General features: G+C 45.0%; 4 protein-coding genes and 1 pseudogene across 10 annotated transcripts; 2 read left to right on the top strand and 3 right to left on the bottom strand.

Annotated features, from left to right (window-relative positions):
• Nucleotides 1-19,840: 19,840 nt before the first annotated feature.
• On the bottom strand, nucleotides 19,841-55,356 carry ZMAT5 (zinc finger matrin-type 5). Of its 2 annotated transcripts, none has more exons than XM_073554069.1 (5): nucleotides 55,091-55,356; nucleotides 44,990-45,052; nucleotides 41,346-41,426; nucleotides 35,600-35,702; nucleotides 19,841-20,485 (listed from the first exon to the last, which is right to left on the bottom strand). In XM_073554069.1, the coding sequence occupies exons 1-5, from the start codon at nucleotides 55,215-55,217 to the stop codon at nucleotides 20,356-20,358; spliced, it is 504 nt and encodes a 167-aa protein (XP_073410170.1). In that variant the 5' UTR covers nucleotides 55,218-55,356; the 3' UTR covers nucleotides 19,841-20,355. The 2 variants fall into 2 exon arrangements, with proteins under 2 accessions (XP_073410170.1, XP_073410171.1); XM_073554070.1 differs by having other exon boundaries at nucleotides 35,600-35,699.
• A 31-nt stretch (nucleotides 55,357-55,387) lies between these two features.
• On the top strand, nucleotides 55,388-59,429 carry UQCR10 (ubiquinol-cytochrome c reductase, complex III subunit X). Its single transcript, XM_073554071.1, has 2 exons — nucleotides 55,388-55,612; nucleotides 59,160-59,429. The coding sequence occupies exons 1-2, from the start codon at nucleotides 55,472-55,474 to the stop codon at nucleotides 59,205-59,207; spliced, it is 189 nt and encodes a 62-aa protein (XP_073410172.1). The 5' UTR covers nucleotides 55,388-55,471; the 3' UTR covers nucleotides 59,208-59,429.
• A 17,565-nt stretch (nucleotides 59,430-76,994) lies between these two features.
• Nucleotides 76,995-147,668, bottom strand: ASCC2 (activating signal cointegrator 1 complex subunit 2). Of its 3 annotated transcripts, none has more exons than XM_073554066.1 (19): nucleotides 147,582-147,668; nucleotides 145,089-145,170; nucleotides 142,513-142,671; nucleotides 141,492-141,662; nucleotides 140,247-140,376; nucleotides 140,013-140,080; nucleotides 128,046-128,153; nucleotides 127,773-127,885; nucleotides 126,817-126,891; nucleotides 126,222-126,329; nucleotides 126,065-126,133; nucleotides 95,172-95,246; nucleotides 94,924-95,092; nucleotides 92,637-92,845; nucleotides 91,893-92,012; nucleotides 82,373-82,570; nucleotides 82,134-82,227; nucleotides 81,863-81,942; nucleotides 76,995-77,238 (listed from the first exon to the last, which is right to left on the bottom strand). In XM_073554066.1, the coding sequence occupies exons 1-19, from the start codon at nucleotides 147,614-147,616 to the stop codon at nucleotides 77,067-77,069; spliced, it is 2,235 nt and encodes a 744-aa protein (XP_073410167.1). In that variant the 5' UTR covers nucleotides 147,617-147,668; the 3' UTR covers nucleotides 76,995-77,066. The 3 variants fall into 3 exon arrangements, with proteins under 3 accessions (XP_073410167.1, XP_073410169.1, XP_073410168.1); XM_073554068.1 differs by lacking the exon at nucleotides 147,582-147,668 and adding an exon at nucleotides 147,405-147,554; XM_073554067.1 differs by lacking the exon at nucleotides 147,582-147,668 and adding an exon at nucleotides 147,245-147,397.
• A 5,249-nt stretch (nucleotides 147,669-152,917) lies between these two features.
• MTMR3 (myotubularin related protein 3) lies at nucleotides 152,918-222,970 on the top strand. 4 transcript variants are annotated; one of them, XM_073554064.1, is made up of 20 exons: nucleotides 152,918-152,940; nucleotides 187,781-187,838; nucleotides 190,248-190,336; nucleotides 190,417-190,506; nucleotides 193,849-193,965; nucleotides 195,425-195,507; nucleotides 195,587-195,753; nucleotides 200,336-200,432; nucleotides 201,170-201,283; nucleotides 202,363-202,568; nucleotides 202,644-202,769; nucleotides 204,410-204,521; nucleotides 204,644-204,839; nucleotides 204,962-205,147; nucleotides 207,250-207,420; nucleotides 207,536-207,681; nucleotides 208,082-209,360; nucleotides 211,156-211,266; nucleotides 215,764-215,852; nucleotides 221,996-222,970. In XM_073554064.1, exons 3-20 carry the CDS (start codon nucleotides 190,334-190,336, stop codon nucleotides 222,150-222,152), a joined length of 3,450 nt encoding a protein of 1,149 aa, XP_073410165.1. In that variant the 5' UTR covers nucleotides 152,918-152,940; nucleotides 187,781-187,838; nucleotides 190,248-190,333; the 3' UTR covers nucleotides 222,153-222,970. The 4 variants fall into 4 exon arrangements, 3 of the variants coding, with proteins under 3 accessions (XP_073410165.1, XP_073410164.1, XP_073410166.1); XR_012222053.1 differs by lacking the exon at nucleotides 152,918-152,940 and adding an exon at nucleotides 155,193-155,313 and having other exon boundaries at nucleotides 211,156-211,283; nucleotides 221,996-222,047; XM_073554063.1 differs by lacking the exon at nucleotides 152,918-152,940 and adding an exon at nucleotides 155,196-155,313.
• Nucleotides 222,971-241,543: 18,573 nt separating this feature from the next.
• Nucleotides 241,544-245,150, bottom strand: LOC141057982 (elongation factor 2-like; annotated as a pseudogene).
• Nucleotides 245,151-288,358: the final 43,208 nt, after the last annotated feature.

The raw sequence follows: 288,358 nt of genomic DNA, 5'->3' as shown, positions 1-288,358 counted from the left end.
CTGGTTATCAAAAGTAGAAGATCCCATGGAATTTTTTTTTACATTATTGATTTATTCTGGCTGATGAATACTCCCATCAGCGGCGTCTGCTCTTGCTGTTATCAGCACGACAGCAGGAGTAGGCTGATGAGAGTGGTACTCTCCCATCAACCGACGCCTGTGACCGGTGGTAATCTCAGCTCTCTGACCGGCGGTAATGACTTTACCGCCGATCCGAGCCTCCGGTGTTTTTAGCTCTGTCATGCAGATGACAGCTTGGTAAACAGTCGATGTTCAGGGTGCCGAACCCAAGCAGTAACAATGACTTCCTGGAGAAGTCAGTGTTCAGGGTCTGTGCACGAACACTAGGTGTTCGGTACTGACCCCAAAGTTTACTGTTCAGGTTCTCCCATCTCTGCTTTTAACCCTTCAAACTTCCTAACAAAAAAAAATGCTTAAAAAATGATGTAGATGTAAAGTAGACATGTGGTAAATGTCATTTATTAACTATTTCGTGTGATGTATCTTTCTGGTTTAATGGCATAAGAATTAAAAGCTCTCAAATAAACGCACGTCATATCAAACAAATGTCACCACTATCATGAAGTACAATAAGTCATGAGAAAACAATCTCAGAATCAGTGGTATCTGTTGAAGCATTCCAGAGTTAACACCTGAAGTGACACTGGTCAGAATTGTACAATTTGGCCTGGTCCTGAAGGTGAAAACAAGCTTGGGAGAGTAAAGGGGTTAAGATCCAAAAGTACTATTTAATTACAAGTATCTTTACCCAGTCACCTTCTCTAGCTAGCATATTAAGGCTTGCACTAATCTGCATTGTTCACGATGAGTAGGACGAGTGTCGTGTGAGTACAATGCGATTTTTCTCAAGTAGCATCTGTATGACACGTGTATGCAATCCATATGCAAAGCGTTTTTAGCATCAGCTTTTACATACAGTAGTTCTCTATGTCATTTAAAGAATGATATAGATTGATGTTTAATCGGAGAAGTCACAGTAATGTGACCACTCAGCACGGCCACCGGAACACAGTAGCGTGTGAATCAGGCTGCTGTGACGAGAACTGACGTCAGTAGGGTTATCGCAGTTCACATCCAATGAACTGCTGTAACCTTACTGACGTCATCACTTGTAGTGTGAGAATCAACAGTGATAACATTAGTCAGAGTGCCATCTGACTTTTTATTGGATTGCACTTGTCAGATTTACACGCAGTTGAATATGAGCCCTTAGCCTTCTACCAGGAACAGAGAGACAGAAGGATCCTGTGCTTAGAACAGTATGTAGGCCTTTTACAGTCCAATAGTTTATCATAATGGACACCTCTATTTGCTACTTTGGAGGGGAAAGTGGACCCCCTTACCTATTGGCTACACAGATTGCATTAATGGCATTCAGTCAGATATTTATGCATCTTGTAAAAGCTTGTTATGCCATGATTAATGACCTCAAATAGACTTGAAACACATGAGAGGCTGTCATATTTCTGCACACTAATGTTTTTTAATGGTTTGGAATACATTTTTAAATTTTTAATATATTCTTCTGTGGTGCTGAAATACTATAAACTATCTGCCATAGATATTTCATTTGGAGGTGGCCAAGGTTTTCCTGTGTGCCTGACCAACTAACAATCCTCTAAAGCAGATACAGGACACATCAAGAGCAGTGAGCTGATAAAACAACTTTGTGTGTTTGTGTATTACTTTAGCTTCCATAACAGATTTATCATGCTCAAGCGACTTAGGGATGTCTTTAATGATTTACTCAAGAATTGAAAAACTATGCACATCTCTCTCTGTAATATAATATATATTTATACAGTACAGACCAAAAGTTTGGACACACCTTCTCATTCAAAGAGTTTTCTTTATTTTCATGACTATGAAAATTGTAGATTCACTCTGAAGGCATCAAAACTATGAATTAACACATGTGGAATTATATAATTAACAAAAAAGTGTGAAACAACTGAAAATATGTCTTATATTCTAGGTTCTTCAAAGTAGCCACCTTTTGCTTTGATTACTGCTTTGCACACTCTTGGCATTCTCTTGATGAGCTTCAAGAGGTAGTCACCGGAAATGGTTTTCACTTCACAGGTGTGCCCTGTCAGGTTTAATAAGTGGGTTTTTTTGCCTAATAAATAGGGTTGGGACCATCAGTTGTGTTGTGCAGAAGTCTGGTGGATACACAGCTGATAGCCCTACTGAATAGACTGTTAGAATTTGTATTATGGCAAGAAAAAAGGAGCTAAGTAAAGAAAAACGAGTGGCCATCATCACTTTAAGAAATGAAGGTCAGTCAGTCCTAAAAATTGGGAAAACTTTGAAAGTGTCCCCAAGTGCAGTGGCAAAAACCATCAAGCACTGGCGCCGCGTCCCGGTCACGTGACTCAACTCCGTTTACATCACAGTGGGCGGAGCTTGACTTACGGTCTGGGGCGCGGCGCTTTGCCGCGTCGTGTGATTCCCTGGAGCTGCCTAGTTGGGACGACGTGCGCTGCTATAGTTGGACGCTTCTGAGGCACCCGATCTTTAGTATATACACATATATTCATTGCTAGGAGGTGGGCGTTGTCAGGGGTGTAGCGCTTATGTTGGTGAGCGCTTTTGATAGGCTGATGGGACGGTATGTAACTCCGACATTGTGATCCAACACTCCCCCATGTGTATATCTATTGGCTTTATTATAATGGGGGGCGTGGAATACATGTAGTCACAGTCAACTCTTAGACCAATTGGAGTGAATGTAAGAATACAGGAGTTAATGTGACTTTTCATTGGAGCAGCCCTAATATAAATATATGCTCTGACTGGTGTGTTACCAACCCCCGGAAGAAGGCTGGACGCCAAAACGTGCGTAGGGACTCACACCATCACCCACAGGAGGTAAAAATCAATCTCTGCACTATTGAGGCTATGTATACAAGAAATCCTGTTATTTGACACATTGATTAGTATGCTTTTGTGGCACTTCCTCATAGTCATGTAGCATCTGATGAGGGTTTGTTGGGGTTCTTTTCATATGTGCAGCCTCCTTTCATAGCATATGTGGGTAGTGGTGTTCTGTTTTTGGGTTTCCCACTTTTTAAATTTACATGTCATGTATGTCTTTTTGGCTACTTAATAAAGTTTACATTTTTTATTAACTTTATGGGTTCTTTTGTGCTCTCTTTTTCGGATCAATTTATTGTTATTTGAGCCCAATGCTGTGTCCAATATTTAGTAAGGGGCTATTTAACACTCTTCATTTGAATAGTGCCTCTTTTTTTGGCTTCAACACCTCTGTTAATTGGTATTTTCTGTGTTTTTTCACAGTTCATTTGTTGCAGTCCCATGGACTATAAAGCCAGGGATGTGTCCTGGCGGACCAAATTGAATAAGGTCTTTCAGAGTGGGTCTCCCAATATTGACCCTGATGCTCAGAGAAATATTACGGAACTGCAGGATAATACTAGACGTCTCTTACAAAGACGCATGAAAATATGGTGGAATAAGGCGTTTCTTGAAAACTACCTTAGTAAACAAATGATCCCACGTGGTCTTACAGTCCAAGTATTTCCATCCTTCCCTGTGGAAGATGAAGGCTTTATATCTAAATGGGAGGAGGTTTGCAATAACAGTTCCTTTAAATTTATGGAGCTGTTAATTGCACAGAATCAAACAGTAATCGAAAATGTAGAAAAAGATCTGGATGCCTCCTATATACGTTGCATTGTAAGGGTTTCCAATGGATTGTAATGAATAAGAAAATGCTCACACAAGAATTGAATTACTAAATTGATTTACTTAAATGAATAAACAATATAAAACTATAAATACATATGCATCAATCAGAAAACAAGCATTATTCATACGTTACATTATTCAGATAGACTTCGACCACTCATCCTCCAGGAGACCAAAAGAGAGCGAGCACATGTGTCCTGGTTCTTTTAAATGTCCAGCTAAAAGGTGTGTCCAGCCCCACCATGTGGGGAATGATGTCACAAGTCTATTGTCCATTGGCTATAAACACATCCCCTCAATACCTGTTTTAACCAGTATATAATACAGGAAGATAGAGGAGGGGGCCTCATGTGTGCCACATGGCAGAAATACAGCAAGCTGGAGGAGGGGCTTCGGAGCACAAGATAACATCCTTGGGAATGTTTACACACCCAAACTAATTAGGGTAGTTGCCTTGAAATATCAATGGTCCTTTGTTGATGGATAAATAAATGACCAGTAATTTACATTCCTTTATCTTAAGTAAGTTTCAGTGATCCCTGGAGGTAAGGATACAGTATATATTATATTAAACTGATTGAAACCATATAAAAATAACTCACAGTATACATTCCACCCCTTGGTTTCAATCACTTTAATTAACCTGCCACTAAACTATACCATTTATCATTATTTGCATTGCTCCTATATATATTTATTCATTTGCTACCCATTTGCTACCAATAGAAAACTGTTTTGGTAAAAAACAACATCCTGGGCTTAAAACGGAAAAAAAAATCAAAAAACAAAAACATTGGATCAGCAGGTGCTGAAATATCAAATGTCTGTTCTTTCTTCGGATCTTCTTGACCACAATTTTTAAATGGGTCTCTGTTGCAGGGAAGAACGGGGAGTATTATGCCCTCATCACTTTGGGGTGACTTCACTACTTTCCCTGGTTAGCAAAAGAACAGACTCTAAAAAGCAATCTGTCCCTGCCCTTCATGACATTAACCCCTCGGTGCAGGTGTCCAATGACTGAGCATAAGAGTCCTTTCAACTTCTATTGCTGCAGCTGTTCAGGGCCTCACTTTATGTGCCATTTGCATCAGCTGACAGTCATGAGGATTCACCCTGGTGACGGTTCAGCATCATCTGGGCTCAGTCTCAGCGCTCAATTGGACATCTTTAGTCTACACACAAGACACAGCTGCACTGAGGGACTTGAAAGTTCCAAAGTCTTGGCAGAGCTGACTCAGTCCAAAGCAACAGTCCAAAATAACTCAGTCCATGATATATACACAGTCCAATATAGAATAACTTGTTCAATATAACTCAGTCCTGGTGGCTTGTTTTCCACCCCTTGGTCAAATGAATCAAACAAAATTACCGTTGGTTTGTTGGTCCAAATTAATTGTGCCCAGAATGACCTTTGAAATTTTCTACTGTAGCAAATATTTCTACTCTAGATAATAAACTACTACATAAAATATATCATATGTGTATGGACTTATACACTGAAATAAACCATAATATCAAAATATCAGATACCAGTTATCAAACACAGGAAATTCATGTCAATCACATTTGCATAATATCGATGATCATAATTACCAGTACAATCATGTTCATGGAGATCACAAAATAATGTTACTACTAATCAGAACAATTACATGTTAAGGAAAACAGAACCCAAACCAATTTGCTATTAACCCAATTCTAGCAAATTATTATTTTTACATCATAATATACACCTTACATCAACACACACACACTCTGGCTTCACCTAATGCATTCATTCAGTAAGCAGGAGAGATTCTCATTTACATATAGACAAACACACACTTTGGGTACCCACACATTTGCATTGCATGACTCAGGTGTAAGGTGAACAAAGCTATATCGAGAACAAAAGACTGACATTAACAAACTAGCATTCATTGAAATCATTTAACATATATGTTCTTCAAAACCCAATTTGCACGGGAGCTCCCAAAAAAAAATGTTAAAACTCAAAAATAAGTCATAAAATATCATATTAGGTAGATGGACTCCTTTTCCACTACTGCAGAAATGAACTATTTTACTGTGCACTGTATTTACATGTTAATTAAATGGCCAAGGTTTCTTCTTTTACTCCTGCAAACAAAAGGCTAATTACACACCCCACCCCCCAATCCAACATGTAGTGGACTGAACAGAGAAAAAAACAAAACAAAACAATTCCTTTAAAAACCAAGGATGCTAAACACAGTACAATTAAAATTCAGAAAATGAGCTCATAAAAAAATAAAAATATACCAAATAAAAAGTAAAAATAAAAATACCACGTGGATTATATCTTTGGCTGTGAACCAATATTATCAAGGGATATCCATGACAAATACACAAAGCACATACAATGACAATACAACACTTAGTACAAATAAGTCATCTATTTATCTTGTCAACCCCCCAGTATATTATCAGTCATCTAACTTTAGGTCAGTCTTAAATCCATTGTCTGTACTGTCACTCCCTCTTTTCCTTGTATGTTTCTCTCACATGGCTCCCACATACAGAATCATCTCATATCTGCTGTGGTCTTTTGCCTTTTAAAACATCAAGGTCTATTACAAACCCTCAAATGCACATTTATGCATCACCAAGACCAAACCCAATTCATCATATATCAGCCAGCGCATACATCATAGTATGCTCACAGGAGTATTTCTCTAAGAAACTCTAGAATGAAAACAAACATCATTAAACATCAAAAATGGCAAAACTGTTTAAACAGCAATTTTCAGGGATGTTCCACAACTTTTTTCTAAAATCTGCATTTAAAATTAGTCCATGAGGGAATCTTGGCAGGGGGTGTAGTATGCCATGGTATTGGAAGAGTGCAAGGGGCGGTTACAGTGGGGGCTTTGCATGCCTCCATCAGGTGTCCCACCTCTATCTTTCCAACCCCCTATCTCATTTGTCGCCACCCTCTTGGGTCTGGCGAGTTGCAATTTACCTTTTCTCCTCAGATCTTGCCATCTTCTCAACAGGTCACTTGTAGAGATCCCATCTATCTCCTGGAATGGAACTCCACTAGCTATCAGGTCACAAAACAACTCCTTCCTGCTTTCTAATTTGAGTATCATCTACTCTCTTTACTGTACTATTTTTTGATACTTTTGCTCTCTCTAGAGCAGATAGCTGGGAGATTAAATTGCATACTGTGTATACAGTAGTGGAATTTCCCATAAGTGCACTGAACATAGTGAACAATGGGGATTTGTATGACGCTGGGGCACCTTCTATGAACTTATTCTTCATCAATACTGTAAAGCGCTGCGGAATATGTTAGCGCTATATAAAAATAAAGATTATTATTATTATTATAATACTGTCAATATTGCAGCATCTGGTCCCTTCCAATCCTCTACAACAGCAAAATGATCATTCAGATCTGGCAAAGGATTGCGATTTATGCCACATATACCTGCAATTTCTCTCAATCTCTGAACTCCACTGCAAGAGTCTCCCATCGTGTCTGTGGTATTAATTCCATGGGAGAGTCATACACTTGTGTCACAGAATCCCTCACCAAATGCAACAAAGAGAAATTCTCTGCAGTGTCTCTTGCACGTCTCATTTTTAGACGCACCATAGGATCAATACAAATACTACAAAGTCCTACTGCCTCAAGACGGTTCAAGATTATAGTATCGGCTCCCTGATCCCATAATCTGAGAATCCATGCTAACAAAGGTTCTCCTGCTTGCTGCCTGTACCTGGTAGCTAATTCTGTTAATTCTCTGGCTGTATAATTCCTAGCTTCCTCGGTCATTGAAGCTTCTGCTCCTGTAGCTGCGTTTCCTGCATCCATCCCATCTCCACTACGCTGTGTGACTTCTCCCCTAGTTTTAGTAGTCACAATTGGTCTGGCTTGCTTTTCTTCCTCATCTGTCTCACTGTTACAGCCATCACATTCTAGCAAATCTGACCATTTCTCACATGCAATCATGGTCCTAATCTGTACAGTACAAATATCTGAAACTGGCTGCTGTCTCCTCCTGCGCCTATTCTTATTCACATTTTTCATTACATAAGCTTCAAAATTCCTTTGCATATTGTCATGCTGTTTCATTTGGTCTCTCAAGGCTGATTGCAAGCTAATCCTTTGCTCTATAGCTGTATGCAGCTCTAAACGCAAATTATCTATCTCCTCCTGTAAGCTTTGAGACACTTGCACAAAGATCCATCCAACGGCTGATGCAGCTTTCTGCTCTTTTGCATCATACCTTGAGAGATCAAATTTGGTAGCTATATCCTGGGGATTAGGCAAGCGCTGTCCCTCCATATATTTGTTACATTCCTGTGCCATTGGGGTCCACTTTCCTGGTAACACCCATTCTGGCAAAGATCTGACACTACTCTCAACTGCTTTCCTACTCTTAACAAACTTCAATTTTGCAAACATTTTTATTCAAAACAATCCCACTTCTGACACCACTTTGTATTGTAAGGGTTTCCAGTGGATTGTAATGAATAAGAAAATGCTCACACAAGAATTGAATTTACTAAATTGATTTACTTAGATAAATGAACAATATAAAACTATAAATACATATGCATCAATCAGAAAACAAGCATTATTCATACGTTACATTATTCAGATAGACGTCGACCACTCATCCTCCAGGAGACCAAAAGAGAGCGAACACATGTGTCCTGGTTCTTTTAAATGTCCAGCTAAAAGGTGTGTCCAGGCCCACCATGTGGGGAATGATGTCACAAGTCTATTGTATTATATATTATAGTATATTATATTAAACTGATTGAAACCATATAAAAATAACTCATAGTATACATACATTTAAGAGACTCCATTTCTAATGAGAAATTAACCACTTTTAACGAAAAAATGGAGATGTCTTGATACCTGGGAGAAACAGATTCAAGACACCCAGTCTAAGAAATTGGCAAGAGATACTTATGACTATGTTCAGAAAAAGGTATATAGGTGGAGAATGGTGGTAAATAATCCCAAACCCAATAGGTCGGTGTCTATGTCCTCATTATCATCAATGAGTGGACAATCTGAGACCTCACTACCATCAGGGGTTTCTATGAATACTCGTTTGGGGAGGAAAAAGAATGCACGCCAATGGGAAAATCGACCTAAAGTCAACAAATCGAAACAATCAAAAAATGATTCCGAGGATCACAAGGTAATTAACCTTTCTGATCATGTTTTTTCAACCCTTGACTTGTCTCTGCTTTCTAGGGGTCTTACATTTTCACCCAGCTCACGTTTTGACCTTTTTACAGTGATTAAAGACCTTCACATTTTTGGCCGCTCTTTGATCTTTAAGAAGTGGTTCCACAATGATGAATTGCATCAGATGTTTCCTACCAGTGAGGAACAATTGGCGTTGCAGACCTTGGAGGAATTGTCCAGGAGACACGAAGGTACAAATATGGGTAAGATACCCAATTGTTTATATCAGAAATCACAAAAGTTTCCACCCTTGTCCGCTTGTCCCAATGTAGAATTGTTTGTACAGTTGGTTTCCAACGAATTAGAAAAAATTCCATTGGGTATTTACAAAGACAATCTAACATCAGATGAACGTAGAAGTTTGAACAAACTAAAACTACGGGACATTGTTTATAAACCAGCGGACAAGGGTGGAAATGTAGTTATGTGGCCATGTAAATTATACGAAACAGAGGCCTATCGCCAATTGCGGGACAGACAGTGCTACCGAATGCTGTCCTACAATCCTTTGGCTGAATATTCTGAAAACTAGTTAAAATTTTGGATTTGGCTTTGGAACGGAATACTATTTCTAAGAAACTACGAGACGCACTTGTTGTTTCGAAGGCTAGGGTTTCACTCCTATACGTCTTGCCAAAGATGCATAAGGATTGTAGGACACCCCCCGGTAGACCAATTGTCTCAGGCGTAGGCAGTTTTTTTTAGAAAAGGTCTGCAAATACATTGATGCCCAATTGAAGCCCCTGGTGGAAACACTTCCCTCGTATATTCGAGATACGAGCGACTTCTTGAAGAAGATTGACTCCCTTAATGTTGAGGAGGGTGCAATACTTGTGACTTGTGATGTCGAGGCTCTGTACACGAGCATCCGACATGAGGATGGACTGAGGGCAGCAGCATATTATTTAAGTTTGACTGATCTTTCTAGAGAGGAGGTCCAGTTTATCTTGACAATCTTGGAATTTGCACTTAAGCATAATTTTTTCTTTTCTGGGGGGTCCCTCTATCTACAGCTCCAGGGAACAGCTATGGGAGCGGCCTTTGCGCCCTCCTATGCTAACCTGTTCCTGGGGCTGTGGGAGAGGGACCTCTTCCTGTCAGATCGACACACATCAATGGACCGCGTCCCCTTTTGGGCACGGTACATTGATGTCTTTATGATCTGGCAGGGTACTTTGTTACAGCTATCTTCCTTTTTTGAGGATTTAAATGCTAACAATCTTAATTTACGTTTGACATAAATATCATAGTCAATTTATTGAATTTTTGGATGTCACAGTGAAACGTGATCAAATAGGCTTTTTGCAAACCGACCTGTTTAGGAAGGAGACTTCAACAAACTCATTGCTGTATGCACAATCAGCCCATCCAGCACAAGTCATCAAGTCTATACCGACTGGACAATTTTTGAGAGTTCGCCGTATCTGTTCATCCGATGCAGACTTTCAAAAAAAGAGCGAAGGATTTAAAACAGAGATTTCTAAATAGAGGATACAGCAGGAGACAATACAAGTTGGCCTATGACCAGGCTAAGGGTTGTAAAAGGCATGATCTGATATATAACTCAAGTAGAGCTGCAAATGAGAGAACAAAGGAAACGAACAAGGTCAGAATGGTTACCACCTACCATTCGCATTGGAATTTAATGCGTAAGGCTATGGCCAAGTACTGGCCGGTACTCCTTGCTGACTGTACTCATTGCAATTATCTGTCAGAAACTCCAACTGTCACCGCACGACATAGCAAGAATTTGAGGGACATTTTGGTTCGTAGTCACTACGAAAAAAGTGATAAAAAACAACTCCCCTTTATTCAACCTCAGAAAGCAAAGTGGGGGTGTACCCCATGTGGAAAATGCGTGGCGTTTCCAAACATCGAATGTGCAACTACTTTTTCTTCCTCTGATGGTAGTAAGAATTATAAGATCACTCAATCCATTACATGCTCAACCAAGGCGGTTATATACTATGCCCGTTGCCCCTGCGGGAAGATCTATGTTGGTCTTATGACTAGAGCAATGAAAACACGGGTTAGGGAGCATGTTCGAGATAGTCTAGCCGCCAGGGATGAGACATGTATGGATCATTTACGCACATTACCAAGGCACTTTAAGCTATATCATCAATGTGATCCCAAAGGGCTCAAAGTTAGAGGTATAGACTTCGATTAGATATCAGGGGAGGGGAAGTGAGTCGGCCTCTGGCACGGCTAGAAACCAAATGGATTTTGTCTCTAAAAACCATGTATCCACAGTGTCTAAATAAAACCTGCAGCTTTGTTCCATTTCTTTGTTGCATTCAGGTCAATTTTTCTCACCTTGTTTTTATTCTACTAAATTTTATTCTGTTTTGTTTCAAATATAGAGCATATTTTTATATTATTTATGGGACTGCTCCGTGTATGTCGCAATATGGACTGGGACACCATGAAGATCCTGGAATGAATGATGGATTCAACATCCCAAGACAAACGTTATCTCCTCACCCACATGAATTAATATGGTTATGATATGTACAGTCATGGCCAAAAGTTTAGAGAATGACACAAATATTAATTTTTACAAAGTCTACTGCTTCATTTTTTCTAATGGCAATTTGCATATACTCCAGAATGTTATAAAGAGTGATCAGCTTAACAGCAATTACTTGCAAAGTCAATATTTGCCTAGAAAATTAACTTTATCCCCCAAAACACATTTCAACATCATTGCAGCCTTGCCTTAAAAGGACCAGCTAACATCGTTTCAGTGATTGCTCCATTAACACAGGTGTGGGTGTTGATGAGGACAGGGCTGGAGATCAATCTGTCATGATTAAGTAAGAATGACACCACTGGACACTTTAAAAGGAGGCTGGTGCTTGGCATCATTGTTTCTCTTCTGTTAACCATGGTTATCTCTAAAGAAACACGTGCAGTCATCATTGCACTGCACAAAAATGGCCTAACAGGGAAGAGTATCGCAGCTACACCTCAGTCAACAATCCATCGCATCATCAAGAACTTCAAGGAGAGAGGTTCCCTTGTTGCCAAAAAGGCTCCAGGGCGCCCAAGAAAGACCAGCAAGCGCCAGGACCGTCTCTTAAAAGTGTTTCAGCTGCGGGATCGGGCTACCAGCAGTGCAGAGCTTGCTCAGGAATGGCAGCAGGCAGGTGTGAGTGCATCTGCACGCACTGTGAGGCGGAGACTCTTGGAGCAAGGCCTGGTCTCACGGAGGGCAGCAAAGAAGCCACTTCTCTCCAGAAAAAAACACCATGGACAGACTGATATTCTGCAAGAGGTACAGGGAGTGGACTGCTGAGGACTGGGGTAAAGTCATTTTCTCTGATGAATCCCCTTTTCGATTGTTTGGGACATCTGGAAAACGGCTTATTCGGAGAAGACCAGGTGAGCGCTACCACCAGTCTTGTCTCATGCCAACTGTCAAGCATCCTGAAACCATTCATGTGTGGGGTTGCTTCTCAGCCAAGGGAATGGGCTCTCTCTCAGTCTTGCCTAAAAACACAGCCATGAATAAAGAATGGTACCAGAATGTCCTCCAAGAGCAACTTCTCCCAACCGTCCAAGAGCAGTTTGGCGATCAACAATGCCTTTTTCAACATGATGGAGCACCTTGCCATAAAGCAAAGGTGATAACTAAATGGCTCAGGGAACAAAACAGAGATTTTGGGACCATGGCCTGGAAACTCCCCAGATCTTAATCCCATTGAGAACTTGTGGTCAATCATCAAGAGACGGGTGGACAAACAAAAACCTTCAAATTCAGACAAAATAAAACCATTGATTTTGCAAGAATGGACTGCTATCAGTCAGGATTTGATCCAGAAGTTGATTGAGAGCATGCCAGGGAGAATTGCTGAGGTCCTGAAGAAGAAGGGTCAACACTGCAAATATTGACTTGCTGCATTAACTCATTCTAACTGCCAATATAACCTTTTGTTACTCATAATATGATTGCAATTATATTTCTGTATGTGATAAAAAAATCTGACAAACACACATAAAAACCAGAGGGCAGCAGATCATGTGAAAATATAATATTTGTGTCATTCTCTAAACTTTTGACAATGACTGTATATGTCATCTTCCCTTGTTTGGGACTATAGTTAGGATTAGATATTAATACTATCCAGTGTACATGAGAACTTATGTATGACTGTTTTTTTCAAACATTTTAACATTTGTGCAATGTGGAATACCATATAATAGAAATTGTTCTTTAAAATTGGTGTTATACTGGATATGTATAGATTTTGATTAGTACTGTCTTATATGGGTTTATACCTCTTCTTATTTAGGCTGGTGGTACATGGGCATTGTTTCTATACCCAATAGTAGCGGGTCTCCCCTTGTTTTTATGGCCAAGGATATATCTATATTAGGTTTAAACTTGTTTTGATACATCTGGCTCTGTGTGGCCCATTGTTAGTTAGGGTAACATCTAATGACCCTCTACACTTGTGTATAATAACAACATGTTCTACTATAGACCAATAACATATGCCCATGTTTAGGCCTAACGCTGTCTCAACACAGGATTTTTGTTGTTTAAATATTTTATTTATATGCCCGTAATGCGCTATCACTCCTGTCATATGTTTTCTTATATATTGATTTTTGTATTCAATAATGGTGGCTTATGCTCATTATCCGCTATTCATGCCCTTTGCTAAAATTTGCTTCCTTACTGAACAAAGAAAGCTTTAGATTTACTATCTGATATCGCCGCCCCCTATGTGCTAATTAGTTAATTTCGTTGTAAGGGTTAATGAAGCCTTTGTGCATCTAGTCTCTGAGATTTCGGCTGCCCGGGGTGTCCGCTGGATGACTTCTGGGGCATTGCAGGAGGCGGCTCCTGGCGCCGCATTCCAGTCACGTGACTCAACTCCGCTTACATCACAGTAGACGGAGCTTGACTTTCGGTTCGGGGCGCTTTGCCGTGTTGTGTGATTCCCCGGCGCTGCCTAGTCGGGACGATGTGCGCCACTATAGTTGGATGCTTCTGAGGCACCCGATCTTTAGTATATACACATATATTCATTGCTAGGAGGTGGGCGTTGTCAGGGGTGTAGCGCTCACGTTGGTAAGCGCTTTTGATAGGCTGATGAAAAGGTATGTACCTCCCACATTACGATCCAACACTCCCCCATGTGTATATCTATTGGCTTTATTATAATGGGGGGCGTGGAATACATGTAGTCACAGTCAACTCTTAGACCAATTGGAGTGAATGCAAGATGCAAGAATACAGGAGTTGATATGTGAGACTTTTCATTGGAGCAGCCCTAATATAAATATATGCTCTGACTGGAGTGATACCAACCCCCAGAAGAAGGCTGGATGCCGAAACGTGCGTAGGGGCTCACACCATCACCCACAGGAGGTAAAAATCAATCTCTGCACTATTGAGGCTATGTATACAAGACTATCCTGTTATTTGACACATTGATTAGTATGCCTTTGTGACACTTACTCATAAGTCATGCAGCATCTGATGAGGGTTTGTTGGGGTTCTTTTCATATGTGCAGCCTCCTTTCATAGCATATGTGGGTAGTGGTGTTTGTTTTTGGGTTTCCCACTTTTTAAATTTACATGTCATGTATGTCTTTTTGGCTACTTAATAAAGTTTACATTTTTTATTAACTTTATGGGTTCTTTTGTGCTCTCTTTTTCAGATCAATTTATTGTTATTTGAGCCCAATGCTGTATCTAATATCTAGTAAGGGGCTATTTAACACTCTTCATTTGAGTAAGTGTTAATAATGCCTTTTTTTTCCGCTTCAACACCTCTGTTAACAGAGTTCTAGTAGCAGACACAGCTCTACAACAACTGTTAAGAGGAGACTTTGTGCAGCAGGCCTTCATGGTAAAATAACTGCTAGGAAACCACTGCTAAGGACAGGCAACAAGCAGAAGAGATTTGTTTGGGCTAAAGAACACAAGGAATGGACATTAGACCAGTGGAAATCTGTGCTTTGGTCTGATGAGTCCAAATTTGAGATCTTTGGTTCCAACCACCGTGTCTTGTGCGACGCAGAAAAGGTGAACGGATGGACTCTACATGCCTGGTTCCCACCGTGAAGCATGGAGGAGGTGTGATGGTGTAGGGGTGCTTTGCTGGTGACACTGTTGGAGATTTATTCAAAATTGAAGGCATACTGAACCAGCATGGCTACTACAGCATCTTGCAGCGGCATGCTATTCCATCCAGTTTGCATTTAGTTGGACCATCATTTATATTTTAACAGGACAATGACCCCAAACACACCTCCAGGCTGTGTGAGGGCTATTTGACCAAGAAAGAGAGTGATGGGGTGCTACGCCAGATGACCTGGCCTACAGTCATCAGACCTGAACCCAATCGAGATGTTTTGTGGTGAGCTGGACCGCAGAGTGAAGGCAAAAGGGCCAACAAGTGCTAAGCATCTCTGGGAACTCCTTCAAGACCATTTCCGGTGACTACCTCTTGAAGCTCATCAAGAGAATGCCAAGAGTGTGCAAAGCAGTAATCAAAGCAAAAGGTGGCTACTTTGAAGAACCTAGAAGAGAAGACATATTTTCAGTTGTTTCACACTTTTTTGTTAATTACATAATTCCACATGTGTTACTGTATAGTTTTGATGCCTCAGAGTGAATCCGCAATTTTCACAGTCTTGAAAATAAAGAAAACTCTTTGAATGAGAAGGTGTGTCCAAACTTTTGATCTGTACTGTATATTATATACACACACACCACACTATATATATATATATATATATATATATATATATATATATATATATATATATATTTTATTACACACACACACACACACACACACACACACACACACAGTATGTACATACACGTACAAATATATATTTTGTAAATAATGTGACACACAGTTGACCTTGTCCACACCATGCAATGCAAAAAAATGCAGCTGCATACATGTCATTTATAGAAATCACTGAATGTTAGAGAAGATGGCTGCATTACCAACATAAGCCCTGACAATTTAACTTTAATAAAAAAAAAACAAAAACTTTTTGCAGCCTTGAAAAACACGTTAGGCTAGTTTCACATTTGCGCTTTTGAGCGCAGCGACGGCCTGCGCACGGCCGCCGCTAAGCCCCGCCCCTGCCGGTAGCTCCGCCTACCGGCGCATGACGCTGCATGCGTCCCCTATCTTTATCACTGGGGGCGCAGGCCGTGCGCAGTATGCGTTTGGCGGCGCATGCGTCCTTTTCACAGTGCGCCGAGCGCAACCAAACTGCAGCAGGTTGCGTTTGGCGCACCGTGAAAAGGACGCATGCGCTGCCAAACGCATACTGCGCACGGCCTGCGCCCCCAGTGATAAAGATAGGGGACGCAGGACGCATGCAGCGTCATGCGCCGGTAGGCGGAGCTACCGGCGGGGCTTAGCGGCAGCCGTGCGCAGGCCGTCGCTGCGCTCAAAAGCGCAAATGTGAAACTAGCCTTAGTACATTTACAGGTGTGGTTGGATGTTACTACCCTGCAACAGTATTTAGAAACAGCTATGATTCCACGTGGACTTCGACTAAAAAGATTCCAACCATTGTGTATGATGAAAATTTCATGAATACATGGAAGGATTTATTGTCAGATTGCTCCATGAAACGTCATTAAATATGAACATGACAAACTCCAGTGTACTGAAAGCACTATCAGTACACCGCAAGAATCCATGAACTAACAATTATAATAAATAAGAATTTTATTTATAAAGCGCTAAGATATTTCGCAGCACTTTACAATTAAGGAAGCACTCCCATCAAGAGTTTTATCCTCTTATTGTATTACAATTATACTATATAGCACTGTGTACTTACAACTGCTCATTTTGTCTTTCTACCCAGTTATTTTTGCTGTATGCCTCATAAGTCACTGCTAAAGTCTCTGGCAGAAGGAGCTGGGTCAGGAGTTGAAGAGGGGAATGGTAAATGCAGGGAAACAAAACTTCCCATTTCTACATAGATTAGAGAAAAAATAATTAGCTTGGTAGAAAATCAAAATGAGAAATTGTAAGTACACCGTGCTATATAATATGGTGACTGCAATATATTAAGAGGATTAAAACAGTTACAGAAGCAGTGAGGACCCTGCTACCAAAGTTACAATCTATAAGTAAATAGGGGGGCACAACCGATAGAACGGGCTTGTCATGTATGACCCATCGATCATTATAACAAAATAGGACATTTCAAATAAGCTGCATAATCCTATCATCAGCCAGTATCTAAGTGCAGTTACCCAGTCAAGTAAACATAGATAGCACACCCCACATACACAAAATACTGCCACCACTAACAAAACAAATGGGGTGATGAGTCCTTAAAAATGCACATTTCTATCTAAAAAAGTCAAAAGGCCAAACTCTCCAAAAGGCTATGAATTCTTTAGAGCATCTTATTAAAGTTTTAGGCTTTAATATAAGAAATATGAATACAAAGAAACAAAATAAGGTAGCATACAAATATTCTAAAAAAAAAAAATAAAAAAATAAAAAAATAAAATTATAAGACTAAGGCTATGTGCCCACGTTAGCGGTTTAAAAAGCTCAAAAAACCAGACTCCTTCCCAGAAAACGTGCATTTCATTTCCGCATGATTTTTGCACAAAAAAAACACGCGTTTGATGAGTTTTTTCCCACGCGCTTTCTGGAAACATTGGAAACAGCTAAAAACGCGGACCTATGCGGAAAATAATGAGCATGCTGCGTATTTAGCCGCTAAGCGTTTTCTGAGCGGAAAAAAACGCATGCATTGGCACAAAAAAACGCCAAAATGCATTTAATGGGAAGCTTATTTTAAGCGTTTCTGAAGCGCCTGATCCGGCACAAACGCTTCAAAAACGCTTAAAAAAACGCAACGTGGGCACACAGCCTTAAAAGGACAATTAACAGAAAATACCTTAAAAAGGTATTAATTTATAGATGCTCTTCTGTTTCCCTGAGGGTAGGATGGAACACAGTCAGACTTCGGTCAATTGAAAATGTTCACATGCTGGGGGTCAGCAATCTTTTCATACCTCAGGCCCTGGGCTCCAGTATCCAGGACCAACTGTCAATTTTCTAAAAAACTTTCAGGTCAAAAACACTATAAGTAGGTTTTGCTCAAAACTACATTCATAGTAACATAGTTATTAAGGTTGAAGGAAGACTTTAAGTCCATTTGGTTCAATCCATGTCCTATCTTAACTTGCCCTAACATGTTGATCCAAAGGAAGGCAAAGAAAAAACCCCATGTGGCAAACAGTAAGCTTCACATTGGGGGAAAAAATTCCTTCCCGACTCCACATATGGCAATCAGACAAGCTCCCTGGATCAAGAAGTTTATTAATCCTTCAGGTGCTTCACGAGAACTAAAGCAATGTGGAAGGAAAAAAAAAAAAAAAAAAACCATTTTACTTTTTTCACAAAAAGTTTACTTTAGACCCAAACCTTTATTCTCACAAGGGTATAAAGACACAATGGACCACAAAAGCGGTTCAGTTTCTCCAGAGCACAAAGATACCCCATATGTGGGGGAAATCCACTGTTTGGGCGCATGGCAGGGCTCAGAAGGGAGGGAGCACAGTTTTTGAATGCAAAATTGGCTGCAATCGATGACGGGCACCATTTCGCCTTTGGAGACTCATTGATGTGCCTAAATAATGGAAACCCCTCATTTCTAACTCCAACCCCAACAGCCATAAACCCATCCCTAACTGCAAAGAATGGAAAAAAAAATTATATTTTTTTATTTTGATCTAACCAAGGAGGGTAAAAAGGGGGGGTTGATTTACTAGGTTTTTTAATTTTGATCACTGTAATAGGGTCTATCACAGTGATCAAAATGAACCAATAGGAAAAATCTATTGATGCTGGGTTGCCACATGCGCCCGCCAGTTTCTTCACTGAAGAGGACGTGGAGGGCCGGGGGACTGAGCAGAAGGATCCCTGGAGGGGGGCGGGCTTGGAGGACCCCACTGATCTCTCCTCTGGTATGCTAGATCATATAGAGGAGAGAAATGAATGGAAAATATGACTCTTTTCTGTGATCGCCGTTATTCAGTGAATAACGGCGATCATGTGCCACGGGATGGTAAAACCCGACCAGAATCATGTTCTCCAGGGTCTCAGCTACCCCCAGAGACCCTGGAGATTTTCTGACACTGGGGGGGCGCTAGTCCCTTATTTCTTGCGTTGTTTAAAAAGCGGCTCTGAGGAATAGGTACCCTTAAATGGCACCTTTAAAAGGCGTATCGTGGTCGTTAAGGGGTTCAGCCTCCTTCACGGCTGTTTCTGTTAATTTCAAAGGATGATTATTACCTGTTTGGTATAATTGGTTACTCATACATCTGACTATAATCATACAAAAGACAAGAATTGATGAGGTTTTGATGGTACCAAATACTGACTTGCATAAGATTTCTATTTTGTTCAGTTTCTTTTTTTATCACTTAAAAAAAAAAATGCAAAACTATTACTGCTTCTCTTTTTCAAAGCATTTTCCCACACCAGCCTAAAACTTTGCACAATACTATGCATATCACACACAATTGCCAAGACCAATATGGTTTTCCTACATGCTGCGTATTGTTCCCTACTGTATCACCCACAGCAAAATGCTAATTTTGTTTTAAAGCAGCGGCATTTCTGCATGCAAATTAACTTTGGAAAATCTGCAGTGTACCCATGGGAGCATAAAATTAACATTGTGATCATTTCTACTGATGTCAATAAACGCACATCTTGTATGTCTGATATCCAAACACTCCATTTAAAAAGGAAGAAGGCAAAACGTATGATCATGTAATGAAGGATAAAATTGGCAGAATTGTAAATTGTTTTGACCACTATGTGATCAATATATCAGAGTGCGGGAACAACAAACTTTAGTATTAAAAGGTACAAGGTTTTATTCTTTGTCAATCAACAGTAAAGAATATAACATTTCTGAATTGAAGCAAATATAAATCATAGATAAGACAGGTATTCAATGTGACATAAAATTGACAGCAATAACTTTCATTCAAACAACTCCACTATGAGGGACAAAAAGATAATTAGCTACAGCATCCAAAAATCGATGCTCAAAGTTCCATTCACAGAATTGATGTGTGCAGATTCCGCATATTGCACTTTATAACATAGACTGGAAGTGTACAGGGGTTGGGTCAGAGCACTTGGAAGAAGCAGTCTAAATGCATTCACACACCCTCAGTGCACTTCCAGCCCAATTTACATATGAATGCTAGACTAGATTTCTCATCACTGTCACATCAGATCTGTAAAAAAAAAAAAAAAAAAAAGGTATTATTTTCATTAGGAGACAGGTGCCTACATAGTCATGTCACTACTTCTATATAGAAAAACAAGCAGGCAGGTTCCCTTTCCGGATCCTCTGAATTAGCCCCATTCAAGGACCCCCGGGTGATCCCTGTCTGCAGCTGTTGGGGGATGGAGTGATGGAGGCAGTTCACAAAGTGGAGGCCAACCTGGTGGTAAATGGTAAACGGGACACTCAGGTACAGAGGCACTGTAAAGAGAAAAGGTGTAAATTGTGAAATCTAAATTCAATAGTGTAAAAAGTCATTGATTTAAAAAAAAAAATAAAAATAACATGTATAGTTTTAAGTCATTTACTTCAAACAAAGTGAAAGCATTTACCCAGCTGAAAAAAAAATGTATCATAATGCTATGGGAGAAATGAGTACAAGAACCAAGTTCCTATCACTTGCTTTGCTGCCATAACATACATGGACTCTTTACGGCCTTCACATCTCATCTACTTTGTGCCAATGTGAACGATTCAATTGGCTGTTTTGTCCCATTTCACTTAAAAGAAAATCCACTGGGGATGATCAGATGCATAATGGTACTGGGCTTCTATGTTAGAGGATTTTAGAATAGCAGCGGTAAAGTAATCTTGTTGTAAACAGGTTTCTCAATCGCTTCATTGGGGGACACGGGAGGCCATGGGTGTACGATGCTGCTGCCAGGAGGCAGACACTAAGAATTACAACTAAGAAAAAAAAGTTGATTCCTCCCCAGCAGGCTAAACCGCCTACTGACAACCAAGCTATTCAGTTAGGCTTAAGGTGCTGTCACACTTAGCGATGTACCAGCGATATGACGCGGTCAGGATCGCTGGTACATCGCTAAGTGGTCGCTAGTGAGCTGCCACACAGGCAGATCTCACCAGCGACATCGCTGGGGGCGGGGGTCGCTACTTACCTGTCAGACGCGGCGATCCTGATGTCCTCCCGCCCGGCTCCACACGTCGCTCGTCTCTCCACAGGAAGCGCCGCAGGAAGCTGACGAGAAATGGTCCAGGACGTTCTCGCCCGATCAGCGATAACCAGCGGGGGAGCGGTCGTAGGTATCACACACAGCGATATCGCTAGCAATATCGCTATAACGTCACAAGTTATAGCGATATTGCTAGCGATATCGCTTAGTGTGACATGCCCTTTACTGTCACTAGGAGGCAAACACAGGTCTGGAGATCCACACCAATTTTTGCCAAAAATGTGTCTTTTATTCTTAATTTTTCTTAATCTTCTTCATTGTTCCCACAGAATGGGTGACAGAGCAGGTTGGGCTACTCTGATTTCCTAAACAGATGACAGAGAAAACTGTTTGCCAGGGGTCAGTCTGTATCCGCTCTTGTCCAGGATAGTAGGATTATTTATACTAATGCAATAGGAGTTAAGGATAGATGCAGAAGGTGCGAACTGTCCTTTGCCTTTCTTCCCCTGCCCACCTCGCTCCTCAGAGAAGACATGTGCATGGAGCGAACACCGAGCCAAAGACCAAGCCAAAAACTAGCTTTTATAATCTCCAGATGATCCTAAACATCATTCCTTGGAAGAATACAGCTTCCATCCTTCACGATGGGGTTTGCGCGGTGATCTCCCCCTGTCCTTTCCAGCAACGTTTCCCCCTCCCCATCTTACTATTTGTCAATCTTTTCTTCCAAATCGCAAATCAAGACTTTTCTTCAGTGTGTGGCTCACTCAGTTCCTCATTACCAGCATCCTTTGGATCTCTGGAACCCTAATCTGGTTCTCAGCTCTTTGCAGCGTCCTCCCTTTGAACCAATCCACAGCATTTCCTGATCGCTATCACTTCTATCAGGCGAGTATCTGAACTAGCAGCCTTGTTCTGCCGCTCTCCTCTTCTTGTCCTTCACCTGGATAAGGTGGTGTTGCCTTCATTCCTTCCCAAGTGGTTGCTTCCACCTTAAAGTGCTTGTTCGTCTCCTTCTAATCCAGTGGAGAAATCCTTACACGGTTTGGTCTTTCTGCCTCCAAGGCGACCCATTGCCCACTGGATATGTTCTGCCATCCTGGAAGGTTATAATTATATACCCAAAAGAAAGTGCCCTTCGTCGGGGGTGAAGGCTCAGTCCACTTCCTTCACCAAAAAGCTTAGGCTTTGCAGCTTTGTAAAGCAGCCATATGGTCCTCTAGTCACACTTTCAAAATGTTACAAGGTTTATACCTTTGTCTCGGTAGATATGAGTCTGGGTAGAAAACTGCTACAGAGGCAGCAGTCGCTCAGGTTACCTCCTGAATTGCCTTACACATTTATACTCATTTCTCACCTTGGAGACCGCTTTGGGAGATTCCATGGTCTCCTGCATCCCCCAATGAAGCGACTGAGAAAAAGGATTTTTGTACTTGCTGTAAAATCTCTCACAGTCTTCATTGGGTGACACAGCACTCACCCTCTTGTTCATGTTGCCCCATGATGTCTTTTCTGCTTCTCCTACTGCTTTTCTTACTAACTCAATAGCTTGGTTGACAGTAGGTGGGTGTAGCTAGACTTTTTTTTTTTCTTAGTTATAATTTTTAGTGCAAGGCTCCTGGCGGCATCAGCGTGCAAGTATGGTCTTCTGTGCCCTCAATGAAAGCTACGATAAACAGATTGTACAGTAAGTACATAATGCCAAAAAACTAACTGAAAGAGTCAAAATGGATGCCCATTATGAAGAATTATCCAGTAGGGCCTCTTCATTGCAGAATTCCAATGCCTTCATAATTATAGAACTGCTTGTACTGCATTATGTACTTAAAAGAAAGATGTCCTAAAGTATAAAGTCTATTCTTATTAAGCTTATAAAAATGGCTGCCATCATTCGTATGTAATTACTTAAACACTATTACATTTAAACGGAACCTTTCACGTCATTTGTAGCATCTAAAGAGTCACTCGTCACGTCGCATGCGTGGCTCCCCGATAGGCAATGTGCAAGCATGGCTCCCCAGTTACATACTGCGCAAGCGCAGTTCCACCAATACACAATAAACAAGAGCGGCAACACAAACTATGCGAGCGTGGGATATACAGGGACATCGGTAAAAATCACAGGACATAATTAAAATTGCGTGGGTGGGGACAACCCTGATGGAACACAATGAAGCACACCCCTATGACTAAAAGAGCAGGTAAGATATAACTATATAAATTGCTTTTTGATAAGGATTACAAAGGCGATTTTAATGGAAATAATGTATTAGCGATGTACATTGCATCACTAACAACACATTGGGGACAGTTTTGATGCTACAAATGACATGACAGGTTCCCTTTAAAGGGGTTTTCCACTTCTAGAAAGTAGACCGCAAACACTAGTAACATAACAGATAATACTTACCGTACTCGTCCTGTGGGTCCAGCTATTATTGTTTACTGCGGCTCTGGTCTCAACGTGATGTCACAACTGCTGCCAAAACACTGACAGCCTGCAGTGGGGATGTGCTCTATCACAAAGTTCGGTGGCTCATGCTGTCTATATTGGAAGAGTTGCTGAGCATAGCCAAAACACTGAAACCAGAGGTGCCGTAGAGAGCAGGCACTAAAATCAGGGAGGGCAAGTACCTGCTCTGCTTGGTATATAAAAGCATTTGGGATTCATTTTTCTTGAAGAGGAAAACCCCTTAACAGGAACCTGGCAGCTGATACATGCAACCAGATCCACAGGCATGTTTTAGACACTTGGTGCATGATTTCTGCCATATATGTTTAACTCTGAAAAGCTGCAGCTAGAGAAAAACATTGTTTCATAGTTGCCAGAGACCGAGCTGAATGGGAGACTTACTGGACAAGTGAATCCCGGCGCTTCTAACTTTGAAGGATAGGTCTTTCCTTACACAAGCAGGCCGAGAGAGACCTGTCATTGGCAGCAAGTGGGGAGAAACCACCGGTGACCTGCCTGTCTGACAAGCCTCCCGTGTGGCTCAGTCCCCAGTTGCTATTAAACTACGTTCTTCTCTGAAATTCTGCAGTAATTTAGAGTCAAACATACCTGGATGAAATCATACAGCCAATGTCTGATACATGATGCCCATTGATAGGGCAGGACGTATCAGATGTCAGGTTCCCTTTAAAAAGGAAAAAAAAAAAACAAGTAAAGCAACTCAGTCCAACCTATAGTCATGGCCAAAAGTATTGACACCCCTGCAATTCTGTCAGATAATATTCAGTTTCTTCCTGAAAATGATTGCAAACACAAATTCTTTGGTATTATTATCTTCAATTAATTTGTCTTAAATGAAAAAACACAAAAGAGAATGAAGCAAAAAGCAAAACATTGATCATTTCACACAAAACTCCAAAAATGGGCAGGACAAAAGTATTGGCACCCTCAGCCTAATACTTGGTTGCACAACCTTTAGCCAAAATAACTGCAACCAACTGCTTCCGGTAACCATCAATGAGTTTCTTACAATGCTCTGCTGGAATTTTAGACCATTCTTCTTTGGCAAACTACTCCAGGTCCCTGATATTTGAAGGGTGCCTTCTCCAAACTGCCATTTTTAGATCTCTCCACAGGTGTTCTATGGGATTCAGGTCTGGACTCATTGCTGGCCACCTTAGAAGTCTCCAGTGCTTTCTCTCAAACCATTTTCTAGTGCTTTTTGAAGTGTGTTTTGGGTTATTGTCCTGCTGGAAGACACATGACCTCTGAGGTAGACCCAGCTTTCTCACACTGGGCCCTAAATTATGCTGCAAAATTTATTGGTAGTCTTCTGACTTCATAATGCCATGCACACGGTCAAGCAGTCCAGTGCCAGAGGCAGCAAAGCAACCCCAAAACATCAGGGAACCTCCGCCATGTTTGACTGTAGGGACCGTGTACTTTTCTTTGAATGCCTCTTTTTTCTCCTGTAAACTCTATGTTGATGCTTTTGCCCTAAAAGCTCTACTTTTGTCTCATCTGACCAGAGAAAATTCTTCCAAAATGTTTTAGGCTTTTTCAGGTAAGTTTTGGCAAACTCCATCCTGGCTTTTTTATGTCTCGGGGTAAGAAGTGAAGTCTTCCTGGGTCTCCTACCATACAGTCCCTTTTCATTCAGATGCCGACAGATAGTACGGGTTGACTCCGTTGTACTCTCGGACTGCAGGGCAGCTTGAACTTGTTTGGATGTTAGTGGAGGTTCTTAATCCAACATCCGCACAATCTTGCGTTGAAATCTCTTGTCAATTTTTCTTTTCCGTCCACATCTAGGGAGGTTATCCACAGTGCCATGGGCTTTAAACTTCTTGATGACACTGCGCACGGTAGACACAGGAACATTCTGGTCTTTGGCGATGGACTTGTAGCCTTGAGATTGCTCATGCTTCCTCACAATTTGGTTTCTCAAGTCCTCAGACAGTTCTTTGGTCTTCTTTCTTTTCTCCATGCTCAATGTGGTACGCACAAGGACACAGGACAGAGGTTGAGTCAACTTTAATCCATGTCAAATGGCTGCAAGTGTGATTTAGTTATTGCCAACACCTGTTAGGTGCCACAGATAAGTTATTGGTGCTGTTAATTACACAAATTAGAGAAGCATCACATGATTTTTCGAACAGTGCCAATACTTTTGTCCACCCTCTTTGTTATGTTTGGTGTGGAATTATATCCAATTTGGCTTTAGGACAATTCTTTTTGTGTTTTTTCATTTAAGACAAATTAAATGGAGATAATAATACCAAAGAATTTGTGTTTGCAATCATTTTCAGGAAGAAACTGAGTATTATCTGACAGAATTGCAGGGGTGTCAATACATTTGGCCATGACTGTATATTAATGTAATATTTTTTTTTATAGCATTACAATGGGTACAGAAAGTATTTAGACCCCTTTAAAGTTTTTCACTCTTTGTTTCATTGCAGCCACAAAAAAAAAAATGTAGACATTTTTGCAAATTTATAAAAAAAAAACAAAACTGAAATATCACATGGTCATAAGTATTCAGACCGTTTCCTCAGTATTGAGTAGAAGTACCCTTTTTAGCTAGTACAGCCATGAGTCTTCTTGGAAATGATGCAAAGTTTTTCACACCTGGATTTGGGGATCCTCTGCCATTCTTCCAGGCAGATCCTGTCCAGTTCCGTCAGGTTGGATGGTGAATGTTGGTGGACAGCCATTTTCAGGTCTCTCCAGAGATGCTAAATTGGGTTTAGGTAACTGCTCTGGCTGGGCCAGTCAATAATGGTCACAGAGTTGTTCTGAAGCCACTCCTTTGCTATTTTAGCTGTGTGCTTAGAGCCAATGTCTTGTTGGAAGGTGAACCTTTGGTTCAGAGTACTCTGGAAGAGGTTTTCATCCAGGATATCTCAGTACTTGGCCGTATTCATGTTTCCTTCAATTGCAACTAGTCATCCTGTCCCTGCAGCTGAAAAACACCCCCATAGCATGATGCTGCCACCACCATGTTTCACTGTTGGGATTTGTATTGGGCAGGTGATGAGCAGTGCCTTGTTTTATTCACACATACCGCTTAGAGTTATCAAAAAGTTCTATCTTTGTTTCATCAGATCAGAGAATATTATTTCTCATAGTCTGGGAGTCCTTCATGTGTTTTTCAGCAAACTATGTGGGTTTTCATATGTCTTGCTCTGAGAAGAGGCTTCCGTCGGGCCACTCTGCCATAAAGGCCCGACTGGTGGAGGGCTGCAGTGATAGGTGAAAATTCCACAAAGTCAACTGCCTCCCTAATGCATCTGTGGAGCTCAGCCACAGTGGTCTTGGGGTTCTTATTTACCTCTCTCACCAATGCTCTTCTCCCACAATTGCTTAGTTTGGCTGGTGGGCCAGGTCTAGGAAGACTTCTGGTGGTTCCAAACTTCTTCCATTTAAGGATTATGGAGGCCAGGGTGCTCTTAGGAACCTTGAGTACTGCAGAAATTCTTTTGTAACATTGGCCATATCTGTGCCTTGCCACAATTCTGTCTGAGCTCCTTGGCCAGTTCCTTTGAACTCATGATTCTCATTTGGTCTGACATGCACTGTAAGTTGTGAGGTCTTAGGGCCCAGTTACATTTAGCGATGCACAAGCGATCCCGACCACAATATGACCCGGTCAGGATCGCTGGTGCATCGCTAAATGGTCGCTAGTGAGCTGCCAAACATGCAGATCTCAGCAGCGGTCGTTACTTACCTGTCAGACGCGGCGATGATGACGTCCTCCGCCCGTGTCCACGCGTCGCTCGCCGGCACCAGCAGGGAGCCGCCGACGAGAAACGGCCCAGGACTTTCTCGCGCGATCAGCGATAGCCAGCGGGAGAGCCGGTCGGGGGCAAGTGTCACATGTACCGATATCGCTAGCAATATTGCTGCTGCGTCACAAAATCAGTGACGCTTTAGCGATATCGCTATGTATAAAGCCCCCTTTATATAGACAGGTGTGTACCTTTCCAAATCAAGCCCTATCAGTTTAATTAAACACAGCTGGACTCCAATGAAGGAGTAGAACCATCTCAAGGAGGATCACAAGGAAATGGACACCATGTGACTTAATATGAGTGTTTGAGCAAAGGGTCTGAATACTTATGACCATGTGATTTCAGTTTTTCTTTTTTTAATAAATTTGCAAAAATTTCTACATTTCTGATTTTTTTTTTTCAGTCAAGAAGGGGTGCAGAGTGTACATTAACCCCTTCCTGACATGAGACGTACTATCCCATCCACGGTACCCGGGCCCGTATGACCGGGGACGGGATAGTACGTCTACCGCGATCAGCGGCGCCCACGTGGTGAGCGCCGCTGATCGCGGTCGGGTGTCAGCTGATTATCACAGCTGACACCCGGCACAATGTGTCAGGGGCGGTCACGGACCGCCCCCGACACGTTAACCCCTTGCACACCGCGATCAAACATGATCGCGGTGTACCGGGGGTTAAAGGGAAGCATCGGCAGGGAGGGGGCTCCCTCCGTGCTTCCTTGAGCCCCCCACGGCAGCGCAATGTGCAGCGCTGCTGCGGGGGGCTCCTTTCCTCCAGGCCCCCGAATCCAAGATGGCGACGGGGGCCTTCGGGGGCCTGGGGAAGCTGGCTTCCTCAGTGCCTGCAAAGCGCAGGCATGAGGAAGCCTTGTGCACTGCCTGTAACAGATTGCTGATCTGTCACAGTGATCTGTGATGTGACAGATCAGCGATCTGTCACAGGACAGTGATGTCCCACCTGGGACTATGTAATAAAGTAAAAAAAAAATTAAAAAAAAAAAAAGTGTAAAAATAAATTAAAAAAAAAAAAAAAAAAAAAAAAAAAAAAAAAATCGCCAAATAAATTAGTAAAAAAAAAATAAATAATAATATTCCCCAATAAATTCATTTTTTGAAATTAATAAAAAAAAACAATAAAAGTACACATATTAGGTATCGCCGCGTCCGTAACGACCTGCCCTATAAAACTGTCCCATTAGTTAACCCCTTTAGCGAACCCCTTAAAAAATAAAAATAAAAAACGAAGCAAAAAATAATGATTTATTATCATACCGCCAAACAAAAAGTGCAATAACGCGCGATCAAAAAGACGCATATAAATATCCATGGTACCGCTGAAAATGTCATCTTGTCCCGCAAAAAACAAGCCGCTACACAGCATCATCAGCGAAAAAATAAAAAAGTTATAACTCGCAGAATAAAGCGATGCAAAAATAATTATTTTTTATATAAAATAGTTTTCATTGCATAAAACCAACAAAAACATAAAAAAACGACCTAAATGAGGTATCGCTGTAAACGTACTGACCCGAAGAATAAAACCGCTTTATCAATTTTACCGCACGCGGAACGGTGTAAACGCACCCCCCCAAAAGAAATTCATGAAATGCTGGTTTTTGTTCATTCTGCGTCACAAAAATCGGAATAAAAAGCGATCAAAAAATTTCACGTGCCCGAAAATGGTACCAATAAAAACGTCAACTTGTCCCGCAAAAAATAAGACCTCACATGACTCGGTGGGTCAAAATACGGAAAAATTATAGCTCTCAATATGTGGTGATGCAAAAACTATTTTTACAATAAAAAGCGTCTTTTAGCGTGCGACAGCCGCCAAACATAAAAACCGCCATAAATAGTAAATCAAACCCCCCGTTATCACCCCCTTAGTTAGGGAAAAATAATAAAATAAAAAAAATGTATTTATTTCCATTTTTCCATTAGGGTTAGGGCTAGGGTTAGGGCTAGGGTTAGGGGCGTGTTGGGGTTCGGGTTGGAGTTAGAATTGGGGGTTTCCACTGTTTGGGCACATCAGGGGCTCTCCAAATGCAACATGGCGTCTGATCTCAATTCCAGCCAATTATGAGTTGAAAAAGTCAAATGGTGCTCCTTCCCTTCCAAGCTCTGCTATGCGCCCAAACAGTGTTTTATCCCCACATGTAGGGTATCAGCCTACTCAGGACAAATTGCAAAACAATTTTTGGGGTCCAATTTCTCCTGTTACCCTTAGGAAAATAAAAAATTGGGGGCAAAAATATCATTTTTGTGGAAAAAAAATGATTTTTTTATTTTCACGTCCGAGTGTTATAAACTTCTGTGAAGCACTTGGGGGTTCAAAGTGCTCACCACACATCTAGATAAGTTCCGTGGGGGGTCTAGTGTCCTAATTGGGGGTCACTTGTGGGGAGTTTCAATAGTTTAGGTACATCAGGGGCTCTCCAAACGCACATGACACCCGCAGACCATTCCATCAAAGTCTGCATTCCAAAACGTCACTGCTTCCCTTCCGAGCCCCGACGTGTGTCCATACAGTAGTTTTCTCCCACATATGGGGTGTCAGCGTACTCAGGACAAATTGGACAACAACTTTTGGGGTCCAATTTCTCCTGGTACCCTTGGGAAAATAAAAAAAATGGTGACTAAAAGATCATGTTTGTGGAAAAAATACGAATTTTTTATTTTCACTCCCGGGCGTTGTAAACTTCTGTGAAGCACTGGGGGGGGGTCAAAGTGCTCACCACACATCTAGATAAGTTCCTTGGGGGGTCTAGTTTACAAAATGGTGTCATTTGTGGGGGGTTTCCACTGTTTAGGTACATTAGGGGCTCTCCAAAGGCAACATGACACCCGGAGATCATTCCATCAAAGTCTGCATTCCAAAACGTCACTACTTCCCTTCCGAGCCCCGACGTGTGCCCATACAGTAGTTTTCTCCCACATATGGGGTATCAGCATACTCAGGACAAATTGGACAACAACTTTTGGGGTCCAATTTCTCCTGGTACCCTTGGGAAAATAAAAAAATGGTGACTAAAAGATCATGTTTGTGGAAAAAATACGAATTTTTTATTTTCACGCCCGGGCGTTGTAAACTTCTGTGAAGAACTGGGGGGGGTCAAAGTGCTCACCACACATCTAGATAAGTTCCTTAGGGGGTCTAGTTTCCAAAATGGTGTCATTTGTGGGGGGTTCCACTGTTTTGGTACATCAGGAGTTTTCCAAACGCGACATGGTGTCCGATCTCAATTCCAGCCAAAAACGTCAAATGGCGCTGCTTCCCTTCCGAGCTCTGCCATGCGCCCAAATAGTGGTTTACCCCCACATGTGGGGTATCAGCGTACTCAGGACAAATTGCACAATAACTTTTAGGGTCCTGTTACCCTTGGGAAAATAAAAATTGGGGTGAAAAGATCCATTTTTGTGGAAAAAATATGATTTTTTAATTGTACCGCTGTACGTTATAAACTTCTGTAAAGCCCTTGTGGGTTCAAAGTTCTCACCACATATCTAGATAAGTTCCTTGGGGGGTCTAATTTCCAAAATGGGGTCACTTGTAGGGGGTTTCCACTGTTTAGGTACATCAGGGACTCTCCAAACGTGACATGGCGTCCAATCTGAATTCCAGCCAATTTTGCATTGAAAAAGTCAAACTGCGCTCCTTCCATTCTGAGCTCTGCCATGCGCCGAAACAGTCGTTCCCCCCACATATCAGGTATCTGCGTACTCAGGACAAATTGCACAATAACTTTTGCAGTTCAATTTCTCCTGTTAGGCTGTGTGCACACGCTGCGGAAAAGGTGCGGATTCATCCGCGCGGATTTTGTACAATCCGCAGGTGAAACCGCAGGTCAAGAGACCTGCGGTTTTACCTGCGGATTGCTCTGCGGTTTTGCCCTGCGGTTTTTCATCTCCTCAATGGAGGAGATGGCAAACCGCAGGAGAATCCGCAGAAAGAATTGACATGTCAATTCTTTCTGCGGATTGAAAACCGCAGATAATCCGCGCGGAAAATTCCGCACCGTCTGCACTGCGGTTTTTGATTCCCATAGGGAATCATGGTACTGTACACCGCAGCAGAAACTGCTGCGGGTCCGCAGCGGCCAAAACCGCTGCGGAACCGCAGCGTGTGCACACAGCCTTACCCATGGTAAAATAAAAAAAACTGAACCTGAAGTATTTTTTTTATGAAAAAAAGTTAGATGTTCATTTTTATTTAAATATTCAAAAAAATTCATGTGACGCACCTAAAGGGTTAATAAACTTCTTGAATGTGGTTTTGAGCATCTTAAGGGGTGCAGTTTTTAGAATGGTGTCACTTTTGGGTATTTTCTATCATATAGACCCCTCAAAGTGGCTTCAAATGTGATGTGGTCCTAAAAATAAAATGGTGTTGTAAAAATGAGAAATCGCTGGTCAACTTTTAACCCTTAGAACTTCCTAACAAAAAAAAATTTTGGTTCCAAAATTGTGCTGATGTAAAGTAATCATGTGGGAAATGTTAGTTATCAAGTTTTTTGTGTGCCGTATCTCTGATTTAAGGGCATAAAAATTCAAAGTTGGAAAATTGCGAAATTTTCAAAATTTTCGCCAAATTTCCGTTTTTCTCACAAATAAACGCAAGTTATTTGAATGAAATTTTACCACTAACATGAAGTACAATATGTCACGAGAAAACAATGTCAGAATCACCGGGATCCATGGAAGCGTTCGAGAGTTATGACCTCATAAAGGTACAGTGGTCAGAATTGTAAAAATTGGCCCGGTCATGAACGTGCAAACCACCCTTGGGGGTGAAGGGGTTAATGAGAAAAAAAAATGAACTTTTTTGAATTTACCAAATGGCTGCAATAAAACAGTGAAAAATTTAAAGGGGTCTGAATACTGTCTATACCCACTGTATATACAAGGAAAAATAAACCTCCATTACAGCAGATTAGAGTATGGTAGACTTGGAAAACTGCAGCATGTGCTATATTTTCCACAGCGTGTAAATGGCGTTCTCTAAACTGAACTCACTTGCAATGTACTGTACTATATATCACATTTGAAATGGACCTTTGAAGTGAACTTGTCAGGTCCCTAAATGTCCCCAATTGCCATTACTGCGGTATGGGTGAAGATTTCTTTAATTTGATCATGTATTTTATATAACTTACTAAATTGTTAGTATTTTAAAAACCAACGTCAACCTGCATTGTCAAATACAGTAATGAAGCCAGACTGAAATGGCAGAGCCTCTCTTCCCTTGGATCGTCTAGTCACCCCCTGGGTATGATTGAAAACCTGCATACAACATTGGTTATGGTAGTACTGTTATGTAGGAACAATCGCACCCATGGAGACGTGATGAGAAGATCTGGGGCTTGGCTAGTCCAAGGGAAGTGATTGCCACGGTGCTAGACATGCTTTATTACCATTTATAATGCTGCACATTAAAATCTGAAAGTCTTCAAACACTGAAGCATTGGTAAATTACATAAAAGACTGATCTGTACCCATACTACTATAGTAGCCATTGGGGGCAGTCAGGTCCCCTTTAAAGAACATTTGTTAGCAACTAGTCTCTCTCAGCATCGTTAAAAAAAAAAACAAAAAACAGTGTATCCCAATCATTAGAATTTCCTTTCTTTTTTAAACTGAATTTCAATGAGGAAACATAAAAATTTCACTTATTTATGGAGAGAATAGCACAAAATTCATGCAGAACTGGAAAAAAAAAAAAAAAATTGTGTGACAGCAATCCTGCCCTGCGACTTCAAAAACATGCTGTTTTACACTCTAAGCACTGATATCAGTTGAAAACTGGGAGCAGATGCTTTACATATCCATGCATTACATATGCATGTTAAGCCTGCAGCTCTTTACCCAGCATGTCAAATAACTGCATTTGTGACTCAATGAATCAATCACACAACTACACTTTACAGTGCTGCTGTCAAAGAAAATCATAGGGGAAGACAGATCTGTGACAACAGCATGGACATGTTTCAATCTGTGCGACTCTTAGACTGGCCATGGGCCATGGAACAGTCAATGAGCTCTTTAGAGTCCGGATTTCTGGGTAGAACGGCACCTGCTTGCCAATTCACTGCTAGAAAGCACAAGAAGCAGGAAATGGTTTTACTTCCTAAAGAGGAAATCCTGGAATTTGCAAAAAATTACTACTCGAGATTATTTTGGGGCATTTTTGCTGAACGCTTCCATTTAGCCTGAGAGAAATCTAGCAGAGATGATGAAGAATAACGGGAGCCCGTGTTCTACTTTTGTGTCTTCAGTCTAGTTGTACCATGCATGCCATCTAGACTGGAACCAATTGCTCTTCAATTGTTATTCATCTAATGACCATGAGCCTGAAAACTCCTGAAGTCGAATATTGACATTCTCAAGCCGTGTCATCTGGAAACTTGTGAAACAGTCTTCTGACCAAATCCAATATAAAAAGAGAAGCTACTGAAAGCAAGGCCAGCAAGCACCAATAAGTGGATTATACTGGACTATACGATCAATCAATAGAATAAATACACCAGTAACACAAGCAACTAAAGTGGGGGGTTGAGAGTGACTTGCTATTGGCAGGGGCGCAACTACCACCGACACCAGCTAATGCTCAGACACACATTCAGCTGAGGTGTATTGCAGTGCCCACGCTGCTCGCCACGTCCTCTGTCAGTGATGTTCAGGTCAAAGGGCGAGGTGACGTTAGTGCGCGCCGTGCCTTCTGCTGCCTGAATGTCACTGACAGATGACGCGGCAGACAGTGGCAAGCAGCGTGGGAACGGGGACAGGTGAATATCTCAGGTGCCAGGTCCTGAGCAAGCAGCGACACCAGCACCTGGCCACCAGCGACGGAGAGGTTGTACTTTTTGACATAGCAAGTCTTTAATATTTAGATACAGCATTTTGAGGTCAATCCATACTATTTATTAGGATATTTAAACTCTCCATGGTTCTTATTCACTCGCTATAACTTTTTGGAGAGTATGCTTTGTTAAGGAATATGCATTTGGCTTCACTGTATCGGTTCTGGTATGTTCTCATGGTGAAGATCATCAGCTCGGAGCTGGTGGAGAATGTCACAGCGAGTTACCGGGTGTAGTGATATATGTGTATGATGGCCCATGCTGTGCAGAGTAGCCATGTATCATATGAGGCCTTATGGGACCACTTACTTTGTCACCAATAAGCTGAAAGCCAGACACTATGCATTACCTGTGTGTGACCAGCGCCGTAAAGAAGCCCTTTTTTGTGTGACCACAACAGTTCGGTTGCTTGTGGTTGTCTCATCAGTATATTGCATTTGTGTTGGCGCCATTATTATTATAGGAGTTTGCTGCATTAATTCTGAGACCTGGGCAATTACTGTTGCCCTTTTTTGCTGTATTTATTCTTAAATTTTCGGGGAATTTTAATTCCTCTTAATGTGGCTTTGCTTTTAATGTATTAACCATTTACTTCTAATAGAATTGTGTCTGCAACCAGATGCTCAGAGACTGCTGCAAAACTACAACTCTCAGCACTCCCTCAGAGCCAGCGGATGCCGGGGCATGATGGGAGTTGTAACTTATTATTTGCTGGGGGGGGGGGGGGGGGGCAGTTTTGTTTTTTTTAAATAAGCACAAGCACCTGATCAGTGATATTCAACATCATTTTTTATTTGCAAGGAGTTCAGCCAAGAATGAAATTATGACTGGAACTGAGGGAGGGGGCAAGGTCATAAGAATTGGCACATAAGGGGTTGACTTGCATAAATCCCCTCTGCTGTATGGTATTGTAAAATTTACAATAGTTAGCACTCATGTAATACAAGAAGTGAAATCTTAGGCGCTGTACTATACCTATATTTCCCTGCTGTATCCGTGCATCATGAATTGTGGTATGTGTTAAAAGAGCCACTGAGACTTTCATCCGGGGCCCACCCTGTCTTTGAATACATTTCTATAGAAAGATGCTGTGGATAACCACATGTCAGCCACACTATAAGTGAGATTGAAGTTTGACGTGTGGACAGAGACACATATTACCAGTGCCACATCTTACGAGGATGTTCGGTGTTCTTAAGATGCAGAGAACAGCTGTAGGTGTTCTGATAATAAGTGTAGTGGTAAAAATCAGCAAGTAAAATACAATGAATGAAGCCTAGCTCCCCCTGCTGTGCTTACCTGTCACTGCGTGTGCTTTCCTTCTTAGCTCTTTCTTCCAACCAAGACTCTATGTTACAAGGAGGAATCTGCTTACTTAGTTCTTCTCTCGTTCTCCTCTCTGCTATACAAAGGATATAACAAGTGATTATAAAACTCAGAGTCTACTTTCTACCATTCATTGATGATCCACAAAGCCAGTGCATGTCCTTCATGTGGAAGACCACGAGTTGTACATTGCATAGTCGCAGAATGACTACATTTCAGAATAGGTCAGCAACAACCGAGCTACGTGCAGTGTATACCGAGAGCAATGAAATAAATATATTACTAAGTGCCACCTTTGATATCTGACTGCAAAATCTTTAGGCGCCGTTCCATTTTTCATAAACAGATGTAATTATCACCCCAAGCACAATATCTGCTGGAACGGAAAAAAAAAAAAAAAAAAAAAGGAAGCTCTCTGCTCCCCTTACATCATAATTAAAAAAACATGAGGCTAACAAATCATGAATACTGGAGCGTTCTCTGTAATTTCTACATGAGAACTTCCTGGATTTTGCATAATATTTATAAATGCAGCTAATGACTGGAATATAAGAGGGAATTGTCTGAAATGAGGAGACAGACAAATGTCAACTACTTTCAATAGCACCAGCCAAGTTAGACTTAACTCCATTCCTTCCCTCCCTTTTTATGTTTTTTTTTTTTTTTTATAACAGTTTTCCAAGAGCCATACTTTAATTTTTCTATTGTGATAGCTGTTTGCGTTTTTTTTTTTTTCCTTTTTGTGGGACGAGCTTTAGCTTTGAACTCCACCATTTAATTCACCATCTGCCAAGTATTAATCCACCATTTTTAGTGCTCATCCATCAGTGAAAATGACCAGGTAACTTCATTCTGTAGGTCAGTACGATTGCACCAATATCACATTTAGATAGTCTTAAGCTTTGACAATTTTAAAAAAGAAACTTTTAAAAAGCAAAAACCTGTAGTTTTAACCGGTATCATGTTGGAGCTAGTGATGAGCGAGTATACTTGTTGCTCGGGTGTCTTCCGAGTATTTTGGCATGCTCGGAGATTTAGTTTCTGTCATAGCTGCATGATTTGCGGCTGCTAGACAGCCTGAATACATGTGAGGAATGCCTGTTTGTTAGGAAAGCCCCACATGTATTCAGGATGTCCAGCAGCCGCAAATCATAAAGCTATGGTGACAAACTAAATCTCAGAGCACGCCCAAAACACTCGGAGGACACCCGAGCAACGAGTATACTCGCTCATCACTAGTTGGAGCACAAAAAACTTTTTAGATAGATAACTTTCTTCATTATTTTGGTAAGGTGAGCTAAAAGCATTTTTATTTACAACACTTACCATACAGAATAAATAATATTCTGACTTTTGCACAGGGCAAAAAAAAAATAAAAAATTACATATGTGAATCAGGGGCGTTTTTCACATTACAACCATATAAAACAATTGATCACACTGAAGCAGTATTACTACTCACTGCTGAGTTATGATGCAAGTGTTTAGCTGTAGTGGTCAAAGGATGGTCACTTATCAAACACTGGAGGGAGGACTTATGAAGTCAAGACTTTAATGGGAATCTGTCAGTGCGTTTTTGCCATGTAAACAGACAGCACAGTCTGTCTCTCGGTCTCTGTGATGAGGAATGTTTGTGCTTCGGGGTGGCCTGTGGTCAGGTCTTTCCGTAGTTACTCTGGCTTAGAGCAGGAAGATAAGTTTCTGCTTACAGTCCCACCCAGGAGTACTGGCATATCATTAGCTGAAAACTTCTAACACTGATTACACAAGGACCACAAGACTGATTTCTTCACCCCAGGTATCATTTTAATCAGTGTAACAGCGCCAACCTGACAGTGTCTGTAGTTTATTTCGCGAAACCTGCTGACAGGTTCACTTTAAACAAAACTGCACAAAGCTAGCTAAAATTGTAATGTTCCTTTTACTTTCAAAAATTGTATGAGTATGGGGATATAATGTGATTTTTTAGCATATTCACCACTTTCTATAAACTTCAGCAGATAACAAGAACACGCATTCATTTTTTTTTAAACTATTTATTTTCTCCTGTATAATGAATAGGATTTACCATAACTGGTTAATTGGTGTGAATAGGACTACTGGAAGTACCACCCATCCTCAAAATTAGGGACAAAAAGTGCTGGCTTTGATTCCCTCAAAATTTCCCCATGCACAACAATTGTATAACCACTTCCAGCAAAGAGGGTGGATGTGTGCAGCTAAATATAAGAAAAGTCAAACTCCAAAAATCCAAACCAGCTAAATTTACATTCACAGAACCTAATATAACTTGAATGTGACAACAACTTGCTGGTGACCTAGCTGCAATTAGGATTTGTTTGGTTTTTTTACTGCCAAATCACCTAATTAGTTTCACGACTGCAATTCACAAAGTGAAACTTTTTTATGCCCTGCTCGACTTTGCATGATCAAAGTTGCAATATAGTGCAGCTTTACAAAATGAAAGCAACTAACTTATAATAGATACCAGGGCTGTGGAGTCGGTAAGCCACAGTTGCGACTCAGACTCCTGGATTTTATCAGGCTCCGGCATAAATGGCCAATTCATAACAACAAATTTACTGTTGTAAAATATTAAACATCGTGCTTATTCAGTTTCTCACCATCATATAAGTAATCAGACCACTTAGAGCAAAAACTACATTTATTAGAATACAATTAGAATATAGCAAATAACTTTTATAAACTTTTCTAAACTGTAAGTAAATATGCAATAAACACTTTTATGCAGTTAATAAGAAGAAATCTATAAATTTGTCCTCAGAAAAAGTATTGCCTCTGTCAGATCCTCCTTCATGGATGCCCTCAAATCTGATCTAATTATTTTGAGAGCAGAGAACAACCTCTCTACACTAACTTGTGTTGGTGGCAAAGCAGTAACCACTCGGGCAACATCTCTGACAATGTCAGGATACAGAGGAATCACTTGTTGCACTGTTATTTTTGATGAACGGTCAAATTTCTCAATTTCTTTTAGTGCACATGAAAAATTCTGCTGAAATGTACTGGCTGTGTTGCTTGATGGGGATGACTCTTCTATGCGGGAACGCTTTGCACGGTCCTTGTGATCCAAATATTTTTCGAAATTAAATTCTTCATCAGTTGATGATGAGGGTGAAGATGTAGTAGGACGACCAAATTCTTCTTGTTCCTCCTGACTGTTCTGCAACCCTTTCATCCTTACTGCTATTTCAAACAGAGCTTCTTTTCCTTTACTTAGCTATTGATCATCTAGAAGAATCCGATGCATTGGGTCTACATAAACAGCTGCCAAAAGAATGTTATTTTGTAATAGTAGCTCCTCTCTCCGTTTCATTGATGTAGCAATGCCACTTGCAATTAACCCTCCTCTTTGGGACAGGCGAAACATCAGGTTCTTCCACTCCTTTAAGAAAATACCTGGAGTTAAGTCCTCTGCTTGTAATTTTTTAGTCACTGTAAATGGGTGCTCTAGCAATTTTTCCAGCTCAGTCACCTGATTCCACTGACTTTCATTTAGCGTCAGTTGAGGGTTAGCCATGTCTACAAGAAAGGTTTTCAGTTCAACCAAGCGCTGAATCATTAAGTAAGTACTGCCCCATCGTGTGGCTTGATCAATAATTGCCCCTTTTCAAGCACGTCTCTTCAAAATTGAGTCAACTTTAGGGGTTCTGGCAACAGTAGCCAATTTTCTCACCTTGCCAATCAGTGCAGCAGCATGTCCTTCTTGCAGACTGTCTCTTATAGCCAGCTGTAGCGTATGCACAACACAGCGCATGTGATGAATGAAAGAACATATTGACACAGTTTCAACAAGATCATCTAAACTATCATGTTGCTGTTCATCTGAAGCAACTTCAGTTTGCTCCTCAGTTACAATACTGTGTTCCTCTATTTCAAACATTTCTGTGTCTGTGGACCCAGAATGTTCTTCTAGCTGCTGGTCACCATCATTACTCTCATTCATTAGCTTAATAGTACTTATCATATTTGAAGCATTGTCAGTTACGACAGAAAGAACTTGCTCTTTTTTAAGTTCATAGTCTTGCAGAACCTTTTCCACCAAGACCTGGAGAAACTCACTGGTGTGATGAGCTTTGGTGTCTTTTACTGCCAATGTCTTGGTAACTATTTCATATTTGTCACAAACAAATCGGACATTGATGGCAAAATAGTTCACTCTGTGACGTGTGCAGGCATCCATTTTAAGAAACAGAAAGCGTCCCTTGAGAGTTTTTTTAAGTTCTTCCTTTTGTTTAAAAGCTTCTTCGATTACTAATTTTCTAATACTCTCTCTCTCCAGAGAAACACCAAGCTTGCGGGCCATTTCCCCATTCAGACACATAAAAGCTGGTCGTGAAAATAATGAAATAGGCACACTATCCTTTACAACAAGCTCTATGATCTGTTTTTTAAATGTATCTACTGTCATTGTCACAGTAACTTTGTCACTGACAAAATATCTTGCAACTGATGGCTGCAAAGTTCTCTGCTCCTTTGTTTGGCTGGAAGAGCTGGGCACTGGTTCATTGGTTTGGATGCAGTCTCTCTCATCCACTGCTTTCAGTACTTCTGGATGAAAGCGCTGTAAATGTCTCTTTAGATTAGAAGCTCTGGTAGGAGCATTTTTATCTTTGCCTGAATATGCACTCATCTTGGCTTCACAGCATTTGTTTTCGTCTGGATCATTTGTCATACACTGACTGACATAATGTTTTCTATCTTGAGTGATGGTGAAATGTTCAAATACAGCTGATTTAATGTGACGCTTCTTTGACATTCTCAGGTTTTTAATTCTGCATTCACAATCCAAATGACAATTGTTTTTCCTAAAAACAATTGTACAAAATTATTGCCAGGTCGTACAACTAATATAGTGGTCAGTAATACTGTTATTATTCCTCATGTACTCACAGTTAACTGATGCAAAGTTTGTTGAAAGGATAATACTTCTTACAGTCTTCCTCTTCTGAGTAGCAGGCAGCTGTGAGATGCTTGGAAGAGGCACACCTAGTATGATCTAGTCTAGAGGAGGAGCTTTACTACTAAGAATTTGCAACACATTTTCACTTTCAGTTTCATACATTGTAAGTAGGGGGGTTGGGGCAGCATGAGGTTAACCAAGTATAAGATTAGATAAGGGCAGTGGAGAACGGTGACACACAAGAAGTAAGAAATGTCTCTATCTCCAGCAGAACTGCTTATCACTGTTGTTCATAGTTTGATAGAACATATATATATTTGAGTAACATTTATAACATTTATATGAAAGTTCAATTATGAAATATTAATACATTTTTTTTTTAAAGCTGGAGTCGGTACATTTCTACCGACTCCAACCAAAACTAACTCCGACTCCACGACTCCGACTCCACAGCCCTGATAGATACTGCACTTTTCCTTACCAATATATTTAAAAAATATTTTCAGTTTTGGAAACAAGGAAATGGTAACTAAAAAACGCCAGTAATTGGGTAGCAAAATGCCATCTGTAGTGGGTAAATTCATAGCTAGTAAAAACGCTTTCCTGCCATTGAGGAAAAAAAGGATTGGGTTTGTTGCTTAACAGAGGTCTACTCAAAAAAAAAAAAAAAAAAAAAAAAACACCCATGGTAAGACAAGTGAAGATGTTATTGGGAGACTAAGAAGGAACAGCTGTTTGGCCAACAATCATATAGCCGGTTTTAGACTTCAGTAATATTCTGATAATACTCCTTACCTTCAACATGACATTTTAGAGCATCCAGATCTTGTGCCGTCATATGTGAAAAATGGCAGGAAGGACCAAAATCACATAGACCTGAAAAAAGAAGAGAAGCAAACTGCTTAAAGGATCATTAACAATAGATGTAAAAAACTAAAGAAATAAAATTAGTTAGTTCAATAACCTCCAACTGAAAAATATCTTTAAAAAAATATATATTTTTTTTCCTTTAAAGGCCCAAGAAATCTGCCTATTTTGGGGATTATCTTGCAATGTTTTGTTTTTTTTAATAAGGCTAATGGCACAGTTTCTTTGCCCTTAGCCTAGTAAATATGTGGCGCTTTTTCCAATATATACTTTATAGTCTCCAGGTCACAGATGTGTCCTTTTGGGGTAAGCATCTGAATACTGTATAGGAGAGTGCAGCATATTTTGCTTTTCTACAGAGAGCCAAAGCAAAAAAAAAAAAAAAAAAAAAAAAAGGAAAGTCTACCTGTGCAATAGCCATTTTTTTTTTTTTTTGTTAAAGGGAATCTGTCACCACTCTTGGCATATCATGTAAAAATATCTTTCAATTCAGTGTCACCTATGCATTATAACAGTACTTTTGATACCCCTTGACTCCCTGCCTTTGATCAATAAATACAGTTTATACTCCTACCACGGTATATGTATATCTGCTTGGTCCGCTTCAATGGGCGAGGCCTATTGTCAGTCTCTATCCCCCTCCTGTCTTGCGCTACGCATTTCTTTCTGGCAATTCCTGAGTTCGCGTACTGTTACCGCGAGTGCGCATTCAAAGTGGGCAAAGCATAAAATCAGTATGGCGCATGCGCCGGCATACGCCATTACGTTCTATGGCCTGGAATTATTGCGATGCAAATTGTGTGTACCCTCAAGCATCGCAATACTTCGGGGCTATAGAACGTAATAGCCTATGCTGGCGCAATACTGATTTTATGCTGTGTCCACAGTTGGGGCATGTGCGAGAGGACATTTTTATGCGCACGCAGTAACGCTACACGATCTGTGATATTCACAGAAAAAGAATATGTACAGCAAGCTGAGAAGGGAGGGAATGGAGACAGACAATAAACCGTCTGACATAATCCATTTTTAATCTTGTCAAATAAAGATTGAATTTTTACAAGAACCTGGAACAACACCAATTTTTTTTTATTGACAAACTTAAGTGTTGTGCACATGATCAGTAAATTTCCTTAAGTATTTGCAGTGCGTTTTTTCTGCAGCATGTCAATTCTTTATGCTTTTCTGCAGTGTTTTTCACCCATTGACTTCAACTGAGTCAATCAAATCTGAAGTAAAAACAAAGGCATAAAAATGCGGATTTGCTGTCTTTTTGTTTGTGTTTTACTGGCTTCCTATGGCGTTTCCCACACTGTCATCTGTGTGACAATGTGGGAAACACCGTTATGGTGGTTTTTACCGGCGGTAACGTTACCACTGGTAAGACCGTCAGACCGCTGCGGGGTCATGCAGCTGTGACCCACAGCGGTGACCTGCGATAAAAAGCTTACCACAGGTCAGCAGGCGTGGGCTGATGAGACTACAGCTCCCATCGGGCACGTCTGCTGTCACTGACAACAGTGACAGCAGGTGCCGCTGATGGGAGATGTAGTCTCATCTGCCGGCACCGGTGCTCAGAGTTGAAAATAAAAAAAATAAAAGATTAAATAAATAATTACATATACATTCAAGTAAAAGTAAAAACCCATTATACTCACCTCACACCAAATCCCCGATGCCCTCGCCTCCTAGAAATAATTTAAAATAAACCAACTTATACTTACCTATCCGCCATAGTCCACAAAATCCCAAGGCGATTTCATGTGTAGAACAGTCACACCGGGTGATGTGACCGCTCTACCCGGCCGCCAGCAATACACTGACAGGAGTTAATCGCTCCCGCAGTGTTTCACTGAGCCGCGGTGACACAGTTCACTGGAGTACATCAGCTCCAGTGATCTCCCTTACAGCATTGCTGCAGAGGTGCTGTAAGGGAGATCACCAGAGCTGATTTACTCAAGTGAACTCTTAGGGTGGTTTCACATTAGCATTTAAGGCCGCAGCGTCGGCCTACGCACGGCGACGCTAAGCCCCGCCCCTGCCACGCCTCCACCGGTAGCTCCGCCTACGGGGGCATGACGCTGCATGCGTCCCCTATCTTTAGCACTGGGAAAGCAGGCAGTGCGCATGTATGCGTTTGGCGGCGCATGCGTCCTTTTGATGGGTGCACCGACTAGCGCCAAACTCAACCTGTTGCAATTTGGTGCGCTCGGCGCACCGTCAAAAGGACGCATGCGCCGCCAAACGCATACCTGCGCACGGCCTGCGTCGCCAGTGCTAAAGATAGGGGACGCATGCAGCGTCATGCGCCCGTAGGCGAAGCTACCGGCGGAGGCGCGGCAGGGGGCGGGGTTCAGCGGCGGTCGTGCACAGGCCGACGCTGCGGCCTTAAACGCTAATGTGAAACCACCCTTACAGCAGCTCAGTGATATATTTCAGGATCGTCGTGGGACATTATGGATTATCTTCTCTGCGGAAAGGTGAGGAATATTGTGGTTATTTTATTTTTGTTGAATTAGACATTGGCTTCGGTGGATTAGGTGCTCGGTAGGTATGGTTTAATTAAGATTCATTAAAGAAATCTGTGTCATTATTTTAAATAAAGGACTTTATTCTGGGTGTCTGTTTTTATACACAATATCACTATGGGGTAACTAATGGATAGGTGTCTTCTCTCCATTACTAACCTGTGGGCTTGATGTCACCTGTCACAAATATGAACCCCACTTGCCACCGCTATAGGGTAAGTGGGAAGAGCGAGGCCAAGTGCCAGATTTGGAGCACTTGGCCTCGCTTTTCTGGGGTGGCTGAAGAGCTGATGTTTTTTGTCTGGGATGGGCCAGTATCCATGGCCCTTTCCTAGGCTACTAATATCAGCCCGCAGCTGTCTGCCTAGTCTTTGCTGGTTAGATTTTATAAGGGGACCCCATGTTTTTTTTGTAAGCTAGCCACCAAAGCCTAAGAAAACAGCTGTGAGCTGATATTAGCCTGGAAACCTTTATGGCTATTGGCTCCTGACCAGAATATTAAATATCAGCTCTCAGCCGTCGGCTTTCCCTCTGCTGGTTTTTAAAATTACGCGGCAGCCCACGCAATTTTTTTTTTTTCATTAAAATTAACAGTTGCTGTCTGGTTACAGCCTAAGTACGTTTGTTCTGTTAACGCTCCTACATAGGCTGGTGACAATGTGTGTGTTTGTTGTTTGTGTACTTATCGGCTTAGTAATGAGAGCGTCAGGCTGACATCTTTTCATTACTAAGCCTAGAGCTAGGTGTCAATGACAGCTGCTGATACCAAGCCCTAATCCCATTACCCTAATGCCACACTGCATCAGCATGAAAAATGTGGTGTTGAACCAAGAAATTACATCACAAAACTTTTTTTTTTTTTTTTTTTTAAATATCTTTATTTAGCTCAAAAAAGCATTCATTGCTGTACAAAAATGCGGCAAAAACGAACATTTTTACCGCAGCGTTTTTCTTGCCAAGAGATGCAGAAACCTTGCAGAAATTTCTGCAAGTAAACACTCAACATGCGCACATAGAATTACAGCAAGAGTTTTCAATACCGACCTGTCTGAAGAAAGCGTCTGCACAGTTTCTTGGTTTCTTCTTCTGCAAGGATCTGGGAAGCATCTAAAATAGAGAATAATTCCAAAGAGTAAGAAAGGTCTGCAAATAACAGTAAAAATAAAAAAAATGCAGTATAACTATATGCATTATATAACAGATGTATGAATTGCAGTCACTATTTAGTTGCAAGAAATAGAAAATGAACCCTTTAAAATTACCTACAGTGGGGAAAGTATTTGATACTCTGCTGATTTTGCAAGTTTTCCCCCTACAAAGAATGGAGAGGTCTAATTTTTATTGTAGATACACTTCAACTGTGAGACAGAATCTTACAAAATAAAAAAAATCACGCTGTATGATTTTAACATAATTAAATCGTATTTTATTGAACGAAAGTTCATTTGATCACCTGCCAACCAGCAAGAATTCTGGCTCTCACAGACGGTTAGTTTTTGTTTAAGAAGCCCTCCTACTCTGCACTCTTTACATGTATTAACTGCACCTGTTTGATCTCATCACCTGTATAAAGGACACCTGTCCATACACTCAATCACACTCCAGCCTCTCCACCATTGCCAAGACCAAAGAGCTGTCTAAGGACACCAAGGAAACACATTTTGCCATGCTTTTGGAGAAGTCAGTAACACAGACGTTAACTTTCTTCCCTACACTGTGGATGTTTATTCAATACTAGATGGTGGCCCGATTCTAACGCATCGTGTATTCTAGAATCTCTCTCAGCGCAGATCTCCTGATGGGGGCGTGAGTCGTTCGAAGTCGCTGATTGGTCCCGGCCGGCCACGACCAATCAGCGACGCGGGACTTCTTTTACAGACTGACAGATTTTGACGATTATATAGTAGATTCTCCATTAATGGCACAACTGTCTGTTATTAGTTTAGTAGATAGTGTCTGCCTAATTGTGACAGAACAGTTCATCAACATATTAGTAATCAATGCAGAAATGCATACAATTCTAAAAAGGCATCACTTACTATTTCCTGCAACTGTTAAGGCAAGAGGCTGCTCCAAGTTGACCCAGGGTACTCAAGGTCCCCGTTCACATAAGTGATATGTCAGTAAAGAATGCTTGTATAAATATCACAGCTAGAGTGCAACAATCATACATACAGTCATGGCCGAAAGTGTTGGAACCCTTGAAATTGAAGCAGAAAATGTAAGTATTTCTCCCAGAAAATGATTGTATTTACACATTTTTTGTTATACAAATGTCTATTTCCTTTGTGTCTATTGGAACAAGAGAAAAAAAAAAAAAAAGGGGGGGCAAATTGGACAATTTCACAGAAAACCCCCAAAACCGGTTTGGACAAAATTGTTGGTACCCTCAACTTAAATATTTGGGTGAACACGCTTTAGATTAACTGCAATCAATAGCTTCCTATAACCATCAATAGGCCTCTTACATCTCGAAACTGGAATTTTTTACAGCTCTTTTGCAATTTTAAGATCTCTCCACAAGAGTTCAATGGAACTTAGATCCGGGCTCATTGCTGGCCACTTCAGAACTCTCCAGCACTTTGTTTCCATCTATTTCTGGCTGATTCTTTAAGTATGTTTGGGGTCATTGTCCTGCTGGAAGACCCATGACCTAGGACGAAAACCCCCCTTTCTGACACTGGGCACTACATTGCGAACCAAAATCACTTGGTAATCTTCAGATTTCATGATGCCTTGCACACAGTCATGACACTCAATGCCAGATGCAGCGAAACAACCCCAAAATATCTTTCAACCTCCACTATATTTGACTGTAGGTACTGTGTTCTTTCCTTTGTAGGTCTCATTTAGTTTTCAGTAAACAGTAAAATGATATGCTTTACCAAAAAGCTCTATTTTGGTCTCATCTGTCCATAAGATGTTTTCCCAGAAGGATTAAGGCTTACTCACGTGCAATTTGGCAAACTGCAGTCTAGTTTTTTTATGTCTCTGTATCAGAAGTGGGGTCCTCCTGTGTCTCCTGCCATTATTTGGTTTCAGATGTGATTTTCATATTGTTCACACCTGTTACTTGTCACAGATGAGTTTGAATGAGCTTCACATGCTTGTATCAAAGTTGTTTACCCACAATTTTGGAAAGGTGCTGTAAGGTAGCACTTGTTATTCGAGTTGGGGATACTCGCTGTGCAGCCAAATAACCAGGTCCGGCACGGGTTTTTCAGGACCTTGCACACTGAACCATCCAGGTACACAATCTTTCTCACTGACCCCGGTCAGTACAACACAGACACCGGTCTGTTACCTGTTGGTGACGTCCACACAGGTTCTCGGACGCCTCTTCTCCTCAGGAGTATCCCACAATTTATCCACAGTCTCTTTTTCTCTGACCCCGGTCAGTATACCACACGGTTTTCACGACCGTTAACTGCTAGCCACGCAGGTTCTCAGACCCCTCTACCGCAGAGGTGTCCTTATAAGTCTCTTCCACTGACCCCGGTCAGCATATCACATGCTTTGCAAGACCGTCCACCCTCCTGGCTCAGCCTTGCCAGCACTGCAACATGTGCTTTTGGAACCGTTGCCCTTAGCAACAGAGTTTTGCAGACCTCGTCCGTTGCCCCTAGCAACAAGGTTACAACAGTGCCCTTCGCATTCTCCACCAATTGTAAGGTAGCACTTGTTATTCGAGTTGGGGATACTCGCTGTGCAGCCAAATAACCAGGTTTTTCATAAAACATTAACATAGTCCATGCAGTCTATTCATCATCATAAACCAAAGCAGCAACAGGCTTTTCACATCAAAGCAGCATAATGTTCATGACAGAGCTCCGCTCTGTTAACCCTGTGGTCACACAGGCTGTGTTATGTCCGGTATGCAGGCTCTCGCCAAAACACAGTTAGCTCACCCTCTCCGGGTTACCTTCTTAGCTGCTTCACACTGCAGACGTCCATTCCCTCCAGGGAACTGTCAGACACACGTCGCCATTACTCACAACGTGCACACGTGCACTCAGGAAGGCAGCCACATCTTCCAGCACATCAGCCAGACGAGACCTTCCATACGGACCAACCGGGTCCAGGCATTCGCTCATGTGAACTACCCTGGTCACCTTATATGGTCCGTAGCCACGCCCACCAGATCACATGGCTATAACCTCATCGCAGGTCCTACAACCATTCACACACATACTGATCACTATGTGCATTTTAGACACACGCCCCTGGGTGGATCTGTAGGTGTTTGGTCCCACCCGTCTCACTAACCACCTGAAGGCTTCTCCCTGACACATTGTACCAGAAACATCTCTGCCCATAGATTACGATGTGCTCAGATACGGTGCAAAAGCCTGATGACAATTGTCCCTTTAAATAGATTCAGAACTGTAAGCGTACACTCTTATTTTCAAAAATACTGTATTAAAATTAAACAAGAAGTTAAAAAGAGTACAATATAATAAGTATAAAAACTAAACAAACGGGATACAAGGCAATCAAGTAAAGAGTGATCAGAGGCTATTTGGAAGGTAAACCACATGTAATTAGCAGCAACGCGTACAACATTTGGCGTTGTTGTTTTGGGAAAACGTGTGTTAGCCAACAGCAACCACCTGTGCTTTCAGGATGTATTATTTTTATTGCTGCATTTGGTCCGGTTAAATCCTTATACTACCAAATGCTAAAATGGACAGTTTTTTTTAATTAGAAGTAAATTGCAAAAGTTGTATTTTTTCATTTTGCCGTTACAATAACTTTACAGTTTTACCCATTTACAAAGATGAGACAATCCCCTTTTCAAAAAGACTGTAATTTAGCTGTGTCACGAAAGGGTTAAAGAGGTTTTCTAGCAATAGTAAAAGACCTTTAGATGTGGTCAAAAATCTCATACCATACAACTTGCTCAGGTACTTCCAGAACCAGTTCCCACAGCTTCACTACCAGATTAGATGCTAGTCAGCCAAGCCTCCCACCCCATCACTGGCACATGATCAGTGAGGTGTGTATAAAGGGGCTGGCTGACTGGTTATTTAAATAGTAAAGATCCTTATATTGTCTATGACAAAGCAGGCGGCTGGTTTCGCTATAAAAACGAGGCAGAGGCCAACATAAGAAGCTCTCTTCTGCCGAAAACCATGAGCAAGTGGTATTTCCAGTACCAGGGCTGGAAGTGGGACATTGGTGGATCTTTCATTGAAAGTTTATTATTACGTTGTGCATATTTCAATTTTACACATGTATGCAGATTTTTTTTTTTTAGCTGGGGAACCTCTATAAATATCACTCGATCATGGATAGATATCTCACACCTTACTCCTGTTTCTGCAATATCTTATGTATTATTACAGGCAACAAGGTCATCACCTTCAAGTCCTGCGACACCAATATGGTCACCTCTCACTTTTAGAGAAGAGGAGACTTAATATAAGTTTGGGGAACTTTATCCCATATGTATAACTCATAATAGGCAAGACTACTTAATATATCACAATTAAACAAGTTACGCGTTGCAGGTGTACTGATTTAGGCAGTACTGTACGACTGACATAACATTTCCTAATCTGGAATTTTGTATTCCTAACTGGGCACTTTTATCCCAGTTATTCATTCTCTATACAGCTGCTGAAGCAAGCCCAGCATATCACCCAGAAGCCCTATAAGGGTGAGTGAACACGCTGCGGATTGGTCTGCGGATTTGGCAAAATCCACAGGGCAAAAGACCTGCAGTTTGTCTGCGGATTAGCCCTGCGGTTTCACACCTCTACAATGGAGAAGGTGTGAAACCGCTGCGGATTCCGCACAAAGAACTGACATGCCGTGGATTTGAAATTGAAACAGCAGCAAATCCGCACGGAAAAATCCGAAGCATCTGCACAGCAGTTTTTGTTTTTTATCGATTTTAATGGTACTATACATCGCAGCAGAAACTGATGCAGATCCAAGGGCCAAATCCGCTGTGGATCTGCAGCAGATTCCGCAGCGTGTGCACATACCCTGAAAAATTAATGGAGCGGCGGAGCATGCGCACTGCTGTTCTATTCTAGTAGGAAGAAAACTTTCCCCGTTCTGTTAATCAATGAGGATCCTAGTGTTTGGACTCCAAACAACCTCTTTAAAGGGCTCATATACAGATTGGACTAATGGCAGCATAATCTGCCAACATCAACGGGTTCGAACCCCCTGACGAAGGACGCTGTTCCGAAACACGCGTCGGGGTGTGCGCCGCACTGCAAGTCAGGGACCACCACCAGGTAATTTTTATATATGCTATTCAAACTATCCCCATCTTTTTTGCATTGTTTCATGTTACACATGTCACATGGGCTTCATATCGTCTCCACATGGCTACTCTTCCACTCATATCAGGAGATTGACTAACATGTTTTTATTATGATCATTTTTGCATTACTGCAGTTTTCCATGTGATATGCATGGGTGTATAGAGTAGCAGCATTTACGGTTTTGATTGGCCTGTACGAAGACCAAGTTGGGAACATTTTGTTCATATCTCTAACTTGATATATATTGTTCTGTACATATTACAACTTATCTGCCCTTTGTCCTTTTCCGTGACCATTTTTTTCATGGATTCTTTTCTGATTGATCATTTGTTTCCCACCCACACATTTACATTCTACTTTGCCCAAGGTGGGTAAACCCAAATATGATACAGTATTTTTCTGCATCTCCAATTGCACTTGCCTCTTTTTATACCCCTTTTGTGGTCCCTGATTCGTATACATTAACCATATGTTGTACATAAGTGTCATTCATTTTAATTATTTCACTATGTAATTGTGCAGGCACTCTTGCATACTGCATCAAATTTGTGCCATTCACTTCTAATAAAGGCATTTCATACTATTTATATTGGTGTCCCTACCCCTACTTTTGTGCCATAATCCATGTCTAGTGTTCCTTTGGTTGTCATACTTCCGAATGGTCCGCCGTTCCATTTTAGGATGTACATGCCACTACTATTCATGGTAAATGTTGGGATTCGGATTTCCGCTTTGTATAAGCTGTTACGTCCATTTTTTCCCTTTGTTCCATTCTAGTAGGAAAACTTTCCCATTTTCCCGTTCTGTTAATCAATGAGGATCCTAGTGTTTGTGGACGTCGGGCACTCAGACCATCCTCGTGGAGTCGGTTTCTAACAGTTTGTGCAGACACATGCACATTTGTGGCCTGCTGGAGGTCATTTTGAAGGGCTCTGGCAGTGCTCCTCCTGTTCCTTCATCCTTAAAATTTCAAAGACGGCAGTCCATTACAGCAAGGTCAAGCAGCAGACATTGGGGACAACAAAGCTACAGAACGGCAGAGGGCGAAAACGACTCTCCACTGACCGGGATTAACAGTCATCTTATTCGAATGTCACTCAGCAACCACAGGATGACATCAAGTGACCTACAAAAGGAATGGCAACTGGGGTGAAGTGCACGTCACGTAATGCTAGAAAAAAGCCTTTCATCAATGAGAAGCAAAGGAGAGCCAGGTTGAAGTTTGCAAAAGACCATAAGGATTGGACCATAGAGGACTGGAGTAAGGTAATCTTCTCTGATGAGTCTAATTTTCAGCTCTGCCCAACACCTGGTCGTCTAATGGTTAGACGGAGACCTGGAGAGGCTTTCAAGACACAGTGTCTTGCACCCACTGTGAAATTTGGAGGAGGATTGCTGATGATCTGGGGATGCGTTAGCAAGGCTGGAATTGGGCAGGTTAATCTTTGCAAAGGACGACGTATGAATCAAGCCGCATACAAGGTTATCCTGGAAAATCAGTTGATTCCTTCTGCTCAGGCAATGTTCCCCAACTCTGAGGAATGGTTTTTCCAGCAGGACAATGCACCATGCCACACAGCTAGGTCCATCAATGTGTGGATGAAGGACCACCACATCAAATCCCTGTCATGGCCAGCCCAATCTCCAGACCTGAACCCCATTGAAAACCTCTGGAATGTAATCAAGAGGAAGATGGAAAGTTGCAAGCCATCACATAAGAACTGCTTAAATGTATGTACCAGGAGTGGCATAAGGTCATCTAAAAGCAGTGTGAAAGACTGGTGGAAATCATGCCAAGACACGTGAAAGTTGTGACAAACAATCATGGTTATTCCACAAAATATTGATTTCTGAACTCTTCCTGAGTTAAAACATTAGTATTGCTGTTTCTAAATGATTATGAACTTGTTTTCTTAGCATTATTTGATGTCTGCAAGCACTGCATTTTTTTTGTTATTTTGACCATTTCTCATTTTCTGAAAATAAATACAAGATTTAGTGCTTGGAAAATCGAAAATGTCAGTAGTTTATAGAATAAAAGAGCAATTTACATTTTACTAAAAAATATACTTATAAAGAGAAAAATCAGACAAACTGAACATTTTGCAGTGGTCTCTTATTTTTTGCCAGAGCTATGCATATTTAATATATATATACAGGGGTTGGACAAAATAATGGAAACACCTAACGTTTTGGCATCTTCAAACATGTTATAAACATGTAAACTGTGACATATGGTAATGTTTTGTAGTTGATTATTTGTGTTATGTGATGTGTATGTAAATTAATTTTTGTTTTGCAGAATTGTAAGAACATTGATGAAAACCTGATACCAATGGCAGACCTCTCGGATTTTCAAAGAGGCCAAATTGTTGGTGCTCATATGGCAGGCGCTAGTGTAACAGAAAATGCCCGAATGCTTGGCGTGTCAAGAGGTACTGTCTCCAAAGTAATGACTGCGTTTGAAAGAGAAGGAAAAACGTCCGCAGCAAAGCACAGGTCCATCCGAAAGTCGAAGTTGACCGAGAGACCGTCGGACTCTAAAGCGAATTGTGAGAGAGGATCGCAAGACCACGGCTCCGAAAATCACTGCTGAGCTCAATGAACACCTACAGTCCCAGTTTCCACGGAAAATGTTCGTCGGGAGCTGCACAAATCTGGATTCCACGGAAGAGCTGCAATTTGAAAACCGCTGCTCTCAATGACAAATGTTTCCAAGCGGTTAGAGGGGTTTAGAAACCTCCAGAATAGGTCTGTCGAGCAGTGGAAACATGTGATATTCTCGGACGAATCATCGCTTACCCTATTTCTGACCTCTGGCCGAGTGTACGTTTGGAGACAGCCTAAAGAAGCATTCCATCCAGACTGCCTTCTCCCAACCGTAAAATATGGTGGAGGTTCTGTGATGATCTGGGGTGCTATTTCGTGGAGATCCGCCTATCCCTTCATGGAAGAATTAACAGCCGAGATTATTTAGGCATTTTGGGCGACCAAGTGCATCCTATGGTTCAAGCACTGTTCCCGGAGGGGAACGCCAACTTTCAGGATGATAATGCACCAATTCACACAGATAGAATCGTTAAAGCATGGCACGAGGAACATTCTAATGAAGTTGAGCATCTCATCTGGCCCCCACAATCCCCAGACCTCAACATTATTGAGCATTTATGGTCGATTTTAGAGATTCAAGTTAGACGTCGATTTCCGCCGCCATCGCCGCTCAAAGAACTGGAGGGTGTTTTAACTGAAGAATGGGCTAAAATTCCTTTGGAAACAATTCACACCTTGTATGAATCCATACCTCGGAGAATTGAGGCTGTAATCGCCGCAAAAGGTGAACCTACACCATATTAAACTAACTTTTGTTGATGTTTCCATTATTTTGTTCAACTCCTGTATATAATAGCAGAAGTATAATATAAATGTGTGTTTTGAAGAATATTTCATTTTAAAACGATGTGTAAAGGACAGAGAAATGCTGTATGTAAAAGCTCATGTTAAAATCGCATTGCATATGTAAGTCATACGGATGTTCTGTTTAAGAATCGGACAGAAATGACACTCGTCTGGAAATCGGACCTTTTTTTTCCGCATATGGGTACGTACATCAGAGGAATAGGGGCCAGAATCCCCATCCATCATCTGCATTAGCTCTGGCACCAACAGGATATAAACAGTGTATGGTGCCGAGCGGCAGAGCTGCCAAGTGGTTGCTGCAGTTCTCGAACTGCAGCTCGACTCCTTAAAGGGAATCTTTCACCCCATTTTTGGCCTATAAGCTGAGGGCACAGCCATCAGGGGCTTATCTACAGCATTATGTAATGCTGTAGATAATCCCCCGATGTAACCTGAAAGAAGAAAAAAAGAGTTAGATTATACTCACCCTGGCGTCCGGTCCAATGGGTGTCGCGGTCCGGCGCCTCCCATCTTATAGAGATGACGTCCTCCTTCTTACTTCTGCCGCGGCTCCTGAGTAGGCGTACTTCCTCTGCCCTGTTGAGAGCAAAGTACTTCAGTGCGCAGGTGCCTGACCTCTCTGACCTTTCCCGGCACCTGCGCAATGCAGTACTTTACTCTGCCCTCAACAGGGCAGAGGAAGTACACCTGCACAGGAGCCGCAGCAGAAGGAGGACGTCATCGCTAGAAGATGGGAGGCGCCGGACCGTGACACCCACCGCACCCCCTGGTGAGTATAATCTAACTTGTTTTTCTTATCTTTTAGGTTACATTGGGGGGGGGGCTTATCTACAGCATTACAGAATGCTGTAGATAAGCCCGATAGCGGTGGCCGCAGCTTATAGGCAGAAAATGGGGTGACAGATTCCATTTAATTGGTCAGCCCGCTGAGCTGCTTTATAGTGTCCAGGCCCGCCCACATACAATCTGCATTAATAATAAGCAGACCTGAATGTGGGGGCTACCGCTACACCCCAAATAAAGAAATAAATGGCTTTCAATCAGCATAGCCTTTAATTTACCACGTTAATCCTTTCCCGGGCGCCCATGGGGCATCCTATGGACAGAAGAGCAGGGCTATTATGGTAATGTGACCCTTATAGCAGTCACCTGGCCCCCATAGGCCGGCAGCCTGTGCGCCCTGCCCTCTGGATGGCGGCAGCCTGTGCGCCCTGCCCTCTGGATGGCGGCAGCCTGTGCGCCCTGCCCTCTGGATGGCGGCAGCCTGTGCGCCCTGCCCTCTGGATGGCGGCAGCCTGTGCGCCCTGCCCTCTGGATGGCGGCAGCCTGTGCGCCCTGCCCTCTGGATGGCGGCAGCCTGTGCGCCCTGCCCTCTGGATGGCGGCAGCATATTACAGGCAATGTCTGGGCTTTCCTATTAACTACAGGCACATAGTAATGGCGCCCTCACCTCTGAACACATCGTACCAGGCCTTCTTGCTCCTCTGGTGCTGCACGCCATTCAGGTGTTTCTTGCGGTTGTGAAGATTGTCCTGGAAGGAGCGGTCGCAGTAGTCACAGAAGTAGCGTCGGCCCATGGCGAGGATCCCGGGCTCCGTACGGCCGCGCTCCCCTCAGCCCCGGCACTGCTACGCTCCGAGATTGGATTATTTACAGCAAAATACTTCACTACGAAACAGGGCTCGTTAACGCATGCGCAGCGTATGGTCATGTGACCGGATGTTGTCGCCTTTTAAGCACGTCACTGTGAGGCGGGTTTCTTTGCCGGAAGACTATCACGTGACCGCGACGTCACCCCCGCCTTCTCTATTCGAGCAGCTGCCTCACAACCATGTCTCTGCTGAACACCGTGTACCGTACCGTCTTCCGCCGCACCTCCACCTTCACCCTCAGCATCGTGCTCGGGGTCGTGCTGTTTGAGCGGGCTTTTGACCAAGGAGCCGACGCTTTGTTTGAGCACCTCAACCGAGGGGTAAGGGCACAGGGGTGACTGGTCCAAGGGCACGGCGGGGTCAGCTGTACAACGGGTACCGGGCGCCTGTGTGGGGGCGACAGGACAGTGATACTGGGGGAACCGACCTATGAGAGGTCAAGGACAGATGGAAGGAGGGCATGCAGTGTGCGGATAGCGCCGCCTCTGTCATATGGAAGGAACTGCACCTGCTCCATCTTGTGAAAGGTGCTATTTAGCGCTGATATTATTTATTATAGCGCCATTTATTCCATGGAGGGGTATACATAATAATCTTTATTTTTATATAGCGCTAACATATTCCGCAGCGCTTTACAGTTTGCACACATTATCATCACTATCCCCGATGGGGCTCACAATCTAAATTCCCTATCAGTATGTCTTTGGAATGTGGGAGGAAACCGGAGAACCTGGAGGAAACCCACGCAAACACGGGGAGAGCATTCAAACTCCTTGCGGATGTTATTCTTGGTGGGATTCGAACCCAGGACTCCATCGCTGCAGTGCTGCCCACTAATAATAAAAATGAGTACGGTAATCTTAAACAATACAAGGGCTCACAATCTACCAGGGAAGGGTGAGGGCAGAGCTGGTCATGCATCGGTCTGGTGGATAGGGGGTCACTGCAGGTGGTAGGCTTGTCGGAAGAGGTAGGTCTTCAAATTCTGATATGTTGTAGTAGAGAGTTCCAGAGTAGGGGGGATGTGCCGGAGAAATCTTGTATGCGATTGTGGGAGGAGGACATAAGAGGGGAGTAGAGAAGGAGATCTTGTGAGGATCAGAGGTTGTGATCAGGTAAGTACCGGGAGACGAGGTCACAGATGTATGGAGGAGACAGGTTGTGGATAGCTTTGTATGCCAAGGTTAGGAGTCTCTGGATAATGGGAAGCCAGTACAGGGATTGACAGATGTAAGGCCAGGGAATAGTGGGGGGATAAGTGGATTAGTTGGGTAGCAGAGTTTAGCATAGATTGGAGGGGTGCGACAGTGTTAGAAGGGAGGTCACAAAATTATTTTTCCCCTGATATTTCCCAGGCAATGAGTGCACTTGGCAGCACAGGGCATGAGTGTCATCTGTGGCGGGGGGGGTTGTAAGTCCCTTTTAATTTTTGTTTTTTATGCCACAATTTTTTTTTCCTCTAAATTCATCAATGTGGCGCCTGCGGTTCATGAATTTTGTGCCAAAAAAAATAAAACCTCAAGCTTTTGGTCTTTAGCCTGTTTTGTGACCTTACTGCACAAAGTCCCTTGTTCTGCTAAGATGTCACAAACACTGCCCCGAAGTTTTAGGCCTAAATAAAATCCAGGGGAAGAACACGGTTGCTTAAAAAAAAAAAAATGTACAAATGGAAGGATGAATACTGCAAAAAAAACAACAAAAGGGTGCAAATGCAATAACTGCCCCATGTGTTACGTGAACACCCATGATCTAATTACATGGCTGCGTTTGTCTTTCAAAGTTGATTACAGGCCCTATTGTGTTGGACTAGGTCACAGTATTTAGTGATGCTCAATTTATCAAGCTTCTTTTGTCACCTACTCGAATCTCCATACTAGTCGGAAAGGCATTCACTACACACTGACCAGTCCACCAATACCACACCCAGTGAGCTGTGGCTTATCTCGGAGCCGTCCATATAGCCTCTCCAGGAACTTTGAATCCCGCAACTGCTTGTGAGTATGGTGACTTTAGGCACACACAGGGGATCTTTGCCTTCAGAGTAAGGCCAGCCCAGGGATCCATTACACCTCACTGGTCATGCTATCGGCAACCTGGGCATGACTAGACTGGACACTTGAATATGCAACAAAAGAAGTTTGATAAAGTATCACTATATATTTTAACCTTTGTAATCTTGTCATATACAATGTCGTCTAATCAACTTTAAAAGACAAATTCAGCCATGTACTGTCAGGTTTTCATTAAAACTTCCCTTCTGGGATCTTTGCCGCACCCCCTTCAATTTATTAAGATATGATGTCCAGGGATTCATTGGTAGCCTATGCATTGTTGCTTCATTCAATTATGGACTTAGGACCTCAATCCTTGTGATTTGGGACTGAGGCCTGATCCCTAGTGACTGTCGTTTTTTTTGGATATGTTTTTGTACAACCCCTTTTAGGGTGTGTGCACACGTAAGCGGTTTTTCCGGGAAAAACGCTTACAAGAAGCATCCCATTCATTTTAATGAATTCTGCACTTTTTGTGCATATTGATGAGTTTTTTTTTCCCGCAGAAAAATCCGCATTTCTAACTATTTTCTATGAGACTGGGGACGCTCCGGAAAAAAAACGCACGTTTTCAGGGAAGGAGTCCGGTTTTCAGTCAGGCATTATCTGCATACGTGGGTACATAGCCTGAAAGGGAACATGTCAGCAGGCTTGTGCACAGTAACCTATAGACTGTGTCAGGTCGGCACCACTATACTGAGTAAAATGATACCTGGGTTGATGAAATCTGTCTTGTGGTTTTAATCTTTATTTTCCGTTTTGAGATAATGATATACTCATCCTCGGGCAGCCTGCACAGTAGCAGCTATCGGTGTATATAGAGGTGATCCGATAGCTGCTATTGCACAGGCGACACCATCTTGGAGGACACTTTTTTTTTTTTTTTTTTTTTTTTTCTCTAGCAAGATTTTTTTTTTTTTGGCTGCTGTACCTCTTTTACCACCCCTGTGTGTCTTTTCTATTGTTTAGGTTTTCTGAAGGTAATTTGCGGATGGGGTTGGTTTAATATGGCATCAAGCATAACTAATATATTGGGGCTTATTGGAGTTTGTCTTTGATTGTTTCCACATGCATTGTTTTGTTGTCCATAGAGGGAAATGTTTCCCAAAAGTAAATCTTTAATGTACTCTTAATTGACTTTCTATCCTGATTATCAAAATGTTAATTTGTTTTTGTTAAGTATAAAAATTTAATTATGCAGCCATTCTGTTATGGATTTTTGAATAGTTTTTGAAGGTATACCTGCTAATAACAGGATTGTTCACTTTCAGGTAAGATGACCCCAAGCACTGCAAAATTCCTAAAATAATGAACAGCAGGTAGTTGCCCTATGTCGCTGTTCCTGTGTTTTACTTGCAGCTCTGATGGCATGCTGACAGTACACATCCCTGCTGCAGCCAATCACTAAGTGCCACCTCTCGACGTCTACTTCAGCACAGCTGCTAAGTTCAGTGATAAGCTATAGAAAGTATGCAACCCTGTCGATGTGATGTCACTACTGCAGCAAAGACAGAAGGGAGCTGGCCCCAGCGAGGGCCGGTTATATTTCTTATTTCTGACAGATTGCAGCGTTTGTGATCCACTTATCTGAAGTGGACACCCCCTTTAAAATATGTATCATTCCAGCTAAAACTGAATTAAAATACTCAATTTAAGATTATATGGCCATTCTGACAAGAATTTTCAAAAATAAGTACACTAGCCTCATCAGGTCTAAGATATAGGTCAATGTATAGAATTTGTATTCTAACATACAGTTTAATATGCCAGCTCTATTCTGCATCAATTAATTTAAACTCCTTCTTGGTATTTCTAGAAAATGTGGAAACACATCAAGCACCAGTATGAACAAAATGAAGAGTAAGAGAGTTTAAGAGGTCCAGAACACCTGCCCAAACCTTATACAGTGGATCTATCCCAGGATTAGATTGTACAGGACAAGTCTTGCCTTCTTTCTGTGACTTCTTGGATGCACCTTTTGTGAATAAAATCTACAATGTCATCTTTGCCTTGCTGCTATGGATTGATGGAATCAGAATTGGGATAAAACTCAACTCCTGTAATAAACATGCTTATTTAATAGCAAGCAGTTGCCTTTGGTGTTAGGTTATATTCACATGTGCTGTTGTGACTTTGTTTGAAGAGTACCTTAAAATGCCTACATGTCACCCAGTTTTTACGCGAGACAGCAGGGCTGTGGAGTCGGTAAGCCACAGTTGCGACTCCGACTCCTGGATTTTATCAGGCTCCGACTCCTTCATAAATGGCCAATTCATAACAACAAATTTACTGTTGTAAAATATTAAACATCGTGCTTATTCAGTTTCTCACCATCATATAAGTAATCAGACCACTTAGAGCAAAAACTACATTTATTAGAATACAATTAGAATATAGCAAATAACTTTTATAAACTTTTCTAAACTGTAAGTAAATATGCAATAAACACTTTTATGCAGTTAATAAGAAGAAATCTATAAATTTGTCCTCAGAAAAAGTATTGCCTCTGTCAGATCCTCCTTCATGGATGCCCTCAAATCTGATCTAATTATTTTGAGAGCAGAGTCTCTAAACTAACTTGTGTTGGTGGCAAAGCAGTAACCACTCGGGCAACATCTCTGACAATGTCAGGATACAGAGGAATCGCTTGTTGCACTGTTATTTTTGATGAACGGTCAAATTTCTCAATTTCTTTTAGTGCACATGAAAAATTCTGCTGAAATGTACTGGCTGTGTTGCTTGATGGGGATGACTCTTCTATGCGGGAACGCTTTGCACGGTCCTTGTGATCCAAATATTTTTCGAAATTAAATTCTTCATCAGTTGATGATGAGGGTGAAGATGTGGCAGGACGATCAAATTCTTCTTGTTCCTCCTGACTGTTCTGCAACCCTTTCATCCTTACTGCTATTTCAAACAGAGCTTCTTTTCCTTTACTTAGCTATTGATCATCTAGAAGAATCCGATGCATTGGGTCTACATAAACAGCTGCCAAAAGAATGTTATTTTGTAATAGTAGCTCCTCTCTCCGTTTCATTGATGTAGCAATGCCACTTGCAATTAACCCTCCTCTTTGGGACAGGCGAAACATCAGGTTCTTCCACTCCTTTAAGAAAATACCTGAAGTTAAGTCCTCTGCTTGTAATTTTTTAGTCACTGTAAATGGGTGCTCTAGCAATTTTTCCAGTTCAGTCACCTGATTCCACTGACTTTCATTTAGCGTCAGTTGAGGGTTAGCCATGTCTACAAGAAAGGTTTTCAGTTCAACCAAGCGCTGAATCATTAAGTAAGTACTGCCCCATCGTGTGGCTTGATCAATAATTGCCCCTTTTCCAGCACGTCTCTTCAAAATTGAGTCAACTTTAGGGGTTCTGGCAACAGTAGCCAATTTTCTCACCTTGCCAATCAGTGCAGCAGCATGTCCTTCTTGCAGACTGTCTCTTATAGCCAGCTGTAGCGTATGCACAACACAGCGCATGTGATGAATGAAAGAACATATTGACACAGTTTCAACAAGATCATCTAAACTATCATGTTGCTGTTCATCTGAAGCAACTTCAGTTTGCTCCTCAGTTACAATACTGTGTTCCTCTATTTCAAACATTTCTGTGTCTGTGGACCCAGAATGTTCTTCTAGCTGCTGGTCACCATCATTACTCTCATTCATTAGCTTAATAGTACTTATCATATTTGAAGCATTGTCAGTTACGACAGAAAGAACTTGCTCTTTTTTAAGTTCATAGTCTTGCAGAACCTTTTCCACCAAGACCTGGAGAAACTCACTGGTGTGATGAGCTTTGGTGTCTTTTACTGCCAATGTCTTGGTAACTATTTCATATTTGTCACAAACAAATCGGACATTGATGGCAAAATAGTTCACTCTGTGACGTGTGCAGGCATCCATTTTAAGAAACAGAAAGCGTCCCTTGAGAGTTTTTTTAAGTTCTTCCTTTTGTTTAAAAGCTTCTTCGATTACTAATTTTCTAATACTCTCTCTCTCCAGAGAAACACCAAGCTTGCGGGCCATTTCCACATTCAGACACATAAAAGCTGGTCGTGAAAATAATGAAATAGGCACACTATCCTTTACAACAAGCTCTATGATCTGTTTTTTAAATGTATCTACTGTCATTGTCACAGTAACTTTGTCACTGACAAAATATCTTGCAACTGATGGCTGCAAAGTTCTCTGCTCCTTTGTTTGGCTGGAAGAGCTGGGCACTGGTTCATTGGTTTGGATGCAGTCTCTCATCCACTGCTTTCAGTACTTCTGGATGAAAGCACTGTAAATGTCTCTTTAGATTAGAAGCTCTGGTAGGAGCATTTTTATCTTTGCCTGAATATGCACTCATCTTGGCTTCACAGCATTTGTTTTCGTCTGGATAATTTGTCATACACTGACAGACATAATGTTTTCTATCTTGAGTGATGGTGAAATGTTCAAATACAGCTGATTTAATGTGATGCTTCTTTGACATTCTCAGGTTTTTAATTCTGCATTCACAATCCAAATGACAATTGTTTTTCCTAAAAACAATTGTACAAAATTATTGCCAGGTCGTACAACTGATATAGTGGTCAGTAATACTGTTATTCCTCATGTACTCACAGTTAACTGATGCAAAGTTTGTTGAAAGGATAATACTTCTTACAGTCTTCCTCTTCTGAGTAGCAGGCAGCTGTGAGATGCTTGGAAGACGCACACCTAGTATGATCTAGTCTAGAGGAGGAGCTTTACTACTAAGAATTTGCAACACATTTTCACTTTCATACATTGTAAGTAGGGGGGTTGGGGCAGCATGAGGTTAACCAAGTATAAGATTAGATAAGGGCAGTGGAGAACAGTGACACACAAGAAGTAAGAAATGTATCTCCAGCAGAACTGCTTATCACTGTTGTTCATAGCAGGGCTGTGGAGTCGGAGTCGTGGAGTCGGAGTTGGAGTCGGTATAAAATGGACCGACTCCGACTCCTAAAATATATAATAAATTGGGTACAGTAATTCAATGCAGGATGTGCTGAATATTTTTTCATAAGAGTTTGGGAAAGTTATGAAATGTCCTATAAATGGCTGTTCTATTCCTGATCTAAGGCTACATTCACACACAGCGTTTTTCCTGTGTTTTTTGAGGATACGTTTTTCAGCTGCAAAAGCTGATCATCTTTTTAAAAAACCGCATCACCTGAAAGGTTTTTGAGCTCATAGATAATGTTTTCAATAGCAAAAGCAGATTAGAAATCTGCTCTATCTATCCATTTATCCATATCTGTCTATCCATATCGTATCTGTACCAAAAAGAATGAAAACCGGGTAGGACACCAATATATATTCTGTTCTATCTAAATATCTTGATTATTGGATCATAAAAATGATTAAATGTCTGAGGTTCACATTGTACTACAATAAATTTTTCACTTAAATATAAGCAATATGTGTCGGAGTCGTGGAGTCGGAGTTGGAGTCGGTGTAAGGGAAATTGAGGAGTCGGAGTCGCAGGTTTGGCTTACCGACTCCACAGCCCTGGTTCATAGTTTGATAGAACATATATATTTGAGTAACATTTATAAAATTCATATGAAAGTTCAATTATGAAATATTAATACATTTTTTTTAAAGCTGGAGTCGGTACATTTCTACTGACTCCGACTCCAACCAAAACTAACTCCGACTCAGACTCCACGACTCCGACTCCACAGCCCTGCGAGACAGTGCAATAATTAGTTAAAAATAGATTCATGAAGATTAGTTAATCCTTTTGGAAAGGTTTTGGCACATAACTGCATTGTAGGTTTTCTTTATATTACACTACATGAACCATTTTGTTCCATTTTCCCAAAAGAAAAGTCAAACAATTCACCCTCCCCTTCTGTCTGCTGTTAAATTAGTAATGTGCAATTGGTGGAGAAAGGTTGAACTTTTGCTGGACCTAGATCTATTTTTATTAAATTTTTATAAAACTGGTATGTGGTGGAGGGGGGGGGGGGGGGAGAACAAGGAGGGGGAAGGAAAAGGATAAATGTAAAGGTCATAAAGAAAAGAGAACCTTTTGTAACAAAGCATACATCAATAAGTATACAATATAGTAATACCAATAAGCGGTACAAAATGCTGAACCTTTGAGAAGGAGAGGCAAGAGGGCGGTCTAAACCAACCATGTAAGGAGATATGAGAAATTTAAACTCTTCTAAATTTACTGTTCCAAACCTTCCATTTTTTAGTGTGGGTGGGAATAGTATTAATAACTGCAAACCTCCATTCAATAGCATTATGTTGGTAGATTTTATCTAAAATGTCTGAGAATTTAGGAGGGTCAGGTTTCTTCCAAAAGTAAGATTTTTAACTACCAGGAGGCTATGAATAACTACCTGTCTCACCGACGGGTGCAATTGATCCATATCCAAGGAAGGCAATGCTTTTTGGGGAGTCAAAGTAAAGTTTTCAGTAAAGGATTCAGCATGACGAGAAACCTGGAGCCAGAGACGTTTAAGCTTCGGGCAACACCAAAAGATGTGGTAAAGATTCCCCGGTTGACCGCAACCTCTCCAACAGAGGGGGGAATGGTCCTTGTTAATGTGAGAGAGTCTAATAGGTGTGAGATACCACCTGGTAAGTAGTTTAAAATAAGACTCATGAAGAGTCATTGATATGTTAGACTTAGGCTGGTTTCACATTTGCGTTAAAACAACGCTGCGCCCTGCGTCGTTAAGCCCCGCCCCGAGCCGGCTCCCTGCCCGCCCCATCCGGGATCACCGCCTACTTTCGCATTTGCACGCATATCTTTAGCATAGGGTGCGCAGATCATGCGCTGCCAGTGTGAAAGTAGCGTGCTGCGCACTTTTGACGGTGCGCCGTGCGCGCCGAAATGCAACATGTCAGCCCACAGTTTTGTGCACCTCTGAAAAGAAGGACACCGCTGAACAGAGGCCAGACGGAATCCAGAGTAACTGTGCTGTCTCATTAGTGAATGCATCCGTTGGGGGTTTCATCTGAATCACACAATTCAGAAATTTAGATGGAAACCCCAATAAAAGTGCTCAGAGTAGAGCAGTGGATAAATGTTCTCCCAAATGTTATGTAAAATGTTCCCAACAAAAGCTTCAACTGAATCCACAAAAAAAAGCAAGTCCCCACTCAGGTCCATCATCTGACAATGGAAATATAGGAGGCTTCCATGTTACCGGTTACTGGAAAAGTGTTACGGCTCATTGCTCCAAAAAGAAATCCATCAAATTATGCACTCGCAAAACCAATGCCTCCTCTTTTCTGAGCCCCAGTGTGCCTAAACCACATTTAGCGTCCACGTTTGGTATTTCTGTAGCAATGAGAGCCCGCTTCATTTACACGTGCAGGTCTCCAGAAGCACAAACCTGAGCATAATGTATGGGACTACAATGGCAGATTTGCAATTTTCACTCGGCAACATCCACAGCCAATTGTTTCTGGAAAACATCCATGGAGTCAAAATAGTCACTACACCGCTAGAGAAATTCCCAGAGGGTTATAATTTCCAAAAAGTGGTAAATTAAGGGGGGATTCTGCTCTTCTGGTGCTTAAGGGCTCCGGATATGGAGTCCACTACCTATTTTATTATGGTGCTTGAACCTCTAGGTTCAAGCACCATATTGTAATCCGATCTCTAATATATTTTATTATTATTATTCTACAGTACCTCTCCGCGTTTTCTGCAATTAATGCGGCCCGAACCGCTCGACGCAGAGACCCCGTTCAGGCGGCGTTTCGAAGCCCTTGGTGGTGTATTTTTGGAGTGGATCCGATTTGTAGTTTCAAAGGAAAAAAAAAAAAAAAATCGCATTTTAACCCCTTAAGCCCCAAGGGTGGTTTGCACGTTCATGACCGGGCCAATTTTTACAATTCTGACCACTGTCCCTTTATGAGGTTATAACTCTGAAACGTTTCCATGGATCCTGGTGATCCTGACATTGTTTTCTCTTGACATACTGTACTTCATGTTAGTGGTAAAATTTCATTCATATAACTTACGTTTATTTGTGAAAAAAACGGAAATTTGGCGAAAATTTTGCAGTTTTCAAAATTTGAATTTTTATGCCCTTAGATCACAGAGATACGGCACACAAAAAAACTTAATAAATAACATTTCCCGCATGTTTACTTTACATCAGCACAATTTTGGAACCAAAATTTTTTTGGGTTAGGAAGTTATAAGAGTTAAAAACTGACCAGTGATTTCTCATTTTTGCAACACCATTTTATTTTTACGGACCACATCACATTTGAAGCCACTTTGAGGGGTATATATGATAGAAAATACTCAAAAGTGACACCATTCTAAAAACTGCACCCCTTAAGGTGCTCAAAACCACATTCAAGAAGTTTATTAACCCTTCAGGTGCGTCACAGGAATTTTTTGAATATTTAAAGTAAAAAAAAATGAACATTTAACTTTTATTCACAAAAAAAATACTTCAGGTTCAATATTTTTTATTTTACCAAGGGTAACAGGAGAAATTGGACTGCAAAAGATATTGTGCAATTTGTCCTGAGTACGCGGATACCTGATATGTGGGAGAAAATTACTGTATGGGCACACATCGGTGCTCAGAATGGAAGTAGTGACGTTTTGGAATGCAGACTTTGATGCATTGGTCTGCGGGTGTCATGTGCGTTTGGAGAGCCCCTAATGTACCTAAACAGTGGAAACCCCCCACAAATGACACCATTTTGGAAACTAGACCCCCTAAGGAACTTATCTAGATGTGTGGTGAGCACTTTGAACCCCCAAAGGATTCACAGAAGTTTATAATGCCCAGGCATGAAAATAAAAAAATCGTATTTTTTCCACAAACATGATCAATTATTCTCCAATTTTTTTATTTTCCCAAGGGTAACAGGAGAAATTGGACCCCAAAAGTTGTTGACCAATTTGTCCTGAGTAGGCTGATACCTCATATGTGGGAGAAAACTACTGTATGGGCACACGTCGGGGCTCGGAATGCAGACTTTGATGGATTGGTCTGCGGGTGTCATGTGCGTTTGGAAAGCCCCTGATGTACCTAAACTATTGAAACTCCCCACAAGTTACCCCATTTTGGAAACTAGACCCCCCACGGAACTTATCTAGATGTGTGGTGAGCACTTTGAACCCCCCAAGTGCTTCACAGAAGTTTATAACACCTGGGCGTGAAAATAAAAAAATCATTTTTTTCCCACAAAAATGATATTCTTGCCCCCAATTTTTTATTTTCCTAAGGGTAACAGGAGAAATTGGACCCCAAAAGTTATTTTGCAATTTGTCCTGAGTATGCTGATACCCTATATGTGGGGGTAAAACACTGTTTGGGCGCATGGCAGAGCTTGGAAGGGAAGGAGCACCATTTGACTTTTTCAACGCAGAATTGGCTGTAATTGAGATCAGACACCATGTTGCATTTGGAGAGCACCTGATGTGCCCAAACAGTGGAAACCCCCCAATTATAACTCCAACCCTAACCCCAACACACCCCTAACCCTAATCTCAGCCCTAACCCTAACGGGAAAATGGAAATAAAAACATTTTCTTTTAATTATATTATTTTTCCCTAACTAAGGGGGTGATAACGGGGGGTTTGATTTACTATTTATGGCGGTTTTTATGTTTGGCAGCTGTCACACGCTAAAAGACGCTTTTTATTGTAAAAATAGTTTTTGCATCACCACATATTGAGAGCTACAATTTTTCCGTATTTTGACCCACCGAGTCATGTGAGGTCTTATTTTTTGCGGGACGAGTTGACGTTTTTATTGGTACCATTTTCGGGCACGTGACATTTTTTGATCGCTTTTTATTCCGATTTTTGGGACGCAGAATGAACTAAAACCAGCGTTTCATGAATTTCTTTTGGGGGGTTGCGTTTACACCATTCCGCGTGCGGTAAAATTGATAAAGTGGTTTTATTCTTCAGGTCAGTACGGTTACAGCAATACCTCATTTAGGTCGTTTTTTATGTTTTGTCGGTTTTATGCAATGAAAACAATTTTATATAAAAAATAATTATTTTTGCATCGCTTTATTCTGCGAGCTATAACTTTTTAATTTTTTTGCGGATGACGCTGTATCGCGGCTCGTTTTTTGCGGGACAAGCTGACGTTTTCAGCGGTACCATGGATATTTATATGCGTCTTTTTGATCGCGCGTTATTGCACTTTTTGTTCGGTGGTATGATAAATCATTTTTTGCTTCGTTTTTTATTTTTATTTTTTTAAGGGGTTCGTTAAGGGGGTTAACTAATGGGACAGTTTTATAGGGCGGGTCGTTACGGACGTGGCGATACCAAATATGTGTACTTTTATTGTTTTTTTTTTTTATTTTCAATAAAAGAATTTATTGGGGGATTTTTTTTTTTTTACTAATTTAGCGATTTTTTTAAAATTATTTTTACACTTTTTTTTTTTTAACTTTATTACATTGTCCCAGGTGGGACATCACTGTCCTGTGACAGATCGCTGATGGGGGGCTCAGGGAAGCACGGAGGGAGCCCCCTCCCTGCCGATGCTTCCCTTTAACCCCCGGTACACCGCGATTGTTTGATCGCGGTGTACCAAGGGTTAACGTGTCGGGGGCGGTCCGTGACCGCCCCTGACACATTGTGCCGGGTGTCAACTGTGATAATCAGCTGACACCCGGCCGCGATCAACGGCGCTCACCACGTGGGAGCCGCTGATCGCTATGACGTACTATCCCGTCCCTGGGAATTAAGTCCCAGGGCACATGGACGGGATAGTACGTCTGCTGGCAGAAAGGGGTTAAGCAAAAATTTTCCCATAGGAATTAGTGGCGACCTTTCCATGACCCCCAACTGACATGGATTGAAGCCAGGTGCAGTGACCTTACAAAGATGGTAGCTATGCAAATGCAGCTTCCACACATGACCCGTATTAGGTAATAGAAGCTGACAGATCGCTGATTCAAGGTCTTAAAGGCGCAGCGCGCCAATGGCTTCTGAAAAGCCCCACCCAGTGATGGCAAACCTTGGCACTCCAGCTGTTGTAAAACTACAACTCCCAGCATGCCCTTGCAACCTGCAGCAGTTGAGGCATACTGGGAGTTGTAGTTCTCCAACAGCTGGAGTGCCAAGGTTCGCCATCACTGCAGTCGGACGCCAAAGTGGCTTTAGAAGCCCAGTGTGCCAAAGTGACCCCTGAGGGGCCCGGAGCGCCAAAGTGGCCCCCGAGGCAAAGTGGCAGCATGTGTCAACATGGCTAAAGTGGCTACCAAGTGGCCAAAGTGGCTACCGAGGTGCCGAATGTGCCAAAGTGACTACCAAGTGGCCAAAGTGGCTACCAAGTGGCCACCGAGGTGCCGAATGTGCCAAAGTGGCTACCAAGTGGCCAAAGTGGCTACCAAGTGGCTAAAGTGGCTACTGAGGTGCTGAATGTGCCAAAGTGGCTACCAAGTGGCCAAAGAGGCTACCAAGTGGCTAAAGTGGCGCCGAATGTGCAAAAGTGGCTACGAAGTGGCCAAAGTGGCTACTGAGGTGTCGAATGTGCCAAAGAGGCTATACACAACATTCATATTCTAACTTTACTTTCTTACAGTCGACACCTGAAACACTGCTGTAAAACTGGCAGCGCTGTTCAAGCACCATGTATTTCCTTCAGGAAATGCCCATCTAGTTAAATTTGTTCTCCAAGAGTCAAATAGACCTCCTTCTGTTCCGAGTCTTGCTTTGTGCCTAATTAGTACAGAACAGCCACATAAGGGGTATTGCCCCGTTCTGCTTAAATTGAGAAATTTTGGTGCCATTTTTCCCCATTTCCCTGTGTGACAATGTAAAATCTGGGGCTAAAACAATGTTTTTGTGGTAAAAATATAATTATTTTTTCTTCACTGCCCAAAGGTAATAAAATTCAACTACACACCCATGGTGTCACTATGATCACTGCACCCCTAGATTAATTCATTGAGTGGTGTAGTTTGTAAAATGGTGTCTCTTATGGGGGTTTTTGCTAACCTCGGGGGCTCTCCCAGTGGTCGTGGCACCCGCAAACCATAAGAACAAAATTTGCACTATAATATGGCGCTCCTTTCATTCTCAGCTTTCCAACGTGCCCGTATAATATTTTCCAATCACATGTAGGGTATTGGCGCACTCAGGAGACTTTGCACAACAGACTATAAGGTCCGTTTTCTCTTATTAGCCCATATGAAACTTGGGCTAAAGCTAAATTTTAGTGATAGAAATGTAATTATTCTTTCTTCCGCGCCCAATGGTATAAAGTTCTGTGAGACACATGTGGTGTTAGTATGATCACTGCACCCCTAGATGAATTCATGGGGGGGGGGATGTAGTTTGTAACATGGGGTCACTTATAGAGGGTTCTGCTGTTCTGGCACCTCAGGGGCTCTACCAATGTGACATGGCACCCTCAAAACATTCCAGCAAAATCTGCACTTCAATATGGTGCTACTTCCCTTCTGAGCTTTGCACTGTGCCTCAAAAGTAGTTTTTGACCACATATGGGGTATTGGCGTACTCAGGAGAAAATACGTAACAAATTGTGTCTTCTATTATACCTCCTGAAACTGAAAAACATGGGGTCAAAGCAACATTTTAGAGAAAAAAAAAAAAAAAAGTACTTTTCCCTTTACTCAGCCCAATGTTATACAATTAAGTGAATCACCTGAGCTTTAACCCCTTTACCCCAAGAGTGGTTTGCATGTTAATGACCGAGCCACTTTTTACAATTCTGACCACTGTCCCTTCATGAAGTAATAACTCTGGAACACTTCCATGGATCCCGGTGATTCTGACATAGTTTTCTTGTGACATATTCTACTTCATGATAGTGGTAAAATATCTTTGATATGAATTGTGAAAAAAAAATGGAAATTTGGTGAAAATGTTGAAAATTTTGCAACTTTGAATTTTCATGCCCTTAAAACAGAAGTATGTCACACAAAATAGTTAACATTTCCCACATGTTTACTTTACATCAGTACAATTTTGGAACCTAATTTTTTTGTTGTTAGGAAGTTATAAGGGTTAAAAGTTAAACAGCGATTTCTCATTGTAACAAAACCATTTTTTTTTAGGGACCACATCACATTTGAAGTCACTTTGAGGGGTCTATATGATAGAAAATACCCAAAAGTGACACCAATCTAAAAACTGAACCCCTGAAGGTGCTCACAACCACATTCAAGAAGTTTATTAGCCCTTTAGGTGCTTTACAGAAATTTTTGGAATGCTTAAAAAAAAATGAACATTAAATTTTTTTTCGCAAAAAAATTTACTTCAGATCCAAATTGTTTTATTTTACCAATGGTAACAGGAGAAATTGGACCCCAAAAGTTGTACAATTTGTCCTGAGTACGCCGATACCCTATATATGCAGGTAAACCACTGTTTGGGCGCATGGCAAAGCTCGGAAGGGAAGCAGCGCCATTTGATTTTTCAATGCAAAAATTTCCTGGAATTGAGATCAGACGCCATGTCACGTTTGGAGAGCCCCTGATGTGCCTAAACAGTGGAAACCCCCCAATTCTAACTCCAACCCTAACCCCAACACACCCCTAATCCCAACCCTAACTTTAGCCCCAACCCTAATGGGAAAATGGAAATAAACACTTTTTTTATTATTTTTCCCTAAGGGGTGATAAAGGGGGGGGGGGTTTGATTTACTATTTATAGCGGGTTTTTATGTTTGGCAGCTGTCACACACTAAGAGATGCTCTTTATTGCAAAAAAGTTTTTTTGCATCGCTTTATTCTGAGAGCTATAACTTTATTTTTCCGGTGATGGAGCTGTATGAGGGGGATCGTTTTTTGGGGGACAAGATGACGTTTTCAGGGGTACCATGTTTATTTATATCCGTCTTTTTTGATTGCGTGTTATTCCACTTTTTGTTCGGTGGTATAATGATAAAGCATTGTTTCTTTGCCTTTTTTTTTTTTTTTTAATGTTGTTCACTAAAGGGGTTAACTAGTGGGACAGTTTTAGGCTAAGTGCACACGTACTTTTTTGCCCTGCGGATTTTTACGTGCAGAATTGAAGAAATCCGCAGGTCAAATGACCTACAAGTGAGTAGTGTATTTTCATCCTTTCACTTGACCAGTATAGCATGGTGAAATATTCTCTTTTATACAGACATGTAATATCTGTCTGAAAGGCGTAAGGTAGCCTTGCCTGTCATGGTGGTTTATTAATATGATTGGAAAACATTCTGAAAAAATGTGAGTTTTCACTTTTTTCACAAAGTTTGGTGATGGAGACCACCTGTTTTTTTCCTTTGGATTGGTATTTGTATCACCAGTGAAACCGCACTGGACATCTCCTGGCATCAGACTGATTGTGGACACAGAATTATAAATTCTCATACGTTGGGGGAAGGAGAAGGCGGAAGAGCAGCCTGTGGTTGCTGCTGGCTACTCTGCCCAACATCGCCCTGTGTGGGGCCATACTGTTGCCCATGATGTGGGTAGTGTCCTGCCTCCTGTGATTGTTGGTGGTATTGGCCAGAGTAATAATGAGGAGGGGCATCTTATTGGCTGTGGTAGGCACGTGTCTCATACCCACCAAGATAGCCATATCGTCCCCAACCAGGTTGGGACCAGCCTCCAACACTGGGTGGGAACAAGTGGCCATATTGGTGTGGTTGGCTAGAGGCAGACATTTGTGGCTGCTGTATTGAAGGTTGGGTAGTGGAAGGAAGGGGGTGAGGTGTAGGCCCACGTATTTGAGGATCCTCAGATCCTGCTTGAGCATGCATTTGTGGGGGGTGCCTAAGGCGCATGAGATTTCTTTGGGGAAAGCTGCCACCTCTCAATATATTCAAATAATTCGTAGGGGGTATAGGGGTATGTGCACGCATCAAGCAGGATCTGAAAACATCCTCGAATACGGAGCCTGACCTCACGGGAAAGGGCACGGAGATAAAAGGGCCAGGCTGCGTGAGTATGCCTCCTCCCCATCATCACTATTTACTCTGGATAAATAATTTAGGACCCCAGTGTCCACATTAGTGCGGGTATCAGTGGCAGGTATTTGCCGCCTTCGGCTTCTTCCTCGCTGGGATGTGGCAGCAGGCTGTGGGGATCCCCGGATGTGGCCAGTTGGGCTGCTGCTGATGTTGCCCTGCTCCTCTGCTCTTGCTGATGCTGCAGCAGCACCAGATGGTCCTGGTGGTGGGCTTTAGGGAGCAGGCAATGGCACTTCCTAACTAGAATCTTCAGCCATGCTCCTAGTAGGTGGAGAAGATGGGCCAGCCACCTCTTCCCCTGCAGACACAGGATCGATGATGGGGTCGGTTTCGGAGCCAGTTCCTCTGTCCGTAAGGTTGGACTGAGTTCTGTTATGAAATAGAGCAGAGCCAAAAATAACTAAATATTTTTGGCCCTGCAAAGTATCTGTGTAATGTGGTGTGAGGTATCTACTTACGGTCTGAGATCCAGAATTGGGGCGAGGAAGGAGAGGCGGTCATAGTATATGTACTTTCTCTTTACGCAGCCCGCATCCCCACTCCTGGACCGCTGCCGACGTTCCCGGCGGTATTGGTCCCGGATGCTTCGCCAGCGTCTCATCACATCTTCCACTGCAATGTGACTGGAAATATTGTCAAATTCACATATTTGATAGGTCACATTTGCTACCAGTAGTCTAGGCATGGGGCCTTCTGGGGTGTGCTTTCTACCCATGGTGGCATATCTAATTGGGGCATACAGGCCAGATACACAAGGTCACATTAGTTGATGCATCAAGTAACTACACTTAATAACTTGTTTGGCTAGGAGGATGTGTCACATCAAAATGTAACGGCTTCATGAGGAAAAAAGTACAAGCACAGGAAGGGGGGTGCTGATTCTATATTCATTTTTTGTTGTGCGGTAATTTTACTAATTTTTTGACTTGTACTTACCGTATTTTTCGCTTTATAAGACGCACCCCCAAATGTGGCTCCCTTCGGCAGCTTTTACCAGCTCACAGCACCGCTCCAAAGCTGCCCCCACCTCCCCTGGACCCTGCAGTACATATACATATATATATATATATATATATATATATATATATATATATATATATATATATATATATATACACACCCCCTCCCCCGTATATTCGGATTATAAGACGCACCCCCTACTTTCCCCCAAAATTTGGGGGAACAAAAGTGCGTCTTATAAAGCGAAAAATACGGTACTCAGTTTCTGCTGCTCATCACGTGGCCGATCACCAAAGTCATGGAGCATCTGCCTACATATGCGCCTCCATGACGCCTCCTTTCTTGCCCAGTTGGCATAATGGGCAACACGTTGGTCCCATATTTCGGGCCGCTCCTGCACCAGGACAATTAGCATTTCCACATTCAGATAAAATGTCGCCAAGATGCTGCTGTACGCCATGGAGGCTGACTTCCTGGATGTCTGGAGCGCTATTTGAGGTGATTTGCATGTATCAGCTTCCTGATGATGGATTGGGCCATTTCCTGGCAGCAGCCAAAAGACCTGCGTATTTCTCGCAGGTCACACGTGTGGTCCGTGTGTAACCCGTATTTTTTGCGCACCCATAGACTTGCATTGGCGTACTACGGCCGTAGTACGCTGACAATCACAGCATGCTGCGATTGGTACGGACCGTAGAATACGGATGAGAAATATACGGCTGGTGCGAGGTACCCCATAGAGAATCATTTGTCCGTGTCTAATGCGTGCTTTTAACGCCTCTCACTCGTCCGTATTCCTCTCTAGTGTGACCCCCGGCCATATAGAAACTGTCAGCGCTGCATGGATTTTACACTGACCTGAGAGACTTCCTGATCATCATTGCGCATGACAGGAAGTCTCTCAGGTCTGGAGACCCGGATGTCATCATGACGACATCGGGTCTCCATGGCAGTGATTGGGACCCCGCGTCATGCTGCGGGGTCTCCGATCCAAAGGCAGAGGGGATGTCAGCCCCCCTCTGCCGGCGCTGGAACGCTGCAATCATATTTGATCGCAGTGTTCCGGGGGATAAAGTGCCGGGAGCGATCCGTGACCGCTCCTGGCACTTAGTGCCGGGTGTCAGCTGTGAGAATCAGCTGACACCCGGCCGCGATCAGCCGTGCACCAACCGTGTGCGCGGCCGATCGATATGACGTACTATACCATCCATGGGAAAAGTCTGTTTTTCGCTCCTCAATTTTCCAGAGCCATAATGGTTTTATTTTTCCATCAATATGGCCATGTGTGGGCTTATTTTTTGCAGGATAAGTTCTACTTTTGAACGACACCATTGGTTTTACCATATCGTGTACAAGAAAACGGGAAAAAAAATTCCAAGTGCGGTGAAATTGCAAAAAAAAAAAAAGTGCAATCCCACACTTTTTGTTTGGCTTTTTTGCTAGGTTCACTAAATGCTAAAACTGACCTGCCAATATGATTTTCCAGGTCATTACGAGTTCATAGACACCAAACAGGTCTATGTTCTTTTTTACCTAAGTGGTGAAAAAAAAATTCCAAACTTTGATTTAAAAAAACAAAACAAAAAAATTGCACCATTTTCCGATACCCTTTGTGTCTGTCTCAATTGTTCGTGATCTCAGGTCGGGTGAGGGCTTATTTTTTGCGCACCGAGCTGACATTTTTTTTTATACCATTTTGTTGCAGATACAATCTTTTGATCGCCCGTTATTGCATTTTAATGTAATGTCGCGGCAACCAAAAAAAACTGTAATTCTGGCATTTTGAATTTTTATGTCACTACATCGTTTAGTGATCAGGTTAATCCTTTTTTTTTATTGATAGATCGGGCAATTCTGAACACGGCGATACCAAATATGTGTATGTTTGATTTTATTTTTATTGTTTTATTTTGAATGGGGCGAATGGGGGGTGTTTGAACTTTTATATTTATTTTATGTATTTTTAAAACATTTTTTTTTACATTTGCCATGCTTCAATAGTCTCCATAGGAGGCTAGAAGCTGGCACAACTCGATAAGCTCTGCTAAACAGAGCCGATGAGCAGATTGCCTCTATGTAGCTGAATTACTGATTTTTTATGAGCGCCAACCACCGGGTGGTGCTCACTGCAATCCGGCACTGACAACCATAGATGTCTCCAGGCAGGTACGGACTGGGGCTGAAATTCAGCGCTGGCATTTGGAATCACATAGGCCCATGTTGTCACCATCCACAAGAACCAAATGGAATATATTACTAATATTACTCTGGATGGAGGAGAGGAAGATTTACTACAATACCAATATTTCTCATGATACCTGTGACCTGATGGTAAGTGATAGAGTCAGTGACTATGTGCACCGTCACAACTCCTTAACAGTATGGGTGTCTTGAGAACACCGATTCTGTTAACAATGTAGCAGACAAGGCAGCCCATGACCAGACAGGCCCTTCTGGCATTTGCCAGAATTGTCAGATGGCCAGTCTGGCCCTGTCTCCAGGAGAGTTTGGGTTGTCATGCCGACACATCGGTGATGCGGGTCACCGGTGTGCGTATGTCCGGCCCGATGACCAGAAGCACAATTTAAATGCCGCTGTCCGCGTTTGACAACATTTTTCTTATAAAGATTTATTTTTTCCTTTTCATGCTGTAATGTTATAAGCTTCAGTGAAGCACTTGTGGGTGCAAGGTGCTAACCACTAGGGATAAGCGCACCCGTGGAAGTTCAGGTTTGACCAAAATTTAATCGAAAGTTCGGTTCAGGGACCAGAACTGTACCCAAACTTGAACCCTATAGAAATCAAAGGGGACCCAAATTTTAGAGCTGGAAAATCTCTCTCTCTTCCCCGAACTGCAAAACGGACTTCCAGAAGTCAGTGTTCGGAGAGCAGCACCAGAAACCGGTACAAACCCTGAACTTTTCAGTCATCTCTACTCACCACATTCTTAATTCCTTGAGAGATGTAGTTTCCAAAATGGGGGACACTTGTGGGGGTTTCCCACCGTTTAGGCACATCATGGATTCTGCAAACATGACATTGTGCCCTCTATTAATTCCATCCAATTTTGTTGTCCAAAAGTCAAATGGCGCTCCTTCCCTTCCAAGCTTTGCTGTGCGCCCAAACAGTAGTTTTCAGACACATATGGGGTATCGGCGTACTCAGGAGAAATTGCACAAGAAATTGTACTCTCCACTTTCTTACGTTACCCTTTCAAAAATCTAAATGTTGATGCTAAAGCAACATTTTTGTAGAAAAAAAGGAAACATTTTCAAATTTATTTAATTCTTGTGAAGCACATGAAGGGTTAATAAACTTCTTGAATGTGGTTTTGAGCATCTTGGGTGTGGGGGGCAGTTTTTAGAATGGTGTCACTTTTGGGTATTTTCTGTCATAGACCCCATCAAAGTCACCGCAAATGTGATGTGGTCCCTAAAAAAATGGTTTGTAAATTTTGTTGGAAAAATGAGAAATTGCTGGTCAACTTTTAACCCTTATAACGTCCTAATTTTTTTTTGTTAGGTTTAAATGATGTAAAAGTAGTCATGTGGGAAATGTTATTTATTAACTATTTTGTGTCATAACTATCTGGCTTAAGGGCATAAAAATGAAAAAAAGTTTGGAAATTCTAAAATTTTCTAAATTTGAGCCAAAATTCCAATATTTTCACTAATAAAACGGAAAAATATCGACCTAAATTTACCAGGCAAGGCAAGCAAACATAACCCATAATATAATCGAAGAGAAGGTATGTGCAAAATGTAAAAGGATTTATTGCTCAAAAGGCAAAAATAGTCACTAAGAAGCAGTCCTAAAAATGCAACATTAGGAGGGTATCATGCCTTTATTCCGCTTCCGATCTGCCATGGCCCTGCGGTTGTGATTTGCTCGGGCTCCCTTGTTGGTTTCTTTCTTTCTGCGCTCTTGTACAGTTTCTCGGCTCTGTCCCTGGCCCCGGGTTGTGCCAGCAACCGCTGTACTGCTATCATGTCGGATGCTATAAAGAAGAAAAAAAAAACAAAAAAACGTTTTTTGTAACTTGAAATATTTGTACCATATGTATTGGCCTCTTATAATGTTTTCTCAATGCAGCAGCACCCTTCCATAATGCAGTCAGCTGATGTCTGTTCAGGCTTTCGAAAACCTTAGCACCGCCACAATTCAGGTGAAATAGTCTTACGTGCCGCCAATCACAAGGAGATATTTTTTAAATTACGTATTAAGATAAAAAGTTGCTATCCTGGGTAATATTGAAACAGGACAGTGTGGAAGAGCACTATTTAATAGCTACTTATAAATGGGTGCCAGGCCTCCAAGCAAATGCCCAGTTAGTTACATAATATAAGTCATAAAGAAGGCAGCACTCCAGCCCTATGAAAAGTGCAGCCGGGGAGGAGGAGGTGAGGAGATTCAGGGAGAGGAAGGGGCTGTTGAGGGGAGCCAAGATAGGGGGGAAAAAGAGCCATGACTGCAGCCCGGCTGCTAACAAGCACTGAGATAAGTGCAACTGGGGAGGATGCTGAGGGGGGAATCCCATACTTACCCTCTACCTAGTCCTGCCGCACTTCAAAGTCTTCTGCACCTGTGAAGGAAGATGTACCTCTATCATCCAGCCAAAGGATGTTCGCGTCTCTTCCAGACCGAGGTTCTGGTGAGCGAGTGGGCGGGAGACGGGGGAAGAGGACCAGTTAGATCGCCTGACAAGCGTCCGTGCTCAAGGCTCTTGGTCCTTCCGTGGAGAGCTATGAGGATACGGGGTGGCAGTACACGCCGTACTCATAGCCTCCTGGTGGGACTTCAGATGTGGCCAATCACTCTATATCCCTCTGCAAAACCTGAAAACGGCGAACACTGAGGTAGATATGGGTCTAATAAAAGACCCGTGTCCACATCCTACTGACACTAAGCTAAACTGAGGAAATTAATGCCGGTCGGTGGGGAGGAGGAGCTAACTTTTTTCTGTACATAGTGTCAGCCTCCTAGTGGCAGCAGCATACACCCCATGGTTTCTGTGTCCCCCAATGAAGCGATAGAGAAATCTAAATTGAAAAAAAAAAATGGACATTATTGAGAACAAATTTGGGCTCAATAAAGTCAATCATTTCAATTTATTTTTATCTGCAGTGCTGCCTTCTTTATGACTTATATACTGGGCAAATGAGAGTACAAGCAAAGGTTTCCCTTCTATTTCATCCACGTCTTAATATGACATATAAACCACCCTTCAACCCCTTCCCACTCTGACCAATTTCGTTTTTTTTTTTTGTTTTCAGTTTTTCCTCCCCTTCTTCCAAGAGCCGTAACTTTTTTTATTGTTCTGCCCACATAGACACATATGAGGGCTTGTTTTTTTTGGTTTTTTTTGCAGAATTATTTGCATAGTTATGCAAATTGTCTCTTCAGAGAGGAAGAGGACTAGAACTCTAGTGCCACCTATCTGAAGAGACAATTTGCATAATTAGCATATTTCCCAGAGGAGCATTGCGGCTTTAAGTTTCCTCATTTCGACATGCTTAGCATGTCATTCTCCGCAAGGAGAAATGATACTCTTGGATATCGGCCAGACACCTCTCTCACAGCCAAACCAGATCTTTGCACTGACGAGTGGCAGTACCCCGAAACACAGTGTCTGCAAATTGAGATTCTGGCTTGGCTTTTATCCTAAGACATGTAACAAGGCTCATTAAAGGGTCGACATTGACTTTTAGGATTGCTACTTCCAATAGGTGGCACTAGAGTTCTAGTCCTCTTCCTCTCTGAAGAGACAATTTGCATAATTAGCATATTTCCCAGAGGAGCACTGCGGCTTTAAGTCTCCTCATCTCGACATGCTTAGCATTTCATTCTCCGCAAGGAGAAATGATACTCTTGGATAGTTGCATAGTGTCACACAAAAGAACATTTTACCAATAGTGTACGAGAATACAGCGAAAAAAATCCAAATGTGGTGAATTTGCACATAAAAATTATAACATTTTGAGAAAAATTTTTTTATACTGTAAATTGCGTGGTTAAAATGACCAACGATATGATTTTCTTCATCCCTGTATTTTACTGTATTTATTATTCCCCTTAGGAGACCTGAACCTGCGAACGTCTGATCACTTTGACAACATACAGCAATATCACAGTATCGCTGAATATAGTAAAAATCATTGTTTCCTTTCAACTCCAGCTACTACGGTTTTCAGAGGTTGACAGCGGCATTTAATAGGCAAACAGAGTGGGCGGAGGTATTACCTGCCGGGTATGGAGCGATTTCATCAAGTGAGCCCGCTCCATACACTCACTACCCACGTGCACAGTACATGTATGGCAGCAGTCAGTAAAGGGTTAACAGGTTAATCCCACAATGACAATATTTTTGACTATTAATTGAATATACAGTACAAGCCCAATAAAGTTTCTTTCTTGTATCCGTTTTTTTTTTTTTTAACCCTTCTTCTGCGCCTCTGTGCATATAGCTTCACAGAGCTGAATGGGCTGTCCTACTCTTAGGTACGAGAACTACATTTCCCAGCAGCACACTGTTCCATCACAGCGCTACAGGCCCCCTCCCTCTTCTCTCCTGTGTGCTTCCCGATAGATCTCAACATGGGTAATTTGTGTTTACATGGCAGAGGTGACCATTGCTAGTTTTGATGGAGGGACTGTGACCCACTATTTGGCCAATATTCAAATGCCCCATTTCAATGTATAACAGAGCTGAATAGAATAAATGAGCTGTGCTACAACACAGCTTTCAAGGCAACGAGGATTTCATGAAAGCTTTGGGCAGATTTTTTAATAGAGTCGTAAATACATGTGTTTTCCAATAATTAGATAGGGTCATTAGGTGCAAATGTAGCCAGTATCAGCGGGATCATCAGCATAGCTGAGCTGATCTATGGTACAAGCCAGCTGTCAGATGTTTTATTAGACAGGGTCATTAGGTGCATCTGATCATATTCAATCAGCAGCATTAGAACTACTGGCAATGCAGGGTAAAGAAAGTGGTTGGGATCATCAGGAGGGAAGTGATAGCGGAAAACCAGTGTCATTTTAACAAACCAATAAGGTAATTGCAAAATGAATAGTTCTGTATGATACAGGAAAGATCTATATTTTTGTACCGTGTTAGCCAGTACATAGAAAAATATTCAGAATTTGAGAGTCCTCAGTGGTTGATACCTTTTAATGGCTAACTGAAAAGATGGTAAGACATTGCAAGCTTTCGAGGCATTGTCAATGCCTGATGAAGAGACCTGAGTAGTCTCAAAAGCTTGCAATGTCTAGAAACAGCTTGCAATGTCTAGAAACAGCAAAAAGGAGCATTTACATATCAGGGATCACCAGACAATAGTTGTGAAAGCATAACTGTACTTTATTATAACACCAAAAACACACTGAGAGACGTTAAAAACATTAAAAGTGCAAAAAATGCAATGAAAAACATACAGAAACCCCCAATAGGGTTTAAAAGACCCCTGCCTGAAGCGCCACTAAGACAGACTGTGAGGAGGGGGAATAAATAACACTATGGTCCTGTACACATGACTAAGTTAATGAAATCACACTTCACACACTGTCAAAAATGCACAAACAGACGCTGCAAAAGCTGCAGGGCAGCAGAAAGGCAAACAAGAAGCGCTCTGCTGAATACAAGATGTAAAATACAACCCCAAATTGCGGCAAAGCAGAGCGCCAAATAAAACCTGTACCCAAGAAATGGAGACCTGCAGCAGATCAAAATGGCAAGTAACGCTAAGGCAGAGTATAATATGAGTAGTGAGGAAGGCAGGGGCCCAAGAATGCCCGACGCGTTACGCCAGGAAACCTGGCTTCATTAGGGGCAGATCCCAATGTGTATATCGACGTCTCATAAATACCTTATACGAGTCATGCTTGCCAGAGAACAGCTGGAAAACGAGGGCGTGTTGCCAGCAGAGTGCTGAGGCCGGCGTGTGACGCAAACGGAAGTCGTCAAAGGCCTTCATCTGCGCAGACTCAGGGGGGGCAGTGAATTCACCGCCAAGGTATTCAAAGATGGCCGAGAGATAATCAAACACGTATGCGCTAGTCCGCACATGCGCAGTACCTGCATGCCCGTGCTTAGTAAATAAGGGGAGAAACATATTGAGGGAGCGCCACCCGCGCTATATGCTGCGCGTTCTAATCATTGTACTTATCCGTTGTAAAAAGCAGGAAAAATACATCCCCAATACAGACATGCAGATTACAGCCGCATGAACCCCAACCATATGTGTCCGAGCCTGCCAAATCATACAAGCCAGAACAAGGGCAGAATGCATACAAGTTTAGATCCATCAAAGCTATTTTAAAAAAATGCACATACCAGAAAAAAAACATGTTTTTTTTTAGCAGATAGAAACTAGTTCATCTGCAATAGGTATAAAATAATAAAAAAGTATGCAGACAATGAATCCCATTGGGCTCAACCCAACTTCACTTATCCACACGATATTGCAGAAAAAAAAATATATATATGCAGAAAAAATATACATATATGTAGCGGTTGTTAAAAAATGTATACAGTAAAGTCCTGCACATTTGGCATGAAGGCCCCAAGTTACTATATTTTTTCTGCATATATATATTTCAGCACAATCTCCAAAGCTTACCCTCGCTTTGCTAAGTAACTTGCTCTTCTTGCCTCGGCCCGTTCTCTCAGTACTGCGGGATCCTGCACAAAGTGATCAGGCTGTGGGGAAAAAGGGTGCTGGTTACATCGTCAGAAAATGTAGGACACAGGTAACATTAAGTCCGCTGTAGCACAATTCAGATATGGATCTACAGTACAGGGCACATATATAGGAGACAATTTCTACAACGTCTACATTGCAGATATGCTACTACTCTTTTATATAGTAAAAGTCATCCACTTAGAGTTACCCTAACAGTTTTCTCTTCAGTTTCTTGCTCTTCAAATTCCTCTTCTCCATCATCTTTCTCTCGAGACATGAGCACTCGAGGAATAGTAAAAGGCCTAAGGTATAATATATGCAGAAAAGTATGAATAGAATGCGGTTATGCAAGGAGACAGAGTATGTAGCAAAATACAAGTGTACAGAAAGTACTGGAAAATAGTAGAAGACATATTGAATGGGACATATACAGGAGACAGAACTGACCTGCGGCTAATGAGCTCATCATCAGAGTCTGCATCATTAGCTCCAACCTGGTTGCCATCATATGTGTCGTCATACTCATCATCATAGTCCGCATCCACAGTGTGTTCTTCAGAGACCATGCTATAGCTGGCATAGCGCTCTTTCTGAGCAAGTATTACACTCTTATCTGATAATATTTGAGCTGATGTTTCTTGTTTTCTGCACAAAGATAAATACATTTTTAGTGCATATATGTATCTATGTGTATATATATCATATATAAATCTCTAAACCGAAATTTCATGTAGTGTGTGCGTTATATATTGTAGGATTCAGCTCATACACACCAGCACAGGGTTTTTGTACGAAAACAGTATAGAGTTCATAGTATCATAAAACAGCTTTCCTCCAGCACAAATGAATAGCAAACAGTTCTTTCTTAAGGCATAACGAAACAAGGTAAATGTAGCAGCCTCAACAATCTCAGCATTCCAGACAGTATTAGCTCAAGCAGCTTTTAATGCGTTCACCAAACACACCTCTGCTGAGCTAACCCAGCTGCTGTTATTAGGTCTGCAAGACCCAGGCATACCAAGGCCCACCACCTTGATGATACATATCTGCCATCCAGGACCTTACATTATAATACGGGGCCTCCGGGCTTTCACAAGATGCCGGCGGAGCCCCGAGCGCCACCGCCAAATCTGCCGCACCAGCCTTGGATGGGATTTCCCGGAGGTCACCGCACCAGCCTGAGATGGGAGTCATATCGCCAGACCACCGAACAACTCCTGTGACCCCACTCAACCAGTTCTGCTGATCCCCCCCTGGGTAAGCAGAATTCGGACTGTAAGACGGACCCACATTTGACACATTAATTTCTTTTCCCTGTTTTCCTTCTGAAAATTTGGTGTGCGTCTTATGGTCCATGCATCTTATAGTCCGAAAAATACGGTATAATATATTAGCTGAAGAGCCCGGCGCTGCCCGGGCATAGTAACTAACTGTGGTTAGTTATAGCAAATTATAATTATCCTTCATCCCATAGTCCCGTGCCCATATACCCATCATACATATCCACGATCCCATAGGCCCGTGCCCATATACCCATCATACATATCCACGATCCCATAGTCGAGTGCCCATATACCCATCATACATATCCTCCATCCCATAGTCCTATGCCCATATACCCATCATACATATTCGCCATCCCACAGTCGAGTGCCCATATACCCATCACACATCCTTCATCTCATAGTCCCATGCCCATATACTCATCATACATATCCTCCATCTCATAGTCCCGTGCCCATATACTCATCACACATCCTCCATCCCATAGTCCCGTGCCCATATACATATCCTCCATCCCATAGTCCAGTGCCCATATACCCATCACACATCCTCCATCCCATAGTCAACCATTATGACATCATGAGCGGAGGGCTTGCAACGTATGATAACATCAACGTCGCCATGGCAACCATTATGACATAATGAGGGGCGAGGCTTGATACACACACACTTTTTCCCTATTATGTAGATAGGGGCAAAATTGTTTGGTGAATTGGAACGCGCGGGGTTAAAATTTCGCCTCACAACATAGCTTAGGACGCTCTCGGGGTCCAGACGTGTGACTGTGACTATGACAAATTTTGTGGCTCTAGCTGCGACGGTGCGGATGCCAATCCCGGACATATACACACACACACACACAACCGTTCAAAAGTTTAGGGTCACACAGACAATTTTGTGTTTCCATGAAAACTAATACTTTTGTTAATCAAATGAGTTGCCAAATGAATTTAAAATCTAGTCCAGACATTGACAAGGTTCGAAAAAAAGATTTTTATTTGAAATAATTTTCTCCTTCAAACTTTGCTTTCGTCAAAGAATGCTCCCTTTGCAGCAATTACAGCATTGCAGACCTTTGGCATTCTAGCAGTTAATTTGTTGAGGTAATCTGGAGAAATTTCACCCCATGCTTCCAGAAGCCTCTCCCACAAGTTGGTTTAGCTTGATGTAAACTTTTTGTGTACCATATGGTCAAGCTGCTCCCACAACAGCTCAATGGGGTTGAGATCTGGTGACTGTACTGGCCACTCCATTACACATAGAAAACCAGCTGCCTGCTTCTTCCCTAAATAGTTCTTGCATAATTTGGTGGTGTGCTTTGGGTCATTGTCCTGTTGTGGGATGAAATTGGCTCCAATCAAGCGCTGTCCACCAGGTATTGCATGGCGTTGCAAAATGGAGTGATAGCCTTCCTTATTCAAAATCCCTTTTACCATGTACAAATCTCCCACTTTACCAGCACCAAAGCAACTCCAGACCATCACGTTACCTCCACCATGCTTGACAGATGGCGTCAGGCACTCTTCCAACATCTTTTCAGTTCTGCGTCTCACAAATGTTCTTCTGTGTGATCCAAACACCTCAAACTTGGATTCATCTGTCCATAACACATTTTTCCAATCTTCCTCTGTCCAATGTCTGTGTTCTTTTGCCCATATTAATCTTTTCCTTTTATTAGCCAGTCTCAGATATGGCTTTTTCTTTGCCACTCTGCCCTGAAGGCCAGCATCCGGAGTCGCCTCTTCACTGTAGACGTTGACACTGGTGTTTTGCATGTACTATTTAATGAAGCTGTCAGTTGAGGACCTGTGAGGCATCGATTTCTCAAACTACAGACTCTAATGTACTTGTCTTGTTGCTAAGTTGTGCAGCGGGACCTCCCACTTCTCTTTCTACTCTGGTTAGAGCCTGTTTGTGCTCTCCTCTGAAGGGAGTAGTACACACTATTGTAGGAAATCTTCAGTTTCTTGGCAATTTCTCACATAGAACAGCCTTCATTTCTAAGAACAAGAATAGACTGTCGAGTTTCACATGAAAGTTCTTTTTTTCTGGCCATTTTGAGAGTTTAATGGAACCAACAAATGTAATGCTCCAGATTCTCAACTAGCTCAAAGGAAGGTCAGGTATATAGCTTCTCTAATCAGCCAAACTATTTTCAGCTGTGCTAACATACTTGCACAAGGGTTTTCAAAGGTATTCTAACCATCCATTAGCCTTCTTACATAGTTAGCAAACACAAAGTACCATAAGAACACTGGAGTGATGGTTGTTGGAAATGGGCTCTATACACATATGAAGATATTGCATTACAAACCAGACGTTTGCAGTTAAAATAGTCATTTACGACATTATCAATGTATAGAGTGTATTTCTGAATAATTTAATGTTAGCTTCATTGGAAAAAACTGCTTTTCTTTCAAAATAAGGAAATTTCGAAGTGACCCTAAACTTTTGAACGGTAGTGTGTGTGTGTGTGTGTATGTGTGTATGTGTGTATATATATATATATATATATATATATATATATATATATATATATATATACACACACACACATACATATACACACACACTAAAGTACCGCATCCTAGATATCACTGGAGAAATCCCCCTCTAGGCAGCAATTCTTAAAGTTCAAGATTACATGTCTGTCATTAGAAAATGCCACACAGTAAAAATAGGGATTTTTATGTACTCACCGTAAAATCCTTTCCTCCGAGCCAATCATTGGGGGACACAGACAGTGGGTGTTATGCTGCTGGCCACTAGGGGGACACTAAGTAAACCAGAAAAAAAGTTAGCTCCTCCCCTGCAGTATACACCCTCTCCCTGGCTGAGATTTCTCCAGTTCGGTGAAAAAAGCATTAGGAGCATAAACAGTCAATAATAACCATAACTAAGTCAAAGCCTAAGAATGCTACAGTGAGCCAATAGGCTAAACAGGGTGGGTGCTGTGTCCCCCAATGACTGGCTCGGAGAAAAGGATTTTATGGTGAGTACACAAAAATCCCTATTTCTCCTACGCCTCTCATTGGGGGACACAGACAGTGGGACGTCCTAAAGCAGTCCCTGGGTGGGGAGCATACATCTGCTAATACCCCATGTACCACTGAGTCAGTGAGGTACTGCCGATTGCAGGCTGCATCCGCAGAGGCCTGAGAATGAATCAGGCAATGTTTGTTAAGGTATGCAGGCTGGATCAAGTCGCAGCCTTGCGGACAGGCCTGAGAATGAAATTGGTAATATTTTGTAAAAAGTATGCAGACTGGACAAATCAATTTAATATAACAGATACAATAGGTGATAGAAAAATTCCATATTCCCCTAAGGGGACGGGCAACTCCCAGCATAGTCAAAATTCACACATGTAAGGAGCATCCAGCCCTACATAAGCCATAGCATAAAGATATATAGCGTTAAAAATAATTTTTATTCAACATCGCATAAAAACACAATAAACATAGTAATAGATGAAATGGTTGGTTATAGGAGGCAAACAGAATTCCCCCGGAACCACTCAGAGCTTAGATACAGTAATGTGCACCGCAGAAGAGACCTCCAAAGGGAGAAAAATGTAAAAGGGGTAATGAGTGTGGTTGACCGCAACTAAATAACCCAGAGGTAAATCCATGTATGAGGGTAATATCCTTTAATACATAAAGTGGCACTGCAGATTAAAGTGCACGGGGCACGTTCCTGGAACCGGGATACTCACCTACATGGGTAAGCACTAAAGGGCACTTTAATCTGCACTGCCACTTTATGTATTAAGGGATATTACCCACTCATTATCCCTTTTATGGGCCCCTTTGCTCTGTATTGGCCCCTTATCCCTGATTCATACCGGAGTCTAGCCGATGTATTACTTGAATATATCTGCAGGGTGAGGTTTTGATTATGAGCAACAGTACACTTAGGCTTGTGGCTTGCGGTATTATATACATTTTTCTCCCTTTGGAGGTCTCTTCTGCGGTGCACATTACTGTATCTAAGCTCTGAGTGGTTCCGGGGAATTCTGTTTGTCTCCTATAACCAACCATTTCATCTATTACTATGTTTATTGTGTTTTTATGCGATGTTGAATAAAAATTATTTTTAACACTATATATCTTTATGCTATGGCTTATGTAGGGCTGGATGCTCCTTACATGTGTGAATTTAGACTGGACAAATCGCAGCCTTGCAGACCTGTTCTGCCGAGGCCTGGTGCCGAATAGCCGAAGAGGCGCCCACTGACCAGGTAGAGTGCGCCTTAATCTCCAGTGGGACAGGCGAGTTCCTGATACAGTAGAACTACTGAATCGCCAGGGGAATCCACCTGGCTAGCGTTGCTTTGACACAGCTAGACCCTACCTATGCCCCTCTGGAAGCATGAACAGGGCATCTGACTTGTGGAAGGGAGCCGTCCGCGAGATGTACCGTCTCAGCGCCCTAACCACATCCAGGGAGTTGAGGGCCTTCTCAATGCGATGGACTGGCGCCGAACAAAAGGAAAGGCAAAATAATTTCCTCGTTGAGATGGAAAGAGGAGACGAAATTGGGCAGGAAGGACGGGGACGTCCTGAGAACTACCTTTTCCTGATGAAAAATTTAGGAATAGCAAACGGCAGGACAGAGCTGCGAATTCCAAAACTCGTCCGACTGGCGTAATTGCCAGTAGAAAAACCACCTTCCAAGAGAGGACGGACAGTGACACGTCCTGCGACGGCTCGAAAGGAGCCTCCCGTAAAGCCTCGAGAACCAGGTTAAGGTCCCAAGATTCCAATGGCCCTCTATAAGGAGGCGCCACATGGAAAACTCTCTGAATGAACGTCTTGACCTGAAGTTTGGTGACAATTCTGCGTCGGAAAAGCGCTGACAAGGGCGAAATTTGGCCCTTGAGCGAGCTAAGCACGAGGCCTGATTTGAAACCAGATTGAAGGAATTGCAATCTGGCCGGAATGGAAAAACACCAGAGGTGATCGACCATGATCCTTGCACCACGAAAAGAAGGTTGTCCAGGTGCGGTGATAGATGCACATGGACACAGGCTTCCTAGCACTAATCATGGTGGAAATCACGTCGTGAGAGAACCCAGCCTGTGCTAAAATCCAGGATTCAACGGCCACGCCTTCAAAGAGACAGGGCCCTGGAGTTCTGGTGGTAAATCGGGCCCTGCAAGTGTAGATCCATGCAGACTGGAAGTTGCCAGGGGACGTCGGCAACTAGTTGTATTAGTTCTGCATACCATGCTTGGTGCGGCCAATCTGGCGCGACAAGGATCACTGATACTGCCTCTGCTCTGATCTTCTTAATGACCCTTGGAAGCAAGAGAAGAGGAGGGAAGATGTACGGGAGCCGAAACCGGTGCCATTGCAGAACTATGGCGTCCATTGCGATGGCGCATGGATCACGCGATTGGGAAATGAACCGAGGAATCTTGCTGTTTAGTCTTGAGGCCATGAGATCCACATCCGGAGTCCTCCAACGATGACAAATCTGTTGAAAAGACTTCCGGATGAAGAGACCACTTCGCTGAGGCAATGCCTTGGCGACTGAGAAAATCTGCCGGCCAATTTTCTACACTCGGCCCAATGGAGGATGTGACTCGCTTCGTGCACGGCCATTGTGCTCCGGGTACTTCCCTGGCAGTTGATATTCGCTACAGCCGTGGCGTTGTCGGATTGGAACTTGATGAGACCTGCGAGGAGACGGTGGAAACTCCGTAGAGCTAAACTGATCGCTTGCATCTCCAAAATGTTGATGGGGAGGCTGACTCTCGAGTTGACCAATGACCCTGTTCCGTGTGGCGACGAAATACCACTCCCCAGCTGAGGAGACTTGCGTCGGTGGTTACTACCAACCATCTTACTGGGAGAAAAGACCTCCCTTGATTCAGGGAGGACCTCAGTGTCCACCATCTGAGGGATTGCCTGACAGAGGGATCCAACGATCCAGGGAGAACGGGTACTTGTCCTAAGCTAATGGCAACGCGTGTTGTAAGGGACAGAGGTAGAACTGTGCAAATGGAACTGCTTCCATTGCTGACACCAACTTTCCTAGAACTCTCATGCCGAAACGAATAGAGTGAGAAAACAGTTGCGCTGCCTGTTGTAAGGCTTGGGTCTCTCAGGGAGGGAGAATGACCAACCCGCAGGAAGTGTCCAAGATCATCCCTAAAAGGGAAATCTGCTGAGCCAGTTGTGGGAAAGACTTTTCAAAGTTTATCTTCCACCCCAGGCGAGAAAGTGTATTTACTGTTATCCATGGATTCCTCGCAGGCTGGAAGGGACGGACCCTTGATGAGCAGGTCGTCCAGATACGGTAACACCACCACTCCCTGAGAGTGGAGAATGGCCATGGCAGCCGCTATGACCCTGGTAAAGACCCTGGGGCGGTGGCGAGTCCGAAGGGCAAGACAACGAACTGGATGTGTTCCTTGTGAATTGCAAAATGCAGAAACTGCTGGAGGGATGGGCAGATCGGAATGTGAAGGTAAGCATCCTTGATGTCGATGGATGCTAGGAACTCTGCTTTTTCCATGGAAGCGACAACTGATCAGAGAAATTCCTTTCAGAATCGCTGTACCCTGACAAACTGATTTAACAGTTTGAGATCCAGAATGGGTGACATCGTCACGTCCTTTTTTGGAAACACAAAAGGTTTAAATATAATCCTCTGAACCTTTCGTGATGGGGGACCGGAATGATGACTCCGACCCTTAACAGCCCGAAGGAAGGCTCTTGTCTTTTTCTTGGGGGGAGAGGAAAGGAAAAACCGAGTTGGAGGGGGAGAAGAAAATTCTATTTTGTAAACGGAGGACACCAGCTCCCTGACCCACTTGTTGTCATTGGGTAGATCTATGATATCTGGCTCCCCTAGATCCAGAAGCCCTAGGCCTGGGTTTCCAAGAACGGTTAGGTCTGTATGAGATCTGGGAGCCTGCGTCTCCACGCGGAGACCGACCTGATCCAAAAGAGAAGGTAGAGGACGACCAACCGGAATTGTTGCGAGAAGATCGAAAATGCGTCAGCTGTTGGTTGCGAAACGGCTGAACAGCCCTTTGTTGAGGAAGTAGTTTACTTTTTCCCCTCCGTTTGTATCAGAAATGAGCGGGTCCAGTCTCTCTCCAAAAAGACGACCCGCTTGAAAAGGGAGGAGAAGTCAACAGTCTTTTAGATGTGGCATGCACCCACCAGCCGCAGAGCCCTGGGGCTCTTCTAATGGAGATCGCATGAACGGCAGCTTGAGCCGCGAAATTGGAGGCATCAAAAGAAGCGTCTACTACAAAGTTCGCTGCGTGAAGCATCTGGATGGCGACAGTGGGTGTCTCCGGAGGAAGATTGGTGCCCAGGAAGGAAGTAATCAGGACGTATGTCCAAATGACCATGCCTTAGTGACCTAAACAGCCGCGAAGGATGGAAAAAAACGCCGCTCCTGAAGCTCCAAAAAATTGAAAAGGGCAGTTTAGCCAATTTGACAATCGGAGGGGTTTCTGACTGAGGAACCCTCAGAAACAGATAGGAGCGTTGTAGAAGCAAGACGTGGTACAGGAGGGTCCACCGGAGGGAACTGTAAATCAACCGTTCATTAGGTCTGGATCAAAAGGGTATTTAGCCAGAGTAAACTTCTGTCCAGTGAACCACTTATGTGGCCGATCCCTATCTTACTGGACGGCTGGTAAATAACCAGCACACACGCTTGTTCCTTAAATGAGATAGGGATATTTTCCTCATCTAACTTCAGAATCCTGTTGACTGATTCTATAAGAGAATCAAGCAACTTTTGATGAGATGGGGAATTCTGAGGGCTGACGCGACAGATACGAAATCAGAGTCATGCTTGCTGTGAACCTCAGGAGAGGGCGAGCGAGAGACAGGAGTCGCTGATGCTGAGGCGCGAACGCGACTGGGGGACGCGCCATGGGACCGCTTTTCCAGAGACAGTGCTCCCGGAGGGAGAATATAGTCTGGGTCTTCTCATCCTCCAGGCGATGTTGCAGAGCTGGAGGAGGTTTTACAGGGGGGTATTGCTCAATCGATCCTCCCTCTGGGCAGGGAGATGGAGAGCTCTGGGGCTGATTCAGGGCATCCGAAAAAGCGCTGTCTTTCTCCATGCACTCCTGTTGCGCTTGCCCTCGTATCCGTGGAACCATTGTCGGAGGAGTACAGCCCCCATTCGTCGCAGGAAAGTGTACGTGAAGGGTTACTCCACGTGCTTGCCTGTTGTTGGTTCGGGGGAGAGCGGGCCTTCGAAAGGAACCGTCGCCCCCTTCACTCCGTTAATTAAAAAATAAAAATTTACAGAAAATTCAAAAATAAAATAAAAACGGTGGCATCTGAAACCAGACCCAAGTGCCTCCTATACACACTAAGTAAGAAGTGGAGAAATCTTGGCAAGCGAGAGGGTGTATACTGAAGGGGAGGAGCTAACTTTTTTTTTCTGGTTTACTTAGTGTCCTCCTAGTGGTCAGCAGCATAACACCCACTGTCTCTGTGTCCCCCAATGTGGCGTAGGAGAAACAGAATTTCCCTACATGCAAGTTTTTTTTTTGTTTTTTTTTAAAGCACTATAGACATTTATGATGCCGGTAGTTGGGCCACGAAGCAGATGGCTGAGCTGTGTTCCAGGGGAAAAAAAATGGTCACTATACAATCATATGAATTAGTTCTAAATATTACAAGAAGAAAAAAAAATTCTCTACCTTCTTCCCTTCCAGATCCTTGAAGTGTCCACAACATCTCGATTGAAAACATCAAATTCATCATCCGCAAAAACATTTGACCGCAATGTGACAAGGGGACAAGGATTCACTTGCTCCTGTCTAAAAAGTTAAAGAAAGTATCTGGAGCTTATAATGAAACGGAAGTGACTTAAATTATGCTCTATCCATCCGAGAAAAGATAATTAACTGATCCCTGCAATTCCCAGAGGTCAAACCCCCAGCGATCCCAAGAATATGAATCTGCAGAGTCCCTCCTGAATGGAGCAGAGGTGTACATGTTTGACCTTTGCTGAATTCAATGTCTATTGGACTGTCGCAAATAATGGAGCACTGTACCTGCCTTTTTCCAGTAGGCCCATGGACAGCAAATTAAGTGGAGGTCGAGCATTTGAGCCTACTCTCTATTGGACGCCTGCCTCTGCATAATTGGGATCCAAAGCCCTGTTCTTCAGATCATTGGAGGTCTAACTCCGGCAATCAAAAAGTTATCCCTTTCCTATGTAGAGGGGAGAACTTACTTTCTTGGGAATTACCCTTTTTGATCATTTTTTACATTTGATTCAATGGTCAACTTGCACAATTGAACTGGAAGTGACCAACTGTCCCAACAGTCAATCCCAACATTTTGGCAAGGTGTGAGGAGATAGGTTTAATATCCCGAGTGTATTTAATGCATGCACAAAATACATAACCGTTCTTTTGGATTTCAACTAATTGTAGTACCTGGGCATGGAGCGATCTAATTCTTGCAGACATGGTGACAAGTTTCCCTCCAGCAAGTGGTTGATGACAATTTCAGGATTGTGTCCATATTCTTCAAGACATCTTAAGACAAAGCCTTCACCCAATTCAGGAAGCAAATCTTTCACCTGTGACACTAAAGAATCCAGCTCAACACCGCTAGGGAAGGGAGCAGCTGTAGCACCTGCACACTGAGTGAAAAAAGCAATTAATTTAAAAGGGATTGCATCACCTCTAATATTTGCAATAATTAAAACCTGATAGCCATGCATATTTTAATTTCATCCTTTTTTTTTCTTTTTTTTTAATGCCGATGGAAGATTTTTATTCTTTTTTCAGTATATGACTATGGAGTCAGTCATCCTGCCAAAGCTGCTGTTCCCATCATCTAATGATGTGCTTTACAACAGTTTCATGCGCCATAGATTGCAATAGTCTGGAGATGACCATTCTATAAAACAAGAAGTGTCAGACTATTATTAGGCTTAAAAGTCTTTTTGCTTTTATTTTATTTTTTTATATAGGTGGGGATATGGAAAAAAAGAAAAAAACCCAGCAAATGTATGTTTTACATAGAATCATATATACAGCGCCACACAGTGGCTCAGTGGATAGCACTGCAGCCTTTCAGTGCTGGGGTCCTGGGTGGAGATAAGCGAACCTTTTAAGGTTCAATTCGCCAAACAGCATTGAATTCAATGGGAGGTAAAACCAAATGCATAGACAAACACCTTCAGAGGGGCCCAAAAGCTGTCAAAACAGCTACAATTAGGGGCAGACACCTGGAAAAGTAGCATTAATTGACCTATCAATTGCGCTATAATAATTATAAAAAATACAAGGGAACCCTTTAATCAGCCAGGCAAAACTGAAAGCTGCAACCCTCAGCTGTCAGCTTTAGCAAAGCTGGTTATCAAGAATACAGGGGTCCCCACGCTGTTTTTTTAATTATTTAAGTAAATAAATTTTTTTTTAAAAAATGGCTTGGGGTCCCCCCCAGTTTTGACAACTAGCCAAGCTAAAGCTGACAACTGGGGGGCAGGTATTCTCAGGCTGGTAAGGGGATATTACCCCCCCAACCCCAGCCTAAAAATAGTAGCCTGCAGCCGCTCTTTGCCAGGTCTTCTCACTTGCCCTGTGGAGATGGAAAGTGTTCATATTTGTGCGGTAGATGTCACATTTATATTGTCCGGTATCATCAAGCCCACAGCTTAGTAATGGAGAGGCTTCTATAAAGACACATATCCATTACTAACCTCACAGTAATACTGCATAAAAAAGGGGAAAAAAAAAAAGCACACCCAGAATAAAGTCCTTTATTTCAATGACACAGGCTTCTTTACTGACTCTAAATTAAATGCAAGTGAATCAACAAAATAAACAACCATATGCCTCACCTGTACGAAGTGAAGAGATAATTCATAATGTCCCGCAACGATCCTAATGACTGGTAGAGCAGTCACTAATGTGGCTGCTCTACCCGGCGACACACTGACAAGAGCGTGTAATCAGTCCTGCACAGTGTAGCACTGAGCTGCGGTGAGAAAGTTCACCAGAGTTCATCAGCTAATAAGCCTCAGTAATCTCACTTACGGCACCTCTGCCGAGAAGAGAACTTTCTCATGCAGCTGAGCCGTGAGGTCAACGGGTCTCATCAGCTGATGAACTCCTGTGACCTCACCTATGGCAGCTGAGAGCACACACTGCAGGAGCAATTACAAGCTCCTGTCAGTGCTGGGTTAAAGCAGTCACATGAGCTGATGTAACTGCTCTACAAGTGATCTGAATCATCATGGGACAGTATGGATTATAGCTGATAGTTAAGGAATATGGTGGTTTATTCTTTTTTCTCTGTTCCAGGTGACAAGGGTTTCAGGGATTAGGTGTAAGGTGAGTACATACAATGTTCTTTATTTCAATATTTCTTTATTTTAACTTTTTTTCTGTACTTTGAGCACAGGCGCCTGCTGATTACTATGCCTACCAGTCGCTGCCTGCTCCTGCTGTTATTAGCGAAAGCAGGCATATGCTGATGGGAGGAGTAGTCTTTCATCAGCCGATGCCTGCTGACCCTGTAGTAAGCTTTTTAGCTCTGTGACTAACGGTAACGTTACTGCCGATCAGAACAACTCTGGTTTCCTCCCACACACCAAAGATATACTTGATAGGGAATCTAGAGTGTGAGCTCCAATAATGTCTGTAAAGCGCTGTGGAATTAATGGCGCTATTAAGTGTGAGTAAAATAAATAAATAATAATTAAATGCTCACTTCTGGTTCTTCTGGGTAGTAGGAGTTTTGGTCGCTGCCTTCACATGCCCCTTCTTTGCTTCTGTCAGGGGAAGTCTGAGTTGGTGGTACACAACTTGGCCTGGGTCTCCGAACTTCGGCCCATGCACTCTGGACACCATGCAACAAATAACTGGTGCGTGTTTCATCACTAATAAAGAGTTAAGGGCAACTCGGAAAGACGAGAGACTGCGTAGTTTTCTACCACTGCTAGAATGCATAAAGGATACAGAGAAGGGGAGACTTGTTGCAGCAAGTGGATGTCATCTGCTACTGGAAACAGCTCATCGTAGTCACACAAGAACCTGCATGTTAGACACACTACACATTAGATATGAACAGCTAATAGGAAATTAATAAGTAGAGCTGCATAATAAAATTAAAGAAAAGTAACTTGGAGAATTTTCCATGTATCCAGTTTATTCCTTATTTTTCCCCCCACAAACTCTGCCATCAGCAAATTATCCAGCGGCACTTTTTTTTTTTTTTACATTCTTTGCTGTCTTCCTTCAAACAATGCACTAGTTAGGTCACAAAGCAGCTTATTGTGTGTCTGTTATCATGTATCAAGTGTGGCTGACACTATTATTGCATTTAAATAAAATTGGCTACTCCCCAGCGGACTGTACCTCGCCTGCAGGAGTCAGGCTTCCTCAGTTTTGTAAGAAAGCAGTAAAACATGGATTTTTGTGATAACTCACCGTAAAATCCTTTGATCTGAGACGCTCATTGGGGGACACAGGTACTGTGGGTGTATGCTACTGCTGCCTAGAGGCTGACACCAAGTCAAAAAAAGAGGTTAGCTCCTCCTCCGCCGTATACACCCTCGTCCTGATTGCGGGCGGAAACCAGTTTGGTGCAAAAGCAGTAGGAGATCAAACAAAAATCAGACATCAACCTAATGCAGCTAACAACATGTCTAGAAAATAACCACCCTAATATCATACATAGAGCGTATTAAACAAACAGAAGCCAACTTGGCTATCAGGGTGGGTGTTGTGTCCCCCAATGAGCATCTCGGAGAAAAGTATTTTTCGGTGAGTTATCACAAAAATCCATGTTTCTCCTTCGCCTCATTGGGGGACACAGGTACTGTGGGACGTCCTAAAGCAGTCCCTGGTTAGGAAGTTGACTCACCGATCCAAGCTACATGCACCTCCTGTCTAAAGGTGTGCCACCGCTGCTTGGAGAATCCTTCTACCCAGGCTCGCATCCGCTGAAGCCCGAGTATGGATATTGTAATGTTTAGTAAACGTGTTGTGAGTTCATTTTCCCCTTCACTACTGAGGCCCGAGGAACTCCCTCTTCTGGTAAAGAAAGGTAGTGAGCCTGATTATCAAACACCTGAGGCTGATGATGATGACTGGCTGAGTGGAGTTACTGACTGGATATAAGGCTGCCGACGCCCTTCTGCCCTGCGGGTGATTTCTCTTTGGGATCCTTGGAGACCAGTCTGAATTCCTGCTCCTCTAAAGCTAAGTTTGCTGCTCGGCTTTTTGCATTTGTGCTTTGTTTTGCTTTGTTATTCTGGATTTCTGCCATTCCCTGCTGGGTGTGCTGAATTCCTTTAGCTCTGTCTTCTGAAAATACCTGAGTGCTGATTTAGTTTTTGAAGCCTAGCTGCTTCAGGGTCTTTTTCATTTCAGCTTGTTGGCTTATGTCTTTGATAGGGTTTTTGCAGATTGCAGACAGCAGCCTTCCTGTCCATTCCTATCTAGGTAGTTTTGGGCCCCGTCTTTGCTCAGTCTATCTTTCTGTCTGTGTTAGTGTTTTCATCTTGCTTCACCGTCATTATATGTTGGGGGCTGCCTATTGCTTTGGGGTCTGCTCTGGGGCAGTTTAGATTTCCCCTTTCTTTCTTTAGGCCTATTTAAATTCTCCGGCTGTGATCGAGGGGTCTAGGGCATCGTAGGAACCCCCCACGGCTACTGCTAGTTGTGTTGATAGGTTCAGGGGTCTGCAATCTGATAGTTGCCAACTTCTCTGGTTTTCTGGACTTAGCTTGTATTTCTGTTTTTGCCTCCTACGGTGACTCAATCATAACATAAACGTGTGCAGGCTGGACCAGGTTGCTGCCTTGCAAACCTGTTCCGTCGAAGCCTGGTGCCGTAGCGCCCAAGAGGCGCCCACTGCCCGAGTATTGTGCTCTGATTCCTGCTGGAATCAGCGCTCCTCTGATGCGGTAGGACTCCTGAATAGCCAAACTAATCCATCTGGCTATGGTCGATTTTGAGGCAGCGAGTCCCTTCCTGCGACCTTCAGGGAGCATGAACAGCGCATCTGACTGACGAAAGGGTGCCGTCCGTGATACGTACCTCCTGAGTGCTCGCACCAGGTCTAACGTATGCAGGGCCTTTTCCACACGGTGTACCGGTGCTGGACAAGAAGAGGGCAAGACAATATCCTCATTAATGTGAAATGAGGAAATGACTTTTGGCAAAAAGGGAGGCGCTGGTCTAAGAACCACCTTGTCTTTGTGAAAAGCCAGAAACGGGGCTCGACAAGATAGGTCTGCCAGCTCAGAGACCCGCCTGATTGATGTTATAGCTACAAGGAACACTACCTTCCAGGAAAGGTATGACAGAGCGACATCCTGTAGCGGCTCAAATGGAGCTTCCTGCAGAACGCTTAGGACCAGGTTAAGGTCCCAGGTGTTCATAGGCGCTTTTATAGGGAGGTACCAAGTGGGAGACCCCCTGAACGAAAGTCTTTACCTGCAAGTTGGTAGCAATCCTGCGCTGAAAAAGGACAGATAAAGCCGATATCTGTCTCCTGAGAGAACTGGGGGCCAAGCCTGAGTCTAGACCAGACTGGAGAAAAGCCAAGATGTTAGGGACAGAGAATCTCAGTGGAGAATAACCGCGGCCTCGATACCATGCAAAGAAAATCTTCCAGGTGTTGTGGTAAATTCGTGCCAAGGCAGGCTTCTGGGCGCTAACCACTGTAGCAACCACTTTGCGCCCAAACCCCACCTGAGTCAGAATCCAAGATTCAGCGGCCAAGCCGTCAAACACAGGGCCCCTGAGTTCGGGTGGCAGATCGGCCCCTGAGAAAGTAGATCTGGGCGCTCTGGTAGTCGCCATGGCACGTCGGCGAGCAGCTGCACTAGATCTGCGTACCACGCCCGACGAGGCCAGTCTGGGGCCAACAATCGCTGGCGCCCCTTCTGCCTTGATCTTCTTGATGACCCTCGGAAGTAGTGGCAGCAGGGGAAATAGGTATGGGAGGCAAAACTGGTTCCATGGCAGAACCAGCGCATCCACGGCGATTGCCTGCGGGTCCCGGGACCGGGCGACAAATACGGACACCTTCACCTTGGAAGCCATCAGATCCACATCCGGTGTTCCCACCGTTGAAAAATCTGCTGAAAGACCTCGGGGTGTAATGACCATTCCCTGGACGCAAGCACCTGTCGGCCGAGGAAGTCTGCCTCCCAGTTTTCTACACCCGGGATGTGGACCTCCAATATCACTGTGCGGATCCTCTCGGCCCAGTGAAGAACGTGCCCTACCTCGTGCACGGTTGCCCTGCTGCGGGTGCCCCCTTGGTGATTTATGTAAGCCACCGCCGTGGCGTTGTCCGACTGGATCCGGACTGGGCGGCCTGCTAGAAGGTGATGAAAACGTTGCAGAGTAAGCCGGATCGCCCGTAGTTGATCGGGAGACATGCCTCCTGCGGCGACCACCGACCATGGGTCGTGTGGTGGCGAAAAACCACTCCCCAGCCGAGGAGGCTGGCGTCGGTTGTGACCACCAGCCACTGATCTGGGGGAAAGAGTTTTTCCCTGAAGAAGGGAGGAACTGATTGTCTGACCTGAGGACAACCTGCATCGGTGATCGTGCGTCAACGGGTTCTTGTCCCAGGATCACAAGAGGGCGTGCTGCAGGGGGCGAAGATGGAACTGGGCGAACAAGATTGCTTCCACTGCCGCCACCATTCTTCCTAGAATCCTCATGCAGAAACGGATGGTGTGAGGGACTGGATGGCGCAGTATCCGCACTCCCTTCCGGAGGGCTAGGGCCTTGTCTCGAGGGAGAATTACCAACCCTCGGAAAGTGTCGAAGATCATCCCTAAAAAGGAAATCCTCTGAGCAGGAACAAGGGATGACTTCTTTACATTGACCAACCACCCTAAGCGGGCAAGAGTATCTAGCGTAATGCTGACACTTTCCTCACATGACCGCCTTGAAGGGCCCTTGACCAAGAGGTCGTCTAAGTAGGGAAATACGACTATGCCCCGGGAGTGCAGGATGGCCATGGGGACTGCCATGACCTTTGTGAACACTGTGGGGGCAGTGGCCAGCCCGAAGGGCAGCGCTGCAAACTGAAAATGTAGACCGTTGATGGCGAAGCGTAGAAACCTTTGGTGCGGAGGGAAAATGGGGATATGTAGATAGGCGTCCTGGATATCGATAGAGGCCAAGTACTCTCCCTGCCCCATTGCCGATATGACTGAATGGAGAGACTCCATTCGGAAATGTCTGATCCTGATAAATTTGTTTAGAAGCTTTAGGTCCAAAATGGGCCTGACAGTCCTGTCCTTTTTGGGGACTGCAAACAGGTTGGAATAGAAGCCCTGAGCCTGCTCGTTTTCCGGTACTGGAATGATGACTCCGTTGTGGCTAAGCGAATCGATGGCTCCTAGTAGAGCCTTTGCCCGGGTATCCACTTTGGGAAGATAGGAAAGAAAAAAAAATCATCTTGGGGGGGCACCTGACAAATTCTATCTTGTACCCTGTGGACACCAGCTCTCTCACCCATGTGTTGTGTGCGACACTGAGCCAGATGTGGTGAAACCAGAGTAGGCGGCCGCCTACCTTGTTGGGGTCGCCTGGCAGATGCCCCAAGTCATTTGGCTGCAGATCTTTGGGACCTGGATCCCCTCGACCTGGACTGGTTAGCCCGCATCCTGCCCAATGGGTTGGCTCTATATGAGACCTGTCGGTCCCTATTGTGGTTGGGGCGCCCTGAAGCGACGGAATTAGCCGATGTCGTCCACCCGGGGTTGCGAAAGGCCCAAAAACGTGCCTGAAATTGGTGACGAAACAGCGGTTTGACCTTTTGTTGAGGAAGAAAACCGCTCTTGCCTCCTGTGGAGTCGGAGATGATCTGATCTAACTTCTCTCCGAACAGGCAGCCACACTGGTATGGTAGCGCTGTCAAGGACTTTTTTGAGGCTGAATTGGCCCGCCATGTCCTTAACCATAGAGCTCTCCTAATGGAGATTGCATTTGCGGCTGCAAGTGACGCGCAGTTGGCCGCATCTAAAGATGCATTGATCAAGTAGTCCCCCGCCATAGCTATCCGATTTGCGATTTCTGATACTTCAGCTGGTAGGTCTATCTCTTGCAAGGCTCTATTCAATGATTCTGACCAAGAAATCAAAGCCTTGGCTACCCACGTTGCTGCGAACGAGGGAGAGAGTGCTGATCCCGATGCCTCAAACACTGAGCGGGCCAAGTTCTCTATGAGACGATCAGTGGGATCCTTAATAGAAGAACCACTAGGTACGAATAATAGAGTTTTTGTAGCCAAGCGCGACACAGGTGGATCCACCCTTGGGGATTCCGTCCACTTTTTACGGAGATCCGGGGCAAACGGATACCTTGCCTCGAGTGCCTGGTGGCCCGAGAAACGCCTGTCCGGCTGTTCTCTCTGTCGTTGCACTATGTCCTGAAATTCAAGGTGAGTGCAAAATACTCTGAGGACGCTTGACTCGCTTAAATTGACACCTTATGGCCCAAAGCCAGGGTGGAATCATCCTCAATCCCCAGAGTCTGGTTGACGGCTTCTATGAGACTGTCAACCGTTTCCTAACCACCCGGCGTATCTAGGTCAAGGGGTTCATCTGAGTCATAGTCCGAGCCCTGCTCGCTATCGACTGCTGGTGACGGGGAGCGAGAAGCAGAGCTCACGGATGCCGAGGCACCGGATGGACCGGGAGACGCCGTGTGGGATCGTTTCCCCCGGGTCTGCCTGGAGTGAGAGCGACCCTTGCAGGCCGGAGGCTCCTGTGAGGTAGAGGACCCATCTAAGGCAGGCGAGCCACTGTCCCTGCCCCTATCTGGGGCCCGAAGGGACTCGATTGCTCTCGTAAGTGACGCCGTAGATTGCGACAGTGATAACGCCCATTCCGGGGGACTTGGTACACTGGGCTCGGTCGCAGGGGAGGGCTCCTGGGCGCGTTCGGACTCGCAGGCTTCGCATACTCGCTTGGTCTGCGCCTGCGGAAAAGCGGACCGACAGGAGATGCATGCAGCGTATAAAAACGTATGCGTCTTAGGTTTTCCTAACATGCTGTACCTGTCAGGCATCCGTGCTGAAAAAACCACCGGGGGAGGGTGCTCTTCGCTTCTCCTAGTGTGGCCTCTCTGTGGGGCTAGGGGGCAGCATTTACCCTTTGTCCCCTGTGTCCTAGACGTGCAAGGCCTTGCTTCATTCTGCGCGCCACAATTGCGGGCAGGCCCCCGGAAGAAAAAAGGGATCCTGGGGGCAGTACTTCCGTGTGTGGCCTAGCTTCGGCCAGAAGCCAGGGCCTATATTTCTTCGGCATCCACCCAGGCCACGGGGGGGGGGGCCGCCGTGACGCGACGCCGGGAGTGGAGACTTCTGGCCGTGGCCTAGCGACCGCTGAAGCCAAGGCCTCGATTGGGGGGGGGGGGGGGGGGGCGGGTGGAACCGCCGGACCCCAGAACAAAGACTGGGAACCAGATCCGCCGCTGCCAGACACGCCCATCGCCCATCTCTTCTGCGCCGCTGAAGGAGCCCTCCCCGCCATCCTCCTCCGTCCAGCTCAGGTAGAGGGGAGGGGGGCCATATGAAAAAAGGACGGTGCAGGCACCCTAACTCAATCTAACCCCTTGCAAGAGTGAGGAGAGGGACCGTCCGCCGCCTTGCCGCACCATAGTCTTAGCATTGGTGGGGCAGTGGGGGCCGCACAGACTACACTTGTGCCTCTGTGCAGCCTAGGGTTTCAATACCCTAGGGTGGACAGGGCTAAGTCCGGCATCATGTCCCACGGTGCGGGAGAGGATACGTGGAGGGACACTCGCACGTGCTCGCCCGTTGTAGGTTTGGGGAGATCGGACCCTTTCAATAGGGTCCGTCGCCCGTATCTCACCTCCGTGGTCTCGAACAGCACGTCTGGGCAATATCCCACGTTGCGTGAGAGGATACGTGGAGGGACACTCACACGTGCTCGCCCATTATTGGTTTGGAGAGACCGGACCCTTTCAATAGGGACCGTCGCCCCTGTCTCATCTTCATAGGGGAAAAAAAAAAAATACGCCTGGAAACAGACCGACGTGTGCCTCCAACAGACACTAAGCAAAAACTGGTTTTCGCCCACAATCGGGGCGAGGGTGTATACGGCGAGGAGGAGCTAACCACTTTTTTTCACTGAGTGTCAGCCTCCAGGCGGCAGTAGCATACACCCAAAGTACCTGTGTCACCCAATGAGGCGAAGGAGAAAGTTATATTTTAAAGGAATCTTTCTCTAGATTCTGAGCAAAGGATGGTGCCTTGAAAAAAATATTCAGATAGGAGAAAACAATTATCCCCCTGGAAGATAGAAATGCCATTACCAGGATCTTTGTAAATACCCTGGGAGCTGTGGCCAGTCTGAATGGGATAGCCCTGAACCGATAGTGATCTTGATTGACCGCAAAACGAAGAAATCACTGATGAGCTGGAATAATTGGCACATGAATATAAGCGTCCCAAATATCTACCAAAGAAAGAAATTCCCAGGCATCCATGGATGCGATCACTGACCGGAGCAACGCCATCTTAAAGCGACAAAGCCAAACCTATCTGTTCAGGAGCTTTAAATCAAAAGTAGGATATACTGAGCTGTCTTTTTGGGGGATGACTAAAAGGCTTGAATAAAACCCCCTGATGTGCTATGAAATGGGAACATCTACAATCACGTTTGCTTGAATCCGGTACGTTACCGCCTGACTCTCATGCAGGGAGAGACACAGAGATGTCGGAAGATACACAGGTAGATGCATGGCCTGGACAAATTCCAGCCCACCAACCTGTCTAACCACAACCACCTAAGGCCAAATTGAACTCAGGTGGGCAAGTAGAACAGCTAGCAGCAGCAGCAGCACCGGGCCCCTGCACAAGGACCGTCCCCTTCTCTCCCCCAGAGCCATACACTGGTAACTACAAGAGGGGGGTGAGGAGAGGGAAGAAAAGTATAACCCTGTCATGCATCTACCTGTCTTCGATATACAGATCCCTGTATCTTCTGTTCCATGCACGCGCTATTTGTTGCGGCAGGCAAGAGCTAGTTGGCTTACAGACCTCCACCCCAGTATCCAACTACCGACAGTGTCAAGGTACCTTAAGGGCCTTTTACACATAGCGATATCACTAAAGCATCACCGATTTTGTGACGCAACAGTGATATCGCTAGCGATCTCGCTACATGTGACACCTCCAACCGGCCCCCCTGCTGGATATCGCTGATTGCGCGAGAACGTCCTGGGCCGTTTTCTTCTCACTGGAGTCCCACTGGCGCTGACGAGCGACGCATGGATGCAGGCGGAAGACATTATCGCTGCCGTCTGACGGGTAAGTAACAACCGTCAAGCATCGCTGTGTCACTGGTGAGATCTGCCTGTTTGGCAGCTCACTAGCGACCATTTAGCGATGCACCAGCGATCCTGACCGGGTCGTATCGTTGTCGGGATCGCTGGTGCATCGCTAAATGTAACGGGACCTTAAGGCTAAGTTCACACGTTGCGGAACTCTCGCGGAAGTTACCGCGAGAATTCCGGAATTCCATTCCGTGGGAAAATCGCAATTTAAATTCCCGCGATTATCCCGCGGAAAAACTAGCGATTTGCAAGCGTAATTAGCTTGCAGAATGCTAGCGTTTTCCAAGCGATCTGTAGCATCGCTTGGAGAACTGATTGACAGGTTGGTCACACTCGTCAAACAGTGTTTGACAAGGTGATCAACTTTTTACTATTGGGGCTGCCTATGCAGCATCAGTAGTAAAAAGATCTACTGTTAAAAATAATAAAAAAATAAAAACAGGGATTTTTGTGTATTCACCGTAAAATCCTTTTCTCCGAGCCAATCATTGGGGGACACAGAGACAGTGGGTGTTATGCTGCTGGCCACTAGGAGGACACTAAGTAAACCAGAAAAAAAGTTAGCTCCTTCCCTGCAGTGTGCACCCTCTCGCTGGTTGAGATTTCTCCAGTTCGGTGAAAAAAAGCAGTAGGAGCATAAACAGTCAACAATAACCATAACTAAGTCAAAGCCTAAGAATGCTACAGTGAGCCAATATGCTAAACAGGGTGTGTGCTGTGTCCCCCAATGATTGGCTCGGAGAAAAGGATTTTACGGTGAGTACACAAAAATCCCTATTTCTCCTACGCCTCATTGGGGGACACAGACAGTGGGACGTCCTAAAGCAGTCCCTGGGTGGGGAGCATACATCTGCTAATACCCCATGTACCACTTAGTCAACACTGAGGTACTGCCGATTGCAGGCTGCGTCTGTCGAGAGCAGCATCTGCAGAGGCCTGAGAATGAATTTGGTAATGTCTTGTAAACCTTGCAGACCTGTTCTGCCGACGCCTGGGGCCGAATGGCCCATGAGGCGCCCACTGAGCAGGTAGAGTTTGCCTTAATCCCTGCTGGGACAGGCGCGTTCCTGACACGGTAGGATTCCTGAATCGCCAAGCGAATCCACCTGGCTAGTGTTGCTTTTGAAGCGGCTAGACCCTTCTCCTGCCCCTCTGGAAGCATGAACAGGGCATCTGACTTGCGGAAGGGAGCCGTCCGCGAGATGTACCGTCTCAGAGCCCTAACCACATTCAGGGTGTGGAGGGCCTTCTCAATGCGATGGACTGGTGCTGGACAAAAAGAAGGCAAAACAATTTCCTCATTGAGATGGAACGAGGAGACAACTTTGGGCAGGATGGACGGGGACGTCCTGAGAATTGCCTTGTCCTGATGAAGATTCAGGAACGGAGGACGGTACGACAGGGCCGCCAATTCCGAAACTCGTCTAATTGACGTAATTGCCACTAGAGAGACCACCTTCCAAGAGAGAATGGTCAGTGGCATATCCTGCAGCGGTTCGAAAGGAGTCTCCTGTAAGGGCCCAAGAACCAGGTTAAGGACCCATGATTCCAATGGCCTTCTATAAGGAGGCGCCACATGGGAGACTCCGTGAATGAATGTCTTGACCTGAATTTTGGTGGCAATTTTGCATTGGAATAGCACTAACAAGGACGAAATTTGGCCCTTGAGAGAGCCAAGCGTGAGCCCTGACTTTAATCCAGATTGAAGGAATTCCAATATGGCCGGAATGGAAATATACCAGAGGGGATCGACCATGATCCTTGCACCATGAAAAGAAGGTCTTCCAGGAGCGGTGATAGATGCGCATGGACACAGGTTTCCTAGCACTAATCATGGTGGAAATCGTGTTGTGAGAGAATAGCTTAGTTACTCACCGATAACGGTGTTTCTCGGAACCCATGACAGCACCACGGAGAGAGGGGGTCCGCCCATCAAGGACAGGAACCTACAGATAAAAAGGCGGCACCTCTCCTCCGCCCCCAGTTGGTTACAGAGCATCAGAGGGTCTCCCGGTTAGTTAACAACAAAAGTATATAGATAACATTATAATATTGCATATTATGGAGAAGCCCCGTGTCTAACAAAAAACACTTTACACACATTATCTCGTGCTCACCGCACACGTGAAAGGGGGGGGGGGGGGGGAAATAAGCGGGTGCTGTCATGGGTTCCGAGAAACACTGTTATCGGTGAGTAACTAAGCTATTCTCTCTCACCCATGACAGCACCACGGAGAGAATTTCAGAGATTGGTAGCTTAGGGAGGGACCACCGCCTGAAGGACCCTTCTCCCGAAGGTCAGGTCAGACGTAGAGGCCAGATCTAAGCGATAGTGCCTAAAAAAGGTAGAAGGTGTTGACCAGGTGGCCGCCTTACAGATCTGCTCTATTGATACCTCTGATCTTTCTGCCCATGAGGTCGCCACTGCCCTTGTAGAGTGAGTTTTTAGACCCTCCGGGATGGTATTCCCACTGGATGAATACACCAGGGCAATCGCATCCCTTATCCACCTTGCTAGGGTACTCTTGGATGCCTTGAGTCCCTTCTGAGGTCCCTGGAAACACACACAGAGAGACCCTTCCTTCCTACATCCCTTGGTGGCCTCTAGGTACTGAACTAGACACCTCTTCACATCCAGGGTGTGAAATTTCTCCTCTTCCCTATTCCTAGGGTTTGGGCAGAAGGAAGGAAGGACCACTTCTTGGGACCTATGAAGGTGTCGACACACTTCAGGTAGGTATGCTGGATCAGGTTTTAATATGACTCTATCGTCCAGGATTTTAGTGAACGGGGGTAAAGCTGACAGAGCCTGAATATCGCTCACTCTGCGAGCGGATGTTAGGGCCACTAAAAGTATAGTTTTTAATGATAGGGTTTATAGGGGTGCTGATTGGATGGGCTCGAATGGGGGCCCTGTTAGTGCAGACAACACTAGGTTTAGATCCCATGACAGTATTTTCTGGGTGGTTATTGGCCTAGACCTGGCTGCGGCCCTCATAAACTGTGCCACCCAAGGGTTGCCTGCCACATCCTGGTTATAAAGGGCACCTAGAGCCGCTATCTGTACCTTCAATGTATTAGTTGCCAGCCCCTGCTCTAACCCTTTTTGTAGGAATTCGAGAATTTTGTCAATTTGGATTCCATCTTGAACCCTTACCCCAGGTTAGATAGAAATTTCCTCCAAGTTCTACCATAGGCCCTGGTTGTGATCGGTTTCCTAATCTTTTGTAGCATGGAAACCAGGTTTTCTGAAAACCCTCTCCCCCTCAGCAGTGCCCTTTCAAATTCCATGCTGTTAAATGGAGGTTCACTGCCCGAGGGTGTAACACGGGACCTTGGGACAGAAGGTCGGGGAGATCTGGTAGAACGGGTTATTGACAGTCTTCTCAGCCAGGAAAACCAAGTTCTTTTTGGCCAAAACGGGGCTATTAGTAACATTTGTGCCCTGTCTTCTCTGACTTTTCTTATGACTGCCGGGATGAGAATGGGAGGTGGAAAGGAATACATTAGGCCCTGCGTCCATGGAAGCATAAACGCATCCAGGGTCCTGGGATTCCCCCTGGGGTCTAGGGAACAAAATGCTTCCACTTTTTTGTTTTTGTGGTCGGCAAACAGATCCATGTCCGGGGTTCCCCAAATTTTTACAATTTTCCGAAAAATGGACTGTTTTAGAAGCCACTCCCCTTGATGTAGCTGGGTGCGACTTAGAAAGTCTGCTGTCTGGTTTTCTGCTCCCCGTATCTGTAGTGCAGACAGGGACAGTAGGTTTTTCTCGGCTAGCGTGAATATTTCAGAGGATGTGTTCATTAGTGTTCGGGACCTGGTTCCCCCCTGATGATTTATGTAGGCCACCGTCACTCGATTGTCCGAAAATATTCGGACATGATGTCCCTTTAATACCGGTAGAAAGTGTGTTAGGGCGTAGCCTACTGCCAGCAGTTCCTTTTGGTTCGAGGAGGCTTCTAGTTCCTGACCTCCCCATTCCCCCTGAGCCACCCTGTTGCTCATGTGTGCTCCCCATCCCTTGGGACTGGCATCCGTGGTGATTATGTGTGTGACTTTTATCACCCAGGGAATCCCTTTGGATAGGTTGTCGGTTTCCCCACCAAGCTAGGGAACGAATAGTTTTGGAGTCTAGTGTAACGTAACCTTCCAAGTGACCTCTTAATGCTGACTGGTTGGCTAAAACATCCCATTGGAGATCTCTCGTATGTAGCTGCGCCCACTGGACCGCTGGCAGGCATGCGGAGAGGGACCCTAACAGTGACATTGCTTTTCTTAGCATCATGGAAGGGTTCTGCGTTGCTCTTGCTACCATCTGAGCGATTCTCTCCTTTTTGTGGTCTGGCAGGTAACACTCCTGGGTGTTTGAGTCCAGTGTCAGGCCTAGGAACTCCTGGACTTTCCTGGGCTCCAGCCTTGAGTTATTTAGGTTTAGGAGCCATCCGAGGTTTTTTAGAGTGCCCATCACTCTGTCCCTCTGTTCCCTGCATCTTTGGGCTGAGTTGCTCGCTATTAAAAGGTCATCCAGATATGGGACTATTAGAACATCTTGTTCTCTTAGGTGAGCCATCATCTCTGCCACTAGTTTCGTGAAGATTCAAGGGGCTACCAAGATCCCAAATGGCAGGGCCCTGTACTGAAATTCCCTTATTTCGCCACCTATGGAGACCGCAAGTCTGAGGTATTGTTGGGAGTCTTTGTGGATGGGGACGTGATAGTAGGCATCGCTGAGGTCTAATACTACCATGAAGCAATGTGGAAAGAGAATTTTGATGGTTGACTTGATCGACTCCATTTTGAATTTCTCGTTTTTGACATAATCGTTCAGTCTTTTTAGATTTATAATTGTCCGGAAGGTACCATCCGGTTTGGTTATTAGGAAGAGAGGCGAGTAGAATCCTCTGCCTTTCTCCCGCGGGGGAACCTCCTGGAGGACTTTTTTGTTCAACAGGCTTAGGACCTCTTTTTCGAGGGCTTCTTGTTCTTTTACTGATGATCTTAGTGGGGTCACTACATATTTTTGAGGTCGGAGAGAGAGAGAAAGTCTATCCTTAACCCTGATCCTATCAGATTTAATAACCAAGGGTTGTTCGATATTTTCCTTCAGACTGGGAGAAAAAAGCTTAGCCTCCCCCTCCCACCCTGGGCAGTCACTTGGAGGGCTTTTTGTCTCTGGACAAGTTACCAAAGAAGAACCCCCTGTCTCTCCTTCTGTCGTCCCATTTCTGTTCTCTCGAGGGTCTCCTCTGAAAAAATTTTTTGTTCCGAAAGGACCTTTTAAAGCCTGTGGGGCCTTTAGGGCCTACATTTGGGAATCCCTTCTTTTTGTCCCCCACCTTTTTCGAGGATGTCATCCAAAGTCTCTCCAAATAGGAATTTCCCTTCACAAGGGATGGCACATAGTTTGTAAATCCCCAGGCCAACATTTAAGCCACAGCATTCTTCGGGTTGCGCTTGACAGGGCTGCCGTTTTGGATGACAACCTTACCGAATCAGCCGAAGAGTCGGCTAAGAAGGCCGCCGCTCCCCTTATCACGTGAATGGATTCCAGGATCTTCTCCCTGGGTGTACCTTCCCTTAGCTGCTTCTCTAGTCGGTCTACCCCCACTATGAGGGCTCTGGAGGTACAAGTTGCCACTATCGCTGGCCTAAGATTTCCTCCTGCTGATTCTCAGGTGCCCATGAGGAAAGTATCAGCTTTTTTGTCTAATGGGTCCTTTAGAGCAGTGGTTTTCAACCAGTGTTCCGCGGCACATGGTCGGGTGTGCCGCGTGTCCGCATGGCTAATTTACATGCGATGCAAATTAGCCATGTGGAGGCAAGCAGGGCGGCGGGTCGGAGAGGCAGCAGTCCCGTGTTCCTGTGTCGCTTCCTCCCTGACACAGCAGTCAGCGGCGCGGCTGGATGACATCATCATTCAGCCCCGCGGCTGCTGTGCCAGTGAGAGGAAGCTGCCGGTGAGGAGAGGTGAGGGGTGTGTGTGTGTGTGTGTGTGTGTGTGTGTGTGTGTGTGTGTGTGTGTGTGTGTGTGTCTAGGTGAGAGGTGTGTGTTTGTGTGCGTGTGTAGGTGAGTTGATGGATGTGATGAGAAGCAATGATGGGAGTCATGGAGAAGGCGGTGATGGGGAAAGGGCAATGGAGAAGGCGGTGATGGGGGTGATAAGAAGGCGGTGGTGGGGTGAGGGCAATGATGGGGTTGTCGAAAGGGCAATAATGGGGTGGTGGGGAGAAGGAAATGATGGAGGTAGTGGAATGGGCAATTTCTACATGAAGGGGATTATGATGGGGCATATTACTACAAGAAGGTGATAATGATGGGGCATATTACTAAAAGAAGGGGATAATGATGGGGCATATTACTAAAAGAAGGGGATAATGATGGGGCATATTACTAAAAGAAAGGGATAATTATGTGGCTCATATACTGCAATATAAAGGGGTACAATGAGAAATACTATGGCCATGAGGCTGGAGTACAAGCGCCAGCTCATATACTATATATATATATGGTATATGCTGATAATTATGTGGCTCATATACGTGGGACTGTATGTATGACTTTACATGGGACTGTATATATATATGGGAATACATGGGACTGTATGTATGAGGTTACATGGGATTGTATATATGAGGGGGTTATCCTTTTTTATTTAACTTTTTAAAAATAAATAATTTATTGAAAGGACCTCTGCCAGGCATATTTCACTCTTGAGGGCTTAAAAAGCAGCTCTTGTGGTGATAAGAAGCTGATTTAAAACCCCCAAGAGTGAACTCCGTGAGAGCTGTATGTGTGGAATAATAAATGATATTTTGCCGGTCTTCAGCAGTCATGTCCTGCTTGAATTGTATTGAATTGTACTGTTTTAGTGTCATTTTGTGCCATTTTGGTTGGTGGTGTGCCCCGGGATTTTTTACATATAAAAAGTGTGCCGCGGCTCAAAAAAGGTTGAAAATCACTGCTTTAGAGTACCCATATCCTCAAAGGGGAGTGCAAATTTTTTCGAGGCTTTGGCGACCGCCACGTCTAACTTCGGGGCTCTGTCCCAGGACGTGGACGCTTCCTCGTCAAATGGGTATTTTCTTTTAAGGGAGAGAACAGTGGAGTTCTTCCTATCTAGTCTCTCCCATTCTTTTTTTTTATCAGGCCCTGTACATTCTCGTTTAGCGTGAATACTCTGTGTCTCTTTTGCCCTAATCCCCCGAACATTATGTCCTGGACTGATCTATCTGGCCGAGGGTCTGCTTACCGCTTTTACTATCATCTCTACCTCATCCAGGGGAAAGCAATGACGACCCTCTGTTTCCTCATCTGAGGATGACGAGTCGGTGTCTGAAGTATTTGATGTAACTTCCCCTGACGTCGAGGACTCTGACTGGGAGGCTGCTACTGTGTCCCTTTTCTTTCCCCTCTCTTTGCATTTTAGGGATGAAAGGGCACTTTGAAACTCCGATCGGATTACCGCTCTTAGATCCGAGGCGTAATACGGGGTTTCATCACAAAGAACTTCCTGTATGCAGGAGTCGCAGAGTTTTTTTATCCCAAGCTGCTGGTAGCGGCCTTCTACAGGTGGGGCATTCTCTGTTCTGTGTCTTTTCTTTCTTCTTTCCCTAGTAAAGGGAAAGAAGTCTATTATAATGGGGGACATTCGCATAGATCACTTACCCCATCATGCGCGGCTGCAGGTACCGGTTCTGGAGGTGGATTGATTTGCTCCTCGCAGTCGACTTGCTCTGCTGCGTGGAGTGGCTACTGGACCGGCCCTCTCGCCCGTCCTTTTCTTTTTGCCGGCGCTGGTGCCTGTGCTGCTGCTCCTTATGCTGCATTGGCTGCTCCTCATGCTGGTCGCTGTCCTCCAAGTCTATAGGACGCTTCCAGCAAGGAGCAGCTCCCACCATCTTCTTTTGAATCTCTCAGGCCCTGACGTCACCTCCTCCCAGCCTGCCCTGCTGTGCCCCGGGGAGCGCTCAATGCGCATGCGCCGACCGCGGGGACCCGGAAGTCTTCATTCCATTTCCGGGGCAGCGCCATATTGGTACACCTCTGTACCGCGCGCTGCCACCGTGTGTACCGGCGTCCTTCCAGCCCCATTCTCCTTTTCAGAGCGGCGGCTCGGTCCTCCCCGTCCGCTCACCCTGTACAGCCCCTCGGCTACAGCGGTGGCGGCTTCAGGCACCGACCCCGCCGCGGCAGGGGCCTCCCCGCTGCCAGGACTACGAACGGGACGGCCCTGGCTCCTTTTTAAAGGTAAGCCTGCTGCAGAATCCACGGGTCACCCGTTAAGGGCAGGAACCCAACTGGGGGCGGAGGAGAGGTGCCGCCTTTTTATCTGTAGGTTCCTGTCCTTGATGGGCGGACCCCCTCTCTCCATGGTGCTGTCATGGGTGAGAGTGAACCCAGCCTGTGCTAAAATCCAGGATTCAAAGGCCACGCCGTCAGAGACAGGGCCCCGGAGTTCTGGTGGTAAGTTGGGCCCTGAGAGATTAGATCCATGCGATCTGGAAGTTGCCAGGGGACGTCGGCGACTAGTTGTATTAGTTCTGCGGACCATGCTCGGAGCGGCTAATCCGGCGCGACTAGGATCACTGGTACTCCCTCCACTCTGATCATCGTAATGACCCTGGGAAGCAAGGGAAGAGGGGGAAAGATGTACGGGAGCCGGAACCGATGCCATGGCAGAAACTAGGGCGTCCTCTCCGATGGCGCATGGATCGCGCGATCGGGTAATGAACCGAGGAATCTTGTTGTTTAGTCTTGAGGCCATGAGATCCACATCCGGAGTCCCCCAACGATGACAAATCTGCTGAAAGACTTCCGGATGAAGAGACCACTCTCCCGAGGCAAGGCCTTGGCGACTGAGAAAAGCTGCCGCCCAATTTTCTACGCCCGGGATGTGGATTGCTGAGATGGGCGAATGGTTGATCTCGGCCCAGTGGAGGATGTGACTCACTTCGTGCATGGCCATCCTGCTCCGAGTACCTCCCTGGCGGTTGATATATGCTACAGCCGTTGGATCCTGATGGGGTGACCTGCGATGAGATGGTGGAAACTCCGTAGAGTTAATCTGATCGCTCGTATCTCCAAAATGTAGATGGGGAGACATGACTCTCGAGTTGACCAACGACCCTGTGTCGTGTGGTGACTGTGGTGACGAAAGACCGCACCCCAGCCCAGAGGACTTGCGTCGGTGGTTAAAACCAACCATCTTACTGGGAGAAAAAGACCTCCCTTGATTCAGGGAGGACCTCAGTGTCCACCACTTGAGGACTTGTCTGACCCGCAGGGACAGAAGGAACGACGGTCCAGGGAGAACAGGCTCCTGTCCCAAGCTAACAGCAATGCATATCGTAAAAGGATGGAGATTGAACAGTGCAAATGGGACTGCTGCCATTGCTGCCACCATCTTTCCGAAAATTCTCATGCTGAAACGAATGGAGTGAGGAACCAGTCGGGAAAGACTCCGCGCTGCCTGTTGTAAGGCTTGGGTCTTTTCTGGAGGGAGAATGACCAACCCGCGGGAAGTGTCCAAGATCCTTCCTAACAAGGAAAACTTCTGAGTCGGTTTTGGGAAAGACTTTTTGAAGATTATCTTCCACCCCAGACGAGAAAGTGTATTAACTGTTATATCCACGGATTCCTCGCAGGCTGGAAGGGACGGACCCTTGATGAGCAGGTCGTCCAGATACGGTAACACCACTACTCCCCGAGAGTGGAGAACCGCCATGACAGCCGCCATGACCTTGGTAAAAGACCCTGGGGGGGGCGGTGGTGAGTCTGAAGGGCAAGGCAACGAACTGGAAGTGTTCATCGTGAATTGCAAAACGCAGGAACTGCTGGTGGGACGGGCAGATCGGAGGGTGAAGGATAAGCGTCTTTGATGTTGATGGATACTAGGAACTCTCCTTTTTCCATGGAAGCAACAACTGGTTGAAGAGATTCCATTCGGAATCGCCGCACCTCGACAAACTGATTTAACAGTCTGAGAGCCAGTATGGGCGGTATCATCCCGTCCTTCTTTGGAATCACAAAAAAGTTTGAATAAAAAAACCCTGAACCTTTCGTGTTGAGGGACCGGGATGATGACTCCGTCCCTTTGCAGAGCCTGAACAGCCCGAAGGGAGGCTCTTGCCTTTTTCTTGGGGGGGGGGTTTGAATTGGAAAAAACGTGTTGAAAGGGGGGGGGGGGGGGAGAAAATTCCCTCTTGTATCTGGAGGACACCAGCTCCCTGACCCCACTTGTCGTGGATGACCGCGAGCCAGGTGTGACTGAAGGAAAGTAGACGTCCGACTAATTTGTCGGTGCCCGCCGGATACCGCAACAAGTCCTTGCGTAGAAGATTTATGAGATCTGGTTCCCCCGTGCGGGGACCAGCCTGATCTGGAAGAGAAGGTAGAGGAAGACCAACCGGAATTGTGGCGAAAAGATCGAAAACGCGTTGGCCGTTGGTCGCAAAACGGTCGAATAGCCTTTCGTTGGGGAATGAATTTACTTTTTCCCCCGGTAGTATCAGAAATGAGCTGGTCCAGTTTCTCTCCAAAAAGGTGACCAGTTTGATAGGGCAGAGAAGTCAAAGATCTTTTAGATGTGGCATCCGCCCGCCAGTCGCGGAGCCATAGGGCTCTTCTAATGGAGATCGCATTAGCGGCAGTTTGAGCAGCGCAATTGCGGCATCTAAAATAAGCGTCCACTACAAGGTCCCCTGTGTGAATTATCTGCCTGGTGATGCTGGTTGTCCCCAGAGGAAGATTGCTACCCTAGAAGGCAGTAATTAAGACTTCTTCTCAAGCGGCCATTGCCTTAGCGACCCAAGTCGCCGCGAAACATGGAAAAAGCGCCGCTCCTGAAGCTTCAAAAAACTGAGCAGGCCAGGTAGTCAATTTGACGGTCGGAGGGGTATCTGACTGAGGAGCCATCAGAAACGGATAGGAGCGTTTTAGAAGCAAGACGCGATACAGGAGGGTCCACGGAAGGGGACTGTAACCAATCCTTCATTAGGTCTGGAGCAAAAGGGTATTTAGCCTCAGTAGACTTTTGCCCTGTGAACCGCTTATGTGGCCAATCCCTATGTTTCTGGACAATGTCGTTAAACTCAGGATGGCTGGTAAATAACCTGCGCACACGTTTGGTCCTCTTAAATGAGGTAGCGTGTTCTGGAGCGGGAATATTTTCCTCATCCAACTTCCGAATCCTGTTGACTGATTCTATAAGAGAATCGAGCGACTCTTGGTCAGCTAGAGGATTCTGAGGGACTGACGTGTCAGATTCGAATTCAGAGTCGTGCTCGCTGCGAACATTAGGAGAGGAAGAGCGAGACAGAACTCGCCGATGATGAAGCGCGAGCGTGACTAGGGGACGCGTCATGGGTCCGCTTTCTAGAGAACTAACCATCCCTTGAACGAGTACAGCCCCTGCTGGTGGACGGTTCCCGGACATCGCCAGGGCCCTCCTCGGGCGGTAAAGACGCTTTCTGACTTAACCCCTTAACCCCCAAGGGTGGTTTGCACGTTCATGACCGGGACAATTTCTACAATTCTGATCACTGTCCCTCTATGAGGTAATAACTCTGAAACGCTTCCATGACATGTTTTCTCATCACATATTGTACTTCATGTTAGTGGTAAAATTTCATTCAAATAACTTGCGCTTATTTGTGAAAAAAAAAAAAAGGAAATTTGGCGAAAATTTCGCAATTTTCCATCTTTGAATTTTTATACCCTTAAATCACACAGATATGGCACACAAAAAACTTAATAAGTAACATTTCACATATGTTTACTTTACATCAGCAGAATTTTGGAACCAAAATTTTTTTTTTTTTGTTAGGAAGTTATAAGGGTTAAAAGTTGACCAGAGATTTCTCATTTTTGCAACAACATTTTATTTTTACGGACCACATCACATTTGAACTCACTTTGAGGGGTCTATATGATAGAAAATACCCAAAAAGTGACACCAATCTAAAAACTGCACCCCTCAAGGTGCTCAAAACCATATTCAAGAAGTTTATTAACCCTTCAGGTGGCTTCACAGGAATTTTTTTAATTTTTAAAAAAAAATATGAACATTCAACTTTTTTTCACCAAAAAATTACTTCAGGTCCAATTGGACTGCAAAAGTTATTGTGCAATTTTTCCTGAGTACGCGGATACCTGATATGTGGGGGGGGGGGACCACTGTTTCGGCGCATGGCAGAGATCAGAAGGGAGGGAGCGCCGTTTGACTTTTTCAATGCAAAATTGGCTGGAATTCAGATCGGACGCCATGTCACGTTTGGAGAGCCCCTGATGTACATAAACAGTGTAACCCCCCACAACTGACCCCATTTTGGAAACTAGACCCCCCAAGGAACTTATCTAGATATGTGGTGAGAACTTTGAACCCACAAGGGCTTCACAGACGTTTATAACACCCGGGCGTGAAAATAAAAAAAATCATTTTTTTTCCACAAAAATGATCTTTTAGCCCCCAATTTTTTTCCCCCAAGGGTAACAGGAGAAAATGGACCCCAAAAGTTGTTGTCCAATTTGTCCTGAGTACGCTGATACCCCACATGTGGGAGAAAACTACTGTATGGGCACACGTCGGAGCTCGGAAGGGAAGTAGTGACGCTTTTGAATGCAGACTTTGATGGAATGGTCTGCGGGTGTCATGTCGCGTTTGGAGAGCCTCTGATGTGCCTAAACTGTTGAAACTCCCCACAAGTGACCCCATTTTGGAAACTAGACCCCCCACGGAACTTATCTAGATGTGTGGTGAGCACTTTGAACCCCCAAGTGCTTCACAGAAGTTTATAACGCCCGGGCGTGAAAATAAAAAAAAATCTTTTTTTTTTCCACAAAAATGATATTTTTGCCCCCAATTTTTTATTTTCCTAAGGGTAACAGGAGAAATTGGACCCCAAAAGTTGTTTTGCAATTTGTCCTAAGTAGGCTGATACCCCATATGTGGGGGTAAAACACTGTTTGGGCGCATGGCAGAGCTTGGAAGGGAAGGAGCACCATTTGACTTTTTCAACGCAGAATTGGCTGGAATTGAGATCAGACACCATGTTGCGTTTGGAGAGCACCTGATGTGCCCAAACAGTGGAAACCCCCCAATTCTAAATCCAACCCTAACCCCAACACACCCCTAATCTCAGCCCTAACCCTAGCTAATGGGAAAATGGAAATAAATACATTTTTTAAATTTTTATTATTTTTCCCTAACTAAGGGGGTGATAACGGGGGGTTTGATTTACTATTTATAGCGGGTTTTTATGTTTGGCAGCTGTCGCACGCTAAAAGACGCTTTTCATTGTAAAACAAGATTTTTTGGGTTGCTTACCGTAAAATCTGTTTCTCGGAGCCTTCATTGGGGGACACAGAGACCATGGGGTGTATGCTGCTGCCACTAGGAGGCTGACACTATGCACAAAAAAAGTTAGCTCCTCCTCCGCAGTGTACACCCCACCGACCTGCAGGAAGTTCCTCAGTTAGTGAGAAAGCAGTAGGAGAAGTAACAGAATAGATTGAAAACAGAACAAACAACTCAACTGTAACAAACATAAGAACAGGAGATGTAGAACATGGGAGGGTGCTGTGTCCCCCAATGAAGGCTCCGAGAAACAGATTTTACGGTAAGCAACCCAAAAAATCCTGTTTTCTCGTTCGCCTTATTGGGGGACACAGAGACCATGGGACGTCCCAAAGCAGTCCCTGGGGTGGGAAACAAACGTCCATCAGGCCAGTGGACTCGCCACCGCAGCCTGCAGAATCCTTCTACCTAGGCTGGCGTCCGCCAAAGCGTAGGTGTGGACCCTGTAGAATTTCACAAAGGTGTGAACCGATGACCACGTTGCAGCCTTGCAAAGCTGCAGCGCGGAAGCTCTGTGGCGCACCGCCCAGGAGGCACCCACCGCCCGGGTAGAGTACGCTCTGATCCCTGGAGGGGCCACTTGATGCTTGACCCGGTATGCCTCCAAAATTGCCGATCTGATCCAGCGCGCAATAGTGGCCTTTGAGGCTGGGTGATGAACAGAGAGTCTGACTTCCGCAAGGAAGTCGTCCGGGCTAGATAGACTCTCAATGCCCTGACTAGGTCCAGCTTGTTCAAAGACCGCTCCCGAGGGTGAGCTGGGCTCGGGCAGAAGGATGGCAGAACAATGTCCTCATTGAGGTGAAACGAAGATACCACCTTCGGAAGAAAACAGGGCAGAGGCCGCAGAACTACCTTGTCCTGATGAAGGACCAAAAAAAGGAGAGCGGCAAGAAAGTACCGCTAATTCCGACACGCGCCGGATGGAGGTAATGGCCACCAGAAAGGCCACTTTCCAAGAAAGGAGGGAAAGAGAAACGTCCCTGAGAGGTTCAAAAGGAGGACCCTGCGGAACCTGAAGAACCAAATTAAGATCCCAAGGATCCACGGGAGCTCGGTACGGAGGAACCGTGTGAGCCACACCCTGGAGGAAGGTTTTGACCTGGGGCCGGGAGGCCAGCGTTTTCTGAAATAAAATGGACAGTGCCGAAACTTGACCCTTCAAGGAACTGAGAGCAAGCCCCGCATCCAGCCCTGCCTGAAGAAACGCCAGAATAGAAGGGAGCGAAAAAACCAAGGGCGCGATGTCATTGGCCTCACACCAGGAGAAATAGGCTTTCCAAGTACGGTAATAGATCTTCGAAGAAGGCGGCTTTCTGGCGCGGATCATGGTATGAATTACCCGATCAGAGAATCCTGCCCGTCTCAAAACCTCGGTCTCGACAGCCACGCCGTTAAATTGAGCGACCGAGAATTGGGGTGGCAAATTGGGCCTTGAGACAGCAGATTTGCCCGTCGGGAAGCTTCCAGGGGCGTCCGCGAGAAGGTTGACAATGTCTGCGAATCAAGACCTTCTGGGCCAATTCGGGGCGATGAGGATGACTGGAATCCCCTCTGCTTTGATTTTCTTCAACAACTTGGGAAGAAGAGGCAGAGGAGGGAACAGGTAGGGGAGCACGAACTGTGACCAAGGGACGGCCAGAGCGTCGGCGCCCACTGCCAGAGGGTCCCGAGACCTGGACACGAATTGTGGGACTTTCCTGTTGAGGCGAGATGCCATGAGGTGTACATCCGGGGTTCCCCACCGACGGCAGAGCAGATGAAACACCTCCGGATGTAGGGACCATTCCCCTGCCGGGAGACCCTCGCGGCTGAGGAAATCGGCGGCCCAGTTGTCCACGCCGGGAATGTGAACCGCGGAAATCGTTGGAACTAAGGTCTCTGGCCCATTGAAGAATTCTGGACACTTCCGCCAGGGCTGAGACACACCGTGTCCCCCCTTGGCGGTTGATATACGCCACCGCTGTGGCATTGTCTGTCTGAATCCTGACAGGCAGGCCCTTGAGGCGCTTTTCCCAGTGGACGAGAGCTAGATGGATCTCTAGGACATTGATCTGCAGAGCTGATTCCTGAGTCGACCATCGACCCTGAACAGTGTGATTGCGGAACACTGCACCCCAGCCGATGAGGCTGGCATCCGTAGTGACAATCTGCCAGAGAACGTGAAGAAAAGACCGCCCCAAGAGAATGAGGGGAGACGTCAACCACCAGTTGAGAGACCGCCTGATCCGGCAGGAAAGGCGAACCGGACGATCCAGAGACAGAGCCGACCTGTTCCACCTGGACAAAATGGCCTGCTGGAGTGGCCTGGCGTGAAATTGGGCAAAGGGAACTGCCTCTATCGCCGCCGTCTTCCCCAGGACCCTCATGGCTGTCCTGAGGGATGGAAATCGTGTGATCTGTAATGATCGCACGCCCTGCTGCAGGGAAAGAATCTTGTCTTGTGGGAGAAATACCCTTGACCGACGAGTGTCGAACAGAAGGCCCAGAAACACAAGGCGTTGAGTAGGGACCAGACAGGACTTTTCCCGGTTGACGATCCACCCAAAACTGGACAGGGAGTCTAGAACGATCGCCACACTTAGGCGGGCCTGTTGAAAGGAGGGGGCCTTGATCAGGATATCGTCGAGGTACGGAAAAAGAACGAGACCTCTGATCCTCAACAAGGCCATCAACGCCGCCATAATCTTCGTGAAGACTCTGGGAGCGGTGGCGAGCCCGAAAGGAAGCGCGACGAACTGGTAATGTTCGTGAAGAATCGCAAACCGCAGGAACTTCTGATGTCCGGGAAATATGGGCACATGTAGATAGGCATCTTGGATGTCTATGGAACCCATGAATTCCTGCTCCTCCATGGAAGCAATTACCGAGCGAACTGACTCCATCCGGAAGTGGCGAAGGCAAACTCTCTTGTTGAGTAACTTGAGATCCAAGATGGGTCGAACTGTCCCGTCCTTTTTCGGCACCACAAACAGGTTTGAATAAAACCCTGTGAAGCGTTCCGATTCGGGAACGGGCACAATCACTCCGGAACTGAGAAGAGAGGCGATGGCCGAACCGAACCCCGGGACCAAGGCCGGATCCCTCGGCGGACGGGATTGTAAGAAACGATCCCGTGGAAGAGAAATGAACTCTATTTTGTATCCTGTTGATACAACCTCTCTGACCCAAGCGTCCTCTACTGATGCGAGCCAGACGTCGCTGAAGAAGAGAAGTCGACCTCCCAATTGGAAGGGACCCACGGGAGACCGATGGTAGTCATGCGGACGTAGACCGTCCAGATCTAGATCTGGACGGTCTTCCCTGGGAAGAGTGGGACCGCCAGGACGGAGTGGGCCTGAAGGAAACCTTCTTTCTTTCCTGACGTGCCTGTGGCCTTTGCTGGTTGGAAGGGTTTTCCGCCGTATTGAAACGGCGGAAAGTCCGAAAGGGACGAAACTGACGCCTTGGAGGAGGTCTGCGAGGCTTGGAGGGGAGAAGAGAACTCGTACCTCCGGTAGCGTCCTTAATAATCTGATCCAATTGTGATCCGAAGAGACGCACTCCCTGAAAAGGCAGATTGGTCAGAGACTTTTTAGAGGACAAGTCCGCCTGCCAGGCCTTGAGCCAAATTGTACGTCGGATTGCCACGATGTTACTTGACGCCTGAACTGCGCAAGATGCGGCATCCAAGGAGGCAGAAAGCAGATAATCCCCCGCATGGGAAATCTGATTGGCGAGATCGGCCAAATGCTCTGGTCGTGCCTTATCCAGAATGCCCTGCCGAAGGTCATCTGCCCAAGTGGATATGGCCTTTGCTGCCCAAGAAGAAACAAAGACTGGACATACCGCTGCTGATGCCGCTTCGAAGGCAGATTTTGCTAGAGATTCTATGATCCTATCATTAGAATCTTTTAGCGACGCCACACCTGACAGCGGAAGGACCGTATTATTAGAAAGTCTGGACACGGGAGGGTCCACCGAGGGAGAAGCGGCCCAGTCGTCCGTGAGCTCTTTAGCAAACGGGTACAGCACGCCGAGACGCTTTCCTCTTTGAAAGCTTCTGGTCGGATCTTCTCTCTCCTTTGTAAAAATCTTTCCAAACTCAGAATGGAAGGGAAACACCCTGGATGGTGTTTCCGCCCGTCTGGACGAAACCTCCTGATCTGAGGATTTCGCAGGGGCGTCAGCGATGTCAAAGGTATGGTGAATCGCGGCAATGAGGTTTTGCACCGTAACCTTCATGTTCGCATCCTGGTCCGAATCCAGCTCTAAGACCCCTTCCGATTCCGAAAGCGCTTCGCCTGACTCGGGGGAGGAGACCCGAGAGGGAGACTGCTGGGGACTATGGGGTGAGGTAGGACGAGGGGAGGACTCCGCCTGGAGGTCCTGCCTGGGCCTCTTGCGACTGCCGCTGGCCGGCTCAGATGGGACGTCCTGAGACGTGCTGGGTCCCGCCGAAGCTCCCAAGGGCAACTTGTCCAGAGCGGCTACTAGGGACTGAGACACCTTGATGAGGTCTGCCACTGACTGTGATTGAGAGGAGGCCCAACCCGGCATGGGGGGGCTCACTCGCCCCTGGGGCTATGGATGGCTCCTGAGCGGCGTCGGGCTGGACGCAGAGCGGGTACGATCAGACTTAGCGTTGGACATAGTGAAAAGAGAGGCAGTGCGGGCCGGTTGGGGGACAGAAGGCAGAGAAGGGTGTCAGTCTGCAGGTGCAGAGCTACTCACGGTCCGGTGTCCCCAAGGGCGACGCTCTCTGATCTGGCTGCAGGATGAGGCCAGGCCAATCCGGCTGAAAAAATGGCCCAGCGACCGAAATCCGGCAGGGAATGAGGTCCGGCTGGCAGGCTGAGAAGATGGCGACCACCAGGAAAAGGGCGCGCTGCCAGAGGGAGAAGAAGGGCGGAGCTCGCCGCAGAGATCCCCTTAGCACCGCCCGCTGTCCAATAGCAGGCTGGTGTGAGGCAAGGGGGCTGGGAAGGCGTAGGACGGGCGGGAGAGAAGCCCGCTTAGAAGAAAGGGGCAGGGGGCGTGGCCGCGACGCAGCGGTAGGCCCGAGATGAAGCCGGGGCCTAAATTAATAGCGCCGGCCGCCTGTCAGCAGGGGGTCGGCGCGGAAGACGCGCCGCAACACCGGGCCGCAACCCCGGGCCGCGTCCCTGCTTCCCACAGCCCGACCCCTGTATACCCCTGCCGGGATGAAGAAAAAACGGGGGGGGGGGGGGGGGAGGCGCAGAACAAGGCCCGAAAGAACAGGGGCCTTCATGGATGCGGCGACCGTGGGGAGAAGCGGGCGCGCAGGCCCTACCGTGGTCCCCTGGCGACCGCCTTAGGATGAAAACGCCGGGGGACAGCTAGACCGCATACTCACCCAGGCCGGGGGCCACAATAAAGGTACCTGAGAATCCCACGCTGTCTGTCGTCTTTATGGAATCCACGCCTCGTCCAACCGTCAGGCTCTGGTAGGCGAGATGGTGGGAGGCGGGGGGCAAGGACCGTCCGTATAGCTGGCACGCACCTGTGCGAGGCTCCTGGTCCTGCCACGGAGACCTATGAGGATACGGGGTGGCAGTACACGCCGTACTCATAGTCTCTTTGTGGGAGTACGGATGTGACTGTTCACTCCGTATCCCTCCGAAACCTGTAAAGGAACGACGCACGACGAGGTAGATATGGGTCTAATAAAAGACCCGTGTCCACCTCCTACTGACACTAAGCTAAACTGAGGAACTTCCTGCAGGTCGGTGGGGTGTACACTGCGGAGGAGGAGCTAACCTTTTTTTGTGCATAGTGTCAGCCTCCTAGTGGCAGCAGCATACACCCCATGGTCTCTGTGTCCCCCAATAAGGCGAACGAGAAAAATAGTTTTTGCATCACCACATTTTGAGAGCTATAATTTTTACATATTTTGACCCACCGAGTCATGTGAGGTCTTATTTTTTGCAGGACGAGTTGATGTTTTTTTTTGGTACCATTTTTGGGCAAGTGACATTTTTTGATCGCTTTTTATTCCGATTTTTGGGACGCAGAATGAACAAAAACCAGCATTTCAAGAATTTCTTTTGGGGGGTGCGTTTACACCATTCCGCGTGCGGTAAAATTGATAAGGCGGTTTTATTCTTTGGGTCAGTACAATTACAGCAAATCCTCATTTGTCTTTTTTGTATTTCGGCGCTTTTATGCAATGAAAACAATTTTATATAAAAAATAATTATTTTTGCTTCGCTTTATTCTGCGAGCTATAACTGTTTTACTTTTTCGCTGATGAGGCTGTGTGGCAGCTCATTTTTTGCGTGACAAGACGACGCTTTTAGTGGTACCATGGTTATTTATATTCGTCTTTTTGATCGCGCATTATTGCACTTTTTGTTCGGCGGTGTGATAATAAAGCATTATTTTTTGCTTTGTTTTTTATTTTTATTTTTTAAGGGGTTCGCTAAAGGGGTTAAGGAATGGGACAGTTTTATAGGGCGGGTCGTTACGAACGCGGCGAAACTAAATATGTGTACTTTTATTGTTTTGGTTTTTTTTATTTCCAAAAAATGAATTAGGGAATTTTTTTTTTTTTTTTTTTTTAATTTAGCAATTTTTTATAAATTATTTTTACACTTTTTTTTTTTTTACTTTATTATACTGTCCCAGGGGGGACATCACTGTCATGTGTGAGATCGCTGATCTGACACATCACAGATCGCTGTGACAGATCGTGTTTGATCGCAGTGTGCCAGGGGTTAACGTGTCGGGGGCGGTCCGTGACCGCCCCTGACACATAGTGCCGGGTGTCAGCTGTGATAATCAGCTGACACTCGGCCGCGATCAGCGGCGCTCACCCCGTGAGCGCCGCTGATCGCTATGACGTACTATCCTGTCCTTGGGAATTAAGTCCCAGGGCACATAAACGGGATAGTACGTCACATGGCAGAAAGGGGTTAAAAAGGATTCCCGGAGGGCGTCTATAGCCTGGGTCAGTGACTCCACAGACCGTGACAAGAACGCAGCCCACTCAGGGGGAATAAACGCAGGAGGCTCATCAGCAGCGGCGGCAAGGGGCGTTGGAGCGCAAGTCGGGTCGCAGTCCGTGCATAACGGATTAGTCTGGGCACTGGGCGAGGCAGTCTTGCAAGTGGTACACACGGTAAAAAACGCAGTGTGCTTCTTAGCAGCCCGTTTAGCCTCTTAGATTGAGACTCGCTCCCCTGAAAGGGTTAAGGGCAGAGCCTAGGGTGCAGCTGCAGAGAAGGGGTTAAGCTTTAATCTGAGGGCAGATGCAGTTTACCCATGGTCCTGTGCTGTGTCCCCGGGAGGAATAACGGTGGCCCTGTGTGACACCAGGTTCTGTCCATCAGTGTGCACGCTTTGCGGCAGTCCCGGATCAGGCAGAGAAGGGGTTAAGCTTTTGAGGTAAAAGAACATGGCCCCCCGAGATCAGCAGGGCGCCTCTCGCACAGAGCGAGGAGCGCCAAAGTCGTGGGTGGCGGCGCAAACCATGGGTGGCGCTATGCAAATTCCGGCCTAGTAGGTCTAAAAGCCGGGGACTAAATTTCTGGCCTCCCCGTGGTAAGCGCCGGGTGGGGCCGCGACCGGGCGCCAGTGTACCACCGCTGACGCTAAGTCAGCGCTTCTCCCGGGGACAAGGACCTGACCCCATACCTCCACTCCTGTGCTCAGGCATGTCACGCTGTCCGGGGCCTTCCAGCTGCCTAATGTCTCATCCTCCGGGCAATGTAGCAGAGCTGGAGGAGGTCTTAAAGGGGTATGCTCAATCGATCCACCCTGTGGCAGGGGGATGGACAGCTCTGGGGCTGATTCAGGGCATCTGAAAAGCGCTACTCAAGTCCTCTCCATGCACTCCTGTGCTTCGTTCTATTGCACTTGCCCTCGTATCCGTGGAGTACTGACCGTAAGGGAACCATCATCAGAGGAATCAGTCCCATTCATCGCAGGAAAGTGTATGGGGAGGTATACTCCGAGTGCGTGCCTGTTGTTGGTTCGGGGGAGAACGGGCCGTAGAAAGGAACAGTCGCCCCCTTCACTCCGGTAATTAAAAAATAAAAAATTTACAGAAAATCAAAAATAAAATAAAAACGGTGGGGTCTGAAGCCAGACCCAAGTGCCTCCTATAGACACTAAGCAAGAACTGGAGAAATCTCAGCCAGAGAGAGGGTGTATACTGCAGGGGAGGAGCTAACTTTTTTTCTGGTTTACTTAGTGTCCTCCTAGTGGCCAGCAGCATGACACCCACTGTCTCTGTGTCCCCCAATGAGGCGTAGGAGAAAATCGGGTTATATTCGCCTTCCGACGTCCCGCGCAGCGTCCCCAGGCCTCTACGATGCTCTGATAGGTCCCGTTCCCAGTGATGCATTGAGGCAATGACCTTTGATGACGTTGCGGTCTCGCGAGACCGCTACAGCATCGCGAGACGCGACATCACCAAAGGTCATCGCAATGCATTACTGGGAACGGGAGCTGCCGCCTGTATCGCTGAAGCCTGGGGACGCTGCGCAGGACATCGGAAGGTGAATATAACCCGATTTTTTTATTTTAATTCTATTTTTACAGAGATATGGTACCCACAGCCCGGAGGACAGTCTCCTCTCCTCCGGACCGTGGGTACCATCCGCAAATGTTCTGCTTACTTTTCGCATAGTGGGCACAGCCACATGCAGAAAGTAAGCAGAACAATGCATTCCTATGTGGGCGGAATCGCCGTGATTACGCAAATTAATGAGCATGCTGCGGATTTTTCCACGATGCGATTCTGCCGCGGGAAAATCCGCAGCATTAGCACAGCATTGCAGAATCCCATAGGATTGCATGGGATGCTGTTTTTTCGCATCTTCGCGGTAAAAACCGCCGCGAAAAAACCTGAACGTGTGAACGTAGCCCAAGACATCTGAAAACCACAAAGAAGAAATGGTTAGCGCCTAACCTAAGACAGGTCTGGGACAGACCTTGCCTCCAACTGACACTACAGTAAACTGAGGAAGCCTGAGTGCAGCAGGCGAGGAACAGTCTGCTGGGGAGGAACATGTAATAATAGTGGCAGCAGACTATCGCATGGTTCTGTGTCCCCCAATAAGACAAATGAGAAATAGGAGATTGTGGTATACAGATATAAAGCACATATTTGTTCATTGTAGTACCAATCAGTTTTTACTCTGAATATGCCTTTACCTCCTCTCAGGAAGTAGACTTGTTAATAGTTGTAGAAATTCCTCCACAAAGGGTTGAATATTTTCTGTTCTAAAATAAATAAATAGATACTCCGGGTGATATTGGGCCACAGTTGAGGAATGACGGGAGGAGAAGGGCACAAACGTGCTCCATGTACCTGTGCTCCAGGATGGGCTGCAGACATGTATTGCTGATGATGATATGGGAGATTTCTAATAGCTTCTTCCGGGAGTGAGACAGTCTCCTCCAGAGGTCCAGCTGAATGCTAGCAACACAAGAAAAAGCCACAATGAGAATATGCCAATATAATCCTAAACTAATAGATGTCTATGCTTACAGTATTGCCCATTTCTGCTTCTAGTATTGCCCATTTCTGCTTCTAAAACCCCAGACAGGTAATTACTTATGGTGTATGCTAAAGTTACCAGAGCCATTTGTAACTTAGCCTAAATTCTTACACCCGACCATTAGATCATGCCAGGCGGTATAATTACATTAGGTGAAGAATATCATACGGTTACCAAACATTTTTATGAATTTTAGCATGCATTGATAGAAGAAACTAGATTTAAAAAGGTTTCCTTTCACATCTCAGCCATTGAGAAATAATTGTGATTTTACAGCAGTGACACAAGGGTCGGACTCACTAAAGCCATGAACGGGTATTTCGAGCACGTCGAAGTCACTCGGTGAGCATGATCAGATAACACCTTATCCGAGCATGATCGCTCATCGCTATTAATCATACATACCTCTTATCCTGAAATTTCCGTTTTATGATTGCCGATTCAAGCTCTGAGCAGCACACTTCATAGAAAGAGCACAAACTGAAGAGAATAATAAACAAAATCCAAAATTACTGAACAAATTCAATATCTTAATTCTGCAGTCAACCTCTTATTGATTGATGAACGTGTGCAGCATGTGTTGCGGGCCGCGAGTCTGTGTTAAAACGGACATGTCAGCGTATTTTGCACACGGACACACGGCCCGTGAAAACACGCTGACATGAGCATAGGTGTGTCAGGGTCTCCGGTACGTGAGAAAACTGTCACTACACTTACCGGAGCAACTGACATGTGAGAGGCCGAAATTTGTATGTGAACAGTGTATTATTTTTTTGTGTGCAATTCATTTCTGCACACTGCAAATTAACCTGTTATCACCACCTGTACTGCTGTAAAAGTTTAACAACTGCTTAATAAACGTTTTCTTGATTAAAAAAGGAAAAAACAAAAACACAATATATAAAATTTGTATTGAAAATTATTTATACAATAAAATTATTAAATACAATAAAATAAAACAATGAAATTGACCCTTACTTTAGGTCTTCATTTTTTAAACTGGCCTAAAGAGTTTTAGTCCAAATTTTCGCTTAAACAGACCCTATCACATTAATATAACGCTATTAACCTGCAGATATTGGGGTTAATCTGCAGGTCAATAGCGCTCTGAACCTGCCCGATGCCAGCACGCAATTTCCTCTCAGCAGAGGGTGTCTAACGTTATTCCTCTCGGCAAAGTTTGGGTTTCAGTCAAGGGGGCGGCACCGGCGCGGTTTCCGTCACCACTCTGTATATAGAAAGTAGCGGCTGTAACCACACCCCCGACACTGACTGACAGCTGCTCAGCATTAGGCATGGCTGTCAGTCAGTGCTGGCTGCAGCGTTTTTTTACTCCAATACTCCCAACTAGTTCTCTATACCTGCTGAGGAAGTTGTGTTTCTGGAGAGTGTCAGAAGCCACTGGAAAAATTTCAAGAAAAGCCCAAATTGTGCTAGAAGTGTCACAAAGATAAATCACGGCATCCTGGAGCTCCTGTGAATGGGAAATGTATAGTATGATAATGTATACAAACTGTAAAGCGCTGCGGAATATGTTAGCGCTATATAAAATAAAGATTATTATTATTATTAGAAGCTGTAATGTAGACACACGGCATGTGTGCATGCAGAACAGTGTAAAATGCGGTCTTCACCTGCTCAGGCATATCCAGGGGTGTAGTCAGCTTCTGCTCTTCCAGCCTCAGGGGTTCCTTACAGTCCTTCGGCTGAAGTCCACAAACTTGCATAATGGAACTAAAAACCTAGAGAAGAAAAAGTGAATGTAGATCTCAAGCTGAAGTTAAAAAAAAAGAAAAAAAAAAACAAAACAACTATTATCATCACTGACTACAAATCAGATTCTTGCCCACAGTCCTACAAATCCCCAAAACTGACCAACAAAACAGGGCCATAGCGGTGGAGGGTGCAGAGATAGCAGGCATGTCAGATGGAAGATACTTTAAAGATGCAGCCGGGGATCTGATTGATGAATTTGTCCAGTTCTCCGGTCCCAAAATAAACTGGCAGAAATCCATGTTGTTACCTCTAAGTACTATGGGATGGAAAAGGAGATTTTTGTGTACTCACCGTAAAATCTCTTTCTCTTAGCCTCTAATTGGGGGACACAAGACCTTGGGTGTTATGCTTTCCGTCCACTAGGAGGCGACACTATGCTTAATCTGAAAAAGATTTGGCTCTGGCTCCTCCTCCACAGCATACACCCCTGGGAGGCATCCGCCTTACCTCAGTTTTTGTACCCAAGCAGTAGGAGGAGGAGATAACAAATCCAACATAACCAAGCCTATAAACAAAGGCTACTATGCACAGCTCAAGGAACGTAGGAGGAGATAACAAATCCAACATAACCAAGCCTATAAACAAAGGCTACTATGCACAGCTCAAGGAACAATATGAGTACCCAACATAATAACAGCCCGCAAGGGCAACAGGGTGGGAGCTGTGTCCCCCAATTAGAGGCTAAGAGAAAGATTTTACGGTGAGTACACAAAAATCTCCTTTACTCTGTCGCCTCATTGGGGGACACAAGACCTTGGGACGTCCCAAAGCAGTCCCTGGGTGGGAAGCAATGGACGAATATTGTGCTGACAGGTCCCTAGACTAGGGACACTGCCGCCGGCAGTACCAGTCTACCCAGACTCGCTTCCACTGAGGACTGAGTATGCACACTGTATTGTTTTGTAAACGTGTGTAAGCTAGTCCAAGTGGCCGCTTAACACACGTGTTGTGCTGAAGCCTGGCGTCGAATGGCCCAGGAGGCTCCTACCGCCCGTGTGGAATGTGCCGTGATACCGGCCGGAATAGGAGAATTGTTTAGGCGGTAGGCGTCATGGATGGTAGACCTGATCCACCTGGCAAGGTAGCTTTTGAAGCCGGTAAACCCCTGCAAATGCCTTCTGGAACAAGAAAAAAAAGGAATCAGACTTCCGGAAGGGTGGAGTCCTAGACACACACACATACGCAATGCCCTGGCAAGGTCAAGCGTATGCAGGGCCCTCTGCACTCTATGAACCAGAGCCGGGCAAAGGGTCGGTAATGAGATGCCCTCATTGAGGTGGAAATCAGACACAACCTTTGGAAGGAAGGATGGAACTGTACGGAGAACCACCTTGTCCTGGTGGAAGAATAGGAAAAGCTGTTTGCAGGAGAGCGGTGACAGCTCAGACACCCTGCGTAGTGAGGTGATTGCCACGAGGAAGACCACCTTTTGTGATAAAACTCGAAGTGGAACTTCCTTAAGAGGTTGAAAAAGGAGGTGCCTGTAGAGCAGTTAGGACCAAATTAAGGTCCCACGTATCCAGTGGACGTCTGTAAGGAGGGACCAATCTGGAGACTCCCTGAAGAAACGTCCTGACTTGAGGTTTGTTAGCAATACGCTTCTGAAAGAGCACTGAAAGCGCTGACACCTGACCCTTAAGCAATCCTAAGGATAGGCCGGCGTCCAGACCTGATTGAAGGAAACCACGAACTTTCGGAAGAGAGTAAGGGAACGGAATTCGCCCGCGAGAGTCGCACCAAGTAAAATACGTTTTCCAGGTACGATAATAAACTTTGGCGAAAGCTGGTTTCTGTGCCCTGATCATGGTTCTAATGACGTCTGGAGCAAACCCTGCCTGGGTTAAAACCCAGGTTTCAAGGACCACGCCGTCAAATTGAGAGTCCCTAAATTCTGGTGGTAGAACAGGCCGTGAGACAGGGGATCGGGACGGTCTGGAAGACGCCAAGGGGTGTCTGCTGTAATGCTGAAGGATGTCGGCGTACCATGTACGTCTGGGCCAGTCCGGCGCAATTAGGATGGTCGGAACTCCTTCCTGTTTGATCTTCCTCATGACTCTGGCCATCAGGGGAAAAGGTGGGAAAATGTACAGAAGCTGGAACTGAGTCCAGTCCTGAACCAGGGCATCCATCCCGAGCAACTTCGGACCGCGTGTCCTTGCCATGAAAATGGAGACCTTGGCATTGAGATGAGATGCGATTAGGTCCATGTCCGGAGTCCCCCAGCGATAACAGATCCGACGAAAGACTTTTGGAATGGAGAGACCACTCCCCCAAGTCCATTTCCTGTCTGATGAGGTAGTCGGCTTCCCAGTTGTCCACACCCGGACTGTGGACCAGTGAGAGTACTGATTTCTTGTTTTCTGCCCAGCGAAGGAGACGCGCCACATCTCTCATTGCCTGGGCACTGCGAGTCCCACCTTGGTGGTTCACATATGCCACTGCCGTGGCATTGCTCGACTGCACTCTGATGTGAGAGGCCTTCAGCAGATGGCAAAAAACTTTTAGCGCCAGGAAGATAGCTCGTATCTCCAGAATGTTGATGGGCATGGTCGCTTCTATTGGAGACCACGTGCCCTGTGAAGTAGGTGCACTGCACCCATCCTGTTAGACTCGCATCGGTGGTCAGGACTTTCCATCGACTGGGAAGAAAGAATTTTCCTTTGGCCAGTACAGGTGGTTTGAGCCACCAGTACAGTGATTTCCTGGTTGACTCCGTCAGTCGGAACTCCCTTTCGAGGGAGAAAGGGTTCCTGTCCCAAGATCTGAGAATGGCTAGTTGAAGAGGTCTGAGGTGGAACTGGGCAAATGGTACCACCTCCATTGCTGCTGCCATCCTGCTAAGGAGTTTCCTGGCAAACCGAAGAGATCGGCAAGGTATGTGTATTAACATGCGAACTGCACCGCGGATAGCTTGTACCTTGTCCTTGGGAAGGTGTACCAGACCCCTGGAGGTATCGAATAGGATCCCTAGGAAGATCAGTGACTGACTCGGGAGTAGTTGACGACTTCTTAAAGTTGACTAGCCCGCATAGACGAGTTAGTGTGTCGATCGTGATCGAGACGCTGTCTTCGCAGTCTTTGACAGAAGGTGACTTGATGAGTAGATCATCGAGACATGGGAGGACCACTATGCCTCTGGAGTGTAGGACATCCATGGTGGCTGGCATAACCTTGGTGAATGTTCTGGGAGCCGTGACTAATCCGAAAGGCAAAGCCATGAACTGGTACTGATTCTGCCCTATTGTGAACCTGAGAGATCTTTGATGAGCAGGCGCAATAGGGATATGCAGGTATGCCTCTTGTATGTCTATGGAGGCGAGATATTCTCCCTGTTCCATAGCCGCAATGATGGATCGAAGGGACTCCATGCGAAACTGCCGAACTCTTACAAACTTTTTGAGTTGCGTTAGGTCCAGGAATTGGCCGAACGCTGCCTCCCTTTTTGGGAACCACGAATAGGTTGTAGTAGAGTCCTTGGAATCTCTCGTTTTCGGGAACCCGTATTATGACTTCTGCTTGAAGGAGAGAGAGACACTATTTCCTTGACCCACCTGTCCTGTGTAATAGGCAGCCAGACTTGCTGAAAGATTAAAAATCGACCGCCTACAGGTGGGGTGTCTTCCGTATTTCGTGAGTCATGACGAGGAGAAATTCTGGAATTTCCCTCCTTTGGGCTTTGCCTGGCCTGATGTTGACCGCCAATTCTTGTCCGTCCTCTGTGCTGTCCTTTGGTTGTCCCTGTGAGGGGGAATGGTTGTAATTCCGTGAAGGACGTGAAGCGGCCTAGCCTGAGGAGTTCCGAAAAGACCGGAACTTAGCCTGGTTACGTCGCTTAAACGTACGTTTAGGTTGCGGTTGGGGAAGAAAGGTACTCTTACCCCCCGTGGCATTGGAAATCATCTTGTCTAATTTTTTTCCCGAAAAAAATCTCCCACTGACGTACCGGAGATCCGTAAGAGACTTGTTTGAAGACGCGTCCGCTTCCCATTCTCACAGCCAGAGGATACGTCTGATTGTAATTACATTCGCTGCTATACCTGCTACGCCTCTTGCAGAATCAAAAGCTGCAAGGCGTATGTAATCTGCCACCACCGCTATCTGAACTAGTTGATCGAACATCCGAGGAGCAGACTTTTGGAGTCTCTCCTGCAATCTTTTGGCCCATGCCAGAATGGCAGTGGCTGCCCACGTTGAGGTGAACGCGGGAGCCAGGGAGGCTCCTGTAGCCTCAAAAAATTGAACGAGCCATGCGCTCAACCTGCCAATCTGCTGTATCCTTCAGGGTTGAGCTATCTGGCAGTGAGAAGAGAGACTGTGCTGCAAGCTTAGAGATAGGGGGATCGATTTCCGGTGGATCTGTCCACTTCTTGGTCTTTTTGAGAAAAAAGAGTATCTAGCCCTTTTTTACGGTTTTATTTACGGTTGGCGAATTTTTTGGCAGGCTGCGAAAAAAGCTTATCAAGGATGTCCTGAAAGCTTGGGTGATCAGAAAAAAAAAACTTTAGGGACTTCAGGGACCCCTCAAAACAGATCTTATGTTTTGGGGGTTCTTGGGGAGCATCGGATAAAACCAGCACCCGATGAATAGAAGTGATAATGTCCTCAACTAGCGCTGTATTGCTAGGAGGACAAGGAGCCTGAGACTCCTATGTTTCCTTTTCTGATTCGGAGTCACAGATGCCCTCTGAATCCTGCGCATCGCTGAGGCGTTGCCTGGAGGGAAATCTGGACCGCCGCTTTTCCATGCCCGAAGATCTCTGTGGAGATCTGCTGCGCCCGTTTTTGGAACGAGACGGTCTAGGAGACCTAGAATTACCGTGAGCCATGGGAGGACGTAGCGGAACGTGACCTATGGGGCCGTTCACTACTAGCATTGCCAGGGACTGCCTGTCCGCTTATAGCTGGGATATGACCCTGCATAGCCTGAAGCAATGTGGAAGTCAGCGTATCTATGGACTGTGACATAGATGCGGCCCATACCGGCATGTCAGTGGAGTTGAAACAGTGACAGGAGCCTCTTGGGGCACTGACCCAGCATTTAGGGAACAACTCTAGCAGTACGGTGCATGTTGCCACTGGGAAGATTGGCTTTACAGGCTGAACAGACTGCGTAACAGCAGATAAACCTGTTTTTTTGGGGTTTTTTTCTCTTCCTTCTTTCGGACCTGGAGACCGACATAGTGCACTGAGTGCCGGCAGGTTATTCTGACCAAAAACCTTAGGCTACTTTCACACATCAGGTTTTCGGCGTCAGGCGCGATCCGGCGTCGTGCCGGAATGCCGGATCCGGCAAATGTTTTGTAAAACCTGATGTGCCTGATCCGTCTTGTTCTTGACAGACAAAACCGGATCCGTCTCATCCGGTTCATCCGTTTTTCTATCCGTTTTTCGACGGATTACGCCGGATCTGGTTTTTAAAATTGACCCTTGTGGCCTTCCGAACGGGATTGGCTACTGGAAAACTATATATAGCATGTTCCTACAGCCCTTCTTTGACAGGTTGTAGTGGGCAGAGCTACTGAGCATGCTCAGACCAAAAAAACCGGATCCGGCTTTCGCCGGATCAGGCGCATTGTGGCGCTCATAAGCTTTCATTGTGTGAAAAAGCCGGACGCGCCGGATCCGGCGTGTCCTGCTTTTTCGCCGGAGACAAAAAACGTTATAGTAGCCGTTTTTTCTAGACGCCTGATCGCAACACATTGCCCGATCCGGCGAAAACCATATGAAACGCATGGCCATCCGGCGTGATCCGGCGCAAATGCAAGTCAATGGGGGGGAAACCGGATCCGGCATTGCATTTCGCCGGATCCGGTTTCTGTCAAAAGCGCCCGATCGCGCCTGACGGCGAAAACCTGATGTGTGAAAGAGGCCTTACTGGGGTGGCTATGCAGGGGAGCGCTATAGGGAACCTATAGGGAGTCTGCGTCCACAGCAGGATAATATCCTGCTGTGCCTTACCCCACCGGTGTGCTCCTAGATCCGGCGCCAGCAGAAAAACTTCGGTTCTGCGCCCCCTGGAGACTGTGCAGCGTTCTTGATTAATATAGCAGCGCTGCTGTCTTCCCTGAGGTAAAGAGGTGGGAGGGAGGAGGGGCGGAGAGCAGAAAAAGGGCGCGCAGCCAGGCAAAACCGCGCCTTCCTGGCTCGATCCGCCCCCTGTATGATGCTGTGCAGCGTCATTATCATCATCCAGGGGGGCGGGCCGGGGGCGGTAACAAGGGCGGCGGCTTCGGCTTAGGCCGAAGCCGCGGTCTAAAGTACAAAATCCTGCCCGGGAAGGGCTCCAGAGCGGCGCGGTAGTCCGGAGGGGGGCAGAAAACGAACCAAAACCCCCCCCGGATGAGTGCCATATCTCCCGGACACCCCTATATACGCAGCGCAGCCCTGTGAAGGGTCTTTTTGACCCCCTTAGAGGGCTGACACTGCCGCAGGGACAGGAATCCCTGCATACTGTGGCCCAAATATGACAGCCCCCGGCCCCATAGCAGACCACAGCAGTGCTAGGGCTATAATAAAGTTAGCGCTGCGAACGCAGCTCCTACCTGCGGCGTCTCAACCTAACATCCCTAGAGGGGGTTAGGGAGGGCGCTTCACCGCCATCAGGAGGAATTCTTCCTCACCTCAGCCTCAACCCAAAAGGCCCAGGGCCTGGGGAAGGAGGGGGGTTCTCGACCTCAACCGGGTACCGCTAAAAAGAGGTCCGAGGAGGGAGCCATGCCGGGAGTCTCAGAGAGACCCTCTTTTCTTCATTTGTGTTAAGAAGAATCTTCTTATGGTGTGCCTCCTTGCGACACTAAGCAAAAACTGAGGTAAGGCGGATGCCTCCCAGGGGTGTATGCTGTGGACGAGGAGCCAGAGCCAAATCTTTTTCAGATTAAGCATAGTGTCGCCTCCTAGTGGACGGAAAGCATAACACCCAAGGTCTTGTGTCCCCCAATGAGGCGACAGAGTAGGGGATGAATTCTCCAGGCTACGAAGTTTCCCACTTTAAATATCTAGGTATTAACCCTCTGTCAGGAACAATGGATCTGACAGGCGCAGCTCTTCTACTTTCATTTCTCCCTTCTCACCAGATTTTCAGGAAACCCCCTCCCTCTAGATAGTCTATGTGTGAAACCTGATACCACAGTTGGTCTGCAGAGCTTCAGGAAGGAAGATATAGCTGTGCTGGCTTCTCAGGCTCATTGGTCCCGAACACATCACACTTTATAAGGTTGGTATGTAATGTTTTTAATCATTACTATTGTTTATTTAGCTTGTTTTATGAATGGATAGAGAAAGGTTTGTGGATATTTCATATAAATAAGGCAGATTTTCTTACAAATGAAAGTGTACTTCTCAGGAGTTTTGAAATTTGTGTATATCAAAGCTATTACTTTTATGTTGAGTAAATGGGTTTGTTTTGCACCTGATAATGTGTAGTCTCTTTTATTACATCCCTATGAAGGTCTCTGATCACTTTTAGATCACTGAAACTGAGAAAATTAGATATTCTAGGCATTTTTCTAGCCTGCGTTTGACAGGCACATTGTTCCATTACGAGTTAGTGTGAATATTGTTCCTGACGGAGGGTTAACATAGCAAGAAATCACACGCAACTCTGAATTACTGTATTTTACAGATTATAAGACGCACTTTTTTCCCAAAAATTTTTTTCAGCGCTGAAATCTCATCTCCCGAGATATTGATGCCGAGATCTCCATCTGTGCATGCACCCCCCCCAGCGGCCATTTTCCCGTAGTCCACCGCACAGGAAACCACGGAACTGCAGGGGACTTTGGCCTTTCACAAAATGTTGTCAGATACCTCCGCACCGGGGAGACCCCCGCAGAAGCACACTGCACATCGGACACCCCCTCATTCCAGCTTGTGGCTTCACCCCACTCCTGCCTCCTCCAGCAGCGACCCTGGGACCCCGCTTCACCGCAGCCACCACCCCCGGTAAGCAATAAGACGCATGGATTATTAGAAGCACCACCATTTTATTTAAAAAAAAAAAAATTCCTATATACTGATACTCTGTCCCCAAGCGAGGGGGGAAATATGGAATGGAGCAAACAGCTAGGCTGCCCCTCACTGTGAACAGGTTTCTATGTGTACAGGCCTAATTTATAGACTAACTTGGAGATCGGATTTCCAGACAAGCCTCTCATGTTAGTATTCTAATCGTTGGTTTGTGACTGGACCATGGTTATTTTACCAACGAATACATTATTTTCTTTGAACTGTGTGGTTCTCAGTAAAGCTCCCTGGTGAGATTGGAGACAGGAGACTGCCGTCTCAGGATAACATGAGGTCATGACCTGTGTGGAGAGCTGCAGTCTAAGGGCCCCTTCACACATAGCGATCTCGCTAGTGAGATCGCTGCTGAGTCACAAGTTTTGTGACACAACAGCGATCTCACCAGCGAGATCGCTGTGTGTGACAGCGATCAGCGACCGGCCCCCCTGCCGGTATCGCTGATCGCTGTAGGAAACCGCTGGACATTTCTTTTGTCGCTGGTCTCCCGCTGGCCAGCACGCATCGCTGCGTGTGACAGGCGGGAGACCAGCGATCTGCTGGTAACTAACGTACACATCGGGTATCCAAGGGTCGTGCGTCCCTTAGATACCCGATGTGTACGTTAGTTACCAGCGCGCTGATGCAGGGAGCTGGTAACTAACGAACACAGCGACGCCGCACGCTCGGCGTCGCTGTGCTGATCGCTGGTGAAGCTGTCTGTGTGACAGCTCACCAGCGATCACATAGCGACTCACCAGCGATCCTGACACGTTGATATCATTGTCGGGATCGCTGGTGAGTCGCTATGTGTGACTCCAGCTTTAGACAGATGTTAATTTACTGCTAGTCATACATGCATACATATTTCACTACACCCTCCTTTTGCAGACTTTTGAAAAAAGGTCATAGCTATCCTCATCGAGATAATACAACCCCCCCCATACCTCTCTGCCCCAAGGTGTGTATATTAGGAATCCTTGATTAGAAGGCCTGGGTCTCACTACCCTCCCGCTCTTCTCAGGGAAACATTGGTTTTGGCTTGCAAGGCTATAGCCATGAGAAGGATGGAGAGGAGACCCCCACGGATTTCACACTGGGTCAGTATGGTAACTACTGTAGCTTCCTATGAGAAAGTGGCATAGAAAAATACACACTGTCCTGAAAAATTTGATAAGGGATGGAAGCCTTGGTTTGATTCCCCTTTGACTCATATCAGTCCCCAGGTGATGTGGGATATTCTCTCATGATAAGGTAAGTGATATTTGGTGCCTGACATGGGCGCCTTATGGTTTTGCTTAAGATATTACACTGTGTTCCAAATTATTATGCAAAAAATATTTACTCATATTTTCTCTAAATTACCTATATGAATTGCAGTCATTGTTATTTTCCAGTCATCTAATATTCTAGTATAATTGCAATGTTTTTGAACAAACTGCCTATGAAAACAGTATATTATATTATTATAAATAAGAAACACTCAAAATGCATGTTCCAAATTATTATTATGCACAGCAGAGTTTTCAACCTTTTTATTTTGAACAAAAAAAATTGTCAATTGTGAAATTATAAGCATTATCAGCTTATTACAAAATGAAATCAAACAGTTTTCAAGTCAAAACTTTATTCTAGGTGATGTTACATTTGCACATAGGACCCCTTGTTGGAAAGAAGCTTCTGAACTCTCTCGTCCATTGAATTTGTCAGTTTTTGGATGGTTTGTGCTTCAATTGTTTTGCATGTGGACAGAATACCCTCCCAGAGCTGTTGCTTAGATGTGAACTGCCTCCCTCCATCAATTGACACTCCTTTTGATGATGCTCCAGAGGTTCTCAATGGGGTTGAGGTCAGGGGAAGATGGTGGCCACACCATAAGTTTGTCCTCTTTTATGCCCATAGCATCCAGAGATGCAGATGTGTTATTTGCAGCATGAGATGGTGCATTATCATGCATGAAAATGATCTTGCTGCGGAAAGCACGGTTCTTCCTCTTGAACCATGGCAGGAAGTGCTGTTTTAGAAACTCCACATAGATTATGGAGTTCATCTTTACCCCTTCAGGGATCCTAAAGGGGCCGACAATCTCTCTCCCCATGATTCCAGCCCAAAACATTACTCCACCTCCTCCTTGTTGGCGCCTTAGCCGTGTTTTCATGGGGTGTCCATCAACCAGCCATCCTCCACTCCATCCATCTGGACCATCGAGCGTTGCATGGCACTCATCGGTGAACAAAACAGTTTGGAAGTCAGTCTTCATGTATCGTTTGGTCCACTGGAGCCGTTTCTGCTTGTGTGCAGTGGACAGAGGTGGTCGACAGGATGGCTTACGCAGAGCTGCAAACCTCTGAAGGACCCTGCATGTTGTTGTTCGGGGGACGTTGGAGGCACCAGCAGCTTCAAAAACCTGTCTGCTGCTATGACAAGGCATTTTTGCAGCTGCTCTTTTAACCTGACGCAATTGCCTGTTGGAAAGAGTCCTCAATTTTTCCTTATCAGCACGCACACGTGTGTGCTGGGAATCGGCTACATACTTCTTGATGATCACGATGAAGTGTCTTGGCAATGTTGATTGTAGTCATGCCTTGACCTAAATACTCCACAATTTGTTGCTTCTCAGCAGCCGACACAACCTTTTTCTTTCCCATTTTGGCAAAAAATGTAGGCTGCTTAATAATGTGGAACAACCTTCTTAAGTAGTCTTGCCTTTATTTGGACACACCTGCCAAACTAACTTGCACAGGTATCTGCAATTGCTTTCAGTGATATAAAGAGCCCTGACACACATCACCATCAATGAGTGACAAACAAAAAAATTCTAACCTTATCACTCCTAAACTCTTTTTGCATAATAATTTGGAACACAGTTTAGACCCGTGGTACGTTATGGCCAGGTTAACAGTGCCAGACAGTATTAATGAGCAATGAGAAATGCCGTTTGTTCTTCTGATTTATGGTGTAACCTTATTATGTTGTAAATCTTTAATAAAACGAGTTAAAAAAAAAAAAATATATACAGTCTGGGACCACAGCCACAGATGAATATAGTCCAGCTCTGCCGCAGGTGATTGACAGTTTTCTCCCTCTGTACATGTGAGAGAGATAGACCTGTAGCAGCGCTGGGAAGGACCGGATAGTGGTGGCGCAGGACTAGTCTGGCCTCTGGCTATGATCCAAGCTGCATCTTGAAAGTAGATCTTTTCTGAAACGCCAAAGCATTTCATAGAATGATATACCTGTCTGCAATCGTTCAGCCAGACTGCAATTCATGCTAGTTACTGTTTGGGCTGCATTGCCCGACAGGTTCCCTTTAAGAAATTAAAGAATGTAGTTGACAAATTGATCATTTGGCTAGACTTCACTATTCTTGTTGTTTGTTGCGCTTCCTTATAACATATGTAAAGCCAGCTTTAAAGGGAACCTGTCACACTGATAATAGTATCTCATCTGCAAGCAAGATATTATAGAACAGGAGGAGCAGGTCACACTGATACACATTTTGTGGGTAAGGTTTCAGTAAATATTGCATTTCATTCCACGAAGTCCCTGATGTTTGTATGTATGTGACTGACAGCCTTCCCTGTATGACTATGCATGTAGAGGTGACTGTCAGTCACTAGTAGGACCGCCCACTGGACTCATGTATACAAACGACAGGGATTTCAATTTATAAAATGCAGGTTTCACTGGAACGTTTCCAACAAACCTAAGCATAATTCTGCTCAGCTGCTCTCTAACTGGTGTACACATTTCACCCTAGCATGTACAATATGAATGGCTCCCTTTAACACACAAATGAGCAGGGAAACGATTGTAGTATTTCTTACTTGTAACAATGTAGGCACACTGTCATCCAGATCCTGGTAGTAGCTGGGTTGTTGCTGGAAAATATTACCTGTTATTGAGAAGGAGGAAAAAAAAAAAAAAATATATAAAAAAATATACATATATAGCAATATGACTATTCTGCTTTGAAGAATAAAAATGCCAAGATGAGCAAGTCCCAATAATAGTTGAAGGTGAACGCAGAACATTACTTCAATAAATATTCACTTGCTCACCAATCATCTTCTGCAAGAGAGAAGAATTTCCTCTGCCAAAGAGGACACATATATCCAGAAGTTTAGGAATGTCAAAGAGAAAATTATCATACAAAATTTCCCCAAACAGCGATGGAGTAATGTGATGATCCTGAAGAAGGAAAAAAAAATAAGGGAGACACAAATTTTTAAATTACGGCAGTACTCCAATTTTGTAAAGTGATGACATACCGGTTGGGTACTTTCTTATTGGTGAGGGACGAATATTGGGACCGCCACCAATCCGTAGCATGATGGGATACCGGGCTGATTCACTAGTTTTCAGGTAAGTGCAGTTTTTTTGCTCAGCCAGATGCACCAATGTGCAGGGGAAAATTACAAGGGGTTGCAGAATTAAACCAGGACTATTGACTTGTTTTTTTTCTCTCAGCAGTGGAGGTCCCAGAGGTTGTACCCCCTTTCAATCAAAAAGTGATGCCGTGTCTCAGAGATAAGCCATCACTTCAAAGCCTGGGAACACCCCTCTGATGTCAATTAAGAAAAACAACATTTACAGTGGTATCCTTTTTATTATGCCGCCTTCACTCACACATTTTATGGAATGTTTCGTTGCTGCTTCTAAAGATTATAATATAAACTTTCTATGTTTTTTTCGCAAGCTGTTTTTTTTGTACACACTCTTTAAACGCTTTTTTTCCCCAGCATTTTACTTTCCTATACAGACATTTGGAAAACAACTAAAGTATACAGAGTTTAAAGTCAAAGTGTGCTGATTGAAAAAAAAAAAATATATATAATATAATATATATTATACACATTACATTATTTTTTATAAAATTTGCAGGTGAAGGCCAGATGTTGCATGGCTGCTGCCTCCGCGTTTTTTCTGAGCACAGGATTTTATAGATATAGAGATGATGGTACATACAGATGGTGCACACATTGATTTGCTATTTTTACTCTGTAATTCATAAAAGTGACATTCTATGCATTTTTCCCAAAAAATATTTTTTTTCCTTATCCCCAAAAATTGGATTTTGTAATTGTAAATAATCTAATAATGTATAAGTGTTACCACTTTCAGGTTGCTTGCGCACAGGAGACATACAAAATGTGGGAGGTAAACTTTTTTTCAAGGCCGTTTTGTGTTCTCTTTTCTGGGTTGTGATGACTTTGTGTGCATGTAGACAAGGGCATAAGAGGACTGAATCATTTTACACACTTCTAATATCAATCTTATAAGCTTGGGATCAGCAAAAGAGATACCTTGGACTCCTTGTGTGTAGACATCCTCAAGAACGTGAGAAAAACATGGCGGTGGAGATCATCATGTACCTGCTGCACCGCAGGCGGGAAAGGGATGTGGCGATCAAATCTTCGGGGCGCACAGCTCAGAAAGGCATCCAAGCATTTTTGCAGGGACTCATCGTATATTACCTGGAGACACAATCCAAGGAATAAAATAACGGAGACAACACCACTACAGTAATACAAGTAATATAACTGGAAGAAACAAGAAATGGCCGGAGTGAGCCTCCCGGCCCCCTGTAGGAGGCGTGGGCGGAGGCCACCATGATGGGGGGGTTGGAAGGTTTAGTGGAGGGAAGCGTTAATGGGGAGGGGGAGCTAGGGGGTATTTAAGCCAGGGGCTGGGGGGGTTCCTGCCCTCTGTTCCCGCTTTCCCAGCTCCAGAACAGTCCCAGCCTCCCTCCCTTCTTTTTGGGCAGTGGGGTGAGATTCTAATTTTGGGTGATGGCGGTTTTGGGGGAGTCCTTGAAGTCGGTGGAAATTGGTTTTGGAGACTCGGTGTGTAGGGTCTCCTTCGTTAAAAGGTATGCTGGTCGTGATCTGGTGAAAGGTGGATGCGGAGTTTTCCGTCGGAAGAGGGCGGATCTCCAAGTAGTTTGTGGACAATATCTATTGGTGTGCTGGTGCTCCCGAGCCTGTGGGGTAACGGCTGGGAGCAAATGGACGGGGTTTGTTCACAATATTTTGGACTACTTCACCATGGTCTTGTGGCTTCAAGGACTTCTCCTTCCAGTGTTAAAGTCATTGTACTTATGTTATTTATGATACAGTGTTTACTGTTTGTTTTGTTGATATAATAAAAGGCTGCTGTGGCCATAAAAATTCCAAAGAAAATACCGGTGTCTGTGTATTAGTTGGCACCGGGGAGGTGGTGGGGGGTTTTTTCATGGTCATGCAGGGGTATCAGGGGAAAGTCAAGACGCTTGATCTCCCCATGAGGTAAACACTTGACAATACCAACGTCATGGCATCTCCTCACCTGACACCAGAAAAGATCATGAGGCAGGGCCAACAGGAACTTTAGGTCCTTCAGAATGAAGTCTACCCTTTCCAAAAACTCCTCTAAGAGTGCAGGAGCACAGGACCCCGGTGGAGGAGAATACACTATAAAATGTCTGGTTGTAATGCGGCTTTGATGCTGAAGGGTTGAAGAGAAAGAAAATTATTCATTAAGCTGAAAACATTAAAATGGCCCCTTAAAAAGTGAGGCCCTTTAAACCGCTTATAGGGAACCTGTCACCTGCTTCATGCGTTCCAAATCACGGTCAGCAATCAAGAGCCTGGCAGCATGAATGCAGCGAAGAATATATTTATGTGTTGCTTCCAGAGAAAACAGTTTGACGATGGGGCTGGAGATGAGACAAGTCCGGAGGGCCCTGCCTGCTGGGAGGTTCTCTCCACGCCACTCCAGGTGACTGGCAGGTCTCTTGCTATGGAAGAGATGCTGGATGGGGCGGTGCCGGACTACTCTCGCCTCCAGACCGATCTTCTAGAGAAAAATATACCTGGTATATACAGATGCAATAATGCAACCGAGATCTGATTAATCCTGCCCGTGGTTTTGGCAGCATAAATCAGTTGACAGATTCCCTATATAACCACTTAATACGGAGGAGAATATTCTCATATCTAAGGCCACGTTCACACAGCCGATATTTGGTCAGTATTTTACCTCAGTATTTGTAAGCTAAAATCAGGTGAGGAAATATCAGAGAGAAAGTATAATAGAAACACGTCACCACTTCTGGATTTATCACCCACTCCTGGGTTTTAGCTTAAAGATACTGAGGTAAAATACTGACCAAATACTGAACGTGGTATAACAGAGTTTAACAGGATACTGTCCTTTTCCTGATATGATGTTACAGCTCTGGCAAAAATTAAGAGACCACTTCCTAATGTTCAGTTTGTCTGACTTTTCTCTTTATAGGTATATCTTTAGTAAAATGTAAGGCCGGTTTCACATTAGCGCATTTTCAGCGCGCGCACGGCCGGGGGTAGCTCCGCCCCCGAGCCGGCTCTCTGCCCGGCGTGCCCGCCCCTTCCTTGTAGCGCCGCCTCCTAGCGGACAGCGGCGCCTGCGATCGGCGCACCCTATCTTTAGCATAGGGTGCGCCGATCGTGCGCAGGCCGTGCGCTAGTTGTGCTTTGACCTGCGCTGCGCACTTTTGACGGTGCGCCGTGCGCGCCAAAATCCGAAAAGTTTGATTTTGGCGCGCACGGCGCACCGTCAAAAGTGCGCAGCGCAGGTCAAAGCGCAACTAGCGCACGGCCTGCGCACGATCGGCGCACCCTATGCTAAAGATAGGGTGCGCCGATCGCAGGCGCCGCTGTCCGCTAGGAGGCGGCGCTACAAGGAAGGGGCGGGCACGCCGGGCAGAGAGCCGGATCGGGGGCGGAGCTACCCCCGGCCGTGCGCGCGCTGAAAATGCGCTAATGTGAAACCGACCTAAATTGTTCTTTTAGTCTATAAACTTCTGACAACATGTCTCCGAATTTCCAAGCAATAAATTTTTTTTTTCTGAAAAGGAAAAATGGTCAAAATTAAAAAAAAAACAAAACCGTGCTTTCAGACCTCAAATAATGCAAAGAAAACAAGTTCATAATCATTTAGAAACTACAATACCAATGTTTTAACTCAGGAAGAGTTCAGAAATCAATATTTTGTGGAATAACCATGAGTTTTATAAACAGCTTTCATGCATCTTGGCATGCTTGCCATCAGTCCTTCACACTGCTTCTGACACAAATATTTAAGCAGTTCTTCTTTGTTTGATGGCTTGTGACTATCCATCATCCTCTTGATTACATTCCAGCGGTTTTCAATGGGGTTCATGTCTGGAGAATGGGCTGCCCATGACAGGGTTTTGATGTGGTGGTCTCTTAATTTTTGCTAGAGCTGTATATTGAAGGCTGCAGTCAATCAGAAGGAGCTGATTGGCTGCAGAAATCTCCTGACAGTATTTAGTTCAGGGCTGAGAGCAGAGGAGCTGCTCCAATCTAAGAGGGAGGTATAGATTTTATGCAGCCTTTTGGGATATTGATAAGGGGTAGTCATCGATGTTAATGTGAAAATATGGAATAGATATTTTTAGAAAGTTAATCTGCTGAATATTTTCTGGCCCAAAAAAACCCCTAGCATCCCTAAGGCCGCTTTCACACTTCAGGCTTTCGGTATCTGGCATGGGGCGGAGAAAAACCGGACTGCCGGATCCGGCCGCATACGCAGACACCGGATCCTTCTTTCTGCCGGATATATTCCTGGCAAGCGCAGTGCGAAAAACCGGTCCGGCATTGGGAAAAAACGTTGCATGCAACGTTTTTTCCAGACGCCGGACCAGCTATTTACTCTGGATCCAGAAAAAAACGGACGTGCCGCATTGCCTTCCGGCGCAATGCGGCAGCAATGAAACAGCACGGGGAAAAAGCCGGATCTGGTCGTAACAGGCGCCGGATCCGGCAGTCCGGTTTTTCGCCGCACCATGCCGGATACCGAAAGCCTGAAGTGTGAAAGCGGCCTAACCATGCGAAATACATATACAAGATGCGGCTTACCAGAGCAGGTAGTGTACGTAACCTCCCAGTCACCGGATCCTTCAGGGTCACTTGTAGCTCATCTAGTGGTAGGTTTGGCATCCTGGGAAGAAAGCACACCGGTAACCATCCACAAGTACATAACTAAACAATTGGTACCATAATAATCATTAGATAATGTGATGTGCGAGGGGCAGCATGCTAATAAAATGTCAGGAATACGCCACCTACCATTGTCAGGTCTAATTAGTATACATTACTCCTGTGTAATTTGTGTGTGTACACGGGCGAGCACCCAGACAGAAGGTGAGCTTATATTTTATAGACCTCTAGCAGATGAATGTATTGTTATACTGTGTGTCTGTAATACGGACCCACAATAAGGATAATATAAACATGATGCATCAGTATTTGGTCAGTTGTCCAGTTAATATTTATAACAAAAAATATTAACAACGAATGCAAAAAATAATTACTGATAGGATATCGATGTATATGCATTTTAAAGCGTAGCTGAATTTTTTTTTTATTTATATAGGAGATTTCCAGTTCGGGAAGGTTTGGGTCCTGAGATCGCCACTCAAAACATTTGTCAGAAAGTCTAGGGGCCCTATACAACGCTCTTCGTGCTCATTCATGTAGAGCGCTCCTGCTTTCTGAGCAGTGCACATGCGACGGAGGTCTCAGGACCCCGCACCCCACTCATCTAGAAACGCCCTGACACAAGTTAGAAACCAACAAATCGGACAAAGGGTATTGCACTGTCTTCTGATAAAAGCCTGTAGTCTATCTAGGTGACTGCAGACTTATCAAAAGCCCAGACAACCCCTTTAAGCACTCTCATAGACTTCACATGTGATATTCTAACAGTAACATTAATGCCGATAACACATGCTTTTAGGAAAGGACATATAAAAGGCCATGCAAATACCCCTATTGGTTTACATTAGCAAAACTGGATGAAATATACATTTCAAATCTGCCTGTTTGAAAGACAACTTAGTGAGAGAAGGGCTTGTGCCGAGCAACACAAAGGTGACAAGGCAGTATTAATGCCAGGGCTACACTGGGACATGGGGAACATTGCGACGTCACATTTAATGGTTTTCATGGCGTTGGATTACAGCCTGTGACGCAATGTGATTGCAGCACAGAGCTGCCGGTGTCCCCAAATGTGTGGGAATTTCTGTCTATGGTGGCAAGTCGCCTGTGTCTCACTTGCCATAAACCTCAATACAATTTGCTTGTGATTTATCAGCAATTTACCAATTGTGTTTTTTTTTTATAACAATATTACAGCTCTAAAATAGTCGCGCCATGAAGCGCCATCCTTAATGGGTATCCGTTACCAGGATTTTGCTATCCCATCTGACAGCAGCATGAAGTTGGGACAGAGGGCCTGATTCCAGCGATATGTCACTCACTGGGATACTTGCTAAAAAGTTTTATCTTCTGCAGATCTAACAGTTCTCTGAATGCTGAACTCAGCATAAACCCTGCCCACACCACTGACTGGGAACTTTCTGCCTATGCACAGTGCACACAGAAAGCTGCCAATCAGTGGTAGTTATACAGAGCTCATGAATATGCAGGAGAACATGGCAGGGGTTTTACTAGTCCTCTAGTGATAATCTGTGGCTGATAAAACTGTGATTATATCAAATCTACTGCAAGTAGCCCAGTATGTGACACATCAGTGGGATCAGGGTCCCCATCTCTACATTATGCTTCTCTCAGATTAGGGGGAAAAAAAATTTGGGTGATAGATTCCCTTCTCGGAAACACAACAGAACCATTACAGAGCCCCACGTCTACCCCACCTGCCTGCCAAAGAGTGGCACACTTATCAATAGCATCACTGCTGCTTCCAGCCATGTCCAACTACTAGGTGCAACCATGTTTGTCTCTGTCCGACCTGCATAGAACTGACTCATCTAAACGAGGATCTCATCACATTATCACTGTGAAGGCTGCATGAGTCATCTACACCCCAGCCCCATAGGCACACTGCCCCCTATTCTGGGAATACCACCACTTGTCACTCTCTCCCAGTGATAAGTGAGGCTTGTAGATCCTGTCTGGACCCCCAGGAATTATAGCCTTTGGGGGGGTTGGAAATAAAAAAAAACCCTTTTAGTTAGTGCTAAACAGAGATGAACAAGGTGATAAAGTGCTACCTATGCGATGTGGCCATCAGAGAATGTACTCAGTGCTGACCACCAAGGAGCCTTATGGAAACGCCATGTAATGGTCACCGCAGCATTAGGTCCCAGCTTATATCAGTGGAGGGAGAAGTGATCGCCGGGGTCTGCCCCGGACTTGACAACCACCGGTCACCTGTCACTTGCGGTGTCCCAAGCAGAAGACGTAAGGTCCGCACACAGCTTTCTCCTACAACCTGCCGACAGCTGCACCGCACCGCCGGACCAGAAGTGATGTATGACCGAGATATCCCTCTGGTCACTAGAGGGCTCACTGTAGCCAGCGCTCGAGTCTGCACAGACGCCATCTTACCGTAGTCCGTCTCTGACATGATGGCTGCCAACCATGTCTCAGCATATCTGTGTTATAGCTGTGGTACCCTGCCCCACCTTTCTCAGGAAATCTTGCCCTTCCCCTCCCCTGTTGTCTTTGCATGTCTGCGGATAGAAGTTCCCTTTTTCATGGGGTTTTCTGTACCATACTGCCATTCATATTCCATGTTATTGCATTGTGATGTCAAAATTAATAATAAAAGTGGAACGCAAAGACACTTCCTGCCTAAAAAAAAGTCAATAAACCCCTTCATATATTAAGTACAGCGGTTTTCTCGGGGAGAGGTGGGCCACAATCGATACGAGTATTGCAGCCCCCCAGATTCCTTCCTCACACATTTTCACAGTAATGCAATGCTACATGAAAATGATGTGTACCCCCTCAGGACGCAGCTAATATTTCTTTTTGTGCTTCAGATTTTCCCTCCGCTTCTTGCACTTTCTTTTACTTTTCTGTCCATGCAGCCGTATGAGGGATTGTTTTTTGTGAGATGAGGTGTAATTTTTAATAACGTCATTCATGTTACAATATAACGTACTGAAAAATGGAGGGGAAAAAACTCAATGAAGGTGAAAAAATGCAATAATTGTGTTTTCGGTGTCACATTTATTTTTAATCCATGAAGATAATTAACAAAAAATTAAAGGGAACCTATCAGATCAGATAACGCTATTAGGCCGGAATCACACTTGCGAGAAACTCGCATGAGTCTCGCGTCTCAATAAACGGCACTGCCACCGGCACTTGGATCGGAGCGCTCAGCTGCATAGAAACACATGCAGCCACACACTCCGGTCCGGAGTGCTGGCGGCAGTGCCGGGTATTGAGGCGCGAGACTCATGCGAGTTTCTCGCAAGTGTGTGACCCTGGTCTTAACCTGCAGATATGGGGTCAACCTACAAGTTAATACCGTTAGGAAGGAGCCCGGCCACTGTAGTGAAACTGTGACACCTGAGAGAAATACAGCTTTATTCCTCCCAAGAGCCGCCAGCTTTCAGTCATAGAGATGTGGTGGTGCAGCTACAGTCATTGCTCAGTACACAGTGAGCAGCCGCTGTAAGAACACCTCGGCACTGACTGACAGCGAACGCAATAATGCCTGAGTGCAGAGCTGGCTGTCAGTACCAGCGAATGCTTGCAGCCGCCGATCATATTGTTGTGAGCGATGACTGTAGATGCGCCGCCACACCTGTATGACTGAAAGCTGGCGCCTCCTGGGAGGAATAAAGTTCATCTTCTCCCAGATGTCACAGTTTCAGTACAGCTTTTGGGCACCTTCATCACAATATTAACTTCCACATTAACCCTATATCTGCAGGATAATAGTCATTATCTGACGTGCCAGGTTGACTTTAAGTTTGGTATCACTTTAATTGTACTGACAGGTCATTTTTACCGTACAATAGCACTATCAAACCTGACAGGTTCATTTGAAGGTGTTTTTTTTTTAATTATCATAAAAAAAGACCCCAAAACATGTCTTCTTGATTTGTCATAGATCAAAATCACCCATACAAGTTCATGGGTCTTTTGAAATCATGGCGAACACACAGAGGCCATCTGTATCCAGTCTGCGCGTCATCTGATTTTAACATTGTAGTAGATAGAAGAAACTTTTACATTTTTTGCCATCTAAAAAAAAAGTTACCGATAGTAAAAATGGATGCACTAACTAAACGCTGATGAAAATCTGATCTAGAATTTCCATCCAGATTTTCTTATCTCACCTAAAAATCGCCACAGGAATCACTAATAAAAAAAAAAATGTGCAAAATAAGAAGTTTTTGTTACAGTGTGAAATGTAAAACCAAAAACACACAAAATTAAAAAAAACAACCAAAACATAGCAAATAAAAAAGGCAGCTGTATTTACCAACACAGGTCAGGAAACTAATGCACTTACAAGATCTAAGGCCGGTTTCACATTAGCGCTTTTTCAGCGCACGCACGGCCGGGGGTAGCTCCGCCCCCGAGTCGGCTCTCTGCCCGGCGTGCCCGCCCCTTGCTTGTAGCGCCGCCTACTAGCGGACAGCGGCGCCTGCGATCGGCGCACCCTATCTTTAGCATAGGGTGCGCAGATCGTGCGCAGGCCGTGCGCTAGTTGCGCTTTGACCTGCGCTGCGCACTTTTGACGGTGCGCCGTGCGCGCCAAAATCAAACTTTTCGGATTTTGGCGCGCACGGCGCACCGTCAAAAGTGCGCAGCGCAGGTCAAAGCGCAACTAGCGCACGGCCTGCGCACGATCTGCGCACCCTATGCTAAAGATAGGGTGTGCCGATCGCAGGCGCCGCTGTCCGCTAGTAGGCGGCGCTACAAGCAAGGGGCGGGCACGCCGGGCAGAGAGCCGGCTCGGGGGCGGAGCTACCCCCGGCCGTGCGTGCGCTGAAAAAGCGCTAATGTGAAACCGGCCTAAAATAATGGAGCCAGAGCACATGATGTAAGGGCAATGTGTAGGTGTGTATTCACACTGGCCATGAAACAAGTAGAACCTAAGCTATAAACAAAGGGAGCATATACCCTGCAATAAATAAACAAATGGTAATAGTACAAGTAAATAACATAGGGTACTTAGTTAACATTGTTTTGTTAAAAAAAAATAACCCCTTTCCGACATTGCGCGTAATAGTACGCCGATGCCGGACTCCCACTGTTCATGTGACCTTTTTTGGCACATGATAGCTGATCTGTACAGCTGACATGTGCCCATAACAGCCACGGGTTGAATCCACCCGCGGCTGTTAACTAGTTAAATGCCGCTGTCAATCTCATCGGTGACCCTGTCACATGATCGCCAGTCACCGATGGGTTGGCATGACAGCCAGAGGTTTCCAGGAGACCTTTATGGTTATCATTGCCAGATTGCTATGAGCGCCACCCTGTGTTCAGCGCTCATAGCAAGTGAGCATTTCTGCTACACACAGGCGATCTGATCATCGCCTGTGTGTAGCAGAGGCAATCGAAGTATAGCAGCTCCTAGTCTCCCATGGAGACTATTGAAGCATGCAAAAAGTTAAAAAAAGTTTAAAAAAAATAAATAAATGTTCAAATCACCCCCTTTCACCCCATTCAAAATCAAACAATAAAAAAAATTCAAATGTTCACATATTTGGTATCGCTGCATTCAGAATCGCCCGATCTATCAATATAAAAAAAGAATTAAGCCGCTCCCTAAATGGTGTAACGAGAAAAAAATTAAAAACAGAATTACGTTTTTTGGTCGCCACTACATTGCAATAAAATGCAATAATGGGCGATCAAAAGAACGTATCCGAACTAAAATGGTATCAATAAAAATATCAGCTCGGTGCTCAAAAAATAAGCCGTCACCCAACTCCAGATCACGAAAAATGGAGATGCTACAAGTCTCGGAAAATGGTGCCATATTTTTTTTCTTTTTTACCAAAGTTTGGATTTATTTTCCACCAATTAGATAAAAAAGAACCTATACATGTTTGGTGTCTATGAACTCGTAATGACATGGAGAATCATAATGGCAGGACAGTTTTAGCATTTAGTGACCATGGTAAAAAAAAAATATATATATATATGGAATTGCACTTTTTTGCAATTTCACCACACTTGGAATTTTTTCCCTGTTCTCCAGTCCATAATATGTTAAAACCAATGGTGTCCTTCAAACTTAAAACTTGTCCTGCAAAAAACAAGCCCTCACTTGGCCATTTTGACCAAAAAAAATAAAAAAGTTATGGCTCTGGGAAGAAGGGGAGTAAAAAACGAAAATGCAAAAAACAGAAATACATCTGGTTATGAAGGGGTTAAAAGCTATGCCACCTTGTCAAAGTGTACCGCAGTCGGGACGGTCCCTAAATCTTGTACTTCACCCCACTGTGTCAGCAGATGTCACAGATAAGGGCAGAGCAGGAGCCTGGGTTATTTTCGTGCACTATTACTAGTTGTTTACTTGCTGCAGGGTATTTGCTCATTTTGTTTTTCTCTTAGGTTTCCAGGATGCAGCAGCCCCCCTCGATAAAAGGTGCAGGCAACAAAGATGCAAGATACTGATGAAACAGCCACTCACACATCGTCCACTTCATGAAGTGACTGATTGCCTAGTATAAATACTGATGTAAAATCCTGATTGTGTACACTAAACGATGCACCAGCGATCCCAACAATGATACGACCTTGTCAAGATCGCTGGTGCATCGCTACATGATCGCTGGTGAGCTGCCAAACAGGCAGCTTCACCAGCGATCAGCACCAGCGTGGACACTGGTTTCTAAGGTACACATCAGGTTACTAAGCGGTGCGCGTCACTTAGTAACCCGATACTTACCTTAGAAACCAGCTCCCAGCGCCTGCTTAGCGTGCTGGGAGCGTCGCTGATCGTTGGCTCCCACTGCAACACGCAGCGATGCGCGCTGGCCAGCGGGAGAGCAACGATCAAAAAACGGCCGTGCCTGATAGTGTACGATCAGCGATACCGGCAGGGGGGGCCGGTCGCTGATCCCCGTCACACACAGCGATCTCGCTGGTGAGATCGCTGTGGCGTCACAAAATCAACGATCTTGCTAGCGAGATTGCTGTGTGTGATGGGGCCTTTAGAAGTGTACACAAATACACAGGCTTGTATAGAGCGTCAATCACACAGATAATGCACAGTGATCGCTTACCGCCCATTAGTGACGCCAATATTAGGTTAGGTGGGCTGTCCAGCTCTATAAAATTGCACCCCACAGGGACCCCAATTTACAAATAATGATGGGTTTGGCTGCATAAAAATGAAAAATTTACAGTAATATATAAATATAATATATATGTGACATTGGTCAACCCATGTCAAGGGTACTTAGTGTCTTTCGAAACCCTACACTAAAAATCAAAAGCACAGAAACTTTTCAGGTGCAATTCTAAGGCTATGTCCACACGTTGCGGATTTGGCCCTGCGGATCCGCAGCAGTTTTCCATGTGATGTACAGTACCATGTGAGCCTATGGAAAACCAAATCCACTGTGCACACGCTGCGGAAAATTCCGCGCAGAAACGCAGCGGTTTATTTTCTGCAGCATGTCAATTCTTTGTACAGAATCCACAGCGTTTTTACACCTCTTCCATTACAGTAATCTGCAGGTGTAAAAACGCAGGCGAAATCCGCACAAGATCTGCAGAAAATCCGCAGGTAAAAAGCAGGTCATTCGAGTGGAGAAATCCGCAATGGAATCCGCAATGTGTGCACATACCCTGATACTGGGCGACCACCCCCTCCATGAATTGTAGGTGTGAGTGGTTTCATTGGTATTTTGCACCTGTGATAAATCAGCCTTTATCAAGGGGGAGCTGCCCCATCCTGTAGTGCTTAGTTTTTGGACCTGTGTTGGTGAGTAGCTGCTGGTTTGTCTGCTATGTGGGTGGAATTTAGCGGAGTATTTCATACATAGGGGCACGGTTTTTATGGTTCTCTTATGCTTCCCTGAGTATTAACTTTTTATTTATTTATTTTTTTTAAATCTCCCATATGTTTCTGAGATCTGGGGCTTTTTATTTTGTGTTAATTTTTATGGTTGTTCGTGTTACTGAGGTGGGTGATGCTCACAGGGTTATATGGTAGAACAGTGTATTGCCAAGCCCCCTTGAAGAAAACCCCTAAATATTAGCACTAAATGAGGAGGCCTGACTTATAAACCTGTATGGTGGCTTTAACAAACATCCCCATTGCATTTCTCAAGAGCACTCAAACTTTAGAAAAAACAAAACAAGGCCACACTTGACTTGGTGACAAGTATTCTTTAAAGCCAGTTATGGGTTTTAAATGTGTACATGTATGTAATTGCTGCCATCTGAAATGAGACCTGCTAGGTCCCTCTACAGTCTGTGTGTGATCTGCTGGATGTCAATTGTTCCAATGAAAGCCTAAGAGTCCTCTTCTGATGCTCCATAGACTTGCATAAGAACTGTGGAATTGCAATTATCCCTGCACTTGGAACTTTTTTTTTTTTTTCTTAGTACAGGATATGTTAAAAGCAATGGTGTCACTCAAAAGTACAACTCGTCCCACAAAAAACCCAACACTTGCTGGGCCACTTTGGCCAAAAAATAAGCTATGGCTCTGGGAAGAAGGGGAGCAAAAAAATGAAGATGCAAAAATGCCTTTGGTCATTAAGGGGATAGCAAGCCTTGCCACAATCTTGGGATAAAGGCCAAACCAGAATCACAATTTGCACATGTTTAAGGCTGTTGCCCCACCTTAGTGCAAAGCATGAGATCTGATTTGGTGTAAGCAAGAGTGTTACTTCCAATAGGTGGCACTTAATTTCCCACTGGAGTACTGTATGGCCTACAGGTCTCCTTATGCAGGCATGTTTCTCACTGTGGATAATGACCTTCCCCTCCCTTACACGCCAGTCAGGCTTCTCATATAGCCAATTCAGGGGGAACTGTCTGCAAATGGAGATCCGGTTTGGCTTTTATTCTAAGTCCTATTCCGTGTCTACATGCTTGTCACTAGAGTGCAGCTTTGTGTGTATATTGTATATGGAGGTGGCTGCTCCTAGTATGCACCTGCTCACACTAGAGTGCCAGTCAGTCTTGCGTTAACGGTGTGACTGCAGACCTATTGATCTTGGACCGGGCATCTCCTGACTCTCTCGGCATGCGATGTGCTAGAGTAGAAGTTCTCTTCCCCTCTGAAGAGGCAATTTGCGTATTCCATTCTAAATGTGGACATGTAATATTTATTTTCTTAGATTTTTGTGACCAGACTGATAAAATAGTTGCACGCAGCACCGTGTACGGTATAGGGCCACCACTTCCTGATGGTGTCATCAGATCCCTATGGCGGACGGTCCTACAATTTCATTGGTACCCGAGTGTCTCTCAGAGCGCTCGTACATGGTGCGGAGTCGTCTGGCTTACTACTACTGACGTGAAATACTGACAGTCTGAACGTGGCCTAGCATGCAGCTCCAGGGTCCTGAGCCTGCCCGATGCTGACACTCGGACCCCCAATAACACTTCGGGGTTCAGTTGCTGCTCTGTGACCTCAGTGGTCTACCTGCTGCACAGTTTCAGAATGCTAATCTGCAGGGTTTTTTTTCTTCACATGGCAGGATCCTTTTATATGGCTTGTACCTGAATGTGGAAAGAAACCGCCTGTAAAAGCAAAAAGTGTATTGAGGACCCCCAAATACACGCATTTCAGACAGACATGTCCCCAAATGTGCACAACTTATCTCCCATCTAGCCAATTGAAGAACGGTACATGATGCACAAACCAAGCGCCACCAGGCTCCTCGCACAGCTGTGCGGATACTGCCTGCGAGCCGATCGTCGGTGCAGTGTCGCTTTAAGCGGTTTGTTTGGGGCGGAGCTACGCGCCCAGTGCAGCAGCTAGCCCCGCCCACAGCCCAGGCAGATGACAGTGACGGGAAGAAGTCCAGACACGCTAGCCCCCGCCCACAAGGGCCACACCCACCTCAGCGCCTTCTGCCTTTGGCTGAGGATCTGCACAGCTGCGTTTACACGAGAAGGGGCGTTTACGCTTGTCCTCAGTGGGTGTGTCTCCGTGCGTGACCGTGACCGTGACGTTCCCCTCTCCCGGCTATAGGCCTTCCCGACGTGCCCGCGCTTCCGCCATGTTGTTGTGGTTGTGAAGAGGAAGGAAGAACCCGGAGCTCGGACTGACAGCAACCGACAACGGGGAGGGGGGGGCGAGACTGCTGACACCGGGGACTTCATCCTGCAGAGCCGCACGGTAACGAGGCAGGGCGCTGGCGGGGTGTCATGGCTGCTGCCTGTGTAGTGTGTCGCCGTCTCCCGCTATGGACAGGCTGTGTGGCGTGCAGCCCCGTCTCTGAGGGCATGTTAATTCATTTTCCCACGAGTCCCTGCTTGTCTATCTCCACTGCCCCCAGCAGGCCCTGTGTGGTAGTGGCAGGTGCTGAGGACAGGGACCACCACACCCATCAGTATCTGCGCTCACTGAGTGTCCTCCAGTCTGCTCACTTGTGCTTCTAGCGTTACCCTGGTGCTGTGGGGTCAGGCCCTGTGTGCTGAGGACAGGTATCTGCGCTCACTGAGTGTCCTCCAGTCTGCTCACTTGTGCTTCTAGCGTTACCCTGGTGCTGTGTGGTGGTGGCAGGTGCTGAGGACAGGTATCTGGGCTCACTGAGTGTCCTCCAGTCTGCTCACTTGTGCTTCTAGCGTTACCCTGGTGCTGTGTGGTGGTGGCAGGTGCTGAGGACAGGTATCTGGGCTCACTGAGTGTCCTCCAGTCTGCTCACTTGTGCTTCTAGCGTTACCCTGGTGCTGTGTGGTGGTGGCAGGTGCTGAGGACAGGTATCTGGGCTCACTGAGTGTCCTCCAGTCTGCTCACTTGTGCTTCTAGCGTTACCCTGGTGCTGTGTGGTGGTGGCAGGTGCTGAGGACAGGTATCTGGGCTCACTGAGTGTCCTCCAGTCTGCTCACTTGTGCTTCTAGTGTTACCCTGGTGCTGTGTGGTGGTGGCAGGTGCTGAGGACAGGTATCTGGGCTCACTGAGTGTCCTCCAGTCTGCTCACTTGTGCTTCTAGTGTTACCCTGGTGCTGTGTGGTGGTGGCAGGTGCTGAGGACAGGTATCTGGGCTCACTGAGTGTCCTCCAGTCTGCTCACTTGTGCTTCTAGTGTTACCCTGGTGCTGTGTGGTGGTGGCAGGTGCTGAGGACAGGTATCTGGGCTCACTGAGTGTCCTCCAGTCTGCTCACTTGTGCTTCTAGCGTTACCCTGGTGCTGTGGGGTCAGGCTCTGTGGTGTTTGATCAGTGCACACGGTATAATAACCTGAGCAGATAGGGCTGTGAGGTTAACCCCTGCTGGCCCTTCCCATCAGTGTCGGTGGGCTTGGAAACCTCAGAATGGTCACCAGGACCCGTAAGGCTGTGAGCTCATGTAAGAGGGCACTTGTCTCCCATCTTTACACGGTCCGCAGCGTGGTCATGTCGTCTTGCTGTTGGTTATCCCAGCTGGGCTCCATTGGGTCTCTGTGGATCTGCAGCCAGTGCATGGGGCAAGATGGAGGCTCAGACTTCTTCCTGAGTTTTGTGCATTTGTCTATGTAAACTGCGTCTGGAGATCTGTGAGAAGCGATGGCTCTGTAGCTGGACAGGTCCACAGACTTGTAGTGCCATCCCAGCTGCAGTCTCTGGCTTCTAGCACCCATGGTGGGGAGCCTGCACCCGGCCGTGTCTATGTAGGACCCGATCCTGTCCTGTGTGGTCTTAGACTCTCGGTACATTGCCTTGTGCGTGGATACGCTGAGCTCACCCATGCCTTTACAGCCTTCATAAAGGGCAACTTGTAATGAATGGCCAGATCTGCTCATCGTATGCACTGATGCCGCTGTGTTCGTATGTAGTGTCACTCACACTCCTGGATTTCTATCGGCACTACATAAACATTGCTGCCTGGGTCCACTTTTGTGTAGGGCCCTTTAATTCCACATGCTTTTAGTTCAGTAAGTAGTCATGTGACTGAGAGGTGAGATGCAAAATCTGAATTCCAGCGGGGTGACCCAGCGCTCTCTGGCACATCTCCTTACTGTGTCATACTCTGTCAGGAATGTGTTCTCTGCCATTCAGGAGTTTTCCCAGCACCTACACAGCCCCATTGTTCTGCTACTTACAAGCTGAGCGCTGGCCCCGGACCAGTCACTAATGACTGCTTCTACTAGAAATGGATTGGGCCGAACTGTCTTGTATTGGTGACTGATTCAAAGGCAGATTTCTACAAGCTGCAGGTCAGGTGCACAACGATGAATGGGTTTAGTGGCATAGGGCAGATAGTAGAGCTTTTGTCTCTGTGTACACAGCCACCCATAAATCTCAGGAGACCTGTCTGGCAGTCTCTCTCTGGACTGGCTGCATTGTATCCACCCATTTATATTATACAGTACAAAGAGCAATGATGTATAACAACCAGCCAGCAACTACTGACAGCCGTGTAAGATGAGTTAATGTTGCAGCCTGTTAGTGGTTTGTATGTGTAGGGCTAATACAATATGGCTGACAATAGTAGATGGCTGCTGTGTCCTGGAGACAGCATTTTTGTATCAAAGCTGTGGAGTTGGTAATTCAAACCTCCAACTTCTCATTTTCCCTGACTTTTGACTCCCCAGCACTGGTCACTACTGAGCATATACATAAAGTGCAGCACAGATTCATCTCACCTAAACCTCTAACCCCACAGCACTGGTCACTACTGAGCATGTACATAAAGTGCAGCACAGATTCATCTCACCTAAACCTCCGACCCCACAGCACTGGTCACTACTGAGCATGTACATAAAGTGCAGCACAGATTCATCTCACCTAAACCTCCAACCTCACAGCACTGGTCACTACTGAGCATGTACATAAAGTGCAGCACAGATTCATCTCACCTAAACCTCCGACCTCACAGCACTGGTCACTACTGAGCATATACATAAAGTGCAACACAGATTCATCTCACCTAAACCTCCGACCCCACAGCACTGGTCACTACTGAGCATGTACATAAAGTGCAGCACAGATTCATCTCACCTAAACCTCCGACCCCACAGCACTGGTCACTACTGAGCATATACATAAAGTGCAGCACAGATTCATCTCACCTAAACCTCCGACCCCACAGCACTGGTCACTACTGAGCATGTACATAAAGTGCAGCACAGATTCATCTCACCTAAACCTCCAACCTCACAGCACTGGTCACTACTGAGCATGTACATAAAGTGCAGCACAGATTCATCTCACCTAAACCTCCGACCTCACAGCACTGGTCACTACTGAGCATATACATAAAGTGCAGCACAGATTCATCTCACCTAAACCTCCGACCTCACAGCACTGGTCACTACTGAGCATGTACATAAAGTGCAGCACAGATTCATCTCACCTAAACCTCCGACCTCACAGCACTGGTCACTACTGAGCATATACATAAAGTGCAGCACAGATTCATCTCACCTAAACCTCCGACCTCACAGCACTGGTCACTACTGAGCATGTACATAAAGTGCAGCACAGATTCATCTCACCTAAACCTCCGACCTCACAGCACTGGTCACTACTGAGCATATACATAAAGTGCAGCACAGATTCATCTCACCTAAACCTCCGACCTCACAGCACTGGTCACTACTGAGCATGTACATAAAGTGCAGCACAGATTCATCTCACCTAAACCTCCGACCTCACAGCACTGGTCACTACTGAGCATATACATAAAGTGCAGCACAGATTCATCTCACCTAAACCTCCAACCCCACAGCACTGGTCACTACTGAGCATGTACATATAGTGCAGCACAGATTCATCTCACCTAAACCTCCCGACTCCACAGCACTGGTCACTACTGAGCATGTACATAAAGTGCAGCACAGATTCATCGCACCTAAACCTCCGACACCACCGCACTGGTCACTACTGAGCATGTACATAAAGTGCAGCACAGATTTATCTCACCTAAACCTCCGACCCCACAGCACTGGTCACTACTGAGCATGTACATAAAGTGCAGCACAGATTCATCTCACCTAAACCTTCAACCTCACAGCACTGGTCACTACTGAGCATGTACATAAAGTGCAGCACAGATTTATCTCACCTAAACCTCCGACCCCACAGCACTGGTCACTACTGAGCATGTACATAAAGTGCAGCACAGATTCATCTCACCTAAACCTTCAACCTCACAGCACTGGTCACTACTGAGCATGTACATAAAGAGCAGCACAGATTCATCTCACCTAAAAGCTCAGATCAGAAACACAGGACATTTCATAACTTTCCAAATGCTGAAAACATTTACAGCACATCCTGCACTGAGCCCAATATATACAGAGTTGGTCCATTTTATTCCGAGTCTACCAATAGACTGACTCCAAAGCTCTGACTTTGTATGACAACTGAGTTTCTTCAATACAGAACCGGTGTCAATCTCTCAATTGTAGGTTTTCTCTGTAAGTTAAACTCTTGGCATTGGAATACAAACACTGGTGTGAATGAGGCTTTACAGGGACTTGGAGTGTAGTCTGACATACTCCTAGCAATAATGAGGGCTAAACACTTGTGCACCCATACATGCCCCTATTAATCACATGATGACTGTGGTGACTACGGTTTGAGAGCTCTGCAGATTACTTGCTCACTAGTGATGAGGGAACATGCTCAGATAACATCTTATCTGAGCACACTTGGGTGTTATCTGGGACTGCTTGTATATTCTGTTCAAGTCCCTGCGTCTGCATGGTTTCTGGCTGTCGGCCTCCGCATGTTGGGAATTGCCTATCTCACAGCTGGAAAACATGCAGCCGTAGGGATTGGAACATAACATAGGAGCACTCCTAAGTGTGCTCAGATAGGACGTTATCCGAGCACGTTCACTATAAGGCTATGTGCACATGCTGCAGATTCACCCAAGGATTTGTCTGTGGATTCGCAGGTAAAACTACAGCTAAAATGACCTGTGGATTAGCCTGCGGTTTTCCCCTGTGGTTTGACACGTGGACAATGGGATAGGTGGTAAACCACAGTGGAATCCACAGAAAGAACTGACATGTCAGTTCTTTCTGCAGATTCAAAACTGCAGCTTTTCCACCGTGAAAACAACTGCAGCATGTGCACAGCAGATTGTAAATCCCATAGACTTGCATGGTACTGTACACTGTCTGCAGAACTGCTACGGATCCGCAGAGGCAGAATCCACAGCGTGTGCACATGGCCTAATGCTTACCTAAAATGGGTAATTGTCTGCTGGCGGATTCTGCAGATCAATGGACATGCAGAACAGTAATCCTTAATAAAGGCTAAGGTCACATGACCATAAACTTTATATTTTCATGCAAAAATCTACAGAGTTCGTCATCCCTCTATCTGCTTTTATGCAGCAGTTAACTATTTCTAGTCTAGTAAATGTTAACTATTGTCTGTTAGAATCTGGTGCTATACAGATCTGTATGTGTGGGTTTTTTTTTTTTTTTTTTTTTTTTTTTTTTTTTTTTTTTTTTTAAACATCCTATCTTCTACTATTGAGGCCGCCTAGGCGGCCTCAATTGTAAAAACCTGGTCACACTTGTCAAACACTATGTTTGACGAGTGTGACCAACCTGTCGATCACTTTCCAAGCAATGCTTCAAATCGCTTGGAAAGTGCTTGAATATCGCACACTAAAATCACGATCATAATCGCGGTAAAATCGCATGGAAAAAACGCATGATTTCTGGGAAGGAGTCCGGTTTTTAGTGTCCGGAATAAAACACTACGTGGGCACATAGCCTTATGCTGATTTGGTTGCAGGCCGTGTGCAGTCAATTTACAGAAGTTGTGACCGTGCCCTAAGGAGGCCCCTAACAAGCAACCACATGACTACCTTTTTGGAGCTGACTTCTATCTAGTCTCCTGAAATGAAGGCTTATATTATATATTTTTTTTTTTTTTTTTTTTTTTTTTTTTGGTTTGTGACAGGGATAAGCAGCCAGATGTGCAAAAGTAACTTGTTCTGTGGGGTTAAAGGATGGGGGAAGAATTTGACCCCATACACTCCAGATGAGTTTCCCAACCTGTCAGGTTTTCAGGATTTCCCCTGTGTTTAGACATGTGATGGAAATATCATGACTTTTCTCACCTGTTATCTTGTTAAAAGCAAATACTGTTTTGTTTTTATTTATTTTTTTAACCTTCTCTGTGAATGATACATAATCTTCCAGTGGGAAATGAAATTTGTGATCCTCGTCCTTGAGACTGTCAGGGTTGTGTAGCTAGACCCAGCTATTTGGTGCTTTGATCAATATTTACTCCATGCCGGCCTGCGGCTGTCTGACTGGTCAGATAGTAGAGGTTTCCTGACTTGGCTCTCTGATCATCATTTTATTTTTTTTCCACTGAATGTTTTTGAGGTTTTGAAGTCGACCTGACGGCTCGTGTGAGCAACTTCGCAACTATTAATCATAATTCTGCAACATCTATTTGCTAATCATAACTTGGTTCTATCACTGAGTTCACAAGTCTGGTCTACATTGGTAAATAATTTGACCCTTATTTTAGATTAAGGTAAACAAACAAAATAAAAGCCAGAGTGGTGAGGTGTATCTGGATCCCCACACTACCCTAAGGGTGTTTGTACACGCTGTGGATCCGCAGCAGTTTCTGCTGTGTTGTACAGTACCCTCTTAGTCTATGTAAATTAAAAAAAACGCAGTGCGGAAATTTTCCACGCGGTTTTAAATTCGCAGCATGTCAATTCTTTGTGCGGATTCTGCAGAGGTTTGGCACCTGCTCCATGACAGGTGTCAAACCATGGGGAAAACCGCAGGCAGATAACGACAGGTCACTTTACCTGCAGAATCTGCGTGGAAAAATGCGCTGCAGTATCTGCAACACCCTAAAAATGCAACAAAAGCAATCAAATTCTTATGTAGAGCTCTATGTGCAGCAAAAATAAAAACCTTACGGGAGAAGGAGAATTTTGATTATTTTTTTTTTTTTTTTTTTTTCCCTTGCTCTAAACATCTGAAACTTCAATATAGGAAAAAGCTGTAATATTGCCCACCTGGAGTATCAGGGTTTCCAGGTAATTTTTTATTATGGCGCAGAAACAACAAAACCTAAAGGCACAATTCTGTATTTTTCACAATTTCATGCCACATGGAATCTGTTTTTAGCACACTGTATGGTAAAACTACTGTCACTCAATTGTGTCACAACATAAAGCCCTCATATGGCTGTTAATGGGGGGTAAAAAAGCCTTGTCTCTGCATTTCTCAAAATACAGGGAAAACTAGCTGTGGGAGCAAGGGGTCAAATGTGACAGCGGTGGGTGTAATGGAACAATGTCAGGATTCACAACTCTTAATGATGACCAAATTGTAGTGCAGGCCTATTGAGACGTGTGACCGTAAACATTTGTCCCGTAGCCCACTTGCACCCAGACCTGTACAGGGGTCTCGGATCATGCTGAGAAATCCATAGGTTGCTGAACCCCATACACGCCTTAGATGATTTGTGGGCAGAACACTTCTAGAATGAGTGCAAGAAAAGTTAGTCATGTGTACTGTGGGCCATAACATTTGGAGTCTCCACTATCTGGACACCACTTCTTAAACTATTCCACAGTGTCCCTATAAAAATGAGCTACTCTGTCCTTATTGGCGGCGGTGCTCTCATGACGCTGTCGTGCCACAGCCAATGGTCTGCCGTTCTCACACTTCAGATTATTGTGGTTCACCTGAGAAAAGTGTGAGCAAAGTAGATCAGTGACTGCTGACCAGATGTAGTGCTCAGATGCCATAAATGTCACATGACCCTTGGAAGACCCTCTGAGGTCCCGGGAACAGTGCCAGAGGTACCGGCTTTTTTTTTTTTTTTTTTTTTATATTTTACACTTGGTCATATAGTATTTGAGAACATGTTTTCAAAACCATGGACAGCCCCTTAAGCATAGTATTTGAAATCCACATGATACTGCTCCTTAACACTTGTGTGCTCAAGCCCTTATTAGAATGCCTTTAATTGCTGCAAGTCTAATGGTTCTGCAGGATTTCCAGCATCTTGTGCATTGGGAGGTGAGACCGATGCTGGTCTCTTGGATGCTCAGGATGTCATCGTCCTAATGCCTGACAAGTGCACAGTACCCACCGATTCTTTGCAAGGTGCTGATGTCATAACAACCAGGGCTGTGGAGTCGGTAAGCCAAACCTCCGACTCCTCAATTTCCCTTAGGCTGTGTGCACACGCTGCGGATTTTGCTGCGGTTCCGCAGCGGTTTTGGCCGCTGCGGACCCGCAGCAGTTTCTGCTGCGGTGTACAGTACAATGATTCCCTATGGGAATCAAAAACCGCAGTGCAGACGGTGCGGAATTTTCCGCGCGGATTATCTGCGGTTTTCAATCCGCAGAAAGAATTGACATGTCAATTCTTTCTGCGGATTCTCCTGCGGTTTGCCATCTCCTCCATTGAGGAGATGAAAAACCGCAGGGCAAAACCGCAGAGCAATCCGCAGGCAAAACCGCAGGTCTTTTGACCTGCGGTTTCACCTGCGGATTGTACAAAATCCGCGCGGATGAATCCGCACCTAATCCGCAGCGTGTGCACACAGCCTTACACCGACTCCGACTCCACGACTCCGACTCCCACACATATTGCTTATATTTAAGTGAAAAATTTATTGTAGTACAATGTGAACCTCAGACATTTAATCTTTTTTATGATCCAATAATCAAGATATTTAGATAGAACAGAATATATATTGGTGTACTACCCGGTTTTCATTCTTTTTGGTACAGATACGATATGGATAGACAGATATGGATAAATGGATATATAGAGCAGATTTCTAATCTGCTTTTGCTATTGAAAACTTTATCTATGAGCTCAAAAACCTTCCAGGTGATGCGGTTTTTTAAAAAGATGATCAGCTTTTGCAGCTGAAAAACGTATCCTCAAAAAACACAGGAAAAACGCTGTGTGTGAATGTAGCCTTAGATCAGGAATAGAACAGCCATTTATAGGACATTTCATAACTTTCCCAAACTCCTATGAAAAAATATATTCAGCACATCCTGCATTGAATTACTGTACCCAATTTATTATATATTTTAGGAGTCGGAGTCGGTCCATTTTATACCGACTCCAACTCCGACTCCACCAAAATGAGCTCCGACTCCACGACTCCGACTCCGACTCCACAGCCCTGATAACAACTGCTTCTTATGCTGAAGTAAGAGGCGGTTGACCCCTTAAAGAATAACTTGAGCTCTACATTAATGACAGATGTCTATGGGATGTGATAATGACATCCTTGTATTAGAAATGTGGTTCTGAAGAACTGACACTTCCTCATTAACTTTTCTCCTATCGTGAATCTGAAAACTAGAGCAGGCTCCTATAGCAATGCGGATGTACAGTATGGCAGACAAGGTGAGTCCATCACAAGCCCCCTTACCTCTGTGCCTGATCACATCCTGGTATTTATTCGGTCGTCCATGAAAGCACCACCTGAGAGAGGGGATCCGCCCTTTAGGAACAGGAAACCTACAGATACAAAAAGGTGGCACCTCTCCCACGCATCAGTTGGTTTCCTGTTCCTAACAGGGACAGAACTCCCTACAGATCGTCCGTCATGGATAACTAAATTCCCAGGCCAGCGGGCCGACTCGGGTAGCGGGGGGTTCTCCTACCTCGGTCTCGCTGGGAGCCCTGGATGCGCCACGGTGGGTCCGGGTAGGATTTCCACGGCGGTGGTAAGAGCAGGCGGAGACGGGGTCCGGTGGACGTCTTCTCCATGGGACCGGTGAGGTAAGCGGTCCCCCCCTGTGTCTCCTTTCCCCGGAGGTCCGTTCGGGCGGACGCCGGCGGTGTCCTACAAAGGGAGCGACGGTTCCGAGCCAGCGGCGCAGTGCTAGCCCCTTGCAGCGCGTCCCCGCGCGCGGCGGAGGGGGCGGGGCCTAGCGCCGAAACCGGAAGTCGGATGCCGGTCGACTTCCGGTTGTTCTGGACACGCGCCGCTGCGCGCCCGCCGCCTGGCGGGCCTGAAGGGGAGGATTGCGGAGCGGTCCAATGGGGGCCCGAACACCGGACGCAGTTCCTGCTGATCCGGAGGGGAAGCCTTCTTAAGACAGAAGGCATTGCTGCTGAGGTGCTTCTGGAGGCCCCAGCGATGGACACAACAGAAGCCCCCATGGACCCACAAGAGGTGCAGCCCGTGGCAAAGCACCCCAGTGACCAGCCTAAGAGGTGGAAGGAGGGACATTCGAGTGGACAGAGCCACAGTAGTCCCTCTACGCCAAAGGATCCTCCTGCAGCTCCCCGTGATCCAGGGAAGAAGGCCACAGGGAAGCAGAAGCACAAGGAATGTGCCCTCTGTAGTTGCCCCTTACCAGATGGCCACCCTAAGAGATTGTGTCAGTCTTGCGTGAGACAGACGGTAGGGACGGAGATGAGGGGTAGAACGTGAGTGGAGTATCAGACTCGTACACTCTTCCCTATTTATGCAGGTAGCGGAAGAAGCTCCAAGCTTCGCTACGGACCTGAGGCAATTAATCAGGACTGAAATAAAAGCCCTATCAAAAGAAGATTCTTCTAAAAGAAGACGGGCTAGTATTTCAGGCTCAGAATCTTCAGTCGGCCCTAGGAGGGAAGATATCTCCTCAGAGTCCTCGGCATCCTCTTCTTCCTCCGAAGAGGATTCCAGCCGGTTTTGTTTTCCCTTGGACCATATGGATAAATTAATTAAAGCCATAAGGTCAACCATGGGGGTAGAAGAAAAAAAGACAGAATTGTCTGCTCAGGACATTATGTTCGGGGGTCTAGACCCCCGAACATAAAGGACTTTTCCATTAAACGAGAGGGTCCAGAACCTGATAGACAGGGAGTGGAAAAAAACGGAAAAAAGGGGTTCTTTGCCGCCTGCTTTCAAGCGAAGGTACCCCTTTGAGGACCCAATAGTAAGTCGATGGGATAAGGCCCCCAAGCTGGATGCAGCGGTAGCTAAGGCCTCCAAGAAGTCATCTATACCCTTCGACGATATGGCCTCCCTTAAAGACCCCCTAGATAAAAAGGCAGATTCCTTTTTAAAGGGCACTTGGGAGATGTCAGCAGGCGCCCTAAGGCCAGCAATAGCAGCCACATCCATGATGGTTTGGTTGGATCAGTTGGACTCCCAGCTAAAGGATGGAACCTCGCGAGCTTCCATCCGTAAATCTCTTCCAATTATCCAGAATGCTGCTGCCTTTCTGGCAGATGCCTCGGCAGACTCTGTAAGAATGGGGAAGAGGGGGGGGAAAGGCTTCTATTCCCCCCCTGTTCTTGGTCCGTAAACCGGACGGTTCATTTAGGGCTATATTTAATCTCAAAGCCCTCAATAAATTTCTGGTCGTTCGACCGTTTAAAATGGAAACAATTAACACCGCAATAAAAAATGCTGTTTCAAAACTGTTTCATGGTGGTCCTAGATCTGAAAGATGTGTACTACCATATACCCATATGTCTAGCACACCAACCTTTCCTTAGACTGGCGGTTCAGTTGGAGGGGTCAATCCAGTACGCGGCCTTACCCTTCGGGGTGGCAGTTGCACCCCGAGTATTCACCAAAGTGATGGCAGAGGTGATGGCCCATCTGCGCGAGCTAAATATTCTAGTCGTTCCCTATTTAGATGACCTCCTTATAATAAGCAGTTCAGCCGAGCAATGTTTAGAACAATTACATAAAACAACGGCTGCTCTAGAGCGGTTGGGATGGCTACTTAATATCAAAAAATCCCGTTTGCAGCCATTAAAAATTCAACAATTTTTAGGCCTAACCCTAGATTCTAAACAGGAATGCCGTCTGCCCCCAGAGAAGCTGCTGCACCTGCATAGCCGGGTCCTGAACGCTTCCATCAACCCCTCCATGTCCCTGTTGGGTTCCCTCTCGTCCTGCATTCCCGCGGTCCAGTGGGCCCAAGTTCATATGAGAACTCTACAGGGCGAAGTTTTATGGTATCAGAGGATTCTTGGGGGTAACTTAGAAGGTCGACTGACCTTATCCAGAAACGCAATAGAGTCCCTGGAATGGTGGCTAGAAAGAAATAACTTGTCTAGAGGGGTCCCTTGGGAGTATAACATTACCCGCGTGGTTACCACGGATGCAAGTCCTTCCGGTTGGGGGGCGCATATGGAGGAAATTCTGGTCCAGGGCCTATGGGAATGGGATCAGATACAAATGTCTTCTAATTTGAAAGAATTGTCAGCGGTAGTACACGCAGCTAAAGAGCTCCTTATGTATCTACAGGGCCATCACGTACGAGTTCTCTCGGACAATCGAGTGGCCGTGGCCTATATCAACCACCAAGGCGGAACTTGATCCAAAACTCTGATGAATGTGGCAGGACAGTTGTTCCAGCTAGCAGAGCGGCATTTTTTTATCTCACGGCTCTTCACATAAGAGGAAAAGAGAACGTTGCGGCAGATTTCCTAAGCCGCAATCTGTTAAAACAAGGAGAGTGGGCCTTAAACACCTCCATTTTCGTTCAGATCGTACAGAGATGGGGTCAACCAGAGGTGGATCTATTTGCCACCAAGGAGAACTTGAAAACGAGACAGTTTTGCTCCCTAAATCCCAGGGAGACTCCTCTGGCAGTAGATGCGCTACTGATAAAATGGGACTTCAGGCTAGCCTATGCCTTTCCTCCCCTATCTCTACTTCCTCTGGTGTTGAGGAAGATCAGGAAGGACAGGGCAAGGGTCATAGTCATCGCCCCGTTCTGGCCCAGAAGAGCATGGTTCTCGAACCTCAGGATCATGTCGGTAGACGATCCTTGGGTTATCCCGGACCTTCTGTCCCAGGGCCCGGTCTTCCACCCTCAGGTGGCTGGCCTACATCTCACGGCGTGGAATTTGAGCGGTCACTGCTAAAAAGTAAAGGCTTCTCCCCAGACCTAATTGACACTCTACTAAAAAGTAGGAAAGTGGTGACAACTAAGATTTACGTCAGAATTTGGAAAAGATTCCTCCAAAGCTCAAATATAAACACTGATTCTGTCCCTATAGGCCAGATTTTGGAATTTTTACAAAAAGGGCTGGACCTGGGTCTCTCCACCAGTACCCTTAAAGTACAGGTATCTGCCTTAGGGGCCCTCTTTAGCTGCAACATCGCGGCTAATTACTGGGTCAATAGGTTTATCAAAGCAGCGAGTAGATCCAGACCAATAGTAAAGAATAGACTCACGCCATGGGATTTGAACCTAGTCCTCACAGCTATGACAGAAGCGCCATTTGAGCCCATCTCGTCAGCCTCTATTAGGAGCCTCTCCCTCAAGATAGCTTTTCTGATAGCCATAACGTCAGCCCGTAGGGTAAGCGACATTAATTAGTGTTTTTGCTCTTGCAGCCTTGAGTGTAGCACTTCTGCACTGGTGGTCCTCTGTGATTTCAGATCACTAAACAGGGAATGTTTACATATTCCACATCGCAGGGTAACAATGTCTTCTGAACAGTTTCACAGGTCTGAAGGGAATAGCAACATGCCTGTCTCTGTGCCAGAGTGATGGCCTTGCTTGTTTTGCTGATATGGACCATGGGTTTTGTTTGGTGGGATTAGGCTGCATATTGTTCTCGCCCATCCATGCCCATGCTATTCTTTTATGTGCATAGTCTGTGTAAATGTCATACATCAGCGTGTCAAAAGATGACTTCAGTATCCCTCTTTCTATAGATTTAATGTGTGCATCCACTTTTAAACAGGATAATTTCCACTGTAAACTCAAGAGGGATTCCACAAAACTTTGCTGGATAAATTTGCATGTATTTGAGGAGTCCAAAATCTTCTAAAAATAGAAATAAAACCTGTTGATGCCCCATCAGGGTCTAGACTCAGCCAAATGGAATTTTTTTTTTTTTTTTTTTTTTTTTGTTCTGTAGTAACCCCCTTCCCCATGTCTTCACACCTGGAGGATGTTACCCCTTTACTAAAAGATACAGGAAATGAGGGGTTAAAGCCCCCCCCCCCAGTGTTCTTTCCTGTCCTTACTAGGGATGAAGAGGTCATCCATGGTGTGCTGTCGGCAACAGTCACCAGGAGGGAAAGATTCCGGTAGGGCAGCAGACTTGCCTCTCCTCCCCAAGCACTGCTCCCGTTTCCATCGTGTTCTCGGGACCGCACCTTCGGGTAAGGTCTATGGGGGATTATCTGGCTGGACTCCTCTGAGCTCTCCAGCCCCTTTTCCTCCTGTGTCGTGCTGAGCACGCATGCGCGAAGACTTCTGGGTCTGAAGCTGGTGGGAGGATGTGATGTCATGCTGGGCAGCTTCAGCATACAGAGAAGATTCATGTGTTCTATGCTTGAAAGCATAGGCAAATTACAGCACAGATGGTGATGGCGGGCAACTCTCCCAATACACACCTGGACATCAGAGGGATGAGGTCCTTTAATCGGGGGCAGGTGCTGGAGTCCAGTTGCCAGGTTTCCCCATGATTTCCTCAGTAGCCAATCCAGCTTGTGTTCCAGAGGGCCCTTTTTTTTGGGGGGGGGCCTTGGAGATATATATATATTTATAACCAATGGACTCTAACATCAGGCAGGGAAAGAGGTGCATGAGGGGTGTGTGTTTGGGTTGTAGTTGTTTTTTCTCCCTCTCCCTCTCCCTCTCCCGTGTTCAGAAAGCTATTACTATTCTGTGTAAGTTTATTGGTTGTATATTTGTCCATTTTACTTTTAAAGTGTAAATTGTGTTCTAACATGTTCTCTCCCTGTCCTGTGATAACAGCAGGCTTGTCCATAAAGTACATGCATGCACTGTTGTGATATCTGATCTGCAGCCTGGCAGACACATGGCCGTCTTATTGCGCACCCTGACTGCATGCAGTGATGGTGACAGTTGTCTGTTATCGGTCAGTCCCAGCTGTCAGCACCTCTGACGTGGAGGAGCTTCTGTTCGTCTAGACGTGGGTAATGGTGTGCCTGCACAGACCAGTAGCTCTGCAGTGCAGCCTATGACTCTGCAGCTTTCCTCCTGAGCACAGTCCTTCAAGTGTACGTAATAACCATTTTCTTTGGAGTGTTTGATTAAAAGGCCGAATCGCCTTCCCTTTTGACTTTTCTCAGGTTTCATCTGTCCTAGTCAACACATTTATTTCCTGGGCTCTCAGGATTTTGAGCGAGCCCTGTTACATGTTAACTGCTCCCAACTTGCTATCTTCACACCTTGGCCATGGAGAAGACTGGCCACTCTTAATAACTGGTGTGAAAGACAGCAATATGAGGCTAAGACAAGGATCCTTCAGCAATGGGTTATCGTTAGGCTGCTGTCGACCGACTGAAGATTCATCCAATCTTTCAGCCATTACTGGTCGTTGGTCGGCTCTCCCATACAGGACACAGGAGCTCTCATGTGTATGAGAACCATCCCAAGACACGTGTGGTCTTGGTTTGGGTCTGCACCACTCTTTCGGACACCCACTATAACGTTGGTGGACCCACCTCTCGTGTCCTGCTGCACTTTAGATCTGTGCCCTCACTGGTATTTTCTGCCCTGCACAGTTGATATAAACATTTCCAGACTCTGCTAGTATAACTTCACAACCAGGCTACAACCGCCTCCTAGCATGTTAAATGATTCATTCTCCAGCCATCTGATGAATACCTGACATTGTTTAGTGCCTGCCGTGTATGTCTACGTGTTACGTCACGCCAGGTGTGACAGTCACCTGCTCGGTGCGCGCGTCTCGATCTGTCAGCTGATTGTGTTCATCCTGAAACAATGCTCATGTGGTGTAATATAAGGTCTATAAACTGACTAACATGCACCTTTATCATAATGGGGTATAAAACGATTATACTCCAACAAAACCAGTTTCTTGGTAAATATGGCTTAATCTATGGGGCAGTCTAGTGGTGGTTTCTATATTTGCTTTATTTAAAAGGCAAAAATAAAAATGTAAGTTCTATGGTGCACTACAACTAACAGGCAGTCTAGCTGTCCATGCACATCACATCATGTAGCATCACTACCCCTGTAGTCAATGGAAATCATTGAAGGTCCAGCTGCCCCTTTCCTCAGTGTCAAAGCAATACCTGACACCATGATGTTGGCCCCATGTTCTCATTATGAAGTTGCCCTCCTGTGTGAGGCTGAATGGTAATGGTCACCCCATACACTCCCAGCGACTGCTTATCGTGAACACACTAGGCAAAAAATGCAGTGTTCGGGATATGTTTCCACTGCAGTGTACTGCACATTTACCAGTATAGCAAATTACTAAAATTTACAGTAATAAAGGGGTAACAACAGTATTGTGGATTTTCTTTTTTAATCCCACATCAAAAATTTTATGATTACTAAAAGATGATCCCAACATATTGTTACCCCTTTAGAAATCAGTGGTGAGGCCACATCTAGAATATGGAATCCAGTTTTAAGCACCACACTTTAAAAGGGATATTTAGATGTTGGTTAGTTCAAGGTGGGCACCTAGATCAATACATGGGATGATAGGCCACTCATATGAAGTTGGGCTTGTAACTTTTTCTTAGGAAAGGCTCCTCAGGGGTTTCGCATGTACAAAGAATGGAGTGTACAATCGTAGGTACACTTCAGTTGTGAGACAGAATCTTACAATTTTTTTTTTTTGTACAGTACTGGTTTTTCTATTGTATCAAATGCATATTTCATGCAATAAAATGCAGAACTTCTGTTTGCATTTACAGGGGTGAGACATTTCCTTTAGATCTTGACCAAGTTTGCACACCCTGCAGCAGGGACTCTGGCCTACTCCTCCAACAGATCTTCTCCAGATCAGTCAGGTTTCAGGGCTGTCGCTGGATTGCGTTTCAGCTCACTCCAAAGATGGTCTGGAGACTGGCTAGGCCACTCCAGGACCTTGAAATGCTTCTTACGGAGCCATGCCTTAGTTGCCATGGATGTGTTTTAGGTCATTGTCCTGCTGGAAGACCCAGCCATGACCCATCTTCATTGTTCTTACTGGGGGAAGGAGGTTGTTGGCCAAAATCTCACAATACATGAATCAATCCATCTTTCCTTCAATACAGTGGTTATCTTGTCCCCTTTGCTGAAAAGCACCGTGCTTCATGGTTGGGACTGTTCTTGGGGATCGTCCTCTGCCTTCTTCCTCCAAACACAGCAAGTGGAGCTGATGCCAAAAAGTTCTATTTTGATCTCGTCTGACCACATGACTCTCTCCCATTACTCCACTGGATCATCCTGATGGCAATTGGTGAACTTCAAATGGACATGAGCAGGGGGACCTTGCAGGTCCTGCAGGATTTTAATCCATGACAGCATAGTGTTACTAACAGTATTGTGAGACTCTGGTCCCAGCTCTCTTCAGGTCATTGACCAGGTCCTCCCAGGTAGTTCTGGGCCAATTCTTGATCTCAGAATCATCCTTACCCCATGATAAGAGCTTTCATGGAGCTCCAGTCTGAGGAAGATTGACAAGTCATCTCATGTTTCTTCCATTTTCTAATTGTGCCCACAGTTTTCTTCTCACCAAGCTGCTTGCCTATGGTCCCAAAGCCCATCCTAGCCTTGTGCATGTCTACAATTTTGTCTGTTATCCTAAAGTCACACTAAGCGATATCGCTATAACTTGTGACGTTATAGCGATATTGCTAGCGATATAGCTGTGTGTGATACTTGCCTACGACCGGCTCCCCCGCTGGTTATCGCTGATCGCGCGAGAACGTCCAGGACTGTTTCTCGTCGTCGGCTTCCTGCGGCGCTTCCTGTGGAGAGACTAGCGTGGAGCCGGGTGGGAGGACGCAGGATCGCCTAGTGTGACAGGTAAGTAGCGACCACTTAGCGATGTACCAGCGATCCTGACCGCGTCATATCGCTGGTCGGGATCGCTGGTACATCGCTAAGTGTGACAGTACCTTAAGACAGCTCTTTGGTTTTGGCCATGTTGGAGAGTTGAGTGTCAACAGGTGCAATTAATACAGGTAATGAGTGCAGAGTAGGTGGGTGTAAGTTTTTCTTTAACATGTCTGTTAGAGCCAGAATTCTTGCTGGTTGGTAGGTAATCAAATACTTATTCCTTGCAGTAAAATGCAATTTAATTTAAATCATAAAATGGGATTCATTTTTTTTTTTTTTTTTACTCCATTGAAGTGTACCTACGATAAATTAGACCTCTCATTCTTCATAGGCAGGAAAACTTGTAAAGTTGGCAGTGTATCACATGTAATACTTTTTCTCCCCACTTTGTAATATATATTTTTCTGCTGACTACTAAAGTGGTGGTAAACCTGCTGCTATGTAGTCCCCTATATTAATGAGCTCTGTAGAATCTCACTCTTTACACTGCATAGGCAGAAAGCTGCCTAATCAGTGGTGGGGTGGGATTATACATGGCTCAATATAACAAACTGCTAGATCTGCAGCAGATATGATATCAAAACTGCAGCCTAGTGACACGTTGATGGAACGGGGTCTTTCCTCCTACATCATGATGCTCCTGGAGCAGTAGGGGCAACAAAACCTGGTGACAGGTCCCCTCTAGAGGCCTTTTCAGGCAGGCTGATGCTCTAAGGCTACTTTCACACATCCGGTGTGTGGGGTCCGGCGGCGTGCGGCGAAAAGCCGGGCCGCCGGATCCGGCCTGCAGCCGTGACACCGGATGTGTGTGCGGCGTCTGATACGGCTCGGACGTGATTTAAAGGAGCCGCAGCAGGAGGTGGACAGAGACAGCCGCTGAAAGGGAGGTGAGGGGAGGGGAGGAGAGGGGGTTGGAGAGAGAGACATGTGGGGTTAACACTCAGTGTCCGTGCGAGAGAATCTCTCTCTCTTGCCGGGCACTTGTGGGGTTAACCCCACAGATCTCTCTCTCTCACCGGGCACTTGTGGGGTTAACATTCAGAGTCTGGGCATGCGCTGTGGAAAAAGCCGGTCCGGCGCTGAGAAACGTTGCAGAGAACGTTTTTTTTTTTTTTTTTTTTTTTTTTTTTCCAGACGCCGGACCGGCTGTTTTTGCCGGATCTGGCAAAAACCGGATACGCCGCATAGGCATCAGGCGAGATGCGGCGATAATGAAACTCTATGGGGAAAAAACTGGATCTGGTGGCAACAGGCGCCGTATCCGGTTTTTACACTTTTCGCCGCATCGCGCCTGATGCACAAAAACTGATGTGTGAAAGTAGCCTAAACGATGCCTCTGTACCTAAAAATATCGGCATCAAGTCCAGTGCACACAAATACATGCTACCGAGAATTTTATTGCAGACGCTAATGATTCTGTACCGGGATGAACAAGTGTTCTGGCATGTTTACAAAAGTCAACAACTGTTAATTTGGACCGCTTGTACCTGTTGATCAGCTCATAAATGCAGCCTCTTTTTACTCAGTTGTGGATACTGGAAGCTTTTTGTCTAATGTAGGGGGGGGGAAAATGCCAAATATATCAGACTGATGTGAAGTTTTCTCCAAATGCCTCCTAATTCAAAAGCAAACTCCATTGCTTTTTTTTTTTTTTTTTTTTTTTGACACATTGGACAGGTAGTAATAGCAGAATTTTAATGCAACTTCCTTTGATACTCAGAAAACATCTGACCAGACTCTGCTTGTGTTGAAATTTTTATTTTATAAAGATATTTCATGAAATGAAGACTTGCAAATCCAAACTGATCATGAAATCCAGAGCATGCTGCTTTTTTTTTTTTTTTTTTTTTTATATATATATCCACTGCAATGCCATACACAGCTGGCTGGCCTGAAGCACCACTATGCTGAGGACACTTAAAGGGTACCTGTTAGAATCTTCTACACTCCAAAAAAAAGTGTAGCCTATTAAAACACTTCAGCCTTGTATGATTCCCCCCCCCCCCCCCCCCCCCAAGCACTTGACAGCAAGAAATTATATTTGGACATTTTTATACATGAGTGTGGAAGTGCATGGGGGCCAGAGGTTGTACTTCCAGTTCCTCCAATCTGTGCGGTGTTCCTTGCCTTGTGCAACCCACCTTTGGTTAGTAGGTAATTTGCTTTAATACATGACTAGTGACCCACCAATCCACTAGCGGAGGGTGGCACTAGGCTAGAGGTGTGAAGGGGTGGTGGTGAAGATGCGTTTAAATGTGAAGCACTGAGCGGGAGGGCCTAGTGTGAATGGTCCTGTTGGCTGCTATGAGATGTTTGGCAGTGCGTTTAGTACCTGCTTTCCACTGAACACATGGAAGCATTGGCCAAACTCATGTCCATGTATCATGGTCTGGGTGTGGACTGCTGTGTAGACAGGCCAGATCACTTGACTCACTCTACAGCCTCATAGGCATACTATCAGATTGGGAGACCCACAGCCAGCACAAGTGTCTTAGGCAGGTTTCACATTTGGAGGTGCAGTGGACACTTGCTATGAAGCTCCGCCCCCTGCTGCACCTCCTCCGGTCAGCTCCACCTATGGGCGCATGCCGCTGCCTACATACCCTCTCTTAAACATTGGGTACGCAGGCCGTGTGCAGGCATGCTTTTGCCGCCGCATGCGTCCTCTTGAAGGTGCAGCGACCTGTGCCAAATGCAAAGTGTTGCATTTTGGTGCAGTCGCCGCACCATCAAAAGCAAACCTACACATGGCCTGCGTACCCAATGTTTAAGAGAGGGTATGTAGGCAGCGGCATGCGCCCATAGATGGAGCTGACCGGAGGAGGTGCAGCAGGGGGCGGAGCTTCACGGCGAGCATCCACTGTGCCTCCAAACGCAAATGTGAAACCAGCCTTGGGGTGTGTACACGCTGCAGAATGCTCTGCGGAATTAGTAAAATCCGCAGGTCAGAAGACCTGCAGATAAACTGCAGGGCAAAACCGCAGGCTAATCATCTCTACAATGGAGCTGATGGCAAACCGCAGCGGAATCCGCAGAAAGAATTGACATGTCATTTCTTTCTGCGGATTGAAAACCACAGCAAATCCGCACCGTCTGCACTGCAGGTTTTGTCTTCCATGGGTTATAATGCTACTGTACACCAGCAGGAACTGCAGATCCGCAGCGTGTACACACACCCTTAGACTGATACTTGGCCAAGGCTGAAGTGAAGACATCCATGTAAGCAAGCGTATTGCAGTTGGGATGAATGGCTATGCCGTGCCTTCAAGAGATCTTGTCAGCAGGTGTTGCTACAGTATGTAATCTGCATTCAGCAAGAAGTGGCGTGAAGTACTTGCACCAGACTCTTGCATCCAGCTTCAACACAACCCAAGAAAAGCAAACGAGCATATACCCTGTAGTGGGTATACTGTATTAGATGAAAATAATATGGGGTACTTGGTTTAACACAGGTTTTAAGCTTTTGATTAAACTAATCCCACCATGATGTACCCAAATCAGAATGATCCTATCCTCTAGAATGAAAAGGATGTACAGTAGCTCACCTGTATAATTCCTTAGGCGTCCCACTTATGCTCAGTGTAAGAAGCCTTGTGGGTGACACTCGAAAGGGGAGGAAGCGTCCAGGATCCTGGGAGACCCCAAAATGAGTCCAGCACATGTGAATAAAAATTCCTTATTAAAATGGGACAAAACAAATCCCTTCCTATAGCGACCTATTCAGGAAAGCGGAATCCCTCACATTTTGGACAATATACCATAGTCCTTAATCATGGCAGAATATGCATGTTGAACGAATGTCCAAAACATGTAGGTTTCAAACTTGAATGTCACTAGTCTGTAACTTTTTGTCCCATTAACTAATAAAGTAAAATAAATGTATATTGTGGCGCAGTTAACCAGGAAAATCTGTTACTACTTTTATGCTGAAGAGTATCCTAGGGGTCATCCCTGTATTGCCAAGAGATCACTCCTAGAATACACTTGTCGTCTTTAGGCACAAGTACTCAATACTAGCAAGGAATCTTTACTTGCACAGACTGGATTTGTTTGTGGTGGTCTGACAGTTAACCTATCCCAAGGATAGGTCCTCCAGATCTGAGGTAGAACCCCCTAAGGCTCTCCTACCCTTGTCTGATCACTTTTGGTAGCATTTGTTGGGGTAGAGACTGCTGGTACTTGGCATCCTGTACCTAAAATATAGCAACTGACATGTGACAGCACAAGTGTTTGTCCTTTCAGCCTCCGGCAATTGTGGCTTCCTCTCATTATATTCCCTGGCAGAGCGCCTGACACCGGCTAAAGGGGGAGGTTCCAGGGACTTGTCTCATGAATGACATTGCTACATAATTGACCCTTTATGATCACAAAAAAGGCCGTAATAATCCCCTAATCAAATGGGGTATATCCCTTCAAAACAATATTAATCACAAAAGTTGGCGCTTATTTAAAGAGGCAACACATCAGGGATACTTAGCAGTATTTTATTGAAATTCATTAAAAATCAAGTAAGAGTGGTACTGAATATACAAAAAATTCAGACCTAATACCATAATTGACCCTTTCCAGCTCCAGACTGTCAATTCTCACTTGTCAGGCGAAGGACTCAGTATTTCCACCTGATCCTATTGGTTATTTCAGACTCCACCAAGTGTTTGTTTTTCTTGCTTGTAATGTAAAAGTAGGTAACTCGAGCTGTAATGAAATCTGACGGTTCTGCTTTCTGGACATGGAACAGGCATTTATGGCACACAAAGCTCACCTTGTCTCCCATATTCTCAGGTTTGGCCACATATTGCATCCTTTATAAAGCATTGGACCATTTCAAGTAATGTACGGGTAGTTGCCCTTTAAACATTTTAAAGGAAATCTGACATCTCCCGAACCCCTATCAAAGTAAGAACGGGTCCTTGCACCAAGGCTCCTTCTGAATTTTACTGACTGGATGGCACACAGATGCAACACTGGTTTTCGTGTTGTAACAAATACGTTCAGAAAATTCAGCCTTTTTTTTTTTTTTTCCTTGCAGTTCTGTGCATGTGACATCTGACTGTAGCTATAGAGTACATGGATTGATCAATTGTGTTTAAATGGGAGCTAAGAGCCATATCTAAATAGAGTTTAACCTTCTTTTTGTCAATCTAGAAATGGTGGTCTTTGCATTGTAGGCAGAAGACATTTCTTCTTCTCCATGTTGCGTTCTAGTGATGTACCTGTGTAGTTTCTGGGAGCATGCACTTGCTTCCCCCTGTATCAGTGGAAGGGTGGGTGCTCCAGACATGGAAGCAGCTTTTGGGGCTCCAGGCCTCTCATTTGCACATGGATGAAATCTTCTCAAATTAGTGATTGTAGGTCCATGCGAAGCCTCACCTCCCCCCACCTTGGTCTTAGGGCATCTCTGCCCTCTTGGTTTGAGATCACCACCGATTAACATTGCTGAACATGTTCTATAACATGGGAATATTGATGAAGGTGAATCTGTCAGCAGGATCTCACAAACTATATGGGCTAGATATTTCAAAGACCAGACTGAACTATTATAGATCTGAAGCATCTGTCACTCCAGTTCTCGTTCCCTTTAATGCTACCTTCTCCTGCTTGAGTGATGACCCCTTTGCTTGATGTCGTGAAGCAGGAGGCTGTGCTGGGTGAAGTCGTTCCTCAGCCTCACTTGCATATTTTCAGTCTTGCTTTCTTAGGAGCAATTGACTGGCCATGTAAAGGTATTGGTAGACTTGTCTTTGACAGAGCTACATGCACACAAATTATCTAGCAGGAAAGGAGTAGCAGTAAGCCACACAAAGTAAATGTACTCTCCTTTAAAAAGGCAAAGCACATGAACCGCGCATCAGGGACCACAAGGGTGGCTGGAGTGGTCAGGACCTCTGATGGGTAAGCACCCAGACATGTGCGATGACCTGCAATTACACTGAAGACATGCTCTGCCATTCAGCTCCTTAAGGTTTCACCTGATGTATGTACACGTGACACTCATTATCCCAGCTTTATCGGTCGTCCATGACAGCACCACCTGAGAGAGGGGATCCGCCCTTCAGGAACAGGAAACCTACAGATACAAAAGGGCGGCACCTCTCCCACGCATCAGTTGGTTTCCTGTTCCTAGAGGACGGGACTTCCTTCAGATCGTCCACCATGGAGTCGTCGAGGGATTCCCAGGCCGGCTGACCGACTCAGGTAGCGGGGGGATCTCCTACCTCGGTCAAGCTCGGGGTACCTGGAAGCGCCACGGTGGGGCCGGGTAGGTCGCCACGGCAGTGGTTAGAGCAGGCGGAGCAAAGGGTCCGGTGGACAGCCGTCTCCAGAATGCGGGCACCAGGTATGTATGCAGGCCCCTCCTGATGCGTTTTCCCCCGGGGTCCGGTCTCAAACCCCCTCCGGCCGGGTCGGCGGTTGCGTCCGGTCGCCAAGCGCAGGCTGGCACGCATGGGGGGTGGCGGGCATACCAGAGCCGGGGGCGCTGTGCCGGCTCGCTCCCGCGGCCTCTGACGCGCGGCGGAAGTGACGCGGTGGAAGGGGCGGGGCCAGGAGCGCCAAAACCGGAAGTCGGGTGCCGGCCGCCTTCCTAGTGTGCGCCGCGTGTGGGGACGGTTCATGCGGGGGAAGGTCGCGGGAGGGTTCCTGGGGGAGGTGCCGCGCCAGTGCCCTGCTGACCGGATACTGGGAGGCCTTAAAGGGCAGGAGGTGATGCTGCCGGGGTGCTTCTGAAGGCCCAGCGATGGATGACAGAACCCCCCCATAGAGCAGCAGGACGTGCAGGAGCACCCACAGAAGGAGGCCTCGGTGAAGCCTCATACGAGTGGAAGCGGACGAGTGAGCAGAGCCGCAGAAGTTCCTCCAGTCTAAAGGATTCCCCCTGCCTCCCTCCGTGATCCGGTACCTGCCTCATCTGCATGGGTAAGATCTCCGTGAATGTACCCTGATGCAGTGTTCCCTTATGCTGGTTTCGCAGGGGAGGAAAGCTACGGTAAAACAGAAGCACAGGGAATGTGCGCTCTGTAGTTGCCCCTTACCAGACGGCCACCCCAAAAGACTATGTCAGCCATGTGTGCGACAAACGGTAGGGGTTGGAAGGGGACGGGGGCCCAGGCATAGACTGACAGGCCCTTGCATTCTCCCCCATCCTTACAGGGACAGAGATGAAAGCCCTATCTAAAAGGGACTCTTCTAGGGGGAGAGAATTTAGTTTCTCAGGGTCGGAGTCCTCAGCTGCCCCTAGGAACAATTACTCCTCGGATTCCCCGGCCTCCACTTCATCCTCTTCGGATGAAGACTCAAGCCGATTCTGCTTCCCATTAGACCAGATGGACAAGCTAGTTAAAGCAATAAGGTCCACCATGGCAGTAGCAGACTCAAAGCCAGAGCTTTCGGCATAGGTAATGTTCGGAGGTCTAGATCCCAGGAAACACAAAGCTTTTCCATTAAATGATAAGGTCCAGAGCCTGATAGAAAGGGAATGGAAGAGACCCGAAAAAAGGGGCTCCTTACCACCTGCCTTCAAACGGAGGTACCCATTTGATGACCCAGTGGTAAACAGATGGGATAAGGCCCCTAAGCTGGACGCGGCAGTAGCCAAAGCCTCCAAAGAGTCCTCCATACCGTTCGATGATATGGCCTCCTTAAAAGACCCGCTGGATAAAAAAGCGGATTCCTTTCTAAAGGGAACATGGGAGATGTCAGCAGGCTCCCTAAGACCAGCGATAGCTGCCACTTGTATAGCCAGATCCGTGATGGTCTGGCTAGATCAACTAGATTCCCATCTGAAGGACGGAGCCCCAAGAGCATCCAGTCGGAAAACTCTACCGATCATCCAGAGTGCTGCGGCTTTCTTGGCTGATGCCTCAGCAGACTCGGCAAGGATGGCGGCTAGATCAGCTGGGTTATCAAACACAGCTCGAAGGGCCCTCTGGTTAAAATGCTGGCCAGGAGATATCCAGGCCAGGTCACAACTCTGCTCCATTCCATATGAGGGGAATATCTGTTTGGCCCCGTCCTGGACGAACTTTTAGAGAAAGCCGGGAACGATAAAAAGAAGTTCCCCAGCCTCCCGAATCCTTCTTATAGACGCCCCTTCACCAGGAAAAGATATTTCCATAGAAGGCCGTCCAGAGATCAGGGCAGATGGGACGACAAAAGGAGAGGTACAGGTTTCATGTTCGGAGGAGGGGGGCGCCAGGAATGTCCATCACGTGACACTAAAAAACCGCCCCAATGACTAGATGCTGTGGGGGGAGACTAGCTGCCTTCTACCCAGCCTGGTCGCTGATCTCTAGCAGCAACTGGATACTGGGGGTGATGGCTGCGGGTTTACGACTAGAGTTCACCCGGGTTCCCCTAGATCGATTTAAGGTCACCCCTCTCAGGTCTTCCACATCAGAACAAGCTGCCCTGGAGGCCGAGGTTCATGAGCTTTGCCACAAGAAAGTCCTGACTATGGTTCCAGAGGGGGAAAGGTTTCTACTCCCCTCTGTTCCTGGTCCGCAAGCCAGACGGCTCCTTTAGGACTATAATTAATCTCAAGTCCCTCAAACGATTTCTTGGTTATACGGCCGTTCAAAATGGAAACAATCAATTCAACAAAGTTGTTGTTTCAAAACTACTTTATGGTGGTGTTAGATTTAAAAGATGCATACTACCATATACCCATTCATACAGCCCATCAGCGCTTCCTCAGAGTAGCGGTTCAGTTAAATGGGTCAGTTGAACATTTCCAATATGCGGCCCCCCCCTTTGGGGTGGCAGTCGCTCCCTGGGTGTTTACTAAAGTGGTGGCGGAAGTTATGGCCCATCTACGTGAATCTAACATTCTAGTAGTCCCCTACTTAGATGACTTCCTGATTATAGGGAAAACGGCAAAACATTGTAAGGAACAGCTACAGAGGGCAATGTCGGCCCTAGAGCGGTTAGGTTGGCTGCTTAATATCAAAAAATCTCGGTTACAGCTGATGAGAATTCAGCAATTTTTAGGCCTGATTGTAGATTCTGAGAAACAGGCTGCCTCTGGAGAAGCTTGTTCGCCTACACTATCAGATCCTAAACGCTGCCAATAACCCCACCATGTCCCTCAGGAAAGCCATGTCCCTTCTGGGTTCCCTTTCCTCCTGTATCCGGCGGTCCAGTGGGCCCAGTTTCATTTTAAGAACACTACAGGGGAGGTCTTACTGCATCAAAAAATCCTTGGAGGTTACTTGGAGGGCCAGCTAACCTTGTCCCGAAGCACAAGGGAGTCCCTAGAGTGGTGGCTAGAAAAGGATAATTTGTCCAGAGGGGTTCCCTGGGAGTGTGACATATCCCCCATAGTCACTACGGATGCTAGCCCTTCCAGTTGGGGGGCTCATATGGGTGAGATTCTGGTCCAGGGGTTATGGGACCATCACCAGATAAAAATGTCATCAAATTTGAAAAGAACTGACAGCAGTAGAGCAGGCAGCTAAGAAGTTACTTATGTATCTGCAGGGCCATCATGTGTGAGTGTTCTCCGACAATCAGGTCACAGTGGCTTATGTCAACCACCAAGGTGGGACTCGTTCCAAACCCCTGAGGAATGTGGCAGAACGGTTGTTCCAACTAGCAGAACAGCCATTCTAAGCTGAATGTGCATGCCCTCGTCAGAGCGCAGCCGTTAAGCAGCTTGAGGCCGGGCCAGTACCGGCATGGGAGACTGGCTGGGAATCCCTTGTCCTGTTGACATAAATGCCGCAACCTACTAAAACAAGGAGAATGGTCCCTAAACAATTCGATCTTCGACCTGATTATACAAAAATGGAGACAGCCAGAGGTAGATCTCTCCGCCACCAAGGAAAACAGGAAATTAAGACTATTCTGCTCCCTAAATCCCAGAGAGAACCCCCTGGCAGTAGATGCCTTTCTGATAAAGCGGGACTTCAGGCTAGCATACGCCTTCCCTCCCCTATCGCTACTACCCTTGGTGTTGAGAAAAATCAAGAGAGACAGAGCAAGGGTCATAGTCATTGCTCCATTTTTGCCCAGGAGGGCATGGTTCTCATGCCTCAGGACCATGTCGGTGTCCGATCCTTGGGTTCTTCCAGACATCCCGGATCTCCTATCCCACGGCCCAGTCTTCCACCCTCAGGTGGCTGGCCTACATCTGACGGCGTGGAGTTTGAGCGGGCACTCTTAAAAGAAAAAGACTTCTCCCCAGACTTGATTAACACCCTACTTAAGAATAGGAAGGCCATTACTACCAAGATCTATGCTAGAATTTGGAAGAAGTTCCTGCAGCGCTCTGAAATAGTTGCTGGGGGTTCAACTCCAATAAATCAGATCTTAGAGTTTCTTCAGAAAGGTCTGGATATGGGACTTTCCACTAGTACTCTTAAAATACAAGTATCAGCTTTGGGGGCTCTCTTTAGCTGCAACATCGCAGGTAATTACTGGATCAGTAGGTTCATTAAGGCAGCAGGTAGGTCCAGGCCAGTAGTGAATGATAGATTCATGCCATGGGACTTGAATCTAGTCCTTACGGCCATGACGGAAGCTCCATTCGAACCTATTTCATCAGCTTCCATTAAAAATCTGTCCCTCAAAGTAGCCTTACTGGTAGCTCTAACCTCAGCTCGCAGAGTAAGCGACATCCAGGCATTATTTAGGCGTCCTCCTTATATACAGGTTAGGACGGGTAATACTCAGACCTGATCCGGCGTACTTACCTAAAGTGGTTTCTAACTTTCATAGGACTCAGGAAATAGTCCTTCCATCCTTCCTCCCTAATCCAGCTAATGAGAAGGAAGAAAAACTACATACCCTGGATGTTAGGAAATGCCTCATAGAATATCTGGCAGCTACCGATCCTTGGAAGAAAGATAATGCCCTATTTATTTCCCACCAAGGCCCTAGGAAAGGTTGTAGAGTGTCAAAAAATACACTAGCCAGGTGGATTAGAGAAGCAATTTCTGTAGCATACACTTCAAAAGGCAGGTCGCCACCTGGGAAGCTGAGGGCGCATTCCACCAGAGCCATGGCGACCTCGTGAGCCGAGAGATCAGAAGTCTCCATCGACCAGATATGTAAGGCGGCTACTTGGTCCTCTCCGAGCACCTTTTATAGTCATTATAGGCTAGACCTGGGTGCTTCCACAGACCTCTCTTTTGGTATAATGGTGCTGCAGGCTGTAGTCCCTCCCTAAATAGTTATTACTCTCTGTAATTCTCTCAGGTGGTGCTGTCATGGACGACCGATAAAGTCTTAGTTACTCACCGGTTAACGGTATTTTTCGGAGTCCATGACAGCACCCGTATATTCCCTCCCTTTTAGTCTATTTTGGGTGTGCACTCCTTCCTCTTATACGTACACGGGTAATTTAAATAGTCGTGTATAGTATTGTATATAAGTTATGCTATTAACCATTGTGGTCCTCTGTGCTCTGTAATCCAACTGATGCGTGGGAGAGGTGCCGCCCTTTTGTGTCTGTAGGTTTCCTGTTCCTGGTGGGAGAGGTGCCGCCCTTTTGTATCTGTAGGTTTCCTGTTCCTGAAGGGCGGATCCCCTCTCTCAGGTGGTGCTGTCATGGACTCCGAAAAATACCGTTAACCGGTGAGTAACTAAGACTTTCCCAGGTTACAAACTTGACCCTGAATCTACCCCATGCCTGCCTTCGTGTCTCCTCCACTTCTGTGTATTATGCTTATTAATCATATGACTTTGTTTTTCTAATAAACATTAGTACATTTACTTTGTGTGGCTTGCTGCTCCTTTCCTGTTAGATATTTGGAGTATTCTACCTTTTCACTGACTTTGATTAGTTTGGGAGAGCTTGATATGAATGTGCTCTTGGCCATACTACTTTTTTTTTTTTTCCTGTCTCAGTATGCACAGAACATTAGTTTGGGGTGTGAAATCCTGCTGACAGATTCCCTCTTAAATGTAATGTCTGATAAATCATTGTTACAATCTACATGTTTGGGGCGAGCAGGTACTACAGCAGTAGACACATCCACATTCCTGGGACTCTTCTCATTGGGTAAAGTGGTGACCATATTGCCAGTCCTTTAAATGTAATCCAGTAAATATTTCTTGGCTCTAGTACTGGCTAATCAGTTTTTAAATCACAAACCATACATTGTAAGATTCTTAGTGTTGCTCCTTTGGCAGGAATGGTTTGAGTGACTGAGGATTGGGTTATTTATAGAAGAGTTGCTCCATCAGGGCCTGTTTTATAGGACATGTGTGTGCTTTGCGTGATATATGTACATTTCATGCAACTCAAGAACATTACTGAACAAATGTTTCCATTTTATGTGGTTGTGTAATCATAGTCTGGAAACGCTTTTAAGTCTCTCCTGTACTTGCTACCATTTAGTGGTCACTTAAAGGGAACCTGTCACTCCCCCCGGGCACTTTTAAGAGCCACCTTGTGCAGCACTAATGCTGCATTCTGTCATGGTGGGGTTTTTTTTTTTTTTTTTTTTTTTTTTGCAGTTAGTGCTGCCCGTCCTCTGGCATCACATGATGTTTAAGCTATCTCGCCTGCGTGGAGGCACGGCCAGAGATCCTGCCCCACAGTCTCTTCTGATTTATTCACACTGCGGGGCTGGGAATCTTGGGCATGCGCAGTAGTTCTCTGCGGCTCTCCCTCAAATCCCTCCACCTCTTTCCTACTGTGCAGTGTCATAGGGGGAATCGTCAGCTCATCCCTGCTGTGTGACATGGTCCCAACAACCAACCGAGGTTGTTATACAGATCGTTGCGGCATCGCTGCTGAGATCTGCCTGTCTGACAGTTTACTAGTGACCGTTTGTTTAGCGACGCACCAGCGATGCTTACCAGGTAGGATCGTTGTCGGGATCGCTGGTACGTTGCTAATGAAAGGGACCCTAAGGCCTGTTTCACACTTCCGTTTTTTTTCAAATCCGTTTTCCGTAAAAAAACGGATCCGCCATTTTTTGCAGGATCCGTTTTTTGTCCCATAGACTTCCATTACGGTTACCGCAGATCCGTCAAAAACAGATCCGTTTTTTTAAAAACGGATCCGTTGGCATCCGTTTCCGTCAAAAAGGAAACGGATCCGTTTGGCGGACACAAACGGAAGTGTGAAACAGGCCTTAGGCTCTTTACAGGCAAAGACTTGCTTTAGCTGTTGTGCTCTATAAAGGCTGTTGTGGACCAGACTAAAAAAAATGAAAGCCATTGTTCTGGTACATCACCCCTAAGCCACTTTTTTATTTTTCAAACTTGCAGGTATTAACAAACATTCCTTTTAATAGAACTTAAAAATTTCAACACATCCAATTGTGGAACTTATTCCAAGATCTATTGATTAAAATGAACTTTCTTGTGGGAGTACCCCTTTAAGTTTGAAGAGGGAATAAAAAAAAAAAAAAAAAAAAAAATGTTCCTGTGCTGAGATTCTTATAAATGTGCCCCTGCTGTGTCTGACTGTATAGGGACATGGTGTGATCATACCACAGCTCCTGGGCAGGGGAGGAAGGAAAAGAGTGTACACAGGACAGCATGGGATCACAGCTGACAGGAACTGCCATGAAATGGTGCCCTTCCACCTAGGATTGATGTGCACACCTGACAGCCTGGTCATGATTTAGTCTTTGCCAGCTGGGTGATTAACCTCTTCCCCACGTGCCATATGCAAACTGCTGTATATATGGCATAATAATCATGCGGGGTCATGAGGCATCCCTATGCTATAGGAGCGATCAGCCTGCAAAACATAGTCCCATATTGGGACAAAGTAAAAGTTAAAGTAAACAATCTTAAATTGTAAATACTTTAACAAATCATCTTTTTGTCTCTAAATATTTGAATGTATAAAAAAACAAAAGTACACATTTGGTATCGCTGCGTCCACAATGACCAGACCTATAAAAACTGTCCCACTAGTTAACTCGTCTAGTGAACACCACAAAAAAAGGCAAACAATGCTTTATCATACCACCAAACAAAATGCAATACAACGCAGTCATAAAGACTGTAAAGAGGTTAAAGCTGCATTGAAAATCCTTTTGGTTATTTTCTGTCATAGGTCCCCCCAGTGTCACTTCAAATGTGAGAGGGGGCAAAATTTTGTAAATTGTGACAATGAGCAATTTCTGGTCATCTTTTTAACCCTTCTAGCTTGCTAACATTGTTTCAGAAATTGTGCTGATGTAGACACAGAAATAACATTTCCCATCTTGTGATATAATTTTTATGCCCTTAAACCTGAGTTAAGTTTAAAAACTGCAAAAATTTTGCTGAAATTGTGTGGGTTTCTTGTGTGGCTTTTTTTTTTTTTAAAAGAAATTGCCACAATCTAAGGGCAGTTTCACATGTCAGTGTCTCTGGTACGTGTAGTGACAGTTTTCTCACGTACCGGAGACACTGACACACTCGAATGAATGTGTCTATGCAGATGTCAGCGTGTTTTCACGGACTGTGTGTCTGTGTGCAAAACACGCTGACATGTCCGTTTTTGTGCAACAGCACGGATCACACGGACCCAAACAAGTCAATGGGTCCGTGTGAACACGCACCACACACGGATGCTGTCCATGTGTTGTGTGTGTGGTTTTTTTTTTTGTTTTTTTTTGTGGTCAAAGGGTTAACATGGAAAATTTTTCAAAAACAGATACGGACAGCACAGATGGTACACACGGATGGCATGCATAAGGACACGGATAGCTCCGGTACCGGAATTATCTGGATGTGTGAAACTACCCTAAGTTGGTGGGATCCGTTGAAATGTTCCAGAGGTATCATAAAGCGACACTGGCCAAAATTGTAAAATTTGGCCTGTCATGGAGGTGCACTTGTATTGACAAGCAATGACAGACAGCTGTTTCTCCAATAATCATGAATCTGTTTGCTTCAATGTTTAGAAAGAGGTAATGCACAAAATTTACGCTGTAACGTTTTATGTTCACAGGTCCCGTGGTACAATGTATTAAAGGAAATTGTTTCCATACAGACTGTGGCTTTTGCAGGTAGGTGGCCTTCTATATAGCTGAAAAGCCCAGTTTCTACCCATCAGTGGAGGTCAAAGCAAGACCATTAGCAGGAGCAGAATAACTGTTGGAAGTGGTGTAACGAGAAGCAGCAGTGTCGCTAAATATTGGTCTTTAATTGTATTGGTCTCTATATATGGAATGGAAGAAATGAATGCAGCTCCTATAATGTTGCTGTTTGGTTCTTGACAGTCTTCCAGACCAACTCTCCTCTGGTCTCCACTAGTGTTTGCAGGAAGCCAGTTCTAGGTAATTTCACAGTTGTGTTAAGTTTAAGCCACTTCAGTCTTCAGTGTTCTATGGTATCTTATGTCTTGGGAATATATATATTTAACTCTTGACAACTTTGAACAATGAGATCCCTGTGCTGTAATCTGCTTGGATGCACACTACAGCAAAAGCCATGGTCTAAAGGGCCTGACACTAGGTGATATCGCTATAACGTCACTGATTTTTGTGACGTTGTAGCGATATTGCTAGCGATATAGCTATGTCTGATACTTGCCTCCGACCGGCTCCCCTACTGGCTATCGCACGAGAATGTCCTGGCCGTTTCTCATCTGTTTCCTGTGGCGTGGATGCGGACGGGAGGGCGTCAGGTTCGCCTCGTCTGACAGGTAAGTAGCGAGCCCCCCCTGACCCCTGCCATGTTGCTGGTGAGATCTGCCTGTGTGGCAGCTCACTAGCGACCACTTAGCGAGGCACCAGCGATCCTGACCGCCTCATGTCGCTGGTCAGGATCGCTGGTGCATCGCTAAGTGTGACACTACCTTAATGTCAGGTAAACTCCTACTAAAATGTTGATGGCATCTCTGTACTGACTACTTGACATGTATTTAAATGTGATTGGCCATTACTTAGCATGACCATATTCCCAACTGTAAGAGGGTGTATACATTTATGCAGCCACATTATTTTATTCTCTATTGGCACAAAAATTCTGCTTGGGATTCTTGAGGTTCCACAACCCCCCCCCCCAAAAAAAAAAAAAAAAAATACATTTTAAAAGTTGCAGATCTATTGGGTTCTTTATTTTGCTTGCACAAATGGTTAACTTTTCATGCTGTCAAGACATTGGATTCCTGAGGGGGTCTAATGGTGGGACAAAACCTAAAACCTCTTCGCTGGCCAACCTTTAGTTGGGGCAAGTTTATAACTGCGGCATGTCAACTTTCCACAAACGCACAGCTATTATATCGGATCTAATTTAGACCTGTCTGGTGCTGGGTTTACGACGAACCAGTTTCTGGCAGGATTTCCAGTAACTGGCCACCTGCTTACCAATGGTGGTAATGTCTGCCATTTTTGTCTAGGATATCAAACACTGAGATTTCAAACACTTTTTAAGAACAGACTTCCTATATTGTTTGAAAAGCATTTATCTTTTGGGGAAATGCCTTGTGCAACTTGGGTATAATGCAAGAATGATGGTGGTGGTTATTGCAATATGTCCTGTAGAGCAGGGGCTGTCTAGTGTCATACTGCTGGAGGGTCACAAGTTGCAGATCACTTCTGTAGACATTCAGTTGACTTTAATTAGGCTCTGAAGTTTCTGTGGTGAAGAAAGGCTTCTCTGAACTCTTCCACCCCCTTCCAACACTCACCAGTCAGGTGGATCTGTGTAAACCCGACCACTAGAGTTGAGCGGCTTTGGCCGGATCGGGTTTCTTGACACAATTTGATTCAGATGAAACTGGTCCAACTGGGGCAAAAAAAGTCGGAGTTTCGTCCGAAACCTGACCCCAATGCAAGTCAATGGGGAATAAAAGTTGGCATTGAGCAGATGACATTCATCCACTCAATGCCGGCTTATATTCCCCAGTTTGGGTCAGGTTTCAGACGGAACTCTGACTTTTTTTGCCCTAGTCGGACCAGTTTCATCTGAATCAAATTGTTTCAAGAAACCCGATCCAACCAAAGTCGCTCTACTCTACCGACCACTGATTGGCAGCTTGCTGATGTGCAGGTTTATGCCAATCAGGGATGTGCGTGGGGTTTACACAGCTCAGCGCTTTGACCACTTTTATATCAACAACACAGAAAACTAAGATCCTGTCTTAACTACACCAAGCAGCGTAGTGAGGGGATATATTGCTGGAATGGGGCCCCCTGCCCCTACATCATGTTCCTGTCAGATTTCATAACAAAACACTGATGAATTCACTTTGAACGGATTGTCTAACAAAACGTAATGCCACTCCACGGATGAATGTACAATCACTGGGAATTACAGCAGGGACCACCAACAAACAGGGGTCCTAAAATTGCTTGTAAGAATGAGGCAGCGTTTTTTTTTTTTTTTTTTTTTTTGAAGTTGCTGTGCTGCATTGATATGTATTACTATCTTATATTTTTTTTTTTTTTTTTTTTTTTTTTTTTTCCTCTTAGGATAGTTCTGTTTGGTGGAGAGTCCTCAGCGAAGAGCAGTCATCCACAATCACCCCTGATATATTGGTTTGTGATTAAAAAAAAAAATGGTAAGAAATGTGACATATTTTTGTCTTCTGTAATACGGATAGATGTACATATAGACAAGTCACACTCGGTGCCTCCTTAGGATGAAGAAAGTCAGAGCAGCCTTGAGTGTATCCAAGCAAATCAGATTTTTCCTCGCAAGCAGCTGATCCGGGAAGATGAAAATCTTCAGGTAAGTATGTCCTTAATGGTTATTTAATGGTGTTGGTCTTCAAAGGTTAGTTTTGTAGTGGGTATGACCACAAAGTGCTAGGAAAGTCCTCAGTGGTTGATTACTAAACATTAAAAAGTTGTGATGAGTGAACATGCTCATAACTAACAGCCAACTGGAAAGATGGTATAAAAATTACAAGCTTTTGAGACTACATGGGTTTCTTCATCAGGCATAGAATGCCATCTATGCCTCAGACCTGGGTAGTCTCAAAAGCTTGCATTCTGTTACCATCTCTTTAGCTGGCCATTAAGAGATCAACCAATGAGGACTCTAAAAATTTAGATTGCTAGATTATATATAATTTTTTATTAATATATACATTTCTTCACTCACAATAGCAGTTTACTTGCTATTGAAAATTCTTTTTTTTTTTTTTTTTTGTGTACATTGCGCTTTATGCCTCATTGTATAGGTTATACAGTGTTTACAAGCTTTCCATTAGAGCTTGTAATGCACACCTAAGGCTGGCTGGAGTGCAAGGAGAGTTCCATATTCAGTGTGGGCCAGAGGCACGGGTATATTGGAGCATCAAGCAGGAGTGCAATGTTTCCCAGGAAACGAAGCCAGGAGTTTCTACAGCCACTTCTGCAATAAAGGGAGTCGGTCAGGCTTTTTTTTTTTTTTTTTTTTTCTTCCCTGTCTGAGCATGATGGAGGGGCAGAGACCCTGAATCCAGTAATGTATCACTCTGCTGTATCCTGCAGTTCTGATAAGTCAGTGATTATGTGCTGCAGGTCTAGTAGCTCTCTGAATGCTGAGCCAACCTATAGCTGTAGTAATGCAATAACCCAACCCCCATCACTTATTATGCATTTATATAGCGCCATTTATTCCATGGCGCTTTTTACATGTGAAAAGGGGAAATATAGACCAGTATCTTAAACATGTGTGGGACACGCGTACAGAAGGAGAGGACCCTGCCCACGAGGGCTCAGTCTACAGGGATGGGTGAGGATACAGTAGTAGAGGTTAGAGCAGGTCGTGCGGTGGTTCAGTAGACTGGGGATCACTGCAGGCTTGTCGGAACAGTTGGTTCTTCTTGAAGGTTTCTGTTGGTGAGAGTCTGTTGCAGCAGAGTTCCAGAGTATGGAGGAAGCACAGGAAAAGTCTTGTATGTGGTTGTGGGAAGAAGAAATAAGGGGGGAGAAGGAGATCTGGAGATGATCGAAGGCTGCGTGCAGGTAGGTACCATGTCGCAGATGTATGGAGGAGACAGGTTGTGGATGGCTTTGTATGTCATGGTTAGGGTTTTGAATTGGAGCCTCTGGGCAACAGGAAGCCATTGAAGGGCCTGGCATAGGGGGGAGGCTGGGGAATAGTGGGGAGACAGGTGGATTAGTCAGGCAGCAGAGTGTTGGATGGACTGGAGCGGTGCCAGAGTAGGAGGCTGCAGTAGTCGAGGCGGGAGATAAGAGCATGCACTAGTGTTTTTGTGGTTTCGTTGTTGAGGAATGAGCAGATCCGGGAAATATTCTTGAGTTGGAGGCAAGGGCTTGTATATGTGGCTTGAAAGAGCACAGAGTCGAGGATCACCCCCAAGGCACCGGGCGTGCGGGACTGGGTAAAGAGCAGCCATTGACATTGATGGATATGTCTGGTGGAGGGGTAGTGAGATTGGGGGGGCGGGGGGGGGGGAGGGATTTTCTGTTTTGTCAATGTTCAGTTTAAGAAAGCCAGCAAAGAAGGCTGAGATAGCAGACAGACATTGTGGGATTTCAGTCAGTAAGAAGACGAGGCTGGGTCCAGATAGGTAGAGCTGCGTGTCATTGGCATAGAGGTGATACTGCAAACCATGGGATTCGATGAGCTATCTCAGTGTACAGAGGCAGAAAGCTGCCAATAGTGGTTGGGGTAGGGATGTACAGAGCTCTTTGATATGGAGGACTACATGGTAGCAGGCTTACTAATTCTCTACTGGTATCCTGCCTAAAGCATGCAGTCCAGTAAGTGATGCATCACTAGAATTGGAGTGTCTGCCCCTATATCATGCTGCTCAGACTAAGGCTGGTTTCACATTAGCATTTTTTGTAAAGCGCGTCCATGCGTACCTTGGTGATGGTGCCAATTTTTTAAAATCTGAATGTCACTTTGTCGTGATAACTGGAACACTTCAGCATATCCCATTGATTTTGAGTTTTTTTCGTGGCACATTATAGTTTATGATAATGGTAAATTTAGGTTGATATGTTTTGTGTTTATGAAAAATATCAAACTTGACAAATGTAAAAAAAGTGCAATTTTCAAACTTTGAATGATTATCCCTTTAATCCAGATAGTCATACCACACAAACATTAATAAATATTTCCCTCATGCCTACTTTACATCAGCACCTTTTATAAAACACTATTTTGTTAGCTTTTTAGGAGGTTTAAAAATTTAGCAGGAATTCATGTTTTCAAGGAAATTTACAATTATATTTTTTTTTTTTTTTTTTTTTTTGCCGAACCTATCGAGGTTTGAAGTGACTTTGGGGGTGCTGTATACTGGAAAACACCAAATTTGGTACCATTTTTAAAAACTGCCCCCCCCCTGACATATCAAACTTCTGTCAGTTTATTAACCCTTCAGGTGATTTTCAGGAATTAATGCAAAGTGTTATAGCAGGAATGAGAGTTTGTTTACCATCTAAATGTCACTAACTTCGGAACTAACCACTAGAGCTGGGAGACTGAGGCCGCTATTTGGCTATATACTGCTATGGCAAACATCAGGACCACATAATCATGATCTCGGTGTGTCAATTAGATTAAAGCAGATGCCACGACAATCTATTAATTTATTTAATGTAGTCAGTTTACAGCAGCAACTAAGGGGTTAAACAGATATGGACGGTGCCAACACTGATCGTTTGTGATGCAGCAAATTGTCAGCTATAGTGTACAGCCGACAGCTGCTGGATTGTCACCTGTATGGGGATGTTTTCTTAGATCTCAGGTCAGTAAAAAGACGTATTGGCTGTCATTAAGGGGTTAACATGGCATCCACATGGTCTTGCACTCGCATGCATTTTTTTAAGGTGTGCGACATGTTGCATTTTTGGGTCCGCTGAAAGGCGACAAAACGCATTAGTCTATGGGAACACAGGCGTGCGCATGGACATGCGTTGACACTTGTTTTAACCCCCTAAAGAATGAATGCGCAAAAACGCATGACTTGTTTCTATTGCGCACGATGCGCTGCACAAAATAACATAAATGTGAAATTGGCCTAAGTAGCAAAAACCTGGTGACAGATTCCCTCTTGTGTTGCTCTGTTGTATACAGACTCCTGGGACTCATGTCTGTAATGTCTCTGCTCAGGTTCCTTTCCAGGAGTTGCATGGAGAGAGCACAGAATTTGTGGGTCGTGCAGAAGATGCCATCATTTCTCTTTCAAATTATCGTCTGAACATCAAATTTAAGGAGTCCTCGATCAATGTAAGTATTTCCCTGTACATGCGTTAGGATGATCATACTGAAGGGTTTTAAGACAAAATAACAAATGGTTCCTCATTCCCTTGGCAACAAAATAAAAGCAAAAAGCTAGGGCTTAGGTTAGTTGCATTATGTGAATTATCTGCATAAAAGCTGAGCACCCTTGTAAACACATCACTTAACTTGTCTGAAGTATGAGTTGCCCTTTTTAATAAGTGCTGCTCTCACAGCAGTGTGGACGGCAGCGTTAAAGTCCTAACACCTCTCCTTTAGCCTTGCTGATGGTGCGCTGTCTTGCATTACAAGGTAATGTCGTGCAGTGAGGACTACCTGTCACTGCATGTGTTGGAGCTAGGTGTTACATTGCTATGGGGGGTTTTGGTCAGTAAGCTTATTCCAGAAGATATTGGCCTAACTGAATTTTCCCATGGAGGGTAACAAATGCTCCAAAATCCACATTAGTACAAAATTAGTAATGCAGTGTATGTATAAGGCTATGTGAACACTTCTGGAATTCCTGCGGATTTTGCTGCTTTTTTGCCGCAAAAACGCACAAAATAAGCACCCCATTGTATTCAATGGCATTCCGCACATGCTGTGCTAATGCTGTGGTTTTTCCCACGGAAAAATACGCAGCATGCTCATTCTTTGTGCAGAATCACGGGAATTCCGCACACATAGGAATGCATTGTTCCACTTGCTTTCCACATGTGGCTATGCGCAAAGTAAGCGGAAAATGTGCAGATGGTACCCAGGGTCTGGAGGAGATTCTCCTCCAGGCTCTGGGTACCATATCCCTGTAAAAATTAGAATCAAAATAAAAAAAATAGTGATTGTCTCCGGCAGCGTCCCTAGGCCTCATCGGTGCCTTGCGACAATGACTTTTGAAGTCAGTCTCGTGACACCGTAGCTGTCTCGCGAAACGGCTACATCAAAGGTCATTATCGTAAGGCATCGCTGGGAACGGGACTTGCCGTGAGGATCGGGAACGCTGCATGGGATGTCAGAAGGTGAGAATTTTTTTTTTTTTTTTCTATTGATGCCACATAGGCAGCCTCAATGGTGAAAAGGTGGTCACGCTCATAAAACAGTTTTCCTAAGCTAATTACGCATTCAAAATGCTAGTTTATCACAGGAATTATGCATGCAGTATGTAAACCATAGCAGGGAGTATACACATAAATAAATCAGTCCATCTTCCTCTAGAGATCTGATCTCCAAGCATCCTAATAAACCACTTAATGTGCACAGGATGTATTAACTCAAGATCCGTGAACTGTAATTTCAGGAATTCTAACTCTCAGATTCTAAGAGCTTTATATATGGTGGCATGTGTAATGGTCCTAATGGAGTGGTGCTCAGTCTAAGGCTATACAATGATCAGTTCAGATCTTTGTAAATGTCTTGTTGGTGTGCTGGTCTTGTGCCGTACATGTGGTAAGTGAGGCCTTACTTATTGTAGGTTCCGCTGCAGCTGATAGAATCTGTAGAATGCCGTGATCCCTTCCAGCTCCATTTGACCTGCAAGGACTGCAAAGTAATTAGGTAAGACTGCAGCAAAAAAAGCTTCATCAGGTTTTTGTAATGCATGTGGATGTCTAACAAGGGCTTTCTCTAATCCCAGGTGCCAGTTTTTCAACTCTGAACAGGTTCAGGAATGGCAGAAACGTCTCAACGCTGCCTTGCGTCCACCTAGTCGTATAGAAGATCTGTTCTCCTTCGCTTACCATGCTTGGTGCATGGAGGTTTATGCCAGTGAAAAAGAACAACATGGAGACCTATGCCGACCAGGTGGGCATAAATTTTAGTCTTGGTCATAAGTTTTCACTGATTGCTAGCCTGACTTGCCCTTTTCTGCTTAGCATGGCCAACTCCTTTCTAATAGGGACACATTAACACCTTCCCAACCAAGCAATTTTCTATTCCGATTTTTTTTTTTTTTTTTTTTTTTTTTTCTCGTTTAAAAAGCCATAATGTTATATTTCAGTCAACGTGTAAAGGCTTGTTTTTCAATGCAATATTAATTATCTCCTTTTTCTGAGACTTGTAACATTCTTCAGGTGAAACAGCTGTGTGAAGATGTATTCCCCCCCCCCCCCCCCCCCTTTGTATCTTAATCACCATTTACTGCAAATTTTTTTTTTTTTTTTTTTTTTTTTGTAGTGTTGGGGTGGCTGGGGAAAACCTTCAATCTTATGATTATATATTTTTTTTTTTTTTTTTATATAAAACCATTGAGTTAAATGGAATCTGTCAGCAGGTTATTACTACCTCATCAGAGCAGATTTATGCAGTTGAAGCTAAATCCAGCAACTTATCGCTGTTTGCAGATGGCTGCACAAAGTAATCTGCATTTCTTTATTGCTTCATTTGGGAGACACACAACCATGGGTGTATGCTCCTCCACAGTATACACCCACCGACTGCCACAATCAGTATCTGACCCAACCAAGGTATCAGTCCCTGGCGCAGGTACTAGAACATAACCTGTCTACCGCCACCAGTACTCCGAACATTCAAGACTATTCGCAGGCACCCTACCGCCACTCAGATCAAGGGTAAGATCTAATAGGCGGGTTCACTTTTAGCTGCTTGTCCAGCTCCCTGTCCAACATCCTCGTGGATGCCCTTGCCATCCCACACCTCCTCCCAGAGTTGGTCCTAGGATCAGTCATACTCTGAAACCAATATAGACCAGACTTCCTAGCTTCAGAATATGGTCGACTGCCTCATATCGGCCATTAACCAGACTGTAATACTAAGGAGGATTATATTCTCCCACTTCACCTCCCAGAACTATTGTCTATTTCAAAAAGGCAAAACTCCATTCATGGATGCTCTCCCACCCTGCAGGAGAGAAGGAAGCAATCGTTCAAGCCTGCCCCTAACTGGCCTGCAAGGTGTTGCTCTTCCAAATCCTCAAGGTCCTGTTCTAACACTCTTCTACATGATGGGTCACCTCCCCCACCTGGGACTCTTTGGGGGGGGGGGGGGGGGGGCTGGCATTCTTCCCTTCTGGGACATGTGAATATCTGTAGTTGACTCCTGGTTCAGAGAAATTGCTGCTACAAGATGGCTTTCTATCTTTCTCCTTCTCCCCACCCCTTGCCAGGCAGAAGTGGTGGTTCCCACCCTCAGGTGCTTTAGAGGCTTTTATTACATCCTTTTTATTCCAAAAGACTATTCCCTCTGCCCAATTCTGGATCTCGCTGATGAAATTCCAGAGTCGCACCAAAGATGGTATCCCTTCGTTTCGTAATCATCTCTGTGGAACCCAAGGAGTTCCACTGCTCGGTGAACATTCAGGATGCCTACTTTCACGTTCTGATATGTCCCAAATCAGACTTGTTTTGCAATTCTGGAGGAACACTCAGTTCACAGTTCTCCCCTTTGGCCTAACCTCTACTCCCAGGGTGTTTTATGAAGGTGACTGCAACAGTCATGGCCGTTCTTTGGTCCAGAAAGATAGTAATCCCCTATATGGGTGAGCTTCTGATCAAGGGCCTGTTCTTCACTGTTGCCAGAGCCTTCAAATCACTGTACTCACTTGCCCGTCTCTGCTGGTTAGTCAACACTGCCAATCAGTCCTTCCAGTCCAACACCTACTATTTTTAGGCATGCTGTTGGATACCACTCGTGTCAGAACTGAGATTTTCTTCTCTGGAAGGAAAACTCTATCTGGGATTTCAATCTCTAACATTCCCCTTCTCCACATGCTCTCTGGCTCTGCATGAATACTGGGGAAGATGATTGCCACCATGGAAGCTGTGCCCCTTGCACAGTTCCATACCTGTCCCGAGCTGACAGGAGGGAACAAGAGGATCTTTTCCCTGGAATGTCCCATTCTACAATCACCCTAGTGATTCAGTCCTTTGTATTGTTCTGAGAAGAATGGTGGGAGAGAATTCATTACTCTCCACTGTCAAGACTGCCAGTCTCCTCAGATGGGGCGTGCTCTTCATCAGTCCATGGTTGCTGGGACTCAAGTAGCCTCCTTTCCCATCAATTTACTGTAAATCAGAGAAATCTACTTCTCCCTCCTCCACTGGCAGGACCTTCTAGTAGGCCGTCCCGTCCAGTTCGCATTCAGTCTGACAGTTCAATTCAATTTGCTTTTTTTTTTTTTTTTTTTTTTTTTTTTTTTTTTCAGGGCCTCTCCATGGGCAAGTGATCCCTCAACCCCCACCGTGTTCGACAAGATTTGCCATGGGTTGAGTACTCCTGATATTAGTAAATCAAAGGTGCCACGCTGCATAGCCAGGTCTCTAGACCCTCCCCAATCCACAGTTTGTTATAGCGCCCTTGTCGTGCTATGGCCTCATTTTCCAATTCCCTTACGAAGATCAAGGTGGAGGAAGTCTCAGTAACCCTAGTGGCACCACACTAGCACCGAAGAGCCTGGTACAGAGTTAAGCAATCCTCTCACAGACTTAACCTGGAGGCTTCCACACTGTCCAGATTTACAGTCAGTCACCCTCTACATCTGAATTCTCAGTCTCTGAATTTAATGGCATGGCTGAGGCTGCAGTTCTGAGGGAAGCAAGGTTTTTGTTTTGTGTGGTGTGGTTTTTTTTTTTTTTTTTTTTTTTTTTTTTTAACAACCACTCAGCTTCCATGTCTTCCCCTTTTGTCCATCCTGGCTTTTCTCAGTCAGGTCTTGACTTTGGTTTGTCTCTTGGTACACTCAGATGTCATATCTCTGCACTCTCTATTGTTTTTAATGGATTTGGCATCCTGTCCCCAGGTCAAGACTTTACTCCAGGGAGTGGCTAGCCTGGCACCACCTGTATCGCCCTCCTGTAGAACCATGAGACCTTAACCTAGTTTTAAGCGTTCTTCAGCAATTCCCCTTTAAACCCATTCAAGACATCACCGCTTTCCTGAACGGTTGCTTTTTGGTAACAATCGCAGACATCTTAAGAGTCTCCAAGCTGGCAGATTTCACCTATCGCTCTTGTCTTCCATCAGGAAGGAACTGGTCGGAGGATCACTGTGACCAAAGGTGGTCTCCTTTCCACATCAATCAAGACCTTGTCATGCCTTTTTTTTTTTTTTTCTGCCCATCTCCATTTCATCCACTGAAAGGTCTCTTCACAAGCTGGATCTGAATTGAGCTGTTACATTTCAAGGACTGCTCCTCTAAGATCGGATGGCCCTGTCTGTCATTCTTGAGTCACTGCAGGGGACTCCCTTCCAAGTTTACAATCACCCACTGGATTAGTTCAGTGATACTGGAGGTTTATTGTGTTGAGGACAGACCACCCCCTCCAGGAATGAGGGCTCACTCAACCTGGGCAGTTGGGCCTTCCTGGACTGTTTGCCACCAGGCCTCTGCAACACAGATTTGCAAAGCTACTGGTCATCCCTTAACATTTTCACAAGGTTATATAGAGTACATACCTATGCTCTGGCTGATGCCAGCCTGGGTAGAAAGGTGCTACAAGCGGCAGTCGCCCCACCTAATTTGAGCAAGATATTCTGTTCCCTCCCTTGGGACTTTTAGGATGTCTTATGGACACTTGTGTCCGCCCCCAACGACTGCTCCAAGAATCTTTATGGTGAGTACCCAATAATCCTTTTTAGACTTGGCAATGAAGAAATGAGAAGGCTAATTCCACCTTCTCCAGGCTCTATAGACAGAACCTATAGAGTGAGGTGCTCATCACAGGAGGGGGCGTTGCTGGACCAGGAGAAATGTGCTGCTGTGTTTTAGCACCAGTAGCTCCTCATTGCTCAGGCATTGCAAAAACCAAGGGGCTTGAGGAGCATCACTGAAATCTGAAATTTTAGTCTTCAGATTACTTGGCATGTTTTTGCTGACAGATTCCCTTTAATTTTATATTAAGCAGCTGTGTAGATGCATTATCTTTGTATTGCTGTATATAGTACAAACTGTTACTGCTGTGGAAAACAATTATTTCCTATGAACCCCAGAAACAGATTAGCTATTGTAGGAGTACTGTCATGACAGGCAACAGACCGCTGGCCATCATGTCAACCCATTAGCACTGCATTATTGGGGGGGCAGGAATTGGTTAGAACAGTATGCCTTTGGCCACGCATTGTAAATCCTGCTCTGACCAATTGACAGCACAGTGTAACAGGTTAACAGCTGCTGTAAGAAGTAGCTGATGCTTGGATAATGCAGCCATCAAAGTTGCAGGCTGTTACTGAGGCCACATGAGTGGGGGAACTGGCATATGATGTACCAGTATGTTGTCTGTAAGGGGTTAATGAGATGTCGGGAAACTACCTAATTTATGCCTGTGAGTAGCTTACCTATTTCATCTGCAGTGTGCTATAGTGCTACACACAGCATGTCTGTCTCCTCTCTCAATTAAATATTTTTTTTTTTTTTTTTTTTTTCCTTTAGGTGATCATGTCATCTCGCGCTTTAAGAATGAAGTGGAACGGATGGGGTTTGATATGGATAATGCATGGAGAATTTCTAACATTAATGAGAAATTCAGGTACAGAAGATTTATAGGGACACAAACTGTTAATTTAGCTCCCCGTAGTAAACATTGTGTCATTTGTGTACTTTTATTAGTCATGCTACAGACTGATGGGATTTAAAATCTGTGTTGCCATGTTTCATTTTTATTGCAGCTAATACTTAAAGGATTAACGGCATTGTCAGAATCCACGATTACTGTAGATAAAAGAATTCACATAACAGGTTTCCCTGACGCTGTTCATTCACTGCATTGGTTTCGCCACTTACGGCCTTGTAAATAGGATTAGTCAGTTATTTACTTCTGAAATAGCCCTTTAATATACTTTAACCATGAATTTGGTGGTTCAGACTTGACTAAAGCGTGGCTCTATATTAATAGCATTACTAGATAGTCCCGACCCTTGAGAAAGTCACACTGTGTGGATGCGACTCTGTGCCTATAGTGTCGCTAGTGGCACCTTCATACATTTGCAGGTCTAATATACTGAAGTACAGCAGGCCCCTGTTTCAGTAGGCTCAGAATATATTTGCCACTGTAATAACTAGTCTTTGTGTAACTTAAGGTAAGATGAGAGATGGTGACTATATACAAGCAATCCATTGTTCTTTGGCTAACAATTATCTCCAGTCAGGGGCTCATCGTGGGCATTGCTAGCATTTCTCGGTATATAAATGGTCGCACAGTGGTCGGCTTTCAGTGTATAATCCAATGGTGAAAAGTTCTCTAAACAAATGTCTCTACCCTCTAAGGCTCTGTTCTAGCTATGCCCAGGAACTGATTGTCCCAGCATGGATAACGGACCCTGAATTGGAGAGTGTTGCCAGTTTTCGATCATGGAAGCGTATCCCTGCTGTAGTGTACAGGTAATCCTAGTTCTTCGAGTAATGCTCTCGGTTCTGTGGCCTTCTAATGTTTAAGGAAAAAACAAAACGTGGCAGTCTTGGAGCAGCAGAATGTACAGTCCCTGACTCCAGCACTGTCAATTAAAGGGCTACTTGCTGTACTTTGCTAAAAGCACTGTTTTATCGGCAGGAGATAAATCACTAGAGGACTATTAAGCCTGTACTCCATATTCATGCTGCTCCCTGATAAAGTAGCAAAAATACTGCCCCACATATCACATTGAGCATGAAACTCAAATACGTGTTTTATTTATCTTTTATATTTTAGGGCTTGTCTGTGGTGAGACGCCTTTCAAATATTTGTTTTCTACAGTGTAGCCTGGAACTTCTTAAAACACTCCAACACTAGGGATGCAACTCTAGTAAAGCTGAAGTTTTATGCTGATTTATGAAAACCTTTTGAACTTTCTTAATGAACAATTGACAATAATATTTTGTCAAGTTTCAGTTTGACCCCTTTATGACTGACAATTTTCATGTACATGGCTGTGTCCCTGCATTTGATTTGGGCTCAGACGCTGAGCCTGCGCTTCATCGCTGATGTAATCAGCCATTAAGTGCCTCTAACATCTACGTGTGGATCTCGGATGGTATGTCACAGGTTGGCTCCTGCAGGCTTGCACAGTGCCTTTCTCAGCAGATGACTGACAGAGGCAATCATGGACAGTGGCATTTAGCACGTGCTGACAGGAAGCTCTTCATTGATTCATGCACCAGTCACAGTATTCATGGGGCACCTATGGGTTGTCATGACAGTTGGTGGCCTGCAGAAAACCCCCATGCCTGTCATCACGATCCTCCTGTGGACACCAGTGTTCTAGACTGTGGGTTTTTTTTTTTTTTTTTTTTTTCTCCTGGTTCCTGTTACATCAAACCATGCAACAAGGTGCAAATCAAGAGTCAGTGATTGAGAAGTAGTCTCATCAATGCACTGGTGGAAATGAAACTATGTATTTGGTCCTTGGTGTTTATATTTGCCCTCAAACTGCAGTAGATTGTTACATGGCTGGTGTTCTATTGCTTTCTGTCTTCTCATACAGGCACCAGAGTAATGGAGCTGTTGTTGCACGCTGTGGGCAGCCTGAGGTTAGCTGGTGGGGCTGGAGGAATGCGGACGATGAGAACCTTGTACAATCCATAGCCAAGGCTTGTGCTATTGACAGCAGTAGAAGCAGTTCAGGCAAGGTGGCCAACGGCTCGTGTTCCCGTAACCATATTAATGGAGTGCTTACAGATATTGATTTTGGTAAGTAGTAATAGAATTGCTAACGCAAACTTCCCTTCTAACAGCTAGATTAGTGATGTCTTCATTTACCCTCAGATTCTTCTTTGTCTAACGCACCCCCATTTCCTGAGAACCAACCACAAAAGCTGTTGATTCTTGATGCCCGCTCCTATACTGCAGCAGTTGCTAACCGCGCCAAAGGTGGAGGCTGTGAATGTCCTGGTGAGTTTTGTAATAGATTTTTATGTAAGTTGCTTCTTTTGTTTCCTATTTACCGGTTCTAAACTTTAACTGTATATTCCTACAGGAGTGGGAGGGTGTAGATGACCTACAAATGTATAGGTGCCCATCTTCTTAAAGGGAATCAGTCGGCAGGTCTTACTGTGTAACTTGGGAGCGATGTGTTGTAGGGGCTGAGAACCTGATTCCAGTAATATTGCTGTTTCAATAAAATCAGATCAATACAGAACTAGGCATCACAATTCAAGTAGTCCTCCTGCTATGTAACCCTGCCTCCACCACTGAATCTCAGCTTTCTGCATACTGTATATTGACATAAAGCTGCCATTCAGTGGTGTGGGTGAGGTTATATAGGGCTCAGCATTCTGAGCACTGCTAGATCTGCAACAGAGAACTGATTGTATCAATGACAGCATGCAGACCTGAAACCCTGCAGGGAGTAGGGATAAAGTTTACTTTCACCCCAGTGTTTGGCTAAAATGAAGGTGCCAAGCAGTCTGAGAATGCCATTAACCTTCAGATTAACGCTGTATATGCTGGTTAATGGCATTTTAGTTGTTTTTCTGTTGACAAGTTTCCTCTAACGGGGAGGGGTGGTAGGCTTTGCTTAAAACTTTCTGCGTATAAATGGTGATGTGTAAGCATGCTCCGATGTTATCAGAGTATCTTTGGTGTCCTTGAGTAATAGAGTCCCCGCTGCGGCATGTTTCATGGCTGTACACAGCCACAACACAAGACTAAGATATTACTTGAGCGCACCCAAGATGCTTAGGTAATACTATCAGAGTACACATCACAAAACATGTTGACTATGATTTATTGAGGGTCACCCAATTTTTCTAGAATTAGCGTGGTTTTTTTTTTTTTTTTTTTCGTGTTCTCCAGTGCTTTTTAAAACTGGTATAGTGAGGCTGGGGTAGATACAACCATCAATTTTTTTTTTTTTTTTTTTTTTTTTTTTTTTTTTTTTTAAAATGGACTCTGGCCTTAGTTTTGAACCCTTAAAACTGACTGTGCTTAATAGATAATAGGGAGAGCAGCTGAAACCTTCATGGCTGTAGGTCCCGTCATCGGCATTGTCCTGGGCTCTGCGCAGAACATCCTTCTGCACGACCGGTGTAGCATTAAATGAGAAGTTGTGCAACCATGTACTGGCAGAAGTGAGGGGTTGGGACATGTTTAGGGCAGAGGGCCTGGGACCCTTCAGGTGGAGACATCTAGTGACGCAGCCTCCATGACCATGCACCTGGGAATGTTTGCTGGCTCCACCAGTGGTCTGACAGACTTTTTCTTTCCAGACTGTGAACGTACGTTGTATCCCTGCCAGACATCTGGCAATATCTATGGCTTGTTGCAGCCTGAAGTTTGTAGTACTAGATGCTTCCTGTAGATGTCGGCCAACGTCAGCTGCAAGTGAAGTGTCGCAGTATTGCATTGGTTGGACATGGCTTCCGCAGTTGAAAAAAAAGATTTAGCAGATAAAGGTTTAACCATTTAAAGCTGTGAAGGTTTTTTGGAGCTGAAATGCCAAATCCTCAAAAGCTTGAGATCTCACTCAACCTTTACTTTAGGACTTCTCACAAGTTTTAATTTCAAGGATATTTGTGCACTATTTTCTTTAGAGTATTACCCCAACTGTGAAGTGGTGTTTATGGGAATGGCTAATATACACTCCATTCGCAAGAGTTTCCAGTCTCTACGACTGCTATGCACTCAGATGCCAGACCCGGCCAAGTAAGTGATTTTTGCTAATCTTGAGATTTGGCTATGCTTCTCTGGCTGTTAACTAGTAGTCAGGTCTCCTGCATGAAGAAAGCAAGTGTTGAGAAACAGACCCGCTTTTACTTCTTCCTCAGTTGGCTGTCTGCCCTGGAGGGAACAAAGTGGCTGCAGCACCTCTCTATGCTGCTAAAGTCCTCTTCTCTGGTGGTGCACGCTTTGGATGGTGATCAGCGACCGGTTCTTGTGCACTGCTCGGATGGATGGGACCGCACTCCACAGATTGTTGCTCTATCCAAACTCCTTTTGGACCCTTATTACAGGAGCATTGAGGTATGCATGGTCATTGACCTTAATGTGTACTGCTGTTTATTTTTGGTGTTATCTATAATGCATAAGACTAGTGTACAACACATCATGAGAGTATTTATTTTTACCCTTGCTACAATCTTTAGGGTTTCCAAGTGTTGGTGGAGACTGAGTGGTTGGACTTTGGGCACAAGTTTGCTGATCGCTGTGGCCATGGAGAAAATTCTGAAGATCTGAATGAGCGCTGCCCAGTCTTCTTGCAGTGGCTAGACTGCGTTCATCAGTTACAGAGACAGTTCCCTTGTTCGTTTGAGTTCAATGAAGCTTTTCTGGTAAGTATGTTGTGCAAGTGGTGGTTAGGCGACTGTAATGGCCTCCTTTGACATGTTGTATCTAGTCTGTTCTGTCTTACATGATGTAGTAAAATTCCTATAAGCAATCTGCTACTTATTGGTTAAAGGCTCATTTTAACCCCTTCACTACCGGAGCATTTTTCATTTTCGTTTTTTGCTCTTTCCAGAGCCGTAACTTTTTTTTTTTTTTCTTCTGTCTATATGGCCATATGAGTGCTTATTTGCGGGATGAGTTGTACTTTTAAATGACACCATTGGTTTTACGATGTCGTGTGGTGAAATTGCAAAAAAAGTGCAATCCCACACTTGTTTTTTGCTTGGCTTTTTTGCTAGGTTCACTAAATTCTGAATCTTACCTGCCATTATGACTCTCCAGGTCATTACAAGTTCATAGACACCAAACATGTCTATGTCCTCTTTTATCTAAGTGGTGAAAAAAAATTCCAAAGTTTGTTTTAAAAAAAAAAAAAAAAAAATTGCACAATTTTCTGAGACCTGTAGCATCACTATTTTTTGTGATCTGCAGTCAGGTGACGGCTTATTTTTTCCATGCCGGGCTGACTTTTTTTTAATACCACTTTTGTGCAGATACTTTCTTTTGATCGCCTGTTGCATTTTAATGCAATGTCTTGGCGACAAAAGTAATTCTGGCGTTTTGAACTTTCTTCTCGCTACGCCGTTTAGCGATCGGGTTAATGCTTTATTTTTTATTGATCGGGCGATTCTGAACGCGGCGATACCTAATATGTATGTGGGATTTTCTTTTAACTGTTTTATTTTGATTGGGGTGAAAGGGGGGTGATTTGAACTTTTTTATTTTTAAACTTTTTTTTTTTTTTTTTTTTCCCTTCAATAGCCTCCATAGGAGGCTAGAAGCATGCGCAACTCGATCAGCTCTGCTACATGTGGGCGATGAGCAGATCGCCCATATGTAGCAAATGTACTCCTGTGCTCTCAGCACCATCCACCGGGTGGCGCTGAAAGCCATGCCTGTAACAACCATAGAGGTCTCGTAGAGACCTCTGGTTGTCCAGGCAATATGACGCCGACCCCTGATCACATGATGGGGGTCGGCGATGAGGTCAATTCCGGCGGCCGGAAATGCTATTTAAAAGTCCACTGTCAGCTTTGACAGTGGGATTTAACTAGTTATTGGGCGCGGGCAGACAGCGATTCCGCTCGCGCCTATTGCAGGCGCATGTCAGCTGTTCATAACAGGTGACATGTTGCGGCTTTGAGGTGGGCTCACCGCCGGAGTCCACCTCAAAGTGGGGGACCTTACTGATGACTTACTATTACTTTGTCGGTAAGGAAGGGGTTGAACACTTTCTTTTTATAAATGTGTTCCGAGTCTTCTGTACTCTGGCTTACTGTGTCTCAGCTAATCGGGCTGACCACTCAATTTATATATGTCTGAAGAATAACCTGGGATCTAAGGGGTAAGGTTTCTCCTTCTGGAGAGTGCATGGCAAAAAAGCCAGGGCTAGGATGTCAATGCTCCCCTGGGAATTTTAATATGCAAATTGCCTCATCAGCGAGAGAGGACTCTAACTCTGCAGCGCCACCTGTTTGACTTGGCGATCCAGTTCATAATCAACCCTTTAACGAGTCTTGCAATATGTCTGGGGATAAAAGCCAAAATCAGATTCTCAATTTGCAAACACTGTTTTGGGCTATTGCTCCTCGTCAGTGCAAAGTATGAACTGATTTGGCTAGGTGAGAGGTTCTGGACTGGGGTCCTAAGGGGTAAGCTTTCTCCTTGTGGAGGGACATGCCAGCTCTGGCTTATTTGCCATGCAGTGCTCCTCTAGGAAATTTAATTAAAAGGTTTAGTTTAAGGGTTGATTATGACTTGTAAAGTCACTACTTCCAACACCTGGCGCTATAGAGTTCAAGTTTTTTTTTTTTGTTTTTTTTTCTCTCTGAAGAGGCATCTTGCACATGGAAGAATAACCTGTCCTTAAGCAGGAAGTCTATTTGAAAAGTGACTATTTGGAACGTGTACACTTAATTATCAGTAATGGTATCGAATTTGGCTCTGTCACTTAGCTTCCAAAACGTGTTTGTTTGTTTTTTTATAGGTGAAATTGGTGCAGCACACTTACTCATGTCTGTTTGGTACCTTTCTTTGTAATAATGCCAAGGAAAGAAGCGAAAAGCATATCCAAGAGCGGACTTGCTCAGTTTGGTCACTCTTAAGGGCTGGAAACCGTTCCTTTAAGAACTTGCTGTATTCCTCTCAATCAGAAACTGTAAGTAGCCTTATATTATAAATCCAAATCCCTATAAATAATCCTGTGGACACTTTACGTATTTAATGTGAAGTGTATCTGATGTACAGCTTCTATGTTCTTGCATATGTTAAAGGTGCTGTATCCCGTGTGCCACGTTCGCAATCTAATGTTGTGGAGTGCCGTCTACCTCCCTGGCTCGTCCCCAGCCACACCTAGTGAAGAATCCTGTACCCCATACCCAACGCCTGGGCCTGCTGCAGAGGAGCCACCTCTATGCAGGTGAGAAACTGAAATGTATGTGAATTTGATTAAACCCTCTTTAATCTCTTCAAACAGGGACCAAAGCTAAGTTTACATCTTTAAAGCCACACTTTCTACAGTTATCTTGCAGTGTAAAATGGCTGCCAATCGCCTAATGAACCATATTTTGCACAATGGCAAAGATCATCGTTCTCGGGCAGTACATCATCCTGTGTAAATGAAACTTGCACAGCTGAGAACCATGGCATCTATGCAGTGCTCAGTGCACAATCTACTTTGGTCTGCCTGTGTAAACCAAAAATTAAGTACCCTGCCATATTGTGAAACCCAACTTTAATGAAAACGTCTTACAATTACAAGTATGTTGCATGCATATAGGAATCAATTACAAGCTTTAACTTTTTTGTGGTTCTCCTAGGTTACATAAGACCCGATCATACGATGACCTCCCGACTACCTGTGACCTAAGTGTCCCCTGTGTAAACAGGCGCAGCAGTGACCCCAGTATAAATGAAAAGTGGCAGGAGCATCGGCGTTCTCTGGAATTGAATGGAATAGCAAATTCTGCAGAAGAGTGCCAAGAGGCAGAGAGACTACTGCTGGGGGCACAGCTCTCCATGGCTGCTGGTGTTGGGGAAGGACAAATGGAAAATATACTACAAGAAGCCAGCATTGAGGAGGGGGGAGGCGAGGAACCAAATGGGAAGCTTGTGAATATAGAGGAGGAGGCTAAGGTTGAACAAACTGAGAAATGTCAGGACCCTGAAGAAACCATAACCGAGGAGGATGAGGACTCTTCTAGAAATAGTGCATCAAAGACTGAGGACAGCACAGGAAAGAGCAATGGGGAAACCGCAAACCTTACTGGTGGACAATGTACAGATTTTGACCAACTGCCTTGTGAAGCTAGTATTTGTAACCAATCTGAAACTGGGACTGTTGCTCTGGTGTGTGAGGGAGAAGTCAGTCAGGTTGTTAGAGAGCAGTCTTCTGATCCAGAGGAAAGTGAAAGCCAAGATTCGGACTTGTTAAAAGAAAATCGATGCTGTCCAAGTTCTGATTTTTCACAGAATTTGCTATTGCCCCATGTCCTTGAAAGCTCTACAGAAACTCTGGTAGATGATCCTTCAACATCATGGCCATGCAAGCTAGACCATGTGACTGCAGCAAATGAACTTTCAATGAAAGCTGAACCAGTGTCTGATGAAGGCATAATTATGATGGGCTTGAAAGGGTTACAAACCCATGATGAAAGGACTCCTTCTGATCCCTGTATTCATAGTGCCTTTCCCCCCACTGAATGCAACTTGCAAAATGTGTGTAATAGGGACCAATCTTCCCCTCCGGTTGATGGACCATGTCTTAGTATGGATAATCAGGGCAAGCTCTCAAGGCAGAACTCTAGTTCAAACAACCCCCAGGTCCACCTCAGAAACTTCCCACACAAGTGCCCTTTGCATAGTTGTGGGAGGCATCGGATTGGGAGTACTCCAGAGCAACCAGCCCGCAATCACCTGGATGATGATGGGATGCCTTTATATGTAGATGCAATCCAGCAGCGATTGAGGCAGATGGAAAGTGGTCACCAGCAGGAGGTGGAAACTTTAAAGAAGCAAGTGCAAGAGCTACGTTGTCGGCTTGAAAGCCATTTACATATTGACTCCTTGCGTTTCAATGGGGACTTTACAGATGAGGTGGTAAGTTCCAATAAGCACAAACTAATAGTTTCTGCCTCAATTTATGAATGTATGTAGCACGGAAACTGATTATGGTTCAGCAGGGTACAATTTTGCTTTGAATGCCGTGCATCTTAAGTTGCCAGTTTGATTATGGCCCTGACATATGTGATACCTAGCATGATCTACAGCGGTCAGTAGCTAAGGAGGCCAAAAGCTGCATGTGGATCAAGTCACTCCATTTGGGGGGGCTGCATTCTTTGCAGGACAAAGTGACATTTTTACACCGACCGCAGCGCCCTTGGATGAACATTCAGTTGAAATGCTGCACAGAGCATCTCTCCACAGCAATCCCAATGCAAGCTGCCAGCCAATCAGAGGCCAGCAGCTGACATCTGCATGCTGGCACATGACCGCAGAGGTCTCTCTAGGTTTTTCTGGCACCTGGGGTAAGAACTCAGTGTGGGCCCCCCCCCTGCCCAGCACATATGGGGTGTGTATGCTTAGTCACTTGCTGATGAGCTGCTCTTCCTAATTCAGTGTTCAGTGAAAAACAGAAGCAGGAAGAGAAGCTTGTCACGTGACTGGAAGTATGAAAATCTCATATGTGACTGTTGGAACCTGCAGAGATGGATCCTGACAGTGAGGACACTATGTATGTCAGGATTGGCTACAGGGCTTCATTTTAGAATAGAAGGGCTCGTCCAGGTTGGGGATGACAGTCTTCAGTCACTATAGGTGACTGCAGATTCTGAACTCTCACAGCGCATGCACTGCACACTTCTAGGGTTCTACCTTGCACAAGTATGTGACTTGTATACTTCTGGCCACATTCCAATTACACGTGTCCTGCCTCACTCAATTCATTGTCATTTAGTGAGACCACACGTCTAGTCGTCAAGTGACTGTATATATGCAAATCGCCGGCCCGAGAGAATCCTGACAGCGTGCAGTGTGCACCATGAGAATTCAGAAGTCTGCAGTCAGTTGCTGCAAACTCTTAAACTTGGACAACCCCTTTTTAAATGCTCCTAACAAGAATAACATTTTCAGAATTGGTCAGTATCACAAACCTTCTCATCTGGTTACTTTTTTTTTTTTTTATAGATGTCTCTGGAGTTGTTCGTTGTTTTTCTTCATCTTGTCTAGATGCCATGAAGTTTTTCTTATCCACAGTCCCCTCTGCAGACTTCCATCTTTTCTGGTCTTCTGCAGCATATGACTTCCTTTAAAGAAGTGTCATCATGCTTCCAAAAGTCTGCCCTACACTAAGCCCCTTAATAAATGGCCGGTAACAACACTATAAATACCCCCATCACAGTAAATGCCCCCCCCCAAATCTTTGGTGTCTTTAGTGGAGCACTTGCCACCAATATGCACCTTTGGGTGCCAGTGAGTGACCTCAGCAGCATGATCACATGACCTGATCATGCTCCTGACATCGCTCTGACCCGGCAGCCAGAGCTTCAATTGTACTAGTGTCTGAAAAATGCGAGTACAACTGAATACTGGGAGCTGGCAGGCTGCAACCTTCCAGTCCGGGGGCAGCAGTTCAGTTGAAATAGAATGCTGCTGTTGGTGACCCACTGGACCAGGCAGGGATTGCCAAGGGGTCTACAGTGGCTGCATGAAGTGGCCTCATGGACACGCTAGGCTGTGTTGGAGACCCCCTGGTGTTTTTTTTTTTTTTGTGTTTTTTTCTACTAAAAACGTGAATTAACTTCACCATACAAGTAAATAACTGAATTCTTAGTCTCTTTTTGCATTGCAATTGACAGTTAACATTTATATACAATATAACTGTTACTCTTTACAGACCTCAATTCCTGACTCTGAAAGCAACAGAGATCCTAGCTGTCTGTCAGGCTGCAGTACAGAGCTCTTCTCTGAAGCTAGCTGGGAGCAGGTGGACAAACGGGACACTGAGGTACCGCATCGCCAGTGGTAAATGCTGACATCGCCTGCGTTGCCCCCCACACTAATTATATTCAATGTACTACTGTCTGACATGGGTGCAGCAGAGTCTTAAACTACAGCTCCCAGCTATATTGCTACTAGAGAATTAGCAACTGGCAAATCTTGGCAACTGTTAGGATATTGGTCCAGGGACAGTAATGTAATCTATTGTGTTGCTGGAAAGTCTGTCTATGGAGAGGAGCACCACTTTCCACATGACAATGGACATGCAGAAGGGATTAACATTCACTTTCACAGAGTTGAGCTGCATGCCATTGAAAACTTAAAGGAACCATCAATTCTTATTTTGCAGTCTACTGAAAAAAATGGCACCAGAGACAGTTGTAATCTATACTGCCATCCTTGGCAAATGTGACCCTATGGACACTAGGCGCTTTTTTACATGTAGTCCTAGTCTACATAAGCAGGCAAAGCACAGGATAGTGTTTTTTTTTTTTTTTTTGTTTGTTTTTTTTTTGAAGAACAAATTAAATTTTGTAGATCTCGGAGCCACCATACAGCTCTAAATAAATGCACTACTTCATTAGAAGTATTCAGGAGCTAGGTTAAAGGGAGGCTGTGGTGTCCAAACATGCTGCGAGACTTGTATTAAAATCTTGCCTTGCTGGAGCAGTGGCTACATGGAGAAAACAAACTATTCTCCCAGTAGCTGCTCACTTCCAGTTATCAGGGCAGTGCAGGAGGTTGTAATCGTCACCAGTCACTACACAGTGAGCATGACACGTAAACCCCCTAAATGCAGCGCTTGATCAATTGCAGTCTTTGGCAGGCATTGAAAGGGAGGAAGCCCCCTCTAATCTCCAATCGGAGCACCCCGTAATGTCACTGAGATGGGCCAATCGTTGCCATGATGACCGAATGTTATGATGACATTTTGGTCACCAGAGCTAGAAAACTTGCTAGATCATGCTCAAAGCATGGTGTAGCAGGTTTGTCAGTGCAGTGCTGACAGTTTGTAAAGCCTGGCAAGATACTGTGGACACCATCTGACCTATGATCTGGCAGTAACTGGACTCACTCTGGTCCAGTCTAAAAAGCCAGAGTAACTCTGCTGCCTCATTAGTGATGTGATTCAGATGAATCCCACCTAGGGATCAAGTCACTTGGATTTAGATGGAAACCCCAAAGTGCTCAGTGTAGAGCACAGGATAAATGTGATTCCAAAAATTTTAATGTTCCCAATAAAGGCTTCAACTCAAGCCACAAACAAAGCCCCCACTCAAGTCTGTCATCTGTCAATGGAAATATAGGGGTTTCCACTTTAACTTTTCCAAAGCCTTTGTTCTACCAGTAAACTGGTACTCTGCAACTTCTGCACTTCCAAATGCCCCCACAGTGTGCCAAAACCACATTTGGTGTTTACGTGTTAGGTGGGCTCTCATTGCTACAGAAATGCCAAATTTACAGGTGCATGTCTCCAGAAGCATGAGCTGGGCACAATGAACTGGTGACTACAACAGCAGTTGGCAATTTTCACTAGACATCCAATGCTGCTTGTTTCTGGAGAATGCTCATGGAGTCAAAATTGGGAATATAGGTATACTGACAAAGGGGTATAATTTCCAAAATGGGGTCAATTGAGGGGGATTTCTGCTTTTCTAGCACTTGGGGCTCTGGATATGGAACCTGCAAAGTGTTCTAGGAAAATCTGCGCTCCAGGAGGCAAATGGTGCTCTCCCCCTAGTTTCGCTGTATTGCTAAGCAGTACTGTACAGCCACATATGGGCAACTTCTACATTCAGCAGAAATTGTGACTTATTTTGGTGCCATTTAACCCATCTCCCAGTGTAAAAATGTAAAATATGGGGCTAAAGCAAAATTTCAAAGGTGAATTTTTTTTTTTTTTTCTTCACTGACCAATGGTATAAAATTCTGTGACCCACCAGTGGTGTCAATATGATCACTGCACCCCTAGATGAATTCATTGGGGAGTGTAGTTTGTAAAATGTCTTATGGGGCTTCTGACACCTCAGGGGCTCTACCAGTGTGACCCAACACCCTCAAACCATTTCAGCAAAATCTCAACCCCAATATATGGTGGTTCTTCCCTTCTGAGCTTGCACTAAACCTCAAGTTTTAGATGTATAATATTTTACGATTATATATACACATAATGTAACTCAGGAGAAAATGGAGCCCAATTTTGTTTTGCAGTTTTTCCCATTAAGGCTGTGCCCACGTTGCATTTAAATCCGGACACTGAAAACCGGACTCCTTCCCAGAGATCTTGCATTTTTTTTTCCACGTGATTTTACTGCGATATTCAAGCACTTTCCAAGCGATTTGAAGCATCGCTTGGAATGTGATTGACAGGCTGGTCACACTCGTCAAACATAGTTTGACAAGTGTGACCAGGTTTTTACTATTGAGGCCGCCTATGCAGCATCAATAGTAAAAATGTAAAAAATCGGGGTATATTTACCTGCCGACGTCCCGCGACGCTCCCGTTCCCAGCAATGCCTTGCAAGACCTGTGACGTTGGTCCCTCGTTGCTATAGCGATCTCACGAGACCGCTAGAGCCACGCGAGACTACGTCATCACAGGACCTTGCCGCAAGGCATTACTGGGAACACTGTGGCCCGGGAAGGCACCGCGGGACGTCGGAAGGTAAATGTACCCCGATTATTACCCCCCCCCCCGTGATGCGATTCCACCACAGAAAACTCAGCATTAGCACAGCATGTGCGGGGAATGCATGGGGTGAGTTCTGTACAAGATTTTTAAACGTTTTCGTGCCGAAAATTGTGGTAAAAACACTTAAAAATCGCATCGTGGGCACACAGCCTTACTCTTGTGAAAAGGATTTTAGCTCTAGTTTTTTTTGTGGGATTTTTTTTTTCTCCATGGCCTTGTTATAAACTTCGGGGTTAAAGTGAGCACTACACATCTAGAGGGGGGTGTTTAGCTTCCAAAATGGGGTCATTTGTGGGGGGGGTTTCCACTATTTAGGCACTCCAAATGTGACATGGCATCTGCTAATTATTCCAAGCAAATTTTGCATTCAAAAAGTCAACTGGTGCTCCTACCCTTCCGAGCCCTGCTGTGTGCCCAAACAGTAATTTTCCCCCACATATTGGGTATCTGCATGCTCAGGAGAAATTGCACAACAAATTTTGTGAGTTTAAAAAAAGTTGCCCTCGCAAAAATAAATATTGGCTTTAAATTGAAATTTTAGTAAGTGTTTGTTTTTTTTTGTTTTTGTTTTTTTTGTTTTTTTTAAATTCCACATGCCAAAAATGACCATGAAGTGCCTGAAGTTAAACTTCTAAAAACTGCACTCAAAACCACATTCAAGAACTGTCCCTTTGGGGTATTTTCTGTCACATAGGCTCTTCAAAGTCACTTCAAATGTGGTGTGATCCCAAAAAAAATTGGTTTTGGAAATTTAGTTTTTTTTTTTTTTGTTTTTTTTTCATCCTTAAGTTGCTAATATATAAAGTTTCAAATTGTGCTGATGTAAAGTAGACATGGGAATTGTTTGAGTTGTCACAAAACAGTTAAAGTTGGGGGGGGGGGAATTGAAAATTGCAAAATTTCCAACGCAAGTCGTATGGAAGTTTTTCTACCATCATGAAGTAGAACATGTTGCAACGTCTCAATCAGTGGGATTGTGGTTATAACTCTGGAACTTTTCAGAGTGACACTAATCAGAATTGTAAAATTTGGCCTGGTCACAAAGTTGCAAACAGGCTGGGGGTGAAGGGTTTAAAGTAGAAATGTTCTTTCAGTGAACTTGGAGAGAGATATAGACATCTTGTTACAAGGGTGAATTCGGCTTCATACATGCCTAATGAGGCCGTTAAGTTGCAGTCCAGAGGCCCGCAGCCAGTCCGGGCATTTTGGTCCATACATAAAGTTTCACTGAATTTGCCCTAACTCATAAGGCCTGGTGCACATGGTTTGTCACATATTCATGACAGTCTGGGTTTCCATGTGCAAACTGATATTCTGGCTTGGCTCTTATTCCAAGTCATGTGACAAGGCTCTAAAGGGTCGACATTGACTTTTACTTCCAATAGGTGGCACTAGAGTTTCTAGTCCTCTTCTCTGAAGAGACAATTTGCATATTTCCCAGAGGAGCATTGCAGTATAAAGTCTCCTCATCTCAGCATGCTTGGCATGTCATTCTCTGCAAGGAGAAATGATACTACTTGGACATGTGAAGCCCTGAAATACAGGACTTGCATGTATCGCCCAGTGGAATTATTGACTACAACGAAGCAAAACCATTGTGGTGGAGGGGGTTAAAGGGTTAAACACATCCAATTGTGGAAATTCTTAATTAATGATCTAAACTTTAAAGTTAACATTTTAAGTTAAGTTTTGTCCAGGTGAAAACCCCACTAATAGTCAAGATCTGTTGTAATGCAAAATTGTAGTGTACATGTTTTAAAGAAAACTGCAAATTGTAAGCGATTGTCCAGTCTTTCTTGCTGGTTATTGCAGGTGACAAGGTGGCTTCCAGACCATTTAGCAGCTAACTGTTATAACTGTGAAGGCAAGTTTTGGTTGGCGAGCCGGAAACACCATTGTAGGTAAGTTCTACCAAGCGTTCAGAAGACTCTAATCTTACCCACTGTCATCCATATTTTAAATGTCGCTCAGTTACTATTCACCAGCACCCAAATGGGCAACAACGCCAATGAAACCTTCCTCCATCTCAGCCATGTTTTCTTGCAGGAATGCTGAAGCTGGGGCTGAAACGTGGTGAGCTTTTGTTGAGGTTGGTTAGACAGCTTTGTTCTTTTGTAATCGCCAGAACTAACAGCATCTGCCCCATTCAGCCCTACACCTCTCGCATGTGTGTATAATATGTCCTCCGAAAAGCAGAGGCCATTCTGTGTGCAGTGGGGAAAATGCAGGGCAACCGCTTCCATAAAATCTTACATTAGACTTGTGTACTTTTTCTCAAGGAAAAAAACAACTTGCAGTTAAGAACTGCATGCATTTTTAAAGGTGTGATAATTTGCAAAAAGCACAAGCTCAATGTTAGCATGTTTATCAAGATGGGGATTTTATCAAACATTTGGAAAATCTCCATTTTTGCCCTCTCTATAAAAGGATATACTTTAATCACAATTACTGGAGGAGGCCCATGAACTGGTCTGAACACTTGCTCCTCCTTCATCTGAAACTGTGCCATGGGAAAGACTCCTCCAATCAAGACATGGCTGATCGGCAGGTCTGGTCACGTGTGCCTCCATTAACTGCCATTCTGAGAACTGTAGTTCTGTGAATGGCGTCCCTAAGTGTATGCACTTTACGGAGGAGAACCTGTAATATGTATTAGTTTAACAAAGTAATATCCGCTTAAATGGACAACTCCTTTAATAGTGCAAATGATTTATTCCATCTGGTACACTATCCAAGAGGCGCTCCTGTTTCTTCAGCAGGTGACTAATTTTAGAGGGTTCCCAACTGAAAGAATGAGATGTGGGAAGACGCTAGATCTGTCCTGGTTTTGCCACTTTATTTCTTAATCTGAAACACTGGAGAGAAATAATGAATTGCCTTATTAAAATTCCCACTTGTAAACATGTACAAAAATTTGTAAGTGTGTAGCTGCATGGCTGTGGCTGCTGCCCATGGCTGTACACAGCTATAAAATGGAAGTTAAACAATAGTTTAGATGGAGATTTCTCCTTGTCCCTTTTGACTTGGTAAAAAAACTTTCCTGACACTTTAGATCTGTAGTTATCTAACAAATGCATGCTGGCTGCTACCCTATAAAGCATTGCTATGCTAGGGATTTGTTGTAAGGGTTCTTGTGTATAGTACTTCAGCACACGTGCTCTGCCTCCTGCTTTGCATGTTTTTCTCATGGTGCAGGTTTACTCAAGGTTGAATATTTAGTATAATCAATGTTCCTACACCAGTCAGCAGTAATGGCCACAATTCCTCATAACAAACACATCTGTTAAAATGCTGCATAATCGGCCCACAGACAGCTAAAAGATTAAAAGCACACAACCAGACAAAGGTCTGGGTTTTTTTTTATTCCCCCCCCCCCCTTCTCACTGCTTGACTTTTCATAGATCCAAAAGCTCTTAGCGAAAAATCCTTGCCAGTCCCCCTACTGATCTATCAATGCTCCAGCACAAACTTCCCCATGTGACTCGCTAGTCTTTAACATGGCTGCATAGCTGAAATATATAATATATATATTCTCCCTTAGCATGTAAGCTTTTATCACATTAACACCTAAAAAGTTACATGCTAACTGGATATTACAGAAATTTGTCGCCAAGGACATGATTTCCCTGTATGAGGCCAACCAATCCTAAACTGGTAGCAATACACATGGGAGAAGAACACGCCCCCACGATGGATTGGAGCAGGTTTCTTTGAGGAGTTTAGCAGTAAGATCAGTGAGGAAAGCAGACATTACTTGTCTCACAACTTGTAATTGCGTTTGTCTGTGGAGCTGTGTGATTACAAACACTTCTACCATGTCAATGCTTCACAATCTTGTAGCAGTGCTAATCTCACAGCAGCCATTCTGGGTGGAGGGGCAATACAACAGCTTACAGCATTGAGTGTTCTGCTCTGCTGTACTGGGCCCTCCCCACCCATTCACTGGCTGTGATATGTGAAGTGGTGTGTATAATAGATATAAATGGCTGAGGAGAATAAAAATTGTGCAAAATAGCGTCTTATCTGATGGTACGTACTAAAAATGGTATCCTTATATGTTGACCTGATCCGAGGTTGTATGGCTGCTGCAGACCCATTGGTGATTACACCAGAGAAATATGTAATAAATGGGAGGTTTCTGGTCTCTCTGTGCTTCCAGGTGAGGAAGAAACATCAAATGCTAGAGAATAAAGTGTGTGGGTTTTTTTTTTCAAAGTGTAACCCACCTTCAGGACACAAACCGTATCATTGTGTGTAACAATCATCTCTGATCTACTCCAAGGATGTTGTATTAATGGCCACCTCTGCAGTGAGATGAGGGGGAAAAAAAGTCTGCTGTAACTATCTAAGACATGTGTTGACTGACAGTCTGCTTTTCTCACCGAACTTTCTCATTACAATCACTTACCAGCTCTCCTTGGTGCTCTTGGCTCTGCTGTACCTCCCTCCACCATACTGGCTGCTTGAGATGATGGCTGAAGTTTGTAATCCCACTCTGCTCTGCTTTACTCCAGTCACTCTGTAATTGCACACAGATTGTGCTCTCTTCCCTGATCTCTCTGCAGAGCAATCCTTAAATGACTAACACACTTGGAGAGCTGCTTTGAGCTATTGTGCTGGCATTTCTTTACCCTCGTGTTGCTGCCTGTCTTTGATTGGTCAGCTTCATACAGGAGTAGTACACGCCCCAGAGACAAATCTTTAAAGCCCTGTTGAGCTGAAACATAAATTATGACCTAAACATTACAATCTAAGATCTCTACATTGGAGATGTTAAATCTAAACTACATTTTACTCAAACTGGTCACATCATGGATTGGTGACTGCAGAGCTAACTTGTAAACTGGTCAAAGGTCCTCTTTAAAAGGTCCAGTATTGATGGGAAGCATCACTTATGTTGGCATGTCCAATGTTTCACAGATGCATGGATGTGTTTGGCAATGCTAACTTTGACATGAACATGTCTGGGCCACTACTCGGTAACACAAGATTTTGTCACTTGCATTTGAAATCTATTGTTGAAAAATAAAAATCCAAGCAAATGGTCATAATTGGTAAAATCAAATTGGAGCATGTAACATACTAGAGCTGTTAATTATTTCACGTCTGTAATTCAAATATAAATTTCAATGTTTGCAATCCATAGTAGAGACACACATTTTAGTTTCTCTGTCCCTTCAAAATGTACACGTGGTCAAACTTGTTGGTACTCCTCATTTAATGATAGAAAAACCCACAATAGTGACGGAAATAACTTCTATCTGACAAAGGTAATCTATGAAAATGAACAAATGAAAGTCAGACATTGTTTATCAACCATGCTTCCACAATTAAAAAAACAAAGTTAATTGGCCTAGACAGAAATGATGGTACCCTTAACTTAATAGTTTGTTACACAACCTTTTGAGGCAATCGCTGCAATCAAATGATTCCTGTAACTCTCAATGAGACTTCTGCACCTCTCAACAGGTATTTTGGCACACTCTTCAAAAGCAAACCGCTCCAATTTTCTCATGTTTGAAGGTTGTCTTTTCCAAACTGCATGTTTCAGCTCTTTACAAAGATGCTCAATAGGATTTAGGTCAGGGCTCATAGAAGGCCACTTCAGAGTAGTCCAATGTTTTCCTCTTAGCCATTCTTGGGTGGTGTTTGGTTTTTTAAGCTGTGTTTTTTGGGTCATTATCCTGTTGCAAGACCCATGACCTGCGACTTGAGACAAAGCTTTCTGACACTGGGCAGCACATTTCTCTCTGTGCAGGGTACAATGATCTCAATACCATCAAGGGATTACAAATTCTAGATGCCTTGTCCCAGATGCAGCAAAGCAGACCCAGAACATAACAGCCTCCTCAATGTTTCACAGTAGGGTCAGTGTTTATTGATATGCTTCATTTTTCCATCTGTGAACATAGAGCTGATGTGCCTTGCCAAATAGTTCCATTTTTCTCATCTATCCATGGGACATTCCCCCCAGAAGTTTTGTGGCTTGTCAATATGTAGTTCCCCCCCCAAACAATGGTGTCCTCCTTGGTTGTCTCCCATGAAGTCCACTTTGGCTCATACAAAGATGGATGATGCGATCTGACACTGATGTTCCTTGAGCTTGAAGTTCACCTCTAGGCTGTGTGCCCACGATGCAATTTTTTTTTTTTTTTTTAAGCGTTTTTGGCACGAAAACGTTTAAAAATCGTGTACAGAACACCCCCATGCATTCCGCACATGCTGTGCTAATGCTGCGCTTTTTTGCACGGCGGAAACGCATCGCGGAAAAAATCGCAGCATGATCATTCTTTTGTGCGGAATGGCAAAGAATTGCCGCGATTCCGCACCCATAGGAATGCATGAGAATCGCTTACTTCCCGCATGTGGCTATGCCCACCATGCGGGAAGTTAAGCGTCTCATGTGCGGTTGGTACCCACGGTGTGGAGGAGGAGACTGTCTTCCAGGCCCTGGGTACCATACCCCTGTAAAAATAAAAAATTGGGTTATATTTACCTTCCGACGTCCCGCGCCGCATTCCCGGCCTAAGCGTTCCCAGTAATGCCTTGTGGCAAGGTCCTGTGATGACATAGTCTCGCGTGACTCTAGCGGTCTCATGAGATCGCTATAGTAACGCGAGACCAACGTCATCACATGTCTCGCAAGGCATTACTGGTAACGCTGATGGCCCGGGATGCTTGGAAAGTGATTGAGAAAATCGCGGTGAAATCGTGCGGAAAAAACCACGCGATTTCTGGGAAGGAGTCCGGTTTTCAGTGTGCGTCATCACATGTCTCGCAAGGCATTACTGGGAACGCTGAGGCCCAGGATGGCAGCGCGGGACTTCGGAAGGTAAATGTACCCCGATTTATTTTAACATTTTATCTTTTACTGTTGATGCCGCATAGGCGGCCTCAATAGTAAAAAGCTGCTCACACTTGTCAAACACTATGATTGACAGGTTGGTCACACTCATCAAACACTTTCCAAGCGATGCTTGGAAAGTGATTGAGAAAATCGCGGTAAAAACCACGCGATTTCTGGGAAGGAGTCCGGTTTTCAGTGTGCGTTTTAACACACAACGTGGGCACATAGCCTTAATCTGTTTTGAAGTTTTTCTGGGATCTTTTGTTACCATTCATATTATGTCTCTTTGATTTGTCATCAATTTTCCTCCTGCAGCCACATCCAGGGAGGTTGGCTACAGTCCCATGGAGATTAAATTTCTGAATAATGTGTGCAACTGTAGTCACAGGAACATCAAGCTGCTTGGAGATGGTCTTATCACTTTTACCTTTAACATGTTTGTCTATACTTTTCTTTCTAATCTTCTGAGACAACTCTTTTCTTCGCTTCCTCTGGTCCATGTTGAATGTGATACTCGCTGGGCTGTTTGGTGACATGGTGTGTATCTGTAGCCCTCTATACAGGCCCACTCACTGATTCCAAGATTGTAGACACCTGTGATGCTAATTAGTGGATACCGTGATTTATGTCCCTTTTGTCACATTATTTTCAGGGGTACCATTTCTGTCCAGGCCTATTTCATGAGTTTTATTTAAATTCTGCAGAAGCATGGCTGAAGAGCAATGTCTGACTTTTGTTCATTTTCATAGACTTTTTTTGATTTAGTACACTTGTCCGATTCAAGTTATTTCCATGGTCTTCTTGGTATTTTGTCACTACATGAGTGGTCCCAACAATTTTGACTGTGTATATTATAGGATGTAATGTGATTCTGTAGCAGTGGCTCCTCTTTTTTTTTTTTTTTTTTTTTTTTTTTTTTTTTTTAATTTTTTTTTCTTTAGTTTGAGGTGTATTTTAGTGGCCCAGGTATGTCTAGATCTGTTTTTAAGTGTGAATTTGTCTGCATACAAATATCTAGCCACTTACACACTTTGAATAAACAAAGATCCTGAGCTGGACTGCAATGAAAGAAAAATGGCAAACCTTTGCTGTTCATTTTGTGTTTTTTGGCTTACTAGTATTGATTACACAACTGCCAGGTGAAAGTGGCCTTACACTGTTAAATCCATTTTGAATGCGGTTTCTTTTCTCTTAAAGGAATTGTGGAAACGTTTTTTGTTCAAGCTGTTGTAACCAGAAGGTCCCTGTTCCAAGTCAGCAACTGTTTGAGCCCAGCCGTGTATGCAAGTCATGTTACAGCAACCTTCACTCCAGCTTGGAACTGGAAAATCCAATTACAGCTTCTTCAAACTAGGCAATCGTCCTTCAAGATGGGCAGAGCAAGAAGGCCTAGGCCACATCCTCTGACTGTTGGAAGAACACGCTATTAGAGATGGGAGACTAAGACAAAACGATGCTTTTTCTATTGACTGCCCTTAACTTTTCTGCATTTTACATACCTTATTTTCTATCTAATGTAGGAGCAGTGTTTGGGCTTGGTGGAGAGAAACCTAGACCTGAGCTTTCACACTTGCATTGGAACCCTCAGGTGTTTAATCACTTCTGAATGGACAGCGGAGGCCTCTTTTAGCACCATAAGTCAATTTTGTGTAACACAAAGGAATGTCACACTAAGTTTGATGCCAAGGTGCCCAAAACATTTTAATGTATCCCTACTTGGCCAGCTAGTTTAAAGTAAGGATAAGAGCCCAGAAATGCATCTGTCAAGGTGTTCTCCATCTATCAGTATAGTTGTAGCCTATCCCCAGTCTGTGATGTCTAGTTCAGGCCTCTGTTTTTCAGATTCTGAGAAGCAGTGCTAGGCTCATCTCAAACTGTATGTACTGTAGACATTGTATGACAAATACAATTGACCAAGCTTATTGTCTGATTTTATTTTTTTTTTTATAAAGCATATTCACTGATTGGCACATGTGGATAAAAATTGTGGGTTCTAATTCTGCCCATGTGTTTACATTATATATACCAGATTGGAGAATGAGATTTATTCTTGCCTCAGAGGTATAGTTTTAGTACTTGATGGAATAATTCTACTTTGAACAAGGATGTTTGGATTATTTCTGCCAGAAAAGCATGCTGCACAAGTGAAACTGAATAAAGATCTTAACTTTTTTTTTTTCCCCCCTCTCTCATTTCAGTAACTTGTCTGTTGTGGTGTCACCCACTACGTTCTGTTTTTTACAAGCACCTTTCACCACAGTTCCCACAGTTATATATTGGAGAATTCCCAACAGTAAACTCCTAATCTACCACAGGACTAATTATACAGTTATGGTTTCTCTTTGGCTATAGGAAATGGAGGGTGTCAGTTCATACTGGAAAACATTCTTCCATAATTATGAAAAATGCACCAGAATTCTGGTTTGGGCTGTGTGCCCACGTTGTTTTTGTAAGCGTTTCCGCAGCACTTGAGCCGGATCAGACGCTGCAGAAGCGCTTAAAAGAAGCATCCCATTCATTTTAATGCATTTTGACCTTTTTGTGCCAATTGATGCATTTTTTTCCGCATGGGAAACGCTTAGCGGCTAAAAACGCAGCATGTTCTTTAATTTCCGCATTTTTAGCTGTTTCCTATGAGTCCAGAAGACATGCGGGGAATAAACGCATCAAAAACATGCAGTTTTTGTGCAAAAACGTGCAGGAAAAATGCACATTTTCTGGGAAGGAGAAGCGTTTTGTATCAGGTTTAAAATGCTAACGTGGACACAACCTAAATCTGCACTAAACATTATTTTCATGACTTGTACTTTTTTGTGTTAGACTCTTAAGCTATTTCTGGTACCTTGAAACTTATGTGAGAAACACAACTTTTATTCCATCCTTTAAAATGCCATAGCAACATAAAGGCAAGGCAACGTTTTGGTCATATTGGGCCTTTTTCAAGTCAGAATGTAAAAATGCGATGGTGTTTTTTTTTTTTTTTTTTTTGTTTTTTTTTTCTGGCTTGAAAGGCTAAATGAGGCTGAAATGTTGCCTTGTCTACTTATGCATTTCTATAGTGCCATTTATTCCATGGCACTTTACATGTGAAAAGGGGAAATATAGACAAGTATAATAAACATGTGTAAGACAAGGGACACAAGTACATAAGGAGAGGGAACCCTGCCTGCGATGGCTCAGTCTACAGGGATGGGGGAGGATACAGTAGGAGAGGGTAGAGCAGGTCATGCGATGGTTCAGTAGACTGAGGATCATTGCAGGCTGTAGGCTTGTCAGAACAGGTGGGTCTTCAGGTTCTTCTTGAAGGTTTCCGTTGATGGTGAGAGTCTGTTGCGGCAGAGAGTTCCAGAGTATGGGGGAAGCATGGGAGAAGTCTTGTATGCAGTTGTGGGAGGAAGAGTTAAGGGGAGAGTAGAGAAGGAGATCTTTATCAAAGGTTGCGTGCAGGTAGGTACCTGGAGACCATGTCACAGATGTATGGAGGAGACAGGTTGTGGATGGCTTTGTACAGTCATGGCCAAAAGTTTAGAGAATGACACAAATATTTTCACATGATCTGCTGCCCTCTGGTTTTTATGTGTTTGCAATTATATTTCTGTATGTGATAAAAACATCTGACAATCATAGGAGTAACAAGGTTATATTGACAGTTAGAATGAGTTAATGCAGCAAGTCAATATTTGCAGTGTTGACCCTTCAGGACCTCAGCAATTCTCCCTGGCATGCTCTCAATCAACTTCTGGATCAAATCCTGACTGATAGCAGTCCATTCTTGCAAAATCAATGCTTTTATTTTGTCTGAATTTGAAGGTTTTTTGTCCACCCGTCTCTTGATTGACCAAGTTCTCAATGGGATTAAGATCTGGGGAGTTTTCAGGCCATGGTCCCAAAATCTGTTTTGTTCCCTGAGCCATTTAGTTATCACCATTGCTTTATGGCAAGGTGCTCCATGTTGAAAAAGGCATTGTTGATCGCCAAACTGCTCTTGAACGGTTGGGAGAAGTTGCTCTTGGAGGACATTCTGGTACCATTCTTTATTCATGGCTGTGTTTTTAGGCAAGACTGAGAGCCCATTCCCTTGACTGAGAAGCCACCCCACACATGAATGGTTTCAGGATGCTTGACAGTTGGCATGAGACAAGACTGGTGGTAGCGCTCACCTGGTCTTCTCCAAATAAGCAGTTTTCCAGATGTCCCAAACAATCGAAAAGGGGATTCATCAGAGAAAATGACTTTACCCCAGTCCTCAGCAGTCCACTCCCTGTACTTCTCTCCAGGAAAAACAACATGGACAGACTGATATTCTGCAAGAAGTGGCTTCTTTGCTGCCCTCCTTGCCTTGCTCCAAGAGTCTCCGCCTCACAGTGCGTGCAGATGCACTCACACCTGCCTGCTGCCATTCCTGAGCAAGCTCTGCACTGCTGGTAGCCCGATCCCACAGCTGAAACACTTTTAAGAGACGGTCCTGGCGCTTGCTGGTCTTTCTTAGGCACCCTGGAGCCTTTTTGGCAACAAGGGAACCTGTCTCCTTGAAGTTCTTGATGATGTGATAGATTGTTGACTGAGGTGCAATCTTTCTAGCTGCGATACTCTTCCCTGTTAGGCCATTTTTGTGCAATGATGACTGCACGTGTTTCTTTAGAGATATCCATGGTTAACAGAAGAGAAACAATGATGCCAAGCACCAGCCTCCTTTTTAAAGTGTCCAGTGGTGTCATTCTTACTTGATGAGGACAGGGCTGGAGATCAATCTGTCATGATTAACACCCACACCTGTGTTAATGGAGCAATCACTGAAACGATGTTAGCTGGTCCTTTTAAGGCAGGGCTGCAATGATGTTGAAATGTGTTTTGGGGGATAAAGTTAATTTTCTAGGCAAATATTGACTTTGCAAGTAATTGCTGTTAAGCTGATCACTCTTTATAACATTCTGGAGTATATGCAAATTGCCATTAGAAAAAATTAAGCAGTAGACTTTGACACAAATATTAATTTTTTTTTTACATTCTCAACTTTTGGCCATGACTGTATGTCATAGTTAGGGTTTTGAATTGGAGCCTCTGGGTAATAGGAAGCCAATGAAGGGCCTGGCATAGGGGGGGAGGCTGGGAATAGCGGAGAGACAGGTGGTTTAGTCGGGCAGCAGAGTGTAGGATGGACTGGAGGGGAGGCCAGAGTAGGAGGTTGCAGTAGTCAAGGTGGGAGATGAGAGCATGCACTAGTGTTTTTGTGGTTGAGGAATGAGCGGATCCGGGAAATATTTTTGAATTGGAGGAGGCGAGGGCTTAAAAATAGTATAACAATATAAAGGATTGAAAAAGTTGCTTTATTTTAGTGCCTTGGCTTCCTTAGAACTCTTGTGGTTTTTCTGGACTTGTTGGGACTTGAGGTGACAAAAGTTGGCACCAAATCTACCAATGGTGCATAGGATTAGCTCCCTGGATCAAGTGTTAGACCCCCCCCCCCCAGTTTGACTGGAAGGTGTGGCCACATTGGAGGGAGGATTGCCAGAGAAGGGGGCATGGGTGGGGTGTGCAACAAAATACACCAAAAATGTGGTGCAACTAATGGCTGTGATGTAAATGTACACTGAACAGTCTTAAATCTAGTTTTATCTTTGATTCTTGCTGGTTGATTTTAACTTTTAATTAGTTTTTGTAAATATGCCCTATTGTGTTACATATATTGACTAAAATAGTTTTGGACATCTATAACACGGGTGCCTGACTGGGGCAGTCATGGGACACCTTGGTGATCGAAGTTCTGATCATTTTAAACCCAGATCTTTATTTACAGTTTTAATTGTTAAAAAATGGAGTCGTTACATCATTTAGTCTGATTCTAGACTGCTATAAGTAAAGGCTGTAGAAACAGACAATGAAAGTAATGTAGTGCTCAAGTATAGTGTTTTTTTTTTTTTTTTTAATACACTGCATTTAAACAAAAAAAAAAAAAGGACCCCCCCCCTCAACTTAAGTGTATTTCAGTTCGTTAGCCTTCCTGCCTCAGAGACAATAACTGAATGTTAAGTGTGGCAATAAGTGTATTTTTCTTTCTCTCTTCATTGGGGGACACAGTGTTACCATGGGTGTATGCTGCTGTTGCTAGGAGGCTGACACTATGCAAATAAGAAAGTTAGCTCCTCCCCATCAGTATATACCCACCAACAGGCACCAAGTAGCTCAGTTTGTGCTTAGTGTCTGTAGGAGGTGGAAATGGATCTAACACCAGAGCTGCAGTGTCTTTTTTCCTTTACAGGTTTTGTGTTTAATCATTTCACCTTTGTTTTTCAGATACAGCTTGTCGGTAATGGGGTGCAGATTTCTCACCCTGTTTTCCCACATTTAAGCGATCGAGAGAGCAGTGTGGCATCGCCCACTCTTGGACCCTCTGGCAGGACTCTGTCCTCTGTCCCCTGTCCCGTTCCCCCCCCTTGGGGTGTTTCAGGGTGACTCTCGGTGGCCAGTCCTTACCTATTCCCCTCCTCACCCCTCTCCTCAGAGAGGGCTGAGAGGAAGACTGTGGTCACCAGTGGTGGCCTTCCCCCTTGTTAAGGGGTTGACACCATCTCCTGCACCATCTGGAGACTGTGGGAAGGAGGATCTCTCCCAGGACCCTCTCCATCCCGAGGGCTCCTGATGTGATCCTCAGCTACAAAGAGGAGCTGGATATCGGGAAGCAAGGTAGTGGGCCCTCCCACCCCCCACCCCCACCCCCAAGCACTTACCAGTAACCCCTGCAGCTCCTGTTTCTCCTTCGACTCGGGACACATTCAAATTTCACTTTTTTTTTTTTTTTCCTTACATTTTACAGCCTTCTTTCTCCAGGCTGTTCTCTGTTTAGGCCAGGCCTCCTCCAGCATTCTCCCTATCAGTGGGCTCCTCTCCCCTGCCGCACAGTGCATCAATTCTCTCCTCAGTCCCAGGCAAGCCCTTTGAGATCTGGCGGGGGACACTGCTACATGCGCTGCTGCATCGCTGGGTGTCTGGTAGGCTCTGCATTCCCCACCCCTGGCCACTTGTTAGCTCTGCTCAGCTGTATCGCCTCCATAGCATCCTGCTGCAGTCTTCACATAGGCTCTACCTATGCCCAACCCTGCAGGTGCCTCTCCCTATATCCCTACGTTGCCCGCTGTAAGAGAAAGTGGCCTTCAGGCCAGCCGTGTCCCTTCTGTCCTTCCTGCAGTCCTCCCACCATGTCTGCCCCTCAGACCGCTAATGCCTGGAATGAGAGCACTCCTCCCCCTCTGGAGAGGGCTGTTGCCATGTCTCAGTTGGTTTCAGACCTCACCAAAATATCAGTCCCTGGTACAGGTCCTGGAACATATGCCACTTCTCTGCTGCCATCTAGCACCTCTTCAGATTCCACAGCACCGAGTGCCCCTCTCTACCTGTTCCCCCCCCCCCCCCCCCCCTCCTCCTCCTCCTCAGGCGGATGTCGGGTCAGATGTAGCCTCTGTCAGTCTGACTCTGATGCAGATCAGACCTCTAGAACGCAGGACATTGTAGGTAGCCTCATCTTGGCTATCGTTCAAACCCTCAAAATAAAGGAGGAAAATGCTACTCCTTAGGACCAATCTGTTTCATTCAAACGGGTAAAACTTCCAGACTTTTTCCCAATCATGAGTTTGTCACTACCTCTAGACACTGGGAACGTCCCGGGAAGAAAACATCTAGGCATCCTTTACCCCTTTAGTTCAGACCTTGTCAGCAAATGGTCTGAATCTCCTAAGGCAGACCTGCCGGTTTCACGATTAGCATCTTGCACAGTCCTGTCCCGATGCGGCGTCTCTTAGGCTAGTTTCACACTAGCGCTTTTGAGCGCAGCGACGGCCGCCGCTAAGCCCCGCGCCTCCGCCGGTAGCTCCGCCTACCGGTGCATGACGCTGCATGCGTCCTGCGTCCCCTATCTCTATCACTGGGGGCGCAGGCCGTGCGCAGTATGCGTTTGGCGGCGCATGCGCCTTTTTGACGGTGCGCCAAGCGCAACCAAACTGCAGCAGGTTGCGTTTGGCGCAGGTCGGCGCACAGTCAAAAGGACGCATGCGCCGCCAAACATACTGCGCACGGCCTGCGCCCCCCCAGTGATAAAGAGAGGGGACGCATGCAGCGTCATTCGCCGGTAGGCGGAGCTACCGTCGTAGGTGCGGCAGGGGGCGGGGCTTAGCGGCCGCCATGCGCAGGCCGTTGCTGCGCTCAAAAGCGCTAGTGTGAAACTAGCCTTAAGGACACTATGGACAGACAGATTGAGACTGTAGCCAAATCGGCCTCTGAAGCGTCGGGTGCTTCTTTCTGTCCAAATTCTGCCTCCTCATGGGTGGTGAAAGCAATATCTGCCTGAGCCAAGATACTTCGTGGTATTGTGGCGGCAGCTCCCACAGAAGAGCTAGCAGACTTGGCAGACCAGATTGCCCATGCGGGTAAATACCTGTTGAATGCCTCCCTGGATGCTGCTGCTTGCTCAGCAAGAGCAAACGGCAACATTATTGCTATTTACCGCATCCTTTGGTTTGAAGGTATGGAACGCAGATCCAGCTTCCAAAAAAAATCTCACTGGCCTACCCTACTGTTCCAGGGCTCCAGGCTCTTTGAAGCCAAGCTGGACCAGATCATTTCAGATGCCACTGGAGGCAAAACTACTTCTCTGCCTCAATCCAGGCCAAGTGTCCCCTCAACAGAAAGGGCCCCTTGCCTTTTTGGCCCTTTCAACCTTTCTCCTCAGGCGGATCCTCCCAGCAGGACTGTTTTTCAACACAATGGGAAAGGAGACCTTCCTTCAAACCTGCCCCTTGCTGGAGGTCTAGTAGCTGCCCCACTAAGCCCTCTGGTTCTCTTGGCCTCAGATTTTCCTCTAAATGATGGGTCACCCCCACCTGGGAATCTTTCCAGGGTGGGAGGCAGGCTTCTTTTCATGGAAACTTGGTTGGTGGCGGTCGACGATGCCTGGGTTAGGGAGATTGTCACGTGAGGCTGCAAGATGGATGTTTCTTCCTTTCGTCTACCAAAACAGCCCTCATGCCCCAGGGCTTTTCCAGGCTGTCTGTTCCCTCCTAAGCTCAGGAGTAATCGTACCTGTTCCTTGGCACCAACTGTCTTCCGGGTTTTACTCAAACTGTTCATAGTCCAAAAATGGATGGTTCCCTTCGCCCGATCTTGGACCTCAAGCAGTTGACTCGCCACCTTCGGGTTCGCCACTTTCGAATGGAGTCCTTGCGCTCGGTGATCGCTTCCATGGAGCTGGGGGAATATCTTTGCTCTGTGGACATTCAGGATGCTTATTTGCACGTTCCTGTTTGTGTGCAACATCAGAGGTTCCTCCAGTGTGCCATTACCAGTTCACGGCTCTCCCATTTGGTCTGGGGTCTGCCCCCAGCGTCTTCACAAAGGTCATGGCCATCCTTCGTTCAAAGGGGATTCTTTATAATCCCGTATCTCGATCTCCTGGCCAAGAGTCCATCTTGCCAAGACTGCGATCACAGCCTCCAGATCACCCTGGACACGCTGCGCTGTTTCGGCTGGATAAGCAACAGACAAGTCGAGCCTGATCCAAACTCAGCGTCTCGTTTTCCTGGGCATGGAATGCGACACCATCCAAGCTTGAGTCTTCCTTCCAAAGGAGAAATCTTCGTCCCTCCGGCAGGGGCTCAAAGCCCTAAAGCGCCCGATCCCCGATTCCCCTTTGCCTCTGCATGAGAATCCTGGGGAAGATGATTGCCTCCATGGAAGCTGTGCTGTATGCCTGGTTTCACTCCCGCCCTCTCCAGCTGGCCCTCCTGTCTGCCTGGGACAAAACAACGGTCTCCCTGGCCTGACCGGTGATTCTGCCTCTCAAGGTGAGGCAATCCCTAACCTGGTGGACGCTTCCCACCTCCGTCCTATGCGGGAAGATCCTTACTTCCCATTCGGTGGCAAGTCGTAACCACCGATGCCAGTCTCCTGGGTTGGGGATGAGTTTTCCTCCACCTCACAGTGCTGGGATGCTCGGGAGGCTCTCCTCTGCATCAGCCTCTTGGAGATCAGGGCAATCCTTCTTGCCCTCATCCACTAGCGGTGCATCCTCGTGGGGAAGCCGGTCCGCATCCAGTTGGACAATGCCACGGCTGTGGCGTACATAAATAACCAAGGCGGAACTTGCAGCAAGCAGATCATGCTGGAGGTGGCAAAGATTCTGCGTTGGGTGGAAAGCCATGTTCCCACCATATCGGCCGTCCATATTCCAGGGGTGGACAACTGGGAAGTTGACTTCCTGAGCCATCAGGGGCTCGTGTCAGGTGAGTGGTCTCAACCCTGCTGTCTTCCACTACATTTGTCTGAGGTGGGGCGTTCAAGTTGTTGACCTCATGGCGTCTCTAATAAACTACAAGGTTCCCCAATGTGTAGCCAGGTCTTGGGATCCGATTGCCATCGGTTGCGATGTACTTGTGGTCCCAGTTACGCATGCCTTATCTGTTGCCACCTCTTCCCCTGACTCCAAAAATCGTGAAAAAGAAAGGCAGAAGGGGTCCCCGTTCTGTTAGTAGCTCCGATTGGCCACGGAGGGCCTGGGTGCGGAGCTAGTGAACATGTTCTCAGACGTTCCCTGGAGGCTTCCAGACCTATCGCAAGGGCCCCTCTTCCACCTGAATTCTCAGTCTCCGAATTTAATGGCATGGCCGTTGAGGCCGCAGTCCTGAGGGACGCAGGTTTTTCCCACATGGTCATCCAGACCATGATTAAGGCAAGGAAGCCAGTGTCATCGCGCATGTATCAGGTGTTGAAAAGCCTTCTTTCAGAGGTGTGAGGTCAACAGTTTGTGGGTTTTTTTGTTTTTTTTCTAGGACTGACTTTTTTTTTTTTTTCTCCCCTCCGTTCTTGGTTTTCTACAGATGGGTCTCAACTCTGGCCTTTCCCTCAGTACCTTTTAAAGCAGGGTTCCCCAACTCCAGTCCTCAAGGCCCACCAAGAGGTCATGTTTTCAGGATTTCCTTTTGTATTGCACAGGGGAAGCAATTATCACCTGAGCAATACTAAGGAAATCCTTAAAACATGACCTGTTGTTGGGCCTTGAGGACTGGAGTTGGGGAACCCTGCCTTAAAGGGTCAGGTGTCTGCTCTGGCTATCCTCTTCCAAAGGGATCTGGCTTCTCTTCTCCATGTGAAGACTTTTCTTCAGGGTGTTGCTCACATAGCGCCTCCTTACCAGTCTCCGATTGACCCATGGGATCTAAATCTTGTTTTGAGTGCCCTTTGAGACGATTCAGGATATTTCTTTTTCCCTCCTCTCATGGAAGGTTGCCATCACCTTTATTAGGAGGGTCTTAGAGTTGGCAGCATTGTCGTGCCATTCTCCTTTCCTAGTTTTCCACCAGGATAAGGTAGTCCTCAGACCGGTTCCTTCCTTTCTGCCAAAGGTAGTCTCTCTGCCTTTCACATCAATGAGGATATCATCTTCCCCTCTCTGTGTCCCTCTCCAACTCATCCCTTGGAGACATCCCTCCACAAGCTGGGCAGGGCAATTTGAGTCTACCTTGCTAGGGCTGTTTCCTTCTGTCAGTCCGATTCCCTGTTTGTCATCTCTGAAGGTTGTCGGAAAGGGTTTCCTGCCTCCAAATCCACCATTGCTTGTTGGATTCGTTCAGTGGTTCTGGAGGCATACCGCATCCAGGACAAACAGCCTCCTCCGGGCATGAGGGCTCACTCTACCCGGGCTGTGGGAGCTTCTTGGGCCGTTCATCACCAGGCTGAAGTTTGCAAGGCTGCTACCTGGTCGTCCCTCCATACCTTTGCGAGATTTTACAAGGTAGATATGCCTCTGCTGATGCAGGCTTGGGTAGGAAGATACTGCAGGTGGCGGTCTCCCACCGGCCAACCTAAGAACCCTTCTCTCAGCATTTTTCCCACCCTTGTGGCTGCTTTTGCATGTTCCATGGTAACTTGTGTCCCCCATTGAAGCGAGAGAGAGGGATTTTTGGTACTTACCGTAAAATCTTTCTTGGAGCCTTCATTGGGGGGGACACCGCACCCTCCCTTAATGTTGTACTGTGTTGGCCAATCTGCTGTTGTTTGGTTGGTACATAGGTTGAGTTCTTATAGTTGCTCCTACTACTGCTTTTGCACCAACTGAGGACATTTGGGCCTGTTGGTAGGTGTATACTGCTGGGGAGGAGCTAACTTTTTTCTTATTTGCATAGTGTCAGCCTCCTAGCGACAGCAGCATACACCCATGGTAACCTGTGTTCCCCAATGAAGGCTCCAAGAAAGATTTTACGGTAAGTACCAAAAATCCCTCTTTATTCGGACTCCCATGACAGCACCACGAGAGAGGGGATCCGCCCTTTAGGAACAGGAAACCTACAGATACAAAAAGGGCGGCACCTCTCCCACGCATCAGTTGGTTTCCTGTTCCTGAATGGACGGGATCCTACAGAAGACCAGGATCCCAGGCCGGCCGGCCGATACAGGTAGCGGGGGGGTCTCCTACCTCGGCCTGGTGCGGATCCCTGGAAGACGCCACGGTGGCCCAGGATGGGTAGCACGGCGGTGGCGTAGTCAGCAGGGAGCGGCGTCCGGAGGATGTCAGACTCCAGAATAAAGGCCGCCGCCGGTGAGTATGTTTCCCCCCCGGGGGCCCCCGGATCCGGCGGCGCTGGTGCGGTGGCCGGCTCGCTGCGGGGGACGCTGCAATCGGGGAGCGCGGTATCCCGAAGCTCCCGGGCGTCCCGCGTGACTTCCGGTCGGGCGGGGTCGCGGTGACGTCAGGGGGCAGCCGGAGGAGGTGCTTCCGGGTCGGCGGCGCCACTGCGCATGCGCGAGAAAAACAAGATGGCGGCGCCCATCGCAAACGCCGATGAGCGTCGGCTCTCCGGCCGGGTGCGGCGCCAGCTGGGGAAGGGAGCCCTATTAGGGGGGGAGGGGCGCGGCACGCATACTGCTGTCCGGAGGAGGGGTATATAGGCAGGACCCGGGCAGGGTGCCTTGCCTTGGCCACATTATTGCGAGCAGTAATGGAGAGCGAGCAGGAGCAGCGGCGGCAGCAGCAGCAACGACGGCAGCAGCGACAAACATCTCTGCCGCCCCTGGATGACCTTCGGCAGGTCAAGCAGAAAAAGAAAGAGTCACGTGACAGTGAACGTGCGGGACGAAATGACCAGTCCAGCCATAAAAGCTCCTCTAAGCAGACAGGAGCATCGTCTGAGAAGAATCCCCCTCATCCTCCGGTACTTGAGAGTGGCACTGGTAAGTGATCTTCGTGAAAGTTCACTCAGTGACGGGGCCCCCCTTCTGTGCTTTATTCTAGGGGAAGAAGGCTTCAAGTAAAACTAAACACAGGGAATGCGCACTCTGTGCATGCCCATTACCGGACTCATGCCCCAAAAGATTGTGCCCCCCCTGTATTCAGCAGACTGTGGCGGAAGAGTCGCCTGCGGTAGCAGCGAGTTTGAGAGACATTGTTAGGGCAGAAATGAAGGAAACCCTAAAGTCACTGTCCCAGCCGGAAACTATAAAGGGCGGGGTCCCGGTGGAGTCCGATTCCTCGGCAGAATGGAGGAGAAGTAGAGACTCCCAGGCTTCATCTCCCTCGTCCTCCTCAGGAGAAGAGGACTCTGGGCGGTTTTGTCTGCCTCTTGACCGGGTAGACAAGCTGGTCAAAGCAGTCAGAGGGACAATGAAAGTAGAGGAGCCTAAGCCCCAATTATCCATGCAGGATGTCATGTTCAGGGGGCTGGAGCAGAGGAAGCATAGAGTCTTCCCGTTAAATCAGAAGAACCAGGATCTAATCCACAGAGAGTGGGAAAAAAACGGTTAAAAGAGGGTCACTACCACCAGCCCGCAAACGCAGATATCCCTTCGACGATCCGGCAGTAAATACTTGGGACAAGGCCCCCAAATTAGATGCGGCCATTGCAAAGGCATCGAAAAGATCCTCGCTGCCCTTTGAGGACATGGGATCCCTTAAAGATCCCCTAGACAGGAAGGCAGACACCTTCCTTAAGAATACTTGGGAGATGGCAGCCGGTTCCTTAAGACCAGCAGTGGCGTCAACATGCACAGCCAGGTCCATGATGGTCTGGTTGGACCAGTTGAAGTCACAATTAAAACAGGGTACGTCAAGACAAACAATTCTTGGGGCCCTACCAACAATCCAAGAGGGAGCAGCCTTCCTAGCAGATGCCTCGGCGGATGCAGTAAGAATGGCAGCCAGAGCAGCAGGTCTCTCTAATGCGGCTCGTAGAGCCCTGTGGCTAAAGTGCTGGCAGGGAGACATTCAGACCAGGGCGAAGCTTTGTACTATTCCGTGTGAGGGGGAATATTTGTTCGGCGCAGTCCTGGACGAACTGCTTGAGAAGGCTGGGGACGACAAGAAAAAATTCCCAAATCTCTGGCCTACATCCTACCGACGCCCATTTGGTAGAAGGAGATTCCGTCTGGGGAGAAGGCCCAATTCTTCACCTACTAGAGACCGTCCCAGATGGGAAGATAGAAGGAGAAGAGGTACGGGCTACATGTTTAGACGCTCGTCTAGAGATCAAAAGAGACAGAATCAATGACTAGCAATTCCCGTGGGAGGTAGACTATCATCCTTCCTTCCGGCATGGTCACAGATTACAAATAGTGACTGGGTGCGCAATGTAATATCCACCGGGCTTAGATTGGAGTTTACCCAGGTCCCGCGGGATACCTTTAAATCCACTCCTTTAAGATCTTCACCCCTTGAACAAGCAGCTTTAGAAGCGGAGGTCTTGAGCCTATGCCAGAAAAACGTCCTGATAGAGGTTCCGGAAGCTGAGAGAGGAAGAGGGTTCTACTCTCCCTTATTCCTGATCCAAAAACCTGATAAGACATTTAGAACGATCATTAACTTACGTTTCCTTAATAAGTTTTTGGTGAACCGTACTTTTAAGATGGAGTCCATCAATACGACAATAAAAATATTGTTTAAAGGGTGTTTTATGGCAGTCATAGTACGCATCTTTCAAATCTATCATGTACCTATCCATGCAGACTTCCAGCAGTTCCTGAGGGTGGCGGTTTCAATAGACGGCACAGTCCGTCATTATCAATATAGAGCCCTTCCCTTTGGTCTCTCTGCAGCGCCCCGGGTATTTACAAAGATAGTGGCCGAAGTGATGGCGCATTTACGGGAGGTGGACATCCTGATTGTTCCATATTTGGATGATTTTTTAATTGTGGGAAAATCAGGGGGCCATTGTACATCCCAGATAGAAAGAGCTAAGTCCAGGTTAGAAAAGCTCGGATGGATATTAAACTACGAGAAATCCCGACTCCAGCCCTCAAAAATACAAAAGTTTCTAGGCTTACTATTAAATTCAGAAACTCAGCAGTGTCTGTTGCCATTGGATAAAATGCAAAAGATACAGCAGCAGGTTCTTCGGGCGGTTGATAATCCTTCTATGACCCTCAGACAGGCCATGTCCCTGTTGGGATCTCTAACCTCATGCATCCCAGCAGTTAGGTGGGCACAATTCCATACTAGAGCCCTTCAGAAGGATGTCCTATTTAATAGCAGGGCCTTAAGACACTCCTTACAAGGTCAACTGTTGCTAAGCCCCTCGACTGTCACATCGCTTAGATGGTGGCTCGATGATGAGAACCTAGCCTCAGGGGTGCCCTGGATAACGCAGATAACCCGTGTTATAACCACAGACGCTAGTCCCTTCGGTTGGGGGGCCCATATGGGGGACATAGTGGTACAGGGACAGTGGGATTCGGATACGGAGATCTCATCCAACCAAAGAGAGCTATTGGCGATAGAGCAGGCAGTCAAAAAACTCATTATGTACCTACAGGGCCATCACGTGAGGATACTCTCGGACAACCAGGTAGCGGTAGCATATATCAACCACCAAGTTGGAACCCGCTCCGACGCCCTGATGCGGACAACAGAATGTCTCCTTCAAATAGCAGAGGGAAGTTTTCTATCTTTGACGGCGCTCCACATCAGAGGAAAGGACAACGTAAAGGCAGACTTTCTAAGCCGCAAGGCTCTAAAGCAAGGAGAATGGGCTTTGAACAGGGATATTTACCACCAGATTGTCCGCAGATGGGGTCGGCCAGAGGTAGACCTCTTTGCCACCAGAGAAAACAGAAAAGAAAAATCCGTTCTGCTCTCTGAATCCCAGGGAAAATCCACTAGCAGTGGACGCCCTCCTGATAAGATGGAACTTTTCTCTGGCATACGCCTTCCCGCCATTAAATCTTCTACCTCTGGTAGTAAGGAAGATCAGGGAAGATCGGGCAAGAGTCATATTAATTGCCCCCTTTTGGCCCAGGAGGACCTGGTTTGCATGGTTGAGGACCATGTCTGTATGCGATCCCTGGGTGCTGCCGAACCTTCCGGATCTCCTCTACCAGGGGCCAGTCAGCCACCCACAAGTAGCGAGACTCCATTTGACGGCGTGGTCTTTGAAAGGTCACTGTTAGAGGATAGAGGGTTCTCCAAGAAGTTAATTGATACCCTCCTAAAAAGCAGGAAATTGACTACCACTAACATTTATGCTAGGACCTGGAAGCGATTCCTGTCCACCTTTCAGTTTGACGCCAGAGACGGAATTCCCACGAAACATATTCTGGAATTTCTCCAGAAGGGTCTCGAATTGGGTCTCTCCACAAGTACATTAAAAGTACAAGTTTCAGCCTTAGGGGCCTTGTTTGCATGTGATATTGCCAATAACTATTGGGTAGCAAGGTTCATCAAAGCAGCGGCTAGATCGAGACCCATACACAAAGACAGATGTGTACCTTGGGACTTAAATTTAGTCCTTACGGCCTTGACAGAAAGACCATTTGAACCTCTGGATTCGGCCTCATTAAAGATTATATCTCTTAAGGCAGCTTTTCTAGTGGCGATAACATCCGCACGTAGAGTGAGCGACATACAGGCACTTTCCAGATTGCCCCCTTACACAGAGTTCTTACAGGATAGAGTAATCCTAAGGCCAAATCCAGCATACCTTCCCAAGGTAGCATCACAATTTCACAGGACTCAAGAGATAGTTCTGCCTTCCTTCCTCCCTAATCTGACCAACCCTAAGGAGCAAAAACTTCAGGCATTAGATATTAGGAGATGCTTACTTAAATATTTAGCAGCCACGGATCCTTGGAAGAAGGAGAATGCATTATTCCTATCCTTCCAAGGTCCCAGGAAAGGTTGTAGGGTATCAAAACGCACATTAGCGAGGTGGATTAGGGAGGCTATCTCTCTTGCCTACACAGCAGGTGGAGGTCCGGCTCCGCAGAACCTGAGGGCGCATTCCACTCGTGCCATGGCATCATCTTGGGCAGAAAGATCTGGAGTGTCAATTGATCAGATATGTAAGGCGGCCACCTGGTCATCTCCTTCCACCTTTTTTAACCACTATCGATTAGATATGGGTGCCTCTTCAGATCTCACCTTCGGGCTAAGGGTGCTGCAGGCTGTAGTCCCGCCCTAAATTAGTTTACATCTCTGTAATTCTCTCGTGGTGCTGTCATGGGAGTCCGAATAAAGTATTAAGTTACGTACCGGTAACGGTATTTTTCGGAAGCCCATGACAGCACCCTTAGTTCCCTCCCTTGTTCACATATAGGGGTGCACTCCTTTAGAAGATTGTCCACAATTTACGGTATGTGGGAGATGGTGTGTGTAAAAAAAAAAAAAAATATATACAGTGCCTACAAGTAGTATTCAACCCCCTGCAGATTTAGCAGGTTTGATAAGATGCAAATAAGTTAGAGCCTTCAAACTTCACACAAGAGCAGGATTTATTAACAGATGCATAAATCTTACAAACCAAAAAGTTATGTTGCTCAGTTAAATTTTAATAAATTTTAAACATAAAAGTGTGGGTCAATTATTATTCAACCCCTAGGTTTAATATTTTGTGGAATAACCCTTGTTTGCAATTACAGCTAATAATTGTCTTTTATAAGACCTGATCAGGCCGGCACAGGTCTCTGGAGTTATCTTGGCCCACTCCTCCATGCAGATCTTCTCCAAGTTATCTAGGTTCTTTGGGTGTCTCATGTGGACTTTAATCTTGAGCTCCTTCCACAAGTTTTCAATTGGGTTAAGGTCAGGAGACTGACTAGGCCACTCCAACACCTTGATTTTTTCCCTCTTGAACCAGGCCTTGGTTTTCTTGGCTGTGTGCTTTGGGTCGTTGTCTTGTTGGAAGATGAAATGACGACCCATCTTAAGATCCTTGATGGAGGAGCGGAGGTTCTTGGCCAAAATCTCCAGGTAGGCCGTGCTATCCATCTTCCCATGGATGCGGACCAGATGGCCAGGCCCCTTGGCTGAGAAACAGCCCCACAGCATGATGCTGCCACCACCATGCTTGACTGTAGGGATGGTATTCTTGGGGTCGTATGCAGTGCCATCCAGTCTCCAAACGTCACATGTGTGGTTGGCACCAAAGATCTCGATCTTGGTCTCCTCAGACCAGAGAACCTTGAACCAGTCTGTCTCAGAGTCCTCCAAGTGATCATGAGCAAACTGTAGACGAGCCTTGACATGACGCTTTGAAAGTAAAGGTACCTTACGGGCTCGTCTGGAACGGAGACCATTGCGGTGGAGTACGTAACTTATGGTATTGACTGAAACCAATGTCCCCACTGCCATGAGATCTTCCCGGAGCTCCTTCCTTGTTGTCCTTGGGTTAGCCTTGACTCTTCGGACAAGCCTGGCCTCGGCACGGGAGGAAACTTTCAAAGGCTGTCCAGGCCGTGGAAGGCTAACAGTAGTTCCATAAGCCTTCCACTTCCGGATGATGCTCCCAACAGTGGAGACAGGTAGGCCCAACTCCTTGGAAAGGGTTTTGTACCCCTTGCCAGCCTTGTGACCCTCCACGATCTTGTCTCTGATGGCCTTGGAATGCTCCTTTGTCTTTCCCATGTTGACCATGTATGAGTGCTGTTCACAAGTTTGGGGAGGGTCTTAAATAGTCAGAAAAGGCTGGAAAAAGAGATAATTAATCCAAACATGTGAAGCTCATTGTTCTTTGTGCCTGAAATACTTCTTAATACTTTAGGGGAACCAAACAGAATTCTGGTGGTTTGAGGGGTTGAATAATAAATGACCCTCTGAATAAACTTTTCACAATTTAAAAAAAAATTAAACAAAGAAATAACATTCTTTTTTGCTGCAGTGCATTTCACACTTCCAGGCTGATCTACAGTCCAAATGTCACAATGCCAAGTTAATTCCGAATGTGTAAACCTGCTAAATCTGCAGGGGGTTGAATACTACTTGCAGGCACTGTATTTCTGCTATATAGGGTAGATAGGTTGTATATATTATATGTTGTGTACTAACCATGGTAGCCTCTCAAGCTCTGTAAACCAACTGATGCGTGGGAGAGGTGCCGCCCTTTTTGTATCTGTAGGTTTCCTGTTCCTAAAGGGCGGATCCCCTCTCTCGTGGTGCTGTCATGGGCTTCCGAAAAATACCGTTACCTGTACGTAACTTAATACTTTCTCTACTGCATTGCAGCAGGACCCAAATAAAGACAAAAAAAATGGTATCCAGAAAAGAGAAAACAAGGAATGTTGTAGGTAGTTGACAAACTTTGATGAATGGCTTTAGAAGTTTCCAGCTTTCACTTGTCTTTCATGACTTGTAGGACCTTGTCAGTTTTAGTGGTTCTTAGGGGAAAAATATGATTTATTTTACTTTGGAGTGACCACTTTATAACCGAGCTAGCACAGTTTGCAAAGATTTGGTAGGAAGAAGCTGTAAATTAATACAATTTTGTAACCATTTGTATTGTTCCTATGCGTGTGACATGCACAATAAGGGGTGTTGGTTTAAAAAAAAAAAAAAAAAAAAAAAGTAGTCTTATGCATTTACATGGTATTGGACTATAAATCAGTTGGGGGATGGGAGTAGGGCAAGATGAGAATACATGGGGCTTAAAATGTACACCAGATGGAAGGGAGGTAACAAGTGACTAGTCTTGTTGTAGTTTTTAATGTTTGAAAGAGGTTATAGGTGGACTTCAATGGTAAGTCCATTGAAATCAGCCTATACCAAACATGTTGATCCAGGGGAAGGCAAACTCCATGAGGCAATGCTCATTTTGCCTGCTTTTTTTTTTTTTTTTTTTTTTTTTTTATACAATGGATAATTAAAGTGGTATTACCATCTCCAAGATCTATCCCAATATGTAGTAGGTGTAATAGCAAATGCCTCCAATTAGCAAATCAGAAAAATAACTACATTTCTTTTTTTTTCTTTCAAATATAAGTTTTATTAATGACACCACTACAATGCTGGTATTCATGCTGTGAAAGTACAGGCTTCTCAATGATGCTCAAGTAGTCCCTATAATTCCAATTGGCTAGGGAGACTAAGTTTTACGAGTTACCATTTTGTAAGTGTTTTCACACTAGCGGTTTTCAGCGCAGTGCATCGTGTCCATGCTCCCTTATGTTTAACATCGGGGCACATGGTCTAGTGTTTGCACACGTTTGCATGCGTTTTTGTAGTGTGCGCATAGGCGCGCTGGCCGCAACCTGTTGCATTTTTGGTCCGTCCAACATGTGTCAAAAAAAACGAATGCGCCAACAAAAATCACGCTACAGTCTGAGAACACAGTCGTGCGCATGGACATTTTAAGAGTTATCATGGCTAGAAACTGGTTAAAACGCAAGCGCATGAAAAAGCAAACGTTTTTTTTTTTTTGCATGCATTTCTATTGTGCACGAAGTGCGGTGCTAAAAAAAAAAAAAAAAAAAAAGCTAATGTGAAACTAGCCTTGCAGCACCAACATTGGACATAAAAGAAAATCCTGGCATTAATGAGAGGAGCAAGATGTCAAACTGAGAAACAAAGTTGTCAAGAGCATCAGATTCTGAGAATGTGGTCAGAGCTCACAACTTGTCCAGGAAGTTGTCCAAGGCAAGAATGCCCTCTTTAAGACCCTTTCGCTTACAGGTCTCTGCAACAACCTGGCTTGGTCTTGTAGTGGTGTCAAAAGGATCACCAGAAAGAAACTGCCAGTGGTCAAACACACACTGGGGGAAGGCTTGGCCACCAGTATTGGATCGTAGATCAGCAGTGAAGCCAAATGATTAATTGACAGGCAAATAAGCTTTAACAATAAACATAGGTGTGCCAGCAACTTGCGATTCCTCAAACACATCCACGCTTTCTGTTCAAGACACCATAGAGTCCACCAACCACTTGTTCTGGGCACTGGATCACTATAAGAGAAATTGGTTCCATCAAGCGGGGCTGTGCAGTAGCATAGAGACAGCGACGGCCAGTGGGGATGATCTGTCTACCTCCTCTGTGAATAACATCAGCATGAAGGGTCACATCATGCACGTCGAAACATACACCTCTCAAGTTCTCTTCACAAAGAACACCCTCCTTTGTATCCCACTGAAAGCCAGCCACTACACTGTCCTTTATTTCATTTAAGTACTGGACTCCTTTTGTGACATCAGTGAGGATATTTGGCCCAGGCCCAAAGCACCAGATCTTTTTTGCTTCAGTGACATCCCATTCATATTTTTCAGCGAGATAACAGGCCCTTGTTTTAAGCTCTTGACGAGCTGACACGTCTCCCTTATCAATATCCTGAGCCAAACCATCAGGGAAAGGACGAGCCTTCATATACAGCCGGTTGTGCTTGTTGGGAGACTTTGACAAACAAAGCTGGTTGGATCCTTCACTGACAGTCTCCGGGTAGGACACAACCGGATCAGATTTCTTGATTGGAATGCAAGCATGGTCTTCTTCCAGATCTTTTAGACAGATTTCCAAGTGAAGCTCACCAGCTCCAGCAATGATGTGCTCTCCAATGATGCACTGCACCATAGGGCCAGATTTTGCCAGACTTTTTAACCCTTCTACAAGTTTTGGAAGGTCAGCAGGGTTCTTTGCTTCCACAGCAACACGGACAACAGGGCTCACACTGAACTTCATAACACGCATGTTGTGTGCATGTTCAAAAGTAGTGATTGTTCCAGGCTTCACCAAATACTGGTCCACACCAACCAGACCAACACTGTTGCCACAGGGCACATCTTCAATGCACTCTACTTTATGTCCCATCATCAGAATAGTTCTCTGAATTGGCTTCAGATAGAGATCCTCTTTTTTTTTTTACCAGGGGTAGAATTATGGGACCAAATTTTAACTGAGGCCAGTAGATACAACACCTGAGAACACTCGTCCAAAGGCATAAAATCTACCTTTATCAGTTGTGGGAACCATTTTAGATATGTACATCATAAGTGGTCCTTTAGGGTCACAGTTCTTAATGCCCATGGCAGCTTCATCATCAGGAGCTCCCTCATACAAAAGTTCACAATGGTACTTCTGAGCAGTCACAGGTGATGGTAAACATCTGAAGAAGAGCATCACCAGCGGGAAGCCAGCGTCTCATAACAGCCTTAAGTAGAGGTTTGCCCTCCTTTTCTTTGTCTTCACTGTCCAGCTTAATGTTCAATTTCTCAATCAGCTTTGCAGTCTCTTGAAGTTCATGATAGCATCAAACACTTTGAAGATTGGGTCCAGGATCAGCTGACTGAATGTTCTTGGAAGCTTCTTCCCATCAGCAGTGGTGGCGGTCTTGTAAAATTTCCCAGTAGATGGATCAAAATATCTGTCACCCCATAGCTTTTTCATCATGTCTGCAACTTTCTTTGACCGATCTGCTGGTGACAACTGCCTTTCTCCTTTTGAGGCAAACTTTGCTACATACATCTCGGCAAACTGTTTCAGAGTAAATGCCCAGCCATGCAACCCAGAGCCAAAGCCAACAGTACCGAGGACTGGGTCAATCATTATGTTACCCATTGGACCAGTCTCTCCTTCACCATATATAGAAATAATTACATTTACATTTTCAACAATGCGTTGGAATGTTTGGAACAGCTCCTCTGATTCTAGTCAGAGTTCCAAAAGCGCACGGTCCATCTTGATCATCATCAAGACGGGGCGAAAATGTTCGGCAATAGCCTGACTAAGCACAGTCTCAGTTTGCACACACTCCAGAAACACAATCTGCAACAACCAATGCACCATCGGTGACACGAAGAGCAGCAGTAACTTCAGAGGAGAAGTCAACGTGGCCAGGTGAGTCAATCAGGTTGATAAGAAAGCCGGAGCCATCTTTGCTTTGCTTGATGAAGGCCAAGTCATTGTTAGAAAGCTCGTAGAACAGAGAGATTGCAGTAGATTTGATGGTTATGCAAAGCTCCTGTTCATCCTTATGAGTGTCAGTAAAACGAGTCTCACCAGCACGAGCAAAGGCAATAATGCCAGCCTTACACACCAGTGAATCTGTCAGCGTTGACTTGCCATGATCCACATGGGCTATGACAGACATGTTTCGGATATGTCTTTTTGTCCATGATGTTACGAATCTGGTCAACCGTGACGTTCACCACTGTGGCGGATGACGGGTGATTCACTTCACGGGAGAAAAAAGCTGGAGCGGACTGCCTGCCTCACAGCAGGCACACAGGCGGAAGAAGCATTTCTATGTCTCTCTTCCCTCATGTACAGGCATTGCAAGACCTTGGGTATCCATGGTCACGGCCACTGATGTAGTGAGTTAGCTAGTTGCTTTTGGTCATAACCATGGATACCTAAGGTCCTGTAATACCTGCACATGAGGAAAGGGACACGGCAAATCAAAAATAGTACTAAATTTCTAATTGGAGGCACTTGATATTATACCTACTACATATTGGGATAGGATCCTGGAGATGGGAATACCCCGTTTACATCTTATGGAAACCATGTTTGCATAGGAGCTGTAGACATAAGTTTGTTTTTTTTTTACCCCTGATTTCTTCTAGATGCATTGAAATATACCAAAGAACCTTGGCAAAACAGATTTCTTTCATCTGTACTGCATGCCATCATGCAAAGGTTGTGCTTTTATTGACATCCAATCTGCTTAGGCTATGTTCACATGTCCAGAAATCGGAACAGATTCAGCAGCAATCCGCTGACAAAAATTATTCCCCGTTTTTATGTGGATAAATTGTCTGCACAACTTTAACATTGACAGATCCATTAAATAGCGATCCACTCTCCTATTTGAAGTGGTATTTTTTTTTTTGCTTACAGAATCCATTTTTAGCAGATTATTGGAAGTTCACATGTTCAGTAGTATTAGTTTTTCCATCATACATGACAGCACCACAGGAGAGGGGATCCGCCCTTCAAGGACAGGAATCCTTCAAGATAAAAGGGCGGCTCCTCTCTCTGCATCAGTTGGTTGACTGTCCTTGATGGGGAACCCTCAAGATGAAGATCTTGAAGAAAGAAGAGGATGCCTGGGTCGGATGGGTGTGGGGAGGCAATGGTCTGCTGCATCCGTTACCAGGTGGCGGTAGTCACCTTGGGGGCCATGATTCACCATGCCCCCCCTGAGCAAAGCATGGCCACAGCTCGTGAGTCAATGCACAGGTGAAGTATGGCGCCTCGGAGGCCTCATTGGTGTACCCTCCCTGTTGCTGGCAACCCACAAGTTATATGGAGGTCGGCAGAGGCCACTTTCTGTGTACCCTCCCTGTTGACATATGGTGGCCATGCAGCCTGTGAGGCACATCGGTGCCAGGGTGAAAGAAACTCCTCAGAGGCCTTGTTTATGGGTGCCCTCCCTGTTGAGCCCAGAACACCAGACACCATTGAACGTGAGCCCTGGAAAGAAGTGGGGTGTACCTGATTCAGTGGTGGCCTGGGCGACGTTGATGATCCCTCCGGTGAGACTGTGACCTGTGGTGCCGCAGGTATGAGGGGGGGGCAGCAGGGGTTTCATGGTGTTGGTGGCATTGGAACGCCAGGAATAGAGCGGGCGCGTGCAGGAAGCATGTACACCTGGAGAACAGTGGTGCCAGCCCAGGCACCTGGTAGGCTGGAGGGAGCGTGCACCAGAAGTAGAGGTCGGGGCATGTGCACCCGGAGGAGAGAACGCACGCCAACAGCAGGTGCGTCAGGGCAGAATGTCGGCAGTGCGCACCGGAAGTGGCTGCCGGGTGCACGCGCACACGTGATCCTCAGCCGGGTGTACGCAGGGAGCGCATACACTCGGGTAATAAACGGGGGCACGGGGATCGGATAGAGCAGCGCGCACTGGATGTGGCTGCTGGCTGCACACACAGGCCAGGCACAGCGCGCATGCGTGGGGATAGATCCAGGAAACGCAAGTTGCTTGCAGGTGCAGGATCTGTTAGATGTTACTTGTTGTATCTGTTGTTATATATTATGTTGCCTCTTTGCCACAAAGAATTCCTTGTATATATGTAATATGTACTTGGCGATAATAAATTTGATTGATTGATCAGTTAGTCAAAAAAAAAGGCAATGCTGTTATTTAAGGCTAGTTTCACACTAGCGCTATGGAGCGCAGCGACGGCCTGCGCACGGCCGCCGCTAAGCCCAGCCCCCTGCCGCGCCTCCGCCGGCAGCTCTGCCTTCCGGCGCTTGACGCTGCATGCGTCCTGCGTCCCCTATCTTTATCAGTGGGGGCGCAGGCCGTGCGCAGTATGCGTTTGGCGGCGCATGCGCCTTTTTGACGGTGCGCCAAGCGCAACCAAACTGCAGCAGGTTGCGTTTGGTGCAGGTCGGCGCACCGCCAAAAGGACGCATGCGCCGCCAAACGCATACTGCGCACGGCCTTCGCACCCAGTGATAAAGATAGGGGACGCATGCAGCGTCATGCGCCGGTAGGCGGAGCTACCGGCGGAGGCGCAGCAGGGGGCGGGGCTTAGCGGCGGCCATGCGCAGGCCGTCGCTGCGCTCCAAAGCGCTAGTGTGAAACTAGCCTAAAAGCAGTCAGAAGTGCTGGCGTGGGACACTGGCCATTCTAGGTTGAATGTGACTGCTCTCATCAGGTGGCAGCCGCTAAGCAGCTTGTAGGATGGAAAGCTTTTCGCCAGAGCACTTACAGCCGCAGGGGTCCATAGTCTCATTGGGAGACAGTGAGAAGACCAGTCAGCCTTCAGATCCGGTACCCGTCTTTTGAAGCGTCTAAGGCTGGTTTCACATTTGCGGTTTTTTGCGCTGTAAAAAAACGCATACGTGCGCATGCGTTTTTTCCCCTATATTTAACATGGGTGCGCATACCTGCGCGCTGGCATGCGCACGTATGCGATTTTCATGCGCTGCGTTTTTTTGGGGTGTGCGTTTGTATTTTCCAGACGCAGCATGTTGCATTTTTTGGCCCTGCAAAAAAGCGCATGCGCACGTATGCGCACGTTTTTGCGCTAAAAAGGGCCATTATAGCCTATGGATGCGCATACGTGCGCACTGGCATGCGCATGTAAGCGTTTTTTTAGCGCTGCGTTTTTTTGGTAGTGTCCACTTGTTGTACTAGTTATAATCTTCTAAAGTCAAAAAAAAAAAGTCTATATAAAGGAGGTGCCTGCCAAAACTCTGCCACTACTACACTGACAGATTGGAGAGCAGACAGTCAACAAGGAACCCATCTTATATCAGCGAAGAATGTGAGTATATTACATTATATGCCTGTCCTTTTAAATTATGTATGTACTAATGATTTTTATTATTTTTACATGCAGTATGTCTTCAGAATCCGAGTATTCCCCATCGCGGCAGGAATTGGCGCAAGCAGACCGTGAGGTGATTATTTTCGTGCATCTGGTAAGTATATCTGCTGCTTCTCCAAATCTCTTACGTTTTTTTCTACTTTTTTAAGACATCGTCATCATCATCTTCTGCGGACGGGACTAGTGAGGGCGAAGAGCAGGAGCAGCGAAGCCAAGTCCCGGTGGTGATACGGAATGTATGTATCAAATGATTTGTAATGTTCTTTATTTTTTATCTTCTATTTTTACTCTTTTTTATGTTTCTTTTTTTGTAACTTTTTATTCAATTTAAATTTGATTATTCTAATGAATGTGTTTTGTCTAGGTTCCACAACGGGATGAAGACGTCTACCTGGATAATGAGCAGCTCATCAGCCTGGTCCAGGAGCGTTCGCCGTTGTGGGACAGCTGTGACCGGCTGCACAAGGACATTGTGGTGACCCGGCGGCTATGGAATGAGGTGGTCGCAGCGTTGATGGATGGCTGGGACAGCGCCACAGCATCCTCCAAAAAGGCGTTTAGTGAGTATTTCCCTGCTCTGTATTGTGCCGCAGTGACTGTTGTCCTTGACGGCACTGTTGGGTTTCGTGCTAGGCATATTCTAGCAGGAAACCCAACAGTGTCATTGGGGTCTACAGTGACTGCTTTGAGTATTGTATTGCTACATTGTGCTGCAGTGACTGTTGTCCTTGACGGCACTGTTGGGTTTCGTGCTAGGTGTATTCTAGCAGGAAACCCAACAGTGTCATCGGGGTCTACAGTGACTGCTTTGAGTATTGTATTGCTACATTGTGCCGCAGTGACTGTTGTCCTTGACGGCACTGTTGGGTTTCGTGCTAGGTGTATTCTAGCAGGAAACCCAACAGTGTCATCGGGGTCTACAGTGACTGCTTTGAGTATTGTATTGCTACATTGTGCCGCAGTGACTGTTGTCCTTGACGGCACTGTTGGGTTTCGTGCTAGGTGTATTCTAGCAGGAAACCCAACAGTGTCATCGGGGTCTACAGTGACTGCTTTGAGTATTGTATTGCTATATTGTGCCGCAGTGACTGTTGTCCTTGACGGCACTGTTTTTTTTTTTTTTAACAACAGTGGACAAAGTCCGAACACGTTGGCGTTCGATCAAGGACCGCTTCAACAGTGATGTTCGTGCTGAGGGCCAGGTTCGCAGTGGATCTGCGTCAAGGACCAGAACTAGATACCGTCACTATCACGCGTTGCAGTTCCTAAGACCGGTCCTTGCCACGAGATCGTAAGTATTATAAATTTTGGGTTTTTATTTTTATTAATCTGTGTTTTTCTAATCCACAGCTGATGCTTCTTGTAAAGGCATGGTAGTAATGATTTTCCTTTATTCCACAGCACCTGGAGCAGCACCCTGCAACCTGGCCCTGGAGCGGTCCTTCCTCGGACGTCCTCTGACCCGTCCCAGCCATCCGACAGCCAGGAAGCACCTTGCAGGTCAACCACACACACAGCTGGTGACCAGGAAGCTGGGCCATCAGGTGTTCCCCTGTCCCAGGTCTCTGCCACTGGTTATGCGGGCACTACCCGCCAGCGGCAGAGGGCCTTGGACAGGAATGTCTTGCCCGAGTTTATGCATTTGAGCGAGGCCTTTAATTCCAGCCTCAAGTCACTGTCCGACAGAGTTGAAAGCGGTTTTGCACTCATGGAACGTGGTTTTAACCACTTTGAACACCGCTTCAATTCTGTAGAACAGCGCCTTGACCGTCTGGAGGCCGACCTCAACAGACCAGCACACCATTTTTTTAGTAAGATTGAAAAGGGCATGGCGGAACACCTTAGTCCTGAGCAACAGCTGAATGTGCTGCAGGCCTGCAACAATGCTTTCTTGCAGGCTATGCAGCATAATCGGTACGGTCAGCAGTCAGTGGTGTCATTTCCACCTGTGCCACCATTGACTCGCTTCACCTCACTACCGACTTGTGCTGCATACCACTGCACGGACACCTCTATTCAAAGCCAGGAAACCCACCGTTACACCACCACAAGTCTGAGTGCAGCTGGTCACTTCACCGACACCACCATGGCAAGCGCTGCTCCTGTCTGGAGCACCACCGCCACTCCCATGCATGAGTGGAGCTCAGCCACCACTAGGCAAACATGGAACAGCCCTGCCGCTACAACAACATGTAGTAGCCCTGCCACCACCACTCTGCAAACCTGGACCATCACTGCCGCCACCAGTCCTCCTGCAAGGACGAGCACTGCCAACGAAGAGCAGCAGCAGCAGCCACCTCAGCAGCAGCAGCAGCCACCTCAGCAGCAGCAGCAGCCACCTCAGCAGCAGCAGCAGTCACCTCAGCAGCAGCAGTCACCTCAGCAGCAGCAGCAGCCGCCACCTCAGCAGCAGCAGCAGCCGCCACCTCAGCAGCAGCAGCAGCCGCCACCTCAGCAGCAGCAGCAGCCGCCACCTCAGCAGCAGCAGCCGCCACCTCAGCAGCAGCAGCCGCCACCTCAGCAGCAGCCGCCGCCACCTCAGCAGCAGCCGCCGCCACCTCAGCAGCAGCCGCCGCCACCTCAGCAGCCGCCGCCACCTCAGCAGCAGCCACACCAGCAGACGGGGGACCTACACTCAATATTTGCCCCTAGTTCAAGGCGAAATCTATCAAGGCGGGCATTGGGCCAAAGTCGGTCCAGGCACACAAGCCTACGGGGACATGCCATTACAACTAATGTACCTGAACAGATTTCCTCTCCTCCAAGTGTTCCTAGTTTAATTCCCTTAACTGGACTACCTTCCCCCACAAGTTTTGTTGCCCCTTCCCCTCAAACACCGTCTTCAACTGCAAGTGTTGCATATTCCCTGCACACCCCCAAATTGAAACCATCTGCCCCCAAACGCCGTAAAAAATAATTTTTTGGTTTACTTTTTTTGATTAAAAATAAATTTACATTTGTGGTTCACCATTAAAAAGTTTCATTAATGTTGTTTGCGCCGCTCACACACACTGATGGGTAAATACATGTTAAAAACCAACCCAAGGCCTAGTATAGTCATATGTGAAATACCACGGCCTAGTATAGTCATACCAAGGCCTAGTGTAATAACTCTAGTTTTAACAACTTGGATCTGGTTTCATGAAAAACAAACTGTTGAAACTTGTCTAAAAAATAAGTTTCTTTCTAGTTTCACCAGTTTGTTTTTTGTGAAACAAGATGCTAGTTGTTAAAAATCGAGTTATTACAGTAGGCCTTGGTATGACTATACTAGGCCGTGGTATTTCACATATTACTATACTACTAGCCCCAAGGCCTACTATACTCATATTTGAAATACCACGGCCTAGTGTAGTCATTCCAAGGCCTAGTGTAATAACTCTAGTTTTACCAACTAGAATCTGGTTTCATGAAAAACAAACTGTTGAAACTTGTCAAGTTTCAACAGTTTGTTTTTCGTGAAACAAGATCCTAGTTGGTAAAAATCGAGTAGGCCTTGGTATGACTATACTAGGCCGTGGTATTTCACATATGACTATACTAGTAGGCCCAAGGCCTACTATACTCATATTTGAAATACCACGGCCTAGTATAGTTATTCCAAGGCCTAGTATAATAACTTGTAAGTTGGAATGGAGCAGATTACATTCATCCACTCAATGCTGACTTGTATTCACCATTGACTTTCATTGGGGTTGGGTTTTGAGGGTTGTGTTTTGAGAAAATCACATACTTTTTTTTCAACTAGTTGCACAATTTTCTCTTGAAAAAATTTGGTTTCCTGATTCATGGCCTGCAGCTTTGCTCGTTCCAATATATTTCACGCAGACTAGCAATGCTGCATTTTAACTCGTATGTGTATTTACCTGCCCAGGTGTGTGAACATCAAAAAATTCAGTTATACATGGGAAGTTTTTTATTTAATTGGAGTTTAAAAAATATAGTGCACTCAGTAATGGTATCAAATAAGGTTTTTTATTACCATAAACAAACAAAAACATTACACCATTTCATCTTGCCAGTGCACCCGTCCTACATCAGAAATAAAGTAGGCCGCAAATTGGTCCCTCATTTGGCCAACTTCAACGGATGACCTGAGAGTGTGCTGAGTGAATTCAGGCAATGGGTTAGGAGCATCATCGTCCAGTTCAAAGGTCGGGTGCTCTTTAGCCATCACAAAGTTATGTAGAACCACACAGGCCTTCACCACCTCATCGACTGTTTCAAGTTTAAGATTAATGGCCGTGCCCAGAATTCGCCATCTGGAGACAAGAATCCCAAAAGCACACTCGACAGTTCTTCTGGCCCTGGTCAGCCTGTAATTAAATATTTTTTTGGTGTGGTCCAAGTCCCGGCTGGAGTAGGGTTTCAGCAAGTTTCCGCACATTTGAAAAGCCTCATCGCCAACCATTACAAAGGGCAGTGGCGGAGCTTCGGTGTGAGGAAGAGGCCGTGGCATAGGGAAATTAAATTGGTTGCCATACAACCTCCGGCCCATGTCTGAGTTTTTAAAAGCCTGTGAGTCATTACCACGGCCAAATGCTCCAATGTCCACTGCTACAAACATACATCCGGCATCCGCAATCGCCATGAGTACTATTGAAAAGTACTTTTTGTAATTATAGTACTCAGATCCCGTTCTTTGGGGTTTGATGATCCGTATGTGTTTACCATCAACAGCTCCCAAACAGTTGGGAAAATTGCATACTGTCCAGAATTTGTCAGCAATTTCCATCCACTTTTCAGCGGTGGGCAGGGGCATAATTTCTGGACAAAGAACATTCCAGAGAGCCCGGCAGGTGTCAGCAACAATTCCAGACAAGGTAGAGATTCCAATACGGTACTGGAAGTGTAGTGAAGATAGGGTTTCTCCAGTCGCCAGGAATCTGTGAACAGACAAAGAAGTAAAATTAATATTTATGTACATTATTTTAAAAAACTATAAAATAAAATATTAGTACATTCACGAAAACTAATTACCCAAGGTTTTGAATACTAAATTTAAAAAAAAAACATCAGACCGCACCCCTTGGTTTTTAAAACATACCGTAATGTCACCAGTAGCCGTTCCTCAGGAGGAATCGCACGACGGAGCTGTGTGTCCTGTCTCCGGATGGATTGTTGGACACGAGCAAGCAAATCCATGAAACTTTCGTGGGACATCCGGATATAATCTGTAAATTTCTCCGGGTTTGACTGGAGCTCGCTGTAGAGGGTGTGGTATGCCCCACGGCTATCCCGGAGTTCAACAATCGGATGTATCCACATACGCCGCCGTCTTCGCTGCCTCTCTCTCTTCCTTTGTTCATGGCAAGCAACTGCATACGCCTGAGCCATCGCGATGTCCAAATCCAAGTTGAAGTGAAAACTCTTCCAGCGCAGATCCATGGTCACGAGAAGAATCAAGCAAATGTGAAGAATACTGTAGACAGGGTCTATATATTAACATACCACACCCACAATGCAGTCCCATTGGTCTTGTGTGTTGTTGAATGGTTGTTTTTTCTTTTTTGTGGGTTTTTTCCAAAATCTGTAAAAAAACGCAAACGCACAAAAAACGCATACAAACGCGCAAAAACGCTGCGTTTTTTTCCTGCATGCGCATAAAAATGCTTGAAAAAAACGCAGCGTTTGTATGCATTTGCATGCGTTTTTTTAATGCGTTTTTTTGCGGGAAAAACGCGCTGCAAAAAGAAGCAAGTGTGAAACTAGCCTTAGTAGTGAGTGAGCTTCGAGAAAGTCTAGCACGCTAATGTCTGTTCTCTTTCTCTTCTCTCTTGTCTCCAACTCTCCCCTCTCTTTTTACTTACATGGGTGGGGTGGAGTATAGGAGGTCCCTAAGAAGAGCATGTCTAAAACTAAAATTAAGGAATGTCCCCTATGCAAGAGTCCCTTAAGAGCATCCTGGGATAAGAGATTGTGTCCGGACTGTATTGATAAAACTGGCGGAGGAGACACCATCTTTCGCTGAGAACCTAAGATCCCTGATTCAGTCAGAGGTCCGTGACAGAGAAGGCATTACAGACAACACATATGGATAGCAAAGCAAGGGATAGGTCCAGCCCCTCCTTGGTCTCTCAAGAGGACTCCACAGGATCAGAGGAGGACTCATCATGTTACTCCGAAAGTAGCTCAGATGAGGAAGATGCATTTCCAGTGGAAGCTACAGACAGGCTTCTAAAAGCAGTCTGTTCTACCATGGGGCTGGTAGATGAGAAAGCAAAGAAGTTGACCCAGGAACTCATGTTCGGCGGCTTGCAAAAGAAAAAAACGTAGAGCCTTCCCTATTAACGAACAGCTACAGGGGCTCATTAAAAGGGAATGGTAAAAACCAGAGAAGAAAACCCAGATAATCAATTCTCTAAAGAGAAGATACCCCTTTGATGAGGAGGCATCCTCATCCTGGGATAGGGCTCCAAAGATTGATGTAGCAATCTCAAAAGTCACCAGAAAGTCCTCCCTTTGAGGATTTAGGTTCCCTGAAAGAATCTCTGGATAGAAAGACAGATAGTTGTCTTAAGACGACCTGGGAGGCCTCGGCTGGGGCACTAAGGCTGGCCATTGCGGTCACTTGTGTGGCTAGATCCCTAAAAATATGGGTTGATAACCTGGAGGATCAGCTAGAGCAAAGAGTCCCCAGGGAGACTATCCTAGAGGCAATACCGGCCATAAGAGCAGCGGCAGTATTTCTAGCTAATGCTTCAGCGGATTCAGCAAGGCTGGCCGCATTGGCCAATGTGGGACGCCGTGCGGTATGGCTTAAATGCTGGCCGGGGGACATACAGGAAAAGATGAAACTGCTCTCTGCCGTGTGAAGGAAATTTCTTGTTCGACCCGGCATTAGATGGAAAAAGCCAGCGGCAAGAAGAAAAATTTCCCAAAGCAGCCATTTCACGCCTTTCGGCGCTCCTTTCAGAAGGGACGGAAATTCAGAAGACAGGAGTACAGGGATCGAGACAGAAACAACTCTGACAAGCGATCCAGAGGAGGGAGAGGCTTCTATTTCGGCAAGCCCTCCGAAAACACCAAAAAATCCTCACAGTGACTGTCCTTCTGAGGTGGGAGGGAGGCTCTCTCACTTCCTCCCAGCCTGGGAGAGGATTTCGTCCAGCATCTGGATCCAGCAAATTGTGAGATCGAGTCTGGAGTGGTCCCTAAAAGAGTACGTTTTTCACCAAGATAGTGCACTTGTGGAGGAAAACCCAAAATAGATCTCTTTGCCTCAAAAGCCAACAGGAAGGATAAGAAATCCAGCAGACAGGCGGTTGGCAGTAGATGCCTTCAGGAGAGAGTGGACATCAGGACTCGTGTACGCCTTCCCTCCAATATGCCTCATACCAGCAGTGCTGAAAAAGATCACAGCGGACAAAGCCAGGGTGATTATAATAGCCCCCTTTTGGCCGAAAAGACCATGGCTCTACTGGCTGAGAGTGATGTCAGTGACGGACCCATGGGTGCTCCCAGAGGACCATGACCTTCTAACACAGGGTCCCTTCAATCACCCTCAGAAGTCTGGGCTGCATTTCACAGCCTGAAATTTGAAAGATCACTACTAGAGAAAAAGGGATTCTCAGCTGGGTTATTATCCACTTTACTCAGTAGCAGAAAACCAGTAACTACCACAATTTAAGGGAGGATATGGAGAAAATTCTTATCTGTCTCAGGGCCAATACGGGAAGGGGAAGTCCTGATAGTGGTAATTCTGGAATTTCTGCAGAAAGGTTTAGAGTTATAGGTAGCCATCATTACCCTCAAAGTGCACATTTCAGCCTTGGAAGCATTATTAAACTGTGATCTGGCAAATAGGTGGGTGGCCAGGTTTATCTGAGCCTGTAGTAGAACTGACTCTGTTCCATCTCCTACTCCTCCACCTTGGGATCTAAATTTAGTTTTGTTAGCTTTGACAGAGCCCCTTTGAGCAATTAAACACAACGTCATATAAGATACTAACATTAAAAACAGCCCTATTAGTGGCGCTAATGTCGGCCTGTAGGATTGGGGATTTACACGCATTATCAGCAGACCCTCCCTACATTCAGGTCATGGACGATAGAGTTGTGTTAAAATTAGGTACAGCATATCTCTCGAAGGTGGTGTCAAGATTCCATAGGGCTCAGGAGATAATCTTAACATCTTTTTGTCCTAACCCTAGTAACCAGAAGGAGGAGAGGCTTCATTGCCTAGACATGAGGAGATGTCTCCTGCAGTATTTAGAGGTGACAAGACCTTGGATAAAGCAGAGGCCTTTATTTGTCTCATTCCAGGGGTCAAGAAAGGGCCTTAAAGCCTCTAAAAAGACTATAGCAAGATGGGTGAGAGAGGCCATTATGCTAGCATATAGTAGTGGAGGCAGAGCTGTTCCAGAGGGTCTAAAAGTCCACTCCACCAGAGCCATGGAGACATCCTGGGCAGAGAGAGCAGATGCTTCCATCGACCAAATCTGTAAGGTGGCTACTTTGTCCTCTTCGTCTACCTTCTTCAGACATTATAGGTTAGACCTATCTGCTACCTCTGATCTCACATTTAGGAGAAGAGTGTTACAAGCAGTGATCCCATCCTAAGAGACTACAAATCCTTAGGGTGTGTGCACATGTTGCGGATTCTGCTGCGGATTTTTCCACGCAGATTTGTCTAAATCCACAGGTCAAATGACTTGCGGTTTATCTGCGGATTTGCCTGCGGTTTCCCCTGCTGTTTGACACCGGTCATGGAGCATGTGCCAAACCGCTGCGGAATCCGCACAAAGAATTGACATGCTGCGGATTTAAATTCGTGTGGAAAATTCCGCAACGTGTGCACTGCATTTTTCTATTTACATAGACTAAAATGGTACTGTACAATGCAGCAGAAACTGCTGCGGATCCGCAGGGCCAAATCCGCTGCAGATCCGCAGCAGAATCCGCAACGTGTGCACACACCCTAACTCTCTGGTGATGTGTTTTTTTTCATGAGACTTGACGGCACCCTTATATTCTCTCCCTATTGATCACGCTATTATTTGGGTGCATTATTAGCATTATACACTCCCTTGGGTGTTGGTAATTAGGAGTATAAAGGATGTATTATTTATATGTACACTAATCTGCGGCGTTCCTCTTGTGCGCTGTAAAACTGATGCAGAGAGAGGAGCCGCCCCTTTTATCTTGAAGGTTTCCTGTCCTTGAAAGGCGGATCCCCTCTCTCATGGTGCCGTCATGTCTCATGAAAAAACACATTACCAGGTATGTAATAGCTGTGTTTTCTAGCTCCCAGTAAGCAAACAGATTATTTTAATGTTTGAAAAAAAAAAAAAAAAATTTTTTTGGTCGGTCAAAAGTTGTCCAGACAACTGCTTGTTGCTGGATCGTTTATAAAGGATGACTATTGAACATGTACACTCGGCCTTAGACTGCTTCTTTGCTCTGTAGAGAATGTTTGAGCTAGTATGAGCTTATCACTACACAAGCACCTTTTTTTTAGATGCAAGCATAATACATTTTAGGGTAACTGCTTCCAAAAACAGAAGTGAGGGGACTTCAACTGCTATGTACTACACAAACCACATTCATTGTAGCGTTGGCGGCAACGAGCAGGAGCCGCCGTTGGTTTGTGAAGACTACTCCAGGTAGCAGCCTCTGGATATGAGAGCACTTTTCTCTCCTTTTCATAGTTTTCTTATATTCTGTATGGGCTCTAATTTGTTACTACTTGGTGTGTGTATAAATGTATACATAAATATAGAATACTTTCTTGCCCTTCTAATGAAGCGGTTAAAAAGCTTCTATATTTTTCTTGTGTCAAAGCAAGAGCTAAATAATTGTTCACTATATATAAAGTGAAATAAAGTTCCCAGTACTGTCTCGTTAAACTAGACATATAATTAAGCTTACAATATTGCTTTATTCATGATTGGCCATGGTAACTTTTGAGGGGTTAGGCATATGTTGAAATCTAAGTGACCACTAGATGGTGATATATTTATATCTTGTTCTATCAAATCTCCATTAGTTTGTATATGAATGGCAGGCCGAAGTTATTTTATATTAAAAAGCTGCAATGCCAACTCCATTATATGGTAATATATTGTTTTTGGGGTGTATGCATAAAAAATATAGATGTACATTATCACACAAATGTGTGTATATACATATACTTTATAGTTTTCTAAAACACAAGGCTGTATATGTTATATTGTTTCTGAAAAAAAAATTATAAATTAAAATAAGTTTCTATTGTCACCTAGTATATTATGTGGGTAACTTACCGTAAGAACATGCACATCTTGAAACTATAGCAAAGAAGGTTTAGACTAAAGGAATATATTTATGCCTGATTGCCGGGTAATGAAAGTGGTGGACACAGCCTTGCTGTACTCACCATTGCCCAGACTACTACATTGCCGAATAGATTTGTTAATCTTTCCCTTTTCGCATAGAATAGACATATCACGCACTGTTGCGGCCTGTTGGATACCTTTTCATGAATGATGAAACTTATTTGTAACTGATGGAGAGGGTTTAGAATGCTTGCTTTTTCTAAAGCACAATACTGAAACGCTCAAATACAGATCATGTTCTGTACTATAGTAAAGCGAATATAACTCAAATCAGTATACCAAAGAGAATAAGTTGTCTTTCTGAGAAGTCGATCATGTTTTAAAGCCTTGTTGTTTTTAACATCGGAGAGTTTCCAACTTGGGTTTTCAAAGAAGCACACACTTTTTTTAGAATTTCCTTGTAATTTGTATTTTTAACACCTTCACCCCGAAGCCTGTTTTCACCTTCATCATAACCACACCAATTTTTTTTTCATTTCAACTCTGACCACTGTAACTTTGAGGCCATAACTCTGGAGCGCTTCCACGGATCCCACTGATTCGGAGATTGTTTTCTTGTGACATATTGTACTTCACGATTAGTGGTAAAATTTCTTCGTAGTGACTTGTGTTTATTTGTGAAAAAAAATCAGAAATTTGGCAATTTTTGAACTTTGAATTTTTATGCCCTTAAATCAGAGATGTCACACAAAATAGATACCATAATAACATTTCCCACATGTCTACTTTACAGCAGCACAACTTTGGAACCAATTTTTTTTTTTTTGTTAGGAAGTTATAAGGGTTAAAAGTTGACCAGCAATTTTTCATTTTTGCATCAAAATTTACAAAACTTTTTTTTGTGATCACCTCCCATTTGAAGTCACTTTGAGGGGTCTATATGACAGAAAATACCCAAAAGTGACAACATTTGAAAAACTGCACCCCTCAAGGTACTCAAAACAATATTCAATAAGTTTATTAACCCTTCAGGTGCTTCACAGGAGCTGAAGCAATTTAAAAGGAACATTTAACTTTTTAGTCACAAAAATTATTTTTCCAACAATTTTTTTTATTTATCTTCACAAGGGTAAAAGGAGAAAATGGACCACAAAAGATGTTGTGGAATTTCTCCTGAGTGCGCCAATGCCCCATGTGGGGCTCGGAAGGAAAGGCGTGATGTTGTGGATTGCAGACTTTGATGGAGCCGCTGATGTGCCTAAACCTCATTTTGGAATCTACACCCCATAAGAAATTTATGTAGAGGCATAGTTTTATAGTAATGATTATAATGCTTTTGGTTTTACTGGTGTATGAACTTGTAATGTGGTGTTATGTGTAAGTTGTGTGGAGTACATCAGATTATAAAAGTGTGTCAGGGTAAAACCAAATTGTATTAATTTGTGGACGAGTGGTACACTTTGAAGCAATTCTTAATGCGAAGGCCAGGTTTCTCAGGGCCAGTTTCACAATGGTAAATTGTCCTTTCGGATTCCCTTCTTGGAGCACTCTGCACCTTTTGTGATCGTTCTTTACTTGCTGATTGAGGAACCTCTCCTGGGAATTGTTGACTTGGGATAATACAGGCACTAACAGTTTCAGAAGTACTGGGACCCTCACCTCCCTGAGTGTCAAACATTAGGGCCTTGATGAATACCTCCTGAAACTTAAGGAAGGACACCGTGCAGCCTGCAGATCGAAACAGCACAAAAGCATTGTACATTGCCATCTGTATAATGTGCATGGCCAATTTTATGCATCATACTTTGGCTTTTTGCATGGCACTGTATGGTTGGAGTACCTGATCTGAGAGATCTACACCCCCCATTTACCGATTTGTAATATAAGGCTGTGTGCCGACGATGCGATTTTTAAGCGTTTTTGCAGCAAAAACGCTTAAAAATCTTGTACAGAACACACCCCATGCATTTCTATGGCATTCCACACATGCTGTGCTTATGCTGCGCTTTTTTCCATGACAAAATCGCATCGCGGAAAAAATCGCAGCATGCTCATTCTTTTGTGCGGAATCGCAAAGAATTGCCGCGATTCCGCACCCATAGGAATGCATGAGAATCGCTTACTTCCCACATGTGGCTATGCCCACCATGCGCGAAGTTAAGCGTCTCCTGTGCGGTTGGTACCCACGGTGTGGAGGTGAGGAGACTGTCCTCCAGGCCCTGGGTACCATACCCCTATAAAAAAGAAAAAAATCGGGGTATATTTACCTTCTGACATCCCGCGCTGCATTCCCGGGCCTCAGCGTTCCCAGTAATGCCTTGCGGCAAGGTCCTGTGATGATGTGGTCTCGTGAGATCGCTATAGCAACGCGAGACCAACGTCATCACAGGTCTCGCAAGGCATCGCTGGGAACGGGAGTGTCGCTGAGGCTGCACGGGACGTCGGAAGGTAAATATACCCCGATTTTTTTTTTTTTTTTTTTATCATTTTTAACATTCTATCTTTTACTATTGATGCCGCATAGGCAGCCTCAATAGTAAAAAGCTGGTCACACTTGTCAAACACTGTTTGACGAGTGTGACCAACCTGTCAATCACTTTCCAAGCGATGCTTCAAATCGCTTGGAAAGTGCTTGAATATCGCACGTGAAAATCGCGGCAAAATCGCAAACATAATTGCGGTGAATTTGCGCGGAAAAAAACGCGTGATTTCTGGGAAGGAGTCCGGTTTTCAGTGTCTGGATTTAAACGCAATGTGGGCACATAGCCTAAGGCACAATCTGCCTTTGGGACTTGTGTTGTGGTCCCATGAACAGTGACAAGGGAGCTGTTGTCACGGTGTATGGTGGTCAAGATAGACATCCCTTTTGTCCTTATACTTGACCACCAGCATGTTGTCGCTGCATTGGGCTCTGCTTTCGCTTTTTCTCATCATTTGCCCAACTAGCGGCTTAGGGAGGCCTCGCTGATTTTTTTCGCATGGTACCACATGCAACTTTAGCTCTGGCAGAGAGGGTCTTGAGCGGATTGCTGGTGTAAGGCCGGGGTCACACTAACCGACGCAAAATACGGTCAGTATTTTACATGCGTAATACAGATGAATGACCCCTAAATAGTGCTCCGTATGTCATCCGTAAGCAAGGTGTGGTCGCGTATTTTGCGCATGTCAGCATCCGTATGGCGAGATTTTCTCACAGGCTTGCAAAATGGACATATAATGGAGCCCTATGACACGGTTTCTAACAGAAACCAAAGAATAGATATAGACACATAGAATACATATATATATGCATTCTATGTGTGTGTGTATATATATACACTCACTGGCCACTTTATTAGGTACACCTGTCCAACTGTGTGTTAAGACTTAATTTCTAATCAGCCAATCACATGGCGGCAACTCAGTGCATTTAGGCATGTAGACATGGTCAAGACAATCTCCTGCAGTTCAAACCGAGCATCAGTATGGGGAAGAAAGGTGATTTGAGTGCCTTTGAACGTGGCATGATTGTTGGTGCCAGAAGGGCTGGTCTGAGAATTTCAGAAACTGCTGATCTACTGGGATTTTCACGCACAACCATCTCTAGGGTTTACAGAGAATGGTCCGAAAAAGAAAAAAAATCCAGTGAGCGGCAGTTCTGTGGCCGGAAATGCCATGTTGATGCCAGAGGTCAGAGGAGAATGGGCAGACTGGTTCGAGCTGATAGAAAGGCAACAGTGACTCAAATTGCCACCCGTTACAACCAAGGTAGGCAGAAGAGCATCTCTGAACGCACAGTGCGTCGAACTTTGAGGCAGATGGGCTACAGCAGCAGAAGACCACACTGGGTACCACTCCTCTCAGCTAAGAACAGGAAACTGAGGCTAAAATTTGCACAAGCTCATCGAAATTGGACAGTAGAAGATTGGAAAAACGTTGCCTGGTCTGATGAGTCTCAATTTCTGCTGCGACATTCGGATGGTAGGGTCAGAATTTGGCGTAAACATGAAAGCATGGATCCATCCTGCCTTGTATCAACGGTTCAGGCTGGTGGTGGTGGTGTCATGGTGTGGGGAATTTTTTCTGGGCACTCTTTGGGCCCCTTGGTACCAATTGAGCATCGTTGCAACGCCACAGCCTACCTGAGTATTGTTGCTGACCATGTCCATCCCTTTATGACCACAATGTACCCAACATCTGATGGCTACTTTCAGCAGGATAATGCGCCATGTCATAAAGCTCGAATCATCTCAGATTGGTTTCTTGAACATGACAATGAGTTTACTGTACTCAAATGGCCTCCTCAGTCACCAGATCTCAATCCAATAGAGCATCTTTGGGATGTGGTGGAACGGGAGATTCGCATCAGGGATGTGCAGCCGACAAATCTGCGCCAACTGTGTGATGCCATCATGTCAATATGGTCCAAAATCTCTGAGGAATGCTTCCAGCACCTTGTTGAATCTCTGCCACGAAGAATTGAGGCAGTTCTGAAGGCAAAAGGGGGTCCAACCCCTTACTAGCATGGTGTACCTAATAAAGTGGCCAGTGAGTGTATATATATATATATATATATGTGTGTATATATATATATATATATATTCTTTCGTTTCTTTATTAAACCTGTCAGTGTGAGTTTACTGTATAGCGCACTGAATTGCCGGCTTTGCTAAAAGACACCTGGTGCGTATTTCTCGCAATCACATGTGTGGTCCGTGTGTAATCCGTATTTTTTGTGCACCCATAGACTTGCATTGGCGTACTACGGCCGTAGTACGCTGACAATCGCAGCATGCTGCGATTGGCACGGACCGTAGAATACGGATGAGAAATATACGGCTGGTGCGAGGTACCCCATAGAGAATCATTGGTCCGTGTCTAATGCGTGCTTTTAATGCCTCTCACTCGTCCGTATTCCTCGCCAGTGTGACCCCGGCCTAAAAATTATGAATGTAGAGGTGATTACCCTTATCCAGCAGTGGGTGCAGCAATTCCCACACAATTTTCCCACTCGCCCCCTAGATGGGGGGGGGCATTCGGGGGGGGTTAATCTGGGTGTCCTTACCCTCATAGACCCTAAATCTGTGGGTGTTCCCTCATAGAATCGTGGAATGGAAAAATTGGAAGGGACCTCCTGGGTCATCTGGTCCAGCCCCTGCTTGAAGCAGAATTCATTAAATCATCCCAGACAGATGGCTGTCCAGCCTCTATTTGAAGACTTCCATTGAAGGAGAAATCACCACCTCTTTTGGCAGCCGGTTCCACTCATTGATCACCCTATCAGTTTTTTCTAATATCTAATCTGTCTCCTCCCATTCAGTTTCATCCCATTGCTTCGTCTTTTTTCTTGTGCAAATGAGAATTTAGATGATCCTTCTACAATGTGACAGCCCTTGAGATATTTGTAGGCAGCTATTACGTCTCCTCTGTCTTTTTTGCAAGCAAAACATTCCCAAATCCTGTAACCGTTCCTCATAAGACAGGGTTTGCAGACCGGTCACCATTCTGGTTGCTCGTCTCTGAACTTGCTCCAGTTTGTTGTGTTTTTTTTTTTTTAAATGTGGTGCCAAAAACTGGACACAGTATTCCACATGAGGTGTGACCAAAGAGTAGAGAGTAATAATGACTTCAGGTGATCTAGCCTGTATTCTTTTGTTAACCCCTTTACCCCCAAGGATGGTTTGCACGTTAATGACCGGGCCAATTTTTACAATTCTGACCACTCTCCCTTTATGAGGTAATAATTCTGGAATGCTTCCATAGCTCCTGGTGATTCTGACAATGTTTTCTCGTGACATATTGTACTTCATGATAGTGGTAAAATTTCTTTGATATGACTTGCGTTTAGGCTGGTTTCACATTCGCGCTTTTTAAGCGCACGCACGGCCGGGGGTAGCTCCGCCCCCGAGCCGGCTCTCTGCCCGGCGTGCCCGCCCCTTGCTTGTAGCGCCGCCTCCTAGCGGACAGCGGCGCCTGCGATCGGCGCACCCTATCTTTAGCAAGGGAGGAGCGCCTTTTGGCTTTTTCAAAGTAAAATTAGCTGGAATTGAGATCAGACGCCACGTCGCGTTTGGAGAGCCCCTGATGTACCTAAACAGTGGAAAACCCCCACAAGTGACCCAATTTTGGAAACTAGACCCCCCATGAACTTATCTAGATGTGTGGTGAGAACTTTGAACCCCCAAGTGCTTCACAGAAGTTTATAGCGTAGACCAATAAAAAAAATCACTTTTTTCCACAAAAGATTTTTTGCCCCAAAATTTTTATTTTCCAAACAGTAACAGAAGAAGTTGGACCCCAAGAGTTATTGTGCAATTTGTCCTGAGTACACGGACACCCCATATGTGGGGGTAAACCACTGTTTTCCGAGCTCTGCCATGCGCCAAGAGAAGGAGCACTATTTGACTTTTTCAACCCAAAATTGGCTGGAATTGAGATCAGATGCCATGTCACATTTGGAGAGCCCTTGATGTGCCTAAACATTGGAAACCCCCCAATTCTAACTCCAGCCCTAGCGGGAAAATGAAAATAAATACTTTTTTTTATTTTATTATTTTTTCCATAACTAAGGGGGTGATAAAGGGGGGGGGTTTGATTTACTATTTATAAGCGGGGTTTTATGTTTGGCAGCTGTCACATACTAAAAGACGCTTTTTATTGCAAAAAATCGTTTTTGCATCACCACATTTTGAGAGCTATAATTTTTCCATATTTTGGCCCACAGTCATGTGAGGTCTTGTTTTTTGCGAGACGAGTTGACATTTTTATTGGTACCATTTTCGGGCACATGCCTTTTTTTTATCGCTTTTTATTCGGATTTTTTGGACGCAGAATGAGCAAAAACCAGCAATTCATTAATTTCTTTGGGGGGGGGGGGGCGTTTATACCGTTCCGCTTTTGGTAAAATTGATAAAGCAGTTTTATTCTTCGGGATAGTACGATGACAGTGATACCTCATTTATATAATTTTTTTTATGTTTTGGAGCTTTTATACAATGAAAACAATTTTATCTAAAAAAAATTTGCATCGCTTTATTCTGCGAGCTATAACTTTTTTTTAATTTTTTTAGCTGATGACTGTATGGCAGCTCGTTTTTTGCGGGACAAGATGACATTTTCAGCGGTACCATGTTTATTTATATCCGTCTTTTTGATCGCGTGTTATTGCACTTTTAGTTCGGCGGTATAATGATAAAGCATTGTTTTTTGCCTTTTTTTAAGGGGTTCACTAAAGGGGTTAACTAGTGGGACAGTTTTATAGGGTGGGTCGTTACGGACGCGGCGATACTATATATGTGTACTTATTTTTTTACATAAAGAAATGAATTTATTGGGGAATTTTTTTTATAATTATTTTTACATATGTTAATTTTTTTTTTAAACATTTTTACATTGTCCCAGGGTGGGACATTACTATGCAAAGTCAGATCGCTGATCTGACACTTTGCAGAGCACTGTCAGATCAGCAATCTGACAGGCAGTGTACGAGGCTTTTCAGCGCCTGCTCTCAGCAGGCGTTGAGAAGTCACCTCGCTGCAGGACCTGGAAGGACCCTGTCGTCATCTTGGATCTGGCAGCCTGCATGGAGGAGTCCCTCAGAACAACGCGATCATATCACCTTATTCTGAGGGTCTCAGGGAAGCACGCAGGGAGACCTCTCCCTGCGCGATGCTTCCCTATACCACCGGAACACTGCAATCATGTTACCGGATGTCAGTTGTGATAATCAGCTGACACCCAGCCGCAATCAGCCTCGCTCACGGTATAACGTACTATCCCTTCCTTGGCAATTAAGTCCCAGGGCACATGGATGGGATAGTAGGTCATATGGCAGAAAGGGGTTAATACATCCGACACTTGCATTAGCCTTTTTTGCTGCTGCATCACACTGTTGACTCACGTTCAGTTTATGATCTATTAGTATACCCAAGTCTTTTTCACACGTGCTGTTGCTTAGCCCTATTCTTCCCATTATGTATATTCTTTTTTAATTTTTATTACCCAGATGTAGTACTTTGTTTTTTTTAACAGGGAAAAATGCATTCTGTTAGTTGCTGCCCACTTCTCCAGTTAAATTATATCTTTTTGAATCCTCTATCTCTGATCTAGTATTAGCTATCCCTCATAGCTGTGTGTCATCAGCAAATTTAATCAGTGTACCCTCAATACCTTCATGTAAATCATTGATAAAGATGTTGAACAATACAGGACCCAGGACAGAACCCAGTGGTACCCCACTTGAGACATTCTTCCAACTGAATGTGCAGCCATTTATGACCACTTTGGGTCCGATCACTAAGCCAGTTAGGAATCCACCTAACAGTTGACTTGTCCATTCCATACTCAGTGATTTTTTTTTCAATAAGGATGGTGTGAGATACTTTGTCAAATTCTTTGCTGAAGTCAAGATATACTATATCTACAGCATTTCCCTGATCCACCCAGTCAGTGATTCTGTCATAGAAGGATGTTAAGTTAGTCTGACATAACATTAGTTACAAACCCATGCTGACTCTGGTTAATCACTTCATTCTTATCTAGGTACTTACATACATGTTTTAATAGTTTGTTCAAAAATCTTTCCTGGTCAGTACTGTCACACAGTTTGTACAGTTGTATTCCATACTTGGACCTCTTACTAGGCAGGTATTGTGAGTATTTTAGCCTCTCTTTGAAATTAACCAGAGATTCATCAATAGCGATGTCTCTCTGGGGTGTGTTCGCCTCAGCAGATTTTCTGAAGTGTTCAACCACTGGCTGAATTTTATTTAGACTATCAAAGTTTGGATAGTCTCGGGGAGGACACTTCATTATCACTATAATGCAAACATTTTTTGATTGTCTCATCGTGTCCTTGTCATGCCATACGGAATACCGGTGTACTGTAGAGAATATCAGTACTCCAGTATTTCCAAAGCGCTGTTTTGTTTTTTTTATGTCCACATGCATCACAATTGCCCAAAATGTTATCCTCTATGCTGCATTTACAGGAGTCCATCTGGCGTATGACGACGTGGGCTTTTGGGTGAAAAATTGTTGGGCATACAAGTTTGTCTGGGCCACCAATAGATTTATTATTTTCTCACTGGAAGAATTTGAAGAAGTCAATTTCAGTGAGCTCAGTGGTGTCAAACTGGATTCCTGAGCTGCTGATGAAATCCAGAAAGACGGGCTGATAATTTTTGGGGGGTACAATCCATATGAGATCGATTGCTGCAGGAGTTGCCTGGGTCCTAGGGTTCTTGCTGGGGGTCCTTCCTCACTAGGTGAGGAGGAGAAATAGATGAATGTGGGATCTTCCTCACTGGATGAATTAGTGTCGGAGGCAAGGAAGGCGTATGCCTCCTCTGGTGAATAGAGTCTTCTTGGGCCATTTTTTTTAAAAACTCTTTTCAAAATCCTGGGGATGTGTGTGTAAGTGGTGCTTTTACACATGTAATGTGTGGGGCTTGTTTATAGGGTACTATTTATGATAAAAAACAGAAAAAAAGTAGAGAGGAAAAAATGCAGCGATACTGATCAGAGCGCTACGGACACCGGAAGAGCACAAATGCGCTAAAAATTCATTGGGGAGAGGGGGTACTGGAACAGGGATGGGGGACTGGGACAGGGATGGGGGTGAGGTGCTGCTGCTATCACAGATGAGTCACACAGCAGACAGCACAGCAGGCAGATTGCAGGAGGATCACTCTGGAGCAGCAGCACACAGAGGCAGGTGATATCGCAGGGAGCATCGCCCTGGCCACCAATGGATTCTTTACTCAGGTGACATAGAGGGGCTAGAAAACAGCACTGCACACCAAATCTGAGACAAAGATGGCGTGCAGGGTGGTGATCGCTGAACTATTGTTCAGCCAATCCGCACCAAAGGGGTTAATCAGGTGAGGTGACATCGCGATCACCTCACCCATTATGACGGCTGTGATTGGTGTCATAAAGCACTGATGACAGCATGTCACATGTTTGTTTGCTTTTTTCTTAACTTTATTGACATATTGCTGATTGGCTGGTCAGTGGGGGGGTGCGGTACAGACCTGCCAGGCAGTGACTGGAAATGGCGCCGCCGTACATATACTGCTCTTTGCGGGAACGCACTGTCCGCAGAGCAGTATATGTACAACATATGTCGGGAGAGGAGTTAAACAAATGTTAGAAGTAGTGATGAGCACGTGTACTCGTTGCCTCGGGTTTTCCGTGCTCTGAGATTGCTTGTCGACACAGCTGTAGGATTTGCGGCTGCTAAACAGCTTGAATATATGTGTGGAATTCCTAACAAACAGGCAATCCCCACATGTATTCAGCCTGTCCAGCAGCCGCAAATCATGCAGCTGCGGCGACAAACACTAAATCTCCGAGTACGCCAAAATACTCTGAGATCACCCGAGCAACGAGTATACTCGCTCATCACTAGTTAGAAGCCTTTAAAAAAAAAAAAAAGTACAGGCCAATTAGCAAGTATGAAAGGTTAAGTTTCAGATGACCGGGGTTCTGACTTCATAGCCCTCCACAGAGAGGCGCTCTGCTGAGCCATGTTTGAGTAATTAGACGGAAGGACGGGCGCTTCAGATTAACTTATTCTGAGATTCATGGCTAATAGAGTGGAGGTGTGCATGTTCAATCCTTGCTTCATACAGAAGGCTAGTTTCATGTGTTAACTTCCATATCACTGGGGATCTGGGACACACAAATCCTATCTGTAAGAGTAGGATGACTTTAAAGTGGATCTGTCGCCATATTTCAAAGGGTTTGTTCCAGGTATGACAGGACAAAACTACACAATAGGTCTTGGGTCCAAAAAGAGTTTCATAAGTACAGCTAAAGCTCAGGTTTAAAAACATAAATATATACAATCATTGTAGCAGGTCTGATATGGTTTGAAAAGCCATAACTGTTCTGCCTTCATACACGTTGACACGGTGTGCAATTCAGCATACAGCATAAACCATTGTTCTGTGTTCCAAATAAGCAGACTGTTCTCTGTAGTCTAACTTGTTTATTGGTGAACAGTATAGAACATGCGCGGTAAAACTATAAGGAATACAAATGACATGGGTAAGTATTGGGCAGATGATCACACAGCAAACAATTATAGAAAGTGTACAGTGATGCAAACATTACATAGGAATACATAAGTCTATGATTACATTCACTGTGAACTGGCAGCTAAACAGTTAATGACCTCTCCTGGCTGGTAAACAGTAAATAGCACCTCTGTAAATCACTGCATTGCAAGAAAACTGATTCTTACCAGATATGCTTTACCCAGATAGCGACTCAAGTAGAGGAGTTACAGGAAAACAAAGGCTAACAGGAGGACAAAAATAACACGTGCATCCTATGAGATACACAAAGGAAATTGGCATCTCCCTCATCCCAGAATACACTGCTTCGTTCCCACGGTGCATTGCTTCTGTTAAAGGCACAGGCTGTAAATGCTATTTAAGACACAGCTATTCAGAGCACATAACACAACAGACTGCCTATATCCAGAGGGCAGAACAATAACATTATTTAACAGATTGCGCTCTGCCTGTAAACTTCAACCACCTCGGTGGGCCACATTTTGCTCTGGACTGATCTTCTAAAACGTCAATACAGAGAAAGCTGCTTGCACAAGCGGCTGAGCCGTCTGACACAACCGAACTCCCCATATGGAAGGTAGACATGGTTGATTACCATCTCTCCCTTTCTGATAGTTGAATACACAGTGCTGAATAAGTGCTCTTTACACAGTACAGGAAGTGCTGATGGCTCTTTCTCCTCTGATGATCGCTGGGTACAGGAAGAGCAAGAACTGCTGGGTCTTAATAAATTCAGGCTCCTGCCTGCATAACAGAACTAGCGAAATCTCTTCAGTAACAAGGGCAAAATTCCAAGTCCAGTTACAAGTGAAGTCAGCAATAAAAAAAATATATTAAACCGCTGAGTACAGAGGTCTGTTTTTTTTAAGACCTTCTCTGGGGCATAGTGTCTGAATTGAAAAACAAACAAACACCCAAATACTACAAGATGGCTAGTCCCAATTGTTTGGATACTTTGATAAGGGGCAAATACATCACTTCAATATTTATTTTTTTTTTTTTATTTTTTTTTTAGATCGCACCAGTTGTTGATGGATTTAGGCTGCCTGGTCTCTCCTGCTTTGTGCTTGAGGGGACTATAGGTTATAGCAGAGCGGTATAACATGTTTAGAAGCGCTCTCTGACTCTGAGGACCCACTCTGCATGATCACACAGCGTCTCTAATAATGAGGGGTGCACATTCATGTATCTGGCTGCGTCATGGTCATGTGACTTTCAGGGTGTACTCCTTGAAGTCATCGTGTGAAATTCATATTTGAGACAGGAGAAGCTGCTGGAATGAGGGTGGATCCTCTTGAAGTCCATTATATAAAGTAGGAGACGGCTACAAGATGAGGCTGGTGTCTAGGATGGAAGCCGTAGATCACTAGTAACCTCGCTCTGAATCTGCTATTTCCAGTCCAGTAAGTATTTGCCAGATGGCTGCATTTACCGTAAAGTTCAAAATAATAGCGATGTGTTCCAAAACAGGAGTTAAAAACTAGTATAAAGATTGTGCAATGTTTCCACTGCAACAAAATAAACAGTTTTCTGATTCAAAACATGAAGAGAAATGTATCTAATTTGTTACTACTTTACAGAAACTAACAAAAAAATGAACATTGGGCTGTTGTAAGAAAAAAAAAGTGTTTGCATTTGTCTTTACAAACACAATATGTACTATTTTTTGAGGATTTAGCATTCTTATGAACCACTAATCTACTTAGTTGTATACAGTTTTTTTTGGTTTTTTTTTAAAAGAACTGCTTCACATCTATGTTACATGGAGTCAACCAACTTCTGGCACCTGTCCACCCTTATTCTAGCCCAGGATGCTTGGACTATATACCACATTTTTTTGCATTTTTTGGCTTTGCCTCTGAAACTGAATTTTTGACATCACCCCACAAGTCGTCTAGCGGATGAAGAACCGGGGATTAGACTGGTCACTCCATAACCTCAATTTTGTTGGACTGGAACCAAGATTTCACTGGTGTGTTTAGGGTCGTTGTCTTGTTGAAACACCCATTTCAAGGACATATCCTCTTCAGTGTAAGGCAACATGACCTCTTCTAGTATTTTAATATATGCAAACTGGTCCCTGGTATGTGGTAAATAGGTCCAGCACCACAGTAGGAGAAACATGCCTATATCATGATGCTTGCACCACCATACTTCACTGTCTTCAGACTGCTTTGTGGCTTTAATGCAGAGTTTAGGGGGGGGGTCGTCTGGCAAACCGTTTGCGCTTTGCCCTTGGACCCAAAAAGAACAATTTTACTTTCATCAGTCCACAGAATGTTTCTCCATTTCTCTTTAGGCCAGTTGATATGTTCTTTGGAAAATTGTATCCACTTCGGTACATGTCTTCGTTTAACAGTGGGACTCTGCTGGCACTTCTTGCTAAGATTAGCTTCTCACAGGCAACTTGAGAATGTCTTTGATCATCCTGGAGCTGACTATTGACTGAACCTTTGCCACTCTGGCTATTCTTCCATCCAAACTGAATGGTAGTCTTCTGTTTTCTTCCATGTCTCTGTGGTTTGGCTTTCCAAAGAACTGGAGATCATTTTAGCTGAAGAGCCTATCATTGTCTGCACTTCATTATAAGTTTTACCCTCTCCAATCAACTTTTTAATCAAAGTACACTATTCTTCTGAACATTGTTTTGAATGACCCATATTTCTCATGGTTTCAAGGAGAAATACATGTACAACACGTTCTGTCTTCACCCTTAAGTAAGGGCCACCTGATTCACACCTGTTCACAGAATGATTGACCTAACTAATTGAACTCCACACTGCTATTATTTTGAACAACCCCCCCTTCAATTAATTATTCTAAAAAACATACTCAAAAACATGCAGATCATGAATGCTGAGTCTGGTGGTTTTCTTAGGATCCACTGCACCAACTGGTAAATTGTTTTTGGTGTATTTTATATTACCACGCAAAACAATGATTAATTTAGTCAGTCATATTGGACTGCTATTATTTTGAAAACTACTGTAATTTGGGGCACTTGCTACCTGGTTGCTATTGGTTTAGTGATCTGTCAGTTCGCAGTGATGGAGGAAGGTTGGACCTACAAGAAGACCATTTGCAATCCAAGAAAAAAAAATGTACACATGAACCAAAATTAAAAAAGTACAAATTTTATTAAGAAAATGAGCAAAGGCACACTAATAACAGACAAGGTTTAGAGGTTGTACATAAGAAATCATATGCTATAAACCGCTTTCCAAGGTAATATGTACAAATCGGAGAGCACCCTGTAGTCATGATGTTCCCAAAGGGAAGTACAAGGAAATCAAAGAGCAAATGGTTAATAAAGTACAAACAATACCTCTTGTGGGTGATGGTGCCAGCCCCAACGCTTGTTTCGGCTGCTGCATTCTTCTGGGGTCAAGAAGAAGACCATATCTAAAACCCTGCACAATAAAGTGGGACAGAACGAACAATAGTCACTCTAAAAAAAATTTCAGACTTGGATTCCGTCTTTTCATATAAAGTTTCCTCAGAGGAGGAAAGGAAAAAGATTGAGTTAACATGCAGATGGCTGAGAAAAAAAATCTGTTCAGAATACATCGATATTAGAGATGAGCGAATATGTTCTGAAAAGAATCACCGTATCCGAATGTGCCATATTTGTACAATAATCATGCCAAATTTGTGTTTGATGGTTTCTGAATATATTCACTCATCTGTACTCTCATTGACTCCAATGGTGTTAGGCTATGTTTGACAAATATTGCAAATACGACGATCATAATCCAAACTCAATATTTAAATATTTGTTCATATCTAATTATTATCCTGTGTGGTGCTGTCTGCAATACTATGAAGGAAGAGTGAAAAGTTGAAACTATAAACCATTCAGGACAAAATGTTTGGTAGGCTTAGATCACATAAAAGAAAGGTCTTCACCATACACAACAAACGAAAACTGATTCTTGAGGAATGAAAACAAAACATCCTGAGAGAACTTGTTTTTCCAAGGGAAATAGAAAGAACAACATTCTTTTAATGAAGAAGGCACAGGGCTCTGGCATGAAATATCCAACATGGATTTCCAAGTATTAAAAGTTCTTAAAAAGACCTCTTTTGAGAGAACCTCCCACTTTACAGATTCCATGGACAGAAAGGCTGTGTACACACGATGCAGATATCCAGCGGATCCGCAGCGGATTTTACCACGCAGAAACGTTGCATATCCGCATAGTGATGTACAGTAGCATTTAAATCAATGAAAAAAAAAAAAAAAACGCTGTGCAGACGCTGCAGATTTTTCAGCGCGGTTTTCCTGAGGTACAAAATCCGCAGCATGTCACTTCTTTTGTGCGGTTTTCCACCTCCCCTGTCTCCAAATCCACAGGGGGGAAACCGCAGTGGAAAACCGCACAAAGCGCATTAAAAATGGAAGAAATCCGTAGGAAAAATGCAGGTCATTTGACCTGCGGATTTCTTCAATTCTGCGCGGAAAAATCCGCAGGGCAAAAAAGTACGTGTGCACTCAGCCAAACACTGACCAGCTTGTTCACAGAACTTCAGAGACTGGTTACTATGCTAAAAACAAATATTGCTATGACAGCTATAGCTAGATCCTTTTTTTTTTTTGGAGGGAACAAATTGAATCTCACCTGCAGGGGAAACATCAAGAGCTGGAATTCTTAAGTCTGTCCTCACTTTGAAATTGGTTATTGGGTGTTTAGCTGACACCTTGGCTGAGACAGCCCATACTCCTAGCCACAATTGATAACATGGCAGAGCAGACAGAAGATCTCTGTGACTTATGCACTCATGGAAGGCTGCAAAATCAAATAAGCTTCAGTTGCTGCTGCACAATTTTAAATAACAGACCTAAATTTGTGTCTCCTCAAAAAAAAAAATACTTGAAAGTGTCTAGAATTTATTTCAATTGGGGGCAATAGTTCCAGTATTCTCTTTGGAACAGGAAATGGGACACTATCTGCAACTAGAAATAGTGGCAGCTGGGGACCGAGGGACGGCCGCCGCCATTAGGTTGCGGAAAGCTTCCGTCTCCACGAGCCTAAAAGGCAACATTTTGAGCGCAAGCAGTCGCAAAATGTGTGAATTTAGTAGTGTGGCCTGTGAGGCGCTGGCTGCGTATTTGCGCTTGTGGAGCGCCCTCACTCGCCAGGGCCGTGGGATACTCGGTACCGGGCCGGTTGATCTTCTCAACGGGGGTTGTCACGGCGGCAGTGACCCAGTCCGTGGCCCTGGGGCTCCATTACAAAAGGGGTTGTTTCAGTGTGCTTATGGTGGTGAAAGTTTATAAGTGATTCATGACGCCACCTGTGGTGTTCGGCGATAGAGATGTAAGCCGACGCTGCAGACAGATCCTCTGGGACAGATGGTGTGGTGCAGCAGTGATGTTATAGCCCTCCACAGGCAGGGCTGTAGTCCCAGGGCAGTGTAGGTGAAGTGACACGTAGATGGTGTAGTGTCAGGCGCAAGGGATGTAGCAGTGCTGGGCAGGAATAAGTGGAGGACACCAGGGCATGTAGTTCCAAAGCTTTACTCACAGTCTGTTGCAGGTACAGGTGCCTGCATCCGTGCCGTGTCCTCCGGGTCAGGAGCTCAGCCAACTTCCAGGCAAGATGAAGTACTCCTTTCCAACACTCCGCCAACATATGTGCCTTTTCTGAACGTCTCCTCTTATAGCGACTTTGAATGAAGTACTCCTAGCACTGAGTTACACTAGAGTTCCTCCTGTCAGAAGTTCCTATGAATTCTACTTGTACGGCAGACAGCTGTAGCCTGCTTCGGGGACTCCTTGCTACCAAGTCCCGGCTCACTAATATGTTGCTGTTGTGCCCCCAAGTCTTGAGTGGGAATAAAATGGTCAAAACTTCTATTCCTCCGGTGTCTGCTGCAGGACCATTAGTATCCATACAACCTTGGGGACCGGACCCCAGCCTTGCGCTTAGAACTTGAAAAGGGTTCTCCTCTAACCCTGGTCCTTGTTCTCTTATTCTCCTCACGTTCCATGCTAATCCGTCTTTCCAATGGAGAATCAAGCTTCCTTTCTGTGTCTCTTTCCTGTGCCAGTAGACCCAGATCACTGTGGCCTGCTGCAGCACGTCCTTCTTCCATCCCTCTCCCGGGGATCTACTCTCTCTCACACTCTGGCTTTCTACATCCTCACTCACTGACTGAATGAAAGACTGACTGACTCAACTCTTCCCGCTCTTTTGTGCGAACTAAAACTCCACCCACCTCCCAGCACATTTCGTGTTCCAAGCAGGGAGCCACCAAGGGGTGCTATGCTACACTCCAAGCAGGGAGCCGCCGAAGGTGCTTTTCTACACTACTTTGTGGTGTGGGGTGCAGGTGTTGGAGTGTGGTCAGGTGTCTCCACCTTACCTGAATGGTGGGGCACCACACCTCAGGAGGAAGTGCAGTACCTCTGTGGCGACTGAACCCTCAGGGGCGCCACACTTGCGTGCCAAGGACTCTGGTATGGACAACTGAACACTGCACTGGGACAGGATATGGATGTGCTTAATGATGGTGCTAGTTTAGTGTGTGCAATGACAGGTGCAGGGCAGGAGGCATCTTCGCATGCACTATGGACAAAGGATTGGCTTGCACGCATAACAGCAGATGCAGTGGTGTCACTCGCAGACACTGTTCCTGGGGCTCAGCCCACAAAGTCAAGTGCTTTGCTGCCATGTGCCTGATCGTGCTGGTGGTGGTCAGGCTGGTATTTTTGCTAGCCCTGTTGATGCTGGCCTGGCAAGTGCTGCAAATAGCCTTTTTGGGGTTATTGGCAGAGTCTTTAAAAAAAACAAGACTGTTGGACTGGCACCTTCTGTCTGCAGCCACCACACTCCTTCCTGCCTGTTGGGGTGCTACGCCTCCCTCCCACTGTGTGCTGCTGTCATTGCTCTGCATGTCCTCCTGCCAGCTTGAGTCAGTTACTATATCATCCACCACCTCGTCTTCCACTTCCGCACCCTGGTCCTCCTTCTGACATTCTGGCAATTGTCTCATCATTGTCCACCTCTTGTGACACTTTCCCACCATCACATTCGTGTGACCGTGGTTGCTCAAATATTTGGGCATCGCTACATGCAATCACCTCTTGCCCTGCTTTGAGTGGACTGGGCAAGAGGCCCGAATCTATAAATGTAAAAGTGAACAGCTCTTCGGAGTGCGTCAGTTGTCTCCAGGCACTCGGTATGGTGGGAGGAAGGAGGATCAGGGTGAGGAATATGCAGTCCAGACTCACGGCTACTGAGACTTGATCGTGTGAAAGACGTGGTGGTGGTGGCGGCAAAGTGACTGGAAGCATTATCCGCTATCCAACCAACAACCTTTTGACAATGCTCTGGGTTAAATAGTGGTGTGCTGCTGCGGTCCCCTAGTAATTGGGACAGGAAGGTCGGGCAAGAAAATGTGGGTGTTTGTTGTGGCACAATTTCAGCTTGGCCATGGCATGCACCATTGTTATGAATGGGTCACCGAGGAGGAAAAAACCTAAACATGCTAAGCCCAGAAAAACCAGAGAGGTTGGTAACTATGCAGATTGCAGATCCCTGATCCAAACCACACAACTAGCAGCAGCCGTGGAGTGTACCTACGATGAACCTAGATGCCTCGTCATGGCCGGAGGACTAAATAAGCCTAAAGCAAGAAAAGGGGAAAACTAACTACCCCAGAGCAGACCCCAAAGGAATAGACAGCCCCCACACATGTATTGACGGTGAAACAAGATGAAAACACAAACACAGGCAGGAAAATAGGCTGAGCAAACGATGGGGCCCAAACTAACTAGAAAGGAGAGGAAAGGAAAGACACTGCAATCTGCCCAAAACCCTACAAAATAATGTCCAACACTTCTGATAACATAATTAACCCTGAAGTCACTAGACTTCTTCCACTATATCAGCACTCTGAAATATTCTGAGACAGAGCAAAAAGAGGCCAATCTAATAAGAGACAAAAAGCAAATTGGCAAATACAGATAAATAAGAGTGGAAATTCAGCACAGCCCAGCCGGGGCTGGCTGACCACACAAAAAACTGAATAGAACAACAAAATCAAGTGTGAACATTAGCAGAGAAACTTAGCTTGAGCTGACTGGAACAGAGCTGAGAACCAAGACCTGACAAGCATAAGGAATCACTAGCACCAGAGTAGGGCATCGGCTGTCTTAAATCCAATCTGAGATTCCTGAGGTCCAATCGTCATCCTCATTATCAGGTGGCAGATCTCTACTGATTAAATCAGCCTCACTACCTCCTGTTACCACCAGAGGGAGCCCGGAAGGAGAACTCAATTAACTCACAACACACCATCATGTCCAGTTCTCCGTCCCTTGCCATGCGCCTTGCCCATTTTAAATGGAGGACAATATTTTCCACGTTCGCTACAAGTGGATGAATTTGGAGTGAACTTATATGTGATCCGTGGGACGGACAAACTCCAGTTCAAAATATCTGGCATGTAGGTAATTTTTTATTTAAACAAACTGGTGTCAATAACTAGGCTAAGACACTACAAAAAAAATTTAAATGGAGGCCTGAAATGGCTCAATTTTGAGCGCACTGATATGTGATCCGTGGGTAGGACAAACCACAGTTTAAAATAGCTGGCCTGTAACTATTTTTTCCCAGCAAACTGGTATATATAACTTGGGTAAGACATTGCAAAAAAATTTAAATGGAGGCCTGAAATGGCACAATTTTGAGTGCACTGATGTGTGATCCATGGGTAGGACAAACCACAGTTTAAAATAGCTGGATTTTTAGCGCTGTAATATGGAAAGGATCTGGCTGTATTCTGCAGTGCCAACAAGCAAATGGAGCAGAAAAACGATGTTCTCTGGATTGCTTTTAAAGCAAATATCAGGATAAAGATAAAAAATAAATCCTGGGGCTATATCTACAAATATCTGTAATAGGCAGCAGCAGACAGGACTGGAATGGACCCTCTTGCTATATGCACTGAATTCTGCCACATACACTGCCTGCCACTGATATCTATGCAGCTTTATTAATCCTCAGAAGGACTGTTAGTTGAGATGGATTTCTGTATTAGATATGGTATACTGTTGTGAACACTTTTGACCTGAGTTCTGAGTTTGGGCCCCCTCTGGTGGTTGCTGCGGGTAATGGAGCTGGTCGGGTTGACAGAAGTCAATCACCTGAAGAGGATGATTGGAGGTCAGGTGTTACAGACTGGGAAGATTTAAGTCAGCAAGCTTCCCTCAGTTGTTGCAGGTGATTTGGTTTTCTTCCTGTGCATTTTGAAGTCCGCTTGCCCCCTGCTTGGTCCTGCATCGTTCAGATAAGTTATTTGTTTGCTGGAATCTTTTTGCATTTGATCCAGTTTTTACCTTTCTCTGCTTTCTTCTTTCCTGTGTGGGTTCAGCATTGTTCCCTGCTGGGACCAGTGCTGGACCCCTCCATATGCCACAGCTTATGTCAGTCTGTTCAGTATTGCTAGTCCCGTTATATCAGTATTTTTTGTTTTGCTTCCAGTTCACACTAGAATTCTGATCTAGTGGGGGAGAGGTCGTGTGGCCTCAGTAATTTTGCATATCAGATGTGTTGGATTTTTCTTAGGGTTTTTTGCGTGATTGCAGACAGTATCTTTCCTGTCATGTTCTATCTAGACAGTTTGGGCCCCATCATTTGCTTACTCTATTTTCTGCCTGTGTTTGTGCTTCATCTTGTCTCACCGGCAATATGTTTGGGGGCTGTCTATTCCTTTGGGGTTCTACTCCGGGGCAGTTTAGCTTTCCCCTTTCTTGCTTTAGGCTTAGTTAACTCTTTGGCTGTGCCGAGGCGTCTAGGGCATCATAGGTACATCCCATGGCTAATTCTAGTTGTGTTGTTAGTTTTAGGGGTCTGCAATCCGCTTAGTTACCAACCTTTCTGGTTGCCTAGCTTATTCCCCGGCTATCCTCCTTGGTGACCTAATCATAACAGTATACCCACACTAAGTACGAGGCAAATAAATCTCTCCCTAGATCAGCAGCAACTCTCCCTATACTTACTGTTTCCGGCTCAGACTGTGACGAGCATGGTGGCACCAGGTCTGATATAGACCTGATGACGCTACTGCGGCTCAGTGGTTAGCACTGCAGCCTTACAGCGCTGGATTCAAATCCCACCAAGGACAACATCTGCAAGGAGTTTGTATGTTCTCCCCGTGTTTGCGTGGGTTTCCTCTGGGTACTCCAGTTTCCTCCAACATTCCAAAGACATACTGATAAGGAATTTAGATTGTGAGCCCCATCCGGGACAGTGCCAATAATGTATGTAAAGTGCTGTGGAATTAATGTCGCTTTATAAATGAGTAAAATAAATAAAATGACGCTGTGTGGCCAGCCAATCACTGTAATGCCACAACCAACACAGTTGCGGCATTACAGTGTGCGGCAGACAATCCCTGCATGTTCATTGGCTCTCTACAGAGCGCCAAACATGCAGGGCAGGGACCAGAGCTCCCGAGCAACCTCGGAAATACTTGGAGAATTCTGAGCATCTCGAGCAGTGAGATGCTTGGGCGAGCACCAAGTAGTGGCGAGCATGCTCGCTCATCACTAAAGAAGAGAAATTCGAAATTATTTTTCAGTCAGTCTCTGCCTCCCTTTCCAGGGCCCAAACAGAGATCTGCAAGTTTCCAAGGTCTCTTACTAGTTGGCTTAAATTGGCAAACTGCAAATCATATAACCTACAAATTTTTAAGTGCCACCTAAATTATTAAAGTCATATTCCACCTGAACTATGGCTGTATCCTGTGCTGAGAAGTGTTCAGTATTCTTTGAGCAGATCTACAGAACATTGATGTGGTCAATCCCTCACACCTTTCTCAATCACTACATGCTTTACATTACACCCAAAGGCCAAATCCTGGCCTGCAGCATAGTCGTTCATGCTGTTGTTGCTCCCTAAAACATGTTTATCTTGCATTTCTCATGTCAATACAGTCATGCTGGTGCTATGTAAAATTGGAATTATACTTGCCAATAATTTAGTTTTCTTTAGCCACTATAACAGCATCATTATATTCATTCCCTCCCTGTTTTGCCATTAATAACATTAAATCCTCCTTTGTTCAAGCATTCTCTGGTGTTCATGGTCATACCCACCATGGGGCAGGGGGGCAGCTGCCCCTCCCCTAGAAGCAGGGGCGCGCACCTATCATGATGATGCCACCTGTTTTTCCTGCCGCCGGCCCTTTAAATCTTCGGGCACGGTGGCTGAACAGGTGAGCGCACTCGCTCAAGCATCAGTGAGTCAGTGGCCAGGTGCCCTGCACATAGGGGTTAAGAACACCTGACATTGAACGTCAGGACATTCATTGTGGGCAGAGAGAGTGCGCACTGCTCTCCCCATCTCCTGCCCCTGGCTGCAGTGCGCCACTGAATGTATCAGGTCAGGCATCCGAAGGAGCTCCTAGTACCGTCGCGCTCCTGATGCTATTCAGTCAGTGATGTCACGCCGGGTCTGGGTGAGTGCTGGCTGGGCTGATGTATATACTGTATACAGGGGCTGGGCTGATGTATTATACAGGTGGTGCTGGGCTCAGTGGACTGGACCTGGTGATGATATATATACAGGTGGTGCTGGGCTCAGTGGACTGGCGATGATGTATATACAGGTGGTGCTGGGCTTAGTGGTCTGAGGCTGGACCTGGTGATGATATATATACACAGGTGGTGCTGGGCTCAGTGGACTGGCGATGATGTATATACAGGTGGTGCTGGCCTTAGTGGTCTGAGGCTGGACCTGGTGATGATATATATACAGGTGGTGCTGGGCTCAGTGGGCTGGGCCTGGTTATGATATATACACAGGTGGTGCTGGGCTCAGTGGGCTGGGGTTGGACTTGGTGATGATATATATACAGGTGGTGCTGGGCTCAGTGGGCCGGGGATGGTGTTAATGTATGTACAGGTGCTGGGCTTAATGGGCTGGTAATGTATATACAGGTATAGGGCTCATTATACTGTATGGCGCAGTTTCATTCACCTTTTATGTTCTAAAATTTTAGAACCTGAATGACCATGGCTCCCCCCCTAGTTTTGATCCTGGGTACGCCCATGCTGGTGTTTCTGATTTATTTATAAAACAATGGGGGAGGAGAGGGGCTTTTAACCTTTCTGCTCTTTCCGGTTTCTGTTAGGACTCACACGCAATTTCATATCAATGCTGTAATCCTGGCTAAAGAAAACCAAATTATCAGTAAGTGTACTGCTCAAAAAAATAAAGGGAACACTTAACAATACATTGTATTATTTAGTGTTCCCTTTATTTTTTGAGCAGTATTTAATTCCAACTTTTTCATTGTCTGCCCAATTTCAGGAAAAAAAATAAATAAAAATACATATATTGCGAAAAGCAAAAATTATTTGAATATCCAAATGAACAAATTTTATAGCCTTTAAAAGTACATGTACGATAAAATGGTAAAGTATGGTAAGGAACGGTGGAAAATGGCTTGGTATTGAAGTGGCTGATAATGTATTCAGTTTGTATTGTGAAAATCTGGTTACAAATCCTCTTATGACCTGTTAAACTTGGAAATCTATATTATACAGAAATTAGCTAACAAGAGTTGTCAATAGAACAGCTTGAGGCTGCACAACCGAAATTCGTGGAATTTTGCTCCATAGTCTGATCCCGTTGGCTTACATTACGATTTGCAATTTGCTGTGACTACAATGTACTGGTTGGAAATCTAAATTATATGACTTTCTAAATGTAATTTACATTATTCCATATGATATGGGGTTGCAGGTTAGCTAAATGACAATGGAAAATGGTAATCACTATCCAAGTAATCACTGCACAGGTGTCTGTGGAATAAGAAGTGTCCCCAAAATTCTATTGATAAAAATAGGTTAGATAGTCATGAAATAACCCTTTGTGCTCTGTAATAAGTATTCTTGGCACCCTGGAAAGGTAACGCTTTTTTCAGGAAGCCATAACAGTGAAGTAAAAACTATCCACATTTCACTTTTAAAAATTTATTTTAGAAATAAAAAAAGAAAACAGTGTGGGAATCTTATGATGGTTGTTCATACTAAGAAAAATTGTCAAAAGCTGTAGTATCTGGTTCCTGCTCACCATGACCACACCAACAGAGAAAATACCAGAGAAAATAGCCTAGGTTGGGACAAAAGACTAGAGAATCTTTAAACTGAAGGGCAGAGCAGAATAATCAACCAAATAAAACATGACAGAACAAAGTGTAATAAGAGGATGAAAAGGCAGCTTTACAAATTTGGACATTAGAACAAAAATTATTGGCCTTCCTCCATTTATCAACTGCACTTCCAGTTTATCAACCTCCTCCTCTTACTTCTTAAATAGGATTATCCTTAAACACAACCAGCAGTTTCCTTCTTATTGTGTGAAAATCCTTCTTTACCAACCTTCTTAGCTTATAGGATGAACATTAAGAATACTATCATTACAGTAAGAAAATTGTAAGACTGATTTAGTATGTTTGGATTGCTCTTTTGTCTTAGGGTTCATCTTGGGGAGTCTTCCGGATCTTCAGAGGAGCTATCTGAAGATCAGGATTTTCTGGTGGTGGTGCAGGAAGTGGATGGTAATATGACCGCAAATATTCAATCTGCATGCTTCCAGTCACAGTCTCACTAGACCTGTCTGGCCTCCTTCAATTCACTTATGCTGAGTGAGGCCGCACACTTTTATTTGGCATGTAACTACATATGTGAAAATTGCATACTTGTGGTCATGCGCCCCCTGCTCCTAGAGAATCCTGACAGTGCTCAGTGTGCGTGCTGTGATGATTCACAAGTCTGCAATCCCATAAAGTGACTGCAGATTTTAACCCCAAGCCTTTCCAAATCCTTTAAAATGATGAAATTATAATGATATATTCAATACAAAATTTAAAAACACTTGTAATTTCCAGAAGTGGCTTTTAGCCGGGCTTTCTACTTTACTGGGGTGTGTTATTTGCTTTACCTAACAAGCAAAATTGTGTATTGATATCTTCAAGCTGCCATATGTAAATTTCTTATACCTTGATGATAAATCAGCTCGAGTTGGAGGAGAGCTTGCTCATGGAGCTGAATTTGAGAGTAGCCTTACACAAGAGAACTAGACCATTAAAGGTGAAAATATTGCTACTAGTATCACTGTGGCTTTTTCTGTCGCTTTTCCTCAGTACTCCTGGAATTGTTCTCTGTGATAAGTGTAAGGCCAGGTTCACATAGCGTTAATGCAGTCCGTTCAACACATGCGTTAAATGGACTGCGTTAACGCTACTCACATATTCTGATCGGGTTTAGCGATCACGCTCTATCTGCGCTAGCAGTGACGAACCCCTGAACGCTGCAGACCGCGTCTGTCACAGAACAGCACATTGCTAACGCATGCCGCTTATGACCTGCGTTAGCGATGCGCTCGGTAATGGCAGTGTCTGGCAGCATTAATGGATGCGTTACATTGCGTTAATGCTGCAGTGTAACGCAATCCGGTAAACGGACTGCCTAAACGCTATGTGAACCCAGCCTAAGCCCAAGTCAAATCCCACTTTTGGAGAAATTGACTCCTGTCAAGAGGACAGTCTGCCCAGCTCAGAAAGTAGATTTTTTTTAACTTGCATATTTTGTTATAAAAAGCTTTAGGATAGGACTTTGTATAAACTCATTATCAACTGAAAGATCTGAAGACACTTTTTCCTCAAAGCACATTGTGCCTGCTTACATAGTCTGTTCGAAAATTGTCCTTTCATGTCAGCCACAAATAGAGGAAAAATAAGGCTTGACAAGAGGGGAAAAAAAATCTGGAACCTTACATTTATCAGGGATGCACTTGTACTCTGGTCTGCTCAACTATGTCACAGTGCTTGTGAAACAAAATCTTACATCACAGCCTTGGCTGGACTAAATTTGATGTCTTTTGCTTGAGCCAATTTGGACTTGGTTTCTCCAGGTTTGATATTTCAATTCATGTGTAAAAGTTCAGTGAAGACAGATTTTGCAACTAAATGTAAAAGTAGGGAGGGGCGTGGCCTAGCGCTGATGTGAGCAGACGCTAGGCAAAGGAGCTCTGCCATCAGCTTTATGTAATATCCTTCATCAGGCCGCTTTAGCACTGATCTGGGCACATCTATCGGCACAGTAAGTGCTTAAGAGTCGGGAGGAGACGCCGGGAGTACAGAGAAGCGCTGAGATGGGAAGGAGGAGGCAGAAAGATATCGGGGAGGACTGCAGCGTGACTGCACAAGATGGCGCCGGGAAAGTGGAGGAGGCGCGGAGACAGTCTGAGAGCTATGATGAACGGTCACAAATCCTCCAGAAGTTGCAGCACTTTGCAAGGGAGGAGGAGGGGGACACCGGAGAAGGTACTGTGCTGGAGGGGGAAGGGGTGAGCGATGAAGCCACAGGAGACGCTGATAACAGGAGAAGAGGGGGAGGGGAAGTCGCTGCCCCTGAATGTATGTCTGAGGAGGAAGACAGTGGAGCCGATGATGAGACCCCTGAGAGAGAGCCAACCCTGAAAGATGTCTTTATGGTGGTGTCGTTTTGCAAAAAGACACTGACTAGATTGAATAGCCGGGTTGATAAGATCAAAGAAGAAATCACTGGCATTAAGGAGGCACTGAACAAGACGGATACTAGGATGGGTGCTGTGGAAGAGAGGGTGAGCACCACTGAGGATTCTGTAAACAAAATGCAGAGAACTCAGTCCCAGCATGCTCAAAAGATATCAGAAGTGCACTTAAAACAGGACGATTTAGAAAATAGATCAAGGAGGAACAACCTTAGATTTGTGGGCTTTCTGGAAAAAGCAGAGGGCAGTGATCCCACCGACTTTATTGAGCAATGGATTTTATCCAAGATCGGCAGAGATACGCTCTCCAGGGTGTTCGCAGTGGAGAGAGCACACCGTGTCCCCCTACGACCCCTCCCACCGGGTAGTCCTCCCCGTACTATGCTGGCCAGGATACTAAATTGCAGGGACAGAGAGACTATCCTCCGGGAAGCCAGGAGGCTGCAGGACCTCACGTTTAATGGAAGCCGTATTGAAATATATCCGGACTATTCAGCAGAGGTCCAGAAAATGCGGATGAAATTTGGCGAGGTCAAGAGAGGAATGAGAGCGCTGGGAGTGAAGTATTCTATGATGTATCCTGCCAAACTGAGAGTAGCAGCATTGGGATCTGTTCAGTTCTTCCCGACCCCAGAGGAAGCCGTCAAATGGATGGAGAACAATCGTTCCAAGTTGGGAGCAGAGAGAGACGGAGACGGATGAAGTAGTGACTCTCGGACGTATATACTTTTTTCTTTTTGATGTGGTGCCCTGAGGTACCTGGTTTTTTCAGAACTATTTTTAGGGGTATTGATCCCCGGGCGTTTTTGATGATTCTTGCAATATCCTTGTTAGAAAATGTTATGCGGCCTGATTAGTATTGATGAACATTCTTGTTTTTGATGGTGGGAGTGATGGACGCCAGAGGAAGGAGACTCAGTGGCTTTATATGGGTCTGCAATAACTGGGGGCTGGCTGTATCCTCTCTCGTTGGAAAGAGAGAATCAGCTAGATTGGGACAGAGGGGAGGGGGGGGAGGCAGGGGGGGCCTTGTTATGGGGTAGTTCATATACTGCAATACAATATAGTGACCACAGGAGCTCGGCTATATTTTATATTTTTAGGACATAATGAGTGGTGATGCAAAAATTCTAAGTTGGAACATACGGGGAGTGTCTGATCCAAATAAAAGAGCGGCACTTATGGCAGAAATTAGGAGGCATAATCCAGCTATTACATGTTTATTGGAAACCCATTTGATTAAAGGAAAGGAAAACTGGTTGGAGGGGAAAAAATGGATCACTCGGGCCTATCACTATGTATTCAGCTTACGCAAGGGGAGTATCTGTACTGATACACTCTCATACTCATTATGAAGAAATTGATTCTTGCGTAGATAAGGACGGACAGTTTGTGTCTCTGCACTGTCGAATTTCTGGAATATGCATGATTGTGGTGGCCCTCTATATTCCACCCCCATATTCGAAAAAGAAATTGCAGGAGATTTTTGAGTGGATTGGAGGGAGAGGGGATTATCCAGTGCTAATATTAGGAGACGTTAATAATGTTATGAATGAGTTTTGGGACCGGGCGGGTAATGGGGGTAATTGCCCTAGGAAAAACAAGATGACTCCATTTGGGATATATGTTAGCGAAATGGATATGATAGATTTATGGAGAGTACGCAATGAGGGGAAGAAACGCTTTTCGTGTTATTCGACTTCGTATCACACTTTATCACGAATAGACTTAGCACTGGGTAATAGGGGCATGGACAGAATGGTTGGGACGGTGGAATACTTACAGAGACTTATCTCCGATCACAGGGCAGTTGTGGTTAGTCTGAGAGTGGGAATGGGGAAAGGGAAGAGAGCAGGGGGGACAATTCACCCGGAATGGCTCAAATGTTTAAACATGGGAACTATTAAAAATGATATTGTTGAGTTTTTTCAGTTAAACGAAGGTACTGCGGATCCACTTATTGTATGGGATACCATGAAAGCTTACTTGCGGGGTTTATTCATACGAGATATCTCGAGACAGAAGACACGAACGAGGCAAGTGAATCAGGAGGCAGCAGATAGGCTTAGTAGGGCAGATGAAGAAATGATAGTTAGACCCAATGCCGACACCCAAAACGCATTAAAAGAAGCACAAGAGGAAGTAAATAAGTTCTACCTACAAGGGATAGATAAGAAAAGGGCATTCCAAAAAGCATTGTTCTATGAAGAGGGGGAAAAGGTGGGACATTTATTATCAGTGATTACTGCAGCACAGAAAAAACCCTCACAAATATATGAAATTGTCACTAAAGATGGGGCAGTCCATAAGGATACCACCGGGATATTGGAGTGTTTTAAGGAATATTATGTTGAACTGTATACCTCGGAATTGAGGGCCTCGGATCTGGAGATGGATAGATATTTACAAGAGATAAATATAAAGATAAAGAGCTACCTAAGTTAGATGATATTGATAAACAAAACTTGGAAGAATTATTTACTGTGGAAGAGGTAGAGAAGGCTATCCTATCATTAACAAATGACAGGTCACCTGGATCTGACGGGATCCCAGGAGAAGTGTACAAAGAATTAATAGAAATTGTAGCACCCAAACTTAAGCACGTACTTGAGGTGGCAGTAGAGAAAGGGGTATTGCCAGGATCTATGAGGGAGGCTGTAATCGTGGTGATTCCTAAGGAAGGGAAGGATGCCTCACCCATAGAATCCTATAGACCAATCTCGTTATTGACATCAGATGTTAAAATACTAGCCAAAATGTTGGCGATAAGAATGTCTAGAGTTGTCCCCAAATTGATACATCCAGACCAATCAGGGTTCTTACAAAATAGATCCACCGCCATTAATCTGCGAAGACTTTTTTTGAATATTCAAATTCCAGCAGATAATAGGGGGGAAAGGGTGGTGGTCTCACTGGATGCACGAAAGGCATTTGATAGGGTAGAGTGGAAGTATTTATGGGCAGTACTGAAATGTATGGGATTTGGGCGTAGATTTATCTCCTGGGTTAAGTTACTGTATGTAGACCCGAAAGGATATATTAGGATTAATGGGGAGACTTCGGAGGCATTTGGGTTGTTCAGAGGAACTCGTCAGGGATGTCCATTGTCACCGTTATTGTTTGCTGTAGCGATGGAACCGTTAGCGATTAAAATTCGTAACTCCAAAGAAATACAAGGCTTTAGATATGGGGAATTGGAGGAAAAGATCGCCCTATACGCGGATGATATACTCCTTTTCTTAAAAGACGGCGGAGAAGCACTGACTGAGGTCATGGGCCTTATTGGGAAATTTGGATACTTTTCCGGATTGAGAATTAATTGGGACAAGTCATGTATCATGGGGATTGATAGAGAGCTGGGAGATCAAGATGTGGGGGGGGTAGTTAGACACTTGAAAGTAGTTAAGGAATTTAAATACCTCGGAATATGGGTATCTATGCCTATATCTAGATATCTCGAACTAAACTTGGACCCATTACTAGTTAAATTTAAAGTTAAGATGACAGCGTGGTGTAAGCTAGTACTATCAATAGTGGGGAGGACAAATCTAATTAAAATGATTCTGATGCCTCAGTTGATGTACGTCCTCCATAATGCCCCGGTTTGGATTCCCAAGAAAAAATTTTACAAAATTAATACCATTTTTAGAGAATTGATTTGGGGGAAAAAACAAGCAAAAATTAAATTGGAAATACTGCAAAGGGGGAAGGAAGAGGGTGGGTTGGCGGCGCCAAATCCATGGATATACTTTGTGGCAACGCGGGGGCAGCACTTTAGGGGTTGGCGAGAGGAGGGGAACTTGAGCGTTATGGGGAGAGTTTTGGCCCAACTGACCAACAAGAGAACATTGGTACAGAGTCTAGAAGCAGGAAACTTTGGGAGATTAGGGAAGGACATGCCCACATTTGGACTAATGCACAAAATATGGCAACATATCAAAATTCTTAGAAGAGTTGAGGAATTGACGACATATACACCTATCTGGGATAATGTGAACCTTTCTGAACTATACAAACTGAAGGACTTTATTGATTGGGAGAGGAGAGGTTTGCAATATGTGTGGCAACTATTGGAGGGGTCTGAGATCAAGTCTTTTACTGTTTTGAAAGAAGAGTTTGGACTCCCATGTAGTGGGGAATTTCAATATTTTGGTCTCAGGCATGCATTTCAAGCGCAGAAACAGAT

This window comes from Dendrobates tinctorius, unplaced genomic scaffold (genome assembly GCF_039654945.1).
Source record: "Dendrobates tinctorius isolate UK_male_01 unplaced genomic scaffold, ASM3965494v1 ptg000206l, whole genome shotgun sequence".
Lineage (NCBI taxonomy): Eukaryota > Metazoa > Chordata > Amphibia > Anura > Dendrobatidae > Dendrobates > Dendrobates tinctorius.
This window is presented reverse-complemented; position numbering and strand designations above follow the sequence as displayed.

Coding starts and splice junctions, on each gene's coding strand:
- ZMAT5 (XM_073554069.1), bottom strand. CDS start 55,217: ATGGGCCGACGCTACTTCTGTGACTACTGCGACCGCTCCTTCCAGGAC. Junction 45,053..55,090: donor CTGGTACGATGTGTTCAGAG/GTGAGGGCGCCA, acceptor TCTCTATTTTAG/ATGCTTCCCAGATCCTTGCA. Junction 35,703..41,345: donor TCTAAAATGTCATGTTGAAG/GTAAGGAGTATT, acceptor TCCTTTGTATAG/CAGAGAGGAGAACGAGAGAA.
- UQCR10 (XM_073554071.1), top strand. CDS start 55,472: ATGTCTCTGCTGAACACCGTGTACCGTACCGTCTTCCGCCGCACCTCC. Junction 55,613..59,159: donor TTGAGCACCTCAACCGAGGG/GTAAGGGCACAG, acceptor TGGTATTTCTAG/AAAATGTGGAAACACATCAA.
- ASCC2 (XM_073554066.1), bottom strand. CDS start 147,616: ATGGTTGGCAGCCATCATGTCAGAGACGGACTACG. Junction 140,081..140,246: donor TCTCTTGCAGAAGATGATTG/GTGAGCAAGTGA, acceptor TCTCAATAACAG/GTAATATTTTCCAGCAACAA. Junction 128,154..140,012: donor GTGTGCCTACATTGTTACAA/GTAAGAAATACT, acceptor TTTCTTCTCTAG/GTTTTTAGTTCCATTATGCA.
- MTMR3 (XM_073554064.1), top strand. Junction 195,508..195,586: donor AAGGACTGCAAAGTAATTAG/GTAAGACTGCAG, acceptor CTCTAATCCCAG/GTGCCAGTTTTTCAACTCTG. Junction 195,754..200,335: donor TGGAGACCTATGCCGACCAG/GTGGGCATAAAT, acceptor TTTTTCCTTTAG/GTGATCATGTCATCTCGCGC.